This window comes from Nomascus leucogenys, chromosome 21 (genome assembly GCF_006542625.1).
Source record: "Nomascus leucogenys isolate Asia chromosome 21, Asia_NLE_v1, whole genome shotgun sequence".
NCBI classification, from domain to species: domain Eukaryota; kingdom Metazoa; phylum Chordata; class Mammalia; order Primates; family Hylobatidae; genus Nomascus; species Nomascus leucogenys.
Genome location: NC_044401.1, coordinates 49,146,944 through 49,430,044, shown reverse-complemented (window position 1 = coordinate 49,430,044; position 283,101 = coordinate 49,146,944). Strand labels below are relative to the sequence as shown.

General features: G+C 49.1%; 7 protein-coding genes and 1 non-coding gene across 19 annotated transcripts in view; 3 read left to right on the top strand and 5 right to left on the bottom strand.

The window, feature by feature from the left end:
- Window positions 1-37,335, top strand: part of RAB43 (RAB43, member RAS oncogene family) — a 39,301-nt gene extending 1,966 nt beyond the window's left edge. Inside the window, exons 2-3 of the mRNA XM_030802012.1 lie at window positions 29,779-29,962; window positions 33,578-37,335. Coding sequence (XP_030657872.1) covers window positions 29,779-29,962; window positions 33,578-33,828 — 435 coding nt within the window. The 3' untranslated portion in view covers window positions 33,829-37,335. The remainder of the gene's footprint in view (window positions 1-29,778; window positions 29,963-33,577) is intronic.
- A 15,047-nt stretch (window positions 37,336-52,382) lies between these two features.
- Window positions 52,383-52,490, bottom strand: LOC115832219. The gene has a single exon (XR_004027652.1). It is a non-coding gene; the product is annotated as a small nucleolar RNA U13 (small nucleolar RNA).
- A 10,312-nt stretch (window positions 52,491-62,802) lies between these two features.
- GP9 (glycoprotein IX platelet) lies at window positions 62,803-64,431 on the bottom strand. The gene is made up of 3 exons (XM_030801886.1): window positions 64,348-64,431; window positions 63,595-63,720; window positions 62,803-63,486 (listed from the first exon to the last, which is right to left on the bottom strand). Exon 3 carries the CDS (start codon window positions 63,472-63,474, stop codon window positions 62,941-62,943), a length of 534 nt encoding a protein of 177 aa, XP_030657746.1. The 5' UTR covers window positions 63,475-63,486; window positions 63,595-63,720; window positions 64,348-64,431; the 3' UTR covers window positions 62,803-62,940.
- Window positions 64,432-86,342: 21,911 nt separating this feature from the next.
- Window positions 86,343-130,444, bottom strand: EFCC1 (EF-hand and coiled-coil domain containing 1). Of its 2 annotated transcripts, none has more exons than XM_030801520.1 (8): window positions 129,435-130,444; window positions 127,667-127,950; window positions 96,302-96,459; window positions 94,199-94,343; window positions 92,834-92,999; window positions 90,048-90,188; window positions 88,270-88,339; window positions 86,343-87,458 (listed from the first exon to the last, which is right to left on the bottom strand). In XM_030801520.1, the coding sequence occupies exons 1-8, from the start codon at window positions 130,128-130,130 to the stop codon at window positions 87,322-87,324; spliced, it is 1,797 nt and encodes a 598-aa protein (XP_030657380.1). In that variant the 5' UTR covers window positions 130,131-130,444; the 3' UTR covers window positions 86,343-87,321. The 2 variants fall into 2 exon arrangements, with proteins under 2 accessions (XP_030657380.1, XP_030657381.1); XM_030801521.1 differs by having other exon boundaries at window positions 94,199-94,340.
- Window positions 130,445-137,319: 6,875 nt separating this feature from the next.
- Window positions 137,320-209,235, top strand: KIAA1257 (KIAA1257 ortholog). Of its 7 annotated transcripts, none has more exons than XM_030801513.1 (13): window positions 137,320-138,629; window positions 153,817-153,957; window positions 154,935-155,022; window positions 156,396-156,520; window positions 161,127-161,273; window positions 166,991-167,175; window positions 178,398-179,302; window positions 189,423-189,617; window positions 191,739-192,036; window positions 203,228-203,392; window positions 203,932-204,138; window positions 204,219-204,375; window positions 209,102-209,235. In XM_030801513.1, exons 1-13 carry the CDS (start codon window positions 138,368-138,370, stop codon window positions 209,125-209,127), a joined length of 2,901 nt encoding a protein of 966 aa, XP_030657373.1. In that variant the 5' UTR covers window positions 137,320-138,367; the 3' UTR covers window positions 209,128-209,235. The 7 variants fall into 7 exon arrangements, with proteins under 7 accessions (XP_030657373.1, XP_030657371.1, XP_030657372.1 ...); XM_030801511.1 differs by lacking the exon at window positions 209,102-209,235 and having other exon boundaries at window positions 137,320-137,694; window positions 138,354-138,629; window positions 204,219-205,867; XM_030801512.1 differs by having other exon boundaries at window positions 203,932-204,375; window positions 209,102-209,188.
- Window positions 206,348-240,234, bottom strand: ACAD9 (acyl-CoA dehydrogenase family member 9). 5 transcript variants are annotated; one of them, XM_003279900.2, is made up of 18 exons: window positions 239,695-240,234; window positions 234,963-235,056; window positions 226,066-226,167; window positions 224,315-224,421; window positions 223,192-223,292; window positions 221,655-221,733; window positions 219,915-220,089; window positions 218,069-218,142; window positions 216,791-216,866; window positions 215,285-215,355; window positions 214,912-215,031; window positions 213,183-213,311; window positions 211,159-211,238; window positions 210,328-210,454; window positions 210,006-210,083; window positions 209,277-209,405; window positions 208,621-208,693; window positions 206,348-206,958 (listed from the first exon to the last, which is right to left on the bottom strand). In XM_003279900.2, the coding sequence occupies exons 1-18, from the start codon at window positions 239,743-239,745 to the stop codon at window positions 206,858-206,860; spliced, it is 1,767 nt and encodes a 588-aa protein (XP_003279948.1). In that variant the 5' UTR covers window positions 239,746-240,234; the 3' UTR covers window positions 206,348-206,857. The 5 variants fall into 5 exon arrangements, with proteins under 5 accessions (XP_003279948.1, XP_003279947.1, XP_030657379.1 ...); XM_003279899.2 differs by having other exon boundaries at window positions 239,871-240,234; XM_030801519.1 differs by having other exon boundaries at window positions 206,358-206,958; window positions 240,140-240,202.
- Window positions 240,235-240,267: 33 nt separating this feature from the next.
- Window positions 240,268-244,260, bottom strand: LOC115832184 (cell death activator CIDE-3-like). The gene is made up of 3 exons (XM_030802223.1): window positions 244,114-244,260; window positions 243,847-244,028; window positions 240,268-240,412 (listed from the first exon to the last, which is right to left on the bottom strand). The coding sequence occupies exons 1-3, from the start codon at window positions 244,258-244,260 to the stop codon at window positions 240,268-240,270; spliced, it is 474 nt and encodes a 157-aa protein (XP_030658083.1).
- Window positions 244,261-248,803: 4,543 nt separating this feature from the next.
- Window positions 248,804-252,924, top strand: LOC100580583 (intraflagellar transport protein 122 homolog). Its single transcript, XM_030802103.1, has 2 exons — window positions 248,804-249,008; window positions 252,318-252,924. The coding sequence occupies exons 1-2, from the start codon at window positions 248,919-248,921 to the stop codon at window positions 252,591-252,593; spliced, it is 366 nt and encodes a 121-aa protein (XP_030657963.1). The 5' UTR covers window positions 248,804-248,918; the 3' UTR covers window positions 252,594-252,924.
- The last annotated feature ends 30,177 nt before the right edge of the window (window positions 252,925-283,101 follow it).

Sequence of the window (283,101 nt, the reverse complement as noted above, 5' to 3'; positions counted from 1 at the left end):
GGTGGCCCGGTGCTGACGGTGGTCAGGGAGGGGGCAGGGTTCCTGTTTACCTGTCGAGATAACAGACTGTGTCCCAGCAGAGCTCCGGGTTTACTGCGCGGAGTTATGCAATGCAGGGCCAGGCAGTTCGTTATTTTCTTTCCTTATGGTTGCCTCCAGATTGTCCTTCCTAGGAAGCAGCCCGGGGCCCGGGGAGCAGAAGAGCTGTGTAGCTGTGGTAAAAACCTCTCCAAGTTATAGCCGCTGCCCTTCCTGAGAGGCTGTTGGGAATCAGCTGGGTTACAGGTGCATTCTCTGCTGACTGGGGGGAATTCTTACCCCCACTCACACAGGATGGAGCCTGGGCATACAGCTAAGAAGTGATAGAGGTGGGAATATTTTTCCCAGTTTTTCTGAGTCCAAAGCAGATTTCTCCCCCATAGTGGATAGCTTTTCAGAATCCCATTGTCTGTGGTGGGGAAGCCTCTGGCAATTGTTTACCACCTCATTTTGCCGGCAGGAAAACCTGAATTCTAACTCACTGCTGAGGCTCCAAATTAAAGCTGGGCAGCTGTGAACTTGAGGGAACACTGTCCTTCGAGTCAGGATTCCTGGGGTCTGCTGCCGCAGCAGGAACAAGCCGTTTTCCCTCCTCCATCTGTAAAGTGCCTCTGAGTAGTCTTTTGGCAATGTGATTTTAAGTCAAGTTTTTTGAGGTCTGATTTACACACGGTAAACCTTCACCACTTGAGGTGCACAGGTCTATGAACTTAACAAACTTACACAGACAAGCAGCCACATCACTATCAAGATGGAGAATTTTTCCACCAACCCAGAAAGTTCTTTTGTTTCTCTGTAGTCAGTTCCTTTCACCCCATCCTCTGGCAACCCCCGATCTGTTTTTTGTCTCTGTAGTTTCAGCAGTGTGATTTTAACTGAAAGCCTTGATGAACCAGAGCTTATTGTTGTTTTTTCTGTGGAAAGCAAGTGCACATCAGGGATTCAGTGTAAAACCTTCCCAGGGGCCGGGTGCAGTGGCTCATGCCTGTAATCCCAGCACTTTGGGAGGCCGAGGCAGGAAGATTGCTTGCTGCCAAGAGTTCAAGATGAGCCTGGCCAGCATAGTGAGACGTGGTATCTATTTAAAATAAAATAAAATAAACCTTCTCAGGGCCTGTCTTGGGAAGCCTGAGATTCTTGTCCAGCAAGCATCCAATCTTATCTCCTAAAGCTTTCCCTGTGATTCTTTACAACGATGCTGGGTTTTATTAGAGCTTGAGGAAGCTTAGAGATGGATTACCTGGTGGTTTTCTAGCTTCTGTGAGCTTGGAGGTACCGAAAGGTAAGGAGAAAGGCCAAGAGGGCAGAGAGAGGGTCAGAAGGGCTTTAACTAGCTTCCCAACCAGTCAGAGCAATATCTTTATCTAGTCGTATGTTGAAATTCTTGTTATTTGACTAAAGAATTCTCCTGCTAAAAAAAAACGAAACATTTGAGAATCACAGATTTAATCAAATTACTTTATTTCTGTAGCTACTTCCCATTACAACCACAATAACCTCCAAACACCTTCCCCAAAGAGATGGACCTCTGGAAGGAGACAAAGTTGGAGAGGCAGACAGAGGCCCATCTCTACCCTTCGCTGCCTGCTCTCCAGCTTCACTAGCCCTTCCACATGGCGGGCTTACCCCTGCCTTGGAACCTTTGCATCTCTTCCCCTGCCCATCATACTCTGCCTCTAGATCCCCAGATAACTGCTACTTCATCATTCAGGTCCCAACGCAAATGCCACATCTTCAGAGAGGCCTTGCCTGATTTCCCAGGTCCTCTACTCTGTAACTCTATTGTATCTGGTCATAACACTTAGCAGAGCTTCAAATTAACTGTTTTCTTGTGTCTCCCTCTATAGAAGGTAAGCTCCTTGAAGACACAGGGATCCAGTGGGCCAGTGTCAAACACATGGTGTCCAATATGTGCCTGTTAATTGGTTCCTTTATAGAGAGAAAGCTGAGGCCAAGGTCACTTACAACTCTGTGGCAAAACCAAGGGTTTGGCTGGCTCCTAAGCCCAGTCTTCATTTTTACTTGACCACCCTTCAGATTTGCTCTGAGTTCATAAAGATGACCGTGAGATTCATCTAATAAAAATGCAGTTGTGGCCATTGCATTCACTGAGAGAAGAATGTGGAATGGGGCATTTTAGAAAGATTGGGGTTGACAGTTAAAGAGTTTTAGGGTGTTTATCGATTATTAACCAAAACGTGTAGATATACCCAAACAGCTCAGAGACACTGCTGTACGAGTCAGTAAGGCTTTGTATATGGTGATCAGTTCCAGTGTTTTTGTGGATGCATTTGGCTGTAGCTATGAGAACTGGACTTATAAAGTAAATCTGAGTCTGCTTATCTTGTATACTGTGGAGTCTCTGACAGAGAGCACTGGACTAGGAGTCTGAAGTTCTGGGTCTTGCTTCAACCCTGCCACATTTTTTTTCTCCTTGGAGCCTCAGGCTTCCTCATCTGTGAAATGGGACTAATGGTCTTTGCTCTGCCTCTTTCTTAGGGTTGTGGGAAAACTTTGGACATGCTTAAAATAGTTTAAAGTTTCCATGACTTACTTTTGAATAGATAAACCATTCACATGGTTCAAATTTCAAAATTTTAAAAACTTCAAAGAGTATATAGTGAAAAGTCTCCCTTCCGTGTTTGTCCCGTAAGCCACCCAGTGTCCTCTAAGAAGAAGCCATCAGTGTGACTCATTTCTCATTTAAAAACAAGGATTTATAAATATAAATAAATATATATTTTATTATTGCTGCAGTTACTGTTCTCCTCCCTAGATGAGACAGATTAGGTCTGAATTTGCCCCTCCCCCACCCCTCCCTCCTCCCCACCTCAGTGTCCTCAGGAAATCTCAGCTGGCTCTAAATCCTTAAAACATTCTGAAGCTCCTCTACTCACTCTTATCTGGGACAACACAAAGGCCTGTTATGTAAACTCGTTTTTGCAGATCACTAGGCACACCGGCCTCAAGTCCAGCGCAGAGGTCAGCCTTGTGGAACTGTACCCCTCTATTGAGCTCTCTCTCAGGCTCACTGTCTGCTCACTAGGGATGCTGCCAGATCTCTCCTTCATAGAGGTAAAGTCTGTGCCCTTGGGCCTGGACCTCCAGATTTCAGGACCTTTGGCCTTGACTCTCAAGCTTCCCCTGGCCCTAGGAGTCATCTTTGTTTTTGTAGCTGCTCCTGGCACTTCAAAAAGAGGGGGCAGGGCGGGATAAGAGGAAATGGTTTCTGGTTAAAGTTTGCATTCACAGTCCTTCCAATCAAGAGTCTAGTTCTGCTCATCTGTTCTTTTCCTATTTGGATAAAGTTTGTTTGACTTTTTCAGTTTTCATTAGAAATAGCAAAAGGACTGTTAGATAAGAAAGAAGTTCTAGGTCATGCTGATTTTCTGAAGAAATCTGTTCTTGATACCAGGGACAGCCATCCTAATTGCAAAATAAACCTTGCCTCTTGAGGTTTCTTAGAATCCTGAGACAACATGTCTGGTGGAGAGATAGTGGAAAGAGGGCCAGCTTTAGAATTGCACAGCACCAGGTTAAATCTTATCCTCAGTGGATATGTTCCAAGACCCCCAGTGGATGCCTGAAACTTCAGATGGTACTGAACGCTATATAGACTATGCTTTGTCTTATACATACATCCCAGTGATAAGGTTTAATTTATGAATTAGGCACAGTACGAGATTAACAACAATAATTAATAACAAAATAGAACAGTTATAACAATATGCCAGCATCGCTATTCCTGCGCTTTGGGGCCATTAAGTAAAATAAGGATTCTTTGAACACAAGCACTGTGATACAGTACATGCTGGACAAAGGGATGATTCACATCCCAGGTGGGATGGAGCAGGATGGCGTGAGATTTCATCATGCTACTCAGAATGATGTGCAATTGAAACTTATGCATTATTTCTAGAATCTACCGTTTAATATTTGTATTTGTTTTTTTGAGACAGAATCTCGCTCTGTCGTCCAGGCGGGAGTGGAGTGGTGTGATCTCTGCTCACTGGAACCTCCACCTCCCAGGTTCAAGCGATTCTCCTGCCTCAGCCTCCCACGTAGCTGGCATTACAGGTGCCCGCTACGACACCCAGCTAATTTTTGTATTTTTTGGTAGAGATGGGGTTTCACCATGTTGGCCAGGCTGGTCTCAAACTCCTGACCTCAAGTGATCCACCCACCTGGGTCTCCCAAAGTGCTGTGATTACAGGCGTGAGCCACCGCGCCTGGCCTACTTAATATTTTTATTTTTTATTTTATTTTTTGAGACGGGGTTTCGCTCTTGTTGCCCAGGCTGGAGTGCAATGGCATGACCTCGGCTCACTGCAACCTCCGCCTCCTGGGCTCAAGTGATTCTCCTGCCTCAGCCTCCTTAGTAGCTGGGATTACAGGCATGCACTGCTATGCCTGGCTGATTTTGTATTTTGTTTTTTGTTTTTTTTTTTTAGTAGAGACAACGTTTCACCATGTTGGCCAGGCTGGTCTCTAACTCCCGACCTCAGGTGATCTGCCCTCCTCGGCCTCCCAAAGTGCTGGGATTACAGGCATGAGCCACCACGCCTGGCCCTACTTAATATATTTAGAGCAAAGTTGATGGCAGGTAGCTGAAACCTTCGAAAGTGAAACCATGGATAAGTGGGGGATACTGTACCATAGGCATGTGACTTCACCTCTTCAAATCTGTCTTACCTGCAAAACCCCTACCCTTAAGGACCTGGCCCATAGTGGATCATCCACAGATGGGAACTGATGTTGGTGTGGAACCACCTGATGAGAGAGAGTGGATTGTGGGGGGTGGGGGTCAGGAAGCTTGGTTTCTCAGCCTAGTTGCCCAGCTGACCGTAAACAAGTCACTTCATTGACCTGTTGTCCTGTCAGTAAAGTGAAGACAATAATACCTGTTTTACTGGCTCGTGGGGTTTCTATAAAGGCAAGAGACTGGCCCCTGTGGCTATGCTCGTACTAGAAATAGAGCTATACAGTGACCCCATATTGATCAGGGATTGCAGGAAGTAGAGGCACACAAGGCCTTTACCACCTTTTGTCTCCATGCTGTGACTCAGGATATCCACATGTCTGCTTTCCTTGTTTTCCTCTCGTTCGTTGTTTAGCCCTTGTAGGTTTCATTACCTTGCACTGGCCTTTGTGTAGTGCTGGGGCTGTGATTGGCCTTTGCTGAGAGGCCTCATGCTAGATGGTTTTCCTGGGTGCTTTGGGTATGAGGAATTCTCAGAGTTCAGTAATAAGAGGAGCAACTCTCCCTCAAATGTGCATGCATTTTATAAGTTTCCATCGCTTTTCTCATGAGTTGTTGTTGCATTTGATCCTCATAGCCACCCTATGACAGACTATGCCCATCTTACAGAAGAGGAAATGAAGGCCCATTTGTGGCAAAGTCTGAACCAGAGCCAAGCTTTTCAGCTCCTAGTCTGGTACTTTTCTCCTCATTGCTGTCTTGTGCCCTCTCCTACTACCGCAAACACACACAAACCCACAAATGAAAAAAGTTGGGACTGATTTAAAATCTAGGCCATCCTGTATTGCTTGCATTTTACACATTGATTAGCAGTATCACGTCAACATTCTAATGCCCGGTACTTATTAAGTAAATGTTTATTAATTCAGATGAACTAGGGGTAGTGTTCGGAATGGCCAGTGTGAATGACAGAAAAATCCCACTTTCTAGACTGGCCTGCGAAATGCTGTTTTATTGTTGATGTGGCAGCAGAAGCTAACCAAATGCTGTTACATACTGGATCTTTCTTTTTTTTTCTTTCGAGATGGAGTCTTGCTCTGTCACCAGGCTGGAGTGCAGTGGCGCGAGGCGCGATCCTGGCTCACTGCAACCTCCACCTCCCTGGTTCAAGCAGTTCTCCTGCCTCAGCCTCCCAAGTAGCTGGGACTACAGGCACACACCACCATGCCCAGCTAATTTTTGTATTTTTAGTAGAGACGGGATGTCACCATGTTGGCCAGGATGGTCTCGATCCCTTGACCTCGTGATCCGCCTGCCTCAGCCTCCCAAAATGCTGGGATTACAGGCGTGAGCCACTGCGCCTGGCCACATATCGGATTTTTCTAACCTGCTTTGGGTTCATGAATAAGGACCGTTTGCCATTAATAGCTCCTATCCAGATACCATTAAAATCAGCTCTCCTCTACTTGCACCAGTTTGCCTTGCAAATCTCCCTTTTCTGGATTGGAAGAAGGCAAACTTAATCCCAGAAGCGGTGTATGAGCATTACTTGTTAGAGGTTTTCACCTGTGCTCGTGAATGACCACTCTGAAATCCCAAAAACAGAGTGTGGCTAGAGAGTAATGTGACTGGTGTTCAAAAATAACCTAGGGCCCAGCGTAGTGGCTCATGCCTGTAATCCCAGCACTTTGGGAGGCCGAGGCGGGCCGATCATGTGGTCAAGAGTTCAAGACCAGCCTGGCCAACATGGTGAAACCCCATCTCTACTAAGAATACAAAAATTAGGCTGGGCGCGGTGGCTCACACCTGTAATCCCAGCACTTTGGGAGGCCAAGGCGGGCGGATCACGAGGTCAGGAGATCGAGACCATCCTGGGTAAAACAGTGAAACCCCGTCTCTACTAAAAATGCAAAAAATTAGCCGGGCGAGGTGGCGGGTGGCTGTAGTCTCAGCTACTCTGGAGGCTGAGGCAGCAGAATGGCGTGAACCCCGGGGGGCGGAGCCTGCAGTGAGCCGAGATCGAGCCATTGCACTCCAGCCTGGGCGACACTGAGACTCTGTCTCAAAAAAAAAAAAAAGAATACAAAAATTAGATGGGCATGGTGGCGCATGCCTGTAATCCCAGCTACTCGGGAGGCTGAGGCAGGAGAACCACTTGAACCCGGGAGGTGGAGGTTGCAGTGAGCCAAGATCATGCCACTGCACTCCAGCCTGGGCGACAGAGCAAGACTCCATCTCGAAAAAAATAATAATAATAATAAAATTAACCTAAAACTCAAACGTGTATATGAGTGCTATCCCTTTCAGAGTCATCTCTTTGAGTAATTGTATATGCATTTCCCAAAGGTTTCATCCGCTGTGATGCTGTGTTCAGAAACTTCTCTAGAACCCGCACCTGCTTTGTTGGGTATTCCAGGGGTGGGTTTGATGAATAAAAACAGTCAAAAGAATCCTGGACAACATAGGGAGACCTCATCTCTACAAAAAAATTAATAATTAGCCAGGTGTGGTGATGCATGTCTGTAGTCCCAGCTACTGCGGAGGCTGAGGCGGGAGGATTGCTTAAGTCCCTGAGATCAAGTCTGCAGGTAACTATGACCATACCACTGCACTCCAGCGTGGGTGACAGAGTGAGACCCTGTCTCAAAAAAAAAAAAAAAAAAAAAGCAACAAAAACCAGCCTGCCTACCATAATGTTGGCAGTTCTTCTGTCCAAAATGAGGTCTGGCTATAAAATAATTCTGGTTCACGTTAGGCAATTCCTCTATGTGCTGGGCAGTGGCAGCTGTTGGAGTAAGTGTACTGCCTTCTGAGGTGACGTCTCTTAAAGGGGACAAGGTGCATTTTGATTTGAGAGACCTAAAAGCCTGGCCTTCAGCTAACAGCATGAGGGCTGGGAGTCATTTCCCCTCCTTGCATCAGTTTCCTCACTGTTGCGTGATGAAGTCAGACTGGGTGATCTCAGAAGCCTCTCTAGGCTCTGTTATTCTTTGAAAAAAGGCCCTTGTCATTTCAAGCCAGATAACCTCCATGCCCACCATTTTTATGGCCATGAAGTATAAAAATTGGATATTTTTAAAATTAAAAAATTCTGTTTACCATTTCCAATTAAAAACTTTGATTTTGGGAGTTCTTTATTCTTTTTTTTTTTTTTTTTTTTTTTTTTTTTTTTTTAAAACAGTGTCTCAGGGTCTCACTCTGGTTGCCCAGAATGGAGTGCAGTGGCATGATCTCAGCTCACTGCAACCTCTGCCTCTTGGGCTCAGATGATTCTCCCACCTCAGCCTCCTGAGTAGCTGGAACTACAGGGCATGCGCCACCACGCTTGGCTAATTTTTTGTATTTTTAGTAGAGATGGATGGGGTTTCACATTGTTGCCCAGGCTGATCTTGAACTCCTGGACTCAAGAAATCCACCTGCCTCAGCCTCCCAGGAGTGCTGGGATTACAGGTGTGAGCTGCCGTGCCTGGCTTTATTCTTGGCTTTTAACTGTGTGTAGGTCCATAAATACTGGGTGATTTCGTGACCAAAAAAATGGATCTTAGTATCAGAGTAAACTTCAGTTTGCTAGTTAGGAATTGTTAATATCTGTCATGTTTATATTATTTTTTTCAATACTCCCAATAAGAATAGGACTCTCATGTTTATATAGAACAGAATCAATTTTATGAAATACATGAAAATTCTATGAAATATGTAGAAAAATCTCTTAGAAAAAAATCAATTTTATTATTGAAATCTCAAGGCCAATACTTCAGTGTAAACTCTGACCCTACAGTTTTCTTTGGGTTTCTTCCCCAGAATAAGCCCTCAACATGTGTTGGCTGCATGAGTCGTAGAGTGAGGAGCAGGATCAACATCTGACGGGAGGGTGCCGCTGGATCCCACAGCTGGCAGCACAGATCTCTCTCTCTCTTTTTTTTTTTTTTTTTTTTTTTTGAGACAGAGTCTCTATCACCCAGGCGGAGTGCAGTAGTGCCATCTCAGCTCATTGCAACTTTGGCCTCCCAGGCTCAAGCGATTCTTCTGCCTCAGCCACCTGAGTAGCTGGGACCACAGGTGCACACCACTACGCCTGGCTAATTTTTATATTTTTAGTAGAGATGAGGTTTCACCATGTTGGCCAGGCTGGTCTCAAACTCCTGACCTTAAGCGATCTGCCCACCTCGGCCTCCCAAAGTGTTGGGATTACAGGCATGAGCCACTGCGCCCAGCCATGGACTCTTGAAACTCTACTAGAAGCTCTACTAGAAGAGTTCAGGAAAGGGCTGGAGGGCACCCTCCACATTTTAACAGAACACATGGAGGGAGAAATGCATGTGAAGTGAAAAAAGGAGACCTCCTAGGAATTCAGGGAGTCCCCTACCCTTGAGAAGGCGCATGGTGATGGGTGGAAGGTGAGGTGTGTCCAGATAGGCTTGGGGCCAGTTTGCTCTGCATTTGTGGTACAAGTGCATACGTCAACAGATTGATATTTTGCTTTCCCTGAATTATCTTACCTTACTGTCCCGTCTAAAGTAGCACTCTCCCAAGTTCCTTAAAAAAAAAAATCTTTATGGAGATATAATCCACATATGATAAAAATTCCCCCACTTAAAGTGCGTGATTCAGTGTTTTTGTTTTTTTTTTAATATACTCACAGAGTTGTGCAGTCATCACCACAGTTGATTTTAGGATATTTTTATCACCGCAAAAGAAACCTCATCACCATAAGCAGCCACTCTCACTTCTCAATCCCCACCAACCCCTGGCAACAACTCAGCTACTTTTTCTCACTGTAGGTTTGCCTATTCTAGATATTATACATAAGTGGGACTGTGCAGAATGTTTTCTTTTTTCCTTTTTGTTTTTGAGACAGAGTCTTCGCTTTGTTGCCCAGGCTGGAGTGCAGTGGCACCATCTAGGCTCACTGTAAGCTCCGCCTCCCGGGTTCGCGTCATTCTCCTGGCTCAGCCTCCCGAGTAGCTGGGACTACAGGCGCCCACCACCACACCCAGCTAATTTTTTGTATTTTTAGTGGAGACGGGGTTTCACCATGTTAGTCAGGATCGTCTTGATCTCCTGACCTCTTGACCCGCCCACCTCAGCCTCCCAAAGTGCTGGGATTACAGGCGTGAGCCACCGCGCCCAGCTGCAGAATGTTTTCAACATATGCCCTTACTTGCCTTGTTTTGTTTTTTTTGTCCTAGTACTTTGCATTGCCCCAAGTCATACTTCACTTGTTTGTTACTGTTTGCTTCCTTCCACCCTCAGGCACTCAGCGCTGCTGGGCATGGACTTTGTCTTAGGTATCAAAGCACTTGGCACAGTGTACTTTACCTTTTGGTTGTTGAATGAATGAAGGCAGGCAAGAAGGAAGCACACTCTTTCCCCCATTTATCCAGCTACCTCTTGGCTTGCTTTTGTAGAATTGATCAGTTCTCTTCTACGTTGCCTTCTAGTAAGTTGGAAATATAGTGCTGTTACTATCGATTTTATTAAGTTTTAAATTCATGTTTAAATTTATCTACCAGGATCTCGTTTTATCACCTAAAGAAGACAAGAACCACCATAATCCCAACACTTTGGGAGGCAGAAGCAGGTGGATTGCTACAGCCCTGGAATTTGAGATTAGCCTGGGCAACATAGGGGAGACCCTGTCTCTGCAAAAAATAAAAAAATTAGCCAGGTATGGTATTGTGTGTCTGTAGTCCCAGCTACTCAGGAGACTTAGGTGGGAGATCACTTGAGCCCAAGAGTTCGAGGCTGCAGTGAGCCAGGATCGCACCACTGCACTCCAGCCTAAGTGACAGAGTGAGAGCCTGTCTCACCAAAAAAAAAAAAAAAAAAAAAAAAGACAAAACCAAGCACACTTTTACTTTCTCCTCATTGCCCATTCCAAATTTTTTTTTACATTATGTACCAACAGTTACTTAGACTTAATTCTAACTTTTAATATTATTATTATTATTATTATTATTTTAGATGGAGTCTCTCACTGTCGCCTGGGCTGGAGTGCAGTGGTGCGATCTCGGCTCACTGCAGCCTCCACCTCCCAGGTTCAAGCACTTTTCCTTGCCTCAGCCTCCCAAGGAGCTGGGATTACAGGCGCCTGCCACCATGCCTGGCTAATATTTTTTGTATTTTTAGTAGAGACGGGGTTTCACTGTGTTGGCCAGGCTGGTCCTGAACTCCTGACCTCGTGATCCACCTGCCTTGGCCTCCCAAAATGCTAGGATTACAGGCATGAGCCACCCTGCCCGACCTAAGTTTTGTTATTTTTAAATGTACTGTTCTTTATTTCTTTGATTCATTTTAGTTTTGTCTGAATTTTTTCTCAAATGATTCTTTTTTTTTTTTTTTTTTTTTTTGAGACAGAGTCTTGCTCTGTCACCCAGGCTTGGAGTGCAGGGGCACGCTCTCGGCTCACTGCAAGCTCCACCTCCTGGGTTCACACCATTCTCCTGCCTCAGCCTCCCGAGTAGCTGGGACTACAGGCACCTGCCACCACACCCGGCTAATTTATTTTGTATTTTTATTAGAGATAGGGTTTCACCATGTTAGCCAGGATGGTCTCGATCTCCTGACCTTATGATCCGCCCGCCTTAGCCTCCCAAAGTGCTGGGATTACAAGCATGAGCCACCGCACCAGCCTCTCAAATGATTCTTATAGAAAAAGTCTGTAGTTGATAAACTTTCAGTAATCACATAACCAAAATTATTTTTCCCTCACTTAAATGTTAGCTTGGCTAGATACAGAAATCTAAGTACAAAATAATCTTCCTGAGAACTTAAGATACTGAACTACAGTTGTGTGTTGCTTAAAGACAGGGATATGTTCTGAGAAGTGTGTCATTAGGCGAGTCCATCATGTGCCCATTGTAGAGTGCCCTTACACACCTTAGATGGCAGAGCCTCCTACACACCTAGGCTATATGGTATGGCCTATTGCTCCTAAGCTACAAACCTGTACTGAACACCGTAGACAGTTATAACGCCATAGCAAGTGTTTGTGGATCTAGAGTAAACATAGCTAAACCTAGAAAAGAGGCAGTAAAAAGACAGTATAAAAGATAAAAATCAGAATATTTGTATAGGGCCTTAACCATTAATGGAGCATGCAGGACTGGAAGTTGCTCTGCGTGAGTGAATAAGTGAAGGTGAGTGACTGTGAAGGCCTAGGGCATTAACATGCTCTGCTGTAGACTTCATACACACTGGGCACTTAGGCTACACCAAGTTCACTTAAAAGTTTTCTTTCTTCGATAATAAATTAACCTTAGCTTACTGTAGCTTTTTTTTTTTTTTGCTTTATAAACTTTTTTTCTTTTTTCTTTCTTTTTGTTATTTTTATTTTTGAGATGCAGTCTCACTCTTGTTTCCCAGGCTGGAGTGCAATGGTGCAATCTCGGCTCACCGTAACCTCCGCCTCCTGGGTTCAAAGAATTCTCCTGCCTCAGCCTCCCAAGTAGCTGAGATTACAGGCACTCGCCACCACTCTCAGCCAATTTTTGTATTTTTAGTAGAGATGGGATTTCACCATATTGGCCAGGCTGGTCTTGAACTCCTGACCTCAGGCAATCTGCCTGCCTCAGCCTCCCAAAGTGCTGGGATTACAAGTGTGAACCCCCGCGCCTGGCCCTTTTTTCTTTTTTCTTTTTTCTTTTTGAGACGAGTCTCGCTCTGTCGCCCAGGCTGGAGTGCAGTGGTGCAATCTCGGCTCACTGCAAGCTCCGCCTCCCGGGTTCATGCCATTCTCTGGCCTCAGCCTCCTGAGTAACTGGGACTACAGGCACCCGCCACCACACCCGGCTAATTTTTTGTATTTTTAGTAGAGACGGGGTTTCATGGTGTTAGTCAGGATGGTCTCGATCTCCTGACCTCGTGATCCGCCTGCCTCGGCCTCCCGAAGTGCTGAGATTACAGGTGTGAGCCACCGTGCCTGGCCCCTTTTTTCTTTATAAACTGTTAAACCAGGGGTGTCCAATCTTTTGGCTTCCCTGGGCTACATTGGAAGAATTGTCTTGGGCCACACATAAAATACGCTAACGATAGCTGACGAGCTTAAAACAAAAAAATCTCACAATGTTTTAAGAAAGTTTATGAATTTGTGTTTTGCTGCATTCAAAACTGTCCTGGGCCACATGTGGCCTGGTGGGCCATGGGTTGGACAAGTAGAGACGGGGTTTCACTGTGTTAGCCAGGATGGTCTCGATCTCCTGACCTCTTGATCCGCCTGCCTCGGCCTCCCAAAGTGCTGAGATTACAGGCATGAGCCACCACGCCCGGCCTGGGAGGAGGCTTGTTTCTACCAGCATCACCACAAGCTCATGAGTGATATGTTGGGAGCCACCAACACATGATCAGCCTAATGCTGCAGCTGATGTGAAGTCTGATAGTAGTTGAATTATTGTTTGCTTGTTGTTAACTCATATTTTACTTTTGGAAATAGTTAGGCTTTTTAAAACATTACTTCTGGTGTTCTGAAGTCTTACCACAGCCTGTTTACATGTGGGATTTTTTTCATTCATCCTGCTGTGAACTTGGTAGGTATAGCCAATGTGAAAATTCCTGTGTTTCTAGCCCTCTAGAGAATTTTCTTTTATTTCTTTGATAACTCCTTCTTGTCATCTCTCCATTCTCTTTTCTGGAGGTTGTATAGGACAGGAGCTAAAATTTAAGGTCTGTCTTCCAGGTCTCTTGTCTTTTCCTCTTTTTTTTTTTTTTTTTTTTTTTTTAGATGGAGTCTCGCTCTGTCGCCCAGGCTGGAATGCAGTGGCGCTATCTTGGCTCACTGCAACTTCCACCTCCCAGGTTCAAGCAGTTCTCCTGCCACAGCCTCTCGAGAGTAGCTGGGATTACAGGCACATGCCACCACACCTGGCTAATTTTTGTATTTTTAGTAGAGGTGGGGTTTCGCCATGTTGGTCAGGCTGGTCTCGAACTCCTGACCTCAGGTCACCCACCCGCCTCGGCCTCCCAAAGTATTAGGATTATAGGCGTGAGCCACCAGACCCGGCCATAATATACATTTTTAAAATTTTAAAGTAAGTTGTAGACATCATACTTCACCCCTGAATACCTTAACATGCAACTTTTTTTTATTTAGATGGAGTTTCGCTCTTGTTGCCCAGGCTGGAGTACAATGGCGCGTTCTTGGCTACTGCAACCTCTGCCTCCCAGTTTCAAGCAGTTCTCCTGCCTCAGCCTCCCGAGTAGCTGGGATTACAGGCATGCACCACCACGCCCAGCTAATTTTGTATTTTTAGTAGAGACAGGGTTTCTCCATGTTGGTCAGGCTGGTCTCAAACTCCCGACCTCAAGTAATCCGCCTACCTTGGCCTCCCAAAGTGCTGGAATTACAGGCATGAGCCACCGCACCCGACTACATGCAACTTTTAAGAATAAGGATTGTAGGCCAGGTGCGGATTGTAGGATTGTAGGAGAATCACTTGAACCTGGAAGGTGGAGGGTGTGGTGAGCCGAGATTGTGCCACTGCACTCCAGCCTGGGCAACAGAGTGAGACTCAGTCTCAAAAAAAGAATAAGGATTGTAAAAATAAGCGCAATACTCATATCACACCTAGGCAAATAAATATTTTCATGATAGCATCTCCTGTCCAGTCCATTTTTAAGTTTCCCCAACTTGGCTGGGTGCAGTGGCTCAGGCCTATAAATCCCAGCACTTTGGGTGGCCAAGGCGGGCGATAGTGTGAGCCCAGGAGTTTGAGACCAGCCTGGGGAACATGTGAAACCCTGTCTCTACTAAAAATACAAATACAAAAATTAGCTGGGTGTACTGGTGTGTGTCTATAGTCCCAGCTACTCAAGAGGCTGAAGTAGGAGGATCACCTGATCCCAGGAGGTCGAGGCTGCAGTGAGCTGTGATTGTACCACCATACTCCAACCTGGGCAACAGAGTGAAACCCTGTCTCAAAAAACCCCACAATAAATTCCCCAACTCCCCCTGAAATGTCTTTTGTGGTGTTTCCGCCTTGCCCCCATGTGGAGTCCAATATGGGTCCACGCTTTGCACTGGTTTTGTGCCTCTTCAGTCTCTTAGTCCAGAGCAACACCTTTTTTTTATTTCCTTGAGACGGAGTTTCGCTCTTATCACCCAGGCTTGAGTGCAGTGGCACAATCTCAGCTCACTGCAACCGCCTTCTCCCAGGTTCAAGCGATTCTCCTGCTTCAGCCTCCTAAGTAGCTGGGATCACAGTCACCTGCCACCATGCCCAGATAATTTTTGTATTTTTTTTTTTTTTGGTAGAGACAGAGTTTCACCATATTGACCAGGCTGGTCTTGAACTCCTGACTTCAGGTGGTCCGCCTGCCTCAGCCTCCCAAAGTGTTGGGATTACAGGTGTGAGCCACCGTGTCCGGCAACACCTCCTTTTTTTTAAATGACATTTTTTTTTTTTTTTTTGAGACAGAGTCTCGTTCTGTCACCCAGGCTGGAGTGTAGTGGTGCAACCTCGGCTCACTGCAAGCTCCGCCTCCTGGGTTCACGCCATTCTCCTGCCTCAGCCTCCCACATAGCTGGAAGTACAGGCACCCGCCACCACGCCTGGCTAATTTTTTGTATTTTTAGTAGAGATGGGGTTTCACCGTGTTAGCCAGGATGGTCTCTATCTCCTGACCTCATGATCCACCCACCTCGGCCTCCTAAAGTGCTGGGATTACAGGTGTGAGCCACCGCGCCCGGCCAAATGACATTGATTTTTTAAATTAATTTTCAGATCAATACAAGCCATGATTTTTTTTTTTTTTTGTAAGAGTCACCTTCTAGTTTTTTCTCATGGTTTCCTTATGTTGTCTTTTCACTTGTTTCTTTATTCCTTGTATTTCCTGTAAGCTGGAAATGTGGGGACTCGATGAGCCTAAAGTTAAAACATTCTGGCAAGAATGCGTCCTAGGGGATGTTGTGGGCTTCATCCTGCAGCACAGGAGGCAGCCCCCGGTGCCAGGTTCCACACTAGTAATGGGGCCTGTTTGATCACCTGGTTAGGGTGGTGTTTACCAGCTTTCTCCATTTCTGTTGATTTGTAAAGATTTCTCTTTGTTCTTTGGACTTGTTTCTTGATTGTTTAAGAGCCACGGCCTTCCATCTGGAGCACCAGACCAGTTGAAATGGGCCTAAAAGGGAAGAACCCTTGAAACCTGGAAGGTGGTACTCTGTCGAGCTTAGTTATGGTTGTTGGCTGAGAATTACCCATCTGACACCCTGTATGTAAATTACATAGCATGGCAACTTGTGCATGGTTTATTTGTTCATTCATTCGTTAGGTACCTGTTCTCTCCCAGGCACTGTTTGTTCTAGGTCCCAGAGAGAGAGAAAGGTAAGTAAGAGGCAGTCTCTGTTCAGGGACTCACCTCTGGTGGAGAAAATATATGTAGACAGGTAATTAGCATGCAATGCTATTAATGCTGTGGCTGTGGTAACTGAGGCTTCTGAATCAAGAGTTGGACTGCATGGCCTGACAAGTACTCATCTTTCACCTCCACACATTGTGGCGACAGCTGGCCAAACGTGGACAGTCAGGGCTGTTCCCAGAAGGCAGGGCCATGTGGCTGCCGTGGCTGTCCTAGGGAGGCGTGCTGAGTTCTGCAGAGCTTGGTGGGGGGATTTAATCCACACTCCTCAGGGCCACAGAGGCGTGAAGGGGAGGGAGGCCCTGGAAGATTCGTGAGAGATTCCTAGGGAAGTGAGATGGGCAGGGCTTTGAACGCCATGGCCGCCTCTGTGCAGAGCTGTGGCCCTGGGAGGGAGGAGTGTGATGTTTGTCTAAGCTGCATGCAGCTGGAGAATGGGGGCAGATGAGAGCATGGCAAATATGAGGGCCAGCCTGGTGGCACTGGCAGGCTGGGGGCCTGGGGGCCATAGGCAGCGAAACAGCCAGCTGTGCCTGGGAGCCCAGGGAGGAGGGTTTGCTCTAGAGAGTTGATGAGGCGACCGAGTGGCTTGGAGGGTGAGGGTGAGTGACACGTGAGGCCAGTCTGGGCCATCGTTGATGACCAAAGTAGCAGGGAACTGGAGGGATGGTTTGAGGGTTGGGGTTGTTCAGTGTGGGCCATAGGACAGCTGAATCCCTTGTGCCTGGGCCCTTGCAGCGGAGGAACTTGGGGAAAAGAGGTGTGGGGTTTATGGGAATTCTTGTGGAGGCTGTGAGGGCTCCAAGAGGCTGTCTACCAGGGACACTGGCGCTTGCAGCCCTGACTCTGAGGATGCTGTCAATGTTTGCTGAAAGCCCTTCCTGATGGGCCCCACAGCTGAGCGGTGCCCACTGCGAGCTCCTGCACGCTGCCTTGGTTTCCTCCTTACCCCAAATGTTTCCCTGGTGCCGAAAGGAGCCTGCAAGCAAGCAAGGTGTTTGGATGGCAGCAGGCTGGTCGTGGATGCCCTTAGCTTCCTGCGAGGAAGAGGAATACCCGGAAGAGGTGGTACTTGGCAAGCAGATGAGGCAGGACTTGTTGGCCAGAGGCCAGGGTCGTTTCCCACAGTGCACCTTTTTCTCATCCAAGCTGTTCAGGAAAGGGTTTGATTCCTGCAGGAGGTGCCAGTGGCAGTGAGATTTCTTGGAAGCAGTTTCTATGTGCTTGTGGAGGAGCCGTGTCCACGGTAAAGGACACCAGGCTTCAGAGTCAGACAAACCTCTGCTGATGCTTCATTCCTGTGACCACTCAGACATAAGGAGTAATGAGACCGACCTTCTAGGGCTGTCACGGGATGAAGTGGCCTGACACACAGGGAGCACTGACAGACGGTGCCAGGCGCCCACAGAACTCTGCCTTCCTGGCTTTCAGGGCCTTTGGCCCCTTGCTTTCACCGGCCCTACAAAACGTCGTGGGTTACTGTGCTTCCTGGGTGACTGGGGAGGAAACTCGAACTGCGAGAAGCTGACAGGGCCATCCCTCATCACGTGCTGGTGGAGTACAGGAACAGGAACGCATATCCTGGATTTTTCTTCACTCTGCCTCGCCACCAAGCCTCCCAAGGAGAGCTGCATTGTAACAAGGGACAAAGAAAGCCATTTCTCATGCTGGGGCTTGAGGCACTCATTTCTCATTTTTAAGAGGCGGGAGGAATTTTGGGCATGAGAGTCTGTCCTGGTCCTCTGCTGCCCTACTGCAGAGGAGAATTTGTGCCCCCGACACCAGACTGCATGCATTGCAGTCTGCTCTGCCTGCCGCCAGCCTGTGTCGCTGGTCCAGCCTGGTCTTACCTTTCTTGTCCTTGCTTTGGTCTCTCTCCACCTGTCTGGCCAGATGGTGGCAGGCTGTGTCCTTAGCCGGTTAATATGCTAGAGGTTTTGCTGTCTTACTATGGCGCTTCACAGTGCTTCACTCCCTGGCCTGTGGCCTGCTTGCAAGCCCAGGGCCAAACCTTTCCCTGGAGGACCGCAGCATGGTGGGAGGAGGGACAGTGGCAGTCAGGAGCTCGCGTGGCCCACAAACTCCCTCCTGGTTTGACTCACCACATCCCAAGACACAATGAAAAATAGCTCAGGAACTTGTATTTGGGTCAGTCTGACCAGTTTTCAGAGTTTGTCCTGAGAACTAACTTTTCCAAGGTCCCTCTCTAATATGAAGAAGCAAGGAACTTTCCACCGCCTGCTTCATTACTCAGGAGAAAGTCTTGTCAAGTAAAACCTTCCTCTGTTTCCATTGGGAGGGACAGATGCTGGACACAGGTCCCAGAGCTGAACTTCAATGGTGCTTTTAACCTAGTAAGCAGGATTGATTTCCCACTGGGGCACATCTGAACTCACTCAGTGGGAACATGAACCAGGAATCCCTGGAAAGCAGCTTTCAGCCCTGCTGCACGGGCCTGACTACTGGGACCTGCCCACAGCAGACTGCTGATGTGTTGAGGCCCTTCTCTGTGCAGGCACTGTGCAAGTATTGATGGTGCCAAGAAGAATAAGACAGGGTCTTTCTCCTCAGGGAACCCATTCCTGATGGCAAGAGATGGACATAGGAACCAGGAGCCAAGCAGTAGCCCGAGGTCAATTTCTACTACAAAGCCTGCTTTTTGTTTGTTTTTTAATGTTAAGTTTTTTTTTTTTGTTTTTTTTTTTTGAGATGGAGTTTCACTCTTGTTGCCCAGGCTAGAGTGCAATGGCATGGTCTCGGCTCACTGCAACCTCCGCCTCCCAGGTTCAAGTGATTCTCCTGCCTCAGCCTCCTGAGTAGATGGGATTATAGGCATCCACCACCATGCACGGCTAATTTTTGTATTTTTAGTAGAAACAGCGTTTCACTATGTTGGCCAGGCTGGTCTTGAACTCTTGACCTCCAGTGATTTGCCTGCCTTGGCCTCCCAAAGTGCTGGGATTACAGGCATGAGCCACTGCGCCTGGCTCTGTTTTTTTTTGTTTTGTTTTGTTTTGTTTTGTTGTTGTTGTTGTTTGTTTTTTGAGATGGAGTTTCACTCTGTTGCCCAGGCTGGAGTGCAGTGGCACGATCTCGGCTCACTGCAACCTCCATCTCCCAGGTTCAAGCAGTTCTCATGCTTTAGCCTCCTGAGTAACCAGGCTGACAGACATGTACCACCATGTCCAGCTAATTTTTGTATTTTTAGTAGAGACAAGGTTTCGTCACGTTGGCCAGGCTGGTCTTGAACTGCTGGCCTGAGGTAATCTGCCCACCTCAGCCTCCCAAAGTGAGCCACCACGCCTGGCCTAAAGCCTGTTTTGTTTGGCTGGCAGAAGGGTGGTTGGCTGGTTTGTTAACTATTGAACTTGTTTTAGATAGCATATCCTTTTCTGATTGCCAGCGGGTCCCACCAGTCCTGTCTTACTGCCTTTTATGTCTCTTGTCTGGCCCCAAAGCCCAATAGTGCGGGACATTTGACTTAGATGGATAACCCACTCTGTGATGTGTGTTGTTGTAGGGGCAAGAGTAAAGAGCTATGGGAACGTGAAGGAAAGAAGAGTTAATTCTGCTCAGGGTTGGGCCACAGGCCCATGGTGTCAAGGAAAATGAGAGACTTTTGAACTGGGGTCCTGATGGGTAGGTAGGAGTGCACCAAAAAGTTAAGATGAATGCAGTTTATCCCAGAAAAGATAATGGTGAGAACAGCACTGTCTTGTCATGAGTGGAGACTCAGAGCGTAGTATAAACTGGGAGTTAGGTTTGGAGATTAGAAGAGGAAAGAAGCCTCATCCCTCACCCAACATGTGCTTCTCGACTGAGGCAGCGATGGGCAGGACTGAGCCCTTCTGTCACCAAGGTGAAAGAAAGGCCTGAAGCCCAGGACTGAAACCCTTGCAGCCTTGAAATCCCCACCCCATATGAAACTTACCTGCCAACGCTTGCTGAGTGGGAGAGGAGGGGGAGTGCTGCTTTTCTGAGCATACACACTCTGGGAGCCCTTTTCCTTCCTAATTAGGCCTTACCCATACCCTCTGGGTCCAGTAGATGCTTCTGGACTTCACCCTTACCCGAAGGTCAATTATAAGACAAGCCTGCTGGGAAAAGTTCAAATAGCTGGTGATATGCTAGGTGAGAGGACTTGGAGCTCATTCACAGTTTAGAGTCCCTGTTGGCTGGTCAGGTTAGTGGCTGGTCAGGTGAGTGTACAGGAGGAGAGCTTGGGGGTGGGGGATAGAGAAAGTGCGGTTCCCGCTCTCAACTTGGCAGATGTTTTCAGCAGTTTAAGGCTGTTTATGTCCTCTGGGCAGTGAAAAACACTCTTAGCCATAACAATGTGCAGCTCACTCAGCTGGCAGTGTAAAAGGTTCACAGGGCAAAATGGTCCTCAGTACCCTCCTCCAGATTATGTTTCTGTCGGGCACCTTCTACATGCCAGGCACTGTGCTAGGTGCCGTGCAGACTGCAGAAAACCAGACTGATGCAGCCCGTGCCCTTGTGGAACTCATGAGGCAGAGAAGGTAAACCTTTAAAAAGTGTGTGTGCATGTGTGTGTGTGTGTGTGTGTGCATGTCAGGCAGTGACGTGCATTAAAGAAAAATAAATTGGGGTTGGGACAGGATGGGACTGCTCTTTTAAGAAAGGCCTCTTGGCCAGGTGCGGTGGCTCATGCCTGTAATCCCAGCACTTTGGGAGGCCAAGGCGGGCAGATCACCTGAGGTCAGGAGTTTGAGACCAGCCTGACAAACATGGTGAAACCCTGTCTCTACTAAAAAGAATTAGCCGGGCGTGGTGGCACACACCTGTAATCCCAGCTACTTGGGAGGCTGAGGCAGGAGAATCGCTTTAAGCTGGGAGGCGGAGGTTGCAGCGAGCCGAGATCGTGCCACTGCACTCCAGCCTGGGTGACAGAGTGAGACTTCATCTAAAAAAAAAAAAAAGCATAGATGGGAATGAATGAGAAGGCCAGTCACATGGGCATCTGGGAGAGCTTTTCAGTCAGGGAACACCAAGGGCAAGGGCCTTGGTGCAGAGGCCTTGGAGTACTCCAGGAACGCCAGCAGGCAGCTAGAGGCAGATCCTGGGGTTGCCACCTAAGGATTGAGAGCAGAGGAGTTACAAGATCCTAGCACTGTTTCAGAAGCTGCATTGTGCTGTGTGCAGAAAATGGACTGGGTGAATTGGAGGTGTGGCGACAGGCCTGAGGCCGTTTGTGTAGACCCTGGTAAGAGGCTGGAGTGGTGGTAGGGAGGTGGGGATAAGTGGGCAGGAGGAGGGCACAGCTAGGGCAGATGCAGTGGGGACTCGGAGCCCACGTGTCCCTGCTGGTCCCAGCCTCTCCCAAGGCAGAGAGACAGCCAGCCTGGAGTCCAGGACTCTGCATTGGGATGCCTTGGCTGAGTCCCGGCGCCCCTCAGAGCCTCCCTCTTTCCTCTATAACGTCGGCTCCTGGTCTCTGCCTGCAGGCAGTGGCAAGGACGAGTGAGATGGCTGGGACCCCGAGGAGTCCACAGGGTGGGTCTGTTGCCTTCTGAGACACTGAGCCTAGGCCTGGCCTCTCCAATAGATGGTATGATGGTTCCTGGTTGCTGTGTCTTATCACCTGCCTGTCTCAAAAGTAGCGTAGCTAAAGTGACAGATCAGAGGCATTCAACTCTCATCCAGCCTCCCTTGGATACTGCCTAATGTCAGCTGGCTTGGTTGGGGTGGGGAGGGGTCTGGTCTGGGGAAGGGGCTCTCCTGGCTTGGCTTCCCCCTCCTCTTTTGGAATATAGTAGGCATGGGTGAAGTGATCAAGCTACCTGTTACACTAATCCCTCTCTGTGATCCCACGACAGGACTGCTCCACCCAGTGACCTGAGTGATTTTTTTTTTTTTTTTTTGAGATGGAGTCTCGCTCTGTCACCCAGGCCTGGAGTGCAGTGGCACTATCTTGGCTCACTGCAAGCTCTGCCTTCTGGGTTCACACCATTCTCCTGCCTCAGCCTCCTGAGTAGCTGGGACTATAGGTGACCGCCACCATGCCCAGCTAATTTTTTGTATTTTTAGTAGAGACGGAGTTTCACCATGTCAGCCAGGACGGTCTCAATCTCCTGACCTCGTGATCTGCCCGCCTCGGCCTTCCAAAGTGCTGGGATTACAGGCGTGAGCCACTGTGCCTGGCTGTGATATTTTAAAAACAAACCAGAGCACATCTTATCTTAGCCCAGGCTTCCCCTGGAAAACAGAGCCAGAGAGAAGGGCTCACATGCTTAGCTTTTGTTTTGGAGACTGGCCTGGGGAAGGAGGCAAGGTTTAGATAGAGCTGCATCTTTCAATTAGCTGCCATGGGCAGTGGCCTTGACCCTGAGGACTTTACAAGGTGCATGAGGAATGTGTCTCACAGTGGTCCCTCTGAGAGGTGGGAGAAAAGAGCTTTATCCCTGTTCCCCGTTGGTCACAGGTGATCCCTAGGGTGCGGAGGCCTCTCTCTTCTGGGTCATGGAGGCATGAGCACACAGTGCTTTCCGGCAGGCCTCCCTGGCCACACTCAGAGATGCTCCCAGGCAGGGAGTGAGGGGCGCGGTGTGGGCAGGCCTTTGTGTGTGTGCAAAGCTGGTTGCTGCAGCAGTGGCTGGAGTGCAGGGTGCACCGATAAGATATGTGAGTGGGAGAAAAGAGGAGACTGGCTCATATTTCCCTGACTGAGACAATCTCCAGTGGCTTTACATTGCAAGAAAAACGAAATCCACACTCTTGACTTTGGCCTGCAAGATCCTATATGCTCTGGCTCTGGCCCATGTCTCTGAACATGTCTCCTCCTAGTTTCCTTCTTCACGGCCATCTGGCCACACTGCCCTTTCCATGTCTCTAACACGGTAAGCATTCTCCTGCCTCTGAGCCTTTGCCCTGTTCCGCTGCCTGAACACCACCCATGTGGTTGGCTCTTCATCACTCAGGCCTCAGCTCAGACACTTGCTCAGATCATCAAATAGGCTGGCACCCACACCCTGGGCTGTCTGCCTGACTTTCACATTCTGTAGCGTGCTCATGATCACCTTCTAAGAGGATCTGTGGCACATTCTGTCTCCTCTTACTAGGATGGAGCTGGTTTTGCTCCGTTCCCTGCTATACCCCCAGATACCAGAGCAGAGGCTGAGACAAGGCAGGAGCTCAGCACATGTTGAATGAAAAATGAACGACTTACGTACACAGCCCAATATGTTTTTCTTTTGGTACTTTATATATTCTCCTTTGCATTTAAGTTCCTTTGTGTATATTAAAAACGTTTGCCACAAAATTATAATAGCTCAGTAAATATTGTTAAACGGGTGCATTTATCAGCACCTTCTCCATGCTAGCACTTGGGCACATGGGTTCGGTCATTTGACTCTGACAGCACCTTTTTGTACAGACGAAAAACAGAACAGCTGGGCACCGTGGCTCACGCCTGCAATCCCAGCACTTTGGGAGGCCAAGCTGGGCGGATCGCCTGAGGTCAGAAGTTCGAGACCAGCCAGGCCAACATGGCGAAACCCTGTTTCTACTGAAAATACAAAAATTAGCTGGGTGTGGTGGCACACGCCTGTAATCCCAGCTACTTGGGAGGCTGAGGCAGGAGAATCGCTTCAACCTGGGAGACAGAGGTTGCGGTGAGCAGAGATCACCACGCTACTGCACTCCAGCCTGGGCGACAGAGCGAGACTCGTCTCCAAAAAAAAAAAAAGAAAAACAGAATGAAGTTTTAGCCTAGAGACACAAAGCTGGTGACAGAGCATCAGGTCATGAGCTCAGGCTTGTTGGCCCCAGAGTACCGCCGCTGCCCTGTATCCTTCCCTTCCTCTAATTTGGGGGAATAGGATGGGAATACTACCAGCCATGGGAAGGGTCTACTTTCCCAAAATATCTTCTCCATTACTGCCCACAGTTCACCAGCTGGTTGGCCTACACACCTTAATCAGTAGTTATTTTGTTGGTTTTTCATTTAGTTTTCATTTTAAGCAAAATTAACTTGTGTATGGTTTGAGGAGTCATTTGGTTCTACAAGGATTGGTAGCGGAAGGTCTTAGGATACTGCCAACCCCCTGCCCTAGAGCAGCCACTTCCAACTCTTCTTTTGAAATAGGGTCTCAGTCTGTTGCTCAGGCTTGAGTGCGGTGGTACCATCTGGCATTTCTTTTTTTTTTTTTTTTTTTTTTTGAGACGGAGTCTCGCTGTAGCCCAGGTTGGAGTGCAGTGGCGCCATCTCGGCTCACTGCAGGCTCCGCCCCCCGGGGTTCACGCCATTCTCCTGCCTCAGCCTCCCGAGTAGCTGGGATTACAGGCGCCCGCCACCTCGCCCGGCTAATTTTTTGTATTTTTAGTAGAGATGGGGTTTCACAATGTTAGCCAGGATGATCTCGATCTCCTGACCTCATGATCCGCCCACCTCGGCCTTCCAAAGTGCTGGGATTACAGGCGTGAGCTACCGCGCCCGGCCACCATCTGGCATTTCTTGCAGGGCAGCTTTTTTCCAAGGAGCTTCTCTCTGCTTCCATTTATCTGAAAATGTCTTGATTTCACCCTGTCTTATGAGGGAAAATTTTGTTTGACAAGGACTTCAGCATTGAGAGTTTTTTCTTTCCGCACTTGTTTTTTTCTTTTTAGCACTTCTCAGCATTGTCTTCTGGCCTCCATTATTCTGAGAAGTGGTTGTCATTTGTATTGTTGTTCCCGTGTATGGAATATGTCTTTTATCAGACTGCTTTTCATATTTCTCCTTTATTCTTGTTTTCTGTCAGTTTGACTGTGATCTGCTTTGGTGTATTTTGTATTTTTTCTGCTTGGGGTTTGCTGAGCTTCTTGGATCTTTAAGCCAGGTGTGTTTCATCAGATTTGGAGATTTTTCAGTCATTAGTTCCTTGAGTATTTTTCCCCCATTATCACTGTCTTTTCCTGGAACTGTAATTATGTGAGTATGAGACAGTTTGGTATTATCTCACATATCCTTGTGATTTTATTCATTTTTCTTCAATCTTTTTTCCCCTTCCTCATACTAACTCTTTATTGATCTTTCTTCAGGTTCACTCATTTTTTTTCTGCCATTTATAATCTGCTATTAAGCTCATCCAGTGAATTTTCCACTTATTATAATTTTTAGTTCTAGAATTTCCACTAATTTAAAAATTAAGTTTAGGCTGGGCGCAGTGGCTCATGCCTGTAATCCCAGCACTTTGGGAGGCCGAGGCGAGTGGATCACCTGAGGTCGGGAGTTCGAGACCAGCCTGACCAACATGGAGAAACCCTGTCTTTACCAAAAATACAAAATTAGCCGGGTATGATGGCACATGCCCATAATTCCAGCTACTCAGGAGACTGAGGCAGGAGAATCACTTGAACTCAGGAGGCGGAGGTTGCGATGAGCCAAGATTGTGCCATTGCATTCCAGCCTGGACAACAGAATGAAACTCCGTCTCAAAAAAAAAAATTAAGGCCAGGTGCGGTGGCTCACGCCTGTAATCCCAGCAGTTTGGGAGGCCAAGGTGGGCGGATCACAAGGTCAGGAGATCAAGACCATCCTGGCTAACACTGTGAAACCCTGTCTCCATTAAAAGTACAAAAAATTAGCTGGGCATGGTGGTGGATGCCTGTAGTCCCAGCTGCTTGGGAGACTGAGGCAGGAGAATGGCATGAACCTGGGAGGTGGAGATTTCAGTGAGCCAAGACTGTGCCACTGCACTCCAGCCTGGACGACAGAGTGAGACTCCATCTCAAAAAAAAAAAAAAAAAATTAAGTTCAACATATATCTATTTTTTGAGACAGTCTTGCTCTGTTGTCCAGGCTGGAGTGCAGTAGCGTGATCTGGGCTCACTGCAACCTCTGCCTCTGAGATTCAAGGGATTCTCATGCCTCAGCCTCCCAAGTAGTTGGGATTACAGGAGTGTACCATGATGCCTGGCTAATTTTTGTATTTTTAGTAGAGATGGGGTTTTACCATGTTGGCCAGGCTGGTCTTCAACTCCTGACCTCAAGTGATCCACCCGCCTTGGCCTCCCAAAGTGCTGGGATTATGGGCGTGAAGCACTGCCCCCAGCCCGTAATTTTAATAATAATAAATAGTTTAGTAAAACATTTTTTAATGTTTTAAGAAATAAATTTTCATTTATTTCCTTAAATCCCGTATTCGTCCACTCATTATGATGATATTTTTCTTTAATTCTTTGAACATACTTTCCTTGTAATTTTCTGAACATATTTAAAATAGCTGCTTTAAAGTCTCCCTACTAAATGCAGTATCTGGGCCATTTTGGCATCAGTGTCAATAGATTGCTTTTTCCCTTATCTGTGGTTCATATTTTCCTATTTCTTTGCATGTTTAGCAATTTTCAATAGTATATGGAAATTGTGGTTGATAACTTAACGAGACTCTGGATTCTGTTATCTTCTTTAGAAGAGTGTTGATTCTTGTCCTAGTAGTCAATTTAGTTACTGGCTGATCACCGTGAAGTTGTTTGTTTAGGCTTGTTTTTTATGTTTTGTCAGGGTGGATATGTGGAAAGACTAAGGTGTTTCTGAGCCTCGCTAATGTGGCAGAACTCAACCTCCAAACCCAAGGCTTATGTTGGTGAGGGCAGGTCTATGGAGACCTATTCTTTAGGCATGGTCCTCACCCATAGTGACATTCTGATAGCTCATATACAGGGTGCTAATGAGAAACTAATGAGGCCTCTTCACTGTGTCTGGCTTGGAGTTTCAGCATCCCCTAGCACTCCTGAACCTCTATCTCTGGTCTGTTCTCAACTCTGGAAGGGGCACTCTCTGGTCAAGAGCTCACTGGGACACCTCACATAGACTTTTGGGCTCCCCCTACTTATGTCTTCTCATTTCATCACATCATCTGCTCCAGACCCTGATCTCTGCCTCCTTAGCTCAGTGGGACCACTGTGCTCTGCTTGGATTCTAGCCCCATGGTCAGGAAACTCCCAGGTAGAGCATCACGATGATCATGAGGCGCCTTTCATGAGTTTTTCCTCTTTTAGGCGTTATGGTCTCAGGCTGCTTGTTGTCTACATTCCAAAAACGACAGCCTCATATATTTTCTCCAGTCCTGTGGTGTGTGTGGAGGGAGGGCTACTCTGCCACCAGCGATGCTGCCATGGCTGGAAGCTGCTCCAGGAGCCCTCTGACTGGCTCCAGGTTGGCTGATGTCTAGGCTGCTGCTCAGGTATTATCCTGGGATCTATCTCTCTTTCCATCATCCTGGCATCTCCCTTTGCCTCCCTTTTCAGTTGAACTCTTTGTTTTCTGAATCCCACATTTTCTTATTTTTTGTTGACTTCTTTAGGTAGAGGAACTTTCAGTCACTCCCTGGGGAAGGGTGGCAGGAAGGTGAATTTTTCGAGGACTGTATATCTGGGAATGCCTTTATTAAACCCTCACACTTGACTACTGGTTGGTTGGGTAGAGAATTCTAGGTTGGAAATAATTTTTCTCCTCATTTTAAGGCGTGTTTTGTTGGCTGTCTAATGCCACATGGGTCTTTTGTGTTCTTTCTTCTGCCTGTTGTTCTGGAATTTCCACCCATGGATGCAGTGTGGTCTGCTCTGCTCCATTGTGTGTGTGCCTGGTGGGCCCCTCAGTCAATTCTGGGTACTTTTCTTGAAATACTTGATTTCCTCTCCTTGATTGTATTTCTCTCTTTTTCTGAAACTCTGATTATCCTGCTCTCCTAGGCTGGTTCTTAATTTTCTTTTCTTTTCTTTTCTTTTCTTTTCTTTTCTTTTCTTTTGAAACAGTCTCACTCACTCTGTCATCCAGGCTGGAGTGCAGTGGTGTAATCTCGGCTCACTGGAACCCCTGTCTCCCAGGTTCAAGTGATTCTCCTGCCTCAGCCTTCCCAGTAACTGGGATTACAGGCATGCACCACCACACCTGGTTAATTTTTGTATTTTTAGTAGAGATGGGGTTTCACCATGTTGGCCAGGCTGGTCTTGAACTCTTGATCTCTTCTGCCTTGGCCTCCCAAAGTACTGGGATTACAGGCGTGAGCCACTGCACCTGGCTTTCAATTTTATTTTCTCTCTTTTCCATTTCTTTGTATTTTTTCTCTACTTTGGAGGGATTTCTTCAACTTTATCTTCCAACCCTGATGTTGCATTTTTCACGCATGTTATATTTTTAATTTAGCTCTTTTTTCTTTCTGAATGCGCCTCGCCAAAAAATATACTATTCTTTCCTTGTTCCATGAGTCTTTCCCTATTTCTGAAACATTGACAATTGTTTGAGTACTTTGCCTCTGTGTTGTTTCTTCTGTGTTGCATTTTTGCTGTTGTTTGGCCGATATCTTTCGTGTTATGTGTGGAGACGAGTTATCTCCACACCAGAGGTTATCTGGATCCCAGGCTTGTGTGGTGCACACATAAACCTTGCACTTCACCCCATGCTGCCATGCGTGAGGGGCAAGATGCATGAACTGTGGAACATAGGCCTGGTTTTCTTAGAGCCATTCACTGAGGAGTAAATGGGACAACTCAGGAAAGAGGAGGAGTCTTATTTGGCCCAGAGCTTTCACTCTCAGACTTCTCTGTGTTGGGGCTGGGGCAATGGTGGTCGCTTCCACAGTGCCTGGGGCAGAGGCCCTGCCTTCAGGAACTGTCTGGGCCTCTGTGGCCTTTCCCCACCCCAGACAGACCTTGAGAGAAAGACCTTTCTCACATACCTTGAGAACTAGGTAAAGAGGCACCCTGAGTGTTTGTACCTGCAAAGGGGCCTGAGGGACCTACAGCTTGGCACGTGCCACAAGCTGGGTGTCAGTCTTCAGAGAGCCACGAGAACCTGTGATTGGTGGGGCAGAGAAGGCACGCCCAATCCCCGAGGTGTTTGGTCACCAAGATCCCTGGCATATGCCCCTTGGCTGGTGATCTCTGCCCAGAGTGGGCGGCCTCCTGGCCCCGCACAGACTTCTGCCCCTGCCCGGCCTGTATCCATCCTGCCAGACTCTGCTTCTAAAAGATGCTAGGGAAGCTCCTCCCACCCATGGGCACCTCTTCTCCACAGCCCACGTCTGGTGGGAGGTGGGGCAGAGTAGGTGTTAAATGAAGACATGGGTGGCCAAAGCTCCTTGCTTTGGCCAAGCTGGGTCAGCTGATGGAAACTGCCTTGTACTCAAAGGCCCCATGGGAGGACTCTGCCCGTTGCCACCACCAGTCGCCCTTCCCACAGTCCTCATTACCAAGCTGTAGAGTCCTGAGGGAACCCTAATGCTGGAGGAGCCTCACACACAGCTGGGTACATGATGCTCTTGTAGGGGAGGGTACCTGGCCATGTGAACTGCTGGCCGTGCCTACTGCTGGCTGTGCAGTGCACCTGGAGCCAGCTTTCCAGCCGCCAGCTGCTTGAGCACTGGTGGTTCTGTGTTCGCAGCAGTGGGCCCAGAGCTGGGGGAGAGGGGCACACGGAGGGGCACATGGAGGACCTGGGCCAGCTCAGAGTATACCCCTTCCTCCACCTTTCCCTGGGGACCCTAGAGGGCCAGGACAGGGGCTGCTCACCTTCCCTTTGCTTCCCCATTTTTCCAACAAGGTTGAGCCACTGAGTTGCTTTCTAAGGACTCAGAAGGCCTCCTAGCCCAGTGGAACCACAGCTCTGGGTGTGGGTCTGTGGGGTCACTCTGCCTGTCCCCATGTTCAGCCGGTGCCACTGGGTTCACTGAGGAACCTTATTTCTTTAGCTGCAGATCTGGGACACGGCCGGCCAGGAGCGGTTCCGCACCATCACCCAGAGCTACTACCGCAGTGCCAATGGGGCCATCCTTGCCTATGACATTACCAAGAGGAGCTCCTTCCTGTCGGTGCCTCACTGGATTGAGGATGTGAGGAAGTACGCGGGCTCCAACATTGTGCAGCTGCTGATCGGTGAGTTGGGGGTTCCTCGGGACCACAAATCCCATCACTCTGCCTGTCCCTGCCTCCCTCTGCTTTTTAAACACAGGGTAACCTTGAGTTCAGAGGGAGTCCCAGCCAGAGTTTGAGCCATGGTTTTACAAATCCTGATCCCGCTAATCACTTAGAAAGTTGCATTCAAGGCCGGGCGCAGTGGCTCACACCTGTAGTCCCAGCACTTTGGGAGGCTGAGGCAGGCGGATCATGAGGTCAGGAGATCGAGATCATCCTGGCTAACACGGTGAAACCCCGTTTCTACTAAAAAAATACAAAAAAATTAGCCGGTCGTGGTGGCAGGCGCCTGTAGTCCAAGCTACTAGGGAGGCTGATGCAGGAGAATGGCATGAACCTGGGAGGCGGAGCTTGCAGTGAGCTGAGATCACGCCACTGCACTCCAGCCTGGGTGACAGAACAAGACTCCGTCTCAAAAAAAAAAAAAAGAAAATTACATTTAAAATTGGAATTAGAGGAAAGAAGAAAGGGAGCTGAATTTTGCTCTGCAGTTCTTCACATGTGTCAAGGTTTAGCTCTTGTACTCCGGCTTCTCCTCATTTGACAGGGGGCTGGGGCTAGGCTCAGAAAAGTGGAGTGATTTATCCGGGTCCACATGGCCTGTGAGCATACACATGAGTAGGCTTTGAGTTTGCTTCTGCTGACCTCAAGTCTGTGGCTTTCTCTGTTGTGCCGCACACAGAGCAGGGACACTCGATGGCTTCCGTGCCTCAGAATGCCACAGAAGTCTTCTTCAAGTGCAGCTGCAGGGCCTCAACCTCCAGAGCGTCTGATCCAGGCGGGCTGGCTGGGGCCCATGAATGTGCAATTCTAACAAATTCCCAAGTGACACCCACCTTGCTGGTCCAAGGACCCCACTTTGAGAACTGCTGCTGTGGAAGGATGCTGTTTACCTTTGTTTTCCTTCTATATAACCTTCCCAGACCTGGACTGGAGAAGCTCTTTAGCTCTTATGTTATCCCTGGGATCCTCACCCCAACAGGTTGATTCTTTTTTTTGAGACAGAGTCTCACTCAGTCACCCAGCCTGGAGTGCTGTGGCGTGATCTTGGTTCTGCAAGATCTGCAAAGCCACTGCAACCTCCGTCTCCCCAGTTCAAGTGATTCTCCTGCTTCAGCCTCCCAAGTAGCTGGGCGAACATGTTGATTTTTCTGACTCAAATGTACAGACAGGGCCTGGACCTGACTCTAGCCAGGAAGAGGGTGGTGCCTGGTTCATGTGGCCTGCCTTCCACAGCCTGTTCAGACTGGGACATGGAGTGCTTGGCACAAACAGAGCTTTCCTCACCTGGCCTAACCATTTCCCCCCCTTTTATTGCTGGGGGTGGGGGAAGGAGTCTCGCTGTGTCACCAGGCTGGAGTGCAGTGGCACAATCTTGGCTTACTGCAACATCCGCCTCCCGGGTTCAAGCGATTCTCCTGCCTCAGCCTCCTGAGTAGCTGAGACTATAGGCGTGCACCACCACACCTGGCTAACTTTTGTATTTTTAGTAAAGACGGGGTTTCACCATGTTGACCAGGATAGTCTCGATCTCCTGACCTTGTGATCCACTCGTCTTGACCTCCGAAAGTGCTGGGATTACAGGCCTGAGCCACCACACCCAGCCACCAATTCCCTTTTATCCAGGACATTTCTGAAAAACATTCCAGCCTGGCGTGGTGGCTCACACCTGTAATCCTAACACTGAGAGGCTGAGGTGGGTGGATTGCCTGAGTTCAGGAGTTCAAGACCAGCCTGGGCAACATGATGAAACCCTGTCTCTACTAAAAATACAAAAATTAGCCGGGCTTGGTGGCGCACACCTGTAATCCCAGCTACTGGGGAGGCCAAGGTAGGAGAATCGCTTGAACCTGGGAGGCGGAGATTGTAGTGAGCCCAGATCGCGCCACTGCCCTCCAGCCTATGCGACCGAGTAAGACTCTGTCTTCCAAAAAATAATTTAAAAACATTCTATTATAGAACTCTTTTTTTTTTTGAGACAGAGTCTCACCCTGTCGCCCAGACTGGAGTGCAGTGGCGCAATCTCGGCTCATGGCAAGCTCTGCCTCCTGGGTTCACACCATTCTCCTGCCTCAGCCTCCCGAGTAGCTGGGACTACAGGCGCCTGCCACCATGCCCGGCTAATTTTTTGTATTTTTAGTAGAGACAGGGTTTCACCATGTTAGCCAGGATGGTCTCGATTTCCTGACCTTGTGATCCACCCGCCTCGGCCTCCCAAAGTGCTGGGATTACAGGCGTGAGCCACCGTGCCCGGCCTGAACATTTTATACAGCTATGAAAATAGTATTTTATCTATTTATTTATACATACTTATATACATACATATATTTTTAGAGATGCAGTCCTGCTATGTTGTCCAGGCTGATCTTGAACTCCTGGCCTCAAGCAATCCTTCTGCCTCAACCTCCAAGTAGTTGGAATTACAGGTGTGAGCCACTATATCTGGCTTAGAATAGTATAATAATGAGCCCCCAGGTACCCATTACCCTGCTTCAGCAATTAGCAACTGAAGTCCAACCTCCTCTCATCTGTACCATGTCACCTCCCCTCCCTTGGATTATTGAGACAAATTCACATCAAACCATTTCACCTGGCAGTATTCCAGCATGAACCTACAAAATATGTAAACACTTAAAAACAGCAATATTATTTTCTCATCTAAAAATACTGACATTTCCTTAATAATATCAAATAGCCAGTCTGTATTCAGATTTATAATTGCTCATAAAATTCATATGTGTTTTATTTTTTCCAGTTTGTTGAGATCAGGATCCAAATAAGTTTCACACTTTGAAATTGGTTGCTACATCAATTAAGGTTACCAAGGAAATTTTAGATCTTTACAGACTCTTTTTTTTTTTTTTTTTGAGATGGAGTTTCGCTCTTGTTGCCCAGGCCGGAGTACAGTGGCGCAATCTCGGCTCACTGCAACCTCCGCCTGCCACTCCTACCTCAGGCACCCGAGTAGCTGGGATTACAGGCCCCCTACACCACGCCTGGCTAATTTTTTGTATTTTTTTTAAGTAGAGACGGGGTTTCATCATGTTGGCCAGGCTGGTCTTGAACTTCGAACCTCAGGTGATCCACCCACCTCAGCCTTCCCAAATGCTGGGATTACAAGTATGAGCCACTGCGCCTGGCCCAGACTTTTTTTTTGTCTTCCTTACAACTACATTACAAAAGTCAACCATGTAGAGACTTTTAAAAAATTATTCTAGAAATTGGGTCAAGAAGCAATTTAACAGATTGTTTGGAACATAATGAAGTCATCTCATACCATCTAGGAGGATCTGGGTAAATTGAGACGGGGTCTCACTGTGTTGCCCAGGCTGGTCTTGAATTCCTGGGCTCAAGCAATCCTCCTGCCTTAGCTTCCCAAAGTGTTGGGATTACAGGCGTGAGCCACTGCACCCGGCCTAAAAAAGGTTTTTTAAAGAAAGACAGATGACCATGCCAGGGGTGTCCATTTGTAGTGGTGGAAGGGAGTGGCATGGGGCTGTCAGCGTGACCCTCCCAGGTGGGACTGGGCTTGCTCAGCCCCCGTGGCCTCAAGCTGCCCCTGGCTTTCCTCTGCAGGGAACAAGTCAGACCTCAGCGAGCTTCGGGAGGTCTCCCTGGCTGAGGCACAGAGCCTGGCTGAGCACTATGACATCCTGTGTGCCATTGAGACGTCTGCCAAGGACTCGAGCAACGTGGAGGAGGCCTTCCTGAGGGTGGCCACGGAGCTCATCATGCGGCACGGGGGCCCCCTGTTCAGCGAGAAGAGCCCCGACCACATCCAGCTGAATAGCAAGGACATCGGAGAAGGCTGGGGCTGCGGGTGCTGACCAGGGGCCGGGCCGGCAGACTGGGGGCTCCCCACCTCCTTGCTCTCCCCAGCCTGCCAAGCCCAGCCCTCCAGAGCCAGCCCTCCTGGGCACCGGCAACTACAGCAGCCGGGTGAAGCTCTGGAGCTCTGCATCCTGTGGCCTGGCTGCGGGATGGAGGCTCTCCTTGAGGAAGGGGAAACAGGATACCCTGGTGGGCCACCCTGCCAGCCAGCAGCTGGCCCTCCACGATCTTCACATTCCAAGACTGGCCTGAGCCCGCCGGTGTGGGCCACAGTAGGAGGGGCCGGCGGTCCTCCCTGTCCCATGCCTGCTGGCTCTGACCGTTTCCTCTCATGGGTTGGCTTAACCTGTGGCAGCAGGTTGCTGCTTTCCAGGGATGTGCCCAGTGCCCTGGGTTCTTCCCGGTCATCCTGGGGCTCTGCGCAGAGCAGCAGAGCAAGAGCCATGAGACCCACAGACTCGGTGCCTGAGTGCAGCTCCAGGGAAGCCCCAGCCCCTTCCAGGCGGGGAACCTGCTTCCTGCCTTCACTGCCCCCGCAGCACTCACAGACATCTCCCTGGGGTCTGGCTCACTGCCTTATCAGGACCTCTGAGTTTTCTGACTTTCTGTGTAGCTTCTCATTTTCATCAGCACAGCATGGGGTCATGGCCCACAGCTAGGTGGGGACTGTCTGCTGGCTCGGGGCCCAGTGTTTTGCCACTCAGGTTGCAAAATTAGCTAATCCTTCAGTGCCAGCACTCAGAAGTCTGGTGGGTGGGGGATTGAGATGGGAAAGTGGACATTTAAGGTCCAAGTAGAAGCTTGCATCCTTGACACTCAGGGATGAGGGCACCGCAAGGCACCCAGCCTTACCCCACAAGCAGAAATCCTGCCAGCCGAGTGTGGGTCCCAGTCTAGTTTATGGAATCGAGTCTCCCAGACTAAAAAGGAGAGGCCCTGGCGGTCCTTGGCCTGGCCCATTTTATTCCCTGGGCCCTTAACTGCCTCACCCTGAGCTGGGCACCAAGGTTAGAAGGCAAAAGTGAGGTGGAGGGATGTGGGAAGCAGCATTGTCCTCTGGGCATGTGGCTCAGAGGTATCACAGTGACAAGAGAGCCAGGGCTAGGGCTGGAGGGGCCAGGTGATCTTCCCTAGCCAATCCTAGTCCGTCTGTGTCAGCCCAGCTCTGCCTCGCAGCCCCCTCAGCATGGGTGCCCCCAGAAGTAAGCAGCTCTTGGACCCACGAGCAGGGCTGCATCGGGTTGTGGTCTAGCTCCCAGGGCCAGGCCAGGCATGGCTCAGTGCAGTCCCTGGGCCAGTGAGAGGCCTCCCCCATGCCTCCCTGCCCTCTGCACTAAGCACTTTCCAGGCAGGCCTGGCCATAGGGCAAGAGCAGGCCTTACAGCAGTGCCACGGTGACCCAAGAGGCAGGGTTGGGGCCTGGACAGGGGTTCCTCCACTGAGACTGAGACAAGCAGGGCCTGATGCTTGTGGTGGAGCCAGCATCTCACCTGCCAGGCTTCCTTTTGGGCAGGTAGTTCTCCCCTGCAGAACTTCCTCCCCAGTTCTGCAGGGGAGGAAGGTTGCCAGGAGCTGGGGGGCTGGCACCTGCACTGAGGGGAGTCTGGGTGCATCAGATTGGGGGGCACCAGAGGTGAGGCTGCCTGGCTCCCTTTCTCAGCAACTTTGCTTGTGGCAGAGGTGAGAGTGGAGCTGAGTGGGGTCTGGGCTCTGCCCCTGCGCCTCCACTGCAGTGCCTGGGCTCCACTTGCAGGGCAGACAGTGCCTGGCACTGAGGGGTGCCCCCAGACCCCGCTGGGACTGGATGTGCCGTGGGCAGTGCCTTCCTCCAGCCTCACAACCTTTCTGCTGGGGCCAATGTTTCTGGGGTCACATGGTCAGAAGGGGCTGAGCTGCTCTTTCACTGCAGGCCCACGCTGGAAGAGAAGTCCCATGAAGCCTGTCCTTGCAGAGCCCCTATGTTTTTAGGGGAACAGGGAGCATGCATGGGGTCTTGGGAGCAAAGGCCTGGGCCTCCCTGTTTGAATTTCAGCCCCAGTTCCAGGGCAAGTCCCAGCCACCCAAGCATACTTACCGGTACTGCCCACCACCACCCACTGCCCACCTCTGAGAAGCCCGGCTCTCCTACTCTGCTTCCAGGCTGGGGCCTCACAGGTGGGGCTGTTACCTTCCTCAGGGCTTAGGAAGGGAGGGAGGACATGGACAGAGCCCTCCACCCTGGCTCCTTCACAGGGATGGTAGCTGATCGGTGATGGGTTCATTTGTCACCTTGGACTGTGAGCCACTTCCATTTCTCGCCCCCCAGGCAGGAGCAGCCTCACTCCAAGGGCTTGGCCTGGAAAGGCAGGCTCACCTGGGACTCCACGTTCCTTCCCCTGCCACCACTGTGCCCCCCCGTCCCTCCACCCCAGAAGCCCTGACCTCTCATTTGGGCACCTTGCTGTCCTCTGGGCTTCTCCTCTGCCCAGGTCACCCCGTGGCAGGCCTGGGCCCTCAGGATGTTTCAAAGGCTCCACAGCTCCACCTGGCTTCACTCCAGCACCCTGTCCCTGGAGCACCTCTGTCCTGTCTGGGCCAACCTGGTCTCCCTGCCCCATGCCCTCCCCTGGCTCTTACCAACCTGCCCTTTTATTCATGCCATTTGGGGTCACAGATGGCCTAGCTGGACCCAGCTCCCAGAACTGGCTCCACCCTGGGGCCTTGCCCCTAGTACCCCCTGGCAGGAGCAACCCACCCCATGGTCGAGGTTCCCCTACCCCTGGATCCTGGACTGAAGCAATTTCCTACAGAGAAGCGTTCCCACCCCCTCTCAGGCACAAAAGCCGGTGTCCAGGGGCTCAAGACCTGTACCTGGGGTTGCAGGGGCTCCTGCCCTGCTGTATCCCACCAGGAGGGGGCCCCACTGCCCTTCCGGCCCTTAAAACTGGGCTGGGAGAGAAGATGGGGAAGCGTGTGAGACAAAACAAAGCAGGCTTGTTTCCTCCCCTTGGCAGGCTAAGCTCTCCCGGCAGCCCGGGCTCTGGGGCGGAAGGAGAACAGTGTGTCATCTCTTCCTTTGTTGATAAATTGCCAAAGAGTGGGAGCAGGTGGGGTCAGGGGCCAGAGTGCAGGGGAGGGGGCAATGGTGGAGGTGGCGGTGGGGAAGCAGAGGGAGGTGGGCTGAGGCCTGGGTGGGGCCAGTGTGACGCTGGCTTAAGGAGCTGGAGGGGTTCCTAATACACATTTAATTCAATTTCTCTTCCCTAAGAGGCTGCCGGAGTTGGGGCCTCCTCCAGCAGGGACCCTCTGACCCCTGCAGGGCCTGGACTTGGGGTGAACAGGGCTTCAGTCAGCGCAAGTATGCCATTTGCATTTGGTAATTTTTCATGTCACCTATTTATGAATATATAAATCTTTATACCAAATCTATTTTTTAAAACATGGAAAAGTTGCCTTTATGGAAACTTGGCAGAGCCAGAGTGTACACATTCCTAAACCATTAAACAGATTTCTATAACAAGCCACTGCACCCAGGTCTGGTTCTCTCATCTTTGAGCCCAGAGGCGGCCCAGGTGGCCACGTGCCTCAACTAGTCTCCAGGCCCAGGGTGGTAGACATGCTGCCCCCCTGCCAGTCTGCCGCCCAGAGCCCTGCGAGACCTTCCCTCTGTCCCTAAATCCTTGGGGGACCCCCTGAGCAAGAAGCAGTTGGTGCCTGAGGGGCAGAGAAAGCTTGGGCTGGGTCCCTTTTCTGCCAGGGACACCCCAGGTTCCCCCCATTGGGTTTGTGTTGGAGAGGGCTCTTTGGTGATTGGCAGGGGCACCCTCACCCCGACCTCCCCATGAGGGAAGCGTCACTCTCCTGAGCACACAGGCCTGGCTGAGAAGTCCCTTGCCCGGGTCTGGTAGCCACATTGATCCCACAATGGCAGGAACAACCCACCCCATGGTCAAGGTTCCCCCCACCCCTGGATCCTGGGCTGAAGACATTTCCTACAGAGAAGTGTTCTCACCCCATCTCAGACACAAACGCCAGTGTCCAGGGGCTCAGGGCCTATGCCTGGGGGTTGGGGGGCTCTGACCTGTTGTTATTCCGAGTTAGGACTTAACACCCCGAGGGGCTCCTGCTCCTGTGATGTGACCAGCACAGAGATGTTACCAGGCACACAGTAGATGCTCAGGTTAGATAAGTGCCTGAATCAGGTCTCTGGCACCGGGAAGCCCATGAAATCTATAGCCCGCCCACCAATATAATTAGGGGTCTATTCCTGGTCACTCAAATAAGGGGTTCTCTGCTGAAAGGGACTCTCAAACAGCAGGGCTGCTGGTCGGTCACCCTGAGGAGGAAGAGGGGGGCCTAGCAGTGCTGCACCACCTTGCCAAGCCTGACTCTGAGACAAACTGACATGATGGGGCTCAGAGCAGCCTGCTGTTGAAACCCAGGTGTGCCCTGACTGTCCTGTGGCTCTGGGCAGGTCATTTCTCCTCTCTGGGCTTTGGTTTCCTCAAACCTGGGATCCTATTCCCTGTCCCATTTGCATCCCGGGGAGGCCTGAAGAGACCCCAGGAGGGGAGTGCTTTGTGCACTGAAGGCCTAGAACAGGGCACTGGAGGAGGAAGGCCCAGAGCCCTCGCTCTCAAGACAGGCCTGGCTCCAAGCACCTGCCATCCTTCCCAGGGAGAAGGAAGGCCTGATGTCTGAATTCCCCATTCTCTTCTGAATGCCAGGAAGCACCAGAGTGCGCGTGTGCCCCTTGGAAGACAAACCCACAACCAGGGCTGTCTGAGCCCGGCCATCCCCACGCTCCCCCGAGGCTCAGACCTGGGTCAGTCTGTCCCTAGGACCCTCTGAGGCCTCTGCCCAAACCACACGACTGCCCAGACCCCAGAGCAAACTGAGACAGCCAGGTCCACTCCTTGACTTCAAAGTATGGAAGGTGAGGCTGGGCCCAGAGGGTCTTGCTCAAAGCCCCCACAATGTTCACTCCTGAGCCCCCACCTGCAAGTCCAAGCTGGGTGCTGGGTGCTGGGTCCTAGAGGCGAGTCTGCTTTGCTGCCTCCAAGGGCTCCCAAAGCTCCAACCTGGACGCCTCTCCTCCCTGCACACATTTGCCTCCGGGCTCGACTGAGGGCTGGGTTTGGCCAGCCCCGCCCTCAGGAAAGCCAGGAGGCAGGGGGGCCCCTTCCCTGTCCTCACCTTCACTCTGGCTACCCCCATCCCCACCCAGCCCACCCACCTCCTGCGTGGGCCTCTGCCCCAGCGTCCTCCTGACCTGGTCCTGCCTGGGCTTCTCCTTGTGGCTGCAGAGAGCATCCTCAAGCAAGACCCCTAGCCACTAGCTCCCAACTCCCTCACTCAGACCTTTTCCATGGTCCTCGTGGCCCTCAGGCTCCTTAGGGCCCAGCATTGGCCACTCTCCCCTGACCTGGCCACACATAGCCACACGCTGCTCTGCCACCCCCAGTCTGAGCTGCTCCCCGCAGACTGACCATCTCAGGCCTCCTGCGGTGTAATGGGCTTCTCCAAGCCAAGAGTTCCTGTTCCCAAACATCCTGAGCTGGAGCCCCAGGCCCCAGGAACAGCCATCTGGCCCTGACCCTGAGCTCCCAGACACTCCCATGACCCTGCAGAGGGCAGGAGGCCAGGCCCCATACTGCCCAGGGGTTGCAGCCGCTGACCATGGTTCCGCACTGGAGGGCTAAGCCCCAGCTCAGAGAAAGCTCTGGACTCAGCTCGTGTCCACTGTGTGCTTTCAACAGGCCATTGCAAGCAGCCCTGTCTACAGCTCTGGCTACGGAGGCCATGGTGGGTTGGGCTCATCCCCACCTAGGCTCCTGGGATCTGGTCCTGTCCTTGCCACACTTGGGGCTGGGGCTTCAGGGACTCCCCTGCAGGAAGGCAGTGCCCCTCAGTGACTGGCCACACATATAATGCCACTGTCACCTCAGAGCAGTCGGCCCAGGGAACAAGCTGTAGACATGGAGGTTTCCCTTTCATATCAGATTTTAAAAGATTTGTTTCGGCCGGGCGCAGTGACTCACGCCTGTAATCCCAGCACTTTGGGAGGCCAAGGCGGGCAGATCACAAGGTCAGGAGATTGAGACCGTCCTGACTAACACGGTGAAACCCCGTCTCTACTAAAAACACAAAAAATTAGCCGGGCATGGTGGCGGGCGCCTGTAGTCCCAGCTATTTGGGAGGCTGAGGCAGGAGAATGGTATGAACCCAGGAGGTGGAGCTTGCAGTGAGCTGAGATGGCGCCACTGCACTCCACCCTGGGCGACAGAGTGAGACTCTGTCTCAAAAAAAAAAAAAAAAAAGATTTGTTTCTTAGCACAGCAATTGGGTCTGCTGTATTCTGGCCCTTCACTCTTCCAGGAAGCTCCACGGTCTGTGCTGGTTGGTGGGAAGCAGGAGAGGTGTGGCCCATTGAGAAGCCAGCACATGGCAGAGGAGGCTGGGAGAGGGGTGAGTGTGGCCAGGTGGCCCCAGGGAGCTCCCTGGAGCCAGGTGAGTAGGGCCTGCCTGCTCCTGCCTTGCTCCACTTGTGGTCTGTGGGCCAGCGGCGTGGGCATCATCCAGGAGCCTATACAAAAATGCAGAACCTCAGCCTGTACCCCAGACCTCCTGAGTCAGAATCTGAATTTTAAGAAGATCCCCAGGGGGATTCTCATTGTGTGCACATAACTGAGGAACTCTGGTCAACACAGCCTGCTCCCTGCACAAGCATGGCCCAGGGTCAGGCCCTGACATCCTAGAATTTTCAGGTTCTTCCATTGGCCTGAAGGATCTTATCCATTTATGTCTTGGTCAAGTGTCTTTTCCTTCCTTCCTACAAGTGCCAACTTCATCTGCAGACTTCAAGGTCAACGGGCTCACAGTGGCCGGGCGCCGTGGCTCATGCCTGTAATCCCAGCACTTTGGGAGGCCGAGGCGGGCAGATCATGAGGTCAGGAGATCGAGACCATTCTGGCTAACATGGTGAAACCCCATCTCTACTAAAAAAAATACAAAAAAATTAGCCGGGCCTGGTGGCAGGCACCTGTAGTCCCAGCTACTTGGGAGGCTGAGGCAAGAAAATGGCGTAAATCTGGGGGACAGAACTTGCAGTGAGCCGAGATCACACCACTGCACTTTAGCCTGGGCGACAGAGAGAGACTCTGTCTCAAAAAAAAAAAAAAAGGCCGGGCGCGGTGGCTCACGCTTGTAATCCCAGCACTTTGGGAGGCCGAGGAGGGCGGATCACGAGTCAGGAGATCGAGACCACGGTGAAACCCGTCTCTACTAAAAATACAAAAAAAATTAGCCGGGCGTGGTGGCGGGCGTCTGTAGTCCCAGCTACTTGGAGAGGCTGAGACAGGAGAATGGCGTGAACCCAGGAGGCGGAGCTTGCAGTGAGCCGAGATCACGCCACTGCACTCCAGCCTGGGCGACAGAGCGAGACTCCGTCTCAAAAAAACAAACAAACAAACAAAAAAGGCTCACGGCTCGCTCCTCAGCAAGGCTCAGACTCCATCCCATAGCCAGAGACAGCGCCATGAATGGAGTCAGCAGGACCCCTGCATCACCCTGACACCCAGACACTCTCCCCAGGGCACTTTCATCATCCAAGCGCTACTCTGCCTGGAAACATGCAAGCTTGTCATCCCTAATAGTGTTTTTGTTGTTGTTGTTGTTTATTTTCTTCATGTTACCTTGTCTAAGACCTAATATGGTCCTTGATCTCTTCTTGATCCTTGACCAACTTGATGCTGTAGACTCTCTGGGCAGAAAAGACATAAATTCACATATAGATGCCAAATATGGTGCATTTTCAGGTGTGAGTAGATGTTTGGCTGAAGGCTGCTCAATTTCCATGTCTAGAGTCTTCAAACTTCTATCAGATCGGCGGCTACAGCCACCCAAGGGGATGGGGGCTGGTATTTATTGCGAGGTTTCTGTAAACTTGTATTGTTCTCAGCACTGTACAAGAATTCATAAGACAGTTTAGGTGCTTTGCCTCAAATTGCACATCTAGTCAGTGGCAGAGGTAAGATTTGAACCCTGCACATCTGGGCTCCAGGGACTGGACCTTAACCCTGGAAATCCTGAGAGTGGACATTGGGTATTTGAGGGCGAGACAGTGGCTGCAGCGACAGCTACCACATAATCAGGATTAGATTCAACAACATGGACATAATTCTAAATGAACATTTCTGAAAGTAACACCCCTTATAGGGATCTCCCTGAAGGAAATTTTTTTTTTTTGAAACAGGGTCTAGCTCTGTCACCCAAACTGGAGTGCAGTGGCACCATCTCAGCTCACTGCCACCTGCGCCTCCCGGGATCAAGCCATCCTCCCACCTCAGCCTCCTGAGTAGCTGGGGCCACAGGTATGTGCCACCACATCTGGCTAATTTTTATATTTTTTGTAGAGATGGGGTCTTGCTATGTTGCCCAGGCTGGTCTTGAACTCCAGGGCTCAAGTGATCCTTTCACCTCAGTCTCCCACAGTGCTGGGTTCCAGCCATGAGCCACTGGGCCTGGTCTAAACTTTACAATTTTCTGTAAGAAGTATATATTATGTTAACTCTGAAAGAAACTCTGAAAGAGTCATGAAAACAATATCACATTTAAAAATGCTTATGATGCAGTATTCACTGAACGACTCGGAACACCAAAATACAGAAATTTGAAATGTTATGACTGATGTAAAAACTAGAGTCTGGGACGGGCATGGTGGCTCATGTCTGTAATCCCAGCACTTTGGGAGGCCGAGGCAGGCGGATCACCTGAGGTCAGGAGTTCGAGACCAGTCTGACCAATATGGAGAAACCCCATCTCTACTAAAAATACAAAATTAGCTGGTGTGGTGGTGGGTGCCTATAATCCCCGCTACTTGGGAGGCTGAGGCAGGAGAATTGCTTGAATCCGGGAGGCAGAGATTGCAGTGAGCCTAAATCGTGCCACTGCACTCCAGCCTGGGCAACAGAGTGAGACTCCATTTCAAAAAACAAACAAACAAAAAAACTAGAGTCTGGATATGAGAAGGTTAAGGGACTCTTAAGGTGGTTAAAGGACCCTTAAGGTGGTTAAGGTAAGAGGATTTAAACCCCAACAGGCAGAAACTTTCTTCCCTTTCTTCTTCCTCTCCTCTTCCTCTTCCTCCTCTCTTTTCTTCTCCTCCTCCCACCTTCCTCCTTCCTGGGCAGGGTGTGGGTCATCGTGGCTTTCTACATGTGCACTGAAGCTGTTACCTGTGTGATGCCAGTGAGCCCGCTGGGGCCCTCTGGCCGCTGAGTCCTTTCCAGATGGCACCGAGTCCCTGGACGAGACCCTCGAGTCCCGCATACCCCTCTGCTTCCTGGCACATGTTATACGTTCTCCGCTGCAGACCTGGAGTCAGTCATTACTCCAAGGAGCCCTTGAGGGTTGTGTTGTTCTTAAAACAAACTTCTAAGTTCTGTCCTGTACTTTGCCTGGTGTTCCTTTCTCCTGTTGTTTTAAACATTGTCTTCCATGTGAGGGCTGTTCCTCAGGTCTGGGGATTCCTGGAAGCCTAAGTGCCCAGATAGGGCTTATCAATGGGTGGGCTCCTCCCTGTTGGGTGATTTTGGGCCAAGCTGCTCTTTCACTGGGGAGGGGTCCCCTAATGTCTGTAGCCAGAGAGAGTTCTTTTCCCAGAAGCATTTCCATTTCTCCAGCACAGGATCTTCTAATCTCCTTCCTGGGGGTGGTGGGGATGGGAGAAACCCCATTGCCTGCGCTGGGTAGCCAGTCAGGAAGGAAGCCAGGATCCTGCGGCAGGAACTGTGGACGTTCCTGTCTATTTTTGGCCCTGTACCAAATTTTTGCCCTCCACTCTGCCTGCCGTCCCAAGGCTGGGGTTCTGTTTTCAATTTCTTAAAAAATGAACCCCTGCCCCCCACATTTCCATTTGGACGGGGTGAAGCGGTGGTCCCTAGATGCAGAAATCAGGGAGGGGCCTGAGGGTTACAAATGCTGGGAGCTAGACTTCCAGGCAAGCCCTGATTTTCAGGCCTCTCTCGTGATCTGTGGTGATCTGCAGCATCTGAGTGCTGACCCCTGGGGATCCTGGGGGCACAGTGGCTGCTTCTCCTCAGGTTTCCCCCTGCCAGCCCCACTGTGATCTGTGGAAGCGGCCACTGCCTCCATCCACTCTCCGCCTCACAGAAGCATGTTGGCCTCTCTTCCCCATAGTCACTTCCCCTCATTCCCTTTGTCCTTGTGGATTTATCTCTTTTTAAAAATAGGCCAGGTGCGGTGGCTCATGCCTGCAATCCCAGCACTTTGGAAGGCCAAGGTGGGCAGGTCACCTGAAGTCAGGAGTTCGAGACCAGCCTGGCCAACATGGCGAAACCCTGACTCTACTAGAAATACAGAAATTAGCCAGGCATGGTGGTGCACATCTGTAATCCCAGCTACTCGGGGGACTAAGGCAGGAGACTCACTTGAACCCGGGAATCAGAGGTTGCAGTGAGCCCAGATCGTGCCACTACACTCTAGCCTGGGTGACAGAATGAGACTGTGTCTCAAAAATAAATAAATAAATAAATAGAAATTAAATCGAATTAAATTTAAAAAATAAAAATAACCGCCAAGGAATTCTGGTGGGGTGTGCGCAGGGACAGAAGACCCCCTCTCCCCCGCGTGGTCAATATGCCAAGTGTAGCTGGAAGCCTAGGGCAGGCTCCAGAGGCGTCCCCACAGCACAGGTTGTCTGTGATGGTTGTCTCTTGTGACAGATGACCATATGAATTGGGTCACTCTTGTCACACCCAAATAAAACAGAGTCCAGAGGCAGGGGTCAGGAGGGTGGCACATAACACTGCTCCAGGAATGTCATTCTCTGCAGCCTGACTGCTGAGGCTGACTGCTCCAACCTGAAACCAGTTTTTTGTTTTGTTTTGTTTTGTTTTTTTGAGATGGAGTTTTTGCTCTTGTTGCCCAGGCTGGAGTGCAATGGCGTGACCTCAGCTCACTGCAACCTCCGTCTCCTGGGTTCAAGCAATTCTCCTGCCTCAGCCACCCAAGTAGCTGGGAGATTACAGGCATGAGCCACCATGCCCGGCTAAATTTTTGTATTTAGTAGAAATGGGGTTTCACCATGTTAGTCAGGCTGGTCTCGAACTCCTGACCTCAGGTGATCCATCCGCCTTGGCCTCCCAATGTGCTAGGATTACAGGCGTGAGCCACCGCACTCAGCCGAAGCCAGTCTTATCTGATAGGTACTGATAACACCCGTTGCAACTCTAAGATGAGTTTCACTCGCTGTCACTCACCAGTTAGAGCTGGCCAGCATCCCCAAATTTTACTGGTGCCAATGAACTTTCCGAAAAACAGTATGTACCATTTCTCCTTTTTATAACACCTCCAACCTCCTCTTTGTTCTTCAGACATATTGAAGACCACTTACTTGGTCTGTGTGTAAGACCCAAATTGCTTCCCACATAAAATGTTAAATTTAGAGATTTGTCTCTATATTTTAATCCTTGATTTTTACACTCTGGAAGGTGCTCTTCTGGCTGTACCCAGCCTTCTGCTGAAATCGCTCATAAGGAGTTTCAGGTGGTGTCAGCCTCATCTCTTCCTTTGTTAAGTTCCTCAGAAAGAAATTTACCAAGATATTCACAGGATGAACTGAATTTAGAGGTTCATCTGGGAGACTTGAATCTTGCTGTCATGAACGGGTACATTTTTTGTTTATTCAAACCTTCTTTCTGTTCTCAACAACATTTTGCTATCATTGTTTTTTAACAAACTAAATTTAAAAAACTTCTTTTAGAGATGGAGTCTCACTATGTCGCCCAGGCCGCTCTCAAACTCCTGGCCTCAAGAGATCCTCCCGCCTCAGCCTTCCAAAGTGCTAGGGTTACAGGTGTGAGCCACTGCACCTGGCCAATAAACCAAATTTTAGTACCCCACGAAAGCTCTGGATCTGTGTGGTACAAACAGGCTTTTTAGAAGTCCTCAGGCTTGTCAAAAGCCCACGGGGAAGGGACAGAGAAGCCAGGAGGATTTTGTTAGGCTGATTTATCTTATATACGAGGTATTGCCTAGAAGCTTGAAAAAAGGGCTTAGTGCTAAAAACGTTGGAGAATCATTACTCAACTTTTAAAAAACTTGTGGTACAATATACAAACATAAAACTTACCATCTTTGTTATTTTTTAAGAGCACAGTTCAGTAGCGTTAAGTCTGATCCCAATGTTAGGCAGCCAGGCTCCAGAGCATTCACACCTGAGAACTGAAACTCCATACCCACTTAACAGCTCCACATGCCTGCTCCTCGAGTCTGCACTCTAGACTTTTTAAAGGCAACTGAATGAGTGACTTCAGTCACAAAATAAAATTACCCACGTTTGCTGAAGGATACAACATAAATATATAAATTTTCTAAAGGCCTTTCTGTGAGATAATTCAACTTTCTATTTTTTTTTTTTTTTTTTGAGACGGAATCTCACTCTGTTGCCCAGGCTGGAGTACAGTGGCGCGATGTCGGCTCACTGCAACCTCTGCCTCCCGGGTTCAAGTGATTCTCCTGCCTCAGCCTCCCGAGTAGCTGGGATTAGAAGCACCTGCCACCACACCCAGCTAATTTTTGTATTTTTAGTAGAGACGGGGTTTCACCATGTTGGCCAGGCTGGTCTCGATCTCCTGACCTCATGATCCTCCCGCCTCAGCCTCCCAAAGTGCTGGATTACAGGCGTTGGCCACTGTGCCCCGCCAATTCAACTTTCTAAACTCAATGGAAGGAATGATTCTTCAGGTTATGATGGGGGTCCATGGAGCTTTTCTGAAATGGAGGACATCAGATGAAGAGTGTATTCCAGGCTCTGGCCTTGGTCGTATTGACTGACAGGTAGGTGCAAATCCAACAGCCCGGGTGAACCGTAGAAGCTGCCTTCCCTTTTTATTATGGAATCTTTGTAAACCGAAAGCCTCAAAGTTGCCTCCCCTCCCCTCCTTTGCCCTGCCCTCCCCTCCCCTCCCCGGCCCTCCCCTGCCCTCCCCTCCCTTCCCTTCTCTTCTCTTTTCTCTTTTCTTTTTCTTTTCTTTTTTTTGAGACAGGATCTCACTCTCTTGCTCAGGCCAGAGTGCAGTGGTGCAATCTTGGCTCTCAGCAACCTTTGCCTCCCCGGTTCAAGCGATTCTCCTGCCTCAGCCTCCTGAGTAGGTGGGACTACAAATGTGCACCACCATGCCCAGCTAATTTTTGGATTTTTTTGTAGAGATGAGGTTTTGTCTTGTTGCCCAGGCTGGTCTTGAACTCCTTACCTCAAGTGATCCACCGGCCTTGGCCGCTCAAATTGCTGGGATTACAGGCATGAGTCACTGCACTGGGCCCCAAAGTTGTTTTCTAATTAGCAGGGATACAAAGATCCCAAATAGCAGCATAAAATTCTATCTATATCCCTATAAAAGTCTGAACAAAAAACAGAATAGGATATCTGTGTGGTTGCACTGACGCCCTGAGGTGCTGCCTGGCTCCAGTCTTTGCTTCCCACCCCACAGCAAAGGGAAAGGGAGGACCAGTCACCCCTTTCCTTAAGGGCACGGCCCAAAGCACCTGCCTGCATTGCCTTGGCTAGGACTTGGTCACGTGGGCGCAGCTCACTGAGGGCATCTGGGAAATGTCTGTATTCTGCACGGCCCTGTGCCTGGCTAAAATTCCATTCCCGTGGAAGAAGGGGAGTACAATTCAGAGGCCAAGCAAGCAATCCTTGCCACACTGAGTGATCCCTGCCCAGCTTGAAGGGGTGGCTGGAAAAGGCCTGGTGCTTTGGGTTAACTAAAGATGCCTTTCAGTTCCATCTCCCTCAAATGCAGCTGTGTTGCCTTTGGAGGCTTTCTTCCTCTAACCATAAGTTTTCTCATTTGAAAAAATGAGGATAGTTCTTCTTAGCTTGCAGGGTTTTCTGAAGATTAGAAATGATATATATGGCTGAGTGCAGTGGCTCATGCCTGTAATCCCAGCACTTTGGGAGGCTGAGGAAGGAGGGTTGCTTGAGCCCAGGAGTTCAAGACCAGCCAGGGCAACACTGTGAGATCCCATCTCTACCAAAAAAAAAAAAAAAATTAGCTGGGCATGGTGGCACGTGCCTGTGGTTCCAGCTACTCGGGGGGCTGAGGTGGGAGGATTGCTTAAGTAGGAGAGGTAGAGGCTGCAGCGAGCCATGATTGTGGTACTGCACTCCAGCCTGGGCAACAGAGTAGGAACTTGTCTCAAAAAAAAGAAAAGAAATGATATGTAATGCATATATAATAATGATGTATGTGAAACAAATAGCTGCTGCTCACCAAAGAGATGTTTCCACTGTAATTAGTAGTGCCAAGTATATGATTTTTTTTTTTTTGGAGACAGAGTCTTGCTCTTTCACCAAGGCTGGAGTGCAGTGGCGTGATCTCGGCTTACAGCAACCTCTGCCTCCTGGGTTCAAGCGATTCTCCTGTCTCAGCCTCCCAAGTAGCTGGGACCACAGGCGTGCGCCACCACACCCAGATAATTTTTGTATTTTTAGTAGAGATGGAGTTTCACCCTCTTGGCCAGGCTTGTCTCAAACTCCTGACCTCAAGCCTCCCAAAGAGCTGGGATTACATGAGTGAGCCACTGCGCCCGGCCCTGCCAAGTATATGATTAAGCAAACAAACATTACAGACTGTGATGGTTATTTTATGTGCCAACTTTGCTGGGCCCTGGTATTGAGATATGTGGTCAAATATTATTCTGGGTGTTTCTGTGAGGGTGTTTTGGATGAGATTAGCATTTGAACAGTGGACTTTGAGAAAAGCAGATTGCCCTCTGTAATGATGTGGGCCTCATCCAGTCAGTTGAAGGCCTGAAAAGAACAAAAAGACTGACCTCCCCTGAGCAAGAGGGGATCTGCAGTAACAGCCTTTGGACTTGACTGTGATTCTGTGTCCCTGGGTCTCCAGACTGCCGGTCCAGCATGCAGGTTTTTGACTTGCCAACCTTCATCATCATATGAAGCATTTCCTTCAACTCTCTCTCTGTACACACTTCCTATTGGTCGTTTCTCTGGAGAACCCTGACTAATACACGGATGCTAATGTTTATTTTCCAGGGGACATTCAGACACAGGGTCAATCCTTTGCACTCCAGAGTATTTGTAATGATGATTTCTGCCCTGCTTTTTTCCTTTCTTCATCCAGCATTTTAGGGCCAACTTTATTTTAAGTGGGGTGCAGAGACGAATGAGAAGGAAGAGGGAAAATTCTTGCTATTGAAAATTCATCTGGGGGCCGGGCGAGGTGGCTCACACCTGTAATCCAGCACTTTGTGAGACCAAAGCAGGTGGATCACCCGACGTCAGGAGTTCGAGACCAGCCTGGCCAACATGGTGAAACCCTGTCTCTACCAAAAATACAAAAATCAGCCGGCATGGTGGCAGGTGCCTGTAATCCCAGCTACTTGGGAGACTGAGGCAGGAGAATCACTTGAACCCGGGAGGCGGAGGTTGCAGTGAGCTGAGATCACGCACTGCACTCCAGCGTGGGCAACAGAGCAAGACTCTATCTAAAAAAAAAAAAAAAAGAAAACAAGAAAAAATAAAAGAAAATGCATCTGGGGCCAAGCATGGTGGGTCACGCCTGTAATCCCAGCACTTTGGGAGGCAAACATGGGTGGATCACTTGAGCCCAGGAGTTCGAGACCAGCCTGGCCAACATGGTGCAACCCCATCTCTACTAAAAATACAAAAATTAGCTGGGTGTGGTGGCACACACCTGTAGTCTCAGCTACTGAGGAGGCTGAGGCAAGAGAATCGCTTGAACTTGGGAGGCAGAAGTTGCAGTGAACCGAGATTGCTCCACTGCACTCCATCCTGGGCAACACAGCAAAACTCTGTCTCAGAAAAACAGACAAAAAAACAAACAACAACAACCAAAAAAAACCAAAGAAAATGCATCTGAACTTTGACCCTCAAAATGAACTTACTTTATTTTATTTATTTATTTTTTTTGAGACAGGGTCTCACTCTGTCGTTCAGGCTGGAGTGCAATGGTGCAATCTTTTTTTGTGAGCAACAAGGCTGTTTATTCACTTGGGTGCAAGTGGGCTGAGTCCGAAAAGAGAGTCAGCGAAGGGAGATGGGAGAGGGGCAGCTTTATAGGACTGAGGTAGGCAGTGGAATGTTACAGTTAGATGGGGTTATCTATTGTCAGCAGAGGAGGGGGTCACAAGGTCCATGGTGGGGAGATCATAAGATTCATTGTCCAGAAGAAGAATGTCACAAGGTTGATTGATCAGTTGGGGCAGGGCAGGAACAAGTCTTAATGGTGGAACGTCGTAAGGCTGGTCAATCAGTTAAGGCAGGAGCTTCTTTTGTTTCACTTCTTTTGTGTTTTTTTGGCTGCTCCAGACTTCTTGGCTCCTGCAGGCAATGGTGCAATCTTGACTCACTGCAACCTCCCTCCGCTTCGTGCCTCAGTCTCTCAAGTAGCTGGGATTACAGGTGTGTGCCACCACGCCCAGCTGGTTTTTGTATTTTTAGTAGAGACAGGGTTATGACATGTTGGCCAGGCTGGTTTCCAACTCCTGGCCTCAAGCGATCCACCCACCTCGGCGTCCCAAAGTGTTGGGATTACAGGCGTAAGCCACTGCACCCGGCCGAACTTTACTTTTTCCTGAATCAACTTTGGGGATTCTGTCCCAAGAAAACACATCTAGATGTGGAAAAAGTTTTATTTACAGAGAATTCAAATACAATGTGCTATGGTTTGCTTTTTTTTTTGACAGAATTTCACTCTTGTCATCCAGGCTGGAGTGCAATGAATGGTGTGATCTTAGCTCACTGCAACCTCTGCCTCCCAAGTTCAAGTGATTCTCCTGCCTCAACCTCCCAAGTAGCTGGGATTACAGGTGCCCACCACCATGCCCAGCTAATTTTTGTATTTTTAGGAGAGATAGAGAGTTTCACCATGTTGGCCAGGCTAGGCTGGTCTCAAACTCCTGACCTCAGGTGATCCACCCTCATTGGCCTCCCAAAGTGTTGGGATTACAGGCATGAGCCACTGCACCTGGCCTGGTTTGCTATTTGACCCCTCCAAATCTCATGTTAAAATGTGATCCCCAGTGTTGAAGGTGAGGCCTGGTGGAAGGTTGGTCATGGGAGTGCACCCCTCATGACTTGGTGCAGTCCTCACACTAATGAGATAATGAGTGAATTCTCACTATGTTAGTTCCCAAGAGACCTGATTTTCAAAAACAGCCTGGCACCTCCCTCCCCTCTTTCCTGCTCCCTCTCTCACCGTGTGACCCACCAGCTCCCCTTCACCTCCAACACGAGTGAAAGCTTCCCTGAGGTCTCAGTAGGAGCAGATGCTGGCACCAGGCTTCCTGAACAGCCTGCAGAACTGTGAGCCAAATAAACCTCTTTTCTTTATAAATTACCCAGTCTCGGGTATTCCTTTATAGAGACACAAACAGACTAAGACATAATGCCATTTGTGGGGGCAGGGGGGACTTGGAAACAACCTAGATATCCCAGAAAAGGTGTGGCATAGAAATGATCTTCATGAAGGATTTGATTGAAGTAGTGATTGGAATTCTAATATTGACTGGAAAATGCCAGTAAGTGAAAAAAGCTGAATAGCTGTTTATCATTGCAATTTCCCACCCAAACTTAAATGTTCCTCAATAAAAGATGAATTAATAAAAATAAAATGAATGAATACAATAAAATTAAAAATGACTAAGTAGGCCAGGCACGGTGGCTCACGCTTGTAATCACAGCACTTTGGGAAGCCAAGGTGGGTGGATCACTTGAGCTCAGGAGTCCGAGACCAGCCTGGCCAACATGGCAAAATCCTGTCTCTACAAAAAGATATTAGCCAGGTATGGTAGCATACTCCTCTAGTCCCAGCTTCTCAGGGAGGCTAAGGTGGGAGGTTAGCTTGAGCCCAGAAGGTCGAGGTTGCAGTGAGCTGAGATCGTACCACTGCATCTCAGCCTGGGAGACAGAGTGAGACTCTGTATCAAAAAAAAAACTGACTAAGTAAAAACAGATGAACTGTGAAAGTATGTTCTCAATTACTCTAATAAAACAATCGTAAATATGTATTTAAATATATGGGTGTGTATATACACACATACCCACCCACATATGTATATATACACACACATTGTGGGGAGAAAGCCTGGAAGGATATTCAGTCAAAGTTAGGAAGAAATCTCTCTCTGGAGGGGGCTGGATTTCAATTTCAGGCCTTTTATTATTATTATTATTATTATTTTTTTTTTTTTTTGAGACGGAGTCTCGCTCTGTCACCCAGGCTGGAGTGCAGTGGTGCCATCTCGGCTCACTGCAAGCTCCGCCTCCCGGGTTCACACCATTCTCCTGCCTCAGCCTCCCGAGTAGCTAGGACTACAGGTGCCCGCCACCACCCCCAGCTAATTTTTTTTATTTTTAGTACAGACAGGGTTTCACCGTGTTAGCCAGGATGGTCTCGATCTCCTGACCTCATGATCCGCCCATCTCAGCCTCCCAAAGTGTTGGGATTACATGCGTGAGCCACTGCGCACGGCCTAGGCCTTTTATTATTATTTTTCATGTCTGGTAGGTAATGCGCTGACATCATAACAAGGTTTGAGAAAAGAACTTCTCACTCATACAAGAATGAGAAAAGCCAATTATCACACTTATAAACTACAAAAGGCTCCTAATTTTCTTTGTAGTTTTAGAGAAACGTTTTTGGTTATGATCATGAATTAGTTATATATAGCCAGGAAAATCTATAAAGCTATTTCTATTTTTTAAAGAAGGGAAAAAGTTGGGCTAGATAATTTGTGTGGTTATGATCTCAACTATATACAACTGTTCAGAGAAGGACAGTAGAAGGAAATACCGCAATGGCGAGCCCCATTATTCCCTCCGTGCCTTCACGCTGGTGTGTTTACTTTCTAAGAATGTATCTTTTCCAGAGGTAGAAAAGAGAAAAGCTGGGATACTTAGACTAACCGTGTGTTAATAGTGACTGTCTTTGGCTAAAGGAGCTTACAGAGATTGCTGTATTACTTAAAACAAAATTATTACTATGTATTGTGGTAAAACATACATGACATGGGCCGGGCATGGTGGCTTATGCCTGTAACCCCAGCACTTTGGGAGACAAAGGCGGGTGGATCACTTGAGGTCAGGAGTTCAAGACCAGCCTCGTCAATATGGCAAAACCCCATCTCTACTAAAAAAATCCAAAAATTAGCTGGGCAAGGTGGTGCATGCCTGTAATCCCCGCTACTCGGGGGGCAGAAGAATCGCTTGAACCCAGGACGCAGAGGCTGCAGAGAGCCAAGATCGGCCTGGGTGGCAAAGCGAGACCCTGTCTCAAGAATAAACCCCAAAAACGAACCATACATGGCATAGTATTTACAAGAGAACATAGCATTTTGAGAGAAGCACATCTCACTCACACAAGAGCAAGAAAAGCCAATCATCACACTTTTAAACTACAAAAGGCTCCTAATTTTCCTAATTTTAAGCATCCATAAAATCCATAAAATGCAGAGTGCAGGGACCTTAGGCACATTCACACTGCTGTGCCACCGTCAACACCATCCATCTCAGAATGCTTCCATCTTCCCAAACTGAAACTCTGTCCCCACCAAACTTCCTGTGCGCCCCCTCCCCCAGCCTTGGCGGCCACCACCCACTTTCTGTCTTGGAATGTGACCACTCTAGGGCCCCCAGGCCGTATTGGTTCCTCTTCTGGGCATGCTCATAAACTTCTGTCTTGGTGCAAAGAAGTTGGGCAAGAGCTGAAGGAGGAGGCTCGGTCCTGACTGAGAGGCTTGCAGGGGTAAAACAGCACCTGCACAGCTGGGTGGGGTCCAGGCAGTGCTGACCCAGTGTCCATGGGACTCCAGGAAAGAAAGCAAGGCTTTGCCCCCTGCCTAGGAGACGACAGCAGAGTTTTAACTAAATACATTTTGTAGGCGCGGTGGCTCATGCCTGTAATCCCAGCACTTTGGGAGGCCGAGGCTGGTGGATCACGAGGTCAGGAGATCGAGACCATCCTGGCTAACACGGTGAAACCCCGTCTCTACTAAATATACAAAAAATTAGCCAGGCGTTGTGGCGCATGCCTATAATCCCAGCTACTCGGGAGGCTGAGGCAGGAGAATGGCGTGAACCCAGGAGGCGGAGCTTGCAGTGAGGCGAGATTGCACCACTGCACTCCAGCCTGGGCGACAGAGCGAGACTCTGTCTCAAAAAATAAAAAAAAATAAATAAATACATTTTATGATCATTTTCCTTCCCTGTCATTATAATACGGGATATCCACAGGGATTTTCTATTTTGCCACCATTGTATCGGTCTTCTCCTTTCCTTCGGTCTAGGGCAAGCTTGTCCAACATGTGCCCCAGGATGGCTTTGAATGCTGCCCAACACAAATTTGTAAACGTTCTTAAAACATTACGAGGATTTTTGCAATATTTTTTTTTTAGCTCATCAGCTATCATTAGTGCTAGTGTATTTTTTTTCTGTTTATGGTGTGAGATATAAATTAAATTTTATTTTTTCCAACTTGAAAGTCAATTGTATACCTGCCTTTTATTGTATCCTATTTTTAAATTACAATTTCTTTCTTTCTTTTTTAGAGACAGAGTATCATTCTGTCACTCAGGCTGGAGTGCAATGCTGTGATCATAGCTCACAGCAGCCTCCACCTTTTGGGCTCAAGTGATCTTTCCATCTCAGCTTCCCAAGTAACTGGCACTACAAGTGTGTGCCACCATACCCAGCTACTTTTCTTATTTTTATTTTTTGTAGAGATGGGGTCTTGCTATGTTGCCCAGGCTGGCCTGAAACTCCAGGGCTCAAGTGATCCTCCCTCTTCGGCTCCCCAAAATGGTGGGATTACAGGCATGAGCCACCACACCCAGCTAAAATTATAATTTCTAATTGTCTAAAAATGCAATAGATTTTTGTGCATTGATCTAATATTAAGTAACATTTCCAAAATCCCCTACTAATTAGTGATAGTGTATTTTATGTGTGGCCCAAGACAATTCTTCTTCTTCCAATGTGGCACAGGGAAGCCAAAAGATTGGACACCCCTGGTCTAGCATAAAATTCCAGAAAGGTTGGTTTCTAGAGCCCAAGTCTGCTCAGTCTGCACCTGCCTGAGACCCCAGAGGAGGGGCAGTCAGCCACCAGGGGTCTGCCCCAAGATCCTTTCCCAAAGTTCGGTGTCTGTGTTGGGGGGTGAGGGTACTGTCACAAAATAAGCCCCCACCAGCTGCTGCCTCCTGTTTGTTTGCTTGGTTTTTACTGCTCCTTGTTGAGCAGGGCTAACTCACAGGCAGAGCGCCCAGAATCACCACGCCTACAGCTTTTGAGAAGCCCTGTCTGGTGAGGGACACATTCTGGTCCACTCCAGCAGACGCCACGCAGGCGGTGTCTTAATCACTAAGAAGGTCAAATCTGTAGCCTATTGGTCATCCTAGCTTGTTTCCAAGAATCCCTAAAGTTTAAGAATCAAAGACCCCAGGTGGGTGAACACGGAGGAAGGTAGGGGGCAGAGGCAGAGCACTTGGCCTCAAAGCAGCTGTTTCATCTGAGAATGCCACGCAGCCATCAGGCATCCTTTCTGTGAATTTTGTTTCCATGCTTAATACAGACTTTTTGGGTTGACCAGCAGTTCCTAAGTTGAGTGCCTGTGAGCAACCATGAGAAGAGGGCTTACAAGACTGGCCTGGGGGCCAGACTGCTTGGGTTCAAATCTCACCTCTGCTATTTACCTTTCTGTGCCTCAGTTTCCCCATCTGTAAAATGGAGAGGAGGAAGGTGAGGTGAGAAGGGTGTTCACTGCCCACAGCCATGAGGTAGCTCTGAAGCTGGCCCAACTGCGCCACAGAACTGATGTTCATGGTTTCTTTGAATAAACATAGAAATTGATCCTCCCAGTGTTAAAACTTGAGAAAGTTACATTTGTCTTATTTGAGTTGCTCTCTTAGGAAAGCAACTATCAGCCCTCCCAGATAGTGTCAAGGAGTTGAAACTCACCACATCATCTGTACAATGAGGGGCTAGACCCCTCACCCATCATGAGTGCCTAACTGACCACCTGCTTCCTGTTGACCTCCCTAATTCCTGTTTTCCCACACATGGTTACGTTTCTTCCCTGCTATATGACCCCTAGTTTTAGTCCATCAGGGAGATGGATTTGAGACTGATCTCCCATCTCTGACTACAGCACCCAATTAAAGCCTTCTTCTCAGGCGATACTTGTTGTCTCATTGGCTTTCTGTGCAGTGAGCAGCGGGACCTAGACCTAGACCCTGGTGTTGCGGTAACAGTTCTGAGGTTTATACACCTTCCTAAGGGTGAGGGACTTGGTGCAGTGCTTGGTACTTAAATGTCCCCTGCATACATGACCCCTTGGTCATCTTTTCCTCTCCACAGCTTGCTCCTCATCTGAATCACAAATTCAGAATTTCCCTAAACTAGCTATAAAGGAAAACATTAGAATTCATGACATGGAACGTAAGCACTCAAGCTGACACATGGTGGACGTGCAACAGATAGAAGGGCAGAACTCACAGCAGGGAGGGCACAGGAGGTGGAAAAACCCACAGGAAGCTTACTCTGAGCCTTCAGGGACCCCGCCAGCAATATGTCCTTGCAGGACATAACATTTTTAGTTACTAAAATAGTTGAAAAAACTGTGAGCACCCCATGCCAGCAAAGTGACCACGAGGCTGTTCCATGCTTTCAGGGATGGGGATGTTCTGAGCCCATGAGAGGCCCTTTGGGAATTCACTACAAGGAAATAATTTGGGGAGGATGGTATGCTGGCGGGCGACAGTACTGTCTGTGAAGGCACGAAGAAAACAGGCCCACAGCCTGTGTCCAGAGTTGGTTCCTTCCAGTGGGTTCTTGGTCTTGCTGACTTCAAGAATGAAGCCGCAGACCTTCGCGGTGAGTGTTAACAGCTCTTAAAGGTGGCACGGACCCAAAGAGTGAGCAGCAGCAAGATTTATTGTGAAGAACGAAAGAACAAAGTTTCCAGTGTGGAAGGGGACCCGAGCAGGTTGTCACTGCTGACTGGGGTGGCCAGCTCTTTATTCCCTTATTTGTCCCCACCCACATCCTGCTGATTGGTCCATTTTACAGAGTGCTGATTAGTCCATTTTACAGAGTGCTGATTGGTGTGTTTACAATCCTTTAGCTAGATACAGAGCACTGATTGGCGCATGTTTACAGAGTGCTGATTGGTGCATTTATAATCCTTCATTTTTACAGAGTGCTGATTGGTGCATTTACAATCATTTAGCTAGACCCAGAGCGCTGATTGGTGCGTTTTTACAGAGTGCTGATTGGTGCATTTATAATCCTTTAGCTAGACAGAAAAGTTCTCCAAGTCCCCACTTGACCCAGGAAGTCCAGCTGTCTTCACTTCTCAAACCCACAAGAGGCTAGTCTAGGGTGGTGCCCATGAGCTGCCACAGAGCCAAGGACACGAATTTGGGAAATACATATTGCATGTCCTCCTACAGAATGGCAAAACAGCAAAGTTTTAGAGCTTGTTGTGTATCAGAATTTAGACAATGCAAGCCTCAATGCCCAGCCATGGGCTTCTTAGTCTAGAGCAGTGGTTTTCAAACTTTTTGCTCTCAGGACCCATTCTTAAAAATTCTGGAGCACCACAGAAAGCTTTCATGGGTTATATCTACCAATAGTTACAGTGTGTGAAAATAAGGGGAGACAGTTTAAAAATACTTATGTGTCACTTTGTTTACAATCATAATGATAAACCTTAAGGATGTTAATGAAAATAAAATACTTTAATAAAAACACAGCTGGGCATAGTGGTGTGTGCCTGTAGTCCCAGCTACTTCAGAGGCAGAGGTGAGAGGATTGCTTAAGCCCAGGAGTTCGAGTACAGCCTGGGCAACATAGTGAGACCCTGTCTCAAAAAGAATAGATATGTTCCAAAACAAAATAGTGAGAAGTGTGCCATTGTTCTATATTTTTTACAAATCTTTTAAATGTCTAGCGTAACAGGAGGTAGCTGGATGCCGTGTCTGTGTCTGCAGACACTCTGCCGTGATGTCACACATCATGTGGCCTCTGGAAAATTCTCTTTTATTTCAAGAGGGATTTTAATTTCAGAAAACCACAGTGAAAAAGGCTGATAACGGCCTACAGTATGAAAATAGTTTTGAACATGTGGACCTCTCTGAAAGAGTTTCAGGGAAACTCCTCTCCCCAGCGGTCTCTGGAGCTCTGCTTTGAGGACCAGTGCCCTAGAGAAATAGCCGCACAGGTGCACAGGGCTGCACACGGCAGCCTGTTTGTAAAGGAGAATGCTGGAGCAATTGCGCCACAGGACACAGAGACCAAGAGAGACTATGCAGCAACCACAGAGAGGGAAGGGCCTATGTGGCTAACAAGGACAGGTGAGAAAAGCCAGTTTCAGAAGAATCCAAAAATATGATACATTTACATAAAAACCTGCCATAAGACCATCATATTTTCTGTGGGCATATATGCGTATCGCAGAGGTAGACCGCCACCAGAATTGGGGGAGAGATGTACTATTTTAATTTTTTCCAAAAGCAATGTATTTAACTGATGGCTGTGCAATTAAATTTTTTTTTTTCTTTTTGAGAGGGAGTCTTACTCTGTCGCCAGGCTGGAGTGAAGTGGTGCAATCTGAGTTCACTGCAACCTCCACCTCCTGGGTTCAAGCAATTCTCCTGCCTCAGCCTCCTGAGTAGCTGAGATTACAGGTGCACGCCACCATGCCAGCTAATTTTTGTATTTTTAGTAGAGACGAGGTTTTGCCAGGTTGGCCAGGTTGGTCTCAAACTCCTGACTTCAGGTGATCCACCTGCCTTTGCCTCCCAAAGTACTGGGATTACAGGTGCAAGCCACTGCGCCCGGCCTTGCAATTAAATATTAATGAAGGAAGTAACACAGTCTAGCTTTCCTGTCTGAATTTGATCCACTGTTTTAGAGATCCATCCAAGAAAGTAACACTTTCCCAAGATTTTGAGACATTTCTCAAAACCTGGAGTAGAAGTCCTCACTGCTTATTATCCAGAAGGATTGAAAATGAGAACTGCAGCCTCAGAGCCAGTTAGAAAGCTAACAATTAGAGGCCCGGGTGCTGCTGAGTCCCAGCGGGCTTTCCACACCACCAGTCACCCTCCCAACATGGGCCCAGCTGAGCCAGGACAGAGCTTCCACCTTCCGCTCACTTCCATTTCTAGCCAGTCCGAGTCACAAAACCTCGAAAATAGGGAAGCTGACAGTGCAGCCTTCAGGCTGTGGCCAGAGGCCAGAGAGCCCCTGGCAAGCCACTGATGTAGGTCCAAGAGTCCAAAAGCTGAAGAACTTGGAGTCCGACATTCGAGGGCAGGAAGCATCCAGCAGGGGAGAAAGGTGAAAGCCGGAAGACTCAGCAAGTGTGGTCCTTCCATGTTCTTCTGCCTGCTTTTATTCTAGCTGAGCTGGCAGCGGGTTAGATGGTGCCCATCTAGATTGAGGGTGGGTCTGCCTCTCCCAGTCCTCTGACTCAAATGTTAATCTCCTTTGGCAACACCCTCACAGACACACCCAGAAGCAATAGTTTTCATCCTTCAATCCAATCAAGTTGACACTCAATATTAACCATCACAGCCACTAGCTGGGATCTGGACAGCAAATGTGCAAGCATGATCTGTGCCCCTCAGGGCTGGCCATGAGTATCGTGCAGTCTTCTTTGTCTTCTGCTCTCTCGCTGGCCAGGGGCATGCAGAAGAGGGGAAGGACAGTTTCAGAAGCTGGGGAAGATAGTTTCTAGAAAGACAGATTTGCCACCTGTGCCCAGTGCTGCACTATTAGCCAGCAGTCTTGAGCTCCACTTCCATAATAGACACCGTAGCATGTTGTCTTGTATGTTGAGAGTGGATTCTGTGTTACAGCAGAGAAGGAGGCCTCCCAGTGAGCAGGTGGCCAGCAGAGAGGCCCGTGATCAGGAAGAGCGGCCGGATGGGTGGGTCAGTGGTTATCGCTGCTGGTAAAATTACCCTACACAGGCTGGGTGCGGTGGCTGCTCACACCTAGCAGTCCCAGCACTTTGGGAGGCTGAGGCTGGCTAATTGATTGCTTGAGTCCAGGAGTTCGAGATCAGCCTGGGCAACATGGCCAAACCCCTTCGCTACAAAAATCAGGCGAGTGTGGAGGTGCATGCCTGTGGTCCCAGCTACTCGGGAGAGGTGGGAGGTAGGAGGATCACTTGAGTCCAGGAGGCCGAGGTTGTAGTGAGCCATGATCGCACCACTGCAGGAGGTCAGTGTGAGGCTGGTGTCAGGGGAGGTGATGTGGACAGCTCTGAGGGAGCGGAGATCGTGTGAATTGCTGGCAGAGTTGCCCGTGCAGGGGTATGTTTGGCCAACCATGCCTGTGGTGGGAGAGGCACTGAGGCTGGGGCTGGTGCTGTTGAATGCTGAAATTTTATCCCTAGCATGCTTGCATTAGGAGGTGGGGCCTTTGGAAGGTAAATAGGGCACTTATAAAAGTGCTTGAGGTTGGCCAGGTGCGGTGGCTTTGGGGAGGCCAAAGAAGAAGGGTTGCTTGAGCCCAGAAGTTTGAGACTAGTTTGGGTAACATGGCGAATCCCTGTCTCTACCAAAAATTAGCTGGGCATGGTGGCGCATGCCTGTAGTCCTAGCTACTGGGGAAGCTGAGGTGGAAGGCTGCAGTGAGCCGTGATTGCACCACTGCACCCCAGCCTGGGCTACAGAGCAAGACCCTGTCTCAAAAAAAAAAAAAAAAAGTTGTGTGTGAGAGAACTGGCTGCCCCTTCTATCCCTTTCGTCCCTTCACCAATGAGAGGAAGAGGGCCCTCAGCAGATACTGAATGCCAGTGCCTGGATCTTGGACTTCCCAGGCTTCAGAACCATGAGAAATAAATGTTCACTGTTTTTACAGTATCCAGACTGTGGCATTTGGTTGTAGCAGCAAAAATTGGTGAAGGCAGACTGTGACCTTCCAGGGAGTCACCGTCTCCTGGGGTGCTTGTGTGACCAGCCATCCACCTTGGGAAATCCCTGCCTGGCTTCAGAGGGCCCTCCACCCTCTCCACCCACAGGGGACTTGTTGCCCGGGCAGCCTGCAGGTTCTTGCTGGACCGAGCAGGACAGGGGCCTGGACTCGCTGGCGGGTACACACGGCCTCAAGAAGGCACCGAAGCAGGGGGATCTGTGTAGCACCCCATGTCGGGGGTTGGGGACTGAAGGGCCTTAGTTCCAGGGTCCCCCACGGGCCTGGAAGCTTTCGAGGGAGCACGTGTGAAAGAGAACAAGCAAGTGACCCGGGCCTGCACCCTCCTCCATGCAGCCGGTTGCAGAACAGCTCCCTCCTTACAGGCTCCCACAGGGAAACCCGAGAGTGACCCATGGGAGGTGCTGCACGCAAGCCTTGGACACACCTAGTGCCCAAGGAGCAGATGCCAGCTTTTACGATTGTTCTTAGGCAGCCGTGTCACAGCAGAAATCGCAGGCTCAGCCTGATCCAACTGGCTGATGTTCTATTTGTCCAGCCTATGTATTTCCTAAAATTTCTTTTTTTTTTTTTTGAGACGGAGTTTCGCTCTTGTTGCCCAGGCTAGAGTGCAATGGCGCGATCTGGGCTCACTGCAACCTCCGCCTCTCAGGTTCAAGCGATTCTCCTGCCTCAGCCTCCCTAGTAGCTGGGATTACAGGCGCACACCACCATGCCTGGCTAATTTTTTGTATTTTTAGTAGAGACAGGGTTTCACTGTGTTAACCAGGATGGTCTTGAACTTCTGACCTCAGGTGATCCGCCCACCTCGGCCTTCCAGAGTGCTGGGATTACAGGCGTGAGCCACCGCACCCGGCCTTAAAATTTCTTATTTAGTTGCCAACACTTAAAGACTTTAGAGAGTTCACGTAACAATCTAACTTTCCGACCTCTCTGGAAGAACTGGACGCCTGGCACCTGGGCCCCCATCTCCATATGGTGGCAATCGGCTGAGCCCCTCTGGATGGAACACGGGCTCCCTGGTTTGCCACATTCTCTACCACTTCTTACTGGCCCCCACCTCTGGGCTTGGGGCTCCTGCTCCCACCTGAGCTCTGTGAGTCAGTGCCCTCCAGCTGCACTCTGCACCCGCTTGGGCTACTTGGTGGAATCTTCCGACCCACAGGCCCACCCAAGCTGGTCTGCTTGTTACACATGGAGCCCCCCGAGGGGTGGGGTCCCAGTGTAATTATATTTGGATTTGGCTTGGCCAGTAACAGGCCCATAAATGTTACCTCATGTGGTGGAGGTAACATGTGATTTTAACATCTGGCACCAGGATTCCTCGGAGCGGGAGAGCTGCCTTGTTTGAAGGATTTGGTGATCAGGGCTTGGGGTAGGAGGGGGACCCCAGGGTTTGGAGGTGCAGATGTTAGCCCTGTAGGAGCTTGTTTTCCATGAGAAAGAGAGGGATTTGTCTTGTTTCTGGAGAAGAGTAGAGAGGGGAAAAAGGAGAGAGAAGATGGAGGAGAGGACGGGGCCAGGTGCGCCCTGGCAGCCTCACAGCCAAGGTGGAGTGGTCAGAGGCCGTGACGGAAAAGGGCCTGCCAAGCCATTTCTGTCGTGGGAATGGAAACCCCTCCTCTCCTCCCTCCAAGGGCCTTTGGGACACCCTGCTCTGCTCACTACCGTGCTGGAAGAGCGAGATTTCTGGGGAATGTGGCGAGGGCTGGGCCTCGGTGCAAAGCTGGCCTGGGCTGTCCAGGGTGGCCCACACCAGAAGCAGATGGCTGAGGCCATGAGACCCAGAGTCCCAGGTCCTGGCTTGGGATGTCCAGAGACTGTGCAATTAAGGGTGAAGGGTTGGGGAGGTGGGCAGCCCATTTTACTAACAACTCGAGAAACAGGGAAGCCCCAACTGATGTCTGGTTACAACAAAATGGAGCCAGGTTTTCAGAAGGAGTCAGACTCAAGTGCTGAGAGGGGAAAAAAAAATCTCTGAGCTTATATAAAATAGCCGAGCTGCCAGTTTATTTTGGGCTTCTGGTGGTTTGGGCTGACCAGGCTTGGTGGAGTCTGGGGACCTGCCTGAGGGACTGGCCCCCTGGCCTGGACCCAGGGGTTCTGGGGGTCCGGCTCAATCCAGGGCCTCTGTGGTGGCACACAGCAGGCCAGCCAGAAGAGCCAGGCCCAGCGCGGCCACGGCCACCAGGGCCACATCCCACAAGACCCCCGGGCGCACCCAGGACGCCTGCAGCTGCCAACCACAGCTGCCCAGCTGGTAGCCTGTCAGCCGGCCCAGCGGGCCATGGGCAGCGAGGCTGGGGCTGGCGCAGCGGACCTGCAGCAGGGCCTCAGGCGTGCGGTCCTCCAGCCAGAGGCGCAGATAGGTGAGCCTGCAGTCACAGTGCCACGGGTTCTGCGTCACATCGAGGGTCTGCAGCTGGGGCAGGTGGTCGAAGGCTCCCGGGGGCACGGACTGAAGGCTGTTGTTGGCCAGCAGGAGGTGGCGGGTGCGGGCCGGCAGGGCAGGCAGGGCCGTGAGTCCGTGGCCCCTGCAGTCCACCCACAGCCCCATGGTTTCCAGGGCGCGGCAGGTGCATGGGCTGGGGCAGTCCTTGGTGGCCTCTGCTGTGGCCCAGAGCAGGAACAGGGCTCCCCAGGTGGGCATGGGACAGGCTGGCTGCAGAGAGAGGGGCTGTGAGGGAGGGCCTGGTGGCCTGGACCCATCCTCAGGGACGGCAAGCACTGGGGATGCAGCGGAGCCCGACATGGGACGGGGTGCACTCACCTCCTTTCTCAGGTCTCAGCCTTCTCCTCTGGGAAACCGGCTGGTGACTAGGGAAGGTGGAGCGTGCCCAGCCCAGGCCTGGCTAACTGTCTCTGGACACCATCGAAGGCAGGGCGGTGAGGGCGGCTGTGGATTGGGGTAAGTTTGTTTTTGGGAAGGGGAAGGGACTTCCTGGCCCTTAGCAGAGACCCCATCCCCTGCTTGGGGATGAGAGGAGCAGATGGCTGCTAAATGAGTCCCAGCCCAGGACCACAGTCCCCAGAGACTAGGAAAGAGCCTTGGAGGGCCCTGCAGGCTGCGCCCAGCAGCCCCGCCAGCTAAGTGAGCTGTTACCTGATTCCCAGATGCAGAAGACAGCAGGATGGGGACACTGGCTGGAGCAGGGAGGGGAACCCAGTGGGACCCCATTTGGAAAATCACTCATTTAGGCTAACACCGACTTGGGGAAACTGAGGCCCAGAGAGGGAAAGCAATGTGCCCAGGGCTAGCTGGTGCAGTGTCAGAGGCCAGACTCACACCCGGGTCTTGGGAACCATGGCCCTCTGTTTGGTTCTTCCCCACGAGCAGAGCTCCCCCCACCCACAGCAGGTTTCCAGTGAATAAGCGTCAAATCAACTCATTCATCTTGACTCAGCTAAGGAGATGCTGTCTCAGAGAGAATGTCCCACCCAACACTGTCTTGTTAAAGGGACAGAAGCTGACCTCCTCTCTCCCTGCGGGAGGCCATGCTGGATAATATGGAGGGCCACTTACCTGTGAAGCCTTTGGTCAGGCGCTCCTGTCTGGCCTGAAAGGTCCTGGCTGATGCCTGGGTGGCAACTCTATGCGATGTAGCTGAGGCGGCCGCTGCGGGAGCGGGCGGAAGGAAGTGATGGAAATAGCCTGGCTTATCCCCCTAGTGCAGCCTTGGGGCCTATTTCCAGAGGCAGGAGGCCCTCAGGGACCCGCGCCTTGGGCACAGAACCACATCTCAACCCCAGTTTATAGAAGGGGGTCCCACTGTGCCGCCAGTGCCGCGATGGGCTTTGGAATCGGGTCTGTGGAGGACTGAGGTGGCCCCTCACCTGCTCCCAGAAGGTGGGGAACTAGGAGACCCCTGAGAAACGTGGCTCTGCTGGTTGTTCCTCTGAATCTCAGTTTTCCTCATCTGTAAAGTGGGAGCAGTGACCCCATCCTGCCTGCCTCACAGAGGCGTGGGCTGGGCAGCTCCCACCGGTGGAGAACACCACGGTGGGGAGAATGACTTCATTTTTAACTCTCCTCTCTCCTTCTGTATACTCAAGGACGGAGTATCTTCTTGGTGCCATGCTGTTTTTAGCTCCTGCCTAGCACTTCCCCATCCCTCTTGCTAACAAACAGCTGTAGGCCTGGGAAGCACAGCCTCTACCAAGTGTGAATCTCTAGCTAGAATTTTGGCCTATGGCTTTAACATTTGCAGTACATTTTCTTCTAGAGCACATTCTACTTAGGGGAGGGACACCATTTTCCATTTATGTTAGTGACATAAAGCTTCCTTTAAAAGATAAATGTATTTTGGGATGGAGAATCGCTTGAACCCAGGAGACAGAGGTTGCAGTGAGCTGAGACCATGCCATTGCACTCCAGCCCGGGAGACAGAGCGAGACTCCGTCTTAAAAAATAAATAAAACAGGGTAAAAACACAGAAGTTACAGAAGCCTGGCAGGAAAAGCCAAAGACAAAAGGCTGACGGAGGCTTTAAACGCACTTCGTTGACACGCAGGACCCTAGAGAATATTCCTCGGCCCTACGGGGGTGGGGGTGTGCTTGTTCTTATTTTGGTCTCACACCCTTCTCAGGCCAGCCTTCCTCTTCCTGCATGGCCAAGCAGGGTGAGTCCTTCCTTGGGAGGCCTCCTGTTCTCTCCCCAGAGCCTGGTTCTGCTCTCGGGGCAGGATTTGGGTGTTCACCCTCCTGGGAGGCCCTGAGAGGCTGCCAGGCCCCAGTTCTGCTTCCTCCACCCACTGATGCTGGGCTCAGAGAAGGGTGGGGAAGGTGCTGTTCCCCCACTGAAGTCACACCTGCTCTGGGGCCTGGTTGCTGCTGGGGGTCCTCTGGTGTGTGCTCAGTGGGGACTCTGACTGGAGCCTGGACCCTGGAGAGGAGCCTCAGCCTGTCTGGGCCTTCCCTCCCTCCCCGTGGAGCCTTGGCATGTTCCGCCTCCTCTGCTCTGCACACATTTACCAGTGAGCTCCACGCAGGTGGGTAAGGGGTTCTGGAGTGAGTGGGGGTGCTGCAGCCGCCAGGCCAGATGTCCTGACCAGATCTGGTGGGGCCCGTGCCCTCCTTCCTCTTGAGCCTCTCAGATTTCCTTATTTTCAGTAAGTACAACTAAAACAAAAAACTACATCAACATAGATGGGTTTTGTGAATTAAAAAAACTACATAAATAATAAATAAATGATTTTCATTGTGGGAAATTAGAATGTTCAGATCAACAGGAAGAAGGAAATAAAAATTTCCCTCCATCCCAACATCAGGCAAGGCTGTCTTTTTCCACCATGCGTATTTACCCATATGGGTAAATACATACCCATCTGTCCAAGAGGGACAGGATAATGCAGGAACTGGATCTGCCAACAGCCTGGTGGAGGCTGCAAGTGGATTCTCCTAGAGCCTGCAGAGAGGAATGCAGCCCTGCCAGCACCTTGATTTCTACCTACAAGTGATGCAGGGCAGGTGAGCCCCCAAATCAGGGCTTAGCCCCTGAGGGCTCTTGGCTTTGGCCAGGAAAGAAGTCAAAGAGCCAGTGGTGAAGAAAGCCGCTTTATTGAAGCAGCAGTGCACAGTAGAGGTGCTGCTCCCTGGGAGCAGGGCTACCCCACAGGCAGTGTGCCCAGAGCAGTAGTGTGTGGGCTGTTGGCAACTGCACTTACAGCCACTATTCATTACATGCAAATTCAGGGGCAGGTTATTTAGAACTTTCTAGAAAATGGGTGGTGAGTTTCCAGAACCCCGTAACTTTCAGGTTGTTGCCATGGCATGCCATGGCATTTGTAAACTACCATGGTGCCAGGGGAGTGTCTATGTTAGTGAGCTGTGAGGGCAACTAGCGGTTGCTTTCGTCCCCATCTGCTGGTTTCTGGCGTCTGGCAGCTTCTTCACTACACCTTGTTTCAACCAGATCCTGCTGCCATCAGCAGGGTGGTGACCAGAGGTCCTGACAGGTGCTCAGAAAACAGGTCCTGCTGATCTACCTCAGGAGGGCTGGAATAAGAGAACCCACAGGAGCTGTGTGATGAAGAGTGAGAAAATAAATGTGTGCTGCATTAAGCCTCTTGTGACAGCAGCAATAGGAACCAAGGCGAAGGCCAAGCCCCGCTCTTGTGCTGTGAGTTCTCCCCTCTCCACCCTTCCAGGACATTGCCCCATCAGGTGCCCCTTCCTCTGCATGATCAATTTCTCCTTCACTGGGTCATTCCATCAGGTTAGGAGCAGCCAGACCAGGTGCGGTCGCTCACACCTGCAATCCCAGCACTTTGGGAGGCTGAGGCAGGCGGATCACTTTAGGTCAGGGGTTCGAGACCAGCCTGACCAACATGGAGAAACACCATCTCTACTAAAAATACAAAATTAGCTGGGCATGGTGGCGCATGCCTGTAATCCCAGCTACTTCGGAGGCTGAGGCAAAAGAATCACTTGAACCCAGGAAGCGGAGGCTGTGGTGAGCCGAGATCACATCATTGCACTCCAGGCTGGGCAACAAGAGCAAAATTCCGTCTCAAAAAAAAAAAAAAAAAAAAAAGCAACCTATAATCCTGCCGTTTTGAAAAATCCTTCCTTAATTCCACCTCCTTCTCCAATTACCATCTGATTTTTCTGCTTCTCTCTTCCATAAAACTCCTCTGAAGAATCACTTCTACTTGCTGTCCAACCCATCAGTAATTCCTGTCATTTCAGCCACCAGGATCTATTAAGAACTTAGCCACTTCTCCCTGTACTGCTACTGCTCTGGTCTTCGTTCACCTTCTTGGCTTCCCATTGCAAATAAAAGAAAACCCGTGCTCCTGTGGTCAGGAAGGTACAGGCCCCTCTGTAGCTTGGCCCCTGCCTATTTCTTGACCCCGTCACCCACTGTCTACTTTGCTCATCAATGTCCAGCCATACCGATTTTCTTTCTGTTGCTCAAACACTCCAGCACTTTCCTGCCTCAGGGCCTTTGCACTTGCTGTTCCCTCTGCCTGGAGTGCCCTTCCCCCAGAGCCCCACATGGCTTCCTCCTGATGGTCATTCTCATTCAATTCAGATGACCCCTCCTCAAAGGCCTCCCTTGCCAAGGCACAGCTCCATCCTTCTGTACCATAATATTCCATTTCATATCTTCCTTAGCATTGATCAGGATCTGAAATGATCTTACTTTTACATTTTTATGTGTTTATTAAATGTCTCCTCCCATTGATGTGAGACTCAAGAGGGCAGAGACTGTCCCATTAACTCTTCCCTCCCCAGCACCTCTGCCTGGCCCCTGGGCATTATGTAATACATACTCATCAGCCTTGCTGGCTGTCTTTTCTCTAGTGTTAGCCTTATCTGTGTCTTGCCAAGACTGCTGTCTCCTTGATGCTGGCCTCTGCCTCTGCTATACAGATTTAATCTCACCACACTCCTGCTCCATGTCTTTCATGGCTCCCTGCTGTCTTCAGGACACCCTCTGCCACCCTGTCCAGCCTCACCTCTCATTTCTTCCTGATCTGAAGCTTCGTGGTAGGCTAGCCATGTCCCTCACTCCCCACCCACACGCCAACTTCTGTCTCTGTGCTTTTGCCTCTGCACTGCCCTCTTTCTGGAGCCCTGTGGAATTTTGCCTGGCACGCTGCATCCTTTAAGATTCACCAGGGGCATAACCTCTTACAGAAAGCCCTCCCCGACGCACTCAACCAGCCGTTTGCTTATCTGTCTGCACATGGGCCCAGTAGCTCTTTGGAGAACCTCAGCACCCACTAGGGAAGTGTTCGCAGATCTTGTGACTAAAAGTTGGTTGAGCCTCTCAGGCAATTTCAGGTGATACATGCCTATGACACAAATAACGAGAAACATGAGGGAGACAGCCACTCCTTTCTTGTACCGTGAGCTGAAGGAAACAGCCTCAGTTTGGTAATTGTATTGTGTCCAGAATTGGTGGGTTCTTGGTCTCACTGACTTCAAGAATGAAGCCGCAGACCCTCACGGTGAGTGTTACAGCTCTTAAGGTGGCGCGTCTGGAGTTTGTTCCTTCTGATGGTCGGATGTGTTCGGAGCTTCTTCCTTCTGGTGGGTTCATGGTCTTGCTGGCTCAGAAGTGAAGCTGCAGACCTTCGTGGTGAGTGTTACAGCTCATAAAAGCAATGTGGACCCAAAGAGTGAGCAGTAGCAAGATTTATTGCAAAGAGCGAAAGAACAAAGCTTCCACAGCATGGAAGGGGACCCGAGCAGGTTGCCACTGCTGGCTCGGGCAGCCTGCTTTTATTCTCTTCTCTGGCGCCACCCACATCCTGCTGATTGGTAGAGCCAAGTGATCTGTTTTGACAGGGTGCTGATTGGTGCGTTTACAATCCGTGAGATAGACACAAAGGTTCTCCAAGTCCCCACCAGAGTAGCTAGATACAGAGTGTGGATTGGTGCATTCACAAACCCTGAGCTAGACACAGGGTGCTGATTGGTGTGTTTACAAATCTTGAGCTAGATACAGAGTGCAGATTGGTGTATTTACGATCCCTGAGCTAGACATAAAGGTTGTCCACGTCCCCACCAGACTCAGGAGCCCAGCTGGCTTCACCCAGTGGATCCCGCACTGCAGGATCCAGGGGCTGCAAGTGGAGCTGCCTGCCAGTCCCATGCCGTGGGCCCGCACTCCTCAGCCCTTGGTTGGTTGATGGGACTGGGCACTGTGGAGCAGGGGGTGGCACTCGTTGAGGAGGCTTGGGCTGCACAGGAGCCCATGGAGAGGGTGGGAGGCTCAGGCATGGTGGGCTGCAGGTCCCGAGCCCTGCCCCACGGGAAGGCAGCTAAGGCCTGGCGAGAAATCGAGCGCAGCGCTGGTGGGCTGGCACTGCTGGGGGACCCAGTATCCCCTCGGCAGCCGCTGGCCCGGGTGCTAAGCCCCTCATTGCCCAGGGCTGGCAGGGCCGGCCGGCTGCTCCGAGTGCGGGGCCCGCCAACCCCATGCCCACCCAGAACTCCAGCTAGCTCACAAGCGCCGTGTGCAGCCCCTGTTCCCACTCGCACCTCTACCTCCACATCTCCCAGCAAGCTGAGGGAGCTGGCTCGAGTCTTGGCCAGCCCAGAAAGGGGCTCCCACAGTGGAGCGGTGGGCTGAAGGGCTCCTCAAGTGCCACCAAAGTGGGAGCCCAGGCAGAGGAGGCGCCCAGAGCGAGCGAGGGCTGTGAGGTCTGCCAGCATGCTGTCACCTCTCAGTATTATAAGGGAAACTGCTTAGGCAAGCTTACTTTGGAGGCTGGGATCTTTCAATATCCCCCAAGACAATTTTTCCTTCTCATGGGAAGCAGAGGGGATTAAGAGGCAGTGATTATTAGGTAGCATTTTTAGCCTGTGTGTGACCAGAAGGAAATGGGTAACCCTGCCTGCCGCTATTGGGCCCCCTTGGAGCAGAGCCTCTGCTTGCTGGATCTTTGCAGATGCAGGTCTCCGTCACCCGGGCTGTTCTGAGCCAGATTGTGGAGCAGTCTGCCTCACTCTGCAACTTGGTTTCGCTACTTACTTGCTCTGTGACCTTGGGCAATAGTCTCAGCCTATCTCTGCCTCAGTTTCCTCATCTGCAGAATGGGGAAAATCAAAGACCCCACCTCCCAGACTGCTGTGAGGAAAGAATGAGATAAGCCTGGCAGGTGCTTTGCTGGGGGTCTGGCCACAGTTGGCACTGTGGAAGTCACCATGGGCAGGGGCCACTGGCACACTGTCAGGGAAGAAAGGGGGCCTGACAGCCAGGCGTGATGGCTCACGCCTGTAATCCCAGAACTTTGGGAGGCCGAGGTGGGCAGATCACTTGAGGCCAGGAGTTCAAGACCAGCCTGGCCGACATGGTGAAACCCCCTCTCTACTAAAAATACAAAATTTATCTGGGCGTGGTGTCACACGCCTGTAATCCCAGCTACTTGGGAGGCTGAGGCAGGAGAATCGCTTGAACCCGGGAGGCTCAGGTTGCAGTGAGCCGAGATTGTACCACTGCACTCCAGCCTGGGCAACAGAGCAAGACTCCGGTTTAAAAAAAAAAAAAAGAAAAAAAAAGAAAGAAAAGAAAGGGGGGGCCTCACACCCTTTTACATACCCTCTCGTGTCCGAGGATTTTTGTCTCTTGTGATTAAAAGGATTAAACACAGTCTAGCTTGGCACAGTGATACCCCTCCCCAGCTGACAGCCCTAACCGTGGGACTTCGACCTGCCTCTCAGCCTTGCTGTCTGACCCTTCAGCTCAATGGCTGTATCTGGTCAGAAATGAATGATGATGCTTTATTTGCTATGAACTTATTGTGATGTTAGTTTGTGCGTATGACAGGTGAGACTGGTTTCTGAAATTCGAGCATATAAACTTTCTTTCTTAAAATACATTTATGTGCATTTGAAAAGAGAACTGATTCTAAGAAAAATATTAAGTGTAAACTAAAAATAAAATTATAAGCCCCTGCCAAACTGACTGGACCCCTTTATGGCCAAGGGAACCCCAGAAAAACTTTAAAACTGAGCTCCCAGCCACGACAGGACAGGAGGTCAGAGGCCTCGTTATACCTCCTCCTTTTTGTGCTTCAGATACAACTGACCAGCATTACTGTTAAAATAGAGATAGTAAGACAAAATAGAGATAGTAAGACTGACATGATGGGCTCTTTGTGGCAAATAAGACGCTAAATTATAAACAGGACCTAAGGCCATGCCAGGCAAGGGTTAAGTCAGGCACTCCACACTTAAAGAATGAACTCTGTTCTCACTGCCACAAGGCTTTTCTTTTTCTCTAGCAGCTAAACAAACACTGGCCTTGAGATAAGCAATACTGAAACAATTTGCAGTTCCACCAGATGTGACTGACCCCCAACTCCTGTTCCACCAGCCATAGCTGCAAGAGACTGATTTCAATAACTTTCTTCAGATAAGAAGACCACTGACCATGGTCCGCCCCAGACTGTTTACAGAGGTTGTGCACAGAGTGCCTTTGTGTCCTGAAAAGCCTTTTGACGTATAGGGCCTAACTGTAATATGTTTATATGTTCAGTCTCCACCCCAGAGCAAACATGGGTCATATATGAATTTCTTAGGAACACCTTAATGACTAAGTGTTTGTTCAATGTGGATGTGTTAGGAACACCTTAATGACTATTCTTTTTTTTTTTTCGAGACGGAGTCTCGTTCTGTTGCCAGGCTGGAGTGCAGTGACATGATCTTGGCTCACTGCAACCTCCGCCTCCCGGGTTCAAGCGATTCTTCTGTCTCAGCCTCCCGAGTAGCTGGGACTACAGGCGCATGCCACCACACCCAGCTAATTTTTTTATTTTTAGTAGATGGGGTTTCACCATGTTGGCCAGGCTGGTCTTGAACTCCTGATCTTGTGATCTGCCCGCCTCTGCCTCCCAAAGTGCTGGGATTACAGGAGTGAGCCACTGCGCCTGGCCATGACTTTTGTTTTTGAGACAGGCTCTCTCACCCAGGCTGGAGTACAGTGACTCAATCATGGCTCACTGCAGCCTCAACCTCCTGGGTTCAAGTGATCCTCCCACCTCAGCCTTCTGAGTAGCTGGGACCACAGGCACGTACCATTACCCCAGCTAATTTTGTATTTTTGGTAGAGATGGAATCTCACTATGTTGCTCAGACTGGTCTCTAACTCCTGGGCTCAAGCAATCCTCCTGCCTCAGCCTCCCAAAATGCTAGGATTACAGACAGGAGGCACAGTGCCTTCATGAATATTCATAGCTCCTCCTGTAGCCTGTTGAATATGTATGTTTAGCCAGACTGGTCAGCATAAAGCTCCTGCCCCAACCCCTCCTCTTTCAAAGTGCTTGGCCATTGGCACACTTCCCAGCCTGCAGATGGCCACCTTGTAGGCTGGAATCTTTTACAGGAAATAAAGTCTTCTCTTTTTTTAAGTGTATACGTGTGTGTGTGTGTGTGTGTGTTTTAACACAGGTAATAGCACAGATGATGGGAAGATGTGGCAAATACCCACGGCAGGGGCCGTGAGGGGGCAGGGGTTCATTCGGAGAAGTTAAACTTGGACTCCCAGAGCTCACGCTTCGAGGCGCTTTGGAACTTTTACCATTCATTTTTCCTCTCAGGGACAGCATTCGCCACCCAGTGGAAACAGTGTGAAATTACGGGACATTTTTTGCTGTGGGGAGTGCAAATTAAGGTCAATGGAATGATTTTCTTTTTTTGCCAGAAGTTGAGAGAGAGGACATTAGTAGAATTTCCCAAAAGAAGACATTTTTAACGTGTTGCAGGCCATTTGAACAATCCCAAAGAAGCTCTTATAGAAAAAAGGCTAAAGGAGAGTGGAAGATGTGAAGTCTATTCATAAATGTTCGATTCTCCTATTTTTTGAAACCTTGTAGGATGACTGCCCCCTCTGCCTCTCTATGCATCTAGGCCTGGCTTTGTGGGCATGGGGCTGGGGTAGCTGCAGGGGACTCCCTGCTCAGAAGGGCCCTGTGCCTGGGGTTGTAAGCTCTGTGGCTGCTGTCTTAAAATTCATAACAATTTTATCTTTAAATTTGTATTTTGTAAGGGAAGTCTGATGGGACAATAGGCATGCATGGGGGACTTGGAGCCTGGGCCACAAGCGGTGCCCCTCCCAGCACCTCCTTGCCTTTTGACTATCTGGGCCCCTGCACCCTATCCTCTCACCCCCACCCCAGGGCCTGAACAAGTATGCACTCCCCTGACCCCTGTATCTCTGCACCCATGAATGCCCCTTCAGCTGGCTCCATGCCTGGGGACCCTTGTACTCCTTCCAACCTGCTAGTGATTATTGTCAGGGCTCCAATGGTTACTGGTAAACATACAAGCCTGCCACAGCGCTCCCTGTGACAGCTCAGTGGGTAGCGTGGAGGACTGCGAGAATCTGCCACAGACATATGTGCGTAGCCCCTATGCTCTGATGGAGTGTGAGTCTCTGTTAGGAAATTTGTTATTCCTGCTCCATGACAAACCATCCCCCAAAACTAGCAGCTTCAAACAATATCATTTTTAATTTTAATTACTTATTTTAAATTTTTTAGAGACACGGTCTCACTCTGTCGCCCAGGTTGGAGTGCAGTGGTGAGATCCTAGCTCACTGCAGCCTGGAACCCTTGGGCTTAAGAGATCCTCCCACCTCAGCCTCCTAGGTAGCTGGGATCACAGGCATGTGCTGCCACAGCCAGCTAATTTGTTGTTGTTATTGTTGTTGGAGATGGGGTCTCCGTAGGTTGAGCTGTTCTCAAACTCCTGAGCTCAAGTGATCTTTCTGCCTTAGCCTCTCGAAGCACTAGAATTACAGGTGTGAGCCACTGTGCCCAGCTCAACAATGACATTTATTTACTTATTATCTCACTTGTTTCTGTGGGTCAAGAACTTGGAAGTGGCTTAGCTGGGTGGTTCTCGCTGTTGCAGTCAAGATCTCAGCCCAATGAGACCAGCATCAGAGGACTTGGCCTGGGCTGGAGGAGACGCTTTTGAGATGTGAGTCGTGGCTGTTGGCAGGAGGCCTCCATTGCTGGCCATTGACAGGAGACTTTGGTGACTCTCCGTGTGGCTCTCTGCACAGGGCAGCTATCTTGCCCCCGAGCAAGGGATCTGATGGGGAGCAAGGAGGGAGCTGCCAGGCCCCTTATGACCTGGTCTCAGAAGCTGCACCAGCAACTCTGCCACACTCTGTTTATTAGTGAGTCATAAAATCTATCTAGCTCACTTTCAAAGGGAAAAGTGTTAATGAGCCTTTACGATTTTTTTTTTAAGAGACAAGGTTTTGCTCTGTTGCCCACACTGGAGTGCAGTGGTGCAATCATGGCTCACTGTAATCTTGAACTCCTGGGCTCACATGTAGGCTTCCCATCTTGAAGGAAGAGTATCAAAAACTTTGTGCATATATCTTAACAGGAAATTTTCAAATTCAAGAAACTGCAAGGCTTCTATCAGTAAATAAAGCTCTAACCTTTACGGAGAGGCATCAATCAAGGGATTAATTAGTTACTAGTAACTAGTAGTCCCTAGGACCCTCAGGTTACAGGAATCTTTTTTTTTTTTTTTTTTTTTTTTTTTTTTTTTTTTGAGGCAGAGTCTCACTCTGTCACCCAAGCTGGAATGCAGTAGTGGGATTTCGGCTCACTGCAGCCTCTGCATCCCAGGTTCAAGTGATTCTCGTGCCTCAGCCTCTCAGCCAGCTGGGACTACAGGTGTGCACCATCACACCTAGCTAATTTTTGTAGTTTTAGTAGAGACAGGGTTTTGACATATTGGCCAGGCTGGTCTCGAACTCCTGGCCTCAAGTGATCTGCCTGCCTTGGCCTCCTAAAGTGCTGGGATTACAGGCGTGAGCCACCGCTCCCGGCCAGGAACCTTTTAGGTCAGAATCATGACTGTTTCTTGGACCCAAATATCAAGAGAGATTCTGTTTTTGGTGAAGGTTTCTCAGGAATTGTTGGCTTACTCTGTTTCTGGCCAAAGGAGACCCCATGTTTCCCATGGTTGCAGCTCCCTGGGTGCCACCATTTTGCTCCCTCGAGACATCGTCTCAGCCTTCAGCTCAGCCGACAAAGGCGTACCTCCATCTTTCTGTGAAATTGCACCCTCCTACCCCCTCTCTTTCCGTGGCCTCAGGGCTTGGCACTCAGTACAGGCCCTGCCTGCTGATCATGGTGCAGCCTTGTCGAGTGGTTTCGAGTGTGGGCTTGGGTGGGCCGGGCTGAGCTCTGAGTCCTGGCTCTGCTATTGCGCTGTGTGGCAGTGAGCACGAGTCCTCATCAGTGTCCCAGCAGTAAAACGTGGATGTGGGAGAAGCCCCATGCCTGGTCTCTGTGAGTCACAAATGTTGATGCTGCCTTTGGTCTCCTGATCTGGGTTTTCCTCCAGGGAAGCCCCCTGGTCCTCTGAGGCCCTCATGAACTCTGAGGCTCATGCTGAGCTGACAGCAGCAGGCCGACCGTGGGCCAGGGCAGGGCATCAGGCAGGTGCTTAGGTCACATCCAACACCAAGGTGTTGAAATTACAGAAGTCTCAGCCTCTCCCCACTGGGCAAAAGGGAAGGCCGCCCAGGCTGCAAACCAGCGACGTTCAGAGGGTCCAGGATGCCCCAACACTAGGCTGACTCTGTGCAGAGACAGCTAAGAGGCTGCTTCTATCCATTCTCTAGTTCTTTCTTTCTTTCTTTTTAAATAGGCTTTATTTTAGGTTCACAGCGAAACTTGAGTGGAAAGTCAGTTCCTATACATGCCCTGCCCCCTAACATGCACAGCCTTCCATACAGTAACATCCCCAGTAGAGTGGGGCATGTGTTATTACTGATGAAACTACAAGGACATGTCGTTATTGCCCAATGTCCATAGTTTCTGAGGGCCCACTCTTGGAGTCAGACGTTCTATGGGTCGAAACAAATGTCTAATGACACATATCTACCATTATGGTATCACACAGAATGGTGTCGTTACCCTAAAAAATCTTCTGTGCCCCCTTGTTCATCCTTCCCCATCTCCTAATCCCTGGCAACCACTGCTCCTTTTACTGTCTCCATAGTTTTGCCTTTTCCAGAATGTCATACAGTTGGGATCATATATTTAGCCTTTAAAGATTAAATTCTTTCACTTAGTAATATGCATTTAAGGTTCCTACATGTCTTTTCATGTCTTGGTAGCTCATTTCTTTTTTTTTTTTTTTTTGAGATGGAGTTTTGCTCTGTCGCCCAGGCTGGTGTGAAGTGATGTGATCTCAGCTCACTGCAACCTCCACCTGCCCCGCTCCCTGCCCTGCTCCGAGTTCAAGTGATTCTCCTGCCTCAGCCTCCCGAGTAGCTGGGATTATAGGTCCCCGCCACCACACCGGCTAATTTTTGTATTTTTAGTAGAGACAGGGTTTCACCATGTTGGTGAGGCTTGTCTCGAACTCCTGACCTCAGGTCATCCACTCGCCTCAGCCTCCCAAAGTGCTGCGATTATAGGCGTGAGCCACTGTGCCTGGCCTTGGGTTAATTTTTCCTAAGAGTGTAAGGTCTGTATCTAAGTTTTTTTTCCATTTGGATGTCCAGTTCTTCTAGCATCATTCATTGAAAATAATTTTCCTCCATTGTATTTCCTTTGCTCCTTTGTAAAAACATCAGTTGACTATATTTCTATGGGTATATTTCTGGGCTCTCCATTCTGTTCCATTGATCTATTTGTCTGTTCTTTTACCAATACCACACTGTCTTGATTACTGTAGATTTAGCATAAGCTTTGAGGTTGGGTCGTGTCAGTCCTCCAACTTTGTTCTCCTTCAATATTGTGTTGGCTATTTTGGGTCTTTTGCTTCTCCATATAAACTTTAGAATCAGTTTGTTAATATCCACAAAGTAACTTGCTGGAATTTCGATCAGGATAGCATTTGGTCTGTAGATCAAGCTGGGAAGAACTGAGATCTTGACAATATTGAGTCTTCTTGCTCTTAGACACGGAATCTCTCTCCATCTATTTCGTTCTTTGATTTCTTTCATAACAGTTTTGTGGCTTTCCTCACATAGAGGTTATACATATATTTTAAAATACTTATACTCAAGTATTTTGTATTTGGGGGTGTTAATGTAAATGGTATTGTATTTTGAATTTCAAATTCCACTTGTTCATTGTTGGTATATAGAAAAGTGATTGGCTTGGTCGGGCGCAGTGGCTCATGCCTGCAATCCCAGCACTTTGGAAGGCTAAGGTGGGCAGATTATGAGGTCAGGAGATCGAGACCATCCTGGCTAACATCTCTATTAAAAATACAAAAAAAAAAATTAGCTGGGCATGGTGACGGGCACCTGTAGTCCCAGTTACTCGGGAGGCTGAGGCAGGAGAATGGCATGAACCCAGGAGGTCGAGGTTGCAGTGAGCCAAGATCACACCACTGCACTCCAGCCTGGGTGACAGAGACTCCATCTCAAAAAAAAAAAAAAAAAAAAGAAAAAAGGTGATTGGCTTTTGTGTATTAACCCTGTATCCTACAACTTTGGTATAGCTGCTAATTAGTTTCAGTAACATGTTGTTGATTCTTTTGGATTTTCTACAACTTTGCTGCTGATATGGTCATCTATGTAGAAAATCTTTATATCTTTTATTTCCTTTTCTTATCTTATTGCATTAGCTAGGACTTCCAGTATGATGCTGAAAAAGAAATGGTGAGAGAGGACATCCTTGCCTTGTCCCTGATCTTATTGAGAAAGCATCTAGTTCTTCACTATTCCATGTATTGTTAGCTGTGGGGTTATTTTGTGGATGTTCTTTATGAAGTTGAGGAAATTCCTCTATTTTCCTAGTTTGCTGGGAGTTTTTACCTTGAATGGATGTTGGATTTTGTCATGTGCTTTTTCTGCATCTACTGACACGATCATGTGATTTTTCTTCTTTAGCCTGTAGATGTGATGGGTTGCTTGATTTTCTTTTTTTTTTTTTTTTTTTTTTTTGAGACAGAGTCTTGCTGTCGCCCAGGCTGGAGTGCAGTGGCGCGATGATCTCGGCTCACTGCAGGCTCCGCCCCCCGGGGTTCACGCCATTCTCCTGCCTCAGCCTCCCGAGTAGCTGGGACTACAGGCGCCCGCCACCTTGCCCAGCTAATTTTTTTTTTGTATTTTTAGTAGAGACGGGGTTTCACTGTGTTAGCCAGGATGGTCTCGATCTCCTGACCTCATGATCCACCCACCTCGGCCTCCCAAAGTGCTGGGATTACAGGCGTGAGCCACCGCGCCCGGCCTGGTTGCTTGATTTTCAAGTATTGGACTAGTGCTGCATGTCTGGGATAAATCTCACTTGGTCGTGGTGTTTACTTCTTTCTATACATTGTTGGATTTGAGTTGCTAATATTTTGTTGAGCATTTTGCATCTATATTCATGAGGGATGTTAGTCTAGTTTTTTTTTTTCCTGTGTACAGTCACTTTTCCAGGCACTTAGCATAATTCACTGAACAGAGCAGACAGAAATCCCTGTCTTCCTGGGGGCTTCCATCCCAAATGGGAGCAGCCGGCCCCACTGGACATCACTAGTCAGGTGGGACACACAGCATGTGGCATGTGCTACTCCTGCAGATTTGAATGCATCTTCCTCTGCTGGGGTGAGAACTGCCACCCCGGGCCAGCTAAAAAAATGCGTGGACTTTGGGTGGAGAGGGTGGGGCTGGCAGAGTCCCAGCCCCCACATCTTGTGGATCCAGGTAGAGGTAGAGGTCTGGGATGTCCCCTGCAGGAGGGAGGACTCGCAGAGCTGTGGATGGGGCCACTTGAGAGCCCATGGCCCCACCACACGTCTCAGTGCTGCTCGCCTGCCCATGTCTTGATGGGGTCCCAGGATGGGGGCGTGGAGAGCAGCCCGGTGCACACCTCAGTCCTGCCCAGGATTCCGTGGGACCGGAGACTTGAATCTGTAGTCCTGAGAACAGCATCCTTGGGAAGACTTGGCCACGCGGCAAACAAGGCCTCTCTGATGCGCCATAAAAGCCCTGCAGAAGCTGGGCAGGGGAGGACAGACTCGTGCGTTTCCTCCTCCCGCAGGGACTGATGCAGCACCTACTGAATGCAGTGAGTACAACAAACAGCAGGCATAGCGCCTCCACGCCCAGGCAGAGGATTCAGTGAGGAGAGGCCGGGAGGCAGAGGATGTGCCAGGCTTCCCTGCAGGCGGAGAGGTGGCAGTGGAGCAGGCTCTTTGCCAGCCCCTGCTCAGCGGCAGCAGGGCCCAGCCCTGTCGGGGACGATGGGGAACAAAGGCCCAGGCCGCTGGCTCTGCAGCCAACCGCCCGGAGGACCAGCCAGTCCACCCTTGCCTCAAGGTCCTTGCGGGCACGCCCAGTGCAGCACAGGCCGGCGTGGGTCCGCAGCACCGCGCCCAAGTCCTCCCTGAGCCCATGGGGCAGAGCTGGAGTTGACCTCCTGGGACGAAGGGACGAAGCTGGCCGCACAGAGGGGCCTCCAGAGCAGGCAACCCGGACCTGTTGCTCAGATGTCCTGGCCTCACAGGAGAGGTGGGGGCTGCAGTCCACCGGGGTTGGAGGGCAGTTTTTCTTTCCGGAGGGGCCCTGGAGCGGGAGGCGGCCTCCCTTCCTCCCGGCGGTCGCTGCCGGTTCTCTGGAAGTCGCGGTGCGAGAGCATGGAGGCCAGCACCTACTTCCGTTGTGCCCGGACGTCGAAGGCCATCTGCTCGGGCCCGGCCAGGCCCCATCCTCCCCCGCCGCCTCCCCCAGGACTAGGAGCCGCCTCTCAGCGAGGACCCTGGGGAAGTGGTAAAGCTCTTCCAAGCCGATGCCCGAGCAGGACCTCATGATGAGTGGCAGCGGCGGACCCAGAGCGAGTATGCCGGGGAAGGAGCGGGCGAGGGTGAAACAAAGGCCGGGGCCCCGGCGACGCCTCCTAGTGGAGAGACAGTCTGGAGGGGTGCTGCCCTCTTCCTGCGGGAGGGCCCATGGTCGAAGGCGGGCGCACACTCTAGCTCCGGGCCTGGGTGGCCGGGGCGTACCTCGGCCTTAGCAGGTTGTGAACCCGGTGGTGCCCCACACTGGCATCAGCACCATCTCGCCCACCTTGCGCGTGAGCTCCAGGGCAGGCCGCGAGCCGGAGTCGCGGGTGCAGGCGTGTCGGGAGTGCCGGGGAGGTCCGGCCATCGGGCAGGCAGTCGCGGGAGTCCCCAGGGTCTCCTCGCGCACTTGGGGACGGGAAGCCACTTCTCTTCTCCGCCGGCGCGGCGGGACCAGCTGGAGGAGCGGAAGGCGTGGGCGCGGAACCAGGTCCAGCTGCCCGCAGGCCCCGCGCAGACCAGGCGAGAGGCGTCCACGTCCAGCGCGCCCTGGGCCGGGAGGCGCACCGCCGGGCGGACACGTCCCTTGCCGAGGGCCCCTGAACGCATGCCAGTCCCAGAGGTGGCGACCCCTTGAGGCAGTAGCCGCCCTGGATATGCTCCTCTCAGCAGCCGCTGCAGTCTCTGAGGGGCACGTGCTCTTGGGGTTCGGGTTGTATTCTTGGGGTTCGGGCTGTATTCCTGGACCCTGGCTCCCAGGTCCGCCGCAGTTGGTCCAAGTCGGGCGCCCCCTCCGGCGTCACCCAGCGCCGCGGCTGCCCCAGCCCCGGCTGCAGGCGCGGGAGCAGCGCAGGGCGGCTCGGGCAGCCAGAGGCCCTGAGAAACGCAGGAGAAGGCGCGAGGCTCCGAGATGTAGGCCACGCCCTGCCCGGCCGCCACTCTCAGGCCTCCGAAGCGGTGCTCCGCGGGGGCGCAGCTCGGTCCATGAGACGCCCCGGGCGGGGGACCGGGACCGCGGGGACCTGCGGGGGGTCGAGGCCGGCCCTTAGGGCTCAGGCTTGCTCCTCACTTCCGCCAGAGCAAATTGTAGTTTTTTTTTTTCTTGTAACGTCTTGTCGGGTTTTGGTATTGGGTCATGCTGGCCCCATAGAATGAGTTAGAAACCATTCCCTCTGCCTCTATCTCTTGCAAGAGATTGTGGAGAATTAGTATAATTTATTCCTTAATGTTCACAGGTAGAATTCACCAGTGTACTCATCGGGGCCTGTTCTTCCTGTTTTGGATGATTATTAATTATTAAAGTCTTTAATAGAGGCCCATTCAGATTATCTGTTTCTTCTTTTTTTTTTTTTTTTTTTTTTTTTTTTTTTGAGACGGAGTCTTGCTCTGTCGCCCAGGCTGGAGCTCAGTGGCGCAATCTCGGCTCACTGCAAGCTCCGCCTCTCGGGTTCATGCCATTCTCCTGCCTCAGCCTCCCGAGTAGCTGGGACTACAGGCGCACGCCACCACGCCCAGATAATTTTTTTGTATTTTTTTAGTAGAGATGGGGTTTCACCGTGTTAGCCAGGATGGCCTCGATCTCCTGACCTCGTGATCTACCTGCCTCGGCCTCCCAAAGTGCTGGGATTACAGGCGTGAGCCACCACGCCCAGCCTGTTTCTTCTTATATGAGTTTTGGCAGACTGTGTCTTTCAGGAAATTGATCTATTAAACATAGATTACCAAATTTGTGGGCATAGATGCTTCATAGTATTCCTTTAACATCCTTTTAATGTCTGTGGGCTCTGTAGTGATGTTCCTCTTTCATTTCTGATATTAGTAATTTGTATCTTCTTTTTTTTCTTTAATTAGGTTGGCTAGAGGCTTACCAATTTTACTGATATTTTCCAAGAACTAGCTTTTGGTTTTGCTGATTTTCTCTCTGATTTTCTGTTTTTAATTTCATTGATTTCTGCTCTAATTTTTATTATTTCTTTTCTTCTGCTTACTTTGGAGTTAATTTGCCCTTCTTTTTATAGTTTAATGAGGTGGCAGCTTAGATTATTGATTCTAGATGTTTTTTTCTTTTCTAATATATGCATTCAGGGCTATAAATTTTCCTCTAAGCAGTGCTTTTGCTGCATTCCACAAATTTTGCTTCACTGTATTTTTATTTTTATTTTGTTCACAGTATTTTCTGTAGTGGGGGTATAGGGTCTCCCTCTGTGGCCCAGGCTGGAGTGCGGTGGTGTGATCTCTCCTCACTGCAACCTCCACCTCTGGGGTTCAAGTGATTCTCGTGCCTCAGCCTCCAGAGTAGCTGGGATTGCAAGTATGCGCCACCGCACTTGGCTAATTTTTGTATTTTTAGTAGACACTGGGTTTCACCATGTTGGCCAGGCTGGTCTGGAACTCCTGACCTCAGGTGATCCCCCCACCTTCACCTCCCAAAGTGCTGGGCCTATAAGCATGAGCCACCGCACCCAGCCTAGTTCACAGTATTTTAAAATTTCTCTTAAGATTCCCTCTTTGACCCATTTGTTATTTGGAAGTGTGTTGTTTAACCTCCGAGAACTTTGGGATTTTCTAGCTATCTTTGTATTATTGATATCGAGTTTAATTCCATTGTCATCTGAGCCTATCGTATGATTTGTATTCTTTTAAATTTGTTAAAGCGTGTTTTATAGCCCAGAATGTGGTTTATCTTGGTGAAGGCTCTGTGTGAACTTCAGGAGAATGTGTATTCTGCTGTTCCTGGGTATTGTATCCATGTCATTTAGATCCAGTTGACACATGGTGCTCTTAAGTTCAACTATGTCCTTACTGATTTTCTGCCTGCTGGATCTGCATCTGTCCCTTTCTGATAGAGGTTGTTGAAGTTTCCAACAAAAATAGTGAATTCATTTTTTTGGTAGTTCTATCAGTTTTTGCCTCACATATTTGCCACACTCTTATTAGGTGTATACACATTAGGGATTATTATGTCTTTTTGGAGAATTGACTTATCATTAGTCTGCTCTGTCTGAAATTATTACAGCTACTTCAGCTTTCTTTTTTGTTTTTTTTTTTGTTTTGTTTTGTTTGTTTTTTTGAGACAAAGTCTCCCTCTGTCGCCCAGCTTGGAGTGCAGTGACGCCATCTCGGCTCACTACAAACTCTGCCTCCCGGGTTCAAGTGATCCTCCCACCTCAGCCCCCCAAGTAGCTGGGACTACAGGCGCACACCACCACGCCTGCTTAATTTTTGTATTTTTAGTAGAGACAGGTTTCGCCATGTTGTCCAGGCTGGTCTCAAACTCCTGGCCTCAAGTGATCTGCCCGTCTTGGCCTCCCAAAGTGCTGGGAGTACAGGCGTGAGCCACCATGCCCGGCCAGCCCACTTTCAAATAATACTGTATTGCTTATGGGTAGTACAAATACCTTATAATGACAAAATATTCCTAGTTCTTCTCTCCTGTCCCTTGTGTCATTGCTCTCATCCCTTTCACTTGTATGTCAACTATAATAATTGCCTACACTGTTGCTATTAATATTTTTAACAAACTGTTGTCTTTTAGATCAAATAATAAGAAAAGTAAAAGTTTTTATTTTACCTTTATTTATTCCTTCTCTAAAGCTCTTCCTTTCTTTATGTAGATCCAAATTTTGGACCTGTGTAATTTTCCTTCTCTCCAAAGGACTTCTTTTAACATTTCTTGCAAGCCAGGTGTACTGGCAACAAATTCCCTAAATTTCTGTTTGTCTGATGAAAGTCTATTCCTTCTTCACTTTCGAAGTATAATTTCACAGGATACACAATTCTCGGTGTATTTTTTTTTTCCTCTCTACACTTTAACTATTTCATTCCACTCTCTTCTTGTTTGCATGGCTTCTGAAAAGAAGGCTGATGTAAGTCTCACCTTTGTTCCTCTATAGGTTAGGTGTTATTTTTCCCTCTGGCTTCTTTCAAGGTGTGTTCTTTTTTTTTTTTTTTTTTTGAGACGGAGTCTCGCTCTGTCGCCCAGGCTGGAGTGCAGTGGCGCAATCTTGGCTCACTGCAAGCTCCGCCTCCCGGGTTCCCACCATTCTCCTGCCTCAGCCTCTCTGAGTAGCTGGGACTACAGGCGCCCGCCACCACGCCCGGCTAATTTTTTTGTATTTTTAGTAGAGACGGGGTTTCACCGTGGTCTCGATCTCCTGACCTCGTGATCCGCCCGCCTCGGCCTCCCAAAGTGCTGGGATTACAAGCGTGAGCCACCGCGCCCGGCCAAGGTGTGTTCTTTATCATTGATTTTCTGCAGTTAGAATGTACGATGCCTACATGTAGTTTTTTTTTTTTTCTTTTGTTTTTTGCATGTAACCTACCTGTGTTCTTTGAGCTTCCTGGATCTGTGTCTGACATTAATTCGGGGAAATTCTAAGTCATTATTACTTTAAACGTGGTTTGTGTTCCTTTGTCTTTTTCTTCTCTTTCTGGTACTCTCATTATGCAAGTTATAGCTTTTGTAGATGTCCCGCAGTTCTTGGATATTCTACTCTTTCCCCCACACTCCTCGGTCTTTTTTCCTCTTTGCTTCTCAGTTTTGGAAGTTTCTAGTGACATATTCTCAAGCTCAGCGATTCCTTCCTCAGCTGTGTCCTGTTTGCTAATGAGCCCAACAAAGGCATTCTTCATTTCTGTTACCGTGTTTTTTATCTCTAGCATTTCTTTTTGATTCTTTCTTAGCATTTCCACCTCTCTGATTACATTTGATTACATTACCCATCTGTTCTTATATTTGTCGACTTTTTCCGAGAGCACTTGCATATTAATCACAGTTGTTTTAAATTCATAGCCTGATGATTCCAACATCCCTGCCATGTAGCTGAGTTTGATTCTGATGCTTGCTCTGTTCTTCAAACTGTGCTTTTTGCCTTTTAGTCTGCCTTGCATTTTTTGCTAAAAGGCAGGCATGCTGCACTGGGTAAAAGGAACTTTTACCTTTTACCCATAGGTAAAGAGGCCTTTAGTGATGTGGTGGGAAGGGATGTGTTCTATTGTCCTGTGATTAGATCTCAGTCTTCTAGTGAGCCTGGGCCCTGGGCTGTGAACTTCTTAGGTTTTCTTTCTCTTAGATGGGACAGGATGGCTGAAGGGACTGGAGTTGGGTATTTCTCTTCTCCCAGTTTGATTAGGCTCTAATAAAACCCTAGTAGGTTAGGCCCTGGTAAAATAGTTTCTTTTGATGCAGGCTTTGTTAAAAAGCACAGAATGTCCTGGCATATTTTTAAATGGTTACTTTCCCCTGTTCCTGCCAGAAGCACCAGGGGACTTTTTCTTCTGTTTTCACCATGAGAACAGAGTAAAGCTCCTGGAGGTAAAACTCGCAAAAGTGTGGGAGTCCCCCTGTGATGAGGTGCCCTGTGAGACAACATGGAGAACTCTGTCTCTACTAATAATACAAAAATTAAGCCGGCATGGTGTTGTGCGTCTGTAGTCCCAGCTACTTGGGGGGCTGAGGTGGGAGGATCACTTGAACCTCGGAGGCAGAGGTTGCAGTGAGCCAAGATGGCGCCATTGCACTCCAAGCTGGGCAACAGAGTGAGACTTCGTCTCACAAAAAAAAAAAAAAAAAAAAAAGAACAAAAAAGAAAGCTGAAGTAGCTGTAATAATTTCAGACAGAGCAGACTAATGATAAACAAGTCAATTCTCCAAAAAGACGTAATAATCCCTAATGTGTATACACCTAATAAGAGTGTGGCAAATATGTGAGGCAAAACTGATAGAACTACCAAAAAATGACAAAGGAACATATATGAGAGCTTTGAACTGTCATGTATGTCCACAGTGAGTTTTAACCCATGTGTAGGTTCATGTAGCCACCACCATGATCAGGACACAGAGCAGCTGGCCCTGTGACCGAGCTGGGACACACGGGAGCCTGCCTAGCCTGGATCCCGCAGGCAGCGTAGAGCCTGAGGTGCAGGGCCGGTGGACTCCGCGGAAACGCGAGGAGCAAGCTGGGTGCATCCCTGCCTGCTCAGACCACCTCCCCGGGGCCAGCTCTGCACATGGCCCCAGGGGTCCTGGGGCCCGTCCCATCTGGCTGGACCAGGGGTGGGGGTGGCCCTTCTGTGGTGGCCACTGGCCTTGGTCTCTTTTATTCCGTTTCCAGAGGAACCATCTGAAAGTTGCTGGGCCTGTGTTTCCCTGCTTAGGCGTTTGCAGTGGTTCCCTGAAACCCATCATCTTTGCGGCCCTCCCTCCACCTCCTCCTCTGCCCCTGCCCCTCCCCACCAAGGTTCAGAGCAGACTGGATTCCCCTGACTCCTGCAGTTTCCCCAGGCATCCCGAGGCTCAGACAGACCCCTGCTGGTTGGGCTTTTACACTTTATTTTACCTCCATTTAGCACTGGTTTCACCCCCATGGCACTGTTTGGCAATGAATCTTTCTCTCTAATGACAGTTTAAGTTAGGTGAGACCAGGTATCTTGGCCTACTCCTTCCTGCAACCCAATGACGCAGTTCAGGAGGAGGGGCTCGCAGTTCAGGAGGAGGGGGCTCGCAGTTCAGGAGGAGGGGCTCGCAGTTCAGGAGGAGGGGGCTCGCAGTTCAGGAGGAGGGGCTCGCAGTTCAGGAGTTAGTGCGTGTTCAGGAGCAGGGGCTCCAAGCACTGCATTCCTGGGGCCCCCCTCTGGTTCCACACCTTTGCTCTTGCCGTTACCTTAGATTATATGCCCTTCCTTCCTCTCTTTGCCTGTCTAAATCCTACCTGTCTTCTAGAGCTGGTTCAAGGCCAGCTTCCACCAGGGAGCCTACAGTGATTGTTCCTTCCTTGGAATTCCCTCAGCCTTTCCTAGTCATCAACATTTCCTGGGGTGTGGAGTGCTTTCCTACAGACCAGGTATCCCAAAGGTTGGGCCCAGTCTCCCTTGCAGCAGGCATGCTGGTGGGAGGAAGGAGACAGCGCTGGGAGGGGAGGAGATCCTGAAACTCTGGGGAAAGAGATTCGGGGTCAGACTCAGTCAGAAAGTGGGCACCTCTGCCCTGAGGGCAGGGGAAAGTTACAGCATCAGGTGCAGGTTGATCCAGCAACTGCAGGGCTTTAATGTGGACTCTGGTGGCAGGAATGCAGGGGCCGCGAGGGAATGTGGAGGAGCCCAAGGAAGGGGTGGCTGCCAGGCACTGCAGTGGGAGGCTCTGGGCTCAGGCTCAACCTTGGAAGGAGCCAGCACAGACTCAAGTTCTGATGATGTGACGGTGGTCAGACCAGCTGTCAGTGGTTGGGCTGATCACGGAGGCTGGTCCAAAGGCAGTCAGGCTGAGCAGGGTGCCCACAGGGTGGGCCAGTAACCTCAGCAGGAGATGAGGAGGGGGTTGGTGAGCGCAGCTGCTGCAGAGGCTGGTGCCAAGGGCTGTCTCCGCAACAGCTGGCAGGCAGCCAAGGCTTGGTGCAGGGCATCCAGGATGGCTGCAGGGCTGGGCCTCCCCTCTGGAGGGAAACAGCAGGCAGAGAGGGCAGGATCAGTCTGCTCACCTTCACCCACAGAGCCACTGTTCTTCCTTCCTGAGACCCAGCCATCCTTATCCGCTGTGTCCCTCCCCAGCCCTGCCCAGCTTCCTTGCTCTGTGGACCACCTCCCACTGAGGACCCTGGAGAGGGCGCTTGGAGCACACAATTTCTGATCTCCTCCACGAGGGCAGGGACTGCTCAGGGCAGTGGGTGCACCTGAGCTCTGCCCAGTGGTGCCTGGGGAGGACAGAGAGCAAAGGGCTCTTGGTTGCCCTGTCAGCCTGTGAAGCCCGGTGAGGCAGGAGCTCAGCCTGGCTGCACCAGGCATAAGCTGGCACTCCTGCCATTCTGCTCCCTGAGCTTCGCCTAAACACCGGGTCCATGTTACTGAGTGCTTAAGGGAGATGCCCCAGCCTCGGGCGTGGCCAGCACTTGAACCCTGTGCCTCAGTCTTTTCCTCTGTGGAAAGGAGATAACAACTCATTCCTTCTAGGGCCATTGTAAGCATTCAGGGGTTTAAAAACCCTTGGGGCACCTCCCCCGCATGTGGCTGCAGTGCTGCCGGTGGCGCCCACCCATCCCCTCACTGGGCTTCTGTCTGGCACTTCTGCCTGGGGCTTCTGTGCCTCTGCTCTTGCTAAAAGCCCATTCAACTTTCTAAAGCATGCAGGGCAGGAATAACATGATTGTTTTGCAGACAAGATGCTAAGGATGAAGCACACTGGAGTCTCCTCCTCGGGACACCCTCCAGCCACTGCCTGGGCTCTGAGAGACTGGGGTGCTCTCCTACCGTGCGTGGGGTCCCTGAAAGTGTCCAGCGCGCTCAGCAAAATCTTCCCCAGGGCTCTTTTCGATATGTTCTTAAAAAGAAATGGAAACAAGGCTGGATTAGACTGGTTGCTGTGTCCCTGTTCAGCCGATGGGAACTGGTGGCCCCTAGGGGCTTCTAGGCAGCTCCCTGGGGACAGATAAAGCTCCTCCCCCACCCTCATCCCTTCTTAGCCCCCTACCCCTGGGCTGGCCACACTGCACTTCCCAGAGACTCTTGGAGCACGAGTGGGGCAGTGGGCAGGATCCATGCCATCAAAGATCACATACCTAAGGATTACCATCTGTGCCCAGGTAGACACTGGGAAATAACCCTAAGAGCATTTTTATGCATTTGCTCATTTGATCTTTGCAACAACTTATTTTATTATGCCCATTTTAACCAGCAGAAAAAAGCAATGCTGGGAAAGAATGTGAAATTTGCCAAAGCCACCCAGCTGGGAGGTGGAGAGGCTGCATCATCTACCGTGAGGCTGCATGGCCCATGGCCTCTGCTGGGAACCACTGTCCTTGCCTGCCTGGGCTAGGATTGGCCTCTTGGGGCCCATCCCCAGGTCTCTGCTTGCCCAGGACGTGGACATTGGGCTGGACCTCGGCAGCTTCGGGTCCCAGGCAGCCCGATGCACAGGACACAGCCCACTTCAGAGCCCCACAGACCTGGGTCTTCCTTTCTTTCTAGTCCTTATAGCCTTTCTCTTTCCTTTTGCTGCACTGGATGGAACCTCTGCTTCACATGAAAATAGTGATGACAGGCATTCTTGTCTTGAGTCTGATTTTAATTTTAATTTAATTTTTTTTTTTTTGAGATAAGGTCTTACTCTGTCACCTAGGCTGGAGTGCAGTGGCACAATCTCAGCTCACTGCAACTTTTGCCTCCTGGACTTCGGGTATCCTCCCACCTCAGCCTCCTGAGTAGCTGGGACCACAGGCATACACCACCATGCCCAGCTAATTTTTTTTTGTAGAGGTGGGGGTTTCACCATATTGGCCAGGCTGGTCTCGAACTCCTGAGCTCAAGTGATCCACCCACCTAGGCCTCCCAAAGTGCTGTGATTACAGGCATACACCACCAGGCCCAGCCTATCTGATTTTAGGGGGATTCTTCTGACATGTCACCAGTCAGTGTGAGATCTGCATGAAGTATTTGGTTGAGAGCCCTTATCTGGTGAAGGAAGATCCCTACTATTCTTAATTTGCTGAGGGGTTTTATAATCAAAGGAGATTGAATTTTATTGACTTCCTTTTCTGCATCAATTGAGATGATCATCTGGTCTTTCTCCTTTAATCTGCAATGTGGTGTATTTTGGTAATAGATTTTTTGATGTGGAATCATCCTTGAATTTGTAGGATAAGTCCAACTTGGTCATGTTGCATTTCTTTAAACACTGCCAGATTTGGTTTGCTAGTATTGTATTTAATAATTTTGCATCCATGTTTAAATGTCACATTAGTTTATAATTTTCCTTTCCTGTCTTTCTTCCATTTATCCTCTTCTGGTTTTGAGAACAGAACCAGAAAAGGATACATACAAGAGTTTTATTAGCTTCTTAAAATGACCTGGGGAGCCCCCCAACCATATTTTTGGTTGGTTCCTCTGAGCCTCCATTTCTTCATCTGTAAAATGGGATAACAGCTGCCTACTGTGAGGAGAGCCTAGAGCCTGGTGCCTGACACAGGTGGGGCTCCCTCCTAAGAGCTCCTTTCCCTTCCCTGAGTGTGGCAGCTCTCCCATGAGCCTACCAGGTCCCGGAGCCTCTGTAGGAGCTGCAGCACGTCCACCAGCTTCTCTTCCAGCAGGGACAGCCGCACCCTCTCGGTCTCTACCATCTGCAGCTCCAGCCTCAGGTGCTCATTCTCTTCCACCTTCTGCTGCAACTCTGCCTGGGGAGAGAAAGGGCTCAATGCTCACCTTGCTGGCCTCCCCCAGCCTTCCAGGTGGCGGGATCAACTACTCCATCTCCCTGAGGCTGGTGCTGAGGCCCAGAGAAGCTGAGTGTGTGGCCTAAAGCCACACAGCGGGTTGGACTGATGTAAGACTTGTGTATTTTGTTTCCTACTCTAAGGACTCCATTCTCCCTTCTTTTCTCTGGTTTTGTTTCTTTTTAACAAATTAAGTTTAGTGGGAAGCAGCAGAAACCAATCTGGCTAGCTTACACAGAGAGGAAATTTACGGCAGGCTAGTGGGCAGATCCCAGAATGGACTGGCAGCTGGAGAACCTCAGGAACGGGACAGGGTTGAGACAGTGGGAGTGTCCTAAGCCTCTTGTCCAAGAGCCACAGCCGAGAAAGACCCTCTCCAGCCATCCCCACCCCCAGCATGGAGAGCACCAGGAGAGGGGCCTGGTTGGCCCAGTCCGAGTCATGGGCCCACTCTTGGCCAGGGGGCCACCTAAACCGTCAGTCGTACCCAGTAACACTAGGATGCCAGGCAGTCACAAAGTGTTTTGTGGCCCCTGTCTTCTAAAGCAGGCATGCCAGGCACGAGACAGTCCCTTCCCCTGGCACCAATGGGGGGAAAGAGAAGCAGTGGAAAGTGTGATGCCCGAGGGCGCTCAGGGTTCACCCTGGGCTTGGGCAGGAGGAGGGAAGGCCCAGTGCCTCTGCTCTCTAGGGATGTGACTGGAAGGCTGGCTAATTTTAGGATCCTCCAAGCCCTGTTTCCTTGAAATGTTCTTAGAAAAGGGGTGGCTATGTCCTTCAGAACTTTGTGACTGCCAGTTTATTTCCTGATGGCCCACAGCACTGCACCCTCCCCAGCCACAGGGCTATGACTTTCCTGAGGGGTGCCTGGGCAGGCAAGATCAAGGCCTCCAGGAAACCAGAGCGGTGGTGGAGAAAATGTAGAAGCAACTTTTAACTTAGGAGACCTGCACAACACAGAAGAGTGCTAGAAACAGGGACAGCCGTGGCACATGTTTGCTGAGCACTCACCACAGGTGTTCACCTGTTTGATACATGTGTATAGTACCATTATTATGCCCATGTCACAGGTGAGGAAACCGAGGCACAGAAAAGTTGAGTAACTTTTCCAAGGTCACATAGGAAATGGAGTCAGGATTTGAATCCCGGCAGTCTGGCTCCAGCACATAACTGCCATGCCGTGCTACTTGGTGTTGGCAGCCTCTGGGGAGTAAGTGAGGGGTGCCCCTATCCCGGTGCAAGAGTTCCAGAAGCTGGAGGTGGTGCAGACCCGATCTCACTGGAAGGTTTAGCTGCAGCCACACTGGCTTGCCCTGTAATGACATTCAACTTTGTTTCCTTTTGCACATTTCAGCAGAATGTTTGCGTAGTCCTGGTCTTTTGTCCAATCTACTGCAGCGCTCCTGGGCCTGCTACCTTTTGTCTTGGTCTCTGATTTCATGCACTAAGAGGCTGGAGCCCAAACAGACCCCTCTGCTCCCTCCTGCCCCCAGTGACTCAACCCCTGGCCTCAAGGTGGGGTGGTGTGGCTGCCTTGGTTCAAGGGGGGCACACTGGCGTCGATGTGGCACGGGCTCCCAGCCCAGCCCATTTGACCTCTCTCAAACTGTTTCCTACCTCATTGGGCCCTTTGAACATAAAATAAGACAAAGCACATCAGCACCGAGCCTGTGATTCATGGGTTGTACAAGTCAGCTAGTATCATTTTTAAAAAGTTATTTAAGGAACTAGGACTTCATCAGGCCATACATAAGTAAAAAGCAGTACAGACTTAGAATTTCAGATGTATAAATATAAAACTATGTCAAAACCAGTTGGTAAAAGCACAGTGGGCTAGCGCTTAGTGAAATGACAACTTTCAACAGCATTGCACACTTGGCTACTGTGGAATAGAGAAGTTCCTATAGAGTAGAGAGAATGAGAAATGCGAAGTGGTCTTATTGAAATGGAGACAGCTGGATGCTCGGCCTCCCTTTTCCCTCTTCTTGCTACCACACTCCCTTTCTTTTGGGAAACTGCCCCTCCTCCACTTCATCTGACTTTGGTGGCAGCACCAATCACTGAACCAGCCCCACCACCACAGGGACTGGCCCAGGGACAGGCACATGACTGAGGTGGCCAATCGGGGTTCCTTTCTGAGATTTCATGTACTAGGAGTGAGACTCATTTTCCTGTGAGGGCTTCCCAGGTGGACTGATGGAAGTCTAGGGCTGTTAATGGTCCTGCCTTCCCTTCCCCCATCATATGGAGTAAGCCCTTTTGAAGTAGGGGAAAGTGAGGCCACCTCCTACAGAAAAACACAGCAGACAGATGGAGACAATCTGGTCTGAGTCCCTGGACCCAGCTGTGCCTGAGGCCCAGACCATCTTCTTCTCAGCTCCATGTTCCAATACCTGTTTTGCAATCAAGCTAATTTGAGGTGGGATCCTTTAATTTGCAACCAAAATGTTTCTTATTAAATTTAAATCAGAGGAAATCACCTCCCTCTGGGCCTTGGTTTACTCATCTGGGAATGAGGCACAAGACTTGGCTGCAATCCCTCAGACCCTTCCAGCTGTGAGATCCTCTAGAATTGCTCCAGCCTTTGATCTCTAGGCTCTGCTGACCTCCTCCCCAGAGGTCCCAAGGGTCCTCCCACCGCAGCCCTGAGTCCTCAGCTGCTCCACCAGCATGACAATGCAGGCCTCCAGTTCCCCCAGGGTGTGGGCATGGTCGGCACCGCCGAAGTGACCAAAGTAAGTCATGAGCTTCTCCGCCGTCTGGTCATCACACCTGCAGCAAAGGAGAGGGCCCGCATTGCAGGGGGCTGCTTCCCAGAGCCCGCTGTGTCCAGCCTTGGAGAGGTGGTGGTGGTGTGGAGTCGGCCTCCTAAAGCAAAGCCAGGCCACGGCACCTGCCTGCCCAGCACCCTCCCATGGCCCCCATCTCACTCTGAGGAAAAGACAAAGGCTTCACCTGATCTGCCCCATGAGCTCTCTGACCTTCCCTCCCACCCACCTGCACTCACGCTGCTCCAGCCACAGTGGCCTCCTGGCAGTCCCGCCAACATGCCTCAGGGCCTCTGCACTTGCTCTTCCCTCTTCCTGGAATGCTCTTCCCCCAGCGTCTGCATTGCTTATTCCCTCATTTCCTTCCCTGCATTTCCCTGCCCCGCCTCTGTCCCTGCCCCTGTGTGACCCCTCTTCCTCACGCCTGTCACACTCGCTAGAGGATCCAGAAGAAGAGGCCACTGTCTGGTTTACTACGATTTTCCCTGTGCCTCAGATTTTGCTTGGCATGTAGTAGGTGCTTCATAAGTGCTTGTTGTTAACATGAAGAATTGGTGGTAACAACAACCCCAGAAAATTAACAGCATTTTACCATACAATAATAACTGTTGCCCCCACTGGCATTCCCACCTACTGTGCGCCAGGCACCTGTTAGGCATTGTATAACTTTGACCTCAAATCCTCACACAGCCTCTGCCACACAAGTGTCACCATCCCGTCTTAGAGATGAGAAGACTGAGGTTTGGAGAAGCCAGGCGACTTGTCTGAGGTGTCCCAGGTGTCCTGGGCCTGTCCTTGGTCCCCGGGAGGGTGGAGGTGAGGATGAAACAGGGAGCCAGCACCTGCCCGGGGCCAGGCTGGAGAGCTGTGAAAATGGTGTGTGGCGAGGGGTGATGGGTTGGGAAAGGGTCTGAGAGGAACACTGGTGTCTGGGAGTGCCCCAAGAGCTCTGGTGCAGGTGCTGGTGAGAAAGCACGAATGGGAATTCAAGCCAGCCACGAGCTGTGCCGTGGAAGGTCATCCCACTTCATCCTCTACATGCTGGCGGGCCTTCCCACCTCCCCCGAGGGACAAGGGGACAGAGTCGCAGAGGGGCTGGGAGGTGGCTGAGCCAGGCTAACCAGCCTCCCAGGTGCTCCCGGCTTCCCTGGACACCTCTAGAGCCTGAGGCCCACAGTGGCTGACCCTGGACGGGCCACACACCTGCCTCTGCAGCTGGAGAGCCGGGCCAGCAGTGTCTTGGCCTCAGCTGCTGGCGTCTTCTGCTCCTCCCGCCACTTCTCCTCCTCCGCCTCCTCGTCAGAGGCGGCCTGGCCCTCCACGGAGCGGAACAGCTGCTCGTCCACTGCTGGGGAAGCACAGGATGTGGGGATGCAGGACAAAGGATGGGGAACCAGGCATCCCTCCCCAAGGGGACATGTGCAGCACAGCCCGAGGGGAGGGCCCTTGTGCCATGTCCCCTCTTGAGACAGCCACCCCCCACATTCCAGGCTCCTGTGCAGTGAGGCCACCAAGGCTGGTTCTGTCTCCTGGTAATGTGACCAGCCCAGGAGTGAAGCTGGCCAGTCAGAACCCCTTCCTGGGACTTTACACAGGGACATGGGGAGAAATGCTCTCTTTTTCTTCTCTTTCTTATCTTTCTTTCTTTTTTTTTTTTTTTAGAGACAGGGTCTCGCTCTGTCACCCAGGCTGGAGTGCAGTGGTGTCATGATAGTTCACTGCAGCCTCAAACTCCTGGGCTCAAGTGATCCTCCTGCCTCAGCCTCCCAAAGTGTTGGGATTACCGGCGTGAACCACCGTGCCTGGCTTCTTCCCTGTTTTCTAAGATGACACAAGCCAGGCCCTGTCTGTGGTCTCAGAGGTAAGCGTTATTTCCATTTTAAGCTGTGCCAACCCCAGTCAGGAAAGGCCAAGCCAGTCTCTTAGGAGCTGGGGTGGGTTCCTCACGGTATGGGCACCAGGATGGACAGATTTTCAATGCTCAGGGAACTACAGGCGTCTAATGTTTGGAGTAATGTGGAGGAAGGGGGTGTGATGCATGTGACTGTCTGTGGTCCCCAGTGTTGCTTGGCCTTGACAGTGGGCTCCCGCCTGTGTCAGCATCAGGAAGCCTGGGGGTCTCTGTGGCCCCCTGGTGTTCAGCTGCCCAACCTCGGTCCCCATCCCCGTCCCCAGGGGAGTCCTACTCCCTCCTCTTCCTCTCCACCCAGCTCCAGGGCACTTGAGTCAGGCCTGGCCAGGCTGAGTGCAGCCTCCTCTGCAACTAGTTCAGGAAGGGCAAGGGACCCAGTGGGAGCCACTGGAGTTAGCCCAAGCCTTGGACTCAAAACTTGCAGGGAAAGAGAAATGCCCTCCATGCTTCTGGCCTGGGAGTTGAGAGGACCGGGCCTGGAGTCGCTGGTGACCATCTTGCCACTATGAGGGGAGTGCCTGTTGTGAAATGAATCACTGTAGAGCAACGCAGGGCCAGGCGTCCAGACAGCTGCGCTGCTGACACTTCAGCTGTGCCTGAAGCTTGCGTGGACTTTTAAGTTATGTGAACCAATACATTCTCTTTTAACTTCAGCCGGTTTGGGCTGAATGATCTGACACTGGGAGACAAACGATGTCCTAACTGATACAGCTGTTTAAAAACAAAACCAGGCTTATGACCCCACCCCCACCACCCCAGAGAATCACATGCAGAGATCCAGGGTGGGCCTGGGCATCCATGTTTTTCTTTTTTCTTTAGGGGGGCAGGGCCCCACTCTGTCACCTAGGCTGGAGTGCAGTAGCACGATCTCGGCTCACTGAAGCCTCGACCTCCCAGGCTCAAGTAATCCTCCTGCCTCAGCGCTCCCCGAGTAGCTGGGACTATAGGCACGTGCCACCACACTGGGCTAATTTGTTTGTATTTTTGGTAGAGACCAGCTTTTGCCATGTTGCCAGGCTAGTCTCAAACCCCTGAGCTCAAGCAATCTACCCGCCTCAGCCTCCCAAAGTGCTGGGATCACAGGCGTGAGCTACCACATCCAGCCTGCATCCATGCTTTTAAAGGTGACCCTGGCCACCTGGCAAGTTTGGGAACGTCTCAGGGTATCCTGACCTCTTGATGGCTCTACACCCCCCCAGATTCTCCAGGCCCAAGTTCTTAGGATGATGGGGCTGGGGAAAAGGGCCCCAGCCCAGCCCGAGCAGCTGGTGGGAGTGGGCTCTGTTTGGAGGCTGGTGGTAGCATGGATGCAGACAGGCCCCTGAGAGCAGGGCTGAGCACAGCCGGGGAGGGACTGTGAGCCTGGCAGGAAGACCAGGCGCACAGGGACAAACCTTCATCCAGGGCTCTGCTTCCAGAGCTGCTGTCTGACTGCCAGGCTCCCTCTGGAGTGGGGTCTGGGTCTCTGGTCCCAGCATCTTCAGGTTCATTACTCTTGTCTCCTGGCTGTGGGCTGGCTAGCTGCGGGGTTGGGAGCTGGGAATCCTCTGACCTGCAGCAGTGGGAGAGACACAGGCATTGAGGAAGAGAGTACAGGACTCTTCCATTCCCCACTGTACATGGGCAAGCTGTCTACGAACACCCATTGTCACCCTGGCAGAGTCAGCTTCCCACAGTCCAGGAGGAAGTGCTAGATACTCAGATTCCCAGCATCCCTTGCAGCTAGGGAACAGGCATGGAACCCAGTTTTAGCCAATGGGACTCAAGGCAAAATCTTCTGGAACAGATTTTCATCCTTATAAAAAAAAACCTCTAGGAAAAGAAATGCCCCTTCCTTCCTGCCTTTAGACATTGTCGTGTGAGAATGTGATGTCTGGAGCTGCAGCAGCCGTCTTGTGACATGAAAAAATATGTGAGAGAATTACTGAGTAGCTGAACAAAAGCCTTAACGTCTTTTAGCTGTTGAGTTCACCAGCCCTAGGGCCACCCATCTCTGGACTTCTTATTATAGGGGAATTTTAAAAAAAGTTAACATTGTTTCAGCTACTTTTTTTGTTTGTTGGTTGGTTTTTTTTTAAAGATAGGGTCTCTGTGTCACCCAGGCTGGAGTGCTGTGGCTCACTGCAGCCTAGACCTCCCAGGCTCAAGCGATCCTCCCACTTCAGCCCCACAATTAGCCGGGACTACAGGTATGCACCACCACACCCAGCTAAATTTTGTATTTTTTTTGTGGAGACAGGGTTTCACCATGTTGCTTATGCTGGTCTCAAACTCCTGAGCTCAGGCAATCTGCCTGCCTTGGCCTCCCAAAGTGTTGGGATTACAGCCATGAGCCACTGCACCTAGCCTACTTTTTTTTTTTTAATTTTTTAAATAGAGACAGAATCCTGTAATCCTAGCACTTTGGGAGGCCGAGGCAGATGGATGACCTGAGGTCAGGAGTTCGAGACCAGCCTGGCCAATACGGTGAAACCCTGTCTCCACTAAAAATATAAAAATTAGCTGGGTGTAGTGGCACATGCCTATTATCCCAGCTACTTGGGAGGCCGAGGCAGGAGAATCGCTTGAACCTGGGAGCCCGGGAGGCAGAGGTTGCAGTGAGCCGAGATCCACCACTGCAGTCCAGCCTGGGCAACAGAGCCAGACAACATCTCAAAAAAAAAAAAAAAAAAAAAAGAGATAGAATCTTACTGTGTTGCCCAGGCTGTTTTCAAACTCCTGGTCTTAAGAGATCCTCCAGTGCCTTGGCCTCCAAAAGCACTGGGATTTCAGATGTGAGTCACCACACCCAACTAATTTAAATTGCATTTCTATTCCTTGCCCCCGAAAGCCTTTAATTGAAACATCTCCCTTCTCTGGGCTTTGGGGAACCTACATTACACCCCACCAATCACTTTTCTTGATATTTTAAGGGCCTGACCTTTGAATATTCATTTTCCATGTCCCTGCAGTTACAAGATAGAGGAAGAAAGAAAAATCTGTCATAACATGAAAATATTCACTAATAAATGGGCCATTTATTAAACTGGCCACTTTATACTAGCATCTGTCCCTCACCCATCTCGTCATAACAACCAAATAGAACCCAATATGAAGCAAAACCACATCTTGGAAAAGGGGAGGCCAAGTGGTGTTGGTCAGGGGGACACGGGAGAACTCGAATCGCAGGCAGAGCCACTGATGCGGGGCTGTGGCAGGGCTGGACTGGATTACAACCGAGGAAGAGAAAACCAGCAGGATAAGCACCAGCCAGGAGCATCAGGAGAGTGCTCTGCTGCACAAAGAAAACCTTTACGAAAGCCAATGAGGCTGGGCACAGTGGTTCATGCCTGTAATCCTAGCACTTTGGGGGGCTGAGGTGGGTGGATCACAAGGTCAAGAGATTGAGACCAGGCTGGGTGCGGTGGCTCACGCCTGTAATCCCAGGACTTTGGGAGGCCGAGGCGGGTGGATCACGAGGTCAGGAGATTGAGACCATCCTGGCTAACACAGTGAAACCCCGTCTCTACTAAAAATACAAAAAATTAGCTAGACATGGTGGTGGGCGCCTGTAGTCCCAGCTGCTCAGGAGGCTGAGGCAGGAGAATGGCATGAACCCGGGAGGTGGAGGTTGCAGTGAGCCGAGATCGCGCCACTGCACTCCAGCCTGGGTGACAGAGCAAGACTCCGTCTCAAAAAAAACAAAACAAAACAAAACAAAAAAAAAACGAGAGATTGAGACCAGCCTGGCCAACATGGTGAAACCCTGTCTCTACTAAAAATACAAAAATTAGCTGGGTGTGGTGGCACGTGCCTGTAATCCCAGCTACTCGGGAGGCCGAGGCAGGAGAATCGCTTGAACCCGGGAGGCGGAGGTTGCAGTGAGCTGAGATCATGCCATTGCACTCCAGCCTCGCAACAGAGCAAGACTCTGTCTCAAAAGAAAAGAAAAAAAAAAAAAGAAAAGCTAAGAAAGGCCTGAGATATTTTTGCAAAAGGGACCCTCCTCATGATAAAGCTGCAAAAAGAAAACCTCCAAAAACAAAAAAAACAAAAACCATAAAGGCAAGGGTGCACCATTGTGTTCTCACAGTTTTGTTGGAAAAATTACTCCAAAAGGAATAAAAGTCCTAAGTCATTCTATGTTTGGTCTAAGAATGAGAGCACTGTACTCCAGTCATGGAGATTATTTTTTTTAAGAATGAAATCGCTGGACTGGGCACGGTGGCTCACACCTGTAATCTCAGCACTTTGGGAGGCCGAGGCAGGTGGATCCACTTGAGGTCAGGAGTTCGAGACCAGCCTGGCCAACATGGTGAAACCACATCTCTACTAAAAATACAAAAATTAGCTGGGTGTGGTGGCAGGCGCCTGTAATCCCAGCTACTCAGGAGGCTGTGGCGGGAGAATAGCTTGAACCCAGGAGGTGGCGGTTGCCGTAAGCTAGATCGCACCACTGCACTGCAGCCTGGGTGACAGGGTGAGCCTCCATCTCAAAAAAAAAAAAAAAAAGAAAAAAAAAAGAATGAAATGTCTGAAAATATTACCTGGTCTTATTAAATAGTATGACAACTCATTTTCTTTCTTTTTTTTTTTTTTTTTTTGAGACGGAGTCTCGCTCTGTCGCCCAGGCTGGAGTGCAGTGGCGCGATCTCGGCTCACTGCAAGCTCCGCTTCCCGGGTTCACACCATTCTCCTGCCTCAGCCTCTCCGAGTAGCTGGGACTACAGGCGCCCGCCTGTAATTTTTTGTATTTTTAGTAGAGACGGGGTTTCACCGTGGTCTCGATCTCCTGACCTCGTGATCCGCCCGCCTCGGCCTCCCAAAGTGCTGGGATGACAAGCGTGAGCCACAGCGCCTGACCGACAACTCATTTTCATACATTGTAGCTTTATTTTTCAATCTCCAAAGAGTCCCCATTTTATTTTTATTTTTATTATTTATTTATTGAGACTGAGTCTTGCTCTGTCACTCAGGCTGGAGTGCAGTGGTGTGATCTCGGCTCACTGCAACTTCTACCTCCTGGGTTCAAGCGACTGTCATGTCTCAGCCTCCCAAGTAGCTGGGACTACAGGCCCCCGCCACCATGCCCGTCTAACTTTTGTATTTTTAGTAGAGTCGAGGTTTCCATGTTGGCCAGGCTGGTCTCGAACTCCTGACCTCAGGTGATCCGCCCGCCTCCGCCCCAGAAAGTGCTGGGATTACAGGCGTGGACCCCCGCGCCTAGCCTAAGGGTCCCCATTTTATATGGACTCGCTGAGTGGACTTCCCACGACTAAATATTATTGGAACACAAAGACCCCTGCTCGGGAGGTGCCGTTCGGAGCCATGGCCCCTTGCTGAGCCTCTCACTGCGCAGGTGGAAGCCCTGCAGCACCCAGGAGGGGCAGGCAGGGAGCCTCCCGCGGCTGATCCGCGTTGACTGGGGTGACGCCCCGCGGAGAGTCCGGGCAGGTGAGGGGCGTGGGCTCCCGGCCGGCGCTCTGTCAGGTGGACCTGGCACTTGGAGGGCCCGCGAGCCCAAGAGGGGAGCCAGCTGGCAGCGCGCAGAGCCCCAACGGGACACGGGCCCCGGGGCCCCCTGCAGCGCCTCCCGGTGGCCAGCTCCCTTCCGGCACCTCGGCGGCGAGCACCGCCCCCGCCCGCGGGGCCTCCCCGTGCTCATCAGCATAACCCCACCCTGGCCACCGTGAGTGGCCCAGGGCTGCACGGGTAGCCAATGAAACACAAGGAGCGCCTGCAGGCGTTTCCGGGCCTCAGCGGCGTCCTCTCCCGCAGACCCCCTTCTCTGACTGCCTGAGGGCGCGGAGTTTGATGACCGACGAGGCGGGAAGTTGTGACTCTGAGGGGACCGTCCGGAGATGCTTGGGGGCTGCAGATAGAGCCCAAAGATGACGGCAAAAGAAACAGGCCCCTTAGTAACATCAGTTGAGCTGCTGGGTCAGGCTTTGCCTAAAGCCAGGGTTAACCCTGAAATTTCGTGTTTTTTGAGCCCATGACTCTGATTCATAAAATCCTCCATTCAGGGTCCCCCAGTGCAAGCCGAGAATGGGCATGTTGCTTAGCAGCAACTAATGTGAAAACCCCCGGGTGGGGATTCTTGCTTCAATGTGAGATCGCGTGACTAGAGCTTAGGTCATAATAGTTGAGATCTCACTGGGGAGGTGCCAGTATCTCCCTACTCCACAGGCTCCAGGCTACACCCTGGAGAAGAAAAGACACAAAGTAATAAGGTCACTGTCTCCAAGACTCAAGGGTAGAGGCAAGTACCTGGTTATATGGCCCCATAGGGAGGTGTTTAACTGGGGTGAGACAGCAAAGATGGGAAATGGGTAATCAAAGGGAGGCGATTTTAGCTAACTGGGAGGAACAACTTTCTCGCAGGAACTGCTGATGAAGAATGATGGATGTGCTGTGGAAGGCAGTGAGCTTCGTGGCAGAGGAGATATGTCAGCAGGTAAGGGACTTCAGCAGCTGGAATTGTGAATACAGTTGGAGGTTGAATTAGCCATTAATATTGAAATCTTCCCACTATGAGATGCTACTGCTTCTTCTATTTCCTAAATCATTTAAGGGTTTCAACAAGCAAAATGAGATGGAGGGACACCTCTTACCAAGGGGCCTGTTTAAATGTTTCCTGGCACAGGCTGCCTGGGGTGGACTGGATCCCCACACTTCCACCTCCTAGCACTTGCATGTGTCTTAGAAAGCCTGCTCTAGGCACAGCTTCCTGCACGGACAGCAACGACAATACCAACTAAACCCTTCAGAGTGTTCTGAAAGCTGTTCTCAATACTTCAAACATCTTCCTCATGAAAACCCTGTAACAGGTGAGGTCATTATCTGCATTTACAGAGGAGGAAACCAAAGCACCAAGAGCTGGAGGAAGCTGCTGGAGCCCCACTGTGGGAGAGGGAGGGTCTGCACTCAGGCTCCAGGCCCGCATGCCAGGCACAAGGGAAGTTTGGAAGGCAGGCTCTGGAATGACCCGGCCCAGCTGCCGTCGTCAGTGGGTGACTCCAGGTCACAGGCAGTGAAGCTGGGAAGAGAACAGAACCATCTGGAGAGCAGGACAGATGAGGACACTCTTTGGAATTTTCCAAGAAGTAAAATGTGGCTGCAGAGAAATGGAACAAGTGCTTCCTCAGGGAGCCCTGGGGTGTGCTACTGTTGTCTAGTGACCAGTATTCAACTGCTTCTCCCATTGCCCCTCTCTCTGCTGGATTATTCAGCAGATCAGCTGGCCCCCATCACACTCACATGCTATAATAGCTCCACCTTCAAACAAGCAAATACACAAAACATCCTCTGACCATATGACTCCCAGCTACCACCCTTACTCTGTCCTACTTGACAGAAAACTTGAAAGCATTGTGCCTACTACACACGCTGCCCTAATCATGTCTTGGTCCCCGTCCCATCACCCACAACACTAGGCTGCCAAGCCCAATGGCCAGTTCTCAGCACGCATTTGACTTGGCCTAAAGAGAAAGGATTGGACACCAGATTCCTCCCTCACTTACACACTCTTCCCGCGGCTTCCGGGAGACTGCTCTCCTCTGGGATTCCTCCTGCCTCCCTGGCACTCCTCGCCATTTTGCCAATTTCTCCTCTCCGTCCTGACCCCTAACACTGGTGAGCCCTGGGACGCCCTCTGAGGACCTCTTCTCTCCTCAGTGTGCACTCGCTCTAGGAGGGGTATCAGCCAGCGCCATGGCTTTGTGTGCCCATGACTTCCAACTTCTTATCTCTAGCTCTGGCCTCTCTCCTGAACCTCAGGCTCAGATCCAGTTCCTGACAAGCGCTCCAACTTAACTGTGGCACCTCTATTTGGATGTCCCACAGGCTTCTTACAGCCTCTCATGCCACCTGGACTTGTCCTAGTCTTTCTCCATCTGCTCCTCCCTCAGTGAGGTGTGCCATCACCCACTTGACCACCCAAAGAGTGGCCACTGGGTTTCACCACCTGGAGGTCATGCAGAGGGAGGGTGCTTGACAAAGGGCTGTTGTATTGTGTGGCACCTCCTATATCTGGGTCTGTGCAGGTTGGCAGGGGAGGTAGAGGGGGCAGGAGGGGAGAAGGCGCTGCAAGTCCCCGCCCTCAGTGGGCTGCTCCTCTGGGTGGAGCACCAGGAGGTCAGGCAGGGGATGCAGACATAGGCCTCCCTCCAGGGCGTGTCCACTGGCCTCGGGCCACTCCCTCCACAGACAAGCGGGGTGCTGAGTCTGGAGAGAGCAGGGGAGGTGTCCTGCAGGAGGCAGGACCTGGGGTTGAGAAGAATGAGTACTAGGTGGAGGAAGACAGGCAGCGGATGTGTTTGGGGACAGAAAAGAGTACAGCACAGCCAGAGAAGAGGACCCAGAGCAGACAGGAATGGGCGGAGAAAGGAGGGAGAGAGGGCTGAGTGGCCTGGCGGGGCACCGCTCCTCTAGCTGGGGCTGTGTGTGCTGTTGGAGTAATGCTCACCTCCTGGTTGATATCTTTCAGAGGAGGAAGTGGTTAGGTTGCCAGGTGGTTGGGGTGAGTGGGGATTTGAACCCGGCTCTGCCACCTCCAGACCTTGACCTCATTCCCTTGTCCACGCTGCACTTTACCCGCTGGCACCAGACACAGACCTTGGAAAGTCACACCTTTATTTATCTTATAGATGATGGAAGCCAGTGGAGGTTGAACCATATGGAATAGTGATTTTTACTGCTTTTGACCTGCAAAAGGACGATTTAAAATGCTGCAATCTTGGCTCACACTGTAATCCCAGCACTTTGGGAGGCCGAGGTGGGTGGATCACCTGAGGTCAGGAGTTCGAGACCAGCCTGACCAACATGGTGAAACCCCATCTCTACTAAAAATACAAAATTAGCCAGGTGTGGTGGCACATGCCTGTAATCCTAGCTACTTGGGAGGCTGAGGCAGGAGAATCACTTGACCTTGGGAGGCAGAGGTTGCAGTGAGCCGAGATTACACCATTGTACTCCAGCCTGGGCAACAGACCAAGACTCCGTCTCATAAATAAATAAATGCTGCAATCTAATAAAACATGTTCACAAAATATTTCTTGGTGGACTGACTTCAAATCTGTCACCTCATTAGTGGGTGTCCAGGTTTGTGAAAAGTGTTTTGTTTTTTTTTCAGAGGGAGTCTTGCTCTGCCACCCAGGCTGGAGTGCAGTGGCGCGATCTCAGCTCACTGCAAGCTCCGCCTCCCGGGTTCACGCCATTCTCCTGCCTCAGCCTCTCCGAGTAGCTGGGACTACAGGCGCCTGCCACCACGCCCGGCTAATTTTTTGTATTTTTAGTAGGGACGGGGTTTCACCGTGGTCTCGATCTCCTGACCTTCTGATCCTCCCACCTTGGCCTCCCAAAGTGTTGTGAAAAGTTTTGTTAGAATTTTCTGGTTCTAGAAACCTGACAGCCTTTGGCCCTGAGACTGGACCACATGGCCCAGGGGTTTAGCGAGGGTTTCATGTGAGGATGTGCTCTCTGCTTATGCACTGTTGGCGGGAGTGTAAATTAGTCCAACCATTGTGGGAAGCAGTGTGGCGATTCCTCAAAGAGCCAACAGCAATCTCATTCCCAGAGGAATACAAATCATTCTACCATGAAGACACGTGCATGCAAATGTTCATTACAGCACTATTCACAATAGCAAAGACATGGAACCAACCCAGTGCCCACGAATGACAGATTGGATAAGAAAATGTGATATATATATGCTATACTATGTAGCCATAAAAAACAACAAGATCATGGTCGGGTGCTGTGGCTCACGCTTGTAATCCCAGTACTTTGGGAGGCCGAGGCGGGTGGATCACGAGGTCAGGAGATCAAGACCACAGTGAAACCCCGTCTCTACTAAAAATACAAAAAATTAGCTAGGCGTGGTGGCGGGCGCCTGTAGTCCCAGCTACTCGGAGAGGCTGAGGCAGGAGAATGGCGTGAACCCGGGAAGCAGAGCTTGCAGTGAGCCGAGATTGTGCAACTGCACTCCAGCCTGGGCGACAGAGCGAGAGTCCGTCTCAAAAAAACAACAACAACAACAAGATCATGTCTTTTGTGGGAACATGGATGGAGCTGGAATCTATTATCCTTAACAAACTAACTCAGGAACAGAAACCGAATGCTACATGTCCTCCCTTATTAGTGGGAGCTGAATGAAGAGAACACATGGACACAAAGAAGGGAACCCCAGTGTCTGGGGCATCCTGGAGGGTGGAAGGTTCGAGGAGGGAGAGGAGCAGAAAAAAATAACCATTGGGTACTAGGCATAATACCTGGGTGATGAAATAATCTGTACAACAAACCCCCAGTGACATGAGTTTACCTATATAACAAACCTGCACATGTACCCCTAATTCTAAAATAAAAGTTAAAAAAAGATCAAAACAAAAATAATGCTATAAAAGTTCATAAAAGTTCTAATAGTAAAATAACAATAATAATAAAAAGAATCTGCTCCCCGGAGTTGGCTCTGGGAGATGGTGGCACTGCCTTTGGTGTTTCTTGGCTCAGCTGACTGAGGACAGAGTTGCTGGTGGCCTCACTGGGTGGGCTGAGTGCTACGGCCCCATCCTCTCTGTCACACTCAGTGGCTGGGAGCTGCTGCTCCTGACTTGCAGGTCCAGCATCCTGAGCCCGTAGCTCCAAGGTCACCAAGCTGCCCCCTGCCACTGCAACATGCTGTCTGTCTCTACTCTCTGGATCCAGCAGCAGCCCACAACCGTGTGTTGTCATGGCCATTTCCTTGAACACAGCTCTGACCCACCTAGCCCCAGAGCCTATTGTGGCTTCCCAGAGAGGTCCAGATCCCTAATATTCCAGCCCACCACAAGGGAGTTTCTGAAGTTACAATGCAAAATTCGTTTGGAAGAACATATTTTGTTCAAGCGGGCCCAATGGATGGAAAGATGTCCCCTTGCACCGCTTCCCACCTCAGTTCCGCCCCTCCAGTCCCCACTCCACGCTGGCTGCTGAAGGGATGAAGGATCAGCTTTTAAAATGCTTCTATGGCTCCATATGGACAACAGAAGTAACTTGAGTGTCAGGCTGGGCACAGTGGCTCATACCTGTAATCCCAGCATTTTGGGAGGCCAAGGCAGGTGAATCACTTGAGCTCAGGAGTGTGAGACCAGCTTGGGCAATATTGCAAAACCCTGTCTCTACCAAAAATACAAAAATTAGCCAGGCATGGTGGCCACATGCATGTGGTCACAGCTACTCTGGAGGCTGAGGTGGGAGGATCACTTGAGCCTGGGAGGCAGAGGTGGCAGTGAGCCAAGATCACACCACTGCACTCCAACATGACAGAGTGAGACCCTGTCTCAAAAACAAACAAACAAACGTGTTCTTAGCACAGCATTGAGGGACTTCCAAGATCTGACCCAGCCCAGCCCTCCAGCATCATTGCTGGCAATGACCCATGGGCACAGCACAGCCAGACCCATTGAACTTCCTGTGCATCACCCTTGAGGCCTTTGCACATGATAATAACCATAGCCAATGCCTATATGGAGCTTATAGTGTGCTAGGTGCTGTCTTAAGTGTTTTTATGCAAACCAACTCGTCAAACGACTGCATTCTGAACCCACACAGATTCCTCTGCCTGAAAGGTGCACACCCCAGCTCCAGCAAGTAGTGCCCAGAAAATCCTCCTGGTTCTTCATTCTCCCACCCCAACAAAAATGTCACTTTCTCAGAACTCACCTCTCCCTCTGCTATGGTTTGAATGTGTCCCCCAAAGTTCACGGGTTGGAAACCTAATCCCCAATGCAACAGCATAGAGAGGTGGGGCCTTGAAGAGATGATCAGGCCATGAGAGCTCTGCCCTCATGAGTGGATCCATGCCATTACTGCAGGAGTGGGCTCCAGATACAGGAATGCATTTCTCTCCCCCTCTCCCTCTTTTGCTCTTCCACCTTCTTCCCTAGAATGATGCACCAAGAAGCCTATGGCCAGATGTGACATGCCCTTTACTTCCCAGCCTCCAGAACCCTTAGCTAAATTTGTTTTTCTTTTTCTTTTTTTTTTTTTGCGATGGAGCCTTGCTCTGTCACCCAGGCTGGAGTGCAGTGGTGCAATCTCGGCTCACTGCAACCTCTGCCTCTCAGGTTCAAGTGATTCTCCTGCCTCAGCCTCCCGAGTAGCTGGGACGACAGGTGTGTGCAACCATGCCCGGCTAATTTTGTATTTTTAGTAGAGAATGGGTTTTACCATGTTGGCCAGGTGGGTCTTGAACTCCTGGCCTCAAGTGATCTGCCTGACTTGGCTTTCCAAAGTGCTGGGATTACAGGTGTGAGCCACCGGACCCAGCCCCAAATTTCTTTTCCTTATAAATTACCCAGTCTGTGGTATTCTGTTACAGCAGAACAAATAAATATGAATAAGACACCTCTCCTGGCTCCTAGAGCCTTCGTGTGGTGTGTTGTGGTGTTTCTCTCTCACCAGACTGGGATTTCCTTGAGGACAGTTAGCACCGGGACAGAGCGGCCCAATGAAGGTTTGTCAAATGAATGAATGGGATTTAGGGGTGGAAGTGCAAGGAAAGGCCAGGCCAGGGACACGACCAGAGCCTGGGTAAGCATCCAGTTTACTCCTATCACCTATTCACCTGCTCTTGGATTGTTCCAGAAATGACAGAGAAGGAAGAGCACTAGATCTCGAGCCATAAGACATGGGTTGAGTCGTACCATTCCCAGTTCCTATCAGCTTTGTCCTGTGGAATGGGGCTAAGCCCTCTGTGCACCTCAGAGAGGGGTGGACCCTACGTGATAGGATAATGCAGATTCCTAAGCTGCAGACATTTTTGGTCATTTTTCCTTTTATTTACTAATACATATTTTATGTAGTAGTAAATGTTATAACCAATAATGAAAACCCAGCATCTCTTGCCATAAATAGTAACCATTGTTAAATTTAAGAAGCAAGAGGTGGCCAGGCGCGGTGGCTCACGCCTGTAATCTCAGCATTTTGGGAGGCAGAGGCGGGTGGATCACGAGGTCAGGAGGTCGAGACCATCCTGGCTAACATGGTGAAACCCCATCTCTACTAAAAATACAAAAAAAAAAAAATTAGCCAGGCGTGGTGGCAGGCACCTGTAGTCCCAGCTACTCGGGAGGCTGAGGCAGGAGAATGGTGTGAACCCAGGAGGCAGAATGTGCAGTTAGCCAAGATGGCGCCACTGCACTCTAGCCTGGGCGACTGAGCAAGACTCAAGACTCTGTCTCAAAAAAAAAAAAAGAAGCAAGAGGCCATTAGCCTGAGGCTGTCTCTGTACTTTGAGTGATGATCTGAAGCCAAACTTGGTATGTGACGAAATCAAACTCCAATTTAGAAGCATATATTTGTAACAAATAGCAGGCTGAGCTCCCCAAACCTCTGCTGGCCCTGACAGCTGCCCAATTCATGACTTGTTCTTTACTCAGATAAACTCTGTTAAATTTAATATGTCTAAAGTTTTTCCTTTTAACACCCTACAAATACATAAAGCAACAATAAAACACAGTTAGTCAGTTCTAGCTAGATCTTGTTTTCTGTCTGCGTCTGAACCTGAGGCTGTTCTCTGTCCATTCAAGAGAGGCTAGCAACTGTCAGGAGAAGTTGGAGACTTCTCAGCTCCAAACCACAGCTTGGGAACCGGTGCTGGAAAAGCATGGCAAAGGCCCAACCTCCCTGCCCTGTGCTTTCTGGCCTGCGACTCCCACATTCACCCTTGCCTGCCGCACCTCTGGGCCACTGTCTTTCGGGAGCCATGGGGGAAATGGTCTGGGGCCCTTCTGTGAGCTGCAGAGACACTTGTCACTTAACAGGCATTACTGAAGCACCTCTGTCAGGGCTCCAGGCAGTTCTGGGGAAAGGCAGGCCCTGGTAGCCACCCACCCTCCCCTCACACCCTCACTTCCTGGCAGACCCCAGAGTCCTTGTGTGCAGTTGGGCGTTCCCTCCAGCTGGCCACATCTGCACAGCACCCGGAGGGCGGGTGAGTCTCTGATGTCTTCCTCCTGCTGGAGGCCGATGGCCACATCTGGCCGCCAGCCCAGGGGCTTATACAATCTGACAAGAGCCAGATGTTGCTCTTCCTCCCTTCCGCTGTCCTGGCCACTCCTGGCTCCAGATCTTCTTGTAACAGACCCCTCCTTCGGTTCTGTGATGCAAAGAAGGTGGATCTGAGGAGCCACAAACCTGGGTTCCACCCTCAGGACTGTGGCTTTGCTGTGTGACCTGCACAACTCCCTCCCCCTCTCTGAGCCTTCATTTCATTTTCCTCATTTGATTAATCAGTCAACACTGCTGGGGGCTCTGTGCTAGCTGGGCCTGGCAGTCCTATGAGGACGAAATGAAATGACATGGTCCTTCTAAACTTTGTGGAGCTCCTGCCCCTGTTAATAGTTGAGAGAATTTTAGGTGGCACTCAGATGAATGGCTAGGAGTGTGTGCACGTGTTGTAAACAGCTAAGCATTTATTTTAATGTGTACTAAAGAAGTTAATGAGCACATCAAACAATCTTAGTTTTACATTTATGACAGTGATATAACTTCCTTTTAAAATTATCTAAGTAAACAAGTGAGCCAATTTAAGGAAAAATATTAATGAAATAATACAGGTTCTATATAGATATGACAAAAAAATGGCATGGATCCTAGGAGATCTGAAGCTTGGCAAATGCTTAGACACCAGCACACGGTGAGCTCTGGGTGCTGTGAGAGCAGAGCTCTGTGCCTGCCTTGGCCACCTCTGCCCCTCATAGCAGGGGACCCCGACCCTAACACACTGACACCCTCTTTCTACAATGGCCCTGTGCTATTCCAAAATGAGCTGAATACATAATATGCCCTATTTTCAGATGTACTTAAAAAAATTAATGTGATGCCCTAATGGTAATTTAAAAGAGAAAGAAAAGGAAAGGAGTTTTATGATATACATTTCAATATGTAAATACTCACAAACAGTGAAATTTTCAGATACTTAAACCTGTCCGTGATGGATACGTTTGAATTTAAGAAGGGCAGGGTAACATTCAACTGAATGTTGTTGATAATCTTTCCCTACATTTGGCATTTTAAAATATCCAGATTGATAGATGGATTGATAAATAGATGGACACCTGCGCAGAAGACTCACAGGAGTACAAGCATAAGGACTGCCAGTGTTTTTTGTTTGTTTGTTTTTTGAGACGGAGTTTCAATCTTGTTGCCCAGGCTGGAGTGCAATGGCACGATCTCAGCTCACCACAACCTCCGCCTCCCGGGTTCAAGCAATTCTCCTGCCTGAGCCTCCCCAGTAGCTGGGACTACAGGCCAGGCATTCCCCGCCAGCAGCTTAAGCACCATGAGTGTTGTCACTGTCTTTGATGTGCCTCTGAAGTGATGAGCAACTCTTGGAAAATGCCAAACAAAACAAAGTGTGACCTTCCCTCAATCACAAAGCATCGGATTCTTGGAAACCCCTTTGTATATTAAAACCTTGCAGAAAACCTTGTGTTTATGTGTAAGACAGAGGTGGGCTCCAGCCTCAGATCATCATGGTGAAAGTGAGGTTTGCACAGCACGAATGTCCAGCAGGACACATGGAGCTCATGTGGGGTTTGGGGTGATGCTTGGTTGTACAGGATCTGCCCAGAGGCTTGTTTCCCTAGCAGGGCCCCTCATGTGTCAGGAGCACCACCCTTCCAGTCACTGAGGCAAACCCTCTTCCCGACGAATTTCCAGAAAGTCCCTGGGGAGATACTGCTTCCAAGGAGATGCCCTGTTCCAGACCCCTTCCAGCTCTCAGCCTTACATCCCACTGGCCACAGCAGCCTCACCCTGGGACTACGAGGTACCCACCCCTGTAGGTTTGGACTTGGAGGCTGCCAGGTCAGCACACTGGACCATGCCCCAGCCTTCAGAAGGGTGGTGTCCAGGGTTCCCGTCTGCAAGTGCCCAGCCAGCCTGTAGCCTCCCCTGGAGCCTCTGGGCTCACACAGCCTTCTGAGAAGGGTATCTGGCCTGTGTCTGTTTAATCCTGGGCCAGCCACTCCAATAAGCATGCCTTACCAAGTCTTTCACCTCTTTGAGACTCAACTTCCCCATCATTTTATTATTTATTTATTGAGACAGGGTGTTACTCTGTTGCCCAGGCTGGAATGCAGTGACGTGATCTCAGCTCACTGCAGCCTCAACCTCCCAGGCTCAAGTGATCCTCCCACCTCAGCCTCCTCAGTAGCTGAGACCACAGTTGCATGCCACCACGCTCAGCCAGTTTTTGTATTTTTTGTAGAGATGGAGTCTCACTATGTTGCCCAGATTGATCTTGAACTCCTGGGCTAAAGTGATTCACCCATCTCGGCCTCCCAAAATGCTGGGATTACAGGCATGGGTGACTCTGTCCAGCCTTCCCAATCTTTTAAATGGGAGTAAGTCACCCAAGCTCACAGGGTGCAAGTCAGGGCTAAATTAGGGATGTATGTGCCTGGCACACAGTAGGCACTTAACAAAAATTAACTCCCACACTCTGTTTACAGCTTCCTGCTTGTTCATCTTTCCTTTTCCATCTCTCATTTTACCCCCTAAAACCTCAAATAAATGCATAAATTTCTGCAGTGGTGTCCTAGTGTTTTAATCTGGCCTGCATCGTCCAATATGGTAACCACAGTCACATGTAGCTATTTAAATTTAATCAGGCTGGTCGCAGTGGCTCACACCTGTAATCCCAGCACTTTGGGAGGCTGAGGTAGGTGGATCACCTGAGGTCAGGAGTTCGAGACCAGCCTGGCCAACATGGTGAAAACCTGTCTCCACTAAAAATACAAAAATTAGCTAGGTGTGGTGGTGGGTGCCTATAGTCCCAGCTACTTGGGAGGCTGAGGCAGGAGAATCGCTTGAATCTGGGAGGTGGAGGTTGCAGTGAGCTGAGATCATACCACTGCACTCCAGCCTGGGCAACAAGAGCGAAACTCAGTCTCAAAAAAAAAAAAAAAAAAGTAAATTTAATCAAAGTTAAATAAAACTAAGAATTCAGTTCCTCAGTTGCACTAGCTACATCAAGTGCTCAGTAGCTACCCGTGGCTCACAGCTACCAGCGCAGCCAGAAAGCGTTTCCATCATCTCATAAAGTCCAGTTGGACAGTGCTTATCTACAACTTATATTAAAAGTTAAATAGTTTACAGTCATTTTTCCCAGGACTGTAGTTCTCACTTGTTTGTACTATAATTATATGAATCTAGAATGTGACTGTTTATATAAACACAAAATATATACAAGTGAGGGTCCTGCTGCGGTCCCACATCCTCAAAGGAATTATTGGACTGATGAGCAAACCACTAAGACAAACACTGCTAAGTGGACTGACTGGGCTTTTAAATCCCATGTGAGTGAAGGTAGCCAGCCCTCGCTAAACCTAAACCTACCCAGGACAAACTTAAAGCTGGGTCCCTGTCTCCATCACCCAAAAGGATGACTCCAGGTGGACTGAACACGTAAAAGATACAATTAAAACAAAAGAATATCCAGCAGAATACCCTTGTGACCTAAGAACGGAGGACCACTCAAGAATTCAAAGGCAAAAATCGTAAAGCCAAAAGAATTTGGTGAACTTGATTACATCAAAGAACACACTGGGGCCGGCTGGCATCACTTGGTCAAATCATGTATGTGTCTTCACAAGACCCAGCAACCCCTCTCCTGGGACAGTTCTCACAGCAGGCTGCTGCACGGTGGTGTTGGGGAGGACACGCACTTGGTGTCATCTGGAGTGGCAGGCAGTTGGAGGCAGCCTAGTGTCCACCCCTGGGAGTGGACGGAGGAGTTTTCAGAGGGGAGAAGCATGCACTCCCAGAACAACAATTGGGGTGGGAACTCCAGCACCGAGTGGGGAGTCAGAGGCACAGTGAGACATGTGCCACAAGACCGTCAATGGGGTGCAAACAGACCCCGAAAGACTCGCTTTGCAACAACACATCCCAACAAGAAGATACACAGAAATCACCGGGGAGGGACTGCCTGAAGGGCAGGAAGGCGTGTGGGAATAAGAGGTGAGAGAGTCCATCCCTGCCCCTGCCCAGTCCCCTGCTCAGAATACATGAGGAATCCCAAGGTTGGAATTGCTGGTCACCAATGACCAGCACATTGTCATTTGACTCAGGGCTGGCATACTTATGCTGTAAAGGGCCAGAGAGTAAATACTTCAGGCTTTGAAGCCCATGAGGTTGTCGTCAGAGCTACTCCACTCTGCACGGGAGCAGTCCCAGAGGATATGTAAACAAGTGGACATGGCTGTGTTCCAAGAAAACTTTATTCATCGACACTAAAATTTGAATTTTATGAAATTTTCATATGTCACGAAATATGCCTTTTTTAGTTTTTTCCTAGCCATTTAAAAATGTAAAAACTATTCTTAGTTTGTGGATTGTATAAAAATAAGGGTGGAGCTGGACTGGCCCACAGGCTGTAGTTTGCTAACCCCGGATTTAACCGATGACTTCTGCTCCCTGTGGAGACAATTTAGTCCAAGGCAAACATATTAAGCCTGGAGAACTGAGGTCTCATCTTTACTCCCAAGGCCAGCCAGCACCTCTGGATTTGCTAAGAGAACTAACCCTATTAGGTTATGGAATAATTGAAACCAAGCATCTGGCTGGGGATTAAAAGACCACCCTGAGGGGCACGGGGACCCTCTTGTATGGCCAGGACTGCATACCATATGGTAGCCAGGAGGGAGGGCTGTTATTTTCTTGCTTCAATGAGCAGCATTGATTTCTGTTGTTTGCAGCCATAACTCCCTGGCTGGTACAGCCTTGAGGAACTCACTTCACCTCTCTGAGGTTAACTTTCTTTCCAGTGAAATGTCTGCCTCATGGGGGTGGGCACTATGGTGACCACTGGGGTGGGCAGAATGTCTAGGAATGGACCCCCAAGTTCCACACCCTAATTCTCAAAGCCTGTGAGTGAAGTGAGCCTATCACTCAGAGATGGCATGATGTTCTATGGCACAGCTGACCAGAAGACAGGGGATTATCCCTGTCTAATCACACAAGTCCCTTGAAATGCAGATAGCTTTCTGGGCTAGTGTAGAAGAGGCTGTGAGAGAGATATGAAGTGTGAGAAGGACGTGGGGCAGGTCGTTGCTGGCTGGAAGATGAAAGCAACGTGGGTGAAGGAACGCAGAGAGCAACCCCAGCTGACAGCCAGCAAGGAAATGGGGACTTGGTCCCACAGCCAAAAGGAGCTGGATTCTGCCAACACTAGAATGGGCTTTCCCAGGGGCTCCAGACCCGGCCAAGGGCGCCTTGCTTTCGGCCTTGTGCAAGCTTATGCAGAGAAGCCCGCCACGCCCGCCTGGACTTCCGGCCTACGGAATTATGAGGTCACAGGTGGGTGTTGTTTCAAGTCACTAAGAGTGTGGTGATCAGCTATGGTTGTGATAGAAACCAAATTCAGCCATCCAAACAACCACACCCCATCTGCTGTCAGCTCAACCCCGACTGTGGCCTTGTGCGCCCAGAGAGACTTGACTGGCCTAAGCCAATCATGCAGCCTCCTTCACGAAGCCTCAATCATGAAGCTTCCTTCAGATTGGTTTAGGAGCACGCAAGTGATGCAATTCTGGCTAAAGAGAGGTGAGGGGAAGTCTGCCAGGAGGACCCGTGGATATGGCAGTGATGCCTGAGGCCATGGCAGCTCTCTTGTAACCATGAGGGGCCCTTGCTGACAGGCCAAAATGACAAGCTGAGGAAAACAGAGTGGAAGATGAATCAGGTCCTTGAAAACTTTACTGAACTGCCAAGGAACTGCTCTCCCCTGGACTTCTCACATGAGATAATAAATGTCCTTGTGGTTTAAGCCATTCTGAGTTGGGTTTTATGTTCTTGCAGCATAAAGCATCATCACTGATAAACCATTCACAGCGCTGCTTGGGAGTGCAATAAGGTTGTACAGATAAAGTCCTTAGTGCAGTGCCTCACACCCAGCGAGTGCTCAAAAATGTTGGCTTTTGTTCCTTAATCAGTGCTGCTCCCTCCTGCCTCAGCCCCTGTACGAGTCAGGGTTTGACCAGAGAAGTGGGGCCAGTATGTGGAATCCATCTACAGCCATGCCTGCAGCTGTAGCTCTGTCTCAAGGGCTTTATGACAAGCAGGTGGCCTGTGTGATCACGGGGGCTGGCTAAGAGAGTCTGGAATCCACAGAAGGGAAGCTGGCGGGCAGGTGGAGCTCAGGGCACGGCTCATGGGCTTCCCCAGAGGCTCTAGACACAGGCATGCCCGTGAGCTCCACCTGCCTGCCGGCTTCCCTTTTGTGGACTTCAGGCTTGCTTAGCCAGCCCCCACAATCACACAGCCCACTTCTTTGTCATAAAGCCCTTCAGAAAGAGCTACAGCTTGTAGGCCTGGCTGTAGATGGATTCCATACCCTTCTGTCCACAGGTGGAACTTCTCTTTCACACAGAAGCCTGTTTGGCTCTTGAAGCCCACCCAGACCAGCCAGGATAATGTCCCTTACCTAAAGTCAACTGATGACAGACTTTAATCCATATGCAAAATACCTGTACAGCAACTGTAGCTTAGTGTTTGACCGGTTAACTTGGGGCTGTAACCAAGGGAGAGGTCAAAGCATCACATCAAAGCCAGGGGGATGCATCAAAAGCCCATTACACCCCCTGGGCTCAGTTTATTCTGGAATAGATGAAAAATGTCACTGGTGTCTTTTTCTCTCTGCTTCCTATGCTCTGAGCCGCTCAGCGACTCAGCAAGTCTCAGGAAGCTGCAGAGCTGACAGGTCCCCCAGAACCCAGCCAGGCTACTGTGGGCCATCAGGCCACAGCCAAGCTGCAGCACCTACCCTGGGAGGTCCTGGAGGTTCACACACAGCGGCTTCCTTTGCTGCATGGCGTTTCCTGAGTGAAGCAGCCTCACAGGAAACGGAGAGCAACATGTGAAAACAAGAGAACAACAGCAGGAAGAACAGCTTGGGGTGGGGGGGGAAGCGGGATGCAGCAGAGGAAGGGTGGAAAATAAATCACAAGGGGTGCAGGGGACAGTCCTCAGGGGTCCTCTGTGACTCCTCTCTGGTCCCTACCTGAACTCGGGAACCCCCCAACTTTACTGAGCAGGCGATGGCGGTGGGACCAGTGAGACAGGAGTGTGTGAGCAGACACGGACACTCAGCTCTCGGGGGCGCCATGCAGGGTGTCAGGCTGGGCTGGGTGACTTCTATGGCCCTGCCAGCCGAAGCTGCTGACTTGGTTCCTTAATTCACTGAAGGATGAAGTATTGAGCCAGCCACTGTCCTTAGCAATGGCATGGCCCCTGACCTCACAGAGCTTACCCCCCAACCTCCCCTCCGAGGGAGCAGACCTCAATGAAGTCATCACAAAAATACATGAAGGACGGAAAAAGCCAGGGGCCATGAAAGACGTTAAGGAGAGGCTGTAGATGGAGGTGGGGCCTCCCTAAAGAGTTGGAGTCTGGCAAGACCTGAAGGGTGAATGTGGATTGGTTAGGAGTAGGCTTGGGGATGGTGGAGGGAGCTGTATGCCCAAAGGGCCTGAGAAGGGGAGACCTGGAGGGTCAGTGTGGCTGCAGCAGAGGATGGGAAAGGACCTGGTCGCTCACGGTCATGACGGTCACCAGAGGAGGTCATGGGAGAGTTGTGAGTGGGGAAGCCCAAGGTGGGATCTGGGTGTTGAAAAGATAAACCTGGCGCTGTGCGGTCAGTGGTTCTGAGGGAGCTGGGATACCAGTCAGGAGGCTAGGACAGCTGTCCAGGAGTGGTGCTGGGGCTGGGCTGGGTGGTGGGTGCAGCTGGAGAGTAGCGGGCGGGTCTGAGCCACTTGGAGCTGAGACTTAGCAGGACTCAGTGTGTACAGGTGAGGAGGGCTCTTCACCTGCTCCTCCTCACGGGCCCCTCCGCATCCAGTCTGGTACCAACCTGCTCGTCCCCGTGCAGGCAGTGCAGACAAGCCAAGCTTGTGCCCAGCCCTGCGGTTTTGCTATGGGGGCTGCCTCTGCCCTGGATCGCACAAGTCATGGCCCCACCTTGCCACTCAGGCCTCAATTCCAGGGTCACATCTCAGAGAAGTCTCCTGTGATGGGCTGGTTGTGTCCCCCCAATTCATATGTTGACGTCCAGACCCCCAGAGTTCCTCACAATGTGATCTTATTTGGCGATGGGACCTTTAATGAGGTAATCAAGTTAAAATGAGGTCTTTAGGGTGGGCCCTAATCCAGTCTGACTGGTGTCCTTCTAAGAAGAGGGGATTAGGACAGAAATACACACAGAGGGAAGACCACGCGAGAATAAAGGGAGAAGGTGGCCCTGTTTGCCAGCGCAGGAGAGAGGCCGCAGGAGAAGCCAAAGCTGCCGACGCTGCACTCTGGTCAGCCTCCAGAGCTGTGGGAGACAAATGCCTATTGTTGAAGCCCCTGGTCCATGGGGTTGTCACAGCAGCCCGAGCTGACTCACACACTCCCTGACCCTCCCCTCGTCCACCCGCTTAGTTACTGGTGGTCAACAGCATAATGCACTGAGAGTCGGCCCACGAGGGCAGGGTCTCTGCCTCTTCCCAGCTGCCTCCCTCATTCCCAGGACAGCATGGGCCCTCTCTAGGCACTTGACAGAATTTGGTTGAATGAAGAAAAGCCAATGGTTATTTCTGACAGAAAATCATGAAGAGGCAAAATGAAGAGTCTGAAGACTCTGTCCGCCCCTTCCTGGGTCTCTGACTTTGGGTGGCTCCAGGCTTCTCCAGTCTCCTAGGTCCTCTCCGGAAAAGCCCCCACCCCCAACTCAGGGCACATTCTGACAGTCGCTCCTGCCCCTGCCTAGTCACAAAGAAGCCACTGCCCTTCCTTGGCCAGGTCCTCTGCCCAGCTCAGGGGCACTGGGTGCCGTCATTGCCTACAAGTAGCCGCCCCATCCAGCCCCCTGACTACTGTTCTTTAGAGAACCGACTCCTCCATTTCTCCTGGCCCATGTGTCGGGCAGGGCCAAGGGTGGGAATGTTTTAGCCAGATCTAGCAAATCAGAGTGGCAGTGATTGGTCCAGAGTACTCACATGACCCTAGACTGGCCAATCAGCATGTTCCATTTCCCTGGTACCAGTGACTGGTTCCAGGATGGGTGTGGCCTATGTTGGAGCTACTGGGAAAGAGAAAGTGTTCCCGTTGCTGGTAATTGGGAGGATAGGAGCTAATCTTGATGATGATGGTAGCTGTCTTGCTACCTTATGGGAAGAATGTCTGAAATGAGAGCCAACTAGGAGAAAGACAAGATAAAGGATAGAAAAAGATTCCAGGTATCATGACTTGAGCTCCTGGATCTAGCCATGCCTGAAACTATATATGCTTGAGATTTTTAGTTGATAAATAAGTGCCGTTCCTACTTTTCTTTTGGCCTAAGGCAGTGAGAATGGTTCTAGTCATTAGCAACTAAAAAATCCAATATAATATAGAACCCTCTCCATCCAAAGGAAGCATACTTTTATTTTTTGTCATTTTTTTCTACACAAGACCACTTTGACTATCTATATCCCAGGCTGTACCGTCAAAACAATCTGGTGATCATGATGCCCACCCCCTTGTGTCCTCCAGAGCTCACCCGGCTTGGGTCTGCAGAACCATGTATACTACCCCTGACTTAGGCCAGGTCATGTGAAAGTCCTGACACTGGCACCTCTGGAGCTACAGGACATGCCAGGCCTCCACCCAGGAACTGGCCTCTTCTTCCAATGTCTCCTTGTGGGTAAATAGCATATCCTTACGTGAGAAGAGATTCTCTCTTTGGATGAGACCACCTTAAATGAGGAAAACCATTGACTTTCTGGAAAACCTCTACACTACATAAAAAATGCCCAATGCCTGGCTTGGAGGCCCAATGCCCGCTCTTCCACCTTCTTTTTGCCTGGTGCTGAGCTGTAGCCTTTATGTTTCTTGAATTTTCACTTCTAAGGGGAAGTTCATGAGGCGGACATTGATTGTTTTCTGTCTAACCTGCATCCTTTTCTGTCTCCTGGTAACAGCACCAACCTTCGTTTTGGGAGCTGTCCCACCTGTATGGCCACCCAACTCTTGGCCCACTTCAGGGTTGAGTGTGTGCCTTGGTCCGGGCCAACAGGACTATCCTAGTAGCCTGGTCCTGGTCTCGGCCTAGAGGTGGGGCTGTGACCCAGGCTGAGCCAATCCACGTTCTTTCCTAGGACTTTATCTACAGGTGCTGGGAAGCAGAATGTTCGGTCACAGAATTTGAAAAGTCATGAATCTAGGGTCCCTGCAGCCACGTTCCCAGCTATGTGGAGCAGGAGTGAGTAGAACCAGGCAGGGACAAGCAGAGATACAGGTGGATGGAGAGTGCTGGAGGCACAGGGGTCGAAAGCCCATCCGAGGAGTGTGTGGTAAACGCAGGCACACCCCAGGGCCAGCTGACAATGACATTTAAGGAGGGTTTATTATGTGCCAGGCATCATTCTAAATGTTTTCTATTATCTCATTAGATTCTTACCCTGTGCAGTAGGTACTAAAATTAACCTATTCTCCAGATGAGAAAACTGAGGCACAAGCAAGTTGAGTTGAAGCTTCCTGAGAAGCATCAAGACACCAAAGAAAATGTGCAACATATATAGGTTAGCAGGTGAGGCAGGTCACGGCCAAGGGTGACTGGTCTGGCACTTCAGGCCACCCCATGTCCTTTGTGGCTGCCTCAGGCCTGAAAAGGCTGAAGCTTATTTCCAACCCACCTGTGGGAAGTAGCAGAAAGAGCCACAGACTCGTGGACTGAATCCAGCCTGGCTGTGCCCCTGATTTACTGGGTGAGCCTGGGCAGATTACCATCCCCCTCTAGGCTCCTTCCTTCTCTGACGGATGCATTTATTGCACATATTAGCTTGTGCAATCAAGGCCCCTCTCTCTGGCAGGGGTGCAAAGCCTCAGGCTCGAGAGAGGGTGTATCTCTGAGCTGTCAGGCCAAAGTGTGGGCCCAGGCTCTGTCCTCCAAGAAGTGCAGCTGGGGGCATGCATTTGAATGAGGGCAGGTTTCTCTGGGGACACCACTGATCAGCCACCTCGACAGAGAGCCCACAGCTCCCCCTCCTCTGCCTTCTTGCTCTCCAAGGCCTGCCCCTTTGTGATCCTGCTCTGGACAGGCCCTGCTTTTCTGGATAGACAAGAATGAGTGTCCCTGCTTCATTCTTTTTTTTTTTTTTTTGAGACGGAGTCTTGCTCTGTCACCCAGGCTGGAATACAGTGGCACAATCTTGGCTCACTACAACCTCCACCTTCTGGGTTCAAGCAATTCTCCTGCCTCAGCTTCCCAAGTAGCTGAGATTATAGGCACGTGCCAGGACGCCTGGCTAATTTTTGTATTTTTAGTAGAGACGGGGTTTCACCATGTTGGCCTGGCTGGTCTTGAACTCCTGACCTCAGGTGATCCACCCACTTCGGCCTCCCAAAGTGTTGGGATTACAGGCATGAGCCACCACACCCGGCCCAATAAGTTCCAATATTTATTTAGCCTTTCATTATTATAGGTACTTTCAACACATTAGCACGTTGAATCTTCAAATACTCCATGAAGTGGGTATTATTATCATTATTATTCTCATCTCATTTTACAATGAGCTGAGGCTCACAGAGGTGAGAATTGCTTGCCGCAGGTCACACTCCCAGAGCTCCACCACCACGCTGCCTCCCCCGTCACACTCGATGTTTATGCCAAGACAGAATCCCATACCCACTTTACAGCTGAGGAAACTGAGACTCACAGAAGTGAAGGGAACAGCTGTAGCTCCTACCACACTTGTTGAAGAGCCAGGAATCAAAGCCAGGTTGGGCTGGGCCTTCTGAGCCTGGGCCCCCACCCACCGAGCCCCCTGTGCATCCTGAGGGCCTGGGGCATGCAGTGGGTGCCTGAGTGGGTCTGCCTCTTTGTGAGCCTGAGTATTGTTCCTGGAGGAGGAAAGGCCTCTTTTCTCACCAAGGCCACCCACACACCCACCTCCAAGGACGATGGAATCCGAGGCCTCCCAGCTCCAGATGGTGCTCCATGCCCCCTCTGCTCGCCCCCACCCATCCGCCTCCCTCCCGCCCCAGACCCGCTGACTTTGGCCCACCCAAAGGCTGCCAGGTCAGGCCAGGCAGCAGCAATGGGGCAGAAGAAAGGAGGTAGCCCTCAGATGGCCTCATCTTTGTGTCCTCTCCACGGTGGCCAGCCAATTGCCGTCCCTCCTCCCTCCCTCTCCCACCCCCTTTCCTCCATCCCAGCCTTTTCACCCTCCCCCAACAACAACGCCAGAGGCCAGGCCGCCAGGCCTCTCCTCCCTGTTCCAGCTGAGCTGAGCTGGCTCTCTGTCTTTTCTGTCTTTTTGAGCACAGAAAAGGCATGTCCAGCTTCAGACATGGCTGGATTCAGGTACTCATGTAGTGTTACCACGATATACTGAAGTTCTGTTTTACTCTCCGGCAAATTCTCTCCCCCAGTAGCCCTTGGGGTGCCAGGCTAACATCCCCAAAGCTCAGCTCAGTCCACCTGCCCGGTGGTGCTGGCCCTAGGCTGCCTGCCCTGCCCAGGTGTCCTGAGGGCCCCATCAAGGGGGCTCAGCTGCTCCTTGGCTTCAGAGCATGGTAGGGGGCCAGGCCAGGCAACTGGCTGAGACATGGGCGGTTTCAAAAGGACGAGATGTCACAAACCCACCAGAGACCTTCTACTGAGGACTGAAGGGGGACCCCTCAAGGCAGGACAAGGCCACTGGACCACTTAGGGGTCTCCTTGTGCTGAAGTCCCAGGCGTTACGCCCTTTCTTCCACTTTTGAGGACAGCATCCACTCCCATGCCTGCTGGTCCATTCGTGTGTCCAGACACATCTTACTGTGTGCCAAGGCTGGGCTGGGTGCTAGGACACAGAAGTGCCAAGCCCTTGTGCTCCCTCAGGAGGGCTCCCAGCTATGGACAGAACCTGGGGATAACAATCTTTTTCTGTCCACCCTCCCCAGTGAGCCCTGAATCACCTGGATGGGCACAGAGTCCCCCCGAAACCACCCCCAAAGCACCCAGCATCCAGGAAAAGCTGACCTCCAGACAAGCCTGCTCTGTGTCTAACCAGGTTTCCTCCCAGGGCTTCAGAGTTCAGAGTCTTGAGCTGCCACAGGTGGGCTATTCTACCCAGACAAGAAAAGGATTGGGCTGCAAGCTCCAGAGAGGGGCAAAGGGGTATGTTCCTTGAATGTGTCTGGGGTACAGTGCCCCTTGATTCTCTTGGGAGGATCTCATTCCAGAGTTCAATGGGCCTTGCTGTCACTCCAGTGGTGGGCATGTGACTATGGTTTGGCCAGTCAGAGCATCAGATTGTCCTGGCCCCTGTGATGAATTCAGGGATGAACATGTTTCCAAGTTGGCTGAATGAGGCCCAGTTCCAGGACTTCAGTGGGATGGTTCAGATGACAGATGATCTTTCTACTGGACTGAGCTTTGGGGATGTTAGCCTGGCACCCCAAGGGCTACTGGGGGAGAGAATTTGCCGGAGAGTAAAACAGAACTTCAGTATATCGTGGTAACACTACATGAGTACCTGAATCCAGCCATGTCTGAAGCTGGACATGCCTACACTTTTCAGTTCTAAGAACTAACTTCCTTTTCACCTAGGTCAGTTTCATTAGGCTTTCTGGCACTCACCCAGGAGACCTGGATGATAGAAAGGAAGAAAAGAAAGAGAAAACAGAGGAGAGAAGAAAGGTGGAGAGTGGTTGGAACTAAGCTGGGAGAAGTGCCACTGAAACACTTTGGTTGGGCAGGGATTGAATGACATTTCATGAATGGTGATGTCAAATTTTCCATATGAAGCTGTTTGCATTACTGCAACAGATTCCCGCCCCGCCTCCCACCCCACCAATAATCAGTAATGCCTGCTATGCATAAAAATGTGTGTGGGGATGGACTATTTTGTGGGATTTGAAGAATAAGGAGCTGAGTTTCTCATCTCAGACAAGGTCGTGTGAGTAGAGACCAGCTGTGGGGAAGCAGGATCAGAGGCTGATGTGGCTGCGAGGGGACCAGGAGCCTCTTAGGAGGGCTGTGTGCCTCAGCAGGCAGGGGCTGGGCCAGGGAGTACCTGAGTCTTCCCCAGCTCTAGGAGGCCTGAAGATGCCTTTTGACACCTGGGAGGCTTCTATTTCACCTGCAACTCCTACAACTCTGAAAGCAGCAGGAGCTTCTTTGTGGCCCCTCAGCACATGGCACACCTGTGCCGTAACATGTCTACTGCCATTTCTGTGTCCCAAGGATTCTGGCATGGGGATTGGTCCACAGAAGGTGCTTAGAAAATACTGTTGAATGAATTAAATAAATGTCTCTCATTGCTTACATATTTATTGTCCATCCTGTTAGGCTGCTGGTCAAGACGGTGGATTGGGGTGCTATGGGAAGCCCCTCTTCCATCTACAAATATGTTGAAATGCTGGATAAAATAGAACTATTTAAAAGAATATAGAGCCAAAGTCAAAACCAAGAAGAGGAGACCTCCAACTTGTGTGGAAAGCAGGAGATGGAGCTAAAACGCCCACGGAGGGATTAGGGACAGGAGACCTTGAATAGTGAGTTACAGAAGGAGACTCCCTGCATGATGCCAGGGGCCAGCAAGGGCTGTCTTATCCACGAACAAAGATGAAAAATATTCCACCTATTGGCCTTGGAGTTTTGTTCCCAGGTATAGGACTCAATCTCTCACTACCTGTGCAGCTAGGAAACTCCAAGCTAAGAATCAAAATTAAAAACTGGTCTAGAATCAGGGCCTGGTGGAGGCAGACGGAAAACTGTTCTGAAGGGAACTCTACAACCGGTTCTATGTGTGACTCTCAAGGATCATGGCCCTGCCAAAGATGGGCTCACAGCCCAAAATGACAGTGCCTGCCAAGAATGCCTTATCATGACAAAGACAGCAGGTGTAAAACATCTCAGGAAGCTCAGATATTACAGCAATCCACAAGAGACTTTAAAATTAGTATGGTTGAATGCTACAGAGATAAAGGATTAGACAGAACCCACAACACAAGGACTGATAAGGATGAAAAAGAAAGTACAGGTCTGAAAAAGAACTCAATAGAAGCCCTAACATGAACAATAGAGTCATCAAGATCCCATTTTAGGAAAGTGGCAGAGTTTGACTCAAAGTTAGGAAACTCAACGCACTCTGAATTCAGCTGAGTTTGGGTATGTGACTTTAGTAAAACCACTCCCAACCCCAAGGGTCTATTTCCTCATTTGAAACATCAGACATAATACCAACCTTAGAGGGAAGATGAGAAGATCAGAGTGAGTCGGTATCTGTGAGAGTGCTTTGAACACTGGGAGATGCTGGAAAAGTGTGAGTCGGGTCATTTATTCTAACCAAATGGCTTCAAGCTGTCATTCTCAGGGGGAGTTCAGTCATTGCTCTGTTTTCCCCCCAAAGACACATCTGCAGAGCACCTGGAGACATTCCAGAGTGATGTCACTTAAGAGGGTGTGATGGGGCTCTACTGTTTGGGGCACGGGGCCCTTTCCTCCCATAATTCCTCTAGACTGCAGCCCCCTAGGCCAACTGCAGAGGAGGGGGCTGATTCAGCTCAATAGTCAGGGACAGCTGAGCTTCTGGCATTTGAAAAGCAAAAGCAGAGGCAAGTTGTAGCCTACAGTCCCTCCCCAGCCAGTAAAATGTCCGGCCGATGTTTCTGGGGTAGGAGAATCCAGGAGGACTTGTGCATACTACCAAACCCAACCCGAGCTTGTGGCTTGGGGCCATCAGGCTGGGCTGTGAGTCCTGCCCTTGCCACTAAGTCGCTGTACCACACTGGACAGCTGCTTCCTCTCTGGTCTTGGTTTTCTCATCTGTGAAATGCTGACAATAACACTTTTCTTTTAGACTAGTTTAGGCCCCATGAGCTCACATAAAAAAGTGCCTGGTATGCAGTTGATGCTCAGTAAATGCCCATGGCTATTCTGCCTCCTCTCCTTTCCCTTCTTCTCAGAGAGCTTTGGGGCAGGTCAGTCCACAAACCAGCAAATTCTGATGACAGAAAATGGGCAGAGGAGGTCAGCCTCCCGGGCAAGGTAGGGTTGAAGGCATGTTTCTAGAGGGGCAGAGAAATTAGTGACACAGCCATCTGCCTAATCACCGTGTGACCTTCACATAGTGTCACTCGTTCTCTGGTCCTCAGTTTCCTCATCACTAGGTGCTTCCTTCAAAGCCTCTGCAATAGCTGCTCCTCCTTCTTTCTTACTAACAGAACCCCACTTTTGGCCGGGCACAGTGGCTCACACCTGTAATCCCAGCACTTTGGGAGGCCGAGGCAGGCAGATCAACTGAGGTCAGGAGTTTGAGACCAGACTGGCCAACATGGTGAAACCCTGTCTCTACTAAAAATACAAAAATTACCCAGGCATGGTGGCATGCGTCTTTAATCCCAGCTATGGGGAGGCTGAGGCAAGAGAATCTTTTGACCCTGGGGGGCAGAGATTGCAGTGAGCCAAGATCGCACCATTGCACTCCAGCCTGGGTGACAGAGCAAGACTGTCTCAAAAAAACAAACAAACGAACAAAAAACAGAATCCCAGTTTTGTTTGGGACTGACTAAGAGGACTAGCCTTGCAGGTTTCTTCTTATGCCCGATCAGCATATGCAAGGTCTGGAGGCACAGCAGCCATCATGTAACCGTGAATTAAAGCACACAGGCAGTGGGGCCAGGCCGATTTGACTTTCCTACTTTCTGGCTGTGTGGCCTTGGGTATGTTATTTAACTTCTCAGTGCCTCATTTCTCACAATCTGTAAACTGGGGATAAAACGTCTACCTTGTACAATCTTATGGGGACTAAATGGTGCATTGGCTATGAATCCACTTTTTCTATTGTAAAGGGCTATGCCAATGTTTGTAGTCACTTGTAGCATTCTGCTATAGAGGACTAGTTGTGATTTTAGAAATAAACAAAGAAGAGCCCCTTTATTTCTCCTCTTGGATAAAGTTCCAAGACTGGATGTGGGCCTCAAGCCAACCAGCCCTGCTCTTTAGCCATCAGCTATGCAAACAGGAAGTGGATCTCCAAACACTGTGTGCTGCAGGAGGCTGGCCCAGAGTCTGCCTCTTTGGAGGCCTCCCTCTAGCCCCATGCCTTACCATCTTCCAGCTGTGAGCTCCTCAGACGTCCAGTAGGTTCAAGGCCACCCCTTCTGGCTGCTCCACCCCCAGCCTGGGTCAGACCACCTTCCTCTCAGGATCAGGGATGGCAGGAGCCCCTCACTGGGCTCTGCACTGTCTCCTGCTCTCCCCTTCTGCCCATCTCTTTGTCACACTGTAGCCAGGGTAACTTTTTATTGAAATCTGCTTCTGTCACTTCCTTACTTAAAACTTTTCCATAGTTTCATGTTCTTTCTCTTAAGAGAAAAACTGAAATCCTTGCTGCCACCTTCTAGGCCCTAAATGGGCCTCCCTTCAGCTCTACCCCTCCAGCCACTCTGGCCTCCTTTTAGTTTTAGAATGGTCCCTTCTGCCCTAGGGCTTTGCCTGTACTATTCCAATTTTCTAGAATGTTCTCTCTTCTCCTCTCTCCATCTGGCCCGGTAACATCCTATCCTCAAGTGTCACTTCTTTGGGGGCAGGCTGATGAGTGTCCCCCACATCCTGTTGCTGCCACGCATCTGTTCCTGTGAAGGTCTCACCTGCTCACAGGTGGCTGCTCAGGGCAGGGAATTCAGTCTGTCCTAGTCACATGGTCGAATCCCTGGTGGCTGGGATGGCCCCTGGCACACAGAAAGTGCTCAGCAAATGTGTAGTCAGGCCGGCCAGCAAGCAGGGGTGCCTTGTGATTTGAAAGAGAGAGAGGCTCTGTCTACCAAGCATCTACCATGTGCCAGGCAGGACCTCATGGCCTCTTCACAGCCACTCCCGCAGGCAGGGACCCCAATCTGTATTCTACCCAAGATGAAGCAGGGTCTGTGAGGGGTGGTGACTTGCCCACACTCATACATCTGCCAGAAGCCCTGCCAAGATTTGAACCTGGGTCCCAAGTCCAGCTTCCTGCCCTGGTGGAGCTAGCACAGGCAGTCATTACACACCTGTTTCCTCATCTACAGAGTGGAAACATAGCAGTACCCACCTCACAGGGCAGCTGTGAAGCTTAAATGAGTTAAGCCACATCAAGTACTTAGCTCAAGGCCTGGCAAACAGCAAGTGCTTAGTAACTGTAAGCTATTATCATTATGATCGAATCCAGGAACAAATAAGAATGAACACATTCAACCGCAATTTATGATAAACAAATAGAGGGTGTTTGTGGGTGAACAGGAAGATGGATAGACGGCTGGCTGGCTGGGTGGGTGGGGGGATGGATGGATGATGGATGGGTGGGCGGGTGGGTAGGTGGGTGAGTGGATGGGTGGGTGGGTGAGTGGATGGATGGATGAATGGATGGATGGATGGGTGGGTAGGTGAGTGCATAGGTGGATGGATGAATGGGTGAGTGGATGGATGGGTGAGTGGATGGATGGGTGGGTGGGGCAGGTGAGTGGATGAACAAATGGATGGATGGATGGATGGGTGGGTGGGGTGGGTGAGTGGATGGATGGATGGATGGATAAATGGATGGGTGGGCAGATGGTTGCAGGGCAAACAATGGAGTAGACTTGTAACTTAAGAAATGGAGAACTGACAAAGGAATGAAAGAATACACGAATAAACGCATGGAGAAACTGCAGAACACGAGAGCGCGTGGAAGGGGGATTGCACACTCGAAGTCTGGGAAAATGGGAGCCGAATTGGGGCACTTGGGCCCAGGGCACGCGCCCCAGCTCACCTGTAGCGTTGCAGCTCCGCCTCCAGCCGCTGCACCCAGCGCTGCAAGCCGGGCACCTGTCGCGCCAGCGCCTCCAGCTCTCGCACGCGGTGCAGGCTGCGCAGCACCACCTGCCGGGCCTCCTCCGCGCGCCGCCGCACCTCGGCCTGCCCACGGCGCAGCCGCCCGGCGCGGGCCTCCGCCGCAGCCAGGGCACCCTGCGCCTGCCGCAGCTCCCGCACCGCAGCCTCCCGCCCGCCGTGCCCCGTCTCGTGGGTGCTCGCCTGGCTCTTCCAGAGCCCGACCTGCGGGGACAGGGCAGCAGGGGCAGGGGGTAAGTGCCCCAGCCAGATGCACCAGACGAACGCCCGCCACGACGGCGGTCCCCATTCCCCCGCACCCAGAAGCGCGTGAGCACGATTCTTGCGCCGTCTGCTTCCGAGTGCCAGGCCCTTAGGTCCGGTGCGTCCGAGCTCCTTTAACCCTCGCCACATTCCTAGGGAGGCCCGAGCTCTAATGATTCCTCCTCGCCCCCCCCCCCGCCACCCTCCAACGTTTTTTCACTGATGAAGGAAACTGAGACACGACGCCTGTATTCTGTTTCCTCTGTGGTACCAACCTCGCGACTCTTCCCGGCCTACTCCTGTGTTGGCGGCGTTCAGCCTGCCGCGTGGCGGTTCCTCATCTCCTAGACTCCCCCCAGTGGCATTTCCAGCCCTCCCCGTGCCTGCTCACTAGAGGCCCTTTGAGGGCGGTTTCTGTCTGTCTTTACTGGTGTGTTCCCAGAGCCTAAAACAAATCTGGCACATAGTAGGTGCTCAATAAATACCCGAGCATGAGATGCCGGAAGACCTTTCAGGCGCATCCCATGGCTCCCCGTACGTTACTTGGGATTCCACATCAGGGGAGTACTTTCCCGCCTCCACCCTGGCTTCCATGCACACCGACACTGAAAAACACACCTTGCCACTTCCCTGCACTCTGCAGTGTTCTGAGCTAAGGCGGGGTCATATAATGTCTGTTTCTTCCTGGCCTATTGTCGCCTGGGGTAGGGGCTGTTCCTCTCCTCCTCTGAGCCCTGCGGCCCAGCACTGCCCTTGGTGCACGGCTGGCACAGTGCTTAAGTGTTTGTCGACGGCTCCCAGATGCTAAGGCTGGGTCCCTATCTCACCCCATGATTTCTTCTCAATAGCCCAGAGCGGGTCTGGTTCCCAGAGGCACTTGGTGGCCCGTGAGTGCCTGATCCACAGTGTGAGCCACACTGTCTATTTCTCACTCGTCTCTGTTTCTCCCACAGGGAGCCCCATAAGTCTTTGCTGATTGACAGAAGGAGCTGTCAGTCTACCCCAGGAGGCAGGGAGATCCCTAAAGGTGAGGACAAGGCCTTCTTCACACTTCTGTCTCCTAAACCTACCAGAAGCCTGGCAGGAAGGAGAAAGAAAAATGCTTGTTGAAAGGGAATATGTGAGACTACCCAGACAGGTGCAATTCCTGGGTTAGAAGGGGCAAGACGGGATGATGTGGGGGTGGAGCAGAAAAGTAGGGTATGGTTGTCTGAGTGTGACTGGGGTTTTCAGGAGTGGAATAAATGGTAAGAATAGGGCTGGGGACTGGAGTGGAATGGGGAGGAACAGGGACAGGATGCAAGTGGTATGAGGCGGGGTGGGATGGTGGAAGGCTGCCCTCTGTCTCCCCTTCCTCTGCCTCTGTCCCGTCGGGCTCCGCAGCCAGCTTTTAGTTCGAGCCCTCTCCCGGGCGTTACCGCCCTCCCTCTGTGGCCGGCGCGCACCTGCAGTGCTAGGCAGCGCGCATCACTGCTCTGCAGCGCGGCGCGCAGGTCCTCCACCAACTCGCGCAAGCTGCTGTTCTCCTCCTCCAGACGCGCAACGCGCTCGCAGTCGGGAGCGCTGTCGGGGCCAGGCGCGCAGGGCGGGCGGCGGCGGCGGCGCGGACGGCGCAGGCGGATCTGCGTCTCGATGTGCTCGCTGAGAGCGCCGCGGGGCAGCCGGGGCCCCGCACGGGTGCCGAAGTAGCCGCAGAGGCGCGCGTGGAACTGGCGAAAGGTGAGCTCCGGCGGCTCGGCGCGCAGTGCCAGGCGCGCCTCTTCGTCGGTATCTGAATCCCCGTCCGTGGCCAACTCAGCGGCCTCATCCCCGGCGGTCACATCTCTGGAGTTCGCGTCTCCTGCTGCCTCCCCGGCCGCGGTGGCCCCCTCCGCGCGCAGCCCCAGCACAGCGCAGAGCGCGCGGAAGTCGGCGCGCGGCAGGCGGCCGGCGCCGCGGCAGTCCAGGTGGTGGAAGACCTCCTGCAGGTACTGGTCCAGGCCGGTGGCCAGCACCACGATCTCGTTCTCCACGCCGCGGTCCAGCCCATAGTGGTGCGCCAGGGCGCTCAGCAGCCACTGCGTGCGCCGCGCAGGTCGCCGGTACGGGTCACCTCCCGCGCCCTCCATGCCGGCCTCCGCGCCCGCGCTGCCCGGCTCCATCGCTGCGCCGCGCGCCTTGCTCCTCTGGTCCCTCCTCCGGTCCCTTCGCCCCGCCACTTCCAGGGGCGGCCCCAGAGTTTCTCGAAAGGAGGGGCTTAGTGGTCGCAGTCTGGTAGGAGCGGCGCCGGGGACCGTGTCCAGCAGCTGCGCTGGCCTCACAGTGCGTCTGGTTTACCCCAGTTGCTTTGGAGGGGTCTGGGGTAGGGGGTCCAGGAACCCCCGGGACCCCCGCAGCGCCACCAGTGCCCGGTCGGCGTCCGGGTCTGGCTTCTCCGCGTGGCACCCGCGCTCTCCTCTTCTCACTCCCGGGGCGTTCCTGGAGTCTGCGCTTTTCCTCCCACTCCCGGCCGTCCACTCTCAACTCCCTCCTCCCTCCGCCCCGCCCGCCTGGCGCGGAGAGTTCGCCCCGAGACCTGGGCGAGGGGTTGGCGCGGGATCCGAAGCCCAGGAGGGCCTTGGGGGTGGCGGCCTCGTCCGGTTGCTGGGGATGTGCCCCCACACCCAAGCGTCACTCTTCCTCCTCTCCCCGGAAGGCCTTTCGAGGGTTGCCTGGCAAGCCTGCTCTCGCCGCCCTGTAGCCGTAGGTGCGGAAAAGCCTCCCCTCCGCTTAAATTCAGCTACTGGGTTTCCGAACCCACTTCTTGTGCCACCATAGACCGTGCAAAGAGCCCCAAGTAGTAACTGGGAAAGAGAAGAAAACAGGCTTGGAGAGGCAAGGGGTCTAGGTTAGGGGCACCCCGCTGGTGAGAAGCCTATCTGAGACGAGCTCTGTGCTAACTGCTCTCTCCCGATCCCTGTTGGGGGTGGGGATAGGACTCTCGGGAAAGTGGTGTCTCCCGGCCCTGCCACCTTTGTGCTTGCGGGTGCTGACTTGGCAATGGGATCCGAGTTCCATCTCTGAGCTGGGGTTAGGTTAACAGGTCCATGATTGGCTGATGTTTTTTCTGGTGTTTTAGAACACATTTCTGGAAGAGGAAGAAAAAGCTGCTTTTCTGGTGAGTGCTAGACTGTGTTCCCTTTCTTTTTCACGAGAGGGGTGCAGTGATACTGTGATATTGTCCACCTGTTACCTGCACCGGGAACGGTTATCCAGCCACGGTATCCAGCCACGTTGGGGCAAGAGGCAGACTCTTCAGCTGTTCCTAGCTATAACAGAGACAGAATCTTGCCTTGTGGATAACTCTGTGGGTTTAAATGTAAAATCTTGCCGTTTGAAAAGCGGTAGCATTCTGTCTCCTCTGCCACAGTATCCCAGAATCAGCACTTTGTCCATTTGGCAAATTCGTACTTGTTCTTGAAGGCTTTGCCCAGAGTACATATCTGCTGGGAAGGAGTTAGAGGCTTCTCCCCAAGCATTTTGGACATACTCTTTTAGGTTTGTTTTTAATTATAAAATAATGGCAATTTGACAAAGTTTTTACATCACGTCCACTTCTTGGCTTCTACCTTAGAAAGCCACTGTGCCCAGGATGTTCTCTGCATCATTGTTTATTACAGTGAGAAACTAGAGACAACCCGATGTCCATCAAATCAGCTAGGACTCAGCAAACGAGGATGAGCGGACACAGCAAGGCACAAGCTGATTATGCACAACACTGACGCTTACGTAACAAGAACAAAAACACCCAAAACAATAGTAAGTATTTTCTACTGGGACATGTGTATGTGAGCGCACAGAAGATGGAGGGATTCATAAGTGGATTCAGTGGTTCTTTCTGCAGATGGGAGACACTGCAATATTTCCCTTTTGATAAGACGTTCTCATGTGTTTCTTTTTCTTGGCCGGGCATGGTGGCTCAGGCCTGTAATCCCAGCACTTTGGGAGGCCAAAGCGGGTGGATTGCCTGAAGTCAAGAGGTCAAGAACAGCCTGGACAACATAGTGAAACCCCGTCTCTACTAAAAATACAAAAAGTTAGCTGGGCGTGATGGCAGGCGCCTGTAATCCCACTTACTCGGGAGGCTGAGGCAGATGAATCGCTTGAACCCGGGAGACAGAGGTTGCAGTAAGCTGAGATCCTGCCATTGTACTCCAGCCTGGGCGACAGAGCAAGACTCTGTCTCAAAAAAAAAAAAAAAAAAAAAAAAAAAAGAACCTGATTTTATTTCATGTCAGCGCTGAGAGCTGGCAGCCCAGGCAAGAGTGCAACACCCTCCCCACCCCCCCATCCCTGCAGCTGGTGAAGGAATCCTTTGAACAGTAGCTTTCCTGGGCCAGTCAATATTGAAAAGAAAGCTTTTAAACGTCTTGCTGGGAGCCGTTGCCGGCCTCCGCTCCCCTACAGCTCAGGGAAGTAAGGGTTGATAATGGTTTGCTGTCAGGCCTGTCTGCCCGCCCCGCGGTGTTACCAGGCACCTCTGAAATAATTCTGGTTGCATCCACAAGGTTTTTGTTTAAGGTTCAAAGTGAGCAAACTCAGAGGTCTCCTTGCGTTCTTTTGTATGAGCTGGGGGGATGGGCATGTGTCTGTGTGGGAGAGAGTCAGGACTGTGGCAAAGAAATGATTTTCTGAAGTCAGTTCAGTATTGTTTGAGCCATTTCAAATAGTATATTGTTTAAAATGTCTTTTAAAGGTCCGGGAAAATGCTAAAAAGCAAAAATCATCCACCATTCTGCCACCAAGAGAGGACCACTGTGTATTTCTGATGTATTTATTTCCAGACTTTTCTATATATTTGAGCATGAAAGAACTTTTTGGAGTGATCGAAATACTCTGTCTTCGTGGTGTAGTGGTTGCATGACTGTGTACATCTGAATTTTACAGTGTGCAAATTGTAGCTCATTCAACTTGACATGAAAAGCACAGTGGAAAGGGCGCCATTGGGATCTTTCTTTGCACAGGAACTGAGCTTTGTAAACAGCTTGGCTGTGGTTTCTTTGCAGACACTGCTCCAGAGGCTGCTCTGTGCTCTCTCGGGATGAACTATAAGGTGCTTTGTCATCCCCTACAGATGCCCACTGAGATGGTTTTCAGCTTTTCTCCGCAAAAACCTTACTGTGAACAGTTTGCGCTGTATCTTGAGTGATTTATTACTGGGCCAAGGAGTATACATATTTTATAAGCTTGTGATATTGTCAGACTGTTTTTTGTGTTATTCTATCCAGAGCCCAGAACTGTCTGGGAATGTCCTTGGGCCATTATTTTCAGTGTCATAAAGGTTTTGGGTTTTTAGGGGTCTTGGTTAGTGGATTTGCTTAGTGTTCAGACACCAAGCTTTACTTCTATTAAAAATAGGCCTGTTGTTAGGCAAAGATTTCTTAGATACAACACCAAATGCATGATCCAAAAAACAAAAAAATGATGAATTGGACCTTCATCAAAGTTCAAAACATTTGCACTTCAAAAGATACTATTAAGAAAATAAGACGAGCAAGAGACTAGGAGAAAATATTTGTAAAACATATGCCTAGTAAAGGACTTATATTCAGAATTTACAGTGACCTCTTACAACTCAGTAACAAGAAGACAAACAATCCAATCAAAAAGTGGGTGAAGATACAGACAGACATTTCACCAAAGAAGTTGTATAAATGGCCAACATGTACATAAAACAATCTCAGTATTCTTAATTGTTAGGGAAATGCACATGAAAACTATGATGAAATACTATATTATACTCACGAGAATAGCTGTAGTGAATAAAACAGGCAATAAATCTTGTCAAGAATTTGGAGAAACAGGAAACTTCATGTTGTTGATGGGAACATAAAATGATGCAGCCCCTGTGGAAGATAGTTTGGCAGTTTCTCAAGAAGTTAATCACAAAACAACCATATGACCCAACTCTTCCACTCCTAGATATCGACCCAAGAGAGATGAAAACACATCCACACAAAGACTTGTGTGGGAATGTTCATAGCAACATTGTTCATAAATGTCTAAATGCCCAAGCCAAATGCCCATTAACTGATGAATGGATAGGCAAACTGTGGTCTGTCTATACAATAGAATATTATTCAGTCACGAAAAGGAATGAAATACTGACACATGCCTCAACATAAATAAACCTCAGAAACGTAAGGGTAGGTGAAAGAAAACAGTCACAAAGCCAGAACACATAGTGTCTGACTCAATTTATAGGAAATGTCTAGAAAAGGCAAATTTTTAGAAACAGAAAGTAGATATGGTTGCCTAGGACTGGGAGTTGGAACAGAGATTAAATATAAATGTGCATGAAGTCTTATTAGGGGGATGAAAATGTTCTAAAATGAATTTATGATGATGATTGCACCACTCGGTAAAGTTACTGAAAATCACTGAATTCTATGCTTGAAATGGATGGATTTTATTAAATAAAAAATACTTCAGTAAAGCTGTTAAAAATGCGGAAGGGGCAAGAAGAAGGTGGATGTAGCTGATTCCCAATATGCTTCCAGCTGCCAGAGTCTTGGGATAGCTTCAGGAAGGCCTCTACATAACCTGTGGGAGCTTGGGAACTCCCCACCCAGCAGAGTAAGGAAGCAGGGATGGATTTTTCAGTGACTTTGAACACCTTCCACCCCTGGATGCTTGTCCCTCTGCTTACCAGAGGTACAGTCCATGTCTTCATCCCCTTGAAGTGGGGCCAGCCTCATGACTTGCTTTGGTTAATGGCATGTAGCAGAATGACATGGTGCTGGTTCCACACCTAGGTCCCAAGAGGCTTTGCAGCTTCCTCTTTGCCCTCTGGGATCCCTGCTCCGAGAATGCCATCTGAGGAAGCCAGGCCAGGCTATGGGGAGATGAGGCACCACATAGAAGGAAGCTGGTGTACCACTAGGGGCGGGGGAACCCATGGAGGGGAACCAAGGGGCCCATGGAGAGCCAGCAGCAACTGCCAGACATGCAAATGAGGACTTCTGGCAGCTTCCAGCCATGTTGGTCCTCCAGCTGAGCACAGTGTAGGGAGTGAGCCCAGGCGAGGCCAGCAGAGAACTACCCAGCTGATGCATGGAGTGGTGAGAAATAACAAGTGTTTGTTTGATGCCATTAAGTTTGGGGATGGTTTTTACTCAGTAACAGATAACTGAAACAGAAACCCCCTTCCTTTGCTTCTGATCTGCCAGCTCTGAAGCCATCTTCACTGAGGTAGGGTTGTAGACCCACCACTCTCATACCTGAGTAGTGGGTGGCACACCTTTGCCCTCACTTCATCCTGTGATGCCCTAGGTCTTGACCCAGACACCATCTCTCTCAGGGCAGTGGTTCCATATTCTGGTTGTGCGATACAATCTTGGTGGTAATTTAAAAATATGGCTCCCGTTCCTATTATTTATTGTACAACAAATCACCCCAAAACTTAGTGGTTTAAGAGAGCAACAACTTGCTTATAAATCTGCAATTTCTCATGATGGAGACAGCTTGTTTCTGTTCCTCAGTGTCAGCCAGGGTGGCTCAAAGACTGAGGGCTGGGATCATTTGAAGTCTTGCACTCTCATATGTCTGGGGGTTGAGGCTGGCAATTGGCTGGGAACCGTCAGTCACAACAGCTTCATGTGGCCATTTCACATGGCTGCTTGGGCTTCCTCACAACCTGGTAGCTGTATTCCTAGCATGAATACTATACCTCAAAAGAACAGGGCAGAGGTAGATGGAATTTGTATGACCTGGCCTCAGAAATCACATAGTGTAATTTCCTCTGCACTCTTTTGACTGAGCCAGTCACAGAGGTCTGCCCAGTTTCCAGAGAAGGGGACTAGACCCCCCAGCTGGGTGGGAGGAATGTGAACCTCATGATGCCTGCCAGAAGATTATGTGGGAGGGAATCTTTTGAGGTGGCTGTCTTTGGAAAATACAATCTGCCACTGGTTCCTAAGCCCCACCCCCGGAGAGTCACTTCTACAGGTCTTTAATGAAGCCTCAGAATTGTATTTTTGACATGTAGGTGTTTCCAATGCACATCCAGCATGGCACATTGGCCCTTGTTCCAAGACCTCTGGCCTCTCACTACTGAGCTTGGGGAGACATTGGCCTCTATCCTAGGTGGTGATGTGATCAAGGAACCTTTGGAGGGAAACCAGCCTCAGGCCAGTGGGTAGGACCTGGGGAGCAGGAGGCCTGATGTCTGTCCAAGAGTGGTGGTGGTGTTGAACTGCCCTTGTTAAAGGGCCCTTTTGGGGGCTGGTGTATCTGAGTAGCTTTGTATTCTTCCAGCCCTTCGTGTGTCTCCTGAGCACTTCCTGGCATACAGACAGCAGTCTCCAGGCTGCTGCAGGTGGGGTGTGGGCAGGGTGGTTGCGGTTCTCCTGCTGACAGTTTGAACCCCCTCCTCACAGGGCCCACTGCCATTTGGTGTCTTCCCTCACAGCTGTACTTGAGGCTGTTTTTCAGACTGATTGAACTTGAGGAGTATTGGAGCGCCCAGTGTTAAAGGAGCTGTCCCATGCCCTGAGAGTGGTCTGGGGAGGCATGCACTGGGAGGCTCAGGACTTGGGTCTCAGCCCCAGCTCTGTCACAGTTTTGCTCTTTGACACCAAGTAGGTCATAGCTCAACTCAGCTAGTTTTCTTAATAGCCAAGCATGTGTGTACCCTCAGCTCCCATTCTCTTGAACAAACTGACTGCTGGAGCCGGGTACCCTCCCTCAACAGAAGACTTGCCTTGGCTCCCCATTGCCCAAAGTCCTGTGCCCTAACCTGCCCTGTGGGGCTATGTACCATGGGCCCCGCACACTGCTACAGCCTCGCCATCCATTCCTGAAACTTGCCATGCCCTTTCATCTCTATGGGGCTTTGCATATGCTGTTCCTCTACCTGGGATGCTTTCTCTTTCACCGCCTCTGCCTAGTCACCCCCTAGATTTGGCTTTGCTCACTTCCTCCATGAAGCCTACCCTAGCCCTCTGCCCCAGCCGCTTGCTGTGCTGAGGTCTTCTACATTACGAGCCGCAGCCAGGGTTCTCAGCTTGGGTGGTTTAGCAGACGAGCGGAGGCTTTGGAGTCAGGCAGTCCGGACTTCAACATAGTGCTGCGCCCTACTTGCTGTGTGACCTCAGGCGAATCGCTTCACCTCTCTAAGCTTTGTTTTCTCATCTCTGAGTTGGCGCTCATGATCACTAACCAGAATTCTCATGCTATTTTAAGGACATCAGCGACAGAAGCAGAGAATCTAATGAGAGGGATCGTGGGGAGGTCTGGAGTTTGCAGAGCCCACAGCTTCCTTTGCTTTTATTAAAGAATGGGAAGTGGGAGCTGATGGAGGGGGAGGGAGGAGTCATCTACCCCTCTCCCCCATCGTACGGGCAAGGGCCAGGCTTATAGCAGGTGCTGACGTTCAGAGAAGAAACTCCTTAATGAGTGAATGAATGAAGGCAGCTGGTTTCTGAACCTGGATGCAGCCATTTGACAGACTGCGCGCAGTGGCTGAGGGGGAAAGCCCCGCCCCGCGGAGCCCCGCCCGCAGGCCGCACGCCCTCGCATTTCCTAGCAACCGCCAACGGAGCTGAGCTGCTGGGCCTGCGGCCGTCTCTGCACCCGCGGACGCTTCTCTCAGCCTTGGAGTCTCTTCGCCCGCGTGGCTGTGGATCCGGTGCGGGAGTTGCCGTCACGGTCCAAGTCCCTGCTGCCGCTCAGCGCTTCCGCTCGCAGGTACCGCCAGCACCTGGAGGGGAACCCCGACCCCTGCCCCCCCCTCGGCCGCCACAGCCCGGGACTCTTCCCGCCTCGCCTCGACTCGACGCGTGTTCCCTCCTCGGCGTTTGCCCGGCGTTTGCCCGGCGTTCCGCCTCCATGGGCCTGAGCTGATGCCCCGAGCCCAGCACCCAGTGCACATTGATGTTCTGTCTTGGGGGCAGGGCTTGCCCTCCCGGACCTCGCCAGGCTCCTGCACGTGCTGCCCCCGGCCTGGTTTGCCTCTCCCCAAATAGCAAACGCATCTTGTGCTTAGGCGCAGCAGGCCTGCCTGAGCAGACGCCCCCTCTCCCGCCTGGTGGCTCCCGGGAGCTGCTCACCTGGGGCAGGCATTCCAGAAGCCCGGCGACTGACTCCTGGTTAGGCGAAGGAAACAGGGTTGCTCGTCGTCGTGCTTACTGCCAGACACCCTTATGTGTTGTTCCTTCATTCATTCATTCTCTAAGTCGATTGAATACCGACTGTGTGGCAGGCAGTGAAGGAGCCCCGGCGTTCATCCAGGAGCAGGCGGGGGAAGCAGGAAAGAGACGGGTGGGTGCTCCTGCAGGAGGCCGGGCTCACCTCCTGGAGCAGCCCTGGAATACAGGCGGGGACAGCCTTCACTTTCTCCCTGCCAGGAGCGCCGGCGGCCATGTCGCTACATGCCTGGGAGTGGGAAGAGGACCCCGCAAGCATAGAGCCCATCTCCTCCATCACCAGCTTTTACCCGTCCACGAGCGAGTGTGACGTGGAGGAACACCTGAAGGTCAAGGCCAGGGCCCAGGAGTCTGACTCTGACCGCCCCTGCAGCAGCAGCGAGTCCTCATCTGAGCCTGTCAGCACTTTCAGTTCTGACGTGCCCCACGTGGTCCCCTGCAAATTCACCATCTCACTGGCCTTCCCTGTGAATATGGGTAAGTGCTAGAGCAGAATACCCTCTGAAAAAAGGAGGTGCATGACTTTCTGCAGGAGTTTAGGGCGCATGTGCCCCACATCCTCTCTCCACCTGCCTCACCCCAAAGCGGGCTGGCCAGTGCCAGCCAGGAGCACAGGTTGAAAAGAAAGAGCAATTTTAGGAGAGGCCCAACTGTGGCTGCATCAGCTTCACATACTTAATCCTCTCAACAACCCTAAAGCAGGTGATGTTCTGTCTGCTTTTTACAGCGGGAAAAAAAACCATGGAGAGGTTAAGGCATTGATTCTCATAGGCGCTTGTGCATCACCTAATACCTTGTTTAAAATACATTTTCCGGGAGTCTGAGGCAGGAGAGTCTCTTGAACCCGGGAGGCAGAGGTTGTGGTGAGCCGAGATCGTGCCATTGCACTCCAGCCTGGGCAACAAGAGCGAAACTCTGTCAAAAAAAAAAAAAAAAAAAAAAAAAAAAAAAATTTTTTTTTTTATTGAGATGGAGTCTTGCTCTGTCGCCAGGCTGGAGTGCAGTGGTGTGATCTCAGCTCACTGCAACCTCAGCCTTCCGGGTTCAAGCAATTCTTGTGCCTCAGCCTCCCAAGCAGCTGGGATTACAGGTGTACGCCACCACACCCAGCTAATTTTTGCATTTTTAGTAGAGACGGGGTTTCACCATGTTGGCCAGAATGGTCTCGAACTCCTGACCTCTGGTCATCCTCCTGCCTCGGCCTCCCAAAGTGCTGGGATTAAAGGCGTGAGCCACCGCACCCGGCCAAAAATTACATTTTCTCCGATCTGTTGAATCAACATCTCTGAATGTAAAGGTGTATCAATTTGCTATTGCCACAAAAATGCGGTGCAACAAACCCAAACAAGCCCCCAAACTCAGTGGCTACACACAGGAACCCGAGTTTCTCCTGGAGGTGCCGGGCGCTGGTCTAGGCTGGGTTCTGAAACAGCTCGGCGCTGCTTCATGTTGCTCCTCTTCCTCCTGTCCCAGTGGGCTAGTCTACACCCCTTCTTGTTATAGAAACACAGAGACACACAAGAGGGCAAGTCTAGCCCCACAAACACTCCTCAAGTCTTTGAGTGTCTCCCACCTGCTAGCATTTTATTGGCCAAACCAAGTCACATGGTTCCAGCCCAATATGAGGGGCGGAGACAAGTAGTACTTCACCTCTTGATAGACCTTGCTTTGTTTTGTTTTCATCTGCTTACTTGAACTAGCCCACCATTATGATTTCAACTTCTCCTGGTATTCTGTCAATGGTGTAAGTTTCTTGTATTGGTTGGAACCCCGAGAGCGTGCTAACAGACAACACGAGGCAGTGTGGAGCAACATGCTGTTTTAATGAGCTCCTTGGTGCAGGCTGGCTGAGGCCTACAATGGCGTCAGCCCCAAGTGAGGACGGGGCAAAGGTTTTATAGTCTCCTGTAAACAGGAAGTGTCCTAGTCTGACGTAACTGCTGCGTTGTACCCGGATGGCCTCTTTCTCATCTTCAAGTCTTCTGGCTGGGATAGGTGTCTTCCAGCCGGCTCTCCTCCTGCTTCTGCTAATTTGGCTGGTGCACGCTGCTGACTTAAGTGGCCTTACGCCTTGGGACTAGGCTTGTGAAGGGAGGTGTTATTCATCTGCTTAAGCTTTCAGGCCCTGGGGAGAATCTTACAGATGGTTGGTTAAGATATTTTGGAGGCCGTCTGGTTGGGTGTATAGTGTGTTTAGAACTGCTCCATCTTCTTGGTGAATTGAACTTTTTGTCATTTTATGGTGACCATTCCTGTCTAAAATGATGCCTTTACTCTTGGGTCTATTGCTATAAAGCAAAAGAGCCTGGAAAAAGACATCTGGCAAATACCAACTAAAAGAAAATTGGCACTTGATCTCCTTTAGCCCTCATCTCTTTCACAGCATCTTCTAAGCCTGTTTTTGTTGTTGTTATTTTCCTCTACAGGCATTTATAAAATGGATCTCTGTGGGGCAGAACTTTATGAGACCTTGTGTGCCTAAGAGTATTTTTTATCATGCCAGTACCTTTAAATGACATACCTTCAGCTCTACATGAAATTCTAGTTTGTTTTTTTTTCCTTCAATAGCTGAGTATTTATAGATGAGTACATAAATGTTTCTTTATATAAATTGTTTATTTATTTTTGAGATGGAGTCTTGCTCTGTTGCCTAGGTTGGAGTGCAGTGGCACAATCTCAGCTCACTGCAACCTCTGCCTCCCAGGTTCAAGCAATTCTCTTGTCTCAGCCTCCCAAGTAGCTGGGACCACAGGCACATGCCACCACGCCCAGCTAATTTTTGTATTTCTAGTAGAGATGGGGTTTCACCATATTGGTCAGGCTGGTCTTGAACTCCTGACCTTAGGTGATCCACCCGCCTTGGCTTTCCAAAGTGCTGGGATTACAGGCGTGAGCCACCATGCCCTGCCTATAAATTGTTTATTTCAGAGAAATGAGATCCTACAACTTACTTTAAAATTTTTTGACATGATTTAGATTATCTTTGAGAATATGATCAAGGATACTTGTTTTTTGTTTATTTGTTTGTTTGTTTTTAGACAGAGTCTCCCTCTGTCACCCAGGCTAGAGTACAGTGGGGCGATCTTGGCTCACTGCAGCCTCCACCTCCTGGATTCAAGTGATTCTCCTGCCTCAGCCTCCTGAGCAGCTGGAACTACAGGCACGTGCCACCATACCCAGCTAATTTTTGTATTTTTAGTAGAGACAGGGTTTCTCCATGTTGGCCAGGCTGGTCTGGAACTCCTGACCTCAGATCATCCTCCCGCCTCGGCCTCCCAAAGTGCTAGGATTACAGGCATGAGCCACTTCGCCTAGCCAAGGATATATGTTTTAATTTTGTTGTTTCATTTTAAACACCTGTATGTTAACAGTATTCCATTATATGTCTCTAATTTATCCTACCCCTTATTGGTGGATATTTGAGTTGTTTCAAATGTTTTTCTGTTGCAATTCTGCAATAGACATTCTTTACATACATTTTTGTGCATATATGTGGGCACTTCTGTTGCCTGTATTCCAAGAAGTAAATTTGCTGGATTGAAGGCATGCATTTATAGTTTTTGATAGATATTGTCAACTTCCCCTTTAAAAGGGCTAAATAACTTGCCTTTCTGTCTACAGAAAATGAGAGGCTCTGTTTGTCCACTTGCTGGCCCACCTGGGATTGAATCAGAAAAGGTCTAATGCTACCAGAGACTGGCAGGAGAAGCTTGACTCCAATCTCTGCACAAATGCTAACTATTTTGGTAGCAGAAAAATTAATGCTGCAGCAGCCTCCTGGGGTTAAAAATTTAGACTTTAAAAACTACAGCTTTAAAGATAGTCATGTTTTTATAGAATGATATTTGGATTAAATGTTTATGGAGCTTATGATGTGAGAAGCCCCAACCGAGAGTGTGGAGTTTAAGCTGGAGTGTAAGCAACCAGGGGTGGGGTCAGGGGGCTCATTGGGCTCTGGACTCTGGCAGAAGCCCATCTGTACCTTCCACATCCTGTCACCCTGTCATAGGTGAAGCATTGGGTAGCTGTTTTCTCTGTCTGTCTGGAATATCTGCCAGCTTTGCTCCTCTAAGACTCTGCTAAGGTCCCCCTGGGAGGCCCACCCCACCCTCCCCATGCAGAGTTTGCTCCTCCACCTTCATTCTTCACAACCTTGTTCCTGCTGCTATTATTGCACAAATCACATTGTACTGTGATTTTTTTTTTTTTTTTTTTTACCTGCTGCTTAGGGCCAGGAGGGACTAGAGTAAGGCAAGTAGGGCGTCTCTCCTAATAACGTCTGGCCTGGCCATGTGATTTCACTTTAACTCTATCACCTTTTTAACCCTAGGCCTGCTAACCAACACTCACTCTCCAACTGAGACACTCACTCTGAAAACCATGCACTTAAATTTTGCACTCGGGTGCCCAGTCCAGGTCGTGCTACTCTGCTGGCTAGGAGCACTGGACCTGTGCCTCCTTCCCCAAGTCGGGCAGGCAATGTGGAGTGCACAGCCTCTCACAACATCAAGCTCCAGGTAACTGGGGAGACGGGTCTGCTTTTCCACATGAGGTTAAAACAAGACTTTTTTAATCTGTATCTTAAAGGTCGTAAGGGAAAATATGCAAGTTTGATTGAAAAATATAAGAAACACCCTAAAACGGACAGTTCTGTTACAAAGATGCGTCGTTTTTACCACATTGAGTATTTCCTCCTGCCGGACGATGGAGAACCTAAAAAAGTTGACATATTGCTATTTCCGATGGTTGCCAAAGTGTTCCTGGAGTCAGGAGTAAAGGTGCGTGTGTGAGTGCGTGTGGCCTTGCATATGGTCTCAGGCTCATCACGAAAAGTGTGCTGCTCCATGGATATGCAACATCAGCTCCACCTCCAGCTTGCTAGAATTGGAGAATCCCGTCCCCACCTCCTGAGTAGGAATCTGCACTGACCAGATCATTCCAATTCCTGACTTTTTTTTTTTTTTTTGAGTCGGAGTCTTGCTCTGTTGCCCAGACTGGAGTACAGTGGTGCGATCTTTGCTCACCACAACCTCTGCCTCCCGGTTCAAGTGATTCTCATGCCTCAGCCACCTGAGTAGCTGGAATTACAAGCGCGAGCCACCCTGCCCAGCTAGTTTTTGTATTTTTAGTAGAGACGGGATTTCACTATGTTGGCCAGGCTGGCTTCGAACTCCTGACCTCAAGTCATCCTCCCGCGTTGGCCTCCCTAAGTGCTGGGATTACAGGCGTGAGCCACCGCACCTGGCCTATTTTTTATTTAGATATTTTACCCAGTAATTTCCAGAATGTTTCAAAAGTTTTTGTAGTTCTTGAGATTTCTTTTTTCTGTGTGTGTGCATGTGTGCAGACATGTGTGTGCATGTGTGTGTACACACTACCTGCACACACACACTCCTGCCAGTGGTTTGGCCCTGGGTCTTTGCTTAGAAGCAATCGAGGAGGATGCTATTTGCAGGTAATTACTTTGATTTTATTCTTCCTGAGGAATTCAAAAGTCTGACAGGGGCCAGCACACAACGCCCCATTTTACCTGAGCTCAGAGCCTGGAGAGTGACCAGGCACTGAAGTCAGGCAGTGCTGCTGCTGAGGGCCAGGCTGGGGCTGGGGCTTGCTCTGTTCGCCACGGCCTTTGCACATCTTTCCCCAGTTGACATCTCTGAATGTTGTTTTACACAGACCGTGAAGCCGTGGCACGAAGGTGACAAAGCCTGGGTGTCGTGGGAGCAGACTTTTAATATCAGTGTGACAAAGGAATTATTAAAGAAAATAAATTTCCACAAAATCACCTTGAGGCTCTGGAACACTAAAGACAAGATGTCAAGAAAAGTCAGATATTACCGATTAAAGACTGCCGGCTTCACAGATGACGTGGGAGCTTTTCATAAGTCAGGTGCTCTGGTTTTATTTGAAATGGCTCTGGAAGCCTGGGGTTTACTCACTAGTAACAGCATAGAAGCCGTTGCCTCCTGGTTTCCTTCATCTAATTGGCATGTGCTCACACGGGTTTTGCAGACGTGGCAGGGCATCCCACCAGGCCGCGCTGTGGTGACAGGAAGCGCCACCTAGGGGAGTGAGGGTGTGGTGGGCAGTGTTCTTGCAACTCCACCTTTTGGGCCCTTTCATTCCAGGGCAGCTCTGACGCAGGCACCCACCACCGGTCTGGACTAGTATTATATGTTCACTGGAAAAAAAAAAAAAAAAAAAAAAAACTTAGAGGATACCAAGGAACAAAAGAGAAAACTTAAAAATCCCCCCACCCCAAGCCAATTGTCTGAAGATTCTCATGTAGACTCTTCCAGACTCATTTGTGTAAATATTATATCAATATCAGAAAGTCTTTTTTTTTTTCTGAGATGGAATCTCGCTCTGTCACCCAGGCTGGAGTGCAGTGGCGTGATCTCGGCTCACTGCAACCTCTGCCTCCCCGGTTCAAGTGATTCTTCTGCGTCAGCCTCCCAAGCAGCTTGGACTACAGGCACGCGCCACCACGCCTGGCTAATTTTTGTGTTTTTAGTAGAGACGGGGTTTCGCCATGTTGACCAGGCTGGTCTCGAACTCCTGACCTCAGGTGATCCACCCACCTTGGCCTCTTGAAGTACTGGGATCACAGGTGTGAGCCACTGTGCCCGGCCAATGTCAGAAAGTCTTTTGAACTCATCTTGAAGGAGAGAGCCAGGAGGGATGGAAAGATCCAGGCTTTGAAGCCAGATGGTGGAATTCAGTCCTGTCTCCATCTTGTACTTGCTGGTAACTTGGGCATGTTCCTGAACATACGTTTCTCATCTGTAAAAAAAAAAAAAAAAAAAAGGAAAAATAACTAGTACCTGCTTCACTGGAATACTGGAGGCAGGTTGACGGGAGTGGTCCACCTGGGTGCAGGCAATGAGGGTGTGCATTGTCTGTAGAAAATTTAAGAACTGTAATTAAATGCTACCAATTAAACTATGACATGGCATTAATTGTAAGATGCATCCTGATGCTTAGAGATGATAAAAATTTAAAAAAGGCAGGTACAGTGGCTCATGCCTGTAATCCCAGCACTTTGGGAGGCTGAGGCAGGAGTTTGAGACCAGCCTGGGTAACGTGGCAAGACCCTGTTTCTACAAAAAATTTAAACATCAGCCCAGCATGGTGATGTGCACCTGTAATTCTAGCTTCTTGGAAGGCTGAAGTGGGAGGATTGCTTAAGCCGGGGAGATCGAGGCTTCAGTAAGCTGTGTTTGTATGACTGCACACCAGCCTGGGTGATGGAGCAAGACCTTATCTCAAAAAAAAAAAAAAAAAAAGTAAAACAGACGTACATATTAGAATCAATAATGTATGGTACTATTATCGTTGTCAGCACCTTCCAGACAAGTATAATTATCCTCAATTTTGTGAGGCTGGAAAGCCTTGCTTTTCTCTGATTTTCCAGCCCACCTTCTCAAGGAGCCTTTCTGACCTTGGAGGCTTGGAACTTCCCACTTTCAATCTTTCATTTATGTCCAGGGTTTCTTACTCTTGGCACTATTGACATTTTGGGCCAGATAATTCCTCGCTGTGGGGGCTGTTCTGTGGATTGTTGGGTGTTTTGCAGCATTTCTGGCCTCTCCCCACTAGCTGCCAGTAGTAGCCTGCCAGTTGTGACAATCAGATTTCTTCAGACGTTGCCAGATGTTCCCTGGAGGTCAAAATCGCCCCTGCCTGAGAAACACTGATATATATACCTACACTACAAGTTGTAGGCTTCCAATGTGAGAAAATGGGATTCAAGGTAATTTTTCTCACCTGGACTAAAGGAAAGGACCATGTCCTCAAAGTGTGGGCTGTGGACCACCTGCATCAGATGCTTACATGCAGATTCCAGGCCTGTTCGGATCTGCTGAGCCAGACTTCTGGTTAGTATCTGCCCTGCAGTGGGCTCTCATTGGAGTAGGGTGCTGAGGTGGGAGTATCAGAAAGGATTCCTGGAGGAAGGGCCATAGTAGCAAAGTTTGGATGGGTAAAGGGAATTTGGTGGTCAGAAAAGGAAGGAGAAAAGGGCCTCCAGGGAGAGGCCATAAGCCTCCTGCTATGAGTATTCTTATTGATTGATTGAGACAGGGTCTCACTCTGTTGCCCAGGTTGGAGTACAGTGATGTGATCATAGCTCACTGCAGCTTTGAGCTCCTGGGCTCAAGTGATTCCTCCTGCCTCAGCCTCCCGAGTAGCTGGGACCACAGGTATGTGCCACCACACATGGCTACTTTTAAAATTTTATCTTTTATAGAGATTGAGTCTTACTATGTTACCCAAGCTGGTCTCTAACTCCTGGTCTTAAGCAATCCTCCTGCCTTGGCCTCCTAAGGTGCTGGGATCACAAGCGAGAGCCACTATGCCTAGCACTGTGAAACGTTGCAATGACAGCACCCGCCCCTTCCTGAACCCTGTCCCAAGCTTAGCATCACTGCTTCTTATTTAAGTAAGTTTTCCCCATTTAAAAAGCAGTGCAAGTTCACTTTGTAAAACAATTTAGACATCACCTAGCAAAAAAGAGAAAAAATCAAAACCACGTGATTCCTGTCCAGCGATAGACATTGTTAACATTTTTCCTGTGAATCTAGTGTACATGTTGTCTTAAGTCCTGCCTTTTCTCACTTAAAAAGATTTCTTAAACTCTTATTTCTTGGGAGTACAGAAATACTGTAAGAGTTCTGTCTCATATTATGAAGGGGATAGGATGTTTCTTGGATGCCTGGTAGGTCACGTGCCAGAACTTGTTAGCATTCAGCCTGCTGGTCTTGAAGGACACATCCTAATCTGACTCCGTGTACTAGTCAGGGTTCTCTAGAGGGAAGGACTAATAGGATAGATGTATATATGAAAGGGAGTTTATTAAGGATCACATGATCACAAGGTGAAGTCCCACAATAGGCCATCTGCAAGCTGAGGAGCAAGGAAGCCAGTCCAAGTCCCAAAACCTCAAAAATAAGGAGGCCGACAGTGCAGCCTTCAGCCTGTGGCTGAAGGCCTGAGAGCCCCCTGGCAAACCACTGGTGTAGGTCCAAGAGTCTAAAAGCTGCAGAACTTGGAGGCTGATGTTTGAGGGCAGGAAGCCTCCAGCATGGGAGAAAGATGAAGGCCAAAAGACTCAGGAAGTCAGCTCCTTCCATGTTCTTCTGCCTGCTTTCTTCTAGCCATGCTGGCAGCTGATTAGATGGTGCCCACCCAGCTTGAGGGTGGGTCTGCCTCTCCCAGTCCACTGACTCAAATGTTAATCTCTTTTGGCAACACCCTCACAGATACAAGCAGGATCAATACTTTGCATTCCTTCAATCCAATCAAGTTGACACTTAGTATTAACCATCACACTCAGCATTTCTTTTCCCTTTAATCTGCTCCTCTGCTCAATTTCTCAGGACTGGATGAAGACAGCATTCTTTTCAAAGCCCCCCAGTCATATTTAATTACTTCTATGCTCTCAATTCTGGGCACCCCCACCCGGTGCCCAGTGGGTGTCCCCTGCCTGTTGTTCTTGGGAGCTCTCTGCCCAGCTGTCTTCTCCCTTCTGCCCTCTGGCTTTCTCTGCACCCAGGTTTGTTCCCCCTCCTCTCTCCTGCCGGCCTGGCCTTTCTCTGTCTCCCCTTCGGCCCTGGTGCTGCCTTGCTCTGCAGCTGTTCATGGCTGCCCAGGGCCTTTAGAGAACCAAGTGGTTCTGGCCTTGAAGGCATTTTACAATCTGTTTCCAAGGCTCCTTCTCACTGCCACTGCCCCTTCACACCACAGCCCACCTCCTGGTCCCTGCAGACATGTGGCTGTCCCTTGTGGTAAGGCCTGCCTCCAGCCAGCTGGGCATTCTTCTACGGCTCTCAGCCTCATCTCTTTCCCCAAAAATGTTGTCTATAATTCAACACTGAATCCAATTTCACCTCCTTTTTTCCCCTTCTTTCTTGTAGCGTCTTTCATCTCCATTTGTCAATTCACTTCCTCCAGTCATTCATTATCCTACCCATTCTTGGTGGCTGCCATGTGCATGCGAGGCCTCTAGGGATAGAAATGAAGGGCATTGAGGACCTGACACCCTGGCTGGGGACAAGGCACTCTGGGTGCAGTGCTGGCTTTGTTAAGGACCACCTCTCTGACAACAGGAAAGTTACTTCAGTGTCAGATCTTCATCTGTGAGATGGGGAATGTTACTGCCCTCCTAAATTGGAATGCTAGGAGTGAGTGGGGCAGCGCATGTCATGGGCTCAATGCTCGCATTTGGAGGAGGCTGCTGGCCTGCTGAGGTCTGAGAACCTCAACGTGTGTGCCTATCCCAGACGTGTGTGCTTATTGTTTTGAGTTTCCTGGAATTTGGAGGCAGCAGCTCCAGGAGAACAGGGGCCTTATGCATTGCTTCATCTTCTTCAGAGGAAGGTGACTCACTTATAGGCATACCTTGATTGATAGTGCTTTGCCTTATTGGGCTTCACAGAGATCATGCGTTTTCCAAATTGGAGATTCGTGGCAACCCTGTGTTGAACAAGTCTATTGACGCCGTTTTTTTCAACCTCGTGTGCTCACTTTGTGTCTCTGTCACATTTTGATAATTCTTAGATTTTTCACACTTACTATATCTGCTTTGGTGATCTGCGATCTGTGATCTTTGATGTCACTATTGTAAATGTTTGGAGGTGCCACGAACTGCATGTGTGTGAAACGGTGAACTTAACTGATAAATGCTGTGTGTGTTCTGACTCCAGAACACAGGGTTCCAGTGATCGGCCTGTCTCTCCCTCTCCTGTCTCTCCCTCTCCTCAGGCCTCCCTATTCCCTGAGATACAACAATACCGAAATTAGGTCAATTAATAACCCTACAATGGCCTCTAAAGTGTTCAAGTGAAAGGAAGCCTCGCACATCTCTCCCTTTAAGCCAAAAGCTAGAAATGATTAAGCTTAGTGAGGAAGCCACATCGAAAAGCCTAGATAGACTGAAAGCTAGGCCTCTTGTGCTGAACAGTTAGCCAAGTTGAGGATGTAACGGAAAAGTTCTAGAAGGAAGTTAAAGTGCTACTCCAGTGAACACAGAAATGATAAGAAAGTGAAACAGCCTTATAGCTGATACAGAGGAAGTTTTCATGGTCTGGGTAGAAGATCAAACCAGCCACAGTATTAGCTGAAGCCTAATCCAGAGCAAAGCCCTAACTTTCTTCAGTTCCATGAAGGCTGAGAGAGGTGAGGACGCTGCAAAAGACAACTTTGAAGCTAGCAGAGATTGATTTATGAGGTTTAAGGAAAGAAGAAGCCATCTCCATAACATAAAAGTGTAAGGTGAAGCAGCAAGTGCTGATGGAGAAGCTGCAGCAAGTTGTTTAGGAGATCTAGCTAAGATCACTGATGAAGGCAACTACACTAAGCCACAGATTTTCAGCGTAGATGAGACAGCCTTCTACTGGAAGAAGCTGCCATCTAGGACTTTCATACCTAGAGAGGAGAAGTCAGTGCCTGGCTTCAAAGGACAGGCTGACTCTCCTGTTAGGGACAGTGCAGCTGGTGACTTAAAGTAGAGGCCAATGCTCATTGACCATTACCAGAACCCTAGAGCCATTAAGAATGATGCTAAATCTGCCTGTGCTCTAGAAATGGAACAACAAAGCCTGGATGACAGCACATCTGTTTATAGCATGGTTTACTGAATATTCAAAGCCAACTGTTGACACCTACCGCTTAGAAAAAGACTCCTTTCTAATACGACTGCTGATTGATAATGCACCTGGTCGCCTGAGGTCTCTGATGGAGGTATACAAAGAGGTGACTTTGGTTTCAACATCCATGCTACAGCCTATGGATCAAGGAGTAGTTTTGACTTTCAAATCTTATTATCTAAAACCCACATTTCATAAGGCCATAGCTGCCATAGATAGTGATTCCTTTGATTGATATGGGCAAAGTAAATTGAAAACTTTCTAGAAGGCCGGGTGTGGTGGCTCAAGCCTGTAATCCCAGCACTTTGGGAGGCCGAGGTGGGTGGATCATCTGAGGTCAGGAATTCGAGACCAGCATGGCCAACATAGTGAAACCCTGTCTCTACTAAAAATACAAAAAATATCCGGGTGTGGTGGCAGGCGCCTCTAATCCCAGCTACTTGGGAGGCTGAGGCGAGAGAATTGCTTGAACCTGGGAGGTGGAGGTTGCAGTGAGCCAAAACTGTGCCATTGCACTCCAGCCTGGGTGACAGAGCAAGACTCCAACTCAAAAAACAGAACAAGGCTGGGCGCGGTGGCTCACGCCTGTAATCCCAGCACTTTGGGAGGCCAAGGCGGGCAGATCACGAGGTCAGGAGATCAAGACGATCCTGACTAACACGATGAAACCCTGTCTCTACCAAAAATACAAAAAATTAGCCGGGTGTGGTGGTGGGCACCTGTAGTCCCAGCTCCTCGGGAGGCTGAGGCAGGAGAATGGCGTGAACTCGGGAGGCAGAGCTTGAAGTGAGCCGAGATCGCGCCACTGCACTCCAGCCTGGGTGACAGAGCGAGACTCCACCTCAAAAAAAAAAAAAAAAAAAAAGAAAAGAAAAACCTTCCGGAAAGGATTCACCATTCTAGATGTCTTTAAAACATCTGTGATTCATGGGAGGAGGTTAAAACATCAACATTAACAGTTTGGAAGAAGTTGATTCCAGCCCTCATGGCTGACTCTGAAGGGTTCAAGCTTTCAGTGGAGCAAGTCACTGCAGATGTGGTGGAAACAGCAAGAGAAGTAGAATTAGAAGTGGAGCCTGAGGATGTGACTGAATTGCTGCAGTCTCATGATCAAATTTGAACAGACGAGGAGTTGCTTCTTTTTTTTTTTTTTGAGACGGAGTCTCACTCTGTCACCCAGGCTGGAGTGCAGTGGCGCGATCTCAGCTCACTGCAAGCTCCGCCTCCCAGGTTCACGCCATTCTCCTGCCTCAGCCTCTCCGAGTAGCTGGGACTACAGGCACCCGCCACCACGCCCGGCTAATTTTCTGCATTTTTAGTAGAGACGGGGTTTCACTGTGGTCTCGATCTCCTGACCTCGTGATCCGCCTGCCCCGGCCTCCCAAAGTGCTGGGATTACAAGCGTGAGCCACCGCGCCCGGCCGAGGAGTTGCTTCTTACGGATGAGTAAAGAAAGTGATTTCTTGAGATGAGATGGAATCTACTCCTTGTGAAGGGGCTGTGAACATTGTTGAAATGACAACAGGATTTAGAATAGTACACACATTTAATTGATAAAGAAGTGGCAGGGTTTGAGAGGATTGACTCCAATTTTGAAAGCAGTTCTACTGTGGGCAAAATGCTATGAAACAGCTTCACATGCTACAGAGAAACCTTTCATGAAAGGAAGAGTCGATCAATGCAGCCAACTTCATGGTGAGGTGAACCCAGCCCTCAGCACCCACCATCCTGATCGCTGAGCAGCTGTCAACATCGAGGCAAGACCCCCACAGCAGAAAGATGATTACCCACAGGCTCAGATGAGTGTTAGCTTTTTTTTTTTTTTTTGAGACAGGGTCTTGCTGTGTCCCCCAGGCAGTAGTGCAGTGGTGTGATCATGGCTCACTGCAGCCTTGACCTCCTAGAATCAAGCAGCCCTCCCACCTCCGCCTCCCGAGTAGCTGGAATTACAGGTGCATGCCACCATGCCCAGCTATTTTTGTAGAAACAAGGTTTCACCATGTTGCCTAGGCTTGTCTCAAACTCCTGGCCTCAAGTGATCCTCTTATCTCAGTCTCCCACAGTGCTGGTATTACAGGCATGAGCCACTGTGCCCAGCCTATAACATATTTTAGCAATGAAGTATTTTTTCTCTCTCTTTTTCTTCCTTTCTCCCTTCCCTCGCTCCTTTTCTTCCTTTCTTCCTTCCCTCTTTTCTTTTTCTTTTTTTCTTTTATATATATATATATATATATATATATACATATTTTTATTATACTTTAAGTTCTAGGGTACATGTGCACAACGTGCAGGTTTGTTACATATGTATACATGTGCCATGTTGGTGTGCTGCACCCATTAACTTGTCATTTACATTAGGTATATCTCCTAATGCTATCCCTCTGCCCTACCCCTACCCCACAACAGGCCCCGGTGTGCGATGTTCCCCTTCCTGTGTCCAGGTGTTCTCACTGTTCAATTCCCACCTATGAGTGAGAACATGCAGTGTTTGGTTTTTTTGTCCTTGCGATAGTTTGCTGAGAATGATGGTTTCCAGCTTCATCCATGTCCCTGCAAAGGACATGAACTCATCATTTTTTATGGCTGCATAGTATTCCATGGTGTATATGTGCCACATTTTCTTAATCCAGCCTATCATTGTTGGACATTTGGGTTGGTTCCAAGTCTTTGCTATTGTGAATAGTGCTGCAATAAACATACATGTGCATGTGTCTTGATAGCAGCATGATCTATAATCCTTTGGGTATATACCCAGTAATGGGATGGCTGGGTCAAATGGTATTTCTAGTTCTAGATCCCTGAGGAATCGCCACACTGTCTTCCACAATGGTTGAACTAGTTTACAGTCCCACCAACAATGTAAAAGTGTTCCTATTTCTCCACATCCTCTCCCGCACCTGTTGTTTCCTGACTTTTTAATGATGGCCATTCCAACTGGTGTGAGATGGCATCTCATTGTGGTTTTGATTTGCATTTCTCTGATGGCCAGTGATGATGAGCACTTTTTCATGTGTCTGTTGGCTGCATAAATGTCTTCTTTTGAGCAGTGTCTGTTCATATCCTTGGCCCACTTGTTGATGGGGTTGTTTTTTTCTTGTAAATTTGTTTGAGTTCTTTGTAGATTCTGGATATTAGCCCTTTATCAGATGAGTAGATTGCAAAAATTTTCTCCCATTTTGTAGGTTGCCTGTTCACTCTGATGGTAGTTTCTTTTGCTGTGCAGAAGCTCTTTAGTTTAATTAGATCCCATTTGTCAATTTTGGCTTTTGTTGCCATTGCTTTTGGTGTTTTAGACATGAAGTCCTTGCCCATGCCTATGTCCTGAATGGTATTGCCTAGGTTTTCTTCTAGGGTTTTTATGGTTTTAGGTCTAACATTTAAGTCTTCAATCCATCTTGAATTAATTTTTGTATAAGGTGTAAGGAGGGGATCCAGTTTCAGCTTTCTACTTATGGCTAGCCAGTTTTCCCAGCACCATTTGTTGAATAGGGAATCCTTTCCCCATTTCTTGTTTTTGTCAGGTTTGTCAAAGATCAGATAGTTGTAGATGTGTGGTGTTATTTCTGAGGGCTCTGTTCTGTTCCATTGGTCTATGTCTCTGTTTTGGTACCAGTACGAGCCTCTCTCTGTTACCCAGGCTGGACTGCAGTGGTGCAGTCACAGCTCCCTGCAGCTTCAAACTCCTAGGCTCAGGCAGTCCTCCCAATTCAGCCTCTCAAAGTGCTGGGATTACAGGCATGAGCCACTGTACCTGGCCCAATAAGGTATTTTTTAAACTTAGGTATATAAATTTTTTTTTTTTTAGATATAATGCCGTTGCACACTTAATAGACTACAGTATGATATAAACATAATTTATATGCACTGGGAAGATAATGTGTGACTCACTTTATTGTGATATTTACTTTAGTGTAGTCTGAAACCGAACCCCCAGTGTCTCCAAGAAATGCCCGTAGTAGTTATTCAATAAATATTTTGGATTGATTGAGTCAATGATCCTTTCTTCTCCTGCATTCTAGAAGTGAGACATTTGGTTTTAAATCAGAGAAAATTATCTGAACAGGGCATTGAGAATACCAACATTGTCAGAGAAGAGTCGAACCAGGAACATCCACCAGGAAAACAAGAAAAAACAGAAAAACACCCAAAGTCTTTGCAAGGTGAGTGGAGAAGGCCTTTGTGGACAAGCTGAGTGCAAGGCGATGGCAGGGAAAGCGGTTGTGTGGTGCGCTGGGGCAATGCATCTGCATGGGCGTCTCTCCTGTGTGTCGGCAGCAGAGGCGGGCGGGGCTCACCCTGCCACACGGCTGTATTGCTCTTGCTGCATGGCTTACTTTTTGTTGCTGATTCTGAGTTCTGCTCTCGTCCCCCAGGCTGGAATGCAATGGCACGATCTTGGCTCACTGCAACCTCTGCCTCCTGGGTTCAAGTGGTTCTCCTGCCTCAGCCTCCTGATAGCTGGGATTATAGGCGCCCGCCACCACACCCAGCTAATTTTTGTATTTTTAGTAGAACCGGTGTTTCACCATGTTGGCCAGGCTGGTCTTGAACTCCTGACCTCAAGTGATCCACCCACCTCAGCCCCCGAAGTGCTGAGATTATAGGTGTGAGCCACTGCACCCGGTCCCAAAAACTTTTCTGACTGTGGAAGTTGTATATGTGGTTTTTAGAAAATTCACTGAATAGATAAAAGCATAAAACAAACAGGGAAAACAATTTCATCACGAGGAGCAATCTATGTAACATTGTAGTGTGGTGACTACGTAGTATTTCATCTGCTGGGCAGACTGTAATTTGCTAACCATTCCCTGTGGTTGGGAACTTAGGACTGTTTTCATTATTCTCTAATGTAAACAGGACTGAAATGGACAATTTAATAGATAATAGACTTTCTTCTTTTTCTCTGTGGGCTGTTATGTAAGGAACTGGAGGTCTCCTCTTGACTCCATTTATCCAGATAATCAAATATTAACCTGTGTGTTTATTCATTCACTCACTTATTAACAACATCCCAGGCCTTACCACATCCCAGGCCTTCTGCATAGAGACTGACATTACAGAAATGGGTCAGGGGCCCTCATTTCTTAGTGAACTAGCATGTAACAAAAAGCTTGGAAATATTTGCTACTGTTTTCAGGTTCTCACCAAGCAGAGCCCGAAACTTCTTCCAAGAACAGTGAAGAATATGAGAAGTCCCTCAAAATGGACGATTCTTCCACGATTCAGTAAGGATTGAATGATATTCTGGGTGGTGGGAGTGGAGCCCCTCTTGTACTAGCCCTACTATGAGTTGTGGTAGGTTTTTTAGTAAATCTGGTTAAACTGGAGCTCATGCAATCCAGGCTAACTTAAGCTAACAGGGAAAGGGCAGGTTGTGTTTATGAGTACATGTTGCACATCAAGCTTTCTGCATGCATTATTTTATCTCATTTGATCTTCATAATGATAACTTTGTGAGGTGGTATGACTATCTTCGTTTCCTAAAAAGGTGACTGAGTAATTAAATGATTTATACAAAGTGATAAACCAGAATTCCTGGTTAAGACAGGATTCCAACCCACACTTTCAGACTCCTGAGTCTCCAGCCATCCTGCATGAGGTCACTTGCTCTTAGGGCCTCTGGTAGCCTGAAAAGGGTCTGGAGAAGGAGACTCCTTGGATGCTATGGGGACCAGGGAGAGAATGGAAGCCCAGCTGGTGGTTTTGGGAAATGGAATGAGAAGAACCGAGAGAACATGTCTTTAAGCAGTTTTGATTTTTAAAAATTGTTTTTGTATTGAATATATAGATTAATTTGGGAAGAATTGACATTTTTACATTGTTAAGGTGTCTCATCCATGATCATGGTATATCCTTTCACTCAATTCAGAACCCCCTTATGTCCTTTAATAGAGTTCATTTGTTCTGCCTATAAATGTTGTGGATAATTCCTATAAGTGAATTCTTAGATGTTTTATAGTTTGGGTTATTTTTATAAAAATACATTATTTTCGGCCGGGCGCGGTGGCTCACGCTTGTAATCCCAGCACTTTGGGAGGCCGAGGCGGGCGGATCACGAGGTGAGGAGATCGAGACCACGGTGAAACCCCGTCTTTACTAAAAATACAAAGAAAATTAGCTGGGTGTGGTGGCGGGCACCTGTAGTCCCAGCTACTCAGAGGCTGAGGCAGGAGAATGGAGTGAGCCCGGGAGGCGGAGCTTGCAGTGAGCAGAGATTGCGCCACTGCACTCCAGTCTGGGCGACAGAGCGAGACTCCACCTCAAACAAACAAACAAAAAATACATTATTTTCCATTACATTTTTGAGTTGGTTAGTACCTTGAATGCAGACCAAGTGTGTCAGCATTAGTGGGAATTTGGTAGAAATGGAGAATTTCAGGCCTGCCTCTGGTTTACTGAACCAGAGTCTACATTTTATTTGACAAAATCCCTAGGTAACTCACAGGCACATTGAAAACTGAGAAGCACTGGGTTAGAGGAATGCACTATAAGGTTTTTAAAAAATCTGCTCTCATTTAATTCATCAGTAAATAGATTCTCAGATCTGGCCCCTGATTTTTTTCACCTTCATTAATTTTTCTCTTTGTGAATTTTCTAGATGGAGTGTTTCAAGAACACCAACCATTTCTTTGGCAGGAGCAAGCATGATGGAGATCAAGGAATTAATTGAGAGTGAATCAATTAGCAGCTTAACAAACATATTAGACAGACAAAGGTCTCAAAGTAAGTTAGGATAGGATTTGGGAATTTTATAATATAACTAGACTTGGAATAATTATGAAATATTTTAAATTCAGGATACTTCAATGAGATTCTTGCATATTTGACCAAATGTTTCTCAAAAGTAACAGTACTGTATACATTTTCAACATATGCATCCCATCCTTACCGTCCATCCATCCATCCATCCATCTGTCCATCCCCATCTATCCATCCATCTCTATTCATCCATCCCCATCCATCAATCCCCATCCGTTCATCTGTCCACCCACCTATTCCATTTCATCCATCCATCCATCCATCCATCCATCCATCCATCCATCCTTCTCCATCCATCTCCATCCATCCATTCATTTGTTCCATTTCTTCTCATGTCATTCACTCACCCTCATCATCCATTCCATTCCATCAATATTTTTGACCCATGGTGTTGTGCATATGGGGGACATGAAAGTCTCTAATATCTAATGGAGACTTTCAAATAAAGAATTACAATTCTTTGTGATAGATGTTGTGGTATGGGTAGGTATGTGGTATGTTGGGGAGGCATAAAAGAATCATGTTTATGGAAAGACTCTCCTTGAAAGATAAAGTATTTACTCTTTTTCTTTTCTTTTCTTTTCTTTTCTTTTTGTTGAGATGGAGTCTCACTCTGTCGCCCAGGCTGGAGTGCAGTTATGCAGTCTTGGCTCACTGCAAGCTCTGCCTCCCGGGTTCACGCCATTCTCCTGCCTCAGCCTCCCAAGTAGCTGGGACTACAGGCGCCTGCCACCATGCCCAGCTAATTTTTTGTATTTTTAGTAGAGACGGGGTTTCACAATGTTAGCCAGGATGGTCTCGATCTCCTGGCCTCGTGATCTGCCCGCCTCGGCCTCCCAAAGTGCTGGATTACAGGCGTGAGCCACCGTGCCCGGCCTTCTCTTCTTTTTTTTTTTTGAGAGGGAGCCTCACTCTATTGCCCAGGCTGGAGTGCAATGGCGCAATCTTGGCTAACTGCAACCTCTGCCTCCTGGGTTCAAGCAATTCTCCTGCCTCAGCCTCCTGAGTAGCCAGGATTACAGGCATCCACCACCACACCCAGCTAATTTTTTTATTTTTAGTAGAGACGGGGTTTCACCATGTTGGTCAGGCTGGTCTTGACCTCCTGACCTCAGGTGATCTGCCCACCTTGGCCTCCCAAAGTGCTGGGATTACAAGCATGAGCCACTGTGCCCGGCCTAGTGTTTACTCTTATGGTGGAATGAAGAACACAGCATCCCGTGTTATGGGATCCGTTCATGCAGAAGCATGTAATCTTATTCACATACTGTCAAGAGAGCAGAACCCTCAGAAGCCACTAAATCGACTTCCTCATTCTCAGCTTAGATCCCCTCACCAGTTTCTCATTAAGAAGTTGTGTTTCCAGTGTGAGATGGGAAAATCTAGAGCCAGTGGGTATACTGCTGCCTCCTGGGATGGGCCATTTCAGGTCCTTTTAGCTATAATTGCTACAGATCATTTCCTCATCTCTCAATTAGTTAATCTGTTGTTTCCTGACACTGGCCTGGTTCTAGTGCAACAGTCTATGGCTGCAGAGGGAAGTGACTGCTTGAGCCAGGCTCTCTGCTGGGTGCTGGAGACACAGTTGAAGAAAACTCATTTCTATTCTTACGGTCCACAAAGACTGAGTCACACTTTCACATGTGAACGCCTCTCAACTCCTGACTTTTTTCTTTTCCAGATTAAAAGTGTCACTCTTCTTAAAATGTGCTTTAAGCATTTAATGAAATTTTTACACCGTTCTTTTTATTTTGAAATAAAGATAGGAAAGTTCACACGAAAATGCAACAACTACATATTCACAATTTAGGTGTTAGCATTTTGCCATGTGTTATGGGTGGACCATCCTGCATGCACAGTCCCCCTGCCAGGGATCTGAGTTGTCTCCAATTTCTTGCTCTCCAGCACTGCCATGGTGAGCGTCTGGGCACACATGTGAGTCCAGGGCATTGGCCCAGAGGGACCCCTGGGGCACAGGCTGTGAGCCTCGACCCCATTGCTAGATGCTGCTGGTTTACTCCCCAGGCGGCATCTCTCTCTCTTTTTTTTTTTTTTTTTTTTTTTTTTTTTGAGACAGCGTTCTGCTCTTGTTGCCTAGGCTGGAGTGCAATGGCACAATCTCGGTCCACCACAACCTCTATCTCCCGAGTTCAAGCAATTCTCCTACCTCAGCCTCCTGGGTAGCTGGGATTACAGGCATGTGCCACCATGCTCGGCTAATTTTGTATATTTAGTAGAGACGGAGTTTCTCCATGTTGGCCAGGCTGATCTTGAACTCCCAACCTCAGGTGATCCGCCCACCTCAGCCTCCCAAAGTGCTGGGATTACAGGCGTGAGCCACTGGCCCAGCTTCAGGCGGCATCTCTTTACCCCCCTACTCGCAGTCCTGAGGATTACTGTTCTCCCCACTCTGCACAGGCATGGTTTAGTTCCTGACTCCTGGTGAGGCTGAGCAGCATTGCATAGGCTTACTTGGTCACACTCTTCTATAATTTTCCTATTCATATCTTTCCTTATTTTTCTGTTAGTTTAAAAAAAAATTGTCTTATTGATCTGCCAGCTTTGTGTTTACATCTGGATAATTGTACATTGCCAGTTATATGCATGGTAACCCTCCCAGACAGGGGTATGTAACTTATCCTTTGACTTGATTTATGGTATCTTGTTTTGTACACCGATTATTTAACTATTCCTCTCTAGTTTATACTTTGAGGAATGTTTAAGAAATCCTTCCTCAGCTGGGTATGGTGATGCATGCCTGTAGTCCAAGCTACTTGGAAGACTGAGGGGATGATTACTTGAGCCCAGAGTTCATGGCCAGCTTTGGCAACATAGTGAAACATCATCTCTTTTTTTTTTTTTTTCTTCAAAGACTGAGTTTCGCTCTTGTAGCCCAGGCTGGAGTACAATGGCGCGATCTGGGCTCACTGCTACCTCCGCCTCCCAGGTTCAAGTGATTCTCCTGCCTCAGCCTCCCAAGTAGCTGGGATTACAGGTGCCCGCCACCACACCTGGCTAATTTTTCATTTTTAGTGAAGATAGGGTTTCACCATGTTGGTCAGGCTGGTCTCAAAATCCTGACCTCAGGTGATCCACTTGCCTCAACATCCCAAAGTGCCGGGTTTACAGGAGTGAGTCACCACACCCGGGCGAAACATCATCTCTTAAAAAAAGAGAAAAAAAGAGGCCAGAGTCCGGGCGCGGTGGCTCACGCTTGTAATCCCAGCACTTTGGGAGGCCGAGGCGGGCGGATCATGAGGTCAGGAGATCGAGACCACAGTGAAACCCCGTCTCTACTAAAAATACAAAAAAATTAGCCGGGCGTGGTGGCGGGCGCCTGTAGTCCCAGCTACTCGGAGAGGCTGAGGCAGGAGAATGGCGTGAACCCGGGAGGCGGAGCTTGCAGTGAGCCGAGATTGCGCCACTGCACTCCAGTCTGGGCGACAGAGCGAGACTCCGTCTCAAAAAAAAAAAAAAAAAAAAAAAGAGGCCAGGTGTGGTGGCTTACGCCTGTAATCCTAGCACTTTGGGAAGCCAAGGCAGATGGATCACCTGAGGTCAGGAGTTCGAGACTAGCCTGGCCAACATGGTGAAACCTCACCTCTATTAAAAATACAAAAATTAGCTGGGCGTGGTAGCACGCGCCTGTGTTCCCAGCTACTCAGGAGCCTGAGGCAGGAGAATCGCTTGAACCCAGGAGGCAGAGGTTGCAATGAGCCTTGATCGCGCCATTGCACTCCAGCCTAGGCAACAGAGTGAAACTCCATCTCAAAAAAAAAAAAAGAAAGAAAGAAATCCTTTATCCAGATGTCAGTATAGTCTCCTAGGTACTCTTCTGATGATTTTAAAGTTTTTGTTTTATACTTTTAGACTGGAATTCATTTTGTATATGCCGTGGAGTAATTCAGTAACTTAATTTGCTCCCATATGGATAGTCAATATAACTTACCCACTGATTTGAAATGCCACTTCTGGCATCTGTTAGGTTCCCCTACGTGTTTGGGTCTGTTCCTGGGCTTTCTCATCTGTCCGATTGGTCTTGTCTTGATGACCATAGATTTATATGTGTTCTCATCTCCTTCTCCTTCTGGTCTGAGCTTGGCACTGAGCTGAATGTTTTATGTAGCGTTGCTAATTTCCTCTTCTCAGTGCCCTAGAAGGCAGGTGCTGTTGCCCTCATATAACAGGTGAGGTTACTGAGGCTCAGACTGTGGGCTTTTGTTTGTTTAAGAGCAGGGTCTCTTAAAAAAGCCCACCCTCCACCCTGCGCTGAGATTAAGAGCTGACTGGCATCATTATCATGGTGACCTTAGTCCTCTTCTGCTTGTGTTCTCAGTTAACAGAGGTGGGGAATGAGAGGCCCTCACCCTATTACTACATATAACTGGCAATGGGCCTGCCATCTATATTTAGCCACCACTTCTGGTTGCTGGGAAGAGGCAGTCACACAAAGAACAACTTCAAGGAGCTTCCGGAACCTTCCCGAATCTCTGTAGCATGTTCAGGTCCACATATGGCAGCTCAGATACAGTCTCCTCTTAACGCTCATCTCCTTTATTTGGTTTCACAGTTAAAGGGAAAGATTCAGAGGGAAGAAGGAAAATCCAGAAGAGACATAAGAAGCCACCGGCAGAAGAAGAGGCAGATCTCACGCTGATAGGCCCCAGGAAGCAGAGCGCTTTCTCCATCCAGCTGGCCATCATGCCGCTCCTTGCCGGTACCCACTCCTTGCCCTGTTCCCAGCAGCTCCCGCTTGTCTTGTCATGGGTGGCCAGAATGGCCATAAGCAGATGCTGCTAATGACAACCCTGCTGTGTGCTACCTCATTTCATCCTCACAGCTACCTCAGGAAACTCAGGGGAATTGGCTCCATAGTACAGGGGGAAACAAAGGCCCAGAGAGGGTAGCTACCTTGCCTGAGATCACACAGCTAGGAAATGTGAAGCCTGGACTTGAACCCAGCTCTGTTTGATACCAAAATCCAAGGAAGCCTATGGGAATATTAAATGTCATCATTGTGTTTGCTAAGAAGATGCTGCTTTTAATAAATGCTTTCCTACAGATTTTTACAAAAACATCTAGTAAAGGGAATGAGGAAAGGGAACCCTTTTTGACTGAGCCCCTCTGGATGCAGGCACCTCCTGTATGACACATCACTTACTTCTCAGACCAAATTCTGACCCATTCAGCCAGCCTGTGGTGTGGTGGTGGCTGTGGTGGTTATCATTGTTACCATTTTTTTCAGTGAGGAAAAGAACTCAAAGAGGTTAAGTAACTTTCTTAAGGCCACACAGCTCAGTGGCCAAACAGGGATTTAATTATTTTGCTTTATAAGATCTACCACAATTTATGAACTAGATTTTATACATATTGGTAAATCATAACTAAATATTATATCAATATGTTTTGATGATTGAAAGCTCAGCATATATTTTGGTAAAATTATGTTGCTTTGTTCCAAAAAAGAGTAATATGGGGTGAACTCTCTCCTCTTTTTTCCTCTTTAGAGAAAATTCAGACTTTGTTCGTTTTTTTTTGTTTTTTGTTTTTGCCATCATGTGTCTTGTGCGCCCTCTCCTGGCTACTCTGCAGAAACGCGTGCGTTGGTCTTTTCTGAGCTGGAACCAGCATTCATAGAGAAAGGGGCAAAAACCCTGTAAGTCAGAGCCTGCAGTTCAGTTCCACAGGTGCCAGTCATCATCTTCCTCACGTGCTCTTGGGTTGGTGTCAATTCAGTTTGAGAAAGTGCTATTAACTTTTCAGTTTGCACTTTTTTTTTTTTTTGAGATAGGGTCTTGCTCTCTCACCCAGGCTGGAGTGTAAGTGACATGATCATAGCTCACTCCAGCCTGAAGCAAGTTTCCCACCTCTGCCGCCCGCATAGCTGAGACTACAGGTGCACACCACCACACCTGGCTATTTTTTTGTGTGTGTATTTTCTGTAGAGACAAGGTCTTGCTATGTTGCCCAGGCTGATCTCAAACTCCTGGGCACAAGTAATCCTCTTGCCTCAGCCTCTCAAAGTTCTAGAATTACAGGCGTGAGCTGCTGCATGTGGCAGTTTGCAGTTTTAAATGACTTTTTGAAAATCATGCTTCACCTACTGCTTGTCTTTCCTGATCGCCTTCACTTTCTTGTAGCATTAGAACCTTCCTGAGAAGCAACAGTGCCAGAGAGTAAACTTTCAGAGGGTCTTACCCCACCCCATGCTCCAGCCTGACCCTCCAGCATACCTATTGCACACAGTAGCTTTGAGCGAACGCCTTTGCTAGCTGCTTCCTTCGTCCTAGAGTCCCAAGGAGGAACCCATGATCCTCCTGGTGTAGCACATGGGACCTGCCCCACTTTGGATTTTACTGTGAGAGGAAAAAGAAATTCAACCATTTTGGCCTGCCTGGAGTGACTGTTTCCAGCAGAATGAAGCCAGGACGTGGTCCCCTCGCTCTCTCTCTTTTTTTTTTTTTTTTCGAGATGTAGTCTTGCTCTGTTGCCCAGGCTGGAGTGCAGTGGCACAATCTCGGTTCGCTACGACCTCTGCCCCCCAGGTTTAAGCAATTCTCCTGCCTCAACCTCCAGAGTAGCTGGGATTACAGGCGCATGCCACCATGCCAGGCTAATTTTTGTATTTTTAGTAGAGATGGGGTTTCACAATTTTGGCCAGGCTGGTCTCGAACTCCTGACTTCGTGATTGTTGTCCGTGTGAAGAGACCACCACACAGGCTTTGTGTAAGCAACAAGGCTGTTTATTTCATCTGGGTACAGGCAGGCTGAGTCCGAAAAGAGTCAGCAAAGGGTGGTGGGTTTTGGGATAGGCAGTGGAGTTAAGAGCAATGTTTTGGGGGCAGGGGGTGGATCTCACAAAGTACATTCTCAAGGGTGGGGAGAATTACAAAAAACCTTAAGGGTAGGGGAGATTACAAAGTACATTGATCGGGGGGGGGGCCATGCTGTAATCCAGCTTGGGGGGGGGGGGATACGAGGTCAGGAGATGGCACGGTGAACCCGTCTACTAAAATACAAAATGAGCGGGGGGGGGGGGGGTCAGCTGGGGGGGGGGGGGGGGGAGGGGGCTTGCAGTGGAGATGGCCACTGACTCCAGTGGCAACAGAGAACCCGTTCAAAAAAAAAAAAAAAAAAAAACAAATACATTGATCATTAGGGTGGGCAGAAAAATCACAAGTGAATGCAAGTTAGGCTATTTCACTTCTTTTGTGGATCTTCAGTTGCTTCAGGCCATCTGGATGTATACATGCAGGTCACTGGGGATATGATGGCTTAGCTTGGGCTCAGAGGCCTGATAGTGATCCGCCTGCCTCAGCCTCCCAAAGTGCTGGGATTACAGGCGTGAGCTACCTCGCCCGACCTAGCCTCCCCTCTCTTTAACCTGCACCGTCGTCATGTATGATGCTGTACAATGCAGGGATTCATATGTAAGAGCTTTGGTGACAAAAACACTTTGATCATGGCTCAGCCACTTACCAGCAAGTTACCTGCTTTCTCTGAGTCTCACTTTCCTCCTCCGTGAAATGGGGGTGATTACTCCTACCTCAGAGTGTTGTTTTAAGGATCACAGGAGCTGACATGTGTCAACTGCTTAGCACAGTGGGACCCAGAGGGTGCTGGTGTGGAGGCAGCAGCTGCTTCCCGAAGCCACATGTGTGGGCCGCTCCATTATACCCATGACGTAGCCTATGGTCATCGACAGAGAACGGGTCAGCTCAGCAGGCCAGTTGTATGTCTGGTTTTGCCAGAAAATAATAGCATAAGATTATTTATTGTAAACCCAGCATAATTATTTTTGGTAATCATCTTCAATTTCAAATTAGGCCATAGATCATGTATACCTTATTAGTAAATATTGGTTGGCTAGTAACCCAGTAAGATTCTAGAAATATTCTGTGTCTGGGAGTGAACTCTTATTTTAAAAGGATAGTATTGCATAGTGGAGGGGCCCCACTTAGCCCAACAGAACTGGTTTGGATGCTGGTTCCCCAACGTATTTTCTAAGAGACCTTGGATTATTGCGTCAGAACTCTGGGCCTCAGTTTCCCCATCTGTAATGTGGAGATGACAGCAACCACACAAGGTTAAGGATGAAATTACATTAGCACATGTTTGGGACTGGCTATTGGGGAGCACAAACATTCCTTTACACCGTTCCACTCTTAACCAGGACTCTTAACTCAGGGGGCTTGTGTCTGCTGGAGACATTTGGCAGCGTGTGGAGGCATTTTGGTTGGCGCAACTGAGAGTGGGGTGCCACTGGCATCTAGTAAGATACTGTTAAACATGCCACAATGCACGGGACTGTCCCCTGAGCAAAGAATGGTCTGCCCCAACTGTCGGCAGTGTGGAGGCTGTGAGCCCCCAGCCTGGAATTCTGTTCTGGTGTATGTCTCCCTGACTCTGATGATTTGAGCACTTTTTTTTTGCAATGGGGATTCTTTCTACCTTGAGTAGTCTTTTTTTTTTTTTTTTTTTTTTTTTGAGACGGAGTTTTGCTCTTGTTGCCCAGGCTAGAGTGCAATGGCACGATCTCAGCTCACAGCAACCTCTGCCTCCCCGGTTCAAGCGATTCTCCTGGCTTAGCCTTCCTGAGTAGCTGGGAATATAGGCATGCACTACCATGTCCGGCTGATTTTGTATTTTTAATAGAGACAGGGTTTCTCCATTTTGGTCAGGCTGGTCTCGAACCCTCGACCTCAGGTGATCCACCCGCCTCGGCCTCCCAAGGTGCTGGGATTATAGGCGTGAGCCACCGTACCCGGCCTACCCTTGGGTCGTCTTTTATGTGAAAAGGCTCACAAAATTATAGAACACAGGCATAATGGGTGACAGCTTTCATGAATCAGCTTTGTTAAAGAGGATCTTGCGGGAGTGTGAGGGCTGCCCCTAGGAGCTGTGCGCTGCACACCTGGCCCGTGACTTGTTTTAGAAGTGCTTACTCTTTCTGAATGTGAGCGACTTGCCTTTTACATGCCCTAGAAATACATTTGCAGGCATGTTGAAAGGAATAGACTGATCTTTTTGAGCACCATCTCATACATCATCTTTCTTAATCCTTTAACCCCAAGGTAGGTGGTATCTATCCCCATGTCGCAGATGAAATTGAGCCTCGGAGACTCTAGCTTATCACATGACAAAGAGTCAGATCTGGGATTCAAACCCAGATCAATCCTGTCTCCAAAACTTGAGGTGATTTTTTTTTTCCCCCTACCTAGTACATCTCTGACTGGTGAAATACATGGATCACTTTTATAGAAAAAGCATTCTGGGCTGGGCGCGGTGGCTCACGCCTGTAATCCCTGCACTTTGGGAGGCCAAGGTGGGTGGATCACGAGGTCAGGAGATCGAGAACAGCCTGGCTAACATGGTGAAACCCCGTCTCTACTAAAAATACAAAAAATTAGCCGGGCGTGTTGTCAGGCACCTGTAGTCCCAGCTACTTGGGAGGCTGAGTCAGAAGAATGGCATGAACCCAGGAGGCATAGCTTGCAGTGAGCTGAGACCATGCCACTGTACTCCAGCCTGGGCAACAGAGCAAGACTCTGTCTCAAAAAAAAAAAAAAAAAAAAAGGCAAGCATTCTGACAGCTCTGACAGCTACCTATATGCCTTGCAATGGCTCAATTCACCCACCCTTTTTGCGAGGTGCATTAGTGCAAAACCACCCTGGTGGGAGGTGTGCACGCTTGTATTTGGCTCAGATGTGCCAGTGGTGTTCTACATGAATATCTGTGCTTTCCTCATCAAATCACAACAGGTGAAGCAACCCACTGAGTACCAAATGTACACACTGGCATGATATGTCCTTGGTGGAAGAACTGCCTGGAGCACTCCATCCAGTAGCCTTCCTGCAGCAATGGCCAGGCTCTCTGCTGACCCATACAGGAGCCTATAGCCACATGAGGGTACTGGGCATTTGGAATGTGGCTTGTGTGGGGAAGGAAGTGTATTTTATATTTTATTTAATTTTAATTAGTTACAATTCAAGTAGTCACCTATGGCCCATAGCTACCATACTGGATAGCACAGGTCTAGAACGTTGGTTTTCAAGTTACCTGGAGAGCTTTTAAACCTCCCATTGTGGAGGCCACAACCCAGACCAATTAAATCAAACTGTATGTGTGGCACCCACACATAGGTGTTCTTATTGTGTCCTAGATGATTCAGGAAATGCTTATATTACTTCTTAAAAGATGTCATCAAGATTAAGTCACACAAATTCAATTCTAGAGAATTTATGGGACCTCAGTTTGAGAAACTAGCATGGGTCATGCTGCCTGTGTTTCCCAATTCTTTTTTTTTTTTAATTAAAGTTTTCCCTTTTGGGTTGTGATTTTATCATTGGCTCATCTCAGGTTGCTTGATCCCTCTGTGCTTGTCTTGGGGCTGTCGGGAGGAAAGGTCTAATGCTGGGTGTATTTCCCCCCAGGATGGCAAACTGTCATGAGTCGTGGCAGTGAGAAGTCTGCCAACATTTTAGATTGCCTTTTGACTTTAAAAACAGAAGTTCCGATCATGACCGAGGAGCAAAAGCAGGATTTAAATCCCCTGACCATAAAGATCAAGTGTGCTTCCTGCCTTCCGTCACAGCCTGTACCCATTCAGGAACTAGAGGTAAGAATGAGCTGGATGCATGGAGTTTAGAGCTCCTCCCCTTCCACCCACCTGCCCGTCACATGCCATCTCTAGTCCTCCCGATGGCCCCACATGAGAAATGTGGTCATCACCTGCATTTTACCATTTAGGATCCCATAGTGAGATACAAAAGAGATGGGGTTCCTGGGATTAGGTGTGACCAATCCTGAGGTCTCCTACTACACCGCAGGTGCTCTTCATATGCAGGTCATGTGAAGCCCCCAGGCTTCCCTGTTCCCGTGGCAGTTGCCAGCGGGATGCTCGCTCATTGTGAACCAACCAGGTTCAGCACTGCTGTTTATTCTGTGAGTTCCTTGTTCCCTCTTCTGGTTGGATCCCTGTCTCCTGAATTCTCTCCCTTTATTTGCTGTCTGGTTTTGCTGGAGTACATCCTTCAGTAGCTTCTTGGGAAAAGGTCAATGGGAGATTTATTTTTGAGATCTCATATGTCTGCAGATATATTTTTTCTACCTTTTTTTATCCTTACACATGACTGGTAGTTTGGCTGCGTATAGAATTCTAGGCTAAAAATCGTTTGCCTTCAGAGTTTTGAAGGCATTGTTCCATCTTTTATTTTCATTGAAGTTGAACCTTTGTATGCAACCTGTTTTTTGTTTCTCCAAATGCTTATAAAATCTTTTTTGTCTTCTTTTTTATTTTATTTATTTATTTATTTGAGGCAGAATTTCGCTCTTGTTGCCCAGGCTGGAGTGCAGGGGTGCAATCTCGGCTCACTGCAACCTCCACCTCCTGGGTTCAAGCGATTCTTCTGCCTCAGCCTCCCGAGTAGCTGGGATTACAAGCATGCGCCACCATGCCCAGCTAATTTTGTATTTTTAGTAGAGACAGGGTTTCTCCATGTTGGTCAATCTGGTCTCAAACTCCCGACCTCAGGTGATCCACCTGCCTTGGCCTCCCAAAGTGTTGGGATTACAGGTGTCAGCCACCGCGCCCAACCTTGTCTCCTTTTTAAAAAAAATTTTTTTTTGAAACAGGGTCTCACTCCACTGCCCTGTCTGGAGTGCAGTGGTGCGATCATAGCTTACTGCAGCCTCAACCTCCTGAACTCAGGTGATCCTCCTGCCTTAGCCTCCCTAGTAGCTGAGACTGCAGGTGCACGCCACCACACCCAGCTAATTTTTGTATTTTTTGTAGAGACAGGGTTTTGCCATGTTGCCCAGGCTGGTCCTGAACTCTTGGGATCAAGTGATCCTCCTGCCTTGGCCTCCCAAAGTGCTAGGATTACAGGTGTAAGCCACAGTGCCAGCCCTTTTTGTCTTCTGAAACTGCTTAATTGTGTGTCTTAGTGTGAGTATGTCCATATACATATGTCATACTTTTACTTTAAAATATAGATTCACAGAAAATTGCAAAGACAGTACAGAGAGGTCCCATGTATCCTTTATCCAATTTCCTCAGTAATTAGGTTTTCATAACTATAGCACGGTATCAAAATCAGCACATTGACATGGGTCTAATGTGTATATAGGTCTGTGCCATTTTATTGTACATGTATGTAACTGTCACAGCACTTGAGATATAGAAATATTCTATCATCACAAAGATCTCCTTCATGCTACCCTTTTATACAACCCCCTAACACCCACCATCCCTAACCACTAATTTTCTATCTCTAAACTTTTGTCAATTTGAAAATGTTATTGTTAAGAATTGAATTGTGTTCCCCCCCAAAAATGGAATGTTGAACTCCTAACACCCAGCATCTCAGAATGTGATTTTATTTGGAAAGAGGGTCTTTGCAGAGGTAATCAAGTTGAAATAAGGTCATTAGGGTATCCTTATGAAAAGGGGAAAATTGGACCCAGAGACAGACACACATAGAGGGAAAACTATGCAAAGTGACACATGGAGAATGCCACGTGGAAAGTGGATGCTGCCACATGCCAGGGGACATCTGGGGCCACCAGAATCTGGAAGAGGCAAGGAAGGACCTTCCTGAGCACCTTCCGAGGAAACGTGGCCCTGCCAACAGCTTAATTTCTGACTTCTAGCCTCAGAACGGGGAGACAATAAATTTCTGTTATTTTAAGCCCTCCCCCCCCAGTTTATGGCGCTTCGTAGGAAACTGGTGTGGTTATATAAATGAAAACATCCAGCGTGTGACCTTTTGAGACTGGCCTTCTCCCCCACTCCAGGATAATGCCCTTGCATGTAGTTTGGTCATGTTTCTTTATTTACTCTGCCTTTTAATTGATGTATTTAGACCATTATATTTAGAGTAAATGTTGATATATTAGAGCTTAAGTCTACCATTTTAATTTTTGTTTTCTGTCTGTTCCTTCTGTTTTTTTGTTTGTCTTGGTTTTTATTCCTGCTTTCTTGACCAATTTTTAGAATTCCATTTTATCTGTAGTATTTTTGAATTTATATCTCTTGGTATAGATTTTTAGTGGCACTCTAGGTATTATATTTAACAGATAACATAACTTTTCACAATCTCTTGGTATCAATATTTTACCAGTTTGAGTGAAATATAGAAACTTTACCTCCCTTCAAACCCCTTTAGTTTTCCTAAATATTTCCTCTACATAGATTGATAACCACATGAGATGATGTTATACTTTTTGCTTCAACTGTCAAACATAACCTAGAAAACTCAAGGGTTGACGGAAAGTGTATTTGTTTACCCATGGTTCTACTTATTCCATTATCCTTTCTTCCTTTCTAATGTTCCAAGACTTCTTTTGTCATTTCCTTTGTGTTTCAAGAACTTCCTTTAGCCTTTCTTGTAGGATAAATCTGCTGAAAACAAATTCTTTTAGTTGTTCTTTGTCTCAGGGTGTTTTTATTTTCCTTCATTCTGGGAGGATAGTTTTACTGGATATAGAATGGGGTTGATTTTTTTTTTTTTTTTTTTTTTTTTTGAGACAGAGTCTGGCTCTGTCACCCAGGCTGGAGTGCAGTGGCGTGATCTCGGCTCACTGCAACCTCTGCCTCCTGGGTTCAAGTGATTCTCCTACCTCAGCCTCCTGAGTAGCTGGGATTATGGGCGCAAACCACCATGCCTGGCTAATTTTTGTATTTTTAGTAGAGACGGGATTTCACCATGTTAGCCAGGCTAGTGTCAAACTCCTGACTTCAGGTGATGCATGCACCTCAGCCTCCCAAAGTGCTGGGATTACAGGTGTGAGCCACTGTGCCTGGCCAGATTTTTTAACACTTGAAAAATGTTATACCACTTTCTTCTTACCACTACAGTTTCTGATGGGAAATCTGCTGTCATTCAAATTACTTTTTTTCCCTATAAGTAAGGTGGCATTTATCTTTTGTAGCTTTCAAGATTTTCTTTCTTTGCCATTAATTTACAGAAGTTTGACTATGACATGTCTTGGTGTGGATTTCTTTGTGTTTATCTTATTTGGGGTTCTCTCAGCTCTTCGAATCTATAGGCTTATGTATTTTGCCAAATTTGAGAAAATTTTAGCCATTGTTTATTAGAATACTTTTCAGCACCACCTTTTTTCTCCTCTCCTTCTGAAACTCCAATGACATGAATATTAATTCCTTTGTTTTAGTCCCACAGGGCCCTGAAGTTCTGATTTTTTTTGTCTTTTTTCCCCTGTGTTGTTCAGATTGGGTAATTTCTTTTTTTCTTTCTTTTTGTTTTCTTGAGACGGTGTCTTGCTCTGTCGCCCGGGCTGTAATGCAGTGGCGCAATCTCGGCTCACTGCAAGCTCCGCCTCCTGGGTTCATGCCATTCTCCTACCTCAGCCTCCTGAGTAGCTGGGACTACAGGCGCCCACCACCATGCCCGCCCAGCTAATTGTTTGTATTTTTAGTAGAGACTGGGTTTCACCATGTTAGCCAGGCTGGTCTCGATCTCCTGACCTCATGATCCACCTGCCTCGGCCTCCCAAAGTGCTGGGATTACAGGCGTGAGCCACCACACCCGGCCCAGATTGGGTATTTCTATTTCTATTGTTTTATCTTCAGGTTTACAGATTCTTTCCTCAGTACATTCCATTCTGCATTGAATCCATCGAGTTTTTTTTATTGCAGTTATTGTATTTTTCAGTTCTAAGATTTCCATTTTTGTTTCGTTTTGTTTTGTTTTGGTTTTTGAGTTGGAGTCTCACTCTGTCGCCCAGTGCAATGGTGCCATCTTGGCCCACTGCAACCTCTGCCTCCCAGGTTCAAGCAATTCTCCACCTCAGCCTCCCAAGTAGCTGGGATTACAGGCACCTGTTAACATGCCTAGCTAATTTTTGTATTTTTAGTAGATATGGGGTTTCACTATCTTGGTCAGGCTGGTCTTGAACTCCTGACCTTGTGATCCACACCCTTGGCCTCCCAAAGTGCTGGGTTTACAGGTGTGAGCCACCGCACCCAGCCTGTTTACTTTCTTTTTAAGAGATGGGGTCTTGTCTTGCTCTGTCACCCAGGCTGGAGTACAATGGCACTGTCATGGCTCACTGCAGCCTTGAACTCCTGAGCTCAAGTGACCCTGCCACCTCAGCCTCCCGAGCAGCTGGGACTAAAGGCATGCACCACCACACCTTGATTATTCTTTTTACCTCCTGTTTCTTTGCTGAGAAACTATTTTTTTCATTTGTTTCAAGCATGTTCATTACTGCTTCAAATTCCTTGTCAGATAATTCCAAGATCTGTATCATCTCAGTGTTGGTGTCTGTTCATTGGTTTTTCCCATTCAAGTTGATTTTTCTGGTATGACAAGTGATTTTTTTTTAAATTCTATCTTGGATATATTGAGTATTACATTATGAGACTGGATCTTATTTAAATCTTATGTTTAAGCTGGGCGCTGGAGAATCACTTGAACCCAGGAGTTTAAGACCAGCCTGGGCAACACAGTGTAATCCCTTCTTAATTTTTTTTTTTAATTAGCTAGATGTGGTGGCATACACCTGTAGCCCAGCTATTCAGGAGGCTGGGGTGGGAGGATGGTTTGAGCCCAGGAGGCTGAGGCTGCAGTGAGCTATGATTGCACCACTGCACTCCAGCCTGGATGACAGAGACCCTGTCTCTCAAAAAAAAAAAAAAAAAAAAAGAAAAAAATTGTATGTGTAGCAGGCCTTCTCCAACACCAAACTGCATGTGTAGCAGGCCTGTGGAGGGGGAGATGAGAGAGTTACCATCTCAGTACTGCCAGGTGAGACTCCAGGTTCCCCACTTGGCCACTGTACCCTGTGGGTAGGGATATCTTGTTACTGCTCTTGTGGACTTCACTGACACATGATGGGAGGCTTCATTTCCATTGAGTGTTGGGGAAAGTCCTGGCTCCCCACCAGGTCTTTTCTGACACCACCCCAGTGAGGTAAGGAGCACCAAGTTAAAGTCAGCGAGGTTAGAAATCCAGACTTCCCATGCAGCCTTTGTTTCTGGGGTGGGGCATGACTTTTTCCATGGTGTGTGTCTGGGGTAGGGAGGTTATTTGCCTAAAAGTTTCCTGTTCTGCTGAGTTGTCCCTTTCTTGGTCTTTGATATGGAGAAAGCAGACTTTTCTTGGGGTTTTTTCTGCCTACTCTCACTGGTATTTCTGGATACTGCCTTCTCCAGCACCCAGTCCAGAATATATGAGGGAAATAGAAGACCCAGGGTCTCATGTTCCCTAAACACCTTTTCTGTACTTTTCAAAGTCTTTGTACGTTTTTTTTTTATATACAACCTGCAGAGTTTTAAAGCTGCACTTAGTAGAACTAGAAGTGTGTCTATTCCATCTTGATCCAGAACAGGAACTCTGTAAGTGTATTTTTACCCATGAAGCTGGGGATTCAGTGGGCCATTTCAACCTAGAAGCCCATGTCCTTCAGCACTGGGAAATTGTCTTAAATTATTTCACTGATTATTTCTTCATTTTTTTCCCCTCTCTTTTTGGGACTCTGTTAGCTAGATGCTGACTCTCCTGGGCGTTCCTTTTTTTTTTTTTTTCTAAGATGGAGTCTCGCTCTGTCACCCAGGCTGGAGTGCAGTGGCACGATCTCAGCTCACTGCAACCTCCGCCTCCCAGATTGAAGCAATTCTCCTGCCTCACCTTCCTGAGCAGCTGGAATTACAGGTGCCTGGCACCACACCCGGCTATCTTCTACTTGTTTTTATTGTTCTTTCTCTCCTAATTGATCCTTTTTCTAGGAAATGTTCAGAAAAGAGTGAACAGAGTGGGCCTGAGACTACCGTCCTTAAAAAGTCCTGTTTGCAGAGTTGACCTAGGCTGGTATATGGGAACTTGCATTTTGAGAGGGTTCCCCGCACTCCCTGTTAAGAATGGCTCACTGTGCCTAAATGGCTTTTACAAACAGTATTGTTTGTGCTGAATGCCTGCTTTCCCTTTAGGAGGCTGAGGTTTTCATACATGCTAGGCAGGGGGTGCTATGTGACCAGGCCTCAGCAAAAGCCCTAGGCAGTGAGTCCCTCGTGGGCTTCCCCAGCGGACAGCATTTCACACGTTGCTGCACTGCATCGGGGAGGAGTTGAGCGGCCCCTGTGTGTATCCCCTGGGAGAGGGCTTCAGCAGCTTGTGCCTGCCCCCTTTGTTGTTGGCTTTGTCTCTTTTGCTGTAATAAATCACAGACACAAGTGCGCTGCACCCATGCTGAGTTCTGTGAGTTCTCCTAGCGAATCACTGAACTCGAGGGTGTCGGGGGCCCAGGACACAGCACTTCCAGCTTGCTTCATGGGCGCTGTCATCATGTGTGTAGTCTGCTTCCTTTAGGTTGATCTTCCTGTTTGTTTCACTCCACCTTCCATGTCAGATGTTTTCCTCCACTGTCTGTTAATCCCCTGGCCCATTGCTCATGGCTGAGAGAGCACAGACCTAAAAGGCGAGCTTTGGGTGCACGGTGGGCTTCTCAGCTCTGAGCTTCACCATTGGGTGATGTGAGTGGGGCGTTGGTGGGAACCCCTGGGTTCTACAGGGCTTTCCTACTTCCCTGCCTGGGGGGTCAGGGTCTAGCCTGCTGCATTCTGAATGCCCACAGACAGGAGCTGGGAATTTGCACTAAGCAGTGAGCATTTGGTCACCTAATCTCCCTGTTTGGGAACGGCTCAGATGCCCTCAACTATCCCCTATTCCAGAGACCCTCTGTTATTTTATTTTTTTAAAACAAATTTTTCTGCAGTAAAATTGATGTTTATCTTTTGGTGTATAGGTCTATAAATTTAAAATTATGTACAGATCAGGCCAGGTGTGGTGGCTCACACCTGTAATCCCAGCCTTTTGGGAGGCTGAGGCGGGTGGATCATTTCAGGTCAGGAGTTTCAGACCAGCCTGGCCAACGTGGGGGAAACTCCGTCTCTACTAAAAATACAAAAATCAGCTGAGCGTGGTGGCGCGTGCCTGTGATCCCAGCTCCTCAGGAGGCTGAAGCAGGAGCATTGCTTGAGCCTGGGAGGCAGAGGTTGCCGTGAGCCAAGATCGCGCCATTGCACTCCAGCCTGGGCGATGAGAGAGAAACTCTGTCTCAAAAAAATAAAAATAAAAATAAAATCACGTATAGATCAGTATTATCACCACTACAGTTAGGATACAGTTCTGTCACCCCAGACCCCTCCTTTGTACTCGCCCTTCATAATCACTTTTGCTTCACACACATAACCTCTGACAGCCACTGATGTGTTATGACTATAGTTTTAACTCTGGAAGAATGTCATGTAAATAGGGCTGTGTGTTTTGCAGCATCATGCAGCTGTAACCTTTGATTCAGCAGCTAACAATGTGCATGGCATCTCTACTCAAGGTAATGCCTTTCAGATTCATCCAAGTGGCTGCATCTATCAGTAGTTCTTTCCTTTTCATTGCTGAGTAGTATTCCATCATCACAAGGATGTACCACAGTTTGTTCGTGCACTCATGAAAGGACATTTAGGTTGCTTCTAGTTTTTGGTAATTATGAATAGAGCTGCTTAAAAACAGTGTACACGTTTTTATAGGAACATACGTTTTCAGTTCTTTAGGGTAAATGCCAACAAATGAAATTGCTAGGCTATATGTTAAGTATATGCCTGACTATGAAAAACTGCCCACCATTTTCCAGTGTGGCTAGATCACTGCATTCTCATCAGCAGTGAACAAGGGTTCTAGTTGCTCCCTACCCTCTCCAGAATGTGGTATTGTCAGTGTTTTAATTTTAGCCATTCTAAGAAGTTTGTATTTTTATCACATCATGGTTTTAATTTGTAGTTCCCTGATGGATAATGATGTTGAGCATCTTTTGATGTGTTTATTTATTTGCCATTTTACATCCCATTTGGTGAAATTTCTGCTCAAATTTTTGCTCATTTTTCAATTGGGTTGTTTACTGTCTTACTGCTGAGTTTTGGGAGTTTTAAAAAATATATATTCTAGGCTGGGCACAGTGGCTCACGCCTGTAATCCCAACACTTAGGGAGGCTGAGGTGGGCGGATCACTTGAGGTCAGGAGTTCAAGACCAGCCTGGCCAACATGGTGAAACCCCATCTCTTCTAAAAACACAAAAATTAGCCAGGCCTGGTGGTGCGTGCCTGTAATCCCAGCTACTCAGGAGGCTGAGGCAGGAGAATTGCTTGAACCAGGGAGGTGGTGGTTGCAGTGAGCTGAGATTGAGCCACTGTACTCTAGCCTGGGCAATGGAGCGAGACCCTGTCTCAGGGAAAAAAAAAAAAAAAATTCCGGGATGGGCACGGTGGCTCACGCCTGTTATCCTAGCAATTTGGGAGGCTGAGGCAGGAGGATCACTTGAGCTCAGGAGTTCAAGACCAGCCTGGGCAACATGGTAAAACCCTGTCTCTACCAAAAAAAAAAAAGGAAAGAAAAGAAAAATTAGTGGGGCATGGTAGCACACACCTGTAGTCCCAGCTACTAGGGAGGCTGGGGTGGGAGGATCAGCTGAGCCCAGGGAGGTTGGGGCTGCAGTGAGCCATGAGTGCACCACCGCACTCCAGCCGGGGCAACAGAGCAAGACCCTGTCTCACCACAAATATATATATATACACATATATATATATAAAATAAATGTGTGTTTACACACACATTCTGGATTTAAGTCTGTTGTTGGATATATCATTTGCTAATATTTTCTCCCAGTCTGTAGTTTGTTTTTTCATTCTCTTTTATTTTTAACCCAATCTGTGACAAGCACATCTTTTCATTCTCTTTACAGTGTCTTTTGCAGAGCAAAAATTTTAATTTTGATGAAGTCCAAATTATACGTTTTTTTTCATGTATGCATTGTGTTTCTGTGTCACATCTAAGAACTCTTTGCCTAACCCCTGGTCAGAAGGATATTTTTTTCCGTTTTCTTCTCAATGCTTTAATAGTTTTATAGTTAACATTTATGTCTTTGATCAATTTTTTTCTTTTTTGAGACAGAATCTCATTTGTTGTCCAGGCTGGTGTGCAGTGGTGCAGTTTTAACTCCTTGAAACCTCAAACCTCCTGGCCTCAAGCAGTCCTGCATCAGCCTCCCAAAGTGCTGGGATTAAAGGTGTGAGCCACCACGCCCAGCCTTTGATCAATTTTGAATGAATTTTTGTATATGGTGTGGGGTTTACGTTGAAGTTCTCTTTCTTTTGCACTTTTGATAAACATAGATTAGCCATACTTGTGTGGATCTGTTTCTGGGTTCTCTTTTCTGATCCGTGGGTCTGTGTCTGTCCTTTGAGCAACACGACACTGTCTTGCTTATAGTAGCTTTGTAGTAAGTTGTAAAAATGGGTGAAGTGGTTCCTCCAACTTTAGTTTTCAACATTGTTTTAGCTCTTCCAGTTTCTTGGCTCTTCTATACAAATTTTAGAATCAGTTTATCAATATCTACAAAAAGTTGTGCTGGGATTTTGATTGGAATTGTATTACATTTGTAAATCTATAAACTGATCGGATTGAGGAGAGTTGACATCTTTGTTATGTTGTCTTCCAATCTATGTATATAGTACATCTCTCCATTTATTTACATCTTTTTTTTTTCATCAGTGTTTTGAAGTTTTCAGGACCCCCTATTTACATTTTGCCTGGAGAGCAAACTAGTAGACTTCTGCCGAGCCACTGGGGGGACACCTAGGCATCTGATTGCTTCTTAAGGAACTTGCACCGAGTCCTCCCTGCTCCAGCCTTTCCTTTTTACTGCCAGTTCCAGAGATACTAGGTTTGCCATTCCCAAGTCTTTTGAGGGTTTTACAGAGAAAATCTGGTTGGTTCTCAGCTTCTCCATTGTGTGGTTGGTATTTGGCTTTCTCAACTGTGCCAAGCCTGTTACAAGTAAATAGAAATACAATAGGTTTTACCTTGATTATATTCTTTTTTTACTTAAACTTATATCCTTATTGTATATCTCTGATCATTCTAATATCTTATGCCTTGGTGCATCTGATTTCACTAGTAGTGCCTTTGTCTTTAGGTGTTTTGTGATTTTTACCATGATCTCATGGTCAATGGAACTTTCTTGATGGGAATTCTTTGAGGCCTAGGTTGAAAGTGAGTATCTCCAGAGGTATTGTGTCTCTGCCCACTGCTCTTGGAGCACAGCCAATCCGGGATTATTTTAGAATAAATTCTCAGCTTCAGGGTAAAAAAAAAAGTGCCTTTAGATTACGAATTCAGACCACAGACTTGTGGGAGGGCCCCCCCATGGTGGTGGAAGTAAGGCTTAATTTGTGATGATAAAATCTCAGCATCAAGGTCAAACCATGCAAATGTCCCTGCTTTCTGCCTCAGCATAGCTTGGCTCTTCCTTTCCATCCTGTTCTCCGTGCTCTCTGAGGCCCAGACCTCTCTGAGGCTGTCTCCTCCCCAGAGTGTCAGTTTTCAGCTTGGCACCTGTGGCTCTGCTAAAGGGGTCTGTGTCCACCCCCAGATATATGTTTGGAAAACAGGGATTTCCTTTCTAAAAATCACTTCTCTGTACCTTTTCTGTGCCCAGCCTTGGGATAGGAACTAGAAGTACAGGTATGAAAAAGGCCACATGGCCTATCTTCATGGCACTCACATTTTGGGAGGAAAATAAATAACGAATGCTTTTTGAGTCCTTGTTTCATGCCAGTCACCATCCCGGTGCGTTCACGTGCATGATGTCTGCAGTCCTAGTAATGACCTTGCACAGTAGTGTCTCTCATGGATATTTTGTGGATGAGAAAACTTGGGCTACAGGGACAGGCAATGAGCCTGGCAGTGGGATTTGAGCTCCTCATGCTGGGGCTGAGTGACTGTCCTTGCGGCCGGGTGACCTGCTGTGGCCCTGCTCTCTCGTAGAGGCTGTGCATGCCTGTGTACTGCAAGTACCAGTTCCATAAGACTCCAGTTCACAAGACCAAGGGGGAGCCCCATGGAACCCACGTTTATTTCCAGGACATTAACGTCATCTTCCTTGGGGCGCTGCACCCCACTGACCTAAGGGAATACCTGGAGGGCCCCCCCATGGTGGTGGAAGTTCACGACCGGGACCGCAAGTCAGAGGAGTGTTCTCAGAAGCCCGTGCTGTTTGGGGAGGACCCCCTGGATTCATACCTCAACTTCTGGGCCCTCATCTCTCCCAGAGAGACAGAGAACAACCCCTTTGAGTCCCAGAACAAGATGTGGTACCCTTATGGCATCGCCCATGTCAGTTTTGCTGACCTCCTCCTTGGCCACAAGTACTTGAATCTGGCCGTCCCCATCCACAGCTGTGAGGTTCAGCCCACACACTGCGGCCAGGACAGCAGGAGAAGGAAGGCTGTGGGGCTTGGGGTCCCCAGAGATGGCTACCAGCATGGCCCAATGCCCATGGGCAACTACCTAGAGGCTGACTCCCAGCTCAAGTTGCGAGTGGACATCGCGGTGCCACTGAGGGCCGGGGCCAGAGCTGCTGATCCTGACCTCGGGGGCTCCCAGTTTGGCCGCGTCATCTTCGTCTTTGACTTTAAGAAGGTCTCCCTGCTCCACAGCCTGCTGCAGGACATCACCATGATCAATGCTAAGGCCCTCGGCCTGGACTCCTACCCTGTCAGGACCCTGCAGCAGATCCTGTCAGCCTTCAAGATGCATGTGCGGGTCCAGGAGCAGCAGCACCTGGATGTGCTCACCGGCTTCCACCTGCTGGACGGGAAGACCCACCTTTTCATCCTGGAAGGTCTGGCCGACCAAGGCTTGAGGCAGCTGTGGGAGAACCACCAAAGCTGGTAGGTGGTTTGTTTTACATTTTACATAAAATTGATGGCATCTGGATGCCGAGGGAGTGGAGAGGTCTTTCAGAGCCAAGCCTAGGTTCAGCATCCTTGTCTGTGAGTCTCCTTTCGGGGTTCATTGTGAGGTACTTACCAGGGTTTAGTCATTGGACTTGAAGACTTGATTGCCTTTGGTTGCAGGGAGGAATTCAGGAGTATCTAAGATGACTGAGGGGTCCAGGAGAGTGGGGCCTGTCTTCAGGGTTCTGAGCCAAGGGCTACTGTGGCTAACCAGGAGCAGAATATTCTGTGTTAGATTTCAACTTGCCCCAGGGGAAGATCATTTTGAAGATGGAGGGGCTGCTTAGGCTGCAGGAAATTGCCCTTCCCTGAAGGCCTTCAGGGGACCTGGGGGCCACTCAGTGGGGACACTAGAGGTGAATAATTAAAGTGTCCAATTCTGGGCTGCAGCGGGTAGCCCTTTGCAGTTCCTCCATTTTTTAGTTTTGGTGACATGACACCTCTCCCTTCCTTTCACAATTTGCACGTATACTAGTTTGGGTAGACAGGATCTCCCTCCTTTAGTCTGGAGGGCCCCCATCTGTCCTCAAGAATTCAGATGCCCCAGGACCCACTTGTCTGCAGTGGGGAGTCCAGGAGTTGAGGCTGTCTGCCCAGAAGGGGATTGCACCTCTGGGGGACCTGCCTTCCTGTGCTGATGGGCCCAGAGGCACCGGGAGAAGCTGGGCTTGTATCTATTATAAGCCCAGGAGAACTGAAAACATATGTCCACACAAGAACTGGTACACACATGTTCACAGCAGCATTATGTATAATAGTCAAAAAGTGAAAACAGGCCAGGTGCAGTGGCTCACGCCTGTAATCCCAGCACTTTGGGAGGCTAAGGTGATCCTGGAATCACTTGAGCCCAGGAGTTCAAGACCAGCCTGGGCAACATAGTGATACCTCGTTACTACAAAAAATACAAAAATTAGCCAAGCATGGTGGCTCATGCCTGTAATCACAGCTACTTGAGTGGCCAAGGTAGGAGAATCACTTGAGCCCAGGAGGCGGAGGTTGCAGTGAGCCAATATCACACCACTGAATTCCAGCCTGGGCAACAGAGCCAGACCCTGTCTCAAATTAAAAAAAAAAAAAAAGGCGGGGGAGAAATGACCCAAATGTTTATCAACTGATAAACAAAAGATAATAAGTCCATAGAATAATTGAGCCATAAAAGGAAATGAAAGCCAGGCACGGTGGCTCACACCTGTTATCCCAGCACTTTGGGAGGCTGAGGCGGGGGGATTGCCTGAGGTCAGGAGTTCGGGACCAGCCTGGCCAACATGGTGAAACCCTGTCTCTACTAAAAATAGAAAAACTTACCCGGGTATGGTGGCATATGCCTGTAATCCCAGCTACTCAGGAGACTGAGGCAGGAGAATTGCTTGAACCCTGGAGAGGGAGGTTGCAGTGAGCTGAGATCGCGCCACTGCACTCCAGCCTGGGAAACGAGCGAAACTCCGTCTCAAGAAAAAAAAAAAACAAAAAACAAAACGAAATACTGATACACATATCTCAACCTTGAAACATTATGCTAAGTCAAAGAAGCCAGACACAAAATGGCACATATTGTATGATTCTGTGTTTGTGAAATGTCCTGAACCGGCAAATCCATAGAGATAGGTAGGCTGGTGGTTGCCAAGGATAACCACTCGGGAGGGCAAGAGAGAAGCAGGGAGCCACTGCCAGTGGGCACAGAGTTGCATTTAGGGATGTAGAGGATGTTCTAGAACTAGATAGTGTTTAGGGCTGCACAACATTGTGAATGTAGTCTAAACCACTCATTCATGCGCTTTAAAAGGTTGAGTTTTGCCAGGCACGGTGGCTCACGCCTGTAATCCCAGCACTTTGGGAGGATGAGGCAGGTGGATCACAAGGTCAGGAGATCAAGACCAGCCTGACCAACAAGTGAAACCCCGTGTCTACTAAAAATACCAAAATTAGCCAGGCCGTGGTGGCATGTGCCTGTAATCCTAGCTACTCAAGAGGCTGAGGCAGGAGAATTGCTTGAACCCAGGAGGCGGAGGTTGCTGTGAGCCGAGATCACGCCACTGCACTCCAGCCTGGGTGGCAGAGCAAGATTCCGTCTCAAAAAAAAAAAAAAAGATTGAGTTTTTTTTTTTTTTTTTTTTTTTTTTGAGACGGAGTCTTGCTCTGCCACCCAGGCTGGAGTGCAGCGGCACGATCTCAGCTCTCTGCAAGCTCCACCTCCCGGGTTCAGGCCATTCTCCCCCTTCAGGCTCCTGAGTAGCTGGGACTACAGGCGCCCGCCACCACGCCTGGATAATTTTTTTTTTTTTGTATTTTTAGTAGAGACGGGGTTTCACTGTGTTAGCCAGGATGGTCTCGATCTCCTGACCTCATGTCCTTCCGCCCACATCAGCCTCCCAAAGTGCTGGGATTACAGGCGTGAGCCACCGCGCCCGGCCAAAAGATTGAGTTTTGTGGTGTGTAGCAGAGGATGTGGCCTGGCCCAGGAGCAGTCTGGGCTCTGCCCTTGCCTCCTGGGAGGCGATCTGAGTCACACCTAATAGGAGTATCTTTGTTTAGGGAGGGGACTGGTCACACCTGACAGTCACAGGATGGAGGCTGACCTTCCAGAAAGACCAACCAGTTGCTTCGGGATGGGGGCTTTGGGTCATGCAGAATCAGGAGACTGAGTTCAGCCATGTAAGTGGTCAGCCAGCCTGCCATACCTGTGCAGTGGAGCCCCCTGGAAACTCTGGCTGCCAGGGCTGGGGTGAGCTGCCTGGCTGCAGTGTGTTTGCATGCTGCCACTCACCAGTGCTAGGAGGGTAGCACATCTGGCTCCACGAGAAGACAGTAGAAGCTTTGTGTCTGGAGCCATTGTGGACTCTGCTCCATGTGTTTGTTCCCTTGGCGGATTTTAATCTGTATTCTTTCCCTGTAATACAACTGTAACTGTGAGTGTAGAACTCACTTTCAGTAAGTTCTGTGAGCCCTTCTAGCACGTTATCAAACCAGAGGGCGGTCTCAGAAACCTCCTGAACTTGCAGTCGGCGTCAGAAGTAAGGGTGGTCTTAGGGACTGTGCCCTCAAACTTTGTGGTTTGGCTAATGCTGGGCAGATAGTACATGAATTATATCTCAAAAGCTTTTTCCAGTGGCAGAAATAACATGAAGCATGCTCACTGAACCCAGTTGAATTAGGCTAGAAATAAAACACAAATCATTAACCAGAAAAAAGTTCATATGCAGGGAAATTAATAACCATACTTCCAAATAACTTGTGGGTCAAAAAGAAATCATAATGGAAATTAGACATTTTTGAACTGAACAATAATGAAAATAATATGTTATCTAAATTTGCAGGGTGGGCTGGGCGCAGTGGCTCATGTCTGTAATCCCAACACTTTGGGAGGCCAAGGTGGGCGGATCGCCTGAGGTCAGGAGTTTGAGACCAGCCTGGCCAACATGGTGAAACCCCATCTCTACTAAAAATACAAAAATTAGCTGGGCATGGTGGCACACGCTTGTAATCCCAGCTACTTGGGAGGCTGAGGCAGGAGAATCGCCTAAACCCAGGAGGCAGAGATTGCAGTGAGCCAAGATCATGCCACTGCACTCCAATCTGGACAACAGAGTGAGACTCTGTCTCAAAATAAATAAATAAATAAAAATTTGCAGAGTGATATTGAAGCATTAGTCAGAAGAAAATGTATAGCCTTAAAATGCTTATTTGGAAATGAAAAATGCCTGAAAGTTATTGAGACATAACTATAGTTGTTGCAGACATTGATATGTGTTTCAAATTATGCCAATATATTAAAAAATTATAAGAAATTTTAAAAATACCAAAAATATGTTCAGATAAGATTATTTAATGTGGTATCAAATATAAAAATTAGTATAAAAATCTATCAAATTTTGAATACCATCTACATACAAAAACTAATTTTTAAAATTGGAACACACTTAAAGTAAAATATATGAAATTCATAGGACTAAATTTGACAAAAAGATGTGAAAGACATCCATCATGAATATTACAGAACTTCAGGAAACTTTAAGGAAGACATAAATAAGTGGATAGAGATACCATGTTCATGAATTTGAAGACTCAGTATTCTAAAGGCTCAGTTATCTTCAAATTTGAACTACAGATTCAGTGCACTTCCAGTTTTAAAAATCCCAACAGCTTTTAAAGTATGGACATTGATTTTAAAATTTTAAACTTTCACATGTTAAGGTCCATACTTTTTTTTTTTTTTAAATCAAAGTCCATATTTTAAAAGCTGTTGGGATTTTAAACCCTTTACAGCAACATGCAAAGGTCTTTTTTTAAAAAGATACCCTTGAATAAGAACAAGATAGAAGAACTTGCTGTACTAGATATTAAGACTCATGATAAAACTATAGTCATTAAGATAGTGTGGCACTGGTTCAGAGATAGACAAGCAGACCTATGGAATATAATAGAGAATCCAGAAACAGACCTACACATAAGTGTTCATTTGACATATGACATATGTGATATTGCAAAATTGGTGGGGAATAAATATACTAAAAAACACTGAATTTTCTACTTCAAAAGAATGAATCTTACACAGTGGGATGCTATTTCGTACTCATTAGGATGGGTAGAAACCAAAAGTCCAATAATGACAAGCGTTGGCGAGGATGTGGAGAAATCAGAAGTGTCCTCTGCTGGGAGGAATATAGGCGCAGCCACTTTGGAAAACACTCTGGCAGTTCCTCAAGTGATTAAACATAGAGTTCCCATGTGACCCAGGAATATCACTCCTAGATCTGTGCCCAAGAAAATGAAAATGTGTATCCACACTAATGTGTGGGTTATTGCCAATTAGTGTACTAAGCTTTATACACTCGTGTTTATAACAGCATTATTCATAATAGCCAAAAGATGGAAACAGCCCAAATGTCCATCAAGTGGTAAAAGGGCAAACAAATAATGGATATGCATACCCTGGAATCCTATTTGGACATAAAAAGGAATGAAACACTGACACATGCTGCACTATGGATGAACCTTGAGAACATGCTGAGGAGAGGCGGCCGGCCACAAGATGTCACATATGACATGATTCAATTTATGTGGAATGTCCAGAAGAGGCCAATCTATCAGAAAGTAGATTAGTACAGGGGTCCCCAACCCCTGGGCCATGGACCTGTACCGGTCTCTGGCCTGTTAGAAACCGGGCTGCACAGCAGGAGGTCAGCAAGCTCTGCCTGAGCTTCGCCTCCTGTCAGATCGGCAGTGGCATTAGATTCTCATAGGAGCAGGAACCCTTTTGTGAACTGTGCATGCGAGGGACCTAGGTTGCGCATTCCTTAGGAGAATCTAATGCCTGATGATCTGAGGTGCAACGGTTTCATCCTGAAATCATCCCCCCAACCCCATCCGTGGAAAAATTGTCTTCCACGAAACCAGTCCGTGGTGCCAAATAGGTTGGGGACCGCTGGATTGGTAGATACTTAGGGTGGTGGATCAGGGGTGGGGGTATTCAGGGGGTTGGGAGTATACGGAGTGATAGCTGAGGGGTATGGGGTTTCTTTTTGAGGTGATGAGATGTTCCAAAATTGATGATGGCGGTGGTGGTTGCACTAAATAGATGAAAAACTATTGAATTATACTTTACAAATGGGTAAGTTGTCTGCCATGTAAATTATATCTCAATTAAAAAATAACTCTAGGCTGGGCACAGTGGCTCACGCCTGTAATCCCAGCACTTTGGGAGGCCGAGGTGGGCAATTACCCGAGGTCAGGAGTTCGAGACCAGCCTGGCCAACATGGTGAAAACCCGTCTCTACTAAAAATACAAAAGTTAGCTGGGCATGGTGGCACACACCTGTAATCCCAGCTACTTGGGAGGCTGAGGCAGGAGAGTTGCTTGAGCCCAGGAGACAGAGGTTGTAGTGAGCCGAGATGGCACCACTGCACTCCAGCCTGGCCGACAGAGCCAGACTCTGTCTCAAAAAAATAAATAAATAACTCTAGTGGACAAAAAAAGTTCAGTAGAGAAAGGATAAACTTTTCAATAAATGGTGCTGGGATAATTGTTTTCCATAGGAAGAAAGGAAAGACATCCTTAACCCCTGGCAACCAGTGCTTTTTTTTTTTTTTTGAGACGGAGTCTCGCTCTGTCACCCAAGTTGGAGTGCAGTGGCATGATCTCGGCTCACTGCAAGCTCCGCCTCCCGGGCTCATGCCATTCTCCTGCCTCAGCCTCTCCGAGTAGCTGGGACTACAGGCGCCCGCCACCACGCCCAGCTAATTTTCTGCATTTTTAGTAGAGACGGGGTTTCACCGTGGTCTCGATCTCCTGACCTCGTGATCCGCCCGCCTCGGCCTCCCAAAGTGCTGGGATTACAAGCGTAAGCCACCGCGCCCGGCCAACCACTGCTATATCTGAAAATAGAAGTGATTTTTGAATGTTGATCTTATATCCTAAAGCCTTGCTGAAATTCACTGGTTCCAGGAGTTTTTGTTTTGTTTTTTGGGAGATTCCTTGGGATTTTCTACACTGACCATCATGTCATCTGCAAATAGGGATAATTACATTTCTTTCTTTCAGTCTGTATACCTTCATCTCCTTGTACTGGCCTGGACGTGCAATCCTGTTTTATATAAGAATGGTGAAGGTGGCTCACTCCTGTAATCCCAGCACTTTGGGAGACCAAGGTGGGCGGATCACGAGGTCAGGAGATGGAGAACATCCTGGCTAACACAGTGAAACTCCGTCTCTACTAAAAATACAAAAATTAGCCGGGCGTGGTGGTGGGCGCCTGTAGTCCCAGCTACTCAGGAGGCTGAGGCAGGAGAATGGCATGAACCCGGGAGGCAGAGCTTGCAGTGAGCCGAGATCACACCACTGCACTCCAGCCTGGGCAACAGAGCGAGACTCCATCTCTAAAAAAAAAAAAAAAAAAAGAATGGTGAAGGCACACACACTTGCCTTGTTTCTGGTCTCTGCGGCAGAAGGCATCAGTGTTTCCCCACTACCTATGATGTTAGATGTAGGGTTTTTGTAGATGTCCTTTATGGGTCTGAGGAAGTTCCATTCTGTTCCTAATTTGCTGGCTCACACAATTCATGAAAATCAACTCTAGTCTAGGTAGACCAAGCCCGTTTTTAAACTTTTAACTTCATTGTTTTTTTGAGCTTTTTCTTTCTTTCTTTCTTTTTATTGAGACAGGGTTTATTGCTGTTACCCAGGCTGGAGTGCAGTGGTGCGATCACGATTCACTGCAGCCTTGACCCCCCCGCCTCAAGCAATCCTCCCACCTCAGCCTCTCAAGTAGCTGGGACCGACAAGCATGTGCCACCATGCTCAGCTAATTTTTTTTTCTTTTGTTTGAGACAGAGTCTCGCTGTGTTGCCCAGGCTAGAGTGCAATGGTGCGATCTTGGCTCACTGCAACCTCTGCCTCCTGGGTTCAAGCAACTCTCCTGCCTCAGCCTCCCTAGTAGCTGAGATTACAGGCACCCGCCACCATGCCCAGCTAATTTTTTGTATTTTTAGTAGAGACAGGGTTTCACCATGTTGGGAAGGCTGGTCTCGAACTCCTGACCTTAGGTGATCCATCTGCCTCTCAGCCTCCCAAAGTGCTGGGATTACAGGTGTGAGCCAGTGTACCTGGCCTAAACTTTTAACTATGAAATTGCAAAAATAGTGGAGAGGTTGCATGTACTCATTACTCAACTTCCCCCAATGGTGACATCTTATATAACTACTGTTGATTCACACAGTACAACTAAGTAGACTACAATGATCTGATCTTACTCAGATTTCACCAGAAAAATCTTTTTTTTTTTTTTGGATATGGAGTCTCACTCTGTCGCCCAGGCTGGAGTGTTGTGGCGCGATCTTGGCTCACCGCAAGCTCCGCCTCCTGGGTTCATGCCATTCTCCTGCCTCAGCCTCCCGAGTAGCTGGGACTACAGGTACCCGCCACTGCGCCCAGCTAATTTTTTGTATTTTTAGTAGAGACGGGGTTTCACCGTGGTCTCGATCTCCTGACCTTGTGATCTGCCCACCTCGGCCTCCCATAGTGCTGGGATTACAGGCGTGAGCCACCACGCCCGGGGTTTTTTTTTTTTTTTTGAGACAGGGTCTATCTCTGTCACCCAGGCTGAGTGGTACAAAGGCTCACTGCAGTGGTACAAGGGCTCACTGCAACCTCTCCCTCCAGGGGTCAAGCCATCCTCCCATCTCAGCCTCCCAGGTAGCTGGAACTACAGGTGTGCACCACCATGCCCAGATTATTTTTGTATTTTTTGTAGAGATGGGGTTTCACCAGGTTGCCAAGGCTGGTCTCCAACTCCTGGACTCAAGCAACCTGCCCACTTCAACCTCCCAAAGTGAAAAATCTATTTTTGAAAAGCAAAATTACAAAGCTTATTAAAGAACATATTCATGACCCCAGAATGGAGAAAGAGTTCTTGAACCAGACAAGGACAAAGAAGAAAAGAATCATACATTTGGCAACATTAAAAGTAACTTCTGCTCATCAAAAGACACTGTCAAAGTCAAAATACAGAGATGAATCTCTAAATTTAAAAATTTTATTTGGGAAGCAAGAATTACAATTTGAGGTACACACACAGACTGGGCAGTCTTCCGTATGTCTGAAAAACAGAGAAGGTTGGAGGTTTTATAACAAGGAGGGGTATTATAAAAATGTTAGGTATTGTTTTGAGAATTTGGGGCACTGGCAACCTCTGACTGTTGAGTCACAGTGAGTAAAAGTAGTCTTGGAGTCGCAGCAAGTGGCATCAGTAGCTATCAGACAAGACTGGCTTCAGGTTGGAGCAGGCAGCCTCAGCAGCCAGGCTGCGGAGAATGACATTCCTGGAGCAGTGCTATGTGCCCTGGGTGCTTTCTCCCCACCTGTCGACTCTGTTTTAGTTGGGTGTGATGAGAATGACCCAATGCATAGGATCAACTTTCACGACATCATAAAAGTCATGAGAAGACAAGCTACAAACAAAATTATTTGCAGTCTCTGGAACTGACCAATAATTAGTATCCTAAATATATTTTTTAAAGTCCTGGGAATCAATAAGAAAACCTCCCAGTGGAAAGAAAGTATGGGCAAAATACCCAAACCAATACTTCACAAAAGAGGACCTACCCCTGACCAAGCACACAGATTCCTGAAGGGGAGATGAAGGCATTGTAGACTTCACCAGGTTCAAAAAGGCAGAGGAATAGCATAGGCCAGTGCAGGGCAATGACAGCAGGCTGTGCAGAGAAACCCTGCCAGGCTGGTACTGCCATAGTGCAGAGTGCGAGTGCCAGGGCAGGGCTTGGAGGGGTGGTGAGGGGCTGAGTGGGGGCAGGAAGGGGGTGAGAGGCACAGGCCATGAGCCAGATCAGGTCAGTTTCAGCATTTCACTGCCAGCTCTCTGTCAAGGCCCCACGTTTTGAAAGATGTTGTGTCTACCAGGAGGCATTCATCATTGTCATATTCCTTTTGTTTTTTTCTATCCTTTTAGTTAATTTTTTTATACTTTTAAATTGCTATTATTTTTATCTTAGTATAGTCTTCATTACCAGCCTTGTCTTTTGTTGTTGTTTTGACACAGGGTCTCACTCTGTTGCCCAGGCTAGAGTGCAGTGGTGCCATCAGGGCTCGCTGCAGCCTCCACTCGCCTGGGCTTGTTTTTTTTCATTTTGTTTTGTTTGTTTTTGTTTTGAGACGCAGTTTCGCTCTTGTTACCCAGGCTGGAGTGCAATGTCGCAATCTTGGCTCACCACAACCTCTGCCTCCCAGGTTCAAGCGAATCTACTGCCTCAGCCTCCCGAGTAGCTGGGATTACAGACATGTGCCACCACGCCCGGCTAATTTTGTATTTTTTACTAGAGATGGGGTTTCTCCATGTTGGTCAGGCTGGTCTCGAACTCCTGACCTCAGGTGATCTGCCCACCTCAGCCTCCCAAAGTGCTGGGATTATAGGCGTGAGTCACCATACCCGGCCCCTGGGCTTGTTTTTAAACAACATAAAAGCTGTACCTGACAGTGCACCCTCACCACGGTGTCCCAGGAAGCTGCCACGCAAGTTAGCTCTTGGCCTTCTGTCTCTTGCAGGATTCCCAGGTCAGAACACGGGAAATACAGGGTGCTGTACAACTCACAGCTGCTGTTCCGCAGCCGGCTCTATGGGGACCTGGAGGCCATCCTGTACCACGTGCACCTCTTCCAGCCCACGGAGCTGCTGCTGCAGCAGGCGGTGTTCTTCCTGCGAGACGCTGAGCGGAGGCGGGTCTTCCAGGCGCTAGCCAGGTGGGCAGTGGCAGCCCGCATGTGGTCCTGCGCCCCGGCGGGAGGGGCACTTCTTAACACTCTGCACCCAAACAGGCGAGCTGGGGCATCCAACAACTAGATAGTGGCCCCAACAGATGGTGGGGGGAGGAGGACCATCTGCCCAGATGCTGTGACTCTGTCGTGTCTGCTGTTCTTGGGGCATGTCCTAGAATCGCCTGAGGAGGGAGTGGCTGGTTAAAACCCATTTTCTAACCTGGGCAACAGAACGAGACCTCATCTCCACAAAAATTTGTTAACAGTTAGCCAGGTGTGGGCTGGGCACAGTGGCTCACACCTGTAATCCCAGCACTTTGGGAGGCTGAGTTGGGAGGATGGCTTGAGCCCAGGAGTTTGAGACCGGCCTAGGCAACATAGTGAGACCCCATCTCTACTAAAAATACAAAAATTAGCCAGGTGTAGTGGCGCACGCCTATAATCCCATCTACTTGGGAGACTGAGGCAGGAGAATCTCTTGAACCTGGAAGGCGGAGGTTGCAGTGAGCTGAGACCAAGCCACTGTACTCCAGCCTGGGCGACAGTGAGACTTCCATCTCAGAAACAAACAAACAAACAAAAACAGGCTGGATGCGGTGGCCCACACCTGTAATCCCAGCACTTTGAGAGGCCAAGGCGGGTGGATCACCTGAGGTCGGGAGTTCGAGACCAGCCTGACCAACATGGAGAAACCCCATCTCTACTAAAAATACAAAATTAGCCAGGCGTGGTGGCGCATGCCTGTAATCCCAGCTACTTGGGAGGCTGAGGCAGGAGAATCGCTTGAACCTGGGAGGTGGAGGTTGCAGTGAGCCGAGATTGCATCATTGCACTCCAGCTTGGGCAACCATGGTCTCACCATTCCCTCATTGAGCAGCTGCTGGCTCACACTGGCTCTAGGGGGGCTGTGGGCACACCAGTCCCCACTCTCAGGAGGCCACAGTTCAGAAGCAGAGATGACATAAAGAACACAGGCAGTGGGATGCCCTGGGACCCAGCAGGGGCATGGAGGAGGGGGCTGCTTCTTTCCCCAGGGCAGGAGAGGCTGCTGTTGAGGAAGGGCCAGAGATGTTCAGCAGGCAGACAGTTCACTTGCTGCTGGGTGTGGGGCAGGAGGTACAAACCCTGTCTTTATAGTTTTAGAGCCAGCAACAGGTCTGGCCCTAGCTAGTGCTTGCTGGATGTATTAATGAAGGAGGAGGAGGAGGCTGGAGAGATAGGAAGGAGAAAGAACTTGGTCGGGGCTAAGAGGCTTTCCTTTGATTCTGTGGCCCTCACCTTTGGCATGTGGGGTGGTGCCACAGCATTTGGAAGGAGGCCAGACCCAGTCCTGCCTGGTAGGTGACAGGAGGTAGCTGAGGGTTCTATGAAGGAAACAGAAGAACACTTTTTAGGAAGTGCTTACTGCATCCAAGGTAGCTGCATCCATATGGCTTTATTTCTATCTGAGGGTGAGGAAACCAGATTCAGAAAGGCTAAGGCTGGGCCAGGGTCACTGGGACGGTGAGAGTGAGGGCAGGCACCTACCACACAGTGGACTTCGGAGGCAGCTGAGATAGTGAGCAGCCAACAGCCATGACTGAGCATGTGTTCTGGACTCAATGCCCACTGCACACCAGGCCATGGCAGAGGGCACCTAGGAGGAGGCTTCAGGGCTGGGGAGGTCCTTGAGCTTTGCTGAGGACTCTCTCTCCAGCCTCCTCCTTCTCCTCTATTAACATCCAGCCCCCTGAGGCTCCATGCATGATGTCCTCCTGGTGCGGAAGGCTCTGTGCTCTACATCCCTGATGGGCAGCTGGTGGGGCTGTGTCCCAATGGGGTATGGGAGGAGGGGAAGCATGGCTAAGGACACAGGAACACAGCAGCACTCAGAGCAAACCGTGGGCAGCCTTTGGCTTCTGGGGGCTGGGGAGAAGACGGAGAAGGAGGCTTTTGCCAGGAGCCCAGGCTCAGCAGACTGGAATCAGAGCTTTTTAGTCACAAGCTCCAGGACTTGGGACCAGCTAAGCAGCCACTGAGTGTTCATTTCCTGCTGTAGGATGGGAGTGATTACACCTGTTTTGCAAGGTAGGAGAGGTTCAGTGGGGCAGTGGTTCTTTGTTCCAGGATCCACGACATCTGCTATAACAGCACCACCCTCTGGGATGTGACGGTGAGGGACCTGCTGCCCTCCTCTGCTATGATCAAAGACTTGAGCCAAGAGTTTGGGATGCCCCTTTCGCAAGAACAACTCACAGATGAGAAACTGTTTGCCCTACCACCTCAGCCCACCCCCAATCTTGAGGATTACCACAGTCGGAACTCCACCCTCACCTTAGAGATCCACGCCCACCAGGAGAAGTACCTGCAGTGGCGGAGCGCCATGCTGCTGAAGAACAAAGACAAAAAGCACAGTTTCATCCAGGTGGGCTGCCTTCCTCTCCGACTTGGGGCTCCCAGGCCTCACCTGGGCGGTCCAGGCGCCTGCTGAGAGGCATAGGGCATATTCCTGAGTGGGACATTTGCCTCTGGTCCGTGCCTGCGCTCCTGGCCTGGGCTACCCCGCTGGAGGGGCAAGAAGTGCAGGATGTGGGGCGGAGCCATGTCAGAAGCCTTCACTCCCAGTCCTAGATAACCTTGTCCTTCCTGAAAGGTGAGAAGGAATGCTATTAGCTGTATTACCTTTACCATGGCCCCCAGAGTTCATTGTAGAGAAGGAACTGTGGCATGTGTGTGTGTGTGTGTGTAACATGTTGCTTAGGCTGCTCAGGGCATAAGTGTCGTAAGATGTCCAAGCAACATGCAACATAAACTAATCTGCATGACGGAGAGAATGGGAGACTGAGAAGCTGGTGAGGGGGTAGAAGGCTGGTGCTGTGTGGCCTGAATGAGCAAGGAGAACCTCGCTCACCCCATGCCAACCAAAAAGACATGAAAACACAAATATCTGTGGTATGACTTGGAGTTGTCTGCCTGTGGTCTGTGTGAAGGCCCTACCATCCCTGCAATTCTCCAGTTTAAAAACAAAGACTCCTAGAAGCTTGTAAGCTTTGTATGTGTGCATTCTTTATGAAAACCAAAGAACAGACTTCTTTTGTTTTTTGAATCGAGAGTCTCACTCTGTTGCCCAGGCTAGAGTACTATGACTTGATCACGGGTCACTGCAGCCTCCAACTCCTGGGCTCAAGCAGTCCTTCCACCTCGGCCTCCTGAGTAGGCAGGCATGCGCCACCACACCTGGTTAATTTTTTTTTTACTTTTTTTTAGAGATTGGGTCTTGCTATGTTGCCTAGGCTGGTCTCCAGCTCCTAGGCTCAAGGGATTCTCCTGCCTCGGCCTCCCAAAATGTTGGGATTACAGGTGTGAGTCACTGTGCCTGACTGTGCCTGGCTGTTTTTTCCATTAGTGGAAAAAACTCTTTAGCTTTTTCAAAAGAATCAGTTCTTGAATTTATCAATTCTGCTTTTTCTGTTTTTCTAATTCATTAACTTCAGCTTTTAGTTTTATGATACTTTAAAACTTATACGTTTCTCCTTTTTTCTATCTTCTCGAGTTGGCTATTTCATTCATTTTTATTTCTCTTATTTATTTAATAAATAAATATATATATATATAGTCTTGCTCTGATATATATACATATATATATATATGTATATATATATATATATATATATTATTATATTTTTTTTATTTTTTATTATACGTTTTATATTTTTTATATATATATGTATTATATATGTATATATATATATATTATTATATTATTATATATATATACATACATATATATATGTATGTATGTATATGTATATCATAGCACTTTGGGAGGCCGAGGTGGGCAGGTTGCTTAAGCTCAGGAGTTCAAGACCAGCCTGGGCAACATGGCGAAACCGTCTCTACAAAAAATTAGCTGGGCATGGTGGCATGTACCTGTATTCCCAGCTACTCAGGAGACTGAAGCTTGAGCCTGGGAAGCACAGGTTGCAGTGAGCCGAGATCATGCCATTACATTCCAGCCTGGATGGCAGAGCGAGACCCTGTCTCAATGCGGTACAGTGCCTAATGCCTGTAATCCCAGCATTTTGGGAGGTTGAGGCGGTCAGATCCCTTGAGGCCAGGAGTTCGAGACCAGCCTGGCCAACATGGCAAAACCCGTCTCTACTAAAAATACAAAAATTAGCTGGGTGTGGTGGTGCACACCTGTAATCGCACCTACTTGGGAGGCTGAAGCAGGAGAATCACTTGAATCTGGGAGGTAAGGTTGCAGTGAGCCAAGATCGCGCCACTGCATTCCAGCACTCAGAGCAACAGACCGAGACCCTGTCTCAAAAAAACAAACAAAGTCAAACAATGTTGAAAGTATTTGCAGTCTTCCTTATCCTACCTCTCAATGCACTTAGATATGTACAAGAATATATATTCATTTTATGGGTTAATATAATTTTGTTAATGCCACATAACAAGGAAGTGTTTTAAATTTATTTTTATTTTTGAGACGGTCTTGCTCTGTTGCCCAGGCTCGAGTGTAGTGGCGTGATCTCAGCTCACTGCAGTATCTGCCTCCCAGGCTCAAGCGATTCTCCTGCCTCAGCCTCCTGAGTAGCTGGGATTACAGGCACACATCACCATGCCTGCCTAATTTTTGTATTTTTAGTAGAGATGGGGTTTCACCGTATTGCCCAGTCTGGTCTCGAACTCCTGGCCTCAAGTGATCCACCCACCTCAGCCTCCCAAAGAGCTAGGATTACAGGTGACCACGCCTGGCCACGAGGAAGGGTTTTTAGAAGATTTTGCAGGGCCAAGCACAGTAGCTCACACCTGTAATCCCAGCACTTTGGGAGGCTGAGGCAGGCGGATCACGAAGTCAGGAGATCGAGACCATCCTGGCTAACACAGTGAAACCCCATCTCTACTAAAAATACAAAAAAATTAGCCGGGTGTGGTGGCGGGCGCCTGTAGTCCCAGCTACTCGGGAGGCTGAGACAGGAGAATGGCATGAACCCAGGAGGCGGAGGCTGCAGTGAGCTGAGATCACACCACTGCACTCCAGCCTGGGCAACAGAGCAAGACTCTGTCTCAAAAAAAACGCAATAATATGGAGAATTTTATAATATAGTAGTATACAATTTATTTACTAGCCCCCTATCTCTTATAAATTTGCTAAAATCGCTTATAAATATTGTTCCAGCTTTTTAAAAAATCATGTTCCTATTTTAGATATGGCTACTCTAAAATGGCTTTAAATTTCCTATTCATACTATAATTGAAACTCAACCATAATTTAATTTTTTCACATTTTTACACCTTGAGATATAATTTACATACCATAAAATTCACCTATTGTAAGTATATATAAATCAATAGTTTTTAGTAAATTTATAGTTATAACACCATCATCACAATCCAGTTTTAGAACATTTCCATCACCACAAAAAGTATTCTCATGCTAGTTTACAGTCAATCTCTGCTCTGTTCTTAGTCCCACATAACCACTGATCTGCTTTCTGTCTTGATAGATTTGACTTGGCTGAATATTTCAGGTAATTGGAACCATATAATTATGTAGACTTTTGTGTCTGGCTTCTTTCACTGAGCATAAAGTTCCTGTGGTTCATCCATGTCTCTGAATATATCAGCGGTGTGTTCCTTTTTTATTGCTGAATATTATTCCATTGAATTGATGTACCACATTTATCCTTTCACCATTTTTTGGAATTACTATTATTTCTTGCTTGGGGCTATTATAAATATTGCTCCTATGAACATTTGCATACAAATCATTATGTGAAAATATGTTTTCGTTTCTCTTGGGTAGAACCTAGGAGTGGAATTGCTGGGTCATATAGGTAGGTTTATATTTATGATTTTAAGAAATTACATTGTAAGGAAAGCAGTTCCTACAGTGTAGTTGCACAATCTTAACACCCCTACCAGCAATGCATGAGGGTTCTAGTTTCTCCACATTCATACAAACACTTCTTATCAGTCCTTTTGATTATAGCCATTCTAGTGTGTATCTCATGATTTTAATTTGCATTTTATAATGACTGATGATGCTAGATATCTTTTAATGTGCTTATTAGGAATTTATAATGCTTCTTTGGTATAATATATATTTGTATCTTTTTGAATTAATCTCTTTTTTCAAATTGAGACAGGGTCTCACTGTGTTACCCAGGCTGGTCTTGAACCCCTTGGGCTCAGGCAATCCTCCCACCTTGGCTTCCCGAAGTGCTGGGATTACAGTTATGAGTCACTGTGCCTGGCCCTCTGTTTGTATCATTTATCCATTTTAAAATCAAGTTGTCTTTTTATTGTTGAGTTGTTATATATTCTGGATACAAATATTTAATGAGAAATATGATTTGCAAATATTTTCTCCATATTTGTGGCTTGTCTTTTTTTTCTTAATGGTATAAGAAAAAACTTTTGAAGTATAAAAGTTCTTAATTTTGACAAATTCCAGTTTATGTTTTTTCTTTTAGCAATCATGCTTTTGGTGTTATAGTTAAGGACTCTGCTTAGTTACAAAGATCATTTCATATCCTTTCTCTTACACTTACTCTTAGCTCTCACATTTAGATCTGTGAAGCATTTTTTTTGAGGTCCAATGTAAGGGTCTAAATTAATCTTTTTGCATATGGATATCCAGTTGTCCTCACATCATTTCTTGCAAAGACTAGCTATTCCCCCATTGAATTGACTTAGCATCTTTGTCAAGGATTGACCATAAATGTAAGGGTTTATATCTGAGTTCTAAACTATGTTCCATTAACTCATATGCCTCTCCATATACCAGCAACACATTGTCTTGATGACTTTAGTTAGTTGGATTGTGTAAGTCCTTTAACTTTGTTCTTTTTCAAAATTGCTTTGACTACTTTGGGTCCTTTGCATTTCCACATATATTTTAAGATCAGCTTGCCAATTTCTGTAACAAATTCTATAGGAATTTCATGGGGATTTTATTTATTTATTTATTTTGAGACAGAGTCTTGCTCTGTCACCCAGCCTGGAGTGCAGTGGCACGATCTCGGCTCACTGCAAGCTCGGCCTCCCGGGTTCACGCCATTCTCCTGCCTCAGCCTCCCAAGTAGCTGGGACTACACGCATCCGCCACCACTCCTAGCCAATTTTTTGTATTTTTTAGTAGAGACGGGGTTTCACCATGTTAGCCAGGATGGTGTTGATCTCTTGACCTTGTGATCCGCGCACCTTGGCCTCCCAAAGTGCTGGGATTACAGGCGTGAGCCACCGCTCCCGACAGGGATTTTATTGAATCTATAGATTGATTTGGGAAAAACTGCCAACTTAACAATTTTGGGGTTGCCAATTTATGAACATGGAATGTCTCTGCTGTTATTTAGGTCTTCAGTTTTCCTTAGCAATTTCTGTAGTTCTTAGTGTGCAAGTCTTGCACTACTTTTGTGAAATTAATGGTGTTATGAATTGAATTACTTTTTGTATTGTCTCCATAATATAGAAATAGAATTAATTTTTTGTACATTGATCTTGTATCCTACAACCTTTTGAACTGGATCACGTCATCTGTGAAGAAAGATCATTTTCCTTTCCAATCTGGATACTCTTCCTTCCTTCCTTCCTTTCCTTCTGCCTGGGCTGCCACAAGCTCAAAGGCTCAAACAACAGAAAATTATTTCCTCACTATTCTGGAGGCTGGAACGTCCAAAATTAAGAGTCTGACAAGGTCGGTTTAATTCTGAGGCCTTTTATCTTGGCTTGTAGGTGGTCACCATCTTGCTGTGTACTCATATGATCTCTTTGTTGTGTGTGAATGGAGAGAGAGATCTCTAATCTCTCTTTTTTTTCTTTTGAGACAGAGTCTTGCTCTGTCACCAAGCTGGAGTGCAGTGGCGCAATCTCGGCTCACTGCAATCTCCGCCTCCCGGGTTCAAGCCATTCTCCTTCCTCACCCTCCCAAGTAGCTGGGACTACAAGCATGTGCCACCACACCCAGCTAATTTTTGTATTTTTAGTAGAGACAGGGTTTCACCATGTTGGCCACACTGGTCTCGATCTCCTGACCTTGTGATCTGCCCACAGCCTACCAAAGTGCTGTGATTACAGGTGTGAGCCACCTCACCCAACCTCTGATGTCTCTTCTTACAAAGACACTAATCCTATCAGATCTGGGCCCCAACCGTATGACCTCATTTAACCTTAATTACTTCCCTACTCCAAATAGAGCCAGGCTGGGGGTTAGAGCTTCAATAGAGGAATTTGAGGGTGAAGACATTCAGTCCATAACGCTTCCTTTCCTTGCTCTTTTCTTCCTTCTCTTTGTCCTTCCCTCTCTTTCTCCCTTTGCATTGTCTAGAATGTCTGGTATAAAGTGCAGTGTTGAAGAGGAGTGGTCAGAGCAGACATGCTTACCTTGCTTGTGATCTTGGGGAGAAAGTATTCAGGCTTTTACCATTAAGTTGGACATTAACTGCAGATTTTTGAGAGATGCCCTTTATCAGGTCAAGGAAGTTCCCTTCTTAGTTTGTTGAGAGTTCAGTATGAATAGGTGTTGGATATTTGTTAAATGCTTTTTCCACATTATATATGCATATATTTTCATAATATATACATTTTTTTGTTAAATTGTGAAAATTTTGTTGTTAAAATAGATGCATTTAACAAAAAATGCATATATTGTGAAATATATGCTTTTGTTGAATGCAAATATTGTGATCATGTGGGTTTTGTCCATTATTAATATGGTATACTACATTATTTCATGTTTGCATGTTAAACCAGCCTTGGATTCCTGGGATAAATCTCACTTCTTCATGTATAATCATCATGTATATGTGGCTAGATTTGGTTTTATGTTCGCTGCTCAGGTGAGGTGTACTGGTATTACATTCAGGTTTCTTGTTTTTGAGATGGCGTCTTGCCCTGTCACCCAGGCTGGAGTGCTGTGGTGTGATCTCAGCTCACTGCAACTTCTGCCTCCCAGGTTCAAGCAATTCTCCCTGCCTCAGCCTCCTGAGTGGCTGGGACTACAGGTGTGTGCCACCATGCCTGGCCAATTTTTGTATTTTTAGAGACAGGGTTTCACCATATTGGCCAGGCTGGTCTTGAACTCCGGACCTCAGGTGATTCACCTGTCTCAGCCTTCCAAAGTGCTGGGATTACAGGCGTGAGCCACCATGCCCAGCCACATTCAGGCTTTAATGTCTGTCTGTCTCTGAATAATGTTGAGTACCTTTTCACACAATTGGCTATTTGGATATCTCCTTTTATAAAGTGCTTGTTCAAATTTATTTTCTCCATTTAAAATAAATCTAGTTGTATTTTTCTAATTGACAGTGTTTTACTGTTATTCAAATATGAGTTGTTAGATGTGTATCTTTTCCCAGTCTGTGACTTGTCTTTTCATTGTTTCAGTGTTGAGAAGTGTTTATGAGTACCAATTAATTTTTTTGTGATTAGATTTTTTGGGTATTTTTCCTGGGTTTAGAATTCTAGCTTGGCAGTTATTAACACTTTAAAGACATCATTCCATTGTCCTCTGACTTCCATTGTTTCTGTTGGTCAGCTGCCAACCAGTCTTGTTCTTTTGAAGATAATTTAGCTGTCTCTGGCTGCTTAAATTTTTTGTTTTTCTTTTCTTTGGTTTTTGGCAGTTTTATTTTGATGTTCGTAGGTGTGTTTTTCTTTGTATTTAACTTGCAATAGGTTTCTAGAACTTGTTAAATCTGTAGCTTGATTTTTTCTTTAAGTTTTAAAAGTTCTAGGACAGTATTTCTCTTCAGATATTACTTACATTCATCTTCTCTTCCTCTCCTCCTGGGACTCCAATGTTAGATATTTTCACCATGATCTGCATCTGATACTACTTATACATCTCATACTTTTTATTTTACAGTCTTTTCTCCTTTTCATCCTTCAACCTGATTATTTTCAACCAATATATCTTCTGATGCAGGGGTCCCCAGTCCCCAGGCTATGGACCAGTAGCAGTTCAAGGCCTGTTAGAAACTGGGTGGCACAACAGGAGGTGAGCAGTGGGCAAGTGAGCATTACCACCTGAGCTCCACCTCCTGTCAGATCAGTGGCGGCATTAGATTCTCATAAGAGTGTGAATGCTATTGTGAACTGAACATGCAAGGGTTCTAGGTTGCATGTTCCTTATGAGACTCTAACCAATGCCTGATGAGCTGAGGTGGAAGAGTTTCATCCCCAAACCGTGCCCATACAACCCTCTCCCACTGGCCATGGAAAAATGTCTTCCATGAAACCAGTCCCTGGTGCCAAAAAGGTTGGAGACTGCTGTTTTGCTAAATCACTAATCTTATCCCCTGCTGTGTGTTGGGGTGATCAGACCCAACACCAGGCCATGGGGGCCACAAAGTCCAGCGGAGTCAAAGGAATGAGACAAAACAAGTTAAGAGTGCATAAAGTGGGACCAGGGGGCCAACACTAGTATGGAGGCTGTGAAGGTCCCAAGTTCTGGAAGCCTGCATTATTTATTGGTGATCAAACAAAGAAGCAGGTGGTGATGATGTGGGGGTTGAAAGAAAGCAGTGTATCAGTGCATGATCTATAGCTGTGACAGTTTAGCATTTTCTTTGCAGCATATGGAACATGTTTTGCTACTTGAGATAATGGGAAACATGTTCTTCTAGTTTAAGATACAATCAGTCGGGCATGGTGGCTCACGCCTGTAATCTCAGCACTTTGGGAGGCTGAGACAGGCAGATCACCCGAGGTCAGGAGTTTGGGACTAGCCTGACCGACATGGAGAAACCCTATCTCTGCTAAGAAAATACAAAATGAGCTGGACATGGTGGTGCATGACTGTAATCCCAGCTAGTTGAGAGGCTGAGGCAGGAGAATCGCTTGAACCCAGGGAGCGGAGGTTGCAGTGAGCCAAGATCGCACCACTGCACTCCAGCCTGGGCAACAAAAGCAAAACTCTGTCTCAAAAAAAAAAAAAAAAAAAATCCAATCTGAGATTCTTTAATTGGCAAGCTTAACACTAATTACTGTTAGATTAGGCATTTTTGCCACCTAATCTACTTTTAAACCCTCCATTCCTGTGTTCTTTGGATAGATCAAGTTTTCTTCTGTGGACTTAAGTTATACATTCTATCTTTGTTTTTAAGGTGGTTATCCTGAAGACCATATGGTTAGGCATTCCCACTGAATCATTAAACTCATAAAACTATATTCCCTTTATAAGACAAATCGTACATTTACATCCCTCTTTTCTCCCACCCACACTCCACCATCCCTTTTATAGTCTCTAGAACTTCAATTCCAGGCTCTGAAATTTTACTTTTTCCTAGTCCTTTTAAGACAACTTTACTAGGATATCAGACATTACTTGCTAACCTTGAATCCTCCTGCATGTTCCTCCTCCATTTTGAATTTCTCCCAAGAATTTTGTGGGGCTTTTTTTGTTTTTTTGAGACGGAGTCTCGCTCTGTCACCCAGGCTGGAGTAGAGTGTCATGATCTCGGCTCAATGCAACCTCCGCCTCCTGGGTTCAAGCAATTCTCCTGCCTCAGCTTCCCAAGTGGCTGGGACTACAGGTGTGTGCCACCATGCCCAGCTAATTTTTGTATTTTTTAGTATGGAAAGGGTTTCACTGTATGTTGGCCAAGCTGGTCTTGAACTTCTGACCTCAGATGATCTGCCTACCCCAACTTCCCAAAGTACTGGGATTACAGGCATAAGCCACCATACCCGGCCCCAAGAGTTTTTAAAGGAGGGTTTTGTGTAAAACCTAAGGCCTTGTAAACCTAAGCATATGCCCTCACAATTAGACAGTTTGCTTGGATATTAAATTCTAGGTTGAAGTTAACTTACCTTGTTGCTGTTGTGGATCTGATCACAAGTGATAGTTTTTCTTTACAGGTGGCCTGCTCTTTTCCTCTAGAAGCTTTGAGAGTTTATCTTTGTATTTGTTTGCTTAAATCCCACTAATAGTGTACCCAGGCTTGGAAGTTTTGTCTTTTCTGACATTCATTATTTCTTCAAACTTTCTTGTTCTCACTTTTCCCCTCCTTTTGGGACTTCTGTTATTTGGATGTTATTTCCATCCTCTATACTCAGTTTCTAATTTTATCTTTTTATACAGGACTGCTTTCTGAGAGCATATCTCAAGTGGATCTTCCAGTTCATTCATTTGCTCTACAACAGTATCACTTCTGCAATATATCTCATTCTCTTGTCTTCTATTTCAGCTATTTTCATACTCAATACTTTTAGTCTTACTTCTGCTTCATATTGCTATCTTCACTTATTTTAAAATAATTTCTTATGTTAAATTCTTAGCCCATCTTTTCCAATAATTTAGCTTCAGTTGTTCAGTCTGTGGCCTTTTTTAATACTGTATTTACTTCTCCAGCATCTAGTTACTTTTGCTCTCAGTCCAAATTCTGCAGGTGTCACCCCTTGGCAGAGAATCTCAGGCACCCAGAAGAACTATGGAACACTGTTTGCTTTCCCTCTAATAAGCATTAGGTCAGAATTTCAACTTCAAATTGTAAGAAAGGAGTAGCATAGAAAGAAGAATCTGTCCCCCTAGGTTGTAATTCACCAATTCTAGGATTTGGAAGGAGCAGGGGACTTCTAGGAATGGCTGACTGAGAAACTCAGATCAACTCCCCAACTAAGGACAACTAGAAAAACTGGACACATCAAGAAATATTGATTGAAGTTGATGTGGGCCATGACAGGATCCTTGCTCTACGTGGCATCCCTAGTATAATCTTCTCGCAGGTGCTCCAAAGTCTGAGGACCTAGACCTGTCTTTGCCTTGCATCCCTTGTTGCCTGGACAGTCTGTTCTTTCATGTGTGTGAATCAGATTTTGTCCTCCCCTGATTATTCTGCATTCTTGTGCATTAATTCCTCAAAGATTCCAAAGTCAAGCCACTGTAGTTGAGCTAAGGTCACCATCTTGTGCTAAAAAATGTTTTAAAGGTAAAAGATGGTATTTTGCTGAAGGTTACTATGAAATATGCATATGAAACACTGCACAGTGCCCAACAATTTAGAGTGGTAACTTTCCCAGTTCTCCCTTGTTTTGGGTCCCAGCCACCTTTCCCCCCAGCCTTCTGTGTTGTCTTTTATCTCCTTCCACATTTCTATTTTCATTCACAAAGGAAGCCAACAGACCATCTTATTTCTCTCTGTTCAGGGAAGAGTTCCCATTTCCTTACTGGGCCTGCTGGAGAGAATGAGGGTCATAATCCTTATGCACACTTGACAGTTAACCATGGTCAAGGATGGCAGTCCTTGCTGCTTTAGGTTGTAATATCCCCTGTCCACAATCTCCTACTTCTGACCATGTGAGACAGAAATTCTGTCATTATCACAAGCTCGTTGGGAGATGAGTGGCCAGATGATGTGTGTTCCAGTTACACTGACCTTAGGGGTCTCAATTTTTTGGTCCTCTTAAATTCCATTTTGGATAGCGAGAGGTTGGACTAGTTGGCCCTTTGCCCTGGTTCTATGATGAAATAACAGCACCAGTATTGAAGAATCAATCAATACCTGCACCACAGCTAAGTCCCAGAGACCATCTCACTGCATATGATCTGGCATGGGGGGTGAGGATGACCTGGTGTGGGTAGTGACTGGTGTCTCTTTCTTCAGAAAAATATCACAGAAGCCTACCAGGTCAGCAAGAAGCCTCCAAAGTCCGTGGCGAAGGTGATTAAAATTTCAGCCCCTGCCAACAAGGCCATCTACAACTATAGTATCCAGACCATGAATTCTACAGAGCTTGCCAAGAAGGAGCTGTATCAAGAGATGGCCAAGGTGAGAGACCCAGACAGGATGATGGCAGTTGGCAAATCCCATGAGTTCTTTCTTCTGACCATGCCTGCCTGGAGGTCAGTGAGGGATCTCAGCTGTACAGATGAAAGCCAATCAGCTAGGGGAAGTAGACAAGGCTCAGATGTTGAGAGGTGTTCTGTTCCACACTAAATGTGAATCCTCCACACCCGAGGGTGAGCCCGAGATCCTCAGTGTAAGCTCAGATGTACATGAAGGAGAACAACTGTAGCATCCTTACCTCTGGGGAATACTTTAAGATTGCTGCTTATCAAGGCAGCTACCAACAGAAGGGAAAGCCATGGTTTAGGCTTCCAGCACACATTAACTTTAGGAAACGGCTTCTCGCATCAAAGGGGACAATAGTATGTCCCTTACAGGGCTGCTGCACAGTCATTTCCTCTCAATGCACTATTTACATTGTCAGGAACTATGATTATGCCCCCAGCTGTTTCTGATTCCTGCTTGGAAATCCAAGATTGCTATCAGCCCTTCTACCCCAACCTGTCTGCCCCCATTTCTAGGAGCCAAGAAAGAGATTCACGTACTCACAGGATTACCTCTCAGCCATGGTGGAGCCCCTGGACTTGAAGGAAGAGGAGAAGAAAGCCCAGAAGAAATCCCGCCAGGCCTGGCTCACAGCCAGGGGATTCCAAGTGACAGGTCTTCAGAGCGACACTGAAAGCAGCTTTCAGGATCTCAAGCTGCCACCCATCAAAGAGCTGAAGGAGGTCCACAGGGAAGAGCAGGGTCTCAGGTGGGGTGTCCATAGGGACCTTCTCCTCCTGATTTACTTACTCCCCCAATTTAGGAGTGGAAGGAAAACTCCTTGTTTGCTAATGTACTGGAGCCTGTGTTGGATCGAGACAGGTGGAGCTGGGACAGGCACCACGTGGACTTCGATCTGTACAAGAAACCACCACCTTTCCTCGGGCTGCTCCCTTCGCCCGCACCAAAGCCTGTAACAGGTAACAAGCAAGGCTTTGCCAAGCTGGGCCTCCTGATGCTGTGGGCAGGCAGGAGCTCTGTGCCACTCTGCATCTTTAGCGGTATCCATTTTGTTTACACGATCAACCAAACTTTCTGTGCTAAGAAAATCAAGATGCAGAATGGGTCTGATAGAAGAGATTGAATGCTGGGCTGGAACTCAGACCAGGATTCTAGTCCCAAGTGTGACATTTGTGTGACTTCAGGCAAATCCCTTCATACCCTGGGCCTGGTTTCTTGGCTATAAAGTGGGGAAGTTGGAAGACAGGTCTAAAGGCTTCCTGAGCTTCAACACTATTACCCATGACTGATCTTAGGTGTCCAGCCAAGAGCTGGGGGCAGAGGCTCTGGGCTTCACTGGGACCTTCCAGCTTCAAAGATATTGACAGTTCTTTCTGTGGGGGAAAGGCGGAGACAGGAAACATAGGTCTTGCTACACCAGTCCCTCCAAGTCCTCTTCCTCTTTATCCCTGTTTATGAAAACTGATCTCAGGATCATCTAGAGGTTAACACAGAACCCGAACTTGTTGGTTAACAGAGCCAGAACCTTTGTTCAGGGAGAAAGAGACATGAGCCTATCTAACAAGGTCTGCCAGAGAAACCTCTCCCAGAAAACGAGGTCAGGTGAACATGATGGCTTCCTCTCCTCCTCAACTCCTAAGGACAACTGATCACAGCTCCATGGAAGTGCTAACAAGTTTGCTGAAATGTCACTTTCTCCATTTGCCTAGACTTGGCTCCCTCCCTCCCCAATACGCCCTAGATCTCCCAGGTTGCCTGAAGAGATCTGCTCTCTGTGGGCATGTCCCAGGCCCACAGTTACTGCTGTGGCTCTCAAGGAGGCTCCAACTAGGAGAGCTGTCTAACCTAAGAACACAAGGCTTTTCCTTGGTAAGAAGGCTTCCTAGTGAGCTCCACTGCCAGCCTTCCCAGCAAAAGTCTCCTGGGGGTTTCACTGGTGAAATCACTTAAGAAACACCTGCTGGGGTCTCCTCTTCCCACAACATGTTTAAGAAAAGTTAGTTAGCAACTACAGATGAGAGGGAGAGGCTTGAACTGGTCGCTAGGCCTTTTCAACCCAGGTGGATGGAGAACTTGCTGCTGACCGAGGTCTTACACGCCACCAGCCTAGAGTGAAGCCCCCTTCCAGAAGGCTACACGGAAGCGGGGTGGGTCTGACAGCCCCTCCCCAAACTTCCCCTTTGCAAAGAAACCCCAAGCAGCCTTCTGTCCAGAGGTATGCATGCTTCATTTTGTGCAAAATGCTGCCTTGCTATCACTAACAAAACAACTTCAGGTTTCACTGAGAAGTTATTTACACAGTCACAATATTTACAAACTTTCCCCATTTTAAAAACTAGTTACCAAACCCCTGGCAGAATGCTCAGGCCAGCCCCACCAGCCAGCTCAGCTCTCCAAGTTCCCAGTCTCCTCCTTGCCTATTTCTAGCATCACAGTAAATTGAGAATACACTTGGAGGAAAAAGAGTCGGCTGCCTTCTCTGTGCTCAAGGGAATGTCCACAATAGGCATTTTAGAGCTCCACACCACAGCTTAAAGTCCACCAGTGAGCACGCTGGGACCTGGTGTATCATCTTACAAGCACCACCAGAAGGGAGGCTGGAGAAATGCAAAGGCCTGCTGGCCTGGAGATAGATACCATTCATCCTCTCCTCGAAAGTAGAGACCAGTTATTGTAAAGAAACTAAAGTCCCTAGGTGGGAACATCAGCTGAGACAGCCTCCCCATCTCCTGAAAAGTTTAAAAACTAAGGGCTCATAACCCCAAGGCATTGTGGCCTGCACTGTGTGTCTGCTCCTTAACGTTCTGGGCCCTCCTTGCAGGGTGAGGACAAAGGGGACCTGAGGCCATCACCAAAGGGTGGTTGTCAGGGTCCTGCTGTCACACATTAAACGCTGGTTCTGAGGAACAGTGTGACAAGTACAGCAAAGGCTAAGAGTACACAGATTGTGACATTTTATATTCTTTGTGAAATGGTTCCGGTACATGTTTTAAGTGCCTCTGCTTCTAGTTTAAATGAATGACCCAGGCACAGTTTTCAAGCTGTTTCTTAGACAGACAATGTGTGGTTGAGCAGAAATAGCTATCCACACCTGACACAGGTCCCCACCCACCTCACGCCCTGGAAGCAGCAGCACAAGCCCCAGTCTCCACTATGGTGTCTCCTCAATGAGCAGAATACCCGCCAGTTCCAGGGGTCAGCAATTCCATTCTCTCTCTCCGGCTCAGTTCAGAAGCTGTGATGGTCCTGTTAGAGAGCACTGCTTGCAGGTCAAAACCTGGAAGAGGCTCTCCCAGGCCAGGCGACAACCCTTCAGGTGCAGACGGGGAACAAAAGGCTCAACCTGTGATAATCCCAACACCTTCTGAAAAAAGAGTGACAGTCATCCAGCAACACGCCATGGGTGGGGGCGGGCGGCAGCAGGGGACACTGTCCCCTGCCTCAGCATGTCCTGTCCAGAGGGTGGGCACAGATATAGGCTCGCTTCTCAAGGATCTGCTGGGACACTTTCTTAATCTGCTCATCTAGGTTTTCTGGAGCATCTGGGAAGGAAAAGGAGAGATGGTGGGTGATCCTTCTGCATTGTGGTAAGACAAACATGGCTGAAGTGGGGGCATTTTTCCACAAAGTCAGCCTATCCACCATGAAGCAGCCCTAAGGGTGAACCCCTCCTCCAAACCCCCAGCAAGTGATTCAGGGCTGCAGGGAGAGAAAGGGGTACAGCTTCATTCTCAGTTCCTGCTCATTTCTAACCCCCAGATCTCGTGGGGTAGAGCCAGCACTTGCTCTGTAAACAGCCCGTCTGTGATTCCAGCCCACTGGAGTAGAAACCATTTCAGCACCCTCCACAGCACATAACCTGTCAGCACTGGGGGGTGTCTGGGCTACGCCCAGGGCTAGGACCTACAAAAAATCATATGCCACTCTCAGCGAGTGCCACAGTGCTGGCGCCTACACCCATCACTTGGCAACACGACTCGGCTTTGCCGGGACACTGATCCAGAGCCTCAGGTCAACAGGACTGTGAGGGTCAGAGGTAGCCTGAGCTGGGCATTCCCAGATGTGGTCGAGTGGCTATAGAAGAGGAAGAGCACTGCAGACAGACTGGGGAGCATGAGCAAAGCCCTCTGTTCTCTAGGCCAAGGCCTGAGACCTATGCAGGGCACTGCAAGGTCATTTTGGATGGAGTGCAGTGGGTAAAGGGGCAGGTAAAATGCTGTCACCAGAATCAGGTACAACCAGGTACAACCAGGTGCTCCTCCTTTCGTGAGCCTTCCCCGGGCAGCTTCAAGAATACAGCCAGGGCCGGGCACAGTGGCTCATGCCTTAATCCCAGCACTTTGGGAGGCCAAGGTGGGCGGATCTCCTGAGGTCAGGAGTTGGAGACCAGCTTGGCCAACATGGTGAAACCCTGTTTCTACTGAAAATACAAATATTAGCTGGGCATGCTGGTGCATGCCTGTAATCCCAACTACTCAGGAGGCTGAGGCACAAGAGTTGCTTGAACCCGGGAGGTGGAGGTTGCAGTGAGCCAAGATCGTGCCACTGCACTCCAGCCAGCCTGGGTGACAAAGTGAGACTATGTCTCCAAAAAAAAAAAAAACAAAAGAATACAGCCAGGCATGCTAGGCAGATGCCAAAGGTCCTGCGCAAAGGGCTCTGCACTTGCTCAATCTAAAATTGCCTTGGCAGGCTGGGCGCAGTGGCTCATGCCTGTAATCCCAGCATTTCTGGAGGCTGAGGCAGGCAGATCACCTGACGTCAGGAGTTCGAGACCAACCTGGCTAACATGGTGAAACCCTGTTTCTACTAAAAATACAAAAAATTAGCCGGGCGTGGTGGCGTTCGCCTGTAATCCCAGCTCCTCGGGAGGCTGGGGCAGAAGAATCACTTGAACCCAGGAGGTGGAGTTTGCAGGGAGCCGAGACTGTGCCATTACACTCCAGCTTGGGCAACAAGAGCGAAACTCCATCTCTAAATAAATAAATAAATACAACTGCCTTGGTGAATGGGGCAGGTTTGCAGCTACAGTGCCTGGCAGGCACTGCTGCAGCTAAGCCCAGGCCTACCCAGGTCCTCACTCAAGGCAGAGGTCTGTGAGTAGCCAGCAGGCTCTGGGAGCTTGACAGGGTCCAGAAACAGCTCACCATCAATAGGGGCTAGAAGTGGGCCCTTCCTTCCCTCCCCCAAGACATGCCACTCACCCTTGTCCAGCTGAGAGAGGCTGAAGAGATTCTGCAAGTAAGCTTCCACGCAGAAGGTGTTGGCCAAGAGAACCTGCCAGAACCAAGGACAGAAATGATATGCCCAAATTCCTGGAATCTGACCTCTGAGCTTCAAAAACCCAGCCTATCAGCCAAACTGGGTAGCATGGCAGGGATCAAAAGGCCTGGCTCAGAAGTCACCCCGTCTTGGGTTCTAATTCCAGCCCTGACCCAACAGCCTTTCCCCAACGGCAAGTGACTCAACATCTCTGAGCCTGTTTCCTCTGAGAGGCAGATGTCACAATCCTGTTATCTAAAGGCGCTCTGGAAAGTGGAGGCAGAGATCCTGGTATACAGTGGGTCCTCAGAGACTGCACCCGCCTCCCTCCAGCAGAGCGGGCAATGTGCAGGGTCTGCCACTTGCTGGGGGTAGGGGCACTGGGATCAGGAACCCCTGTCACTCACCCCCCTCTTCTCTCAGGCAGGAAGAAGAACCCCATCTCCTGAGCAGCACAGACCCTCCCATGGCCACCGCATGTTGAACCTGCACAGCCTCCCCCACACCCAGCCACACCCTCCTCAACAATCAACTTCATTAAAGTGCAGCAGGACAGACGCCAGCAGCCAGGCCCTGTGTGAGGCTGGGCTGGGCTCACCTCGTGGTCGTGGTTGCGGAGCCCAATGCGGATGGAGCGGCTGGCCCGCGACAGCACGGCTGTCATGCCATACAGGTTGATGAGGATGTTGGCCAACCGCTTCAGCACCAGCTGCTCCTCCATGATGGTCTGGGATCACAAAGGCTCCGAGTGGGGACTGACTACCTAGACCAGTCCCCCACACGGTCCCTCCCTGGGCTGCATCTTTGCCTGTCTTAGTCTCCTCTGTTCCTTGAGAAAGTGGAGTCAATAACGCCTTTCTCTTCAGGTTGTGGGAGAACGGCTCCCAGCCACCTTCTGTTTTCCCTTCTCTTTGAGCTCTAGATTCAGGGAGGGGGTTAAGGCAAGACCAGGTCCCAGAAACTTGGCTGAGACCAGAAGCCGGTGCTTACTGTGCTACTGTCACCTTCAGCAGCAAGGGCCCCACCAATCAGGTCCCTAGATTCAGGCCCCAGGTGGAGCTGCCCTCCCGATTCTAGGGAGCCTCTCTACCTGAAAGGTGCACAGAAAAACACTGCAGAAAACTCACCCAGCAAGGGTACCCATCCGAGTAGCTAAGTGGGCCCCAGGCTGACAAAGTCAGCCTGACCTCACCACCCCATCCCTCCAGGGTGATAAAGATTTCTGTTCTAGGCCTGGTCCCAAAGGATGCTTGGCAAAAAGTAGTCTCATGAATGCTGGCCAAATTGGAGGACCGCTTTCGACCCAGGCCTGGGAGGGCCTGGTTACCTTGCCAAAGCGGAGCAGCAGTGTCTCCACGGTCTTGCCAAAGTAGTAGGTGTTCTCTTCAAACTTGTTGGCACTGTCCTATTAACCAAGACAGGACTCAGTTCAGCACCTCATCCCTACAGTGCCTTGTCCTGTCCCACAGCCCAGGTACCAGGAAGAGATGCCCCATCTGGGGGAGGCAATCCAGGGTATCATGGACTAGCTGGTGTTCCCCAACATCCCCTGGAGGAGCCCAGACCCCCCACAGTGAGATCTTTTCTGCCACGAGGAGATCTGGCAGGAGGGCATTGAAGTAGGGGGTATGCCTGTTAGGTCCACTCACCGCAAGACTGGGGTGCACAACTCCACGGTTGCCTGTCAGCCCCAGGTCCACAGTTCGGCCCAGGGAGTCCCGAAGCCTCCGGCCAATGGTATCCATGACTGTGCTCACTTTGGCCTGTTTAAGCTCACTGCAGAAAGTCCATGGTCCTGTGACTGGAGGCCTCGCTGCTGGCTCACTGTCCAGCAACATGGCCCATTCGGCACCCAGAAACTCCGTGCCCCTCTCTGGCCTGGGTATGCCAGGTCCCTGGCTACAGCCTGAACCCCCCAAACCCACCACCTGCCAGAGAGCAGCCAGTCTCCTCAGGGGAGCCACATGTGCTCCCCCATGAGGGGTGGAGTCACAGCCAGCTTCCTAGCAGCTGTCTCCTGTGAAGGAGACAAAATGCTACTAGCAACCTGTACTTGGCCTCCAGCAGTGATTTTGGATTACTGTGCCCCTAGGGTGGGGGTGGAGGGCAGCACGAGGGGAAGAAGGGCAGAGAAGAGAAAACACTGGCCTTATGTTGGCTGTGAGGCCTGGTACCTTAAAGGGACACCTCTCATTCTTCAGGTTCTGAAAAACCAGCTGCCTCCAGTGTGAGGGACCAGAGGGGGGATACGGTATTTATGCTGGAGCTGTAGGGTGGTGTGGCCATAAGGGCAGGGCAGCGAGGGCTTCCCTGGGCAGCAAGCCCCTCACTACCACAGGGAAGGGTCCCCTCCACAAGGCTGTGCCACATTCCCATGCCCCCACTCCAGGTCAAGGCAGCTCTTTCCTCCCACTGCCCTGGACTGGCCCCTGCTGGGCAGGTATGGGACCTGAAAAGCACATGGTGACAATGGCACCTACTGGATCCTGGTAGTCAGGATGCGGCCAGCATGCTGCAGACCCGTCAGGGCGATGTACATCCGGAGAATCTCATTGGTTCCCTGTGACCAGTAGTGTAGAGGTCAAAGGCTGCCCTCCCACCAGGCAGCCATGGTAGTGCCACATGTGCTGGGTAGGCCCAGCTACTGCCTGCTTGCCCATGCCACAAAAGCCACTGCTCCTGAAGTAGCTGGGAGCAGTGCTCTGACCAGGGCTCAGGGAGTGCACAGGGATGAGGAGGGAGGTGACCAGATGGCCATGGGCTCCCACTGGGACCCCCCACCTCTCCGTGACCAGCCTCACGTGTGTCAAGCCTTTCTCCAAGTCTCCAGCTCCTCTTTAAAATGGAAACCAGCTTTCCCTGGGTGGTGAGGGGTGTTGATGCCTGGGGCTCAGCCAGTGCCAGACAGACATTGCTGGCTCCAGGTGGAGGCCAGATTCCTCACGGAAGCCACAAATTGCTGAGTGGCACCTAGAACCTCCTCAGTGCCAGGTGTCAACACACCCAGAGGGCCACATGCTCCCCACTCCCCCAACCCATGATTCTGATCAGTGAGAGGCCAGTGGGCTTCTGCCCACTCTGCACAATGGTACTGTGCGTCAGGCGCAGGGGCCTGACCCAGGCTACACAGCCAGCACCAGGGACTGAGGACTGTCCCCTGCAGTCAGGCTAACACCACAGACAGCAGGACTCCCTACAGGAAAAGGGGGGACTGCAGGGGCCTCCTGGCAGAACCACCCAGCTCTGAGCAGGCTCCAGACAGGAGCTCCCGCCCTACATCGAGAGCCCTGTGTTCTTCCAAGGCCTTGAGGGCTTTCCTGAACCCTGCTGACCACCCCAGCCCTGGAGAACCCCAACCCTCCCAGGCTGAGGGAAGGGCCTTTGGAGAAGGCCCTTTGCAGGGCTGAGACCATTCCAGTGCCCTCAGGCTGGCCCTTGCCCCGTATGTCCACTGCAACAGTGGAGATGGCTGGAACCCAATGGGCAGGCCGGAAACAAAAGCAGCCAAGGAGGCCTTCCACTGGGCAGGACGGCCCAGGAGACAAGACTACACTCCCAGAGGCTGATGATGCCCCTCATCACCAGACCTGCGGTTCAGGCCCAAACCCTCTCCCTGTCTCAGGCCTGCCTCCTGTATACCCATGCCCACCATCATATCCTACTCATCCTGCTGTGCTCTCTTAGGTCTAGCCCCTCCCTCCCAGCAGGAGAGCCCCTGGTCTCCGGCCTCATCCCTGCAACTCACTCTCCACATGAGCCCCCGGGTCCACATGTCTGGCACTTGCTGAGCCCCTGGGGGAATTTCCCACCACACAGATACAACCAAATAATGCCCTGCTTAAAGTCGTTTTATGGCTTCCAAATTCCTCTGCTGTCAATCAAGGTCCTCCACAGTCTGGCTACTTTTTTAGCCTTCCCATGTACCTTCTTCAACACCCCCAAACCCACTGCCTGCCCCAGCCCACCTAGCAGGACTGACTGCTACTGCCAGAAAGCCCTTCACTCTCTCTTCATTCACCTTGTGCCAGCAGATCAGTCCCATCTGGGCCTGGCGCACTCTATTACCCTGCCCTTAGGGACAAACTGCCCTCCCCCCGGCCCTGGTCGAAGCCCTTTCTTTCTGCCCCTAGGGGCCAGCAGCACATGCTTCACAAAACTCTGGCTGCCTCTGGAGAATGCCTGCTCCCTGCCTCTTTGTGTACTTGCACTCTGTCATCCCCCGTGGTCGGCCCTGCTGCACAATCAGAAGACAGCATCAAAGTCATCTCTGTGGCCCCAATTCCCTCCCCTGCCACCTGGCACATGCTAACCGAACTGACTCCTCAGGCTTGTGACTTCATGGAGGGCAGCAATCGCGAATGAGACGTGCCAGGGCTAGGAGAGCCCTTGAGAGCATGTGACCCAGCCCTGGGCCGTGGGGGCCTCTGTGAGGCCCTGAGCAGCATCTTCAGGACCAGGCAGGGTGGGGGTGGAGCACAGCTTAGCTGGTGGCGGGGCCACTCACCTCGAAGATGAGGAGGATGCGGGTGTCACGCAGTATGCGCTCGTACGGATAGTCCCTCGTGTAGCCCAAGCCCCCGAGGATCTGCAGCGCCTCACTCACACACTGCCAGGCGGCCTCGGAGCTGAACACCTGTGGGGTGTCACATTGAATCCTTTCCAAAAGGAGGACCTACTCTGCAGGGAGCTGGGTGGCTAGGGAAGCATGGGAGGCACCCGGGCTTGGGGAGGAGATCGGCCAGGGAGGAACTTGAGGCATGATGTGGTCAAGTCCTTTGCCTTCCTTGACCACACTGGCCAGCTTGTGTTCCCTACCCCACCATGACCTTCTGTACCTCTGGGCCCGCCTTCACCCTATCTGCACCTGGCTGAGCTCCTGTTCCTTTAAAACCCACCTAAGATCTCCCCTTCCCGAGAAAACCTGACCTGTTCCTGCCAAGCCCCAGCGGCCGTGACTTCTTTCTGTCTGTGCACACTGTAAGTGCCTTGGGGGCAGACATACTGCCATATTTAGCCCTAGGCTTAGCATCTGGAAGAGGCTGGCCTACAGCAAACTAATGTCTGTGGTCACTGTTCAAGGGTGACAAGAAAACGAGATGATAAAACACATGCAAATGCACCCAGTACACAGGCTGCACCTAGAAAAGACTCAAACACAGTCCAAGATGCCCAGCCTTTTTGTTTTTTTTGTTTTTTCAGGGACCTTGCCACTTCAGGATCCCAACCTTTTAGGTAGACTCTCCTGCCGACACCAGGATGTTTGCTTCTGTAAGCTGCCATACCTCTCACCATTTCTCTCAAGAGCTCAATTCCAGAGACCAGCTTAAAAACAATTGTAGGGGGGACAAAGCAGGGTCCCCTAAAGTGTGGCCATCTTTTTTAGTACAGCTAAAAAATGACACCCTCCACCCTCAACAAAACAAAAGCAAATTCTAGTATCTACCTCAACCAAATAAGATGCTCTTCCCACCTCAGCCTCCCAGGTAGCTGGGACTACAGGCATGTGCCACCACGCCAGCTAATTTTTGTATTTTTTGTAGAGATGGGGTTTCGCCATGTTGCCCAGGCTCATAAACTTTTTTTTTTTTTTTTTTAGATGGAGTTTTGCTCTTGTTGCCCAGGCTGGTGTGCAATGGCACAATCTCAGCTCACTGCAACCTCCGCCCCCACCAGGTTCAAGCGATTCTCCTGCCTCAGCTTCCCAAGTAGCTGGGGTTACAGGTGCCCGCCACTATGCCCGGCTAATTTTTTGTGTTTTTAGTAGAGATGGGGTTTTACCATGTTGGCCAGGCTGGTCTCGAACTCCAGACCTCAGGTGATCCACCCACCTCAGCCCCCCAAAGTGCTGGGATTACAGGTGTGAGCCACCACGCCCTGCCATATACTTAGTTTTTAAGATAAAGTTTTGATACCAGAAAGTAGGAAGGCCATAAACTAAGGAAAAAAGAAGTCTTTCTCACACAAGCCAGATGCAATGTTATTCTAAAAGGATGTTATCATAACAGTCTCCTTCTGCTATAAACTGCTGATCCACTGGCTCACTGGACACTTCCCTACTGCTGCTCCCCACTGCCTGCGTATCCCTGGTTTGCTACACAGGGCGAGTGCATCATAAATACTGGATCAACGACAGGAGGAAGATGACAGGCAACAGCATGGGCTTGAAAGGTCACAGTGACGGAGATTTCCCAAGCCTCCCTCCAGCGCCAGCTCTCTGGCTGTGCCAGGGTTACCTTCACCATGGCCGCCTCGATGGAGCAGTCGGGAAAGCCAGGTTGGTCCAGCATCCCTGCTGTGAGGTAGGTCATACTCTCCATGACGTAAGCCTTCTGAGCCATCAGTGCAAATTTCTCCTGGAGTGTTCAGAAAAAACACAAGAAGCAATTTGCATGTGCTGAGAGCCAAATCTGTGAAACAGAAGAGAAAGTAATTAAGTCAGAAGCCTCAACGCCCAAGAGAAGCAAGCCCAGTGACCCGTGTCAAATAAAGCCTTAACTAGTCTTCTTCCCAAATCACCACAGAGGTCACCAGTACAGAGACATCAAAAGAACACACTGTTCATGTCACACAGTGAAATGCACAAATACAGTACTCAACCATCGGTACCTGAATCAATCCAAATTCACTGAGCCTCTTGTTAAACTGTTTCCTTGTGCAGGCGTACTCAGCAGTCATTTCTGAGGAAGAACAGAGTTATCAGAAAGAACTGGAACATTTCTGTTGTTCAAACATGATTTCCTATGGCCATCATCCTTACCCTTCCCACAGGCGGGCACTGTGAGAAGCGTGTCTGCTGAGGTCAAATACCCCAGAAGCTGGCACCCCCACCTGCCAGCACCCGTGGGTCAGAGGAGAACCACCCCTCCTCATGGCACCCACACACAGAGTCTGGCGTCAGATACAGACTTCAATCCTGGCAATGGTTCTTACAGGCTGTACCTCAGGCCAAGTGCGACACCTCCCTGAACACCACCCTCCACCTCAGAGTCACTGTGAAGATGCAACCAGGTGGAAGGGGGAGGGTGCCTCGCACAAAGCCAGGCACAGAGGCCCCAGACAGAGGTGATGCAGGCTCACACCCAGCGCAGTGACCAAAGCAGGTGGGGCCGCCTGGCTTGAATACTCAGGCTGGGGCTTCCAGGCGTGTGGCTGTGACAAAGTGCTGAGCTCTAAGGGCCCAAGAGTGACATGGCACCTCCCCCAGGCAGAAGTACCCCCGCCCCGCCCATAGCCATGTCCTCCACAGGCTCTCCCAGGTGTGGTGCACTCAGGAGGTGTAGAGGGCTGAGCCCCACTCAGAGCCCCGGCAGAGGAGCTCCCCGGAGGCCTTGTGCCTGAGTAAGAAGAGCCCTGAACCTGGAGCCTGACAGCTTTCGTTTTGGGTCCAGGAGCATCGTCTGGAACAAATCGCTTGCCCTCTCTGAGTCTCTGTCTTCTCATCTCTAAAATGGAGGGAAGCCAAAACAGGCCCAGAGCCTGGAACCAAAGAGGAGCTTCGTAAAGCACTTAGGGGTGTGCTGCCCCGGGTACCCCCATTTCCCCACAGATGCTTCCACCACAACCAGGATGGTTACAGGGCTGTTCTAAGTTCACTGGCAAAGGAAAATGGAGGTTTGGGGTATTCTAACAGAAGGAAACAAAGGAAAGATCCAGGGGCCCAGGGACCTGGGTTCCAAACCCGACTCTACTCCCCACCGACTGTGCAGAGTCACCCAGGAGGCACGGACCTTGGGAACCAGAGGCTGTGTATCCTGGAAGCCTGGCTCTTGGTGTGTGCTCACCAAGCAGCTCTGCTCCTACTGGTCAGTGGCAACCTCTCACCCCAGACAGAAAGCCCGTTCCCCAATCCCCATCCCCACCCCAGACAGAAAGCCTGTCCCCCCATCGGCATCACCCATGTGGAGGTGAAACAGAGGAATGCGGAAGACGACAAACCTCGGGGGCAGGCTGAGGAGACCCTCTGGTCTCCACAAAAGCCCCGGGACTGAGCTCAGGCTGGTGGCCTGGTTCAGCACTGGCCTGGAAGGGGCCGGGGGAATGGCAGAGCCTCCAGGGCTGGAGCCGGGGCAGCAGGGGGTGGGGCACAAAGGGCCTTGTCCCTAACTTACCTACCAATCAATCTCTTGAGCAGCCCAGCCACAACGCTGCCCATGCTGAACCGGCCGCTGTTGAGTATGTTCATGGCCACCTGCAGGGAGAACGGGAAGAGCCCAGGGGCCCTGAAGGAGGCAGAGGGAGGAGGCCGCAACGAGACCAGTCCAGGTGGATCAGCTTGCTTTCCCTCAAGCTGGGAGAAAGCACCATCCTAACGCCTCAGAACAAGGTGGTTCAGTCACTGTTGCAGCTCTACCAATGTCCCCACACACAAGACCACTGAACGTTATTCCAAAGGAACATGCCAGAGCTGGGCATGGTGGCTCCCACCTGTAGTACCAGCATTTTGGAAGGCCAAGGCAAGAGGATCACTTGAGCCCAGGAGTTCAAGACCAACTTGGGCCAAACAGAAATTCTACTTTTAGGTATAAATCAAAATAACTGAAAACATTATTTCCACATAAAAACTTGACATGAATTTCATAAGTAGCATTATTGATAGCAGCCAAAAGTGGTAACAACCCCAATGTCCATCAACTGGTGAATGGATGAACAAAATGTACTATCTCCACTCAACAGAAGAGAATTCAGCCATAAAAGGAATGAATTACTCATTCATGCTATGAGAGAGATGAACCTTGAAAACATCACGCAATGTGAGAGAAGCCTGTCATCAAAGACTGGATCTTGTATGTGACTGCATTTCTATGAAATGTTCCAAACAGGCAAATCCATAGGGACATAAAGTAAAAGAGTAGCAGCCAAGGGATGGGGTAAGGGTCATACTAGACGGTACAACATTTCTTTTTGGGGTGAGGAAATGTTCTGTGTGAGATATTTGAACAACATAGTGAATACACTAAAAACCACTGAAATAATATTTTAAAATGGTGAGTCGTTTGTTATATCAATCATCTCTTGATAAAAATAGTAAATCTTAGTCCAGAAAAGAGTAGGGCACAGATGCAGACCAGGGTTGTAGTACACAGAGCTTGAGATTCACCAGAGCCCACAGGCTGCTTTCTCACACCCGCTGCAGAAGGGAATCCTAGCCTCCGCTCGAGGCGAATAAGGCCTCAGAGGTGAAGGGAGATCCCCAATCCTTACCATACACTTCTTCTAGGAGCCAGCCAATTTTCGAGTCTCCATTTTGCCGATTTCCCAACAGATAACCATGTAAAGTCACCTGCCATGCACAGGCTACTCTGCTACGAACAGGGATAGGGCAAAAGCTGGGGGCCGACAAGCTGCACTCATGACACTACCTGGTACAAGCGGCTGTGGCTGGCAACTCACCTTAAACCCATCTCCAACTTCTCCAAGGATGTTTTCCACAGGTACCTTGGTGTTTTCAAAATGGACTTCGCAAGCTGAAACACATGAAATTTAAGATCTCATCTGATAATGCAAACCACTCTGCATATGACCTGCAAGCAGGCAATTCATCCATCCATCCATCCATCCATCCATCCATCCATCCATCCATCCATCCAATGTTTGGTAGGACAGCATAGAAAGACAAAGTTCCTATCTTTGTGGAGCTCATACTTTGATTAGGGAGACAAAAGCTATAAACAAAACAATGTAATATTGTGATCAGTGCTATGGATGAAATAAATAGGGCATCACGATAAAGAGAAATGGAGGTTGGCAAGGGGGTGGATAATAATACTTTTATTAAGGGCTATGTCAGACTTTTCTAAGGTGACATTTAGTAGAAATTTAAGAGTGAAAAGAACCAGGCATATAAAGAGCCAGAACAAGCAAACTGAGGGAAAGAACAGCATTTCCTAAAGCCTTAGGGTAGACTGGGACCACTGGTCTCAATTTTTAACTCTAACACAAGCACACCCCTGCAATCTAACTGTAGCACTCTCTCACTGTGAGGAGGGATGGACCTCCCTCCTTTCCCTGCCTGCTAGGTATGACCATGTGACTTCCTGTGGCCAATACAATAGAGCTGACCCAACATGAACAGAGGCCTTAAATGTGCTTTTAGGGTCGGGTATGGCGGCTCATGCCTATAATCCCAGCATTTTGGGAGGCAGAGGCAGGAAGATCACTTGAAGCCAGGAGTTCGAGACCAGCCAGGACAACACAGCAAGACCTCATCTCTATTAAAAAAAAAAAAAGGCGGGGTGCTGTGGCTCACGCACTTTGGGAGGCCGAGGTGAGTGGATCACGAGATCAGGAAATCGAGACCATCCTGGCTAACATGGTGAAACCCCGCCTCTACTAAAAAATCGAAAAAATTAGCCGGACGTGGTGGCAGGCAGCTGTAGTCCCAGCTATTCGGGAGGCTGAGGCAGGAGAATGGTGTGAACCTGGGAGGCGGAGCTTGCAGTAAGCCAAGATACTGCCACTGCACTCCAGCCTGGGCGACAGAGCGAGACTCCGTCTCAAAAAAAAAAAAAAAAAAAAAAGTGGCCAGGTATGGTAACTCACACTTGTAATCCTAGCACTTTGGGAGGCTGAGGCAGGTAGACTGCCTGAGCTCAGGAGTTCGAGACAAGTCTGGGCAACATGTTGAAACCCCATCTCTACAAAAAATACAAAAATTAGTCAGGTGTGGTGGTGCATGCCTGTAGTCCCAATTACTTGGGAGGCTGAGACAGGAGAATCACTCGAACCCAGGAGGCAGAGGTGGCAGTGAGCTGAGATCACAGCACTACATTCCAGTCTGGGTGACAGAGGGAGACTGTCTCCCACGACAAAAAAAAAAAAGTACTTATATGGCTTGGCCCCTTAGGTGCTTATGATCTGCTCTAAGAACAAGCCTCCAGATGGACCTGAACCCAACCCACAGCCTGAAGCAGGCTGCTAGGCACTGCAGACTGAGACAACTAAAGGCTAGGGACTGTAAGCTGAGCTCTAAGGTGGTCTGTCTGCTAGGGCAGCTACAGCAGGGGATGACCAGCAGGCCTTCAAATGAGCAGCACTCAGCTGCAGGAACAAAGACAAAGCCCATGTAGCATTCTTAATTTGACCTTTTTAAAATGCTTAACAAAAACTGAAAGTATTTAAATCTCATTTTATCTTGCTATTTGGACAGAGTCAAGGGCCAGTCTCCCCCTTACACACACACACACACACACACACACACACACACACACACGCACACGCGCGCACAGGAGCTACTTACTGTTGGAGCCCCGAATGCCTAATTTATCTTCAGGTTTCCCATTGGTGACTCCACCAAAGTCTCTTTCTACTATGAATGCTGTGATTTTGTCTTTCACTGATCCATCAGAATCAACGACCTCAGTTTTTGCAAACACAGTAAAAATATTGGCCAGTCCTCCATTGGTAATCCAGACCTGAGGACGGAAAGATGGACTTTAGAGAAAACCAAACCCCTATGTGACCCACCTCAGCTCTGTCTTTGTCCATCAAGCTCCAGCTGCCAGTCAGACCTCAGGCCAGACATGCAGGGTCCTTGGCTCTGCAGAAGCCAACCAAGCATGAGTGAATAGAGGACAAGACTCAGCCCAGTTTCCCCAGAGCAAGGATTTTCCCAAGGGACATGGATGGCCAGGGTGGAGGTGGGGGCGGGGGGAAAGAACATCCAAAGTTGTCAAACAGCTCAGGCTCCACCGCCAGACAACTGCATTTCTTCAAGAAAGAAAGGGTTTAATCATTTCTTAAGGCATACATATATCAAAACATCATGTTGTAGATGTAAATACACACAACATTTATTTGTTAATTCTACAAAGAAATGAAAAAAGAGAAGGCGGGAGGGTGGTGAGGAGGAGGAAAGGAAACAGGGAGACAGAGGCAGAAACAGACTCCTTAACAAACCGCAACAGATGGGACTTGTGTGGATCTTAATTCAAGCAAACAGTTAAACCAAAAAAAGATATGAGGCAATCAGGGATATTTGAATGCTGATAGATGTTAAGAAATTATCAACTGGGCACAGTGGCTCACGCCTGTAATCCCAGCACTTTGGGAGGCCGAGGTGGGCAGATCACTTGAGCCCCGGAGTTTGAGACCAACCTGGGCAACATGGTGAAAACCCATCTCTACCAAAAAAAAAAAATACAAAAAGTTAGCTGCGTGCCTGTACTCCCAGCTGCTTGGGAGGTTGAGGTAGGAGAATCACCTGAGCCCAGGAAGTTGAGGCTGCAGTGAGCCAAGATTGTGCCACTGCACTCCAGCCTGGGTGACAGAGCGGGACCCTGTCTCAAAAGAAAAGAGAAATTATCAATTTTTAAAATGTGATAAGGGTATTATGGCTTTGTGTTTATTAAAAAACAAACAAACAAAAAAAAAAAAACAAAAAAAACTCCTGTCTTTTCTGAGTTTGTTACCATGCGATCTGGAGGTGGCGATGCTGCTGGAAGAGGCACAGTGGCCATAAGCAGGTGACTGCCAGAGTTAGGGGCACCCAGGCACACAGAATATGTCTGAAATTTTGTGTAACAAAAAATTTAAAGATTTTTTGGGTTTATAGGCCGGGCATGGTGGTTCACTTTGGGAGGCCAAGGTGGGCAGATCACTTGAGGTCAGGAGTTCAAGACCTGACTGGACAACATGGTGAAACTCCATCTCTACTAAAAATACAAAAATTAGCCAGGAGTGGTGACACGCACCTCTAATCCCAGCTACCCAGGAGGCTAAGGGAGAATCATTGGAAACCTGGGAGGCAGAAGTTTCAGTGAGCTGAGATCACACCACTGCACTCCAGCCTGGGTGACAGAGACCCCCATCTCAAATAAAAAAAACTAAAAAAAATTAAAAACAAACACATAAAAGCAGCTCAAGAAGGTAGTCGGTGCTACAGCAGCAGGTACAATCCCTGGTGTGTGGAGAGTGCTCACTCAGTGGCAGTGAAGGTCGTGACTGAGACCCTGATGTGGCCATGGGGAAGGAACCCTACCTTGGAGCCATTGAGGATGTAGTGCTTCTTGTCTTCACTTAGTGTGGCTCTGCTCCGGATTGAGGCTGCATCGCTCCCACTGCAGACACAGAAAGATGTGGTCAAGGGAGAATACTGGGAATAAATATGAATGCTTTTGAGGGCCTGAAAATGGAGGTTTTAGTACTTTTAAGAGGTCAGCAAACTTTTAAAATGAAGGGTCAGATAACATATTCAGCTTTCCAAGCTACAGGATGTCTGTCTCACCTCCTCAACTCTGCTGCTATTAATAGAACATGAGGCTGAGGCAGGTGGTTCACGAGGTCAAGAGATTGAGACCCGGCCAACATGGTAAAACCCTGTCTCTACTAAAACTACAAAAATTAGCTGGGTGTGGTGGGGCATGCCTGTAGTCCCAGCTACTCGGGAGGCTGAGGCAGGAGAATCACTTGAAGCCGGGAGGCAGAGGCTGCAGTGAGCTGAGATCATGCCACTGCACTCCAGCCTGGCGACACAGTGAGACTACGTCTCAAAAAAAAAAAAAAAAAAAAAAGAATGCAGCTGAAGACTATTTGTAAAACGATGGGCATGTTCCAATAAAACTGGGCTGGGCGTGGTGGCTCACGTCTGTAATCCCAGCACTTTGGGGGGCTGAGGCGGGCAGATCACTTGAGGTCAGGAGTTCGAGGCCAGCCTGGCCAACATGGTGAAACCTCATCTCTACTAAAAATACAAAAATTAGCTGGCTGTGATGGCACATGCCTGTAATCCCAGCTACTTGGGAGGCTGAGGCAGGAGAATTGCTTGAAGGTGGAGGTTGCAATGAAATGAGATTGTGCCACTACACTCCAGCCTGGGTGACACAGCAAGACCCTGTCTCAAAAACAAACAAACAAACAAACAAAACTTATTTATAAAAAACAGGCAGGAGGCTGGATTTAGCCGACCTCTGCTTCAATACATCACGTAAAAAAGCGGCAGTGATAACAACTTGGGCTTAGGTTTAAACATGGAAATGGGTGCTTGCAATGGGCTCATCTGAGGTCCTGTGAGGATGAGTTCTGGGCACTCCAGGAAGGATGACTGTTCCCAGGTTCTCATGCAAAGGGAAGCAGGATGGAGGATGGTCCAGGTGACGGACTTATCATCAGAGTCCCGAGTCCTGCCGCAGCCCTGCTCCATCCAGCAGATCACACAGCCTCAATGAACCTCAGCTCCTGAAGTGTAAGTGGGAGCATTACCACCCACGCTACATATTCTGAAAGGTGCTTTGAAGCCGGAACGTTATTACTATATTGTATGTCAAGGTGTGTTGTAAACCACAAAAATGTATTTAATAAGTGCTGTCAAGCGTGGTATCTCACTTGCAAGTCTCACTGGGACAGAGAAATAAGGTCAAGATAAGAGGAATGGCAAGAACAGTTGCTGAGCTGATTCTTTGCAAGATTTTGGAAAGAAGGAAAAGTCAGCTACTCAACAAAACCAACAGCCCCTTGCCCCAGTGAATCCTGGGCAACGTCACAGCTGCTGAGGGATAACGTTCTGTGCAGAGACAGACCTGGCTGGCTCCGTGAGGCAGAAGGCTGCAATGTGCTCCCCAGACGCCAGTTTAGGCAAGTATTTGGCCTTCTGCTCCTCAGTGCCGGCCAAGACGATCCCCTAAACAAAAGAGACACAGACTAATGTCAGCTGTGGGGAGAAAGGACAGCATGAGGTGTTTGTGAAACATTTCCTTTCTGAGGCAAATATTTACTTCAGGCAAGAGAAGACAGCAAGAACTCAGAGCAAGCGGCCACAGGCAGAGCCCAGGGAGCCAGGCTGCTGAGGAGACTGCCGGGGCGCACATGCTAGCGCCGTGAGCCTGTGCGACACACAGTGCTTTGCAGTCTGTGTCCAAAACTTTCATATCGGTTCCTTCATTTCCCAGACTGGTGGTCTTGGGCAAAGGATATCCCTTTCCAAAGAAAGCCTCCTCCATCTTGTCATCCACAAACTGGGCCACTCCCACCCACTGGCAGGGTCTGGATGATGCAATGTAAAGACACAGGAGCGCTGGAACCAAGCCTATCCTAAAGAAGGTGCTCAGTGTCAGGGCTGTCCCACCTGCTGCCCTCCAAGTGCCACAAAGACAGGCCCCCTCTTCATTAAACATCTGCATGAATGCGTGTGCTCTCTGGGGTGGGGGAGCCAAGCATGGTGTGCATTCAGCTCTCTTTGATGTCAACATTAAGCAGAAATAATCTGAGTAATGAGATTGCCAGTAAGGGTGGTTGACCCTGGGCCTGCCCTAAGGTGCTCCAAGCCCAGTGGGGAGAAGGCGGCTTGCGTAAAGAGTGGGGGCATGCTCAGGCTGAAGGACGAAGGCTCAGGAGGGGAGACCACTTCCAGCCCAAGGCGAAGACAGTGGCACCCTACCTGGGCCTTGAAGGGTGGATCAGAGGCAATGGGGACAGGAGATGGATTCAAAAGGAAGGGACACGCGACCCAAAGGCCACTGCGCATGTGGGCAGTGTGTGGGGACCGAGCACCACAAGGTGTGGCCAGAGTGAGGGAACTGAAGGGCAGGGCTGAAGGTCAGATATCAGGCCCAATTCAGAGGGAGCAAGCCTCTGGCCGCTATGCCAGCATGTGACTCCAGAAGACCTACAGAGAGCACCACACAGAATCCCCAGATACCTAACCTTGAGGCCATTAGCCTGGTGTGCTGCCAGGGTCACAGTGATGGACCCATCCATGCTGATGATCTCCCCTAGTCGTGAGTACATGGTGTTGGAGAAGCCCAGGCCACCTAGGAGAGATGGACCAGCATCAATCACAGCCCAGCCCCAGATTCCTCCCATTAGGCTTCATTGGTTTTTTTTTTCTTCTGATTATAAAGTAATGCCAGATCACCATATTCAAAAAAAAAAATCACAATACAGGCCTGGCACGGTGGCTCACACCTGTAATCCCAGTAGTTTGGGAGGCTGAGGCGGGCAGATCACCTGAGGTCAAGAGTTTGAGACTAGCCTGGCCAACATGGCGAAACCCCGTCTCTACTAAAAATACAAAAATTAGCCAGGTGTGGTGGCACATGCCTGTGGTCCCAGCTACTCGGGAGGCTGAGGCATGAGAATCACTTGAACTTGGGAGGCAGGGGTTGTAGTGAGGCAAGATCGCACCACTGCACTCTAGCCTGGGCAACAGAGACAGACTCTGTCTCAAAAAAAAAAAAAAAATCACAATACAGAAAGGTACAAAGTAAACAAAAATCGAGGGCTGGGCACAGTGGCTCACGCCTGTAATCCCAGTGCTTTGGGAGGCTGAGGTGGGAGGATTGCTTGGTTCCAAGAATTCAAGACTAGCCTGGGCAACATAGCAGGACCCCAACTCTACAAAATAAAAAAAATTCACCAGGCATGGCAGCACACGCCTGTAGTCCCAGCTACTTGGGAGGCTTAGGTGGGCGGTTTGTTTGAGCCCGAGGAGTTCAGGGCTACAGTGAGCTATGATCACACCACTGCACTCCAGTCTGGATGACAGAATGAGACTCTATCTCAAAAAAAAAAAAAAAAAAAAAGCTCACAATCTTGTGCCTCAGAAAGCGCCTTTCTGTGTATATTCTTCCATCCACACTTTTTCTAGGCATACAAGCATATGTAGATATATACTTTAAATATGAAGATATCTACACACACATCAAATCAATTAACACGTAGTGAGAATCTTCCATCACAGTTGTAGGTCTTTATAAATGCAACAATTATAGTGTGTCCCACTGCCCAGTATCCGGAGGACTCCAGGACAGAGCTTCTCCACTGTGGCACTGTAACATTTTGGAATGGATTGTTTTCTGTTGTGGGGGTCTGTCCTGTGGATTGTCAGATGCTTAGCAGCATCCTTGGCCTTTATAATTTTGTATCAAAAGGGCCTGAGGGTAAACACAAATGGCACACATGTGTGTGGTCTATCCCTTTGAACCATTTTCTACCTTGCCCACTACACACTGCTTGCCTGTCCCTTTAACCTCTGCAGAATTCAGGTGACCAACTCGAGAAAAAGCATAAGGGAGGCAGGTTGTAGTGACTGGCCAACTCTAATAAGGCAGAACCGCCACTTGGGGGCTAAAAACATCACTAGGATGCTCAAAGAATTACAGGGACAGTCCATAAGACAAAGGACCCTGCTCAAAGGTTCCCACTGGTCCAATCTCCCACCTTGACGTGCCTTGCACTCTACAGCCAGCCAGACCACATGCCTCATTCCTCTGTGCTAGGATGAGAAGCACGGGACCCGAGAGCACTTCCTCCCTACAGGTCCTTCAGTCAGTCCACCCTACCATGTAGCCCACGACGGATGGTGTCATCTATTCCAGCAACTAGACCTGTTATGGACAAATACAGAGTGCTTTCTTAAGAGCCAAACTGGCTGGGTGCTTGTTTGCTTGACTTACCATATTCTTCCGGGACTTGCAGCCCAAAAAGCCCCAGGCTCTTCAATTTCTCCAAAGTTTCATCTGGGATTTTCCCTTCCTGGTCAATTTTTCGGGAGTCCACTGCCAAGAGGAAAATCTTGATTAAACAAATATAAGCTATGTTTCTACAAATGTAAGTAAACAGGACAGTGTTTATATATTAATCATAAATAATCCCAGAGTAGAAACTTTTTCAAAACTAGAAATTCTGTAGTCATGGTCATTTGGCCTATGTTCAATTTTATATAATGAGCCCAGGAAAAATTTTATTTTTACATATTTATTTAGAGACAAGGTCTCACTCTGATATCCAGGCTGGAGTGCAGTGGCACAATCATAGCTCATGTAACCTCAATCACCCAGGCTCAAGTGAGCTTCCTGCCTCAGCTTCATGAGAAGCTGGGACTACAGGTACATACCACCACACCCAGTTAATTTTTTTTTTTTTTTCAGTAGAGATAAGGTCTTGCTATGTTACCCAGGCTGGTCTTGAACTCCTGAACTCAAGCAATCTTCCCACCACAGCCTCGCAAAGTGCTGGGATCATAGGTGTGAGCCACCATGCCTGGCCAGAATAAAACTGTTAAAAGCTGCCAGAGCGAGGTGGTGCTCTATTTCTTGATCTGGGTGCTAGTCACAGGGGTGCTTTTGCTGTGTAGAACAGCAGCAAATTATACATTCACGGGATGTAAATTTTTCTATAGTCATGTTAAACTTCATGTTTTTCCTCCTCCTTCTAGACCTCATACTTTTTTTGGCCAGTATTTTCTAGGAAATGAGAGAATAAATATGCAAGTCTCAGAATCGTACTAAAATGTTCGGCTAGATAGCCACTTCACGGCAGTATCTGGGCCAAGGTTTACTTCACTGTCAGAGGCCATACTGCTTTCAGCACAATCCACAAGTTCTGAGATAGTTTAGCCTGTTTAACACCAATTCATTCATTCATTCATTCAACATTCACATTCAGCCAGTAGTCTCAGCTACTTGGGAGGCTCAGGTGGAAGGATCACTTGACCTGGGAGGTTGAGTAAGCTATGATGACACCACTGCACTACAGCCTGAGCAACAGAGTGAGATCTCATCTCTAAAATAAAAATTCACATTCACTGCAGCAAAACTGAACAATCAATAGCACAGCATTAGGCCTATAATTGCACACTTTTGTATGCATCAAATTAATTAAAGTGTACTTCTGAATTGCTAATTAAACTTCATCAATACTATAAATTGTTAAAAACACCATAACCTACACTTCAGAATTTTTGTATACGTAGGTCACTAAGAGAACTACAGATTCCCAAAAGTGCAGGCCAAACCCTTCGTTTTTTATCCTTTAACAACTTTATTGACATACATAATATATATAATTGGCAAATAACCTGCACATATTTACAATATATAATTTGTTGAGTTCTGACATACTTATCAGTGAAAACATCACAATCGAGATAAAAACATTTCCTTTTTCACCAAAAGTCTCTATGCCCCTTTGTGATTGATCCTTCTGTCCACCATCCCCAGGCAACCACAAATCTTTTGTCTGTAGATCAGTTTGCATCTTCAAGTTTTATATAAATGAATCCATATGGCACCTGTCTGTTTTCCCTGGCTTCTTTTACTCAGGTCATGATTTAGAGATTCACCCGTGTTGTTGCGTGTATAAATACTTCATTACTTTTTGTTGTTCAGTATTCACTGTATGGGTGTACAATTGTTTATCCAAATTCAATAAACAGTATGAACACACAGAGCCAAGAAGTTCAAAGAACTCCAAGCAAAATAAATGTGCAAAAAACTACATAAATAAATGTGATAATCAATTTTCCTAAAACCACTGAAAAGCAGCCAGAGATGAAAGAAACACTATGTACAAAGGAACAAAGAATGGAAGCAGACATCTCTTCTGAAGCAATATGAAGTCAGGAAGAGAATAGAGCAACACAATGGCCTGAAAGGTAAATCCTGTCAACACAGAAACCTGTTCTGATGAAGCAGACTTTTCTTTTCTTTTTTTTTGAGATGGAGTCTCGCTCTGTCGCCCAGACTGGAGTACAGTGGTGTGATCTCAGCTCACTGCAACCTCTGCCTGCCGGGTTCAAGTGCTTCTTCTGCCTCAGCCTCCCGAGTAGCTGGGATTACAGGCGCACGCCACCATATCTGGCTAATTTTTCTACTTTTGGTAGAGACGGGGTTTCACTGTTGGCCAGACTGGTCTTGAACTCCTGACCTCAGGCGACCCGACAGCCTCGGCTTCCCTAAGTGCTGGCATTGCGGGCATGAGCCACCATGCCCGGCTGAAACTTTTCTAGACATACAAAAGTGAGAATATGCATCCCCTGCAGAGCTGCACATCATGAAAAGTGAAAGGAAGTCCTTCCCACAGAAGAGCAATGGTAGCAAAAGGGAATCTGACTCTACATGAGACAATGAAGAGCCCTGCAATCAGTAACTACATGGGTAACCACAAGATCCTTTTTTCCTATTTTAAAAATTGCTGGCCAGGCACGGTGGCTCAAGCCTATAATCCCAGCACTTTAGGCCAAGGCGGGTGGATCACGAGGTCAGGAGTTCAAGACCAGCCTGGCCAATATAGTGAAACCCTGTCTCTACTAAAAAATATATAAAAATTAGCCAGGCATAGTGGTGCACACCTATAGTCCCAGCTACTCAGGAGGCTGAGGCAGGAGAATTGCTTGAACCCAGGAGGCAGAGGTTGCAGTGAGCCAAGATAGCGCCACTGCACTTCAGTCTGGGCGACAGAGTGAGACTTTGCCTCAAAAAAAAAAAAAAAAAAATTGCTCTAAAAGATAAAAACCAACCATTTAAGAATTGTAGGCCTTTTTGTAGACATTGAAAATTGTAAAATTGATAAAGAAATGCAAATTAACTTGGAATGAATCATAGTTCTAAATCTGAATTAAAACTATAAAGTTTCTTTTTTTTTTTTGAGATGGAGTCTTGCTATGTCGCCCAGGCTGGAGTGCAGTGGTGCGATCTTGGCTCACTGCAAGCTCCGCCTCCCAGGTTCACGCCATTCTCCTGCCTCAGCCTCCCCAGTAGCTGGGACTACAGGCACCTGCCACCACGCCTGGCTAATTTTTTGTATTTTTAGTAGAGATGGGGTTTCACCATGTTAGCCAGGATGGTCTCGATCTCCTGACCTCATGATCCGCCCATCTCGGCCGCCCAAAGTGCTGGGATGACAGGCGTGAGCCACTGTGCCCGGCCAAAACTATAAAGTTTCTAAAAGAAAATACAGGCCAGGCTGGACAAGGTGGCTCTCACCTGTAATCCAAGCACTATGGGAGGCCGAGGCGGGCAGATCACCCGAGGTCAGGAGTTCGAGATTGGCCTGGCCAACATGGTGAAGCCCCTTCTCTACTCAAAATACCAAAAATTAGCCAGGCGTGGTGGCATGTAACTGTAATCTCAGCTACTCGGGAGGCTGAGGCAGAAGAATCGCTTGAACCCAGGAGGTGGAGGTTGCAGTGAGTCAAGATGGCATCTCAAAAAAAAGAAAATACAGGCCAGGCGCGGTGGTTCATACCTGTAATCCCAACACTTTAAGAGGCTGAGGTAGGAAGATCACCTGAGCCCAGGAGTCTGAGACCAGCCTGAATAAGATAGTGAGAACCCATTTCTACAAAAAACTTTTAAGAATTATTAGCTGGGCACGGTAGCATGTGCCTGTAGTCTTAGTTATGTGGGAGGCTGAGGCAGAGGATGGCTTGAGCTCAGAAGTTCGAGGGTTGCAGTGAGCTATGATCACACCACTGCACTCCAGCCCAGGCAACAAAGAAAGACCCTGTCTCTTAAAAAAACAAAAAGAGGAAAAAAGGAATGTTTATGGCAACTTTTTTGGTGATAGCTAAAATCTGGATACATACCCTATGTTGATGAATACTTGCTTGAATGGATAAACAAATCTTGGTATATCCATAGAAAGAAATACGACTCAGCATTAAAAAGGAAGCACTACCAATACGTGCACCATGGATGAAATTCAAAATTATGCAGAAAGAAGCCAGACAAAATCACATATAATGTAATTCCAAAAAATACAAACTAATCTATAGTGAGAGAAAACAGATCAGCAGTTGCCTGGGGATGGGGGAAATAAAAGAGGCACAAGGAAACTTTGATGGGTAATGAGTACATTCACTTCCTCTGTTGCACTGATGGCTCCTGAGGGGTACTCTCTAAATACAGTCATGTGTCAGGTGATTCTCTCCCTGTATGAACATCAGAAAGGACTTACACAACCTAGGTGGCAGAGCCTACTACACACCTAGGCTATATGGTATGGCTTTTTGCTCCTAGGCTGCAAACCTGTACAGTAGGCCGGGCGTGGTGGCTCATGCCTATAATCCCAGCACTTTGGAAGGCTGAGGCGGGAGGATCACTTGAGCCCAGGAGTTGGAGACCAGAGCCTGGGCAACACAGTGAAACCCCATCGCACTGTAAAATATTTTTTATTTTTTTAAGGAAAACAAAACAAAAAAGCTGTACAGCACATTGCTGTGCTGAACACTGTAGGCAACTGTAACACAATGGTAAGTATTTGTGTATATGAACACAGCTAAACATAGAAAAGATGCAGTAGAAATATGGTATGATGATCTTATGGGACCACCATTGTATATATGGTCTGTCATTGACTTGAACATCATTATGTGACACGACAGTGTGTGCAATTTATTGTAAATCAATTATACCTTAATTAATCCTGAAAAAAAAAAAAAACCTGACAAACCACATAGGAAAAGTTTAAATAAAAGAACAAGAGACTATGGGAACTAAAAAAAGATACAAATAGGAAGATAACCACTAGGAAAAAAAGCAGAAATAAGTATTTCTAAATTATAAATTATGTTTATATATAAATAAGCAACTTTTAAAACTAGCAACATATAATTTGTGATCACCGGGTGTGAAATAAGAAACAAAAACCAAGCAATGTAATGACAGCTGACAATTTGGCACTTCTCAAAGAGGTTCTGGGGGACCTGAGCTGCTTCTAGGGGGTCCCACAGGGTCAAAACTAGTTTTTATTTTTTTTGAGATGGAGTCTCGCTCTGTCACCCAGGCTGAAGTGCAGTGGCGCCATCCCAGCTCAATACAACCTCCACCTCCCGGGTTCCAGTGATTCTCCTGCCTCGGCCTCCCCAGTAGCTGGGATTACAGGCGCGCACCACCACACCCAGTTAATTTTTATATTTTTAGTAGAGACAGGGTTTCACCGTGTTGGCCACGCTGGTCTCAAACTCCTGACCTCAAGTGATCCACCTGCATCGGCCTCCCAAAGTGCTGGGATTGCAGGCATGAGCCACCATACCTGGCCTAAAACTATTTAAGATGTTATTTGCTTTTAAATTCTAATTCTCCGAAGACTGTACAGTGGGGCGCAGTGTAGTGTATTTAATGTTTTGGCTGAGTCCTATATATAGTCCAAAGTACCATGTTCCCAGAATTTATGTACAGCCTTTACATGAATAAATCTTGATCAGGGATTCAGAAAAAAGTCTTAAGTTTGCATGTAAGTCACTCAAAGCAGTAAAAGAGGCTACTTGGATTTCCAGCAATATTTGTGCTTTTATGCTCAGCCATTACTTTTGGGGAAGGGTTGTCTGTCCTGGTTGGTTTTCATAGAGGCCAGCTGTGGGAGGATGTGATTTTTCTGTGTCTCTAGCTGACCAGTGCCTCTATTTCCATGGCACCGCTGGCTGCCTACAGCTGTCGTTCCAGAGGGCCCTTTGTCCACAGTGACTAGCCTCCTCTTTGAATATACATGAAATAGGTGTATTTTTGTATGTTCTTTTCTCTGCTTTGTCCTTGGATTTAACTTCCTTTTTGAATTCACATCATGGCAGCTGAATGAACACAGTTTTTATTCCAGCATTTGCTATTTATTCCAAGAGACCTTTGTTCCTGTGAGAGGGAGTAGGTTTGGTTTGAAGTGGTTTCTTGTGTGTGTATGTATATGTATATATATATATACATATATATTTTTTTTTTTTTTTTTTTTTTCTTTTGAGACAGGGTCTCACTCCTGTCGCCCAGGCTGGAGCACAATGGCATGAACACAGCTGACTACAGCCTTGACTTCCCAGGCTTGGGTGCTTCTCCCACCTCAGACTCCCAAGTAGCTGAAACTATGGGCGTGCACCACTATGCCCGGCTAATATTTTGTATTTTTAGTAGAGACGGTTTCGCTCCATTGCCTAGGCTGGTCTCAAACTCTGGGACTCAGGCAATCTGCCCCGCTCAGTTTTCCACAGTGCTAAGATTACCAGTGTGAGCCACCATGCCCAGCCGGTTTCTTATATATTTACATCTCTGCAAATACGAAGATGACAGTTATTGCTGACGGAGCCCTATGTCCTAGAAGTGTGTGCTTCTTGCTTTAAATGCATGTGTCAGGACAGGTGCGGTGGCTCACACCTGTAATCCCAGCACTCTGGATTACAGGCAGATCATTTGAGGTCAGGAGTTCAAGACCAGCCTGGCCGACATGGTGAAACCCCATCTCTACTGAAAATACAAAAATTAGCCAGGCGTGGCAGCGCGTGCCTGTAATTCCAGCTACTCAGGAAGCTGAGGCATGAGAATCACTTCAACTGCAGAGGTTGCAGTAAGCTGGGGTCGTACCACTGCACTCCAGCCTGGGTGACACAGCAAGACTGTCTCAGAAACAAACAAACAAAAAGCATGTGTGAAGATTATAAAAAAAGACAGTTTAAAAAAAAAAAAGACTGCACAGTGGACTTTTCCAGAGGTTATGTGCACAAACAGGTATGAGAATCCAGCTGTCTTCTAATAAGCCAAACATTAAAAGGACTTGCATAACTTTCAACCAATGCCACTCTTTCCATCAATTATTTTTCTTTTTTTTTTTTAACTTACTTTTCTTTTTTTTTTTTCCAGACGGAGTTTCACTCTTGTTGCCCAGGCTGGAGTGCAGTGGCGCGATCTCAGCTCACTGCAACCTCCACCTCCCAGGTTCAAGCGATTCTCCTGCCTCAGCCTCCTGAGTAGCTGGGATTACAGGCATGTACCACCACGCCCAGCTAATTTTGCATTTTTAGTAGAGGTGAGGTTTCTCCATGTTGGTCAAGCTGGTACCGAACTCCCGACCTCAGGTGATCCGCCCACCTCAGTCTCCCTATGTGCTGGGATTACAGGTGTGAGCCACCATGCCCGGCCTAATTATTTTTCAGAATATTTCTCATTAGCTGGGTGCAGTGGCTCACGCCTGTAATCCCAGCACTTGGGGAGGCTAAGGCAGGCGGATCACAAGGTCAGGAGTTCAAGGCCAGCCTGGCCAACATAGTGAAACCCCATCTCTACTAAAAATACAAAAATTACCTGGGCATGGTGGTGCATGCCTGTAGTCCCAGCTACTTGGGAGGCTGAGGCAGGAGAATCACTTGAACCTGGGAGGTGGAGGTTGCAGTGAGTCAAGATCCCACCAGTGCACTCCAGCCTGGGTGACAGTGAGACTCTGTCTCGGAAAAACAAAAACAAAATATTTTTCATTAAAAATATTATGTTAACATGTAATGGATTTATTATTTTTAAACAAATGAACACAGTATATTTTTATTTTTTTTAGACACACTCTGTCACCCAGGCTGGAGTACAGTGGCGCAATCTTGGCTCACTACAATCTCTGCTTCCTGGGTTCAAGCAATTCGCCTGCTTCAGCCTCCTGAGTAGCTGGGATTACAGGGACCCGCCACCACACCTGGCCAATTTTTGTATTTTTAGTAGAGACAGGGTTTCACCATGTTGGCTACGCTGGTCTCGAACTCCAGACCTCAGGTGATCCGCCCCCCCTTGGCCTCCCAAAGTGCTGGGATTACAGGCATGAGCCACCGGACCCAGCCCCACAGTATATTTTATATTTCCCAGTTTTAATTTCTAAGAGGGGCCAGGCATGGTGGCTCACACCTGTAATCCCAGCCCTTTGGGTGGCCAAGGTGGGAGGATCACTTGAGCCTAGGAGTAGAGACCAGCCTGGGCAATATAGTGAGAACCTGTATCTATGAAAAATACAAAAAAATTAGCTGAGCATGGGGGTGCGCACCTGTAGTTCCAGCAACTCAGGAGGCTGAAGTTGGGGAACTGCTTGAGCCTGGAAGATGGAGGTGGTGGTGAGATGAGATGGTACCACCACACTCCAGTTTGAGCAACAGAGCTAGGCCCTTTCTCGAAAAAATAAAGTAAAATAAAAATAAAATAATCCCTAAGAGGGCAAATATTGATAGATAAAATTCATATAAACAAAAGCTCTCCAGGATCCTAGTATTAGGGAAGAGCTGCTGTCCATCCACCATCACTGAACTCTCCACCAAGGCCCCAGCTGGAGGACCAGCTAACAGCTCTGAGAGAGGGACCTGAGGTCAAATGCTGCCTCACCATGCAGGTGCCACACTGTGGCTGGTCCACAAATCACCATTTGTTTACAATTACCAAAGTACAGAAATTGAAACTCAACCTTTAGAAACACTAAGAGCAACTGTACACTGCCACAACAACCAACACATGCTCCATGGGCTTGTATGGTGTGTGGCCTTGGCTTTTTGCCATTTCATTTTTTTAGTTATTCATTTTTATTATAGCTTATGGAAGTGTTGGCCTGGAACAGTTTGGAAATGTTTAAAGTGGTCCTGAACCACAAATACAATGATAAGCATTTAACTGGATGTTTTTTAATTAAATGGCAATAGGGATGAAACCTAAAGCAAAATATTATGAGTGGAAACCATTTCTCCCTCAAGAAGACTTCTCCTATGTTTGTCACTTCTAGTATAAATATCAACCGAATCGCCCTTACAATGGAAATCGGCAATGGTAAAGAAAACCATACATACCCTCTTCAGTGAAGAATTTTTCCACGGGTCCCAAGAACTGATTGATTTCATTAAGTTCATCTTGGCTAACTTCTGGAAATGGGAAAACTTCTTTCTAAAAATAGTAAATATTTCCTAAAAAATTTAATTTTTAGCACACTCCCATCATGGAAATACCAGTTAAAAGGGAAGGAAAGACATGTGCTCCACTCCACCCTGGCCAGCGGGACATGACGTACTGAAGGAACTGGAAAGCAAACCTCACAAGGTTCCTGAGATACAGGAACTATGTGCAGGCTCCACCACCCACATCCATCTCCCTCCCCTGTTCAAATAGGTTCTTCCCGATTTTCATCAGCTTTCCTTCTCAGTACAAGGGATGGTAATAGTCCCATGAAACATGGAGCCCAAGACTAACATTTAGAAGCCTGGGGGTCTGGTCCTTGATTTCAGGCTTACTAATTACGTGGCCTTCACCAAATCCCTTCAGCTCTCTAAACTACCCCTTTCTCACTCATAACATGCAGGTAATATTTACTCAAGGCCCTTGTGAGAATCGTGGAAGATAGTGGATGTGGAAACTCCTTACTGAAATGGACAATTCTACATCAATTATTGTGTGAGCTCAAAGATGCTACACTGACAAGAGCACATCATGCTTACCAAGTCTCATTGATCCCTACAGCCGCTGTCTCTCCTGCTTACAGACATCTGCTCCCTGTGCTGGGCCCCTCTGGACTTTTGGGCTCTGCTACCCCTTCAGTTGCCAGCATGACATGAGCTTTGGATGTGGGCTTCAGGCTGTTGAGCAGTGATGTCCTGAGTCAGAGCTATTAAGCCCAAGCACCACCTGTCCTCATGGCACCTCTCATCAAGTGTCTCTAGAGAAGTCTTCAGGAGACCTCAACCTTCTCCTCAGACCTTGTACAGCTAATCAGCCAACAGATTTCTCTGCTCTATCAATATGCTCACACTGCTTTCTCCTCTCTGGGCCCAGGACCACAGGCTTATAGGTGAGTCCCTAACTAAAAGTGACAGCCAACTTAAAGGAATCCCTGCCTCCATCCATTCCAAAACCACCCCGAAGGTGGTATAGAAAAAAAAAAGCTTGAAGGCCAGGCACAGTGGCCTGTAATCCCAGCACTTTGGGAGGCCGAGGGGGGCAGATCACGAGGTCAGGAGTTTGAGACCAGCCTGACCAACGTGGTGAAACCCCGTTTCTACTAAAAATACAAAAATTACATGGGCGTGGTAGCACGCGCCTGTAATCTCAGCTACTCAGGAGGCTGAGGCAGGAGAATTGCTTGAACTCGGGAGGAGGAGTTTGCAGTGAGCCAAGATTGCGCCATTGCACTCCAGCCTAGGTGACAGAGTGAGACTCCATTAAAAAAAAGAAAAGAAAAAGAAAAAAACAAGCTTAGCTGGGTGCAGTGGCTACTGCCTATAATCCTAGTCCTTTGGGAAGCTGAGGCAGGGGGATTGCTTAAAACCCAGGAGTTCAAAACCAGCCTGGGCGTGGTTGCACACGCCTGTAGTTCCAGCTACTCAGGAGGCTGAGGTGGGAGGATCTCCTGAGCCTGGGGAGGTTGAGGCTGCAGTGAGCTGTGATTATACCACTGCACTCCAGGGTGGCGACAGAGTAAGACTCTGTCTCAAGGAGAAAAAAAAAAAAGAAAAAAACCAAGCTGATGGCTCCATCACTCTGCAGCCTTTTATATCAAAGCTCAGTCTCCTTCACTGAACACAGAGGCTCACTGACACTTGGGTCTTGTGCAATGAGCTGTGTTAGAGATCATTCTGGTACCAGTGGGCAGGTCAGATAAGCCAGCCTGGCAACTAATTGGCCTTCAGGTACAACCACAGAAAACCTGCCACACAGGAGAGATTGCAGGGGCGTGGGAGAAAGATTCTGATGTTATCAAATCAGGTCAATGCCTTAGGGGAGGAGAGTTCAATTGCAATAAACAGTTTGTAAATTACCTAAAAAAGTGGAACCTGTTATTCAAAGAAATCTAGTGCAGAAACCAAATATGTAAAACAGACAGAAGCAGGCAGCTCTGACTGAGACTGCTGATAGGGAAAACAGGCACCCAAATCCCACCCACTCAACTTCCCACCCATCCCTGCAGCAGTTCCAGGACACTCCATGAATAGCTTGGATCCAGCTTAAGGCAAGGTGACAACCACTGGCCTACATAATCTGAGATTCTAAGCATCATGTCCCATGTTTCTGCTCTAATCCCAGTAAGGCTGTGAGAGATGACACTGGCCTGATTCAAAGTAGCAGCAGAAGGGCCTAAAAGTGGTCAGATTCTAAGAACCTGAAAGTAGAGAAAACCAGATCTTCTGTGGAATTAGATGTGGACTAGGAGAATAAGAGTACAAGGTGACTCCAGGTGTTCTGTTTGAACAGGTGGAACAACAGAGCCACCATTATCTATGATAAAGAAGGCTGGTGGAAGGAGCAGGATTGGGTGGGAACCAGGAACTCAGTTTGGGATCTATTAATCTCAAATGCCTGTTAGATCTCTTAGTAGAGCTTTTAAGTACAAAGGTAGATTAAAAAAAGAATCGTGGCTGGGTGTGGCAGGGCATGCCCGTAGTCCCAGCTACTGGGGATGCTGAAGTGGGAGGATCTATTGAGCCTAGAAGTTCAAGGTTGCAGTGAGCTATGATGGCACCACTGCACTCCAGCACGGGTGAAAGAGGAAGGCCCCAACTCTGAAAAAGCAAAAGGAATCTGGAGTTCAGGGAGAAATCTGAACTGGAGAAAGAAATTTAAGGCATCAGGATATTGATATTTAAAGCCAGGACACTAAATAAGGTCACCCAGGAGATGGCTGTAGATGAAGGGAGACCCAGCCTTAGTAAATTCCAACTCGGCTAGTTGGAAACACTGGTCACTGTTTAGCGCTCAAGGAGCTGAAAAAGAACCAGCAATGGACACAGAGAAGTATCAGCCAGTGAAGTATTTAGAACATTCAGAGAACGGTGAGAATTGTGATTCAGAAACCAGAGAAGAAAGTGTGTCAACAGAGTGGAAGGATGAACGGTGTCAGATGCCAATGATGGGTCAAGTAGGATGAAGTCTGAGAACCGATCACAGAATTTGATAACAGAGAGGTCATTACTGACTTCCATGGCCATTAGGGACAAATGCCTGAATGGTAAGGGCTCAAGATCCAGTAGAGAGAACAGTTAATGATGCAGAGAAAGGAAAGAATTACCCTTGAGTAGGTGAGAAGGCCTGGGGTCTAATGAGAGGTTGGTTTTGCCAGGAGCAGACAGTTCAGTCATAGTAACAGAAGGTAGATAACATGGGCATATATGCAGGGGGAGGGGGTAACTGTGCCTGTGAAGTTCTCATCTGACTGCATGGATTTTCCCATTGGAATGGGAACCAAAGCTGACAGCTGAAAGTAAAGGCAGGGCAGGGGGTGCCAGAGGTTTAAAAATGGAAACAGATCTGAAAGATCTGTGTTCTTTCTTCACCATGCTGCTGGAAAGCAGGAAGTCCCAGGATAGAGCACCATACTGCCCCAGGTCCTGGGTAAAAGGTTTTCCAATATGTTCAAGACATAGCTCTGCACTTTCTAGCTGGGCAAACTGCTTTTAGTCTGAGTCTTAGCTTCTTCATCTGTAAAGTTGCTTGCTACAAAGGGATCAGCCTGACAGCCTCAGAGGAATGTTCCAAAGAGAAGCCAGGGAATAACTTCTGTGATACAGGATCAGCCAACATTCAGCCAAGTTCAAAGCAGGGCACCTCGAGGAAATAGCAAGTATACTGTTGCTTTCCTTAGAAGATAAAATAAAATACAAAGGAAAGAGCAAGAAATGTGTTTATTCCTATTTTGTAGATGAATGCACTGAGGCACAGGGAGGTGAAGCCGTCAGCTCCAAGGTCACAAGACTAGTAAGTGTTGAAGCCAGCTCTCTCTTCTGCTGCACAGTACTCTACAGTTTAAGAAGACTCTCCATGCACCATTTATCTCACTGGGGCTCTACAACACATCTGTGAAGGAGACACAACACTATCTCCATTTTAAGGCTGAAAAAACTGAGTCTCGGCCGGGCACGGTGGCTCACGCCTGTAATCCCAGCACTGTGCGAGGCCGAGGTGGGCGGATCACCTGAGGTCAGTTCTAGACCAGCTTGGCCAACATGGTGAAACCCCGTCTCTGCTAAAAATACAAAAAAAAAAAAAAAAAAAAAAAAAAAAAAAGCCGGGCATGGTGGCGGGCGCCTGTAATCTCAGCTATTCCGGAGGCTGAGGCAGGAGAATCGCTTGAACCCAGGAGGGAGGTTGCAGTGAGCACTCCAGCCTGGGCAACAAGAGCGCGACTCTGTCTCAAAAAAAAGAACTGAGTTTCAAAGTCAACGAGCCAAGACCAAACCCAAGTCTTCCAACTCTAAGAGGACAACGTGTTTTATAACCAAACTGTTACTATTGGCTGGGTTGTGCGACCCTTGGGAAGCATCTTGGAGCCAGATTTCTGAGGAACCTCAATGGCAGGGAGAGGCGCTAGGACTCAACTGGGGAAGGAAGCCCCAGGGCGCTGGAAGGTGACTGAGGAGGGACATGGTGTAAACTGTTTAGGAATCAGAGAGGAAGCCCCGCACATTTCGAGACCAGACCAGCTGAGATGAAGGCTGCTTTGTTAATTACCTAGCCTAGAGTTTTCCGAATTCCCCTGACAAAATTCAGCTGGAACACGTCACCACCACATTTCCAAGGGTCTTGGAAATGTCTCACCCTTTCTCTGGGAAGGTTTTCCTGGAACTCAGGAATCCGGAGTGTTAACATGCCTCGGCCGCAGGGTGTATCTCTCTGGCAGGTTTGGGGAATCTTACAAAGTTCAACACCAGTCTTGCAGCTGAGGGTGAAAAGCGGGAGCCAGACAGCAAGGGTTCGCCCAGGGCTCGCGTTACCTTCTTGATTTTGCCCAGGAAAAGCTCTTTGGCGAAAGCTCGTACAGGCGGGCTGGTGCGCAGTAGCCGCCGGTTAGCGGTAGAGACCACCAGACCCCGGCAGGCACGAGCCGCAGCCGTGGTGCGCAGGAAAAGCCCGCAGCCGCTCATGCTGCCCGACGTTCCCCAGCCTCAGCCTCAGTCTCCCCCTCTTGCTTAGCGCCGCCGGGACACACGCGGTCCGCCACGTCTGATGACGTTACTGGCCCGCGACAACGTGCAGTACTCACTGCGCTTGGGCGGTCTCCCGCAGCAGGGGATGGAGAGGCCAGAAAAGCGGGACGACTACCACCTTCCGCGGCCAAGGCCTTAGTCACGTGCAGCTGGCTGGCCCGCGCCGCCTGATGACGTCACATGCCTACGCTTTCCCGCCGGCCCCACTGCGCTTGCGCAGCCAAATGAGTTGGCCGGAGGAAATTGGAGGGTGGGGGCCGCAGGCATCTTGGCGGGTATAAGCTCTGGCCGTCGTGACGGCGGAGACGGACCTGTTTTTCACATGCCAGCTGTTGTTTCCATAAATGCCAGCCATGGGAAATCTCCCTGTGTACAGAAACCTAAAGGCCGGCTCAGCTGCCTCCACTTGTCTCTTTTGTCACTTGCGGCCACGAGGCCGTGGTAAAACTTGAGAAAAGCAAAAGAATGAGGGAAATGCGCAGTATTGGGGTCTCTGCAGGGGCACGGTAAGGGTAAGGTTCCATTTTTAACTGGATGGTGGATTCCTGAGATACTGTTTCGTTCCTAGTTGACATGTATGTTACATACATTTTTTGGAAAAGGAAAAGAAAATGGGTGTTCAGTCACAGAGCGGTCTGGATAAAACTGAGTCACCTCTGTCCTGGGAAACACTAACTTAAAAGGCAGGCGGAGGAAGAGAAACTACAGAGGGAGCTGAGAAGAGATGGGAACTATTGGATGGGATGGGACAGGCCAGGCTGTAACCGCCCCAGGGGTTCACCTTGCCCGCTGACTAGACAGCTGATTTATCAAGACCGAAATTGCAATAGAGAAAGAGTAATTCACGCAGAGCCGGGTGTGCTGGAGAGGGAGTTTTATTAGCCAAATCAGTCTCCCCAAAAACAGGGATCGGAATTTTTAAGGATAATTTGGCGAGTAGAAGCTTGGGAAGTGGGAGGTGCATGATTGGTCGGGTTGGAGATGGAATGATAGGGGGTCGAAGTGAGTTTTTCTTGCTGTCTTCTGTTCCTGAGTGGGATTGCAGAACTGGTTGAGCCAGATTACCAGTCTGGGTGGTGGTAGGTTTTACAACAGTGATGTTATTCCCAGGAACAATTTGGGGGACGTTCAGACTCTTGCAACCAAAGGCTGTATGGCCTCTAAACTGTAATTTCTAATCTTATAGCTAATTTGTTAGTCCTCCAAAGGCCCACTGGTCCCAGGCAAGAAGAGGTTGTTTTTTGTTGGGTTTTTTTTTTTTTTTCCCCCGGGAAAGGGCTATTTTTGTTTTGAAGTTAAACTATAAACTCATTCCTTCCCAAGGTTAGTTCAGCCTACGCCCAGGAATGAACAAGGACAGCTTGGAGGTTAGAAGCAAGATGGAGTTGGTTAGGTCAGATCTCTTTCACTGTCTCAGTTATAATTTTGCAGTGGCGGTTTCAAGGCCAGGCCATAGGGGCCCACGTAGGAGGCAGGGCATGCCTGGCACCTCACAGCCCAACGGTGCCCTGAACGTGGCACATGGGCCCTCTACAGATCTTCAGCCAGCTCCTCCAGGAAGAATGCCACTCTGCTTTTTCACCCAGACTGGTAATCTGGCTCAACAAGTTTTGCAATCCCACCTAGGAACAGAAGACAGCAAGAAAAACTCACTTCAACCCCCTATCATTCCATCTCCAACCCAACCAGTCAGCACTCCCCACTTCCCGAGCTCCCGAGCCAAATTATCCTTAAAAACTCCGATCCCTGTTTTGGGGGAGACTTGCTTGTTCCCTGACTGTAGCATTGACCACAGTGTTGGGAAATGCCTCCAGCTTCCATTGTGTGAACTCCTTGAGAAGAAAAAGAAATCCCTTTCATCTCAGCAAGCTAAGCTCAGCACCAAAAAAGATTAAATTGCTAACACAACATCAAGAAAAAAGAGCTCAAAACTCTGCAAGGCGTAGAGTCAAAACTGCAAAATATTTGCAGGCATCTTTTCAGATTATTTTACCTTGTCTAAGGTCTCTCACCTGGTTTCTTCATCAGTGGTTGATATTTACTTGCTTAGCATTCAGCTTCACAAGAAGGTATTTGAAAACAACTGCCTTTGTAAATTATCCCCATAGGTAAAACAAAGAAAAATATACATATGTTGCAAAAACTGTTTCAATTTTGAGCTGCTGTACATTTTTGCCAAACAATACTATTAAATCAGTCAAGTAGTCTGTTAATGTGTCAAATGTTTAGTGTACACAGGTCTCCCTAAGTCAACCAAATGAGAAATCCAGTGGCACATATTTTACAAAACAAAAATTAGAAAAATGTTAAGGCATAGTTTCTAATTGCTCCAATAGAGTATAGCAGAAGAGTTTTGCTGTTTCACTACTATACCAGTTTCTAAATTCAGTTTCCTCATCTGTAAATATGAGTATGATACCCTTTATCTCACAGACTTTTAAAAGGTTTAAGTAAAATAATCCACATGAAAGCACTTAGCACAGCAAGTGATAAAAATGACAATAGTTACACTTTGATCCTTCCATCTTATATTTAAGTATTAGCCTCTGAGAAATATGATGTTGTTTTAAACAGTTTCCCCTGTTCAGTTTACTAAAAGAAAAACTTCAGCTGAATTAAATTTAAAGGAGCTTAATTGGCCGGGTCGGGTGCAGTGCCTCATACCTGTAATCCCAGCACTTTGGGAGGATGAGGTGGGCAGATCACTTGAGGTCAGGAGTTCGAGACCAGCCTGGCCAACATTGTGAAACCCTGTCTCTACCAAAAATACAAAAATTACTGGGCATGGTGGTGAGTGCCTCTAATCCCAGCTGGCATGCTACATGACTCGGTGTAGAGTGCCCACGATGGCAGTCACTGGAAGGAGCTGGTTGAAGTTGGGTGATTTGGGGCCCTCATTATATCGACTTCACAGCTATCGACTCCAGAGGCTGGAGGAGCTCTGCTGACCTCTCTAGGTGACCTTCACAGCCACCTGGATCCCAACGAGAATGTTCTGGGGTAACTGTACCTTGGCTGCACCTGGGTGCTCAATAATGTCACCTGGACCCTCTCCCAACCTCTGACTCTGTGTCCTTCTGTCAGTGTGGATGTCGTGCTCAGGTGGGCTTTCCCTTCAAGGTGACAAGATGGCACCCACAGCCCCAGCCACCCAACAGAAATAGACCTTCTGTCCCCTGCTACCAACCCTTGTCCTGACCCTCGCCACCTGATTGGTCACATGCCCAGATGTTAGCCAATCACTGTGGCTGGGTAGGTTGGGTTCTTCTGACTGGCCAGGTTGAGGTCATGTGGCCGCTGTTGCCAGGGGTACTTGGAGCTGCTCCCCTGTTTGGGTGCGAGATGGTATACCCACCGGCTTCTGTGTAACAGAATCCACGAGGCATTTTTCCCTTTCCCACCACCTCCTCCCCAGGTCGCATTTCACACATCCCAGAAAGGAACAAGGAGCAGACTTCTGTCTGAAGATAGGATTTGGGATTCCCCTCAGCTTCAAGATTTGCTCCTTGTCCTGGTGCCATCGGCTACTCACTCAACCAACATGCACTGAGCACCCTCGATATACCAGGCTGTCACTAGGTGTGATACAAGGATGAGCAGGGCTAATGGGATTCCTGTCCTCCAGGAGCTGACACTCTAGGGGGAGTGCACAGACAAATCAAAGACCAATTCAGATCAGATGAGTCCAGATGAGGAAAGAGATAGGATGGGATGGAGGGTGCCATGGAGGTGTCCCCAGCAAATCCCAATTTGCTCACTTCACCATGCACTCAGCCTCATGCAGTGTAGATCATAGGAAAGGGAGTATACATCATAGAAAGTCACCTTCACGTTCAGGCAGCTGATGAAGTCCTGTGGGCTCAGCTTGTTCAGGTCAAAGGTTATGCGGGCCACATCCATCTTCTTGGCAGGCTTATGGGGGAGAAACAGTGGATGCCTCATCCCCTGCATCGAGACAGGCAGATGGTTAGCACCCCTTGAAGACTTCTCCCAGGGTCCCACTTTTCTCCCCCAACAGGTGGGACCTCACCTGTTCTGATAGGGGCTCCCATTTCTGCCCCTTCTGGAGGACCAGGAACACTGTATCGCCTGCCAGAGCTTGGAAGGAAAGACGTTCTGTCTCTACGGTTGTGCCATCTTCCTCCAGCACCAGGAAGAAGGGCTCGTCTGCCAGCATCAGAGTGCCCTGAACCTGGGGAATAAGGTCGGTGATGCTTCTGCCATCTCTAAGAAGTGACAGAGCCAGTCTGGGAAAGCCCCACGTCATAGCTCCTCAGCTGCCAGGGAAAGAACAAGTGGGCTGGGGTCTATGGGGTACAACTGGAGCCCAGGCCCTCTGCTGTGGAATCACTATGTAGAGACTTTATCATGGTACCTCTTGGCGCCTGGCTTCAGGGTTCATAGTCTGGAACAATATTGTCCGATAAAATATAATGTAAGCCACATATGTAATTTTTAGTTGATATACCACTTACGTACTATAAAAGTCACCCTCTTAAAGTGTACAATTCAGATCCCAGCACTGGGCAAAATGGTGAGACTCTATCTCTACAAAAAAAAAAAAAAAAAAAAAATACATAAATTAGCCAGGTGTGGTGGTGTGTACCTGTAGTCCCAGCTACTCAGGAGACTGAGGTGGGAGAAACACCTGAGCCCAGGAGATCAAGGATGTGGTGAGCTGTGATCGTGCCACTGCACTGCAGCCTGAGTGACAGCGTGAGACCCCGTCTCAAAAAAAGCATATAATTCAGGGTTTTTTGTATATTCACGAAGTTGTGGAACCATCACCACTATCTAACTTCAGAACATTTACATCACCCCAAAAAGAAACCCAGTTCCGACCAGGCGCAGTGGCTCACGCTTGTAATCCCAGCACTTTGGGAGGCCGAGGCAGGCGGATGACCTGTGGTTTTGAGTTCGAGACCAGCCTGACCAACGTGGTGAAACCCCATCTCTACTGAAAATACAAAATTAGCCGGACATGGTGGCGCATGCCTGTAATCCCAGCTACTCGGGAGGCTGAGGCAGGAGAATCGCTTGAACCTGGGAGGCAGAGATTGCGGTGAGCCGAGACTGTGCCATTGCACTCCAGCCTGGGAAACAAGAGCGAAACTCCGTCTCAAAAAAAAAAAAAAAAAAAAAGAAAGAAAGAAAGAAACCCAGTTCCCATTGGCAGTCACTCCCCATTCCTCCAATTCCCCATCCCATGGCAACAGTTATTTTCTGTTTCTATGGATTTGCCTATTCCAGACATTTCATCAAAATGAAGTAATACAATATGGGGTCTTTTTAGACTGCTTTCACTTAGCATGTTTTCAGAGTCATCTGTGTTGCAGCATGATTTATCATTTTTTTTTTAAGAGACAGGGTCTCAGTCTGTCACCCAGGCTGGAGTGCAGTGACACACTCATAGTTCATTGCAGCCTCAAACTCTTGGGCACAAGCGATCCTCCTGTCCCAGCCTCCTAAGTAGCTGGGACTACAGGTGCTTGCCATTACACCTGCCTAATTTTCATGTTTTTGTAGAGACAGTGTCTGGCTATGTTGCATAGGCTAGTCTCAAAATCCTGGTCTCAAGGGATCCTCCCACCTTGGCCTCCCAAAGTGCTCGGATTACAGGCATGTGCTACTATGCCCAAACTTGATTCATTCATTTTTGACTAAATAATATTCTACTATATAGATATAGCACATTTTCAAATCCATTTATCAATTGATAAACATTTAGCTTGTTTCTTATTGGCTACTATGAATAATGCTGCTGTAAGTTTTGGTGTACAAGTTTTTGTATGAACATCTAGTTTCCGTTCTCTTTGGCATATACTTAGGAGAAGAATTGCTGACTCATACATTAACTCTATGTTTGACTTTTTTATATTATTTTTTGCTTTCCTTTTGAGACAGGGTCTTGACTGTTGCCCAAGCTGGAATGCAGTGGCACAGTCACTGCTCACTGTAGCCTTGACTCTGGAGCTCCACTGATGCCGCCACCTCTCTGTGCAGCTGTGTGACCTCAGGCAAGTTACTTAACCTCTCTGTGCTGCTGTGTGAACTCAGGCAAGTTACTCAACCCCTCTGTGCAGCTGTATGGCCTAAGGGAAGCTACTTAACCTCTCTGTGCTGCTGTGTGACTTCAAGCAAGTTACTTAACCTCTCTGTGCAGCTGTGTGGCCTCAGGCAAGTAACTTAACCTCTCTGCAGCTGCTTCGCCTCTGACAAGCCATTTAACCTCTCTGTACAGCTGTTTTGCGTCTGGCAAGTGACTTAACCTCTCTGTGCAGCTGTGTGGCCTCAAGGAAGTTACTTAAGCTCTCTGTGCAGCTGTGTAGCCTAAAACAAGCTACTTAACCTCTCTATGCAACTGTGTGATCTCAGCGGTTACTTAACCTCTCTGTGCAGCTGTGTGGCCTCAGGTAAGTTAAACCTCTCTGTGCCACGTGTGGCCTCAGACAAGTTGCTTGACCACTGTATGAAGCTGTGTGACATCAGGCAAGTTATGTAGTTTCTCTGTGCAGCTGCATGGCCTCAGGCAAGTTACTTAACCTCTCTGTGTAACTGTGTGACCCAGGCAAGTTACTTAACCTCTTGTGCAGCTGTTTTGCCTCTGGCGAGTTACTTAACCTCTCAGTGCAGCTGTGTGGCCTCAGGCAAGTTGCTCCACCGCCCCCTCTTTCCAACTCTGAGACTTCAGAGAAGTTTTTTGTTTTTTGAGGACAGCTTCAGGCCAAAGGTGCAGTGGCCCTCACACTCATAGCAGGCCCCACCTTCTGGCAGAGTTGAGCTACAGCCTCTGGCTACATGTAGACTTGATTAGTGGCTTAAGGTCATCAGAAGGTGGAAGATTTGTAGAGATGCTACTTCTGTGGATTTCTAGAGGGAGGCAGAGATCGTTACCTAGGTCACCTCCGAATTATGGCAGCGAGTGGCAGTGCGTTCCAGCATGTGTCCTAGAGAATGCTGGGTCCTCAGGATACTGATAGATGTCACAAGAAAAATTGGCCTTTTGGCCAGTTAGGTGTGGGATGTTAAACAGATTTCTGTGTGTGTGTATGCGTGTGCATGCATGTTCTTTGCTCAACATAAGAAAAGTTCTAAGTGGGCTGCTACATGAAACTTTGGAAGTGAAAATGAACCAGTCGCAGTGGCTCATATCTGTAACCCCAGCACTTTGGGAGGCCGAGCCGGGTGGATTACTTGAGGTCAGGAGTTTGAGACCAGCCTGGCCAACATGGCGAAACCCTGTCTCTACTAAAAATACAAAAATTAGCTGGACGTGGTGGCGGGCGCCTGTAATCCCAGCTACTCGGGAGGCTGAGACAGGAGAATCTCTTGAACTCAGGAGGTGGAGGTTGCAGTGAGCCGAGATCGTGCCACTGTCCTCCAGCCTGGACAAAAGAGTGAGACTCCGTCTCAAAAAAAAAAAAAAAGAAAAAGAAAAAGAAAAAAAACTGAAAATGTAGCTGCATTAGCCTGAGAACCAAGCTGTGCAGCAGATGGCTTCTGGCTGAGCCTTGTCAGGTCTTTGCTGGGGACGGAAGTCACGGAGTGTGAGAGCAGTGGGTGAAGTCAAGAACAATGCCAAGGGGAGGTGGGTGAAGTCAAGAACAAAGCAAAGGGCCACTTCTTTCTCAGGCAGCTCTCACTTTGGGGTCAGGTGGGCCTGAGGTCATGTTCTTAGTTAGCTACTCACAGGCTTTGTCACCCTAGGCAGGTCATTTTACCTCTCCGAGGCTACAATTTGACATGAGGATAATGCTACATTTCACAGGGCTGTCAAAAATAGATATCAAGGTTGGGAGTTAAATCCAGTTTCAAAAAAAAACCCAAACAGGGATATTAAAGCAGGCATACTGGTGGGTACCTGTTGTCCCAGGTACTCAGGAGGCTGAGGCAGGAGGATTTCTTGAGCCCAGGAGTTTGAGGCTGCAGTGTGATATGACTAAGACTGTGAATAGCCACTGTGGTCAGCCTGGGCAACATAGCAAGACTTTATCTCTAAAAAAAATTTTTTTAAAACCAGGGATATCAGTAGATGATGGCTGTCATCATCACTGTCATCATTTTTTTTTTTTTTTTTGAGACGGAGTCTCGCTCTGTCACCCAGGCTGGAGTGCGGTGGCGCGATCTCGGCTCACTGCAAGCTCCGCCTCCCGGGTTCACGCCATTCTCCTGCCTCAGCCTCTCCGAGTAGCTGGGACTACAGGCGCCCGCCACCACGCCCGGCTAATTTTTTGTATTTTTAGTAGAGACGGGGTTTCACCGTGGTCTCGATCTCCTGACCTCGTGATCCGCCCGCCTCGGCCTCCCAAAGTGCTGGGATTACAAGCGTGAGCCACCGCGCCCGGCCATCACTATCATCATTATTATAATTTTCTACCACATGTCTTGTCAGTGTTCATAGTAGCCTTTTCCTGTGTTAGTTTGTGACTCGGATCTCTGCTAGGTGGCATCTCCTAATGCTGCAGTTTGGGTAATGTCATCAACAAATCCCCAGTCCGAACAGACACTGAAGTGAGTTCGGCCTGTCTTGGGTCTGTCATTACTTCTGCAGCCTCTGATGAACCTTGCTTCTGGCCTCCTAAGGATAAGCCAACGCCTCACCCCCCTCTTTCTTTTGATGAGTCCTTTTCCCTGCACGGAGCTTCTGGTGAAGGTGGTGGGAGTTGTTCTTGCAGAGCACATGGGATTCCAAGGGCCTGGCAGTGGGCCAGGATCTTGTTGCCATGGTGACTGACACTGTTTTCGCTGAAATTTTGCCAGATCCTGAAGGTCTTTGTGGACAATCTCTTTGCTATCGTCCTGCTGAAGCAGGCCACAGCTGTGCGCTGCTTGGACATGAGTGCCTCCCGTAAGAAGCTGGCTGTGGTAGATGAAAATGACACTTGCCTGGTATATGACATCGACACCAAGGAGCTGCTTTTTCAGGTGAAGTCCCCGAGAGGGCCCAGGGACATCGTCCTTTGATTAGAGAACCTCCTCTAGCTTCCTAGTCCCTGCAGGAGGCTCTCCTGCTCTGGCCCAGGCAGGTCTCTGGGAGGGGCAGTGAGGGGCAGGGGCCAAGCACAGGCGCAGAGTCCCAGAGGCCCTGGGCCACAACCTGCTCCTCCCACGCAGGCACAAGTCACAGGGCCTGGACCGGCCTCTTTAACTTTGGTTTCCTTGCCAATGAGATGAGCCAGCAGAGCCTCTCTTAAGCGTTTTCCATGAACAAGAAATGGGGTGATGACTCTGAGGGGGGCGTGACGTTAGCACTCAGTGAATGGGGCGATGGATGCACTTCCTTTGCAGAAGTCTGCGTCTCACCTGCTGCAGGCCTGCCTGTGTCTATGCGCACCTACAGTGTGGGAAGGAAACAGGATGTTTTGTCATCTGAAAGGGGGAAGGGGATGGGCAAGCCTGGCCTTTACTTAATTCACAAGAATGCTAGAAGAGCTAGCAGAATCCGAAGTGCTTGGATCTTTGGAGGCATAGGCGTTGTTTAGTGGAGTCATCCAGCCCTGTGGCCTGAGAAAGTGTGTCACCAGAGATGACAGCCCAGCAGCTCTGTGCTCAGGGCCTGGCTGGCTTTCTGCTGGGCTCATGCCATTCTTTGTCTCTTTTGGGCTTTGGAGGTGGGGAGGGCTGGTTGGGCAGAATCGAGTTCCCCTCAAAGCTGGAGTCCCTCCTAACTGGTTTCCTCGGCCACTGCAGGGTTTCCTGATGTTACGGGCAGATTCAGTTCCCTTACCAGGCTCCTCCTTGTTTTCAGCAGCAGAATCAATAGGGGGAGGGCCTGGAGTGGGGAGCAGCCTCAGTCAATTAGAAGGGGTTACCTCAGCCGGGCGCGGTGGCCCATGCCTGTATTCCCAGCACTTTGGGAGGCCAAGGCGGGTGGATCACGAGGTCAGAAGATCGAGACCATCCTGGCTAACATAGTGAAACCCCGTCTCTACTAAAAATACAAAAAATTAGCTGGGCGTGGTGGCGGGCACCTGTAGTCCCAGCTACTCGGGAGTCTGAGGCAGGAGAATGGCATGAACCCAGGAAGTGGAGCTTGCAGTGAGCTGAGATCGCGCCACTGTACTCCAGCCTGGGCGACAGAGCGAGACTCCGTCAAAAAAAAAGAAGAAGTTACCTGGCCACCTCTAGCCCAGAGGTGACTCCCTGTCAGTCTCAGCTCACTCATGTCCCTGAGAGAGTAGAATGGTTCGGGGGAAAGAGAGGACACACCCTTCAGGCTGACCTAGGCTTGGGTCCTGTCTGCATCCCTTCCTGTGTGATCTTAAGCAAGTTAGTGAGCCTCTCTGAGCCTTGATTTCTTTTCTCTAAAATGAAATTAGTAATTGCCCGTCACAGAATTGCTACAGGAATGAACAAGATACCACAGTGCCTAGCTCAGTGCTGGGCACAAAATAGGGCCTGAAATGTTACCTCCCTTCTTCCCAGCCTCACCTCCCACCTATAGGGGGCGTAGCTGGCCCCAAATGTGAACCCGTGTCTGAGCCTAGAATCATACAAATGTGGAAGGGCGTCTGAGCTGCTCCATCCCCACTGCTGCCTCTGTAGCAGGCTAGGGGAGGTGATTCTCAGCCCTGCCAGGAGACATCAGCATTCCCAGCTGTGACATTGCCTGCTGGCTTTTCGTCTTCTCCACTGCCCCTACCCCTACACATAAAACAGCTATATATTTTTTTCTTATTATAGAAGCAATCTACGCTCATTATAAAAGATTCAGACATTGTAAAACATTCTAGGCAGAAAGCTGTGAGCATCTACTGGTCCCTGAGGCTCCAGGGCTTAGCAGGGAACTGAGGTGCAGTGGATGCCTCCCAGGATGACTCTATTTTCACAATGTGTGGACTGTAAATGCAAAGAACAAGATATTCTTTTCAAATCTTACAAATAACTCACCGTTCTTTCTCATTATCAAACAATAGATAGATGTTCATGACAGAACAAATGAGAAAACAGATTTTCCCATTACACAATTTCACCCACCCAGAAACACTGTTAATCCTTTGGAACATATTCTTGTAAATCTTCTGTCTATAGAGATGTATATTTCTTCTGTAATAGAAGTGGAATCCCACTTTGCTGATTCTCCACTTTATTTTTTTTTTTTTTTTTTTTTTTTTTTGAGACAGTTTCGCTCTTGTCCAGGCAATGCCACCACAATCTTGGCTCACCGCAACCTCCACCTCCTAGGTTCAAGCCATTCTCCTGCCTCAGCCTCCGGAGTAGCTGGGATTACAGGCACATGCCACCACGCCTGGCTAATTGTATTTTTAGTAGAGACAGGGTTTCCCCATGTTGGCCAGGCTGGTCTTGATCTCCTGACCTCAGGTGATCCACCCGCCTTGGCCTCCCAAAGTGCTAGGATTACAGGTGTGAGCTACTGCACCTGGTCTGATTCTCCACTTTCTATATAGGGACTCATATTTCAGGAGAATTTTTTTAATATTATTATACTTTAAGTTCTAAGGTACATGTACACAACGTGCAGGTTTGTTACATATGTATACATCTTCCATGTTGGTGTGCTGCACCCATTAACTCATCATTTACATTAGGTATATCTCCCAATGCTATCGCTTCCCCCTCCCCACCCCACAACAGGCCCCGGTGTGTGATGTTCCCCATCTGTGTCCAAGTGTGCTCATTGTTCAATTCCCACCTATGAGTGAGAACATACAGTGTTTGGTTTTTTGTTGTTGGGATAGTTTGCTCAGAGTGATGATTTCCAGCTTCATCCATGTCCCTACAAAGGACATGAACTTATCCTTTCTTATGGCTGCATAGTATTCCATGATGTATATGTGCCACATATTCTTAATCCAGTCTATCTTGATGGACATTTGGGTTGGTTCCAAGTCTCTGCCATTGCGAACAGTGCTGCAGTAAACATGCATGTGCATGTGTCTTTATAGCAGCATGATTTATAATCCTTTGGATATATACCCAGTAATGAGATGGCTGGGTCAAATGGAACTTCTAGTTCTAGATCCTTGAAGAATTGTCAGGAGAATATTTTTCAAAAGTAACTCCTGCTTACTCAAAAATTCCCACAACACGCAGGTGCATGGAGGGGCTTGCCTCTGTTCATTTCTTTGTGGTCCCCTTTCCTCCTTTTCCCTCCATCCTGCTGTAAGCAATTTAGTGGGATTCAGTCTTTAAGAGGGTATTGGGCTGAAATGTGTGAGCGCTGCCCAAGCCCACGGTGGTTCTCACAGGATCCCCACTGTCCCTGTCCCCCAGGAACCAAACGCCAACAGCGTGGCCTGGAACACCCAGTGTGAGGACATGCTCTGCTTCTCTGGAGGAGGCTACCTCAACATCAAAGCCAGCACCTTCCCTGTGCACCGGCAGAAGCTGCAGGGCTTTGTGGTTGGCTACAATGGCTCCAAGATCTTCTGCCTCCACATCTTCATTTCTGCTGTGGAGGTGCCACAGGTAACTGGGAGCACCTGTCCACTCTCAGCGCTGGCAAGGCCAATAAGACCAGGGAAGCTGGGCCCCTGGCTGGTGCTTTGAGGAGAGAGTAGCAAGGAGAGAAGAATGGCAGCTGTGATGTCGTGGGAGGCAGTCTGGGCCTGGAACCTGCAGCCCTGTCTCCACTCCTTGCAACCTGTGTGACTGGGGGCAAACAGCTCAACCTACCTGTGCCTCAGTTTCTTCCTGGTCCCCCTTCTGGTAGGGATTTGGGAGGGTATACAGTGTTGTCAGCAGAGTATATTTTACAGAGAGCCCAATGTGGGCCGAGTGGAGCGAGCAGCAAAGCTGGGAGTCCAGCAGGGTGTGTGTGTGAGCACGTGTGTGATGGTGGTGATGTGTGTGTGAGAGAGAGGGGAAGAGAGAGAATGAGTGGGTGGGGGGTGAGGCCTGAGGTCTGTGAGCCAATAAGGGAGCATGGGACTCTGCACAAGCCCCCTGAACTAGGAGGTGGCCACAGCAGAAATGGGGCACTGAAGGGTGGAGCCACAGAATGGGGGAGGGCAGAACCACAGACAGGTGGCTGAGATTGACCTCCCGCGTGCGAGCTGGTCTCCCCTTCACCTCCTGCACCCCACACAGATGGTGCTTACTGTAAGATTGCCATAAAACAGAGACACGCACTAGCGAGAAGCTTTAGCCCTTAGTATCCCATCCTCAGTACAGAATCACTCTTGAACATGTTGAAATACATCTGCTTAGAGCTTTTCTATGTGTATATATAATGTATGCATAATATACAATTAGAAGCATGTGATTTTATAACATTTTTAAACAAAAGTGGAATCACACTGCAAATACTGTTTCATGACTTTTATGTGTGTAAGTATTGCTACCTATAGATGGAACCTCAGATTTACTGTATTCCCCAAGCCTGGACTGTAAACAAGACTTCTCATCCCTTCCTTTATGGCTATCTTCTCATTTCACCTCACATTCGGTTATGGCAGCCCCATCACTGTCTATGAAGTGCTGGCTGTAAACTCGTCATCTGGCCTTTTCACTCAGCAATCTCCTGAAGCATGGTTCTGTGTCAGCAAATGTTCTTTTTTTTTTTAAATACATGCTTTTATTTTTCCGTGATTACAAACACAACTGAATATCAAATGCACAAAGTAAGAATTATATGGGGAAAAAAAATCAGATACATTCATATATATATCACCTTTTCAAAGCTATTTCCATCCAGAATAACCTTGGTTTGCCAGGGCCAATAAAGAAGTCACAAAATTGCCTTTAGTCAAATTTGTGTGTTTGCTTTCTTCTATAATTCCAATACTTCCACCATCAATGACTTGAGATAGCTGCCAAGGTGTTATATAATCAGTGCCAGTGTCTTCATTCATTCTACAACGAAGGCTGTCACTTCACACTTGGAAGGTTGCACAGCGGCCAGGCAGAGGCACTCCTCATTTCCCAGATGGGGCGGGCGGGCAGAGGTGCTCCTCACTTCCCAGATGGGGCGGCCGGGCAGAGGCACTCCTCACGTCCCAGACGGGGCGGGTGGGCAGAGGCACTCCTCACATCCCAGACAATGGGCGGCCGGGCAGAGACACTCGTCACTTCCCAGACGGGGCAGCAGGGCAGAGACACTCCTCACTTCCCAGACGATGGGCGGCCGGGCAGAGGCGCTCCTCACTTCCCAGACGGGGCAGCAGGGCAGAGACACTCCTCACATCCCAGATGATGGGCAGCCGGGCAGAGGCGCTCCTCACATCCCAGACGATGGGCGGCCAGGCAGAGACACTCCTCGCTTCCTAGACGGGGTGGCGGCCAGGCAGAGGCTGTAATCTTAGCACTTTGGGAGGCCAAGGCAGGCGGCTGGGTGGTGGAGGCTGTAGCGAGCTGAGATCACGCCACTGCACTCCAGCCTGGGCAACTTTGAGCATTGAGTGAGCGAGACTCCATCTGTAATCCCAGCACTTTGGGAGGCCAAGGCAGGCAGATCACTGGAGGTCAGGAGTTGGAGACCAGCCTGGCCAACATGGCGAAACCCCGTCTCCACCAAAAATACAAAAACCAGCCAGGCGTGGTGGTGTGCGCCTGCAATCCCAGGTATTCGGCAGGCTGAGGCTGGAGAATCACGGGAGCCCGAGGCAGGGAGGTTGCAGTGAGCTGAGATTATGCCGCTGCACTCCAGCCTGGGCAACAGAGGGAGACCGTCAGAAAGAGGAAGGAAGAAAGGAAGGAAGGAAGGAAGGAAGGAAGGCAGGCAGGCAGGCAGGCTGGCTGGAAGGCTGTGTCAGCAAATGTTCTTATCCAGCATGGCAAAATGTTAAGATAATTGTAGACTCACATAAGTTGCAGGAAATAATACAGAGATCCCTTATACCCTTTGCCCCGTTTCCCGCAATGGTAACTGTGCAAAGCTCCAGGACGATTTTCCCACCCATGTTGGCATGTGTAACCACCCCCCACGGTCACGGCACTGAACATAGCCACCACCACAAGTGCCTAGTGTTGTGCTACCCTTTTACAGCCAGCGCCCCTCCCTCCTGCCTGAGACCCTGCATTGTATTTATGGCTGCATTTTGTCCTGTCTTGTGGATGTTCCATGACTGACAGACAGGCTGAACAAACAAAGGGTGTGCAAAGAAGCCCAGAGCAGGAGAGAAGTCTCCCCAGCCTGGCTCTTGTTCGGCACAGTCACAGGCTGGCTCTGCCTCTCTTGGCTGCACTGTCCTGAAGCAGGAAATATGAGAAAAACAAGTAAAGGGAAAACAAGTCCAGCTGGAGCTATGATAACATTATCTGCAAGGCCAGGCAGGGACCCCAAAGAAATGGGTTCCAAGAGCAGGGACGAGAAAAACAAGTTCTTAGTCTCTCCCTGGAATTCTCTCCCCATGCCATCATTCTTTGTTCTGCTCTTATAACTATTTTTGTAACTATTTCTGCAAGTTTGCAAGGATTTTATAAGTTCATGTTTTCCCATCTATGCAGGATGGCAAAGGTCACAAGACATGCCTGAATTGCAAAACCTGTCACAGTTTGATTAACTGCCTTTGTTCTGCTTCTTTAAGCTCGCTTTCCCTACCCTGCAAGTTTCGCATCACTGGCTAGCCACTCCCCTTCAGTCGCCTGAATAAAAGTCAAGCCTGATCTTTGTTCGTTGCTCAGCCTCTGGATATTAATCTGCTGGGCCAGTGGCCACCTAAATAAAATCCTCCTATTTCACCCTTTGATCTCTCCAGTCTCCTGATTCCCACAACATTTTGGCGAGCCAGCCAGAAGCAGAGACGACAGGTTTACTGTCTCCTTTGCCTGTGGGACTGGAGCCCTGGGCCAGGGGAGGCCTGTGACCCCAGGCACCATCGGGAGAACTTCAACTCAGAGGGGAGATCAGCTTTCCTGTGATCCGGTGCCCCTACCCGACAGCGCAGCAGAGCCTAAAGGGGCTACAGGATGATTCTAGGAACAGCACACTTCAGGACCACAGTAAGGTTCGGGGCCCAAGGCAGGACCTGTCCCATAAGGGCGGAAGGGAAACTGATCATCTCCCGGGAGTGCACCAAGTAGTCCGACCCAGGATACAAGAGTGGCTCGCAAAGTCGGATGAAACTGGCACCCAGGGCGTATGAGTAATCTGACCTAGGACGTGAGAGTGGCTCACTATTTCGGATGAAACCTACACCCCAACTGAACCAGGATGCGAGAGTGGCTTGCTAAATTTGTTGAGAAAGGAAACTGGAAGCAGGGAGTTGTGTGAGTGCATGTGAAAGAGATGGTTCCGGAAGGAACCAATGCAGGGAGTGACGTGTGGGGGTTGCAGGTCTCTTAGCATAGATTGTACGCTTCGAGTGAAGCATGGGACTGACCGGGACTAGTGGCAAACATCCTACGTGGGCTACCGCATATGGCTCAGAAAGATGCCCCACAATTTAGTAATTGTGGGGGGATTAACAATCACTCCAAAGCTAAGCTGCATCTGAAAGACTCCCGCAAGGGAGACGATCTAATCGGTCTGAAGCGAAAGTGAGTGTGTTGTGCCAAAAAAGGAGGAAATGGGAGGGAAGTCGTCAAAACCTACCCGATTACAATGTATGTTAAAGAACTTTAAGAAAGGTTATAAGGGGAACTATGGAATCAAGTTGACCCCCACAGAGGTTAAGAACTCTCTGTGAAATAGAATGGCCCTCCTTTTAGTGTAGGATGGCTGGCCTAAAGGACTATAGATAGAGAAACAATTGGCCGTGTATATCGGGTGGTGACTAGGATCAGAGAACAGCCAGGGCATCCAGACCAATTCCCTTATAGTCTGAATGCAGCCCTGCCTAGCAGCTTATTGCAGAACGCTCGTAGCTTGAGTTGAGCCAAAAGTGAAAGAGAATTCAGCTTCACTGTCAGCTGCAGAGACAAAGGGAAAGCCACAGGTTTTGCAGGAACCACTGGAGGAGATAGAGACCCCTCCTCCCTACATTCCAATACCCTCCTTTACCAAGACTGGCCCCTGAGCAGCCAGACTCAGATGGTGATACGCCCCAGGCTACACCCCAGAGTGAGAAATATGAGCCCTCATCCCAGGAGGTCAAGGAGGAAAGTCAGGATGATTAAGCAGGCTGCCTGCAGTCTGGCTGCACCCAGGTTATGCAAATGCCTCTCAGAGAAACAAGGGGACCTCTTTATTATAATGCACAGGGCCAAGTCCAAGGAGGTGAATGAACTTTCATTTACCAGCCTTTTTCAACCACCGATCTCCTAAATTGGAAACACCATACTCCCTCCTACACGGAGAAGCCCCAGTCCCTCACAGATCGATGCAGTCCATCTTCCTGACACACAGTCCAACTTGGCCAGACTGCAAACAGCTCCTACTGACGCTGTTTAACACTGAGGAGTGCCGGAGGGTAACCCAGGCACTCCTCCACCAGTTAGAAGCCAATGCACCAGAAGGCACAGCACACTTAATGTTCAGGCTTACGCTCGGGGCCAGTTCCCAGAAGCAGACCCTAACTGGGACCCAAATGATGCAGCCCAGTTTCAGCGCCTACAGAGGTACCAAGAAGCACTGCTGCAAGGGTTACGGGAGGGTAGAAAGAAGGCCGTCAATATAGGAAAGATCTCAGAGGTGCTTTAGGGAATTGAAGAAAGCCCCAGCCAGTTTTTATGAGAGACGCTGTGAGGTGCTCCGGTTTTTATTGTTGTTTTTTTTTTTTTTTTTTTTTAGACGGAGTCTCACTCTGTTTCCCAGGCTGGAGTGTGGTGGCGCGATCTCAGCTCACTGCAAGCTCCGCCTCCCAGGTTCATGCCATTCTCCTGCCTCAGCCTCCCGAGTAGCTGGGACTACAGGTGCCTGCCATCACGCCAGGCTAATTTTTTTTTTTTTTTGAGACGGAGTCTCGCTCTCTCACCCAGGCTGGAGTGCAGTGGCGCGATCTCGGCTCACTGCAAGCTCCGCCTCCCGGGTTCACGCCATTCTCCTGCCTCAGCCTCTCCGAGTAGCTGGGACTACAGGCGCCCGCCACCACGCCCGGCTAATTTTTGTATTTTTAGTAGAGACGGGTTTCACCGTGGTCTCGATCTCCTGACCTCGTGATCCACCCGCCTCGGCCTCCCAAAGTGCTGGGATTACAAGCGTGAGCCACCGCGCCCACGCCAGGCTAATTTTTTGTATTTTTATTAGAGACAGGGTTTCACTGTGTTAGCCAGGATGGTCTTGATCTCCTGACCTCGTGATCCGCCCGCCTCGGCCTCCCAAAGTGCTGGGATTACAGGCGTGAGCAACCGCACCCAGTGAGGTGTTCCAGTTTTATACTTCCCCATTTGACCCCACGGCCACTGAAGATCAGTGCATGGTGAACACAGCATTTGTAGGACAAGCCCAGGGGGACATCAGGGGGAAGCTGCCAAAGCTAGAGGGCTTCACAGGCGTGAATGCCACTCAGCTTTTAGAAGTGGCCACCAAGGTGTACGTTAACCGTGATCAGGAGGCAAAGAAGGAGGCTCATCAGAGACTCAGGAAAAAGGCCTATTTGCTGACGGCAGCACTTACAGAAGGGGGCAAGTGTCACGAGAGGACGTGGACGTGGACATAGGTGCAGACAAGGAAGAGGTCAAATCAGGCAAAGACCCGAGAATTGGGCAAGACTAGATAGGGACCAGTGTGTGCAGTGCAAGAGGAAAGGACGCTGGAAGAATGAATGTCCAGAAGGCAATGAGGGAGAGGAGGAAGCCAAGGAGCTAGAAGGCTGCCAGCTAAAGCTTATCACACCCAGAAAGAGCCAGATGCCGACTTTATTGGGCTGGCAGGGACTGAAAGGTTATGAGGACTAGGCCAGACTGGGCTCCATCTCCTTAGGTCCCCAGGAGCCCATGTCATGGTGGAAGTAGGGGGCCACCTGATGGACTTTATAGTAAACACTGGGGCTGAACACTTGGCAGTGATACAGCCCATGACTTTAAGCCTGCTCCATCCTGAAGAAATCGTGTTAACCCTTACCATCCTGCAGGTGGAGGAATGGAGACTACGCAGAAGGGTTGCCAAAGCTGGGGCTAGATGAGCTGTATAAGTTGCTTAGTAAAATTCCTGGAGTGTAGGCCGAAGATACCCCCCGCCACCCCCGCCGGCCTGGCTGTGATCCAGGCACCAGTGATAGTGGAACTAAAATCGGGGGCAACACTGGTTCAGGTTCATCAGTACTTCCCCAAGAAGCTGTACAGGGCATTCGAGGGCATTTGAAGCAGCTATTAGAACACAGGACCTTGGCCCAATGCCGGTCACTGTAGAACATTTTTGCCAGTGCGGAAACCAAGGACTAACGAATATAGACCAGTGCAGGATGTACACGTTGCAAACCAGGCCCCCAGGGATTCCAGAAATGGAAATTACACACAGCCAACCAGCCACAAAGCTCAGGAAAAGTGGAGCACATGAACCAGACACTCAAGCAGCTACTAAAGAAATATTGTCAAAAAACTCATCTAAGATAGGATCAGGTCCTGCCCATGGTCCTCCTCCGAGTCAGGTGTACCTCCACCAAACAAACTAGGGATTCACCCTCTGAAATCTTGTTCGGCCAGCCACCCCCAACCATAGGTCAAATTAAAGGTCAAAATTAAGGTAATTCCGTGAGTTAAGGGAGCTAACCTTGAGAAGGCAGATGCAGGCCTTAGGGAGAGCCATGCAAGAGATCCATGGCTGGGTACAGGAAAGAATGCCCATAGGACTAACAGACTAAACACACCCCTTTAGACCCAGGGATTCTGTTTAGGTCAAGAAATAGAATCCAACCACTTTAGTACCCATATGGGATGGGCCCCATACTGTAATCTTGTCCACTACCACTGCTGTTAAAGTTGCAGGAATCGTGCCTTAGATCCATCACAGTTGGCTGAAACTGGCAGCCCAGGACAAGTGGACCAGCCAGCAAGACTCAGACCATCCAAACCAGCTTATCCTATGACAGGACCGAGGTGCCAGTGAAAGTGACAACAGCCCTGCTCTGGTGACTCCAGAAGCCGACCAGTCTATGCACAGCTGAAGCTTGAGGAGACAGCAGCCCTGCTCTAGTCACCCCAGAAGCTGACCAGTCTATGCACGGCTGAAGTTTCATCAAGGAAGTAAATGTAGTTAGAAATCTTAAGCCCAGTAATTTTCCTTGTAATCTTAATTGTTTTACTATTAACCTGTCACTGTGGTCAACCTCCTCCTCTGGATAAGGACCTCTGCTGTCCATGCTGGGTATGAACATACTATTCATTACTTTGTTCTTGCTACTCCCTCTATCCATGTTAGAAGGAGGGGAATGCGGAAAGTTTAAACTAATTGTTGCCTAGAAATTGATGACAATAGGAAGGTCATTGAAGATATAACTGCAAAAATTCAAAAATTAGCCCATGTCCCAGTCCAAATTTGGAAAGGATGGTCTCCAGATACCCCTTTGGGGGCTGGTTTTTGTCCCTTGGAAGATTTAAGACCTTAGTAGGAATAGTTCTGATCATACTGGGAGTCTGTCTCACACTCCCTTGTCTCCTACCTCTCATTGTCAAAAACATCCAATCAGCCATAGAGGTTCTTATAACCAGGTAAACCACCACCCAACTAATGGCTTTAATCAAATATCAACCTTTGCCAAATAAAGGACTAATTCCTCATGGAGAATTAAATTCTGATGATAATGCTTTCTATTAAACTTTATTTATAAACAGCATCAAAGGGGAGAATTAAGCAGGAAATACAAGAAAAACAAGTAAAGGGAAAACAAGTCCAGTTGGAGCTATGATAACATTATCTGCAAGGCCAGGCAGGGGCCCCAAAGAAATGGATTCCAAGAATAGGGATGAGAAAAACAAGTTCTTATCGGTCTCCCCCTGGAATTCTCTCCCCATGCCATCATTCTTTGTTCTGCTCTTATAACTATTTTTGTAACTATTTCTGCAAGTTTGCAAGGATTTTATAAGTTCCTGTTTTCCCATCTGTGCAGGATGGCAAAGGTCACAAGACATGCCTGAATTGCAAAACCTGTCACAGTTAACTGCCTTTGTTCTGCTTCTGTAAGCTTGCTTTCCCCACCCTGCAAGTTTTGTGCCACTGGCTAGCCACTCCCCTTCAGTTGCCTGAACAAAAGTTAAGCCTGGCCTTTGTTCATTGATTAGCCTCTGGATATTAACCCACTAGGCCACTGGCCACCTAAATAAAATCCTCCTGTTTCACCCATTGGTCTCTCCAGTCTCCTGATTCCCACAACAGTCAGTCCAAGGCTCAGTTTCCCCATCTGCACAAAAGGGCCCCCTCCAGCTCTGACTCCGAGGATCCAGCCTCAGTCTGTATCTGTGAACAGTGTTGGGTGATGATCCTGTTGACCCCTCATGTGCCTATGACAAGGAAGGTACCACAGGGACCTAGAGATGCCCATTGAACTAAGAGGACACTCAGGCCAGAGAGGAGTGGCTGCCAGAGGCTGAGCAGTGGGGCAGTGGTTCCAGCTGGGACTGGTCCCGATCTCTCGTCTCCAAGTGCTCGCCATTGTGCCCATATTATTGGAAGGAGGAAGTAAGGAAGAGGTGGACTGGGCAGCCTCAGGTGGATCTGAGTCTAGCCACACCTCAGGCAGCTGAGGGTCCCCAGGCCTCAATTTCCTATCCCTCCCCAGCAAGGCTGTGAAGCCAGGAGACCCTGGTGGCTGTCACACAGGTGGGCAGAGGCCCCTCCTCCAAGGTTGCTGCTGTGTCTCTTCCCTGGCCTGGAGTTTGTGTGCCCATGGCAGAGGCCACCATTGGGCAGGGTGATTACCCTGGGCCTCCCTGATTCTCCCCCCCACAGATCTGGAACATCAGCCTGGAATGGAGACCTTGTCACGGCCCTCCCTGCTTGCCCCCCGCAGCAGCTGAACATGCCATTCATCCGTTCAGAGGCAGAGGCACAGCCTGCACCTGGGATCCCGAGGGCTGGGACTCGGGTGCCCCAATATGGCTGCCTCCATCTTCAGAGATGGCTGCCCAAGGGCCCTGACCCCACACCTTGCAGCTCCTCACAGCTCTTCATCAGCCCGCAGAGGGGAAGTCAGAAGGCAATGGCTCAGAAAGTCCCCCACACTCAGGCTCGTGTGGGAACACTGAAGAGAGGAGTTCAGGGGGACCCCATCATCGTGGGAGATGCTGAGGCCCCATAAAGCCTCACGCAGAGGAGAGGGCCTGGCTGCAGCCCCACTGTCTGCCTGCCTTCCGGAGCACCAAAGCCTCCCCAGGATTTCCTTTCACTTTGAAGGCAAGTGTCTCCCAGGTATGAATACTGAATCTCCCCAACTTAATGCCAATTTGCAACCTGAGAGGGGGATCTTGTGGGCCCTGCTTGAGCTCCCCAAAGGCCCCTCAGAGTCTGTGCCCCTGCCCCGGTGCCACTCCCCTCTGGAAGTGCCAGCCCTGTGAGAAGGCACCTTCTCCAGGTCTGGCTTCCACCATCAAGGAGGCCCTTAAAAATGCCACAGTCCTCAAGACCATTGGCCAGGGAAGCCTGGGTGAGGTGAAGTTGACCCAGCACAAACTCACTGGGACTCAGGTGGCTGTAAAAATAAAATCTATAACTAGGGGCTCCCCCAGCCTTCTGAGTCTACACAGAAAGGTAGAAGTCATGAAGGCCCTGAGTGCCCCATCATAATAAAGCCATATCATGTCATTGAAACCTCAGACATCCCATACTGAGCTATGGTGATACTCACAGTGAAGACCTTTTCCACCAAACAGTCCAGCCCGGCCACATGGAGAAGGCGGAGGCTTGAGCCATGTTTCTGCAAATACTATCTGCCCTGTAGTACTGCCACCAAAGTCAGCCGCCAGGACCTGAGTGGCAGGACTCCTGGATGAAGAGCACAACACAAAAAGAGCTGACTTTGGCTTTAGCACCACATATTCCCAAGGCCAGAAGCTGAGCACCTTTGGTGGGACTCCCCTTAAGCTGCCCCAGAACTCTTCCTGGGCCACGAGTATCACAGCCTTGCAGTGGTCGTGTGGGTCTTGGCTCTCCCCTCTACCACATGGGGCCAGAGCCCTGCCATTTGGCAGGCAGAACTTCTCAGGCTCAAAAAAACATACTTCAAGGAAAATATGTACTGTTTATATTCCTTCCAAATTGAAATATTTATCAAGAAATTTCTGATCCTTGACCCCAGAGAGTGACCCACAGAGGACCAGCTGATGCGGGACCCCTGGGTCAATACTGGCCAGGGAACCCTCGGGCCACTCATAGAGCTGCTCCCCAGTCACCTGGGCCCCCTAACAACCTGACTCTTGGTAGCCGTGACATTCTACGCACATCGAGGAATCCCCAGTAGGAAAAGATATATATATAATTATTCCATGGCCACCTACCTAACCCTGGGGATCCCACTGACCTTCCCCATCCCCCAAAGTTAAGCCCAACTTTTCTGTCCAACCAAAGCGGAGTCAAAGGCTGGAATGTTTGGTGAAAAAGGTCTTCACTGTGGCCTTTCCCATCTTTACTTCAGAAATCCAGCAGCCTGAGGAGGACCACGGCCAGGGCAGAAGATGCCCAGAGAAGCCACCTTGCCTGCTTGTCCCCTACTGGGCCCGGAGGTGACGTGACCCAATATCAGCACACCTCCAAGTGTGGCCCTGTGGCCTCCCCCTCCATCCAGAGCACCAGCAGCAGTGGGAGCAGCCCAGGAGGAGTCAACTGCCCCCAGGGAACATCCCAGGACGTCAGTTCTGTCCATGTGGCACACCCAGGAGGAGTCACCTGTCCCCAGGGAACAGCCCGGGAAGCCAGCGCCCTCTCCATTGGGCATCAGATGGTGTGACCTCAGCCTCTCCCTGTGAAGAGAGCCAGGGCTCCCAGAGAGCCACTAGATTTGTCTTCAAAAACATTTTGCTTCCTCCTGGCCCCAAAGACCCACTGTGCATGGAGAAATACGGTGGCTCCAGTAAACCCAGGGGACAGCTGTGGCCCAGACACAAACCAAGTAGGGGGGACAGGCAAGCTGCCTTTTCTGCATTTTAGTTTATTATGTTTTTGTTGGTTTCTTTTTTGTTTTTAGAAAATGTCTCTGAGTCATATGTTTATTATTATTATTATTATTATTTTGAGATGGGGTCTCACTCTCTCGCCTAGGCTGGAGTGCAGTGGTGCGATCTCGGCTCACTGCAAGCTCTGCCTCCCGGGTTCACGCCATTCTCCTGCCTCAGCCTCCCAAGTAGCTGGGACTACAGGTGCCCACCACCACACCTGACTAATTTTTTTGTATTTTTAGTAGAGATGGGGTTTCACTGTGTTAGCCAGGATGGTCTCAATCTCCTGACCCGGTGATCCGCCCGCCTCGGCCTCCCAAAGTGCTGGGATTACAGGCGTGAGCAACCGCGCCCAGCCGTTTATTATTTTTTAATTATTATTTTTAATTGGCAAATCATGCTTGTATTTATTTATGGGATATAATGTGAGGATTAGATAGATGCGTGCGCTGAGGAATGATCAAATCTTAGCATTTCCATCACCTCAGAAAGGCAAATTCCACATGAAGTTACGGAAGCGTTGATCGAAAAATGTTGGCCCCATAGAAGTAGCAAGTAGATCAGTGGTGACGGGGGCTGGGCATCAGGTATGGGGGTGGGAAAGAGGGAGAGAATGGAGAGCTGTTGCTCAAAGGAGCAAAGTCTGAGATGGACAGGAAAAAGAGGTTTTCACATCCAGTGCACAGCAGGGTGACCAGAGTCAATGAGAATGTATTGCGTATTGCAAAACACCTGACGGAGTCCATGTCAAATGTCTTTCTGCACTTAGAATGGAGAGGACGAAGGCCCTGAGGTCCAAGAACACTACAAACATGACAGGTCAGCCATGTGTGGGCTCCAGTGGCTGCATGGGAGAACTGGGCAAGACACCCTCACTGCTGTGTGTCTGACACCCCCAGCCTGGAGGCCTCGTCCAGTGGAGGACAGAAGTGTGTAAAGTGGCAGAGGGATCTCTGCGTGGGATTCAAATCAAGGAAGCTTCTGGTGCCCGTGTGGCCTTGAAAGTATTCCTATCCAAAGGAAGGGGTGAGATGGGCCGCCTGGAGTCTCCTGGACACCAGAGGGTGCCTCCATCCCCCCCGCCCCGCCCCGCCCAGTGGACTGTAAAAGCCTGGACGGTGTTTCCCGGGGCACTTCTCCCCTGCCCTGCACTTCTCCGTCTTTTCTTCATCCAGATGGTTCTAATTTGGCTCATGTTAGGGTAGGAGAGAAGATATGGCGCAGGGCACCGTCTCTTTCTCCTGTGTGCCCCTGCTTCCTCTGCCCTGCCACCTCCTGCTCCCCCAACCCCGCCCAGGTCACTGCAGTCCTCTCTCCATTTGGAGGCAGCCAGAGCGATAGTGCAGCCCCCGGGGAGGCCATGCCGGGAGCTTTGTGGGCAGCAGCCAACGGAGCACCAGAGGCACTCGACCTGCCCACGGGAGCAGCTTCCATTTGTTCACACTAACCCAGGGTGAGCCCTCACGGGGTAGCTGGGGAGCATAAACTGTGTGCACTTGGATGTCCTCCAGGGGTTCTGCGGAGTCTAAAGGGGATGGTGGAGGGGAAGTGTCCTCTGGCTGTGCCCCTGAAGTCTGATTGTGCCTCCCGGGCCTGCACACAGCCCCAGAGCAGGGGATGACCACAGGGCCTCTCTGGGGACACCTCCTAGCTGCCCCCACATGGCCGCTGATGCACCCAGGGCCTCAGGTGTGATTTGACAGTCACTGCCCCGGGTCCCCTCAAAGCAAAACGGGGGCTCCAGGGTGGGCAAGGGTGAGGGTGTGACCCTAGAAGAGTCATGAAAGGATAAGGAGGGGAGTGGCTCTTAGTTTCTGGGCACACCCCTCCTCCTCTCCTGTGCACGGGAAGATGACGGAGGGAACATGGCAAAGGAGACCAGGCTCTGGAGAGGGCTCTCGGGCTTCGCCCTCCCCAGGCAGCCTGTGCAAGTCTAGCCTAGTTATCGGAGTTGGCGTTGTGCCTCAGTTAGCATAGTTCAGAGGTAGGATTTGTAGTCAGGGTAGTTAGGAGGCACCATGGAGCAGGGATCAGCCTTCAACGCACTTGACGAAGAGATCCAAAAGCGTAGGATCCTCAAGACCATCAGCCAGGGCACGTTCAGTGAGGTCCCACTGGTCCAGCACGTGCTGACGGGGACCCAGGTAGCCATGGAAATCATCCCGAAGAAGGCTGGCTCCCCCGCATCGCTCTCCGGAGAGGTCAGTATCACGGACACCCTCAAGCATCTGAACGTTCAGCTCCATCAGGTGACTGGCACCATAGACACCGACTATTTGGAGACAGAGTGCGCTGGATGAGGAGAGCTGCACCACCAGATACGCCCCCACAGCCACATGGAGAAGGAGGAGGCCGCCCACACCGGGTTCAGGCAGATTCTGTCAACACTGCAGTACTGCCACTTAAAGAACATCACACATGGAGACCTAAAGCCACAAAACATCCTACTGGATGAGGATGGCAACATCAAATATCTGGACTTTGGCTTCAGCACCACACTTACGAAGTGTGCCAGCCTTTTGTGGCACGTACCCCCTACGTGGCCCCAGAACTCTTCCTGGGCCAGGGGTGTCAGTGCCCGCCGTGAAGGTATGCTTAGAGTAATGCTACACCACATGGTAGCCGGGGCTCTGCCCTTCTACTCTATGCACATCAATAACAAAATAGTAAAGTACACATTGCCTCCATTTTTCTTTTCATTTCAATTAGATTTATTAAAAAGTTACTAACACTAGACCCCAGGGTGTGACCCCCACTAGAACAACCAATGAGGGACCCGTGGGTGGACAGTGGCCAGAAGATGCTACTGACTCCATACCAAGAGTGACTCCTGGACCACCCGAACCCCAACAATGCAGCTCATGGTGGCCATGGGATTCCAGGCCGAGAACATCTCCGTGTCAAAGAAAAAACATTAAACTATCCCATGGCCACCTGCCTCATTTTAGAGTGCATAAAAAACCAGAAGAGGAAGCGCTCCACCATCAGAGCACCCTCCCTTCCTCTGGGGCTCCCACCTTTTCTTCCCCAACCCCCAAAGTTTCCACCTTCTGGGAGAAACTGAAGAGGGCTCAGAGCGAGCCAGCTTTTGAGACTTTTAAAATTCAGCTGCCTGAGGAGGGCCAGAAGTCACGGCAGAAGACCACCATTCCTGCCAGTGCACCTGCCGGCCTGCAGAGGAAGCCAGCCATTTCCAGTGAAGCCCCCCAGCATGACCCCATGGCCTCTCCCTCCAGCCAGAGCACCAGCAGCAGTGGGTCCCTGGCTCAGTGACAATCATCACAGGAAGCCAGCGTCCTCCAAGCTGGGCAGCCCAAAGCTGTGATGTCGCCTCGCTGTCAAGAAGCTGGGGCTGTCACAGGGCCGCCAGGAGATGCCTTTCAATGCTTTTAAAAGTATTATGTGTGTGTCCACTAAAGAAAACAAGCAAAATGATTGCCCCAACATAGTTGGACGGCTGAAGACAAAAATCGAGTAGGTGGGGCAGTCAAGCCGCACTTCCTGCATTTTATTGCATTAAGGCCCTGAGGTTCAAGAACATTAAAAACCTGTGACAGCGTGGCCATGTGTAGACTACAACAGCTGCGGGAGGAGGCAGGCAAGAGGCCAACGCTGTCATGTGCCCAGCACACCCGGCCCAGTGGCATTCAGCAGAGGACGGAGGTGTCCAAGTTGCTGCTGGGGTCAGTGAACATTATTCTAGTCAAGACAGCATCTGGCAACCCTGTGGCCTTCAAAGGCCTCCTATCCAAAGCTATGGATGAGCTGAAGGACAGCATGACACCTCCTGGAGACCAGAGGGCCCCTCTGCCCCACCTGGTCCAGGGCACCATCTCTTCCTCCACTCTGTGCCCTGCTTCCTCTGCCTGCCCTGCCCCCTCCCCCTTCCTCCCCGCCCAGCTCACTGCCATCCTCTCTCCACCTTTCCAAGGTAGACATAGCTTGCTGCTCTCCTGAGGCCCCACTAAGGCTGTGACTCTGGTCCCCGCCATCCTCTTGGACTTTATTTCTCTGGCACCCTCCACACCTCCTTTTTGTTTGTCCCAGCCCCGCCCCCAACTCCCTCTCCCCCAGCTTCCCTCTCCTATTCCTAATTCCCTCATCCTGATTCCTTTTCTCCTACATCTTCTCTAGCTAAATCATCTTTCCTTTACATGCTAATAATCTGCCCCTCTGTCCCCTAGATGTCTGCCTTGTGCAACATGGAATGATGAAAATCTAGAAACTGGAATCTAACTCCTGGCCCTAGTCAGGACTCAGGTTTTGTGAAAGGGAGAAAAAAAAAAAAAAAAAAAGCAACTCCCCATCAAAACCAATACCTAGTCTAGAGCCTGATATAAGTGCCACTCAAAACATATTTCCTTCCATTATTCTTCTATAGCCAGATAATTATTCCTAAAATAGAAGCCCCTGAGACCACTGAGAAGCATTGCAGTGTGGAGTGACAAGAGTCTGAGAGCCGGTCTTACTGTCCCTTGTCCCCCAATCCCAGTTAACATGAAGCCGAACTCCAGAGAAGAGCCGGGCCCATAGGGCATTTGGATTTTACTCCAAGTCTAATTCCCAGTCCAGTGCTCCTGCCTCCACGTCTCCATTTCCTCTGTCCGCCTGGCCGAGGAAGGGGTGCGTGGCAGAGTGCAGGGCATGGGGAAAGAAAGCGAGGCCCACTGGCAGCCCCAGCAGGGTGGTGCGATGCATTCAGCACTCGCCCCCTGCCTGGGTGCAGGCCTCCAAGTGGGTCTTCCTGTTTCTCCATCTTCTGAGGCCCAAGGCTTCCTCAGAGCCTCTGTGGGTCCCACCCCTGCACCCATCACACGGTGTCTGGGCCCTGCCTGCCTGGCTCACATCCCCACCCCCACCCGCTGCCCTATTTCCATCCGGGGACAGCCCACTGGGCACTGCCGTTCCCCCTCTTAGAAGACTTTCACAGGCCCTGCCCATCCCTTTTGCCAATCAAGTGAATGTCATCTCCTCAGAGAAGCCTTCCCTGAGCACCCCATCTGCCGTAGGGTCACCCCCGCCTTCCATCATCACTTCTCCTGGTGTTTCCTTCCTAGCCCCTGTCCCTACTGCGAGTTTTCTGCACTGAGAGACCAGTTTCTCTCGCCCACCAGGGGCCAGCGTGTCTGTCTTCTCTGTCCCAGCACAGGGAATGATTATTTGTGGGCATAAATGGAATGAAGGTCCCCGAGGCGCTGTGGCCCTGATGCAGCCACGTCCCGGCGGGCGGCACTGAGGAAGGACAAGCTCCAAAACCCAGGGCTCCAAAGGACCCATGGAAGGTCGGGAGGCTCAGAGGAGTGACCCCGCGGCTGGGCCAGCGCTTTGAGGCCCGTGGGGACCCAGCCGAAAGGGCTTGGGTGAGGCCTCTGGAGGCGCTGAGCGGGCCGGGAGCCGCGGAACCTGCAGAGGGCGCCCGTCCGTGTGGGGGCAGCAGCGCCAGAGGGCCCTTGGCCTTGGCCTTTGGCGGTTTAGTGTGGGTTTTTGGCGGTTGAGGGAGGGCAGTTGGCTGTTGGGCACCCCGCCCCTGCCGCCTGGCCCCGCCCCTGTCTCCATGGAGACCCGAGGCTAACCAACGGCATCTGAGCCCTGCCAGGCAATCCAGGACTCCCAGCTGAGCCTGCAGCAGGGCTCTCCTCCCGAGGGGCTGTGCATGTTTCCCCGGGGTGGGGCTGAAGCCAGAGCCCAGAGGTTTGCCCCTGTGGCACGGATTCCCCGGTCACTCGCCCCCACGGGCTGCAGTGAAGGAGGCTCTGATGGGAGGATTTCCAGCTCCTACCCTGCAAGGATATGAATCCCAGGAAAGGCATTCTTGCTCTGGGGACTACCTCCCTCCCCCACATCAGAGCCAGCCATCGCAGAAGCTAGGCCAAGCTGACCACTCTGTCTGTGATCTCTGCCAGGGAGGCTGAAAGAACATCCAGCCCCACCCGTGGTTCCTTTCTGCCTCAAGCTATATGACACTATGACTCCCTATCTATTTTTTCATTTCCACTGGAGACACTAGTAGAACAATTCCTCACCCTCGGCCCCAGGGAGCGGCCCCCACTAAACCAGCTGATGTGGAATTCCTGGGTCAATGCTGGCCGGGAGGTGCTGCTGACACCATAAAGAGAACCTGGGCACCTGTGCCCCCTACAGCCCTGGTCATGGTGGCTAGGGGATTCCAGCCCGAGAACATTTCAGTGTCTACTGGAAAAGAAATCAACTCTCCCATAGCACATACCTCGTTTTAGAACACACAAAAGAACAGAAGAGGAAGCGCTCCACCATCAGAGCAGCGGCCCTTCCTCCTGAGGTTCCCACCTGTCCTTTCCCGTCTGCCAAAGTTTCCACCTTCCCGGCAAAACCAAAGGCGGCTCAAAGCAAGCCGGTATTTCCTACTTGTCATTTTCAGCTGCCCAAGCAGGGACAGAAGTCAGAGAAAGTCAGATAAGAGTCTTGTTTCCCCCAAGACAACAGGACTAGGAAGCCAGAAGCCGGCTGGGGACCAGGTGGGAGTGTTGTGGGGCCCCTTGTCTCCCTAATGTGCTGCTGTCCTTAATATCCACTTTGGGGGTGAGGGTCCCCAGGTGTCAATACCGAATCTCCCTCCACCCAGTGCCAGTTTGCAACCCCAGAGAGAGGGTCCCTGTGGGACCTGCATGAGTTCCTCAAAGGCCCCTCAGAGTCTGTCCCTCTGCCTTGCTGCTGTGCCCCCTGGAAGTGCTGGCCCTGTGGGAAGCAGGCCTGGCTTCCATTTGCATCAGACAAGGCCAGAGTTGTTTCTGACCTGTGACCTGTGGTAGAGCTTGACATCTCTTCTCCAGAAGCTAGGGCTCCAGGCTCATCGAGCTGGGCTGGGTCAAGAGACCACAGGGAAAGGGGCTCCAGGCACCAGGGCAAAACCCAGACAGAAAGTACCCTCCAGTGCCCACACAGGCTGGGCCTCAGAAGCCATGCAGCCCTCAGTGCAGGCCGGGCAACCTTGGCTTGTTTATCTCTGCCTCCAGCAGCCTCTGTTGCGGGTCATTCTTCTTGGGAAAGACTGACAGCCATGGAGGGGTGGGAGCAGGCCTGAGCAGGGTGGGCTCCCTAGAGGCAACCCAGAGAGCAGGGTCAGGCAGTCAGGGGGCTCCAGCTCCACTGTCCAGGTGAGGAAACCGAGGCTGAAGAGAAATCAGGTAGCATTTCTGATATGGTTTGGCTGTGTTCCCACCCAAATCTCATCTTGAATTGTAACTCCCACAATTCTCATGTGTCGTGAGAGGAATCTGGTGGGAGTTAATTGAGTTATGGGGGGGGGTCTTTCCTATGTTGTTCTAGTGATAGTGAATGAGTCTCACGATATCTGATGGTTTAAAAAACCATCTGTTCCCTTCCTTAGAAGACTTCCACAGGCCCTGCCCATCCCTTTTGTCAATCAAGCGAATGTCACCACCTCCGAGAAGCCCTCCCTTAGCACCCCATCTGCAGTAGGGTCACCCCCATCTTCCAACAGCACTTTTCCTGGTGTTTCCTTCCTAGCCCTTGTCCCTATTGGGAGTTTTCTGCACTGATAGACTAGTTTCTGTCATCCACGTGGGGGCCAGCGTGTCTGTCTTCTCTGTCCCTGCACACGGGAGATGCTCAATGATCATTTGTCAGCAAAAATGAAACAGGAAGACCCCCGAGGTGCTGGGATGAGGAGCCGTACACCCCAGGTGAGGAAGGAGCCTTGAGGAAGGGGAAAGTGTCAGGCCTCTGAGCCCAAGCTAAGCCATCATATCCCCTGTGACCTGCACGTATACATCCAGATGGCCTGAAGTAACTGAAGATCCACAAAAGAAGTGAAAATAGCCTTAACTGATGATATTCCACCATTGTTATTTGTTTCCGCCCCACCCTAACTGATCAATTTACTTTGTAATCTCCCCCACCCTTAAGAAGGTTCTTTGTAATTCTCCCTACCCTTGAGAATGTACTTTGTGAGATCCACCCCCTGCCCGCAAAACATTGCTCTTAACTTCACCGCCTATCCCCAAACCTATAAGAACTAATGATAATCCCACCACCCTTTGCTGACTCTCTTTTTGGACTCAGCCCGCCTGCACCCAGGTGAAATAAACAGCCTTGTTGCTCACACAAAGCCTGTTTGGTGGTCTCTTCACACGGACGCGTGAGACGTTTGGTGCCGAAGACCCGGGTCAGAGGGACTCCTTCGGGAGACCAGTCCCCTGTCCTCACCCTCACTCTGTGAAGAGATCCACCTACGACCTTGGGTCCTCAGACCAACCAGCCCAAGGAACATCTCACCAATTTCAAATCAGGTAAGCAGTCTTTTCACTCTCTTCTCCAGCCTCTCCCGCTACCCTTCAATCTTCCTCTCTCGCTACGCTTCGATCTCCCTGTCCTTCCAATTCCAGTTCTTTTTCCTCTCTAGTAGAGACAAAGGAGACACATTTTATCCATGGACCCAAAACTCCGGCGCCGGTCACGGACTCAGGAAGACAGCCTTCCCTTGGTGTTTAATCATTGCGGGGACGCCTGCCTGATTATTCACTCACACTCCATTGGTGTCTGATCACTGTGGGGATGCCTGCCTTGGTCATTCACCCACATTCCCTTGGTGGCAAGTCAATTGCGGGGATTCCTGCTTTGGCTGCTCACCCACATTGCAGCCCAGGGCTGCTCCCAACCCCCGCTTCTCCGTGTCTCTACCCTTCTCTTTAAACTTCCTCCTTCACTACGGGCAACCTTCCACCCTCCATTCCTCCTTCTTCTCCCTTAGCCTGTGTTCTCAAGAACTTAAAACCTCTTCAACTCTTGCCTGACCTAAAATTTAAACACCTTATTTTCTTCTGTAATACCGCTTGGCCCCAGTACAAACTCGACAATAGTTCCAAGTGGCCAGGGAATGGCACTTTCGATTTGTCTATCCTACAAGATCTAGAGAATTTTTGTCGAAAAATAGGCAAATGGTCTGCGGTGCCTGACATCCAGGCATTCTTTACACATAGGTCTCTCCCTAGTCTCTGCTCCCAATGAGACTCATCCCAAATCTTTCTTCTTTCTCTCCTGTCTGTTCCTTCAGTCTCCACCCCAAGCTCTGAGTCCTTTGAATCCCTTTCTATGGACTCATCTGACCTCTCCCCTTCTCCCCAGGCTGCTCTTCGCGAGGCCGAGTCAAGTCCCAATTCTTCCTCAGCCTCTGCTCCCCCACCCTATAATCTTTCTATCACCTCCCCTCCTCACACCTGGTCTGGTTTACAGTTTTGTTCTGCAACTAGCTCTCCCCAACCTGCCCAACAATTTCCTATTAGAGAGGTGGCTGGAGCTGAAGGCATAGTCAGGGGACATTTGCCTTTTTCTCTATCAGACCTTTCCCAAATCAGCCAGTGTTTAGGCTCTTTCTCATCAGACCCCACTAAATATATACAGGAATTCCGATATCCAACTCTGTCCTACAGTTTAACCTGGAGTGACTTAAATGTCATCCTAACTTCTACCCTCTCCCCAGATGAATGGGAAAGAGTTTTTTCTCTAGCCCAGTCTCATGCTGATACTGCCGGCTTCATGAGCCAGGCCTCCAGGAAGGCATTAGAGCAGTTCCCTGTGAAGGTCCCCAGTGGAACTATCAGGCACATTCCCCAGGTATAGCTGGGCGAGATTACATGGTTTCCTGCCTAGTTGAAGGGCTTAAAAATGCAGCTTACAAAGCTGTTAATTATGACAAACTTAAAGAAACTACCCAAGGTAAAGATGAAAACCCAGCCCAGTTCATGGCCTGCTTAGCAGCTACCCTTAGACACTTTACCACCCTAGACCCAGAGGGGCCAGAAGGCCGCCTTAGTCTTAATATGCATTTTATCACCCAGTCAGCTCCTGACATTAGAAAAAAGCTTCAAAAATTGGAATCCGGCCCTCAAACCCCACAACAGGAATTAATCAACCTTGCCTTCAAGGTGTACAATAATAGAGAGGAGGTAGCCAGACAGCAACGCATTTCTGAGTTACAGCTACTTGCTTCCGCTGTAAGACAACCCACAACCACGTCTCTAGCATACAAGAACTTCAGAACATCCATGCCACATCTCCCAGGGGCTCCTTCAAAACATCCTCGTGGCTGGGCGCGGTGGCTCACGCCTGTAATCCCAGCACTTTGGGAGGCTGAGGCGGGTGGATTACGAGGTCAGGAGAGTGAGACCATCCTGGCTAACACGGTGAAACCCCGTCTCTACTAAAACTACAAAAAATTAGCTGGGTGAGGTGGCGGGTGCCTGTAGTCCCAGCTACTCGGGAGGCTGAGGCAGGAGAATGGCGTGAACCCCGGGGGGCAGAGCCTGCAGTGAGCCAAGATCGCGCCGCTGCACTCCAGCCTGGGCGACAGCGAGACTCCATCTCAAAAAAAAAACAAAAAACAAACAAAAAAACATCCTCGTGGACCTTGCTTCAAATGCCAAAAGCCTGGCCACTGGGCCTCAGAATGCCCACAGCCTGGAATTCCTCCTAAGCCATGCCCTGTCTGTGCTGGCCCCCACTGGAGGTCAGACTGTCCAACTCACATAGCCGCCGCTCCTAAAGCCCCTGGAGCCCAAACCCAACGTTCCTTGGCTGACTCCTTCCCAGATCTTCTCGGCTTAGCAGCTGAAGACTGATGCCGCCTGATCACCTTGGAAGCCCCCTGGACCATCACAGATACTAAGCTTTGGGTAACTCTTACAGTGGAGGGTAAGTCCGTCCCCTGTTTAATCCATATGGGGGCTACCCACTCCACATTACCTTCTTTTCAAGGGCCTGTTTCCCTTGCCTCCATAACTGTTGTATTGATGGCCAAGCTTCAAAACCCCTTAAAACTCCCCAACTCTGGTGCCAACTTGGACAACATTCTTATATGCACTCCTTTTGAGTTATCCCCACCTTCCCAGCTCCCTTATTAGGTCGAGATATTTTAACTAAATTATCTGCTTCCCTGACTATTCCTGGGCTACAGCCACACCTCATTGCTGCCTTTTCCCCCAGTTCAAAGTCTCCTTCACATCCTCTCCTTGTATCTCCCCACCTTAATCCACAAGTATAGGACACCTCTACTCCCTCCTTGGCGATGGATGATGCACCCCTTACCATCCCATTAAAACCTAATCACCCTTACCCAGCTCAATGCCAATATCCCAACCCACAGCATGCTTTAAAAGGATTAAAGCCTGTTATCACTCGCCTGCTACAGCATGGCCTTCTAAAGCCTATAAACTCTCTTTACAATTCCTCCATTTTACCTGTCCAAAAACTGGACAAGTCTTACAGGTTAGTTCAGGATCTGCGCCTTATCAACCAGATTGTCTTGCCTATTCACCCCATGGTGCCAAAGCCATATACTCTCCTATCCTCAATACCTCCCTCCACAGCCCATTATTCTGTTCTAGATAAACCTAGCTGACCCCATAAATCCTAAATCCTTTCCCCACTCCCCTTTCCATGCCTTAAAAAACAGCCCTAAAGGCTGCTCCCACACTAGCTCTCCCTAACTCATCCCAACCTTTCTCATTACACACAGCCCAAGCGCAGGGCTGTATGGTCGGAATTCTTACACAAGAGCCGGGACCGCACCCTGTAGTCTTTCTGTCCAAACAACTTGACCTTACTCTTTTAGCCTAGCCCTCATGTCTGTGTGTGGTGGCTGCCACTGCTTTAATACGTTTAGAGGCCCTCAAAATCACAAACTATGCTCAACTCACTCTCTACAATTCTCATAACTTCCAAAATCTATTTTCTTCCTCGTACCTGACACATAAGACTTTCTGCTCCCTAGATCCTTTGGCTAGACTCACTCTTTTTTGAGTCTCCCACAATTACCATTGTTCCTGGCCTGGGCTTTAATCCGGCCTCTCACATTATTCCTGATACCACACCTGACCTGCATGACTGTATCTCTCTGATACACCTGACATTCACTCCATTTCCCCAGATTTCCTTCTTTCCTGTTCCTCACCCTGATCACACCTGGTTTATTGATGGCAGTTCCACCAGGCCTAATCCCCACATACCAGCAAAGGCAGGCTATGTTATAGTATCTTCTACATATATAATTGAGGCTGCCACTCTGCCCCTCCCCCCACTACCTCTCAACAAGCCAAACGCATTGCCTTAACTCGAGCCCTCACTACTGCAAAGGACTACGCATCAATATTTATACTGACTCTAAATATGCCTTCCGCATCCTGCACCACCATGCTGTTATATGCGCAAAAAGAGGTTTCCTCACTACACAAGGGTCCTCCATCATTAATGCCTCTTTAATCAAAACTCTTCTCAAGGTCACTTTACTTCCAAAAAAACCTAGAGTCATTCACTGCAAGGGCCATCAAAAGGCATCAGATCTCATTGCTCAGGGCAGCGCGTATGCTGATAAGGTAGCTAAAAAAGCAGCTAGCGTTCCAACTTCTATCTCTCATGGCAGTTTTTCTCCTTCTCATCGGTCACTCCTACCTACTCCCCCACTGAAATTTCCACCTATCAATCTCTTCCCATACAAGGCAAATGGTTCTTAGACCAAGGAAAATAGCTCCTTCCAGCCTCATAGGCCCATTCTATTCTGTCATCATTTCATAACCTCTTCCATGTAAAAGTTACAAGCCACTAGCCCACCTCTTAAAACCTCACATTTCCTTTCCATCTGAAATCTTTTTTTTTTTTTTTTTTTTTTTTTTTTTGGACGGAGTCTTCCGTCCCCAGGCGGGGCGGCGCGACTCGGCCCGCAACCCCTCCCGTCCCACTCCTCCTCGCCCCGAGAGCTGGACACCCCCCCACCCCCTTTTTTTTTTTTTAACTTTCCCCTTACCATGGTCCTCTCCACTCTACCCCCCTCGCCCCGTGCGGTTCGCTGGCCCCGCCCCCCTCCTGTGGAAATCTAAGAAATCACTCCTCAGTGTTCCGTCTGATATTCTACTACTCCTCAGGGATTGTTCAGGCCCCCTCCCTTCTCTACACATCAAGCTCGGGGATTTGCCCCCGCCCAGGACTGGCAAATTGACTTTACTCACATGCCCCAAGTCAGGAAACTAAAATACCTCTTGGTCTGGGTAGACATTTTCACTGGATGGGTAGAGGCCTTTCCCACAGGGTTTGAGAAAGCCACTGCAGTCATTTCTTCCCTTTTGTCAGACATAATTCCTCGGTTTGGTCTTCCCACCTCTATACAGTCTGATAACAGACTGGCCTTTATTAGTCAAATCACCCAAGCAGTTTCTCAGGCTCTTGGTATTCAGTGGAACCTTCATACCACTTATCCCTCAATCTTCAGGAAAGGTAGAATGGACTAATGGTCTTTTAAAAACACACCTCACCAAGCTCAGCCCCCAACTTAAAAAAGGAGGACTCTGTCAAGAATAGAGCCCAAACACTCACCAACCAAACAAGTAATTACGCTGAACCCCCTTGGGCACTCTGTAATTGGATGTCCTGGGTCCTCCCAATTATTAGTCCTTTAATACCTGTTTTTCTCCTTCTCTTATTTGGACCTCATGTCTTCCGTTTAGTTTCTCAATTCATCCAAAATGTATCCAGGCCATCACCAATCCTTCTATATGACGAATGTTTCTTCTAACAACCCCACAATATCACCCCTTACCACAAAATCTTCCTTCAGCTTAATCTCTCCCACTCTAGGTTCCTACGTTGCCCCTAATCCTGCTCGAAGCAGGCTGAGAAACATTGCCCATTATCTCTCCATACCACCCCCAAAAATTTTCGCCACCCCAGCACTTTACCACTATTTCGTTTTATTTTTCTTATGAATATAAGAAGACAGGAATGTTAGGCCTCTGAGCCCAAGCTAAGCCATCATATCCCCTGTGACCTGCACGTATACATCCAGATGGCCTGAAGTAACTAAAGATCCACAAAAGAAGTGAAAATAGCCTTAACTGATGACTTTCCACCATTGTGATTTGTTTCTGCCCCACCCTAACTGATCAATGTACTTTGTAATCTCCCCCACCCTTAAGAAGGTACTTTGTAATCTCCCCCACCCTTAAGAAGGTACTTTGTAATCTCCCCCACCCTTAAGAAGGTTCTTTGTAATTCTCCCCACTGTTGAGAATGTACTTCGTGAGATCCACCCCCTGCCTGCAAAACATTGCTCTTAACTTCACCGCCTATCCCAAAACCTGTAAGAACTAATGATAATCCCACCACCCTTTGCTGACTCTCTTTTCAGACTCAGCCTGCCTGCACCCAGGTGAAATAAACAGCCTTGTTGCTCACACAAAGCCTGTCTCTTCACATGGACGTGTGAGACACAGAGGACTCGAGTTAGTGTCCCCTGCCCACCCCGAAGGTCAGCCCTGGGCAGGGCAGGCCACTGTGGCATCTGTCACTTGTGACCTTGACAGGTGGCCCGCAGAGGACATGGCTGCAATCAGTCAGCTGTGGTCCTGGGGCAGCTGCGTCAGGGTGGCCCTGACTTGAGACACCCTGATACCTGTCCACCCGTCCACTCCTGGGCAGCAGCGCTGGGAGGAGGCAGCCTCCCGGGGCTCTGCCACGGGGTGCCAGGCTGAGGGAGTGTTGGCTTTGGGCTGTTGGCGGTTGAGTGTGGGGCATTGCATTCTTCTTCATTCCTGTCTATAAGGACCACCAGAAGCAATTTGCCTTCAGCTGGGAAAGCCAGCAATATACCTTCATGGTCCTACCTCAGGGCTCTATCACCTATCTGGCTTTGTGTCGTAATCTTCTTCACAGATATCTTAATGGTGTTTCCCTTGCACGAGATATCACGCTGGTCCATTACATTAATGACATTATGCTGACTGTAGCGAGAAGTAGCAACCTCACTGGACTCATTGGTGAGACATTTGTGTGCCAGCGGATGGGAAATAAATCTGAACTAAAATTCAGTGAGGCTGGAGAATAGGGAAACTGAGCAGGAGAGTAGCAAAGGTAATTAAAAGTTAAATAAAGGGCAGAATGACTAAAAGCAGAAAGTAGAAGCAAGGTAAAAGGGCATGGGCAAGAAGCAAAATAAGAGCTAGAAGTTGAGCAGTCAAAATAAAAAGAAAAGCGAGCAAGTACACCCTGGCCAGCAGGATCCAGACCAAACCAGTAAGGGGCTGCTCTTCAGGGCTAGGCATGTGCATTAGAGAGAAAACATATCCTTACCATGACCCCATATGATAATCAGCTCATTAAAGCTCATGCATGTTGGGGACCAGCCTCAACACCACCCACAGGGTGCCCGAAGTCCGGTGGCGACAAAGGATTGAGAAGAGACAGGTTAAGTGTTCATAAAGGTGGGAGCCAGGGGGCCAGTTGCAAATGGAGGCTGCAAAAGGCTCAGCTCTGGTCTCCACACTATTGAGTATAATCACTTAGATCTAAGAAGCAGATGTTCAGGGCAAAACAGTGAAAGGGTGGCAGTGCGTCATAGGCATAATCTATAGCAATAGTGGTTTAAATGAATCTCCTTTGTGCTCAAGCAGCATATCTTTAACTTATTGGAGAGTAGCTGGTGGGAGCGGGCTTAACTAGGAGCCTGCATGCCTGTCCACATTCCAGTGTTTCAAAGGAGTGTCTTTCTCCTTGAACACAGTGTTTACAGATAAGAGAGCGGGTCTCTTGGCCGGGCGCAGTGGCTCACGCCTATAATCCCAGCACTTTGGGAGGCAGAGGCAGGCAGATCACGAGGTCAAGAGATCAAGACCATCCTGGCTAACACGGTGAAACTCCGTCTCTACTAAAAATACAAAAAATTAGCCGGGCATGGTGGTGGGCGCCCACTGTAGTCCCAGCTACTCGGGAGGCTGAGGCAGGAGAATGGCGTGAACCCGGGAGGTGGAGCTTGCAGTGAGTGGAGATCGGGCCACTGCATTCCAGCCTGGGCAACAGAGCGAGACTGCGTCTCAAAAAAAAAAAAAAAGAGCGAGTCTCGCTCTGAGCTTGGCAACATGATGGCAATTACGAGGCTTTCCTCCTTAGAGGCCTCTTATGGCTTTCCACAACTTATTATCCCATATTTTTATGACCAGTTTATGCAGGCACCCCATAAGCCTTTTTCCCAACAATGCATATGGACTGCATATCGGAGGCAGTGCACAAGTGCACAGGGGCCAAAGTAACTAAGCAACCCACCTATCAATCAAAAAGGCAGACACTGGCTAGAGATTAGGGAGCCTTGGGAAGAGAAGGAAAAAACCCATAAAAAGATCCAAACTACACCACGCTGGATCTGATCTCACCTCGCAGAGGTTGGTCTGCGTTCCCCCTCCGAGAGTGGAACGCTGTGCCTAATCCACTTCTGCTGCCCTGCTTTGCTATCTGTGTGTGTCTCATCCAATTCTTTGTTCAGGACACCAAAAGCCTAGACCTGCATGGCACCTTCCAGTAACACAGAGACCTACTACCGCAGTAAAATATCTAGGGGTCCAGTGGCTTGGGGCCTGTCAAGATATTCCTTTTAAGGTGAAGGATAAGTTGCTGCATTTGGCCCCTCCTACAACCAAGAAAGAGGCAAAATGTCTAGTGGGCCTATTTGGATTTTGGAGGCAACACATTCCTCATTCAGGCGTGTTACTCCGGCCCACTTGTCAAATGATCCGAAAGGCTGCTAGTTTTGAGTGTGTCCAGAACAGGAGAAGGCTCTGCAAGAGGTCTAGGCTGCTCTGCCACTTGGGCCATATGACCCAGCAGATCCAGTGGTGCTTGAGTTGTCAGTGGTAGATAGCGATGATTTTGGGAGCCTTTGGCAGGCCCCAACAGGTGAATCACAGCAGAGGCCTCTAGGATTTTGGAGCAAGGCTCTGCCGTCTTCTGAAGATAACTAGTCTCCTTTTGAGAGACAGCTCTTGGCCTGTTAGAAACTGAACATTTGACTATGGGTCACCAAGTTACCATGTGACATGAACTGCATATCATGAACTGGCTGTTTTCTGACCCATCTACCCATAAAGTGGGAGGGGCGTGCACAGCAGCATTCCATCATCAAATGAAGTGGTATATATGTGATCCGACTCGAGCAGGTTCTGAAGACACAAGTGAGTTACATGAGGAAGTGACTCAAATGCCCATCGTCCCCACTCCTGCCACCCTGCCTTCTCTCTCCCAGCCTGCACCAATGGCCTCATTGCCCTATGATCAGTTGACAGAGGAAGAGAAGACAAGGGCCTAGTTTACAGATGGCTCTGCACAATATGCAGGCACCACCCGTAAGTGGACAGCTGCAGCCCCTTTCTAGGGTATCCCTGAAGGACAGTGGTGAAAGGGAAATCTTCCCAGCGGGCAGAACTTCGAGCAGTGCACCTGGCTGTGCACTTTGCAAGGAAGGAGAAATGGCCAGATGCGCGATTATATACCGACTCATGGTCTGTAGCCAATGGTTTGGCTGGATGGACAGGGACTTGGAAGAAGCATGATTGGAAAATTGGTGAACTGGGGTTAGAGGTATGTGGATGGATTTCTCTGACCACAGTATGTGGTCAAAAACTGTGAAGATATTTGTGTCCCATGTGAGTGCTCACCAAAGAGTGACCTCGGCAAAGGAGGATTTTTACTGTGGATATTTATCAATCATGACTCATTCTTTTTTTTTTTTTTTTTTTTTTTTTTGAGATGGAGTCTCGCTCTGTCGCCCAGGCTGGAGTGCAGTGGCGCAATCTCGGCTCGCTGCAAGCTCCGCCTCCCGGGCTCATGCCATTCTCCTGCCTCAGCTTCCAGAGTAGCTGGGACTACAGGTGCCTGCCACCACGCCCGGAGAATTTTTTGTATTTTTAGTGGAGATGAGGTTTCACCGTGTTAGCCAGGATGGTCTCGATCTCCTGACCTCATTCTCCACCTGCCTCGGACTCCCAAAGTGCTGGGATTACAGGTGTGAGCCACCATGCCCAGCCATCATGACTCATTCTATAGACACCACTCAGCCTCTTTCCCCAGCCACCCCTGTCATCGCCCAATGGGCTCATAAACAAAATGGCCATGGTGGCAGGGATGGAGGTTACACATGGGCTCAGCAACACGGACTTCCACTCACCAAGGCTGACCTGGCTAAGGCCACTACTTAGTGCCCAATTTGCAAGCAGCAGAGACCAACACTGAGTCCTCGATATGACACCATTCCTCAGAGTGATCAGCCAGTTTCTTGGTGGCAGGTTGATTACATTGGACCTCTTCCATCATGGAAAAGGCAAAGGATTGTCTTCACTGGAATAGACACTTACTCTGGACGTGGGTTTGCCTATCCTGCACGCAACGCTTCTACCAAGGCTACCATCCTCGGACTCAACGGAATGCGTTATCCACCATCATGGTATTCCACACAGCATTGCCTCCGACCAAGGCACTCACTTTATGGCTAAAGAAGTGCAGCAGTGGGCGCATGCTCATGGAGTTAACTGGTTTTACCATGTTTCCCATCATCCTTAAGCAGCCGGATTGCTAGAACATTGGAACGGCCTTTTGAAGTCACAATTACAATGCCAACTAGGTGACAATACTTTGCAGGACTGGGGCAAAGCTCTCCAGAAGGCTGTGTATGCTCTGAATCAGCATCCAACATATGGTACTGTTTCTCCCATAGCCAGCATTCACAGATCCAGGAATCAAGGGGTGGAAGTGGATGTGGCACCATTCACCATCACCCCTAGTGACCCACTAGCAAAGTTTTGCTTCCTGTTCCTGCAACATTATGTTCTGCTAGCCTAGAGGTCTCAGTTCCAGAGGGAGGAATGTTGCCACCAGGAGACGAAATAATAATTCTGTTAAAGTGGAAGATTGCCAACTGACCACTTTGGGCTCCTCTTGCCTCTAAGTCTACAGGCTAAGAAGGGAGTTAGTGTTGGCTGGGGTGATTGACCTGGACTATCAAGATGAAATCAGACTACTACTCCACAATGAAGGTAATAAAGAAGAGTATGCATGGAATATAGGATCCTTTAGGGCATCTCTTAGTATTACCATGCCCTGCGATTAAGGTCAATGGGAAACTACAACAGCCCAATTCAGGCAGGACTGCCAATGGTCCAGACCCTTCAGGAATGAACGTTTGGGTCACTCCACCAGGTAAAAAACCATAACCAGCCAAGGTGCTTGCTGAAGGCAAAGGGAATACAGAATGGGTAGCAGAAGACAGTTATTAATACCAGCT

Excerpts from the sequence above, each read along its gene's own strand:
- EFCC1 (XM_030801520.1), bottom strand. The coding sequence starts at position 130,130 with ATGGAGCCGGGCAGCGCGGGCGCGGAGGCCGGCATGGAGGGCGCGGGA. Across the intron at positions 93,000-94,198 it reads CTCTCCAGCTGCAGAGGCAG|GTGTGATGACCAGACGGCGG; the intron begins GTGTGTGGCCCG and ends CCTTTGCTGCAG. Across the intron at positions 90,189-92,833 it reads TTGGGACCTCTGGGGAGGAG|GCAGAGTTGCAGCAGAAGGT; the intron begins GTCAGCAGAGCC and ends TTCTCTCCCCAG.
- LOC115832184 (XM_030802223.1), bottom strand. The coding sequence starts at position 244,260 with ATGCTGGCAGACGAGCCCTTCTTCCTGGTGCTGGAGGAAGATGGCACA. Across the intron at positions 244,029-244,113 it reads GGGAGCCCCTATCAGAACAG|GGGATGAGGCATCCACTGTT; the intron begins GTGAGGTCCCAC and ends GTCTCGATGCAG. Across the intron at positions 240,413-243,846 it reads TGCATGAGGCTGAGTGCATG|CTGGCATGTGAAAAACAGGT; the intron begins GTGAAGTGAGCA and ends TGGAAACAACAG.
- KIAA1257 (XM_030801511.1), top strand. The coding sequence starts at position 138,368 with ATGTCGCTACATGCCTGGGAGTGGGAAGAGGACCCCGCAAGCATAGAG. Across the intron at positions 155,023-156,395 it reads GACGATTCTTCCACGATTCA|ATGGAGTGTTTCAAGAACAC; the intron begins GTAAGGATTGAA and ends TGAATTTTCTAG. Across the intron at positions 189,618-191,738 it reads GTCTTCCAGGCGCTAGCCAG|GATCCACGACATCTGCTATA; the intron begins GTGGGCAGTGGC and ends TCTTTGTTCCAG.
- GP9 (XM_030801886.1), bottom strand. The coding sequence starts at position 63,474 with ATGCCCACCTGGGGAGCCCTGTTCCTGCTCTGGGCCACAGCAGAGGCC.
- ACAD9 (XM_003279899.2), bottom strand. The coding sequence starts at position 240,020 with ATGAGCGGCTGCGGGCTTTTCCTGCGCACCACGGCTGCGGCTCGTGCC. Across the intron at positions 215,032-215,284 it reads GTGAATTTGGATTGATTCAG|GAGAAATTTGCACTGATGGC; the intron begins GTACCGATGGTT and ends TGAACACTCCAG. Across the intron at positions 213,312-214,911 it reads TCGAGGCGGCCATGGTGAAG|GTGTTCAGCTCCGAGGCCGC; the intron begins GTAACCCTGGCA and ends GACACCCCACAG.
- LOC100580583 (XM_030802103.1), top strand. The coding sequence starts at position 248,919 with ATGAGTGCCTCCCGTAAGAAGCTGGCTGTGGTAGATGAAAATGACACT. Across the intron at positions 249,009-252,317 it reads CCAAGGAGCTGCTTTTTCAG|GAACCAAACGCCAACAGCGT; the intron begins GTGAAGTCCCCG and ends CCTGTCCCCCAG.